At 50.9% G+C, this 278,819-nt stretch overlaps 12 protein-coding genes, 4 long non-coding RNA genes and 1 other non-coding gene across 27 annotated transcripts; 7 read left to right on the top strand and 10 right to left on the bottom strand.

Moving 5' to 3' along the window:
• Window positions 1-3,352: 3,352 nt before the first annotated feature.
• LOC122493995 lies at window positions 3,353-11,132 on the bottom strand. The gene is made up of 3 exons (XR_006300081.1): window positions 10,795-11,132; window positions 4,375-4,549; window positions 3,353-3,949 (listed from the first exon to the last, which is right to left on the bottom strand). It is a non-coding gene; the product is annotated as an uncharacterized LOC122493995 (long non-coding RNA).
• Window positions 11,133-21,997: 10,865 nt separating this feature from the next.
• Window positions 21,998-47,096, bottom strand: LOC122493996. Its single transcript, XR_006300082.1, has 3 exons — window positions 46,576-47,096; window positions 23,810-24,445; window positions 21,998-22,744 (listed from the first exon to the last, which is right to left on the bottom strand). It is a non-coding gene; the product is annotated as an uncharacterized LOC122493996 (long non-coding RNA).
• A 1,725-nt stretch (window positions 47,097-48,821) lies between these two features.
• Window positions 48,822-63,246, top strand: LOC122493998. The gene is made up of 3 exons (XR_006300083.1): window positions 48,822-48,832; window positions 51,373-51,378; window positions 63,156-63,246. It is a non-coding gene; the product is annotated as an uncharacterized LOC122493998 (long non-coding RNA).
• ERICH4 (glutamate rich 4) lies at window positions 59,178-61,260 on the bottom strand. Its single transcript, XM_043598824.1, has 2 exons — window positions 61,023-61,260; window positions 59,178-59,917 (listed from the first exon to the last, which is right to left on the bottom strand). The coding sequence occupies exons 1-2, from the start codon at window positions 61,194-61,196 to the stop codon at window positions 59,690-59,692; spliced, it is 402 nt and encodes a 133-aa protein (XP_043454759.1). The 5' UTR covers window positions 61,197-61,260; the 3' UTR covers window positions 59,178-59,689.
• Window positions 63,247-64,727: 1,481 nt separating the features above from the next.
• DMAC2 (distal membrane arm assembly component 2) lies at window positions 64,728-70,584 on the top strand. Of its 2 annotated transcripts, XM_043598828.1 has the most exons (6): window positions 64,728-64,830; window positions 66,210-66,406; window positions 68,041-68,121; window positions 68,662-68,798; window positions 68,894-69,056; window positions 69,478-70,584. In XM_043598828.1, the coding sequence occupies exons 1-6, from the start codon at window positions 64,813-64,815 to the stop codon at window positions 69,653-69,655; spliced, it is 774 nt and encodes a 257-aa protein (XP_043454763.1). In that variant the 5' UTR covers window positions 64,728-64,812; the 3' UTR covers window positions 69,656-70,584. The 2 variants fall into 2 exon arrangements, with proteins under 2 accessions (XP_043454763.1, XP_043454762.1); XM_043598827.1 differs by lacking the exon at window positions 64,728-64,830 and having other exon boundaries at window positions 65,767-66,406.
• Window positions 70,585-73,366: 2,782 nt separating this feature from the next.
• On the top strand, window positions 73,367-75,284 carry B3GNT8 (UDP-GlcNAc:betaGal beta-1,3-N-acetylglucosaminyltransferase 8). Its single transcript, XM_043598826.1, has 2 exons — window positions 73,367-73,468; window positions 73,833-75,284. Exon 2 carries the CDS (start codon window positions 73,865-73,867, stop codon window positions 75,056-75,058), a length of 1,194 nt encoding a protein of 397 aa, XP_043454761.1. The 5' UTR covers window positions 73,367-73,468; window positions 73,833-73,864; the 3' UTR covers window positions 75,059-75,284.
• Window positions 75,285-75,647: 363 nt separating this feature from the next.
• BCKDHA (branched chain keto acid dehydrogenase E1 subunit alpha) lies at window positions 75,648-94,120 on the bottom strand. Its single transcript, XM_043598825.1, has 9 exons — window positions 93,980-94,120; window positions 86,394-86,576; window positions 86,201-86,287; window positions 82,356-82,464; window positions 79,414-79,575; window positions 77,613-77,819; window positions 77,277-77,418; window positions 76,900-77,071; window positions 75,648-76,190 (listed from the first exon to the last, which is right to left on the bottom strand). The coding sequence occupies exons 1-9, from the start codon at window positions 94,085-94,087 to the stop codon at window positions 76,020-76,022; spliced, it is 1,341 nt and encodes a 446-aa protein (XP_043454760.1). The 5' UTR covers window positions 94,088-94,120; the 3' UTR covers window positions 75,648-76,019.
• On the top strand, window positions 83,268-85,658 carry LOC122494004. Its single transcript, XR_006300084.1, has 3 exons — window positions 83,268-83,380; window positions 84,047-84,155; window positions 85,412-85,658. It is a non-coding gene; the product is annotated as an uncharacterized LOC122494004 (long non-coding RNA).
• A 79-nt stretch (window positions 94,121-94,199) lies between the features above and the next one.
• On the top strand, window positions 94,200-103,888 carry EXOSC5 (exosome component 5). Its single transcript, XM_043598830.1, has 6 exons — window positions 94,200-94,732; window positions 98,563-98,676; window positions 99,093-99,214; window positions 100,672-100,812; window positions 101,905-101,994; window positions 102,620-103,888. The coding sequence occupies exons 1-6, from the start codon at window positions 94,585-94,587 to the stop codon at window positions 102,710-102,712; spliced, it is 708 nt and encodes a 235-aa protein (XP_043454765.1). The 5' UTR covers window positions 94,200-94,584; the 3' UTR covers window positions 102,713-103,888.
• Window positions 103,889-104,594: 706 nt separating this feature from the next.
• TMEM91 (transmembrane protein 91) lies at window positions 104,595-109,671 on the bottom strand. The gene is made up of 4 exons (XM_043598831.1): window positions 109,463-109,671; window positions 108,262-108,500; window positions 105,422-105,571; window positions 104,595-104,910 (listed from the first exon to the last, which is right to left on the bottom strand). The coding sequence occupies exons 1-4, from the start codon at window positions 109,473-109,475 to the stop codon at window positions 104,752-104,754; spliced, it is 561 nt and encodes a 186-aa protein (XP_043454766.1). The 5' UTR covers window positions 109,476-109,671; the 3' UTR covers window positions 104,595-104,751.
• A 5,445-nt stretch (window positions 109,672-115,116) lies between these two features.
• Window positions 115,117-121,544, top strand: B9D2 (B9 domain containing 2). 2 transcript variants are annotated; one of them, XM_043598835.1, is made up of 4 exons: window positions 115,117-115,337; window positions 115,740-115,831; window positions 118,540-118,665; window positions 120,938-121,544. In XM_043598835.1, exons 2-4 carry the CDS (start codon window positions 115,744-115,746, stop codon window positions 121,249-121,251), a joined length of 528 nt encoding a protein of 175 aa, XP_043454770.1. In that variant the 5' UTR covers window positions 115,117-115,337; window positions 115,740-115,743; the 3' UTR covers window positions 121,252-121,544. The 2 variants fall into 2 exon arrangements, with proteins under 2 accessions (XP_043454770.1, XP_043454769.1); XM_043598834.1 differs by having other exon boundaries at window positions 115,123-115,273.
• A 1,527-nt stretch (window positions 121,545-123,071) lies between these two features.
• On the top strand, window positions 123,072-136,633 carry TGFB1 (transforming growth factor beta 1). Of its 2 annotated transcripts, none has more exons than XM_043598832.1 (7): window positions 123,072-123,426; window positions 126,439-126,599; window positions 127,802-127,919; window positions 129,488-129,565; window positions 129,711-129,861; window positions 135,708-135,861; window positions 136,346-136,633. In XM_043598832.1, exons 1-7 carry the CDS (start codon window positions 123,072-123,074, stop codon window positions 136,502-136,504), a joined length of 1,176 nt encoding a protein of 391 aa, XP_043454767.1. In that variant the 3' UTR covers window positions 136,505-136,633. The 2 variants fall into 2 exon arrangements, with proteins under 2 accessions (XP_043454767.1, XP_043454768.1); XM_043598833.1 differs by having other exon boundaries at window positions 129,714-129,861.
• Window positions 136,634-141,554: 4,921 nt separating this feature from the next.
• Window positions 141,555-151,954, bottom strand: CCDC97 (coiled-coil domain containing 97). The gene is made up of 5 exons (XM_043598846.1): window positions 151,668-151,954; window positions 148,047-148,502; window positions 146,194-146,469; window positions 145,627-145,756; window positions 141,555-143,789 (listed from the first exon to the last, which is right to left on the bottom strand). Exons 1-5 carry the CDS (start codon window positions 151,711-151,713, stop codon window positions 143,669-143,671), a joined length of 1,029 nt encoding a protein of 342 aa, XP_043454781.1. The 5' UTR covers window positions 151,714-151,954; the 3' UTR covers window positions 141,555-143,668.
• A 1,916-nt stretch (window positions 151,955-153,870) lies between these two features.
• Window positions 153,871-191,548, bottom strand: HNRNPUL1 (heterogeneous nuclear ribonucleoprotein U like 1). Of its 7 annotated transcripts, none has more exons than XM_043598839.1 (15): window positions 188,947-191,548; window positions 185,306-185,428; window positions 182,550-182,703; window positions 180,712-180,785; window positions 179,081-179,220; window positions 177,097-177,196; window positions 175,077-175,189; window positions 169,742-170,008; window positions 168,379-168,501; window positions 168,152-168,280; window positions 159,401-159,569; window positions 158,508-158,792; window positions 157,130-157,419; window positions 155,647-155,838; window positions 153,871-155,105 (listed from the first exon to the last, which is right to left on the bottom strand). In XM_043598839.1, the coding sequence occupies exons 1-15, from the start codon at window positions 189,239-189,241 to the stop codon at window positions 154,989-154,991; spliced, it is 2,571 nt and encodes an 856-aa protein (XP_043454774.1). In that variant the 5' UTR covers window positions 189,242-191,548; the 3' UTR covers window positions 153,871-154,988. The 7 variants fall into 7 exon arrangements, with proteins under 7 accessions (XP_043454774.1, XP_043454775.1, XP_043454777.1 ...); XM_043598840.1 differs by having other exon boundaries at window positions 182,550-182,706; window positions 190,900-191,019; XM_043598842.1 differs by having other exon boundaries at window positions 190,900-191,012.
• On the bottom strand, window positions 160,273-160,375 carry LOC122495327. The gene has a single exon (XR_006300400.1). It is a non-coding gene; the product is annotated as a U6 spliceosomal RNA (small nuclear RNA).
• Window positions 191,549-191,671: 123 nt separating the features above from the next.
• On the bottom strand, window positions 191,672-219,713 carry AXL (AXL receptor tyrosine kinase). 2 transcript variants are annotated; one of them, XM_043598836.1, is made up of 20 exons: window positions 219,135-219,707; window positions 217,734-217,956; window positions 217,291-217,391; window positions 216,528-216,704; window positions 211,528-211,608; window positions 211,272-211,387; window positions 207,761-207,971; window positions 207,311-207,450; window positions 206,492-206,642; window positions 206,264-206,290; window positions 204,773-204,905; window positions 204,399-204,490; window positions 201,093-201,188; window positions 200,873-200,950; window positions 199,347-199,439; window positions 198,814-198,935; window positions 198,063-198,172; window positions 194,984-195,143; window positions 194,332-194,468; window positions 191,672-193,550 (listed from the first exon to the last, which is right to left on the bottom strand). In XM_043598836.1, the coding sequence occupies exons 1-20, from the start codon at window positions 219,196-219,198 to the stop codon at window positions 193,199-193,201; spliced, it is 2,664 nt and encodes an 887-aa protein (XP_043454771.1). In that variant the 5' UTR covers window positions 219,199-219,707; the 3' UTR covers window positions 191,672-193,198. The 2 variants fall into 2 exon arrangements, with proteins under 2 accessions (XP_043454771.1, XP_043454772.1); XM_043598837.1 differs by lacking the exon at window positions 206,264-206,290 and having other exon boundaries at window positions 219,135-219,713.
• A 7,359-nt stretch (window positions 219,714-227,072) lies between these two features.
• Window positions 227,073-238,660, bottom strand: LOC122494011 (cytochrome P450 2S1). The gene is given in 10 exon segments (XM_043598847.1): window positions 227,073-228,220; window positions 228,222-228,394; window positions 228,489-228,630; window positions 230,474-230,661; window positions 231,894-232,035; window positions 234,192-234,371; window positions 234,507-234,667; window positions 235,101-235,250; window positions 236,980-237,145; window positions 238,270-238,660. Coding segments are annotated over 10 exon segments (1,857 nt in total). The 5' UTR covers window positions 238,441-238,660; the 3' UTR covers window positions 227,073-227,836.
• Between the last annotated feature and the right edge of the window lie 40,159 nt (window positions 238,661-278,819).

Here is a 278,819-nt window from a genome sequence, read left to right on the forward strand (position 1 = left end):
TGGAAACAACCCAAATGCCATCAATGAATTAAGACAAACACAGTAGAATATCATTTAGGCTTCTGACCATCCTGGGCAGCCTCTGTTCCCTGCCTGGCTGACTTTCCTGTAGTCACTGGCCTTTCCCCATGGATGGCACAAGGCAGGGAGTGGGGAGCTGCACAGGGACACTTGACAATAGAGTCCTTAGAGGCCTCGGGAAGGAGCTGACAAGACAGAACAGGCACATGGTAGGGACCCCATAAGTGTCTGTTGGAACGGGGATAGAAGTGAAGCTCCTTTTCCACCTTCTTAGCTAAAACCAACTTCATGTGTTAATTTCCTCTGTGTTGTCTTCGTGTCCCAATGTTGCCCCCTGGAGGCTATGCTGGGGGCTGCACCAGAGATGCTAACCAGGCTCCAAAGGATGTGTGGGCCCTGAGCCCTGGGCAGAGGTGGGCTCTGACCTCCAGGCTGAGGGGCTGGTCAGCCCAGGTCCTGGTCCCTGTGGGTCCCAGGCTTCCTGAGTCCATCCCAGTGCAGGGTAAACTCAGGGAGAGGACAGTTGTTGTCCAGAAGATTCCTGATCCAATGTCAGGAGAACCATCCATCCAAGGGGATATGTTGCCTCTGATGGTGGTCTCTGTTCCCAGAGTTCCAAAGGAAGGGCCAGTGAAGAGTCTCTTGGGGCTTTGGGGAGAATACACCTCAGAATTCCCTGTTTCCCCCATCACAGCACTGGGGCCTGTTGCGTTCAAGTCACCTATGTCCCTGTCTTTGCTCTAGGCTCCCCATAGGACCCAGGAGCTAGAGCAGCTCCACCTGGAGACTCATCCAGGGAGTCTCGAGGGTTCCTCTGCTAGGGAAGGGGAGGCCTCTGTGGGAGCCTCAGCCCCTCTGAGATGGAAGTAAATTCAGATCCTAGGTTCTCCTGTCCCATCCTGCACGGCAAGTTCCTCTCACTTCTCAGGACTCCTTGGGGTGGTAAGATGTCTTCACCAGGCCATAGCCATGTATCCCCACAGATCAGAGACCCAAGGGGGGAGAAGTCACCTCCTGACTTCCTTGAGTTCCGAGAGGGGCTCTGACTTCCCCTGGTGGTAACTCCACCTGAGGTCAGGTCTCTGAGAGAAGATGAGGACACAGGCTGCCCAGGATCTCCAGGGATAGGTGAAGTGGCTCACAAGGTAGAGATGGAGTGAGGGATGTCTGTTTTCTGTGAGTGAATGGTGTCAGATGCTCACTGTTAGGAGGTCTCTGTCGTCACTCCTGAATCTATGAGGAGTGAAGGCTTGTCCCTGGGACAGCCTCGGGTACTTGTTGGCCTCCTCCCATGAAGATACCAGTGCCCCTGTGTCTACAGGGGACAGGTTCTGACCTCCAGGTGTCATGTGGGGGTGACATGCTTTATGGTGTGGTTTCTCTTATCCATTTCACACATGTCTATTGACGCATGTCATCTGGCACAGATGGGGATGCCTGGATATCTGGCCTGGCTGCCATCTCATCCTCTAAGACACTATTGATGAAGTAGTGTCTATTCAGAGTCGCCACTGGGCATAAGGATAGGACTGCCCTATTTCTCACAAGGGACTTAGTCATGGATGGATTGCGCCCTGCAGGCTCTGCATGCTGCTCTCCCGGCTGGTACCTTGACAAACCTTGTCTTCTGTCTTCCCATTGCCCCAGCACAGCCTCCAAAGCACAGGGATCTGGGCCCTCTCAGAGGCCCCCAGCCAATCAAACCCTGCACCTCATATGTAACCTTCTTTGTGTTAGAGAGAAGGGCCCCGTTATAGCATCAAGCAGCCTCATGGGAAAGCACTTCCGAGCCAAAGTGACCCCCATGTGCTGGGACTGGTGTGTCCCATCTGGCCACATCTTGGTGGGTCGTCATGGGATCAGGGCAGAACCAGTGTGAGCTGTGCTCTGGAGCTCCAAGGAACTGCCAGTGAGAGCTGAGTGCTGGGTTCTCGTCTTCTGGGAGGGATTCAATTTCCAGCACTTCGCGATATCCTTGGACCCAGCCAGAGACCAGGAGCTCAGGGCTCTGGTGGTGGTTGGGATTTAGCCACAAGGAGGTGCCCGGCTCTGCCCCCATATGTGCCAACCAGCGGCCCCCATATGTGCAGGGATAGTCCGGCCCATCTCCGCCTGCAGAGTGTGGAGGTGGACAGGTGAATGCTGAGGACAGCAAAAGGAACTCACCCCTTAATGATGGAGCATCAGAGACTCTTGTGGTTCAGAGAGGGGCACAGGGTTAGAGGGCAGGGTGTCAGCCCACAGGTGCTGAGAATGAAACCCCAACACCAGCCAGTCCCCAACTAAGTCCATTTTGGGGGGTGTAAATTCATCCTTAAGGAGTGATGCCAAGCTGTATGATTCTGAGAGAAGCTCCTATGATATAATTTTCTTCTTAATATTTCTTCCAAATCCATAGTATGACTTTGCATTCATGGCTAAGATGCCTCTCTCAGGATGCTGAGAACATCAGAGAACGTGTCTAATGACATCACATACCAATTTGCGGTCATGTATGTTTTTGCATCCCAATGTCTACAGAATTTCCCTCAGCCAACCTGGCAATATAACCCAGTGGTGTCCTGATTTGTGGTTACACCCTTGGCAAAAACCAGTCTTCCAGCTGCTGAGCCACGGGCAGCCATAAGTTCTTCCCCTCTAAATGTGCCTCCTTCTGAACCTGAATGTGCCCTTTGTCCAAGCTGAGCCCTCCTGTCTCCTGTCCAGGGCCCTGTTTGCTCTTCCAGCAGCAGGAACCATCCACTAGAGGGCACTGACGCGCCTGCCTGAACTCCTGCTGACCATTTCCATCTCCTGACCAATGCAAGTGTTTACATTGCCACAACGCCCAACCCTCAAATACTCTTTAGATTTGTTCACAGTGTGGCTCAGTCAGTTAAGCATCCGACTCTTGGTTTCGGCTCGGGTCATGATCTCACGGTTCGTGGGTTCAAGCCCCAGTTTGGGCTTTGTGCTGACAGTGTGGAGCCTGCTTGGGATTCTCTCTCTGTCTCTGCCCCTTCCCCTCTCTAAATAAATAAATAAATAAATAAATAAATAAATAAATAAATTTTAAAAGCCCACTAAGATTAACAAATTGTGTTGTTTTAAGCCACTAAGTTTGTGGTAATTTGTTACAGCTACAGTAGGAACTTAATCCCCTAGGAAGACTGGTTAGAATCGGTCACATCCATGTAGGAAATGACGATGTGGACTCACGGTCAGTGTGGACAAGAAGGTGGTAGAGAAATAGGAGGAACATTGGGGCAGGTTGGGGGGCCTATGGAGGCTTTGCTAACAGGTTCCACAAAGCATAGGGAGGAGCAGAAGAATTCAATAGTGACTCTCATGATTCTTGCTTCAGCAGCCAGGTGTAGGGAAAGACCTTTAATAGAAGAAGGAGATGTGTGCAGGCTGAGCCTGTGTGAAGACCAGAAGTGAACGTTTGAATTACATGTGCAGTTAAGGTGGCCAAGAGGGGCCGGGGAGCACTGGTTCAGCTGGATCCCAGCTTCTGTGACAGGCCAGAGGGGAGTGGGAGGAGAGGATCAGTCCGTCCAGCAGGACACAATCCGCACGGTGTTCTCCTGGGCTGGGAGGTCTCCAGACTAGGTGGGGATGGAGTTGAGTGGGCAGTGGGACAGCTGACAGAGCACATGGACCGGAGCGAGGTCCCACCTGCAACAGCCCCTTCCTGAGCCACAGCCTGGGACGCTGTTTCCTGGCCACCCTGCTGGTGGCCAGCACGGTGCTATCCATTGAAGCTAAGGAGTCAGAGTCACCGGTCAGGTGACTATTAACCACTTGCATCCTTCCCTTGTCTTTGTTTCCTGTGTTCAACTGATATTTCTTGCATGTCTCTACTTTATGGGTCTGAGTAGAATAAAATAATCCAAACTACATTTTCTCCTGATTATCTTTTGTTTCCAATTCCTCATGCTTGAATATACTAAAAAACAAACAAAAACACAAATAAAAATCCACCATCAGCAGGGTACTGGCAGAAGCAAACACACCATTACTCAAAAGCCTAATCCTCCCTTCTCCCCTCAGACACCAGGTGTCCTCACACGACCACGAATAAGAACATAGATGTTGACATATGTCCGGGGTGATCTGTGAGAGCCTGGGAGTGTGCACCTGCCAGCACGCAGGTTCTGTCTCATGGCATCCATGGTAGCTCATCCTCAGAGACCCGTGACCAACCATGTTCTAGGAACCTTCAGGGTCCCCATGGGGGTCCTGTGCTGACAGAAAGGGAAAGGGAACAGGCCAATGCTGGGGCATAAGGAACATCCTCGGGTATCTCTGGTGACCAGCAAACCAGAAAACTCATTGGGTCCAGATCCAACACATGGACCTACAGGTACCCACCTGAGTCTCTGAGTCCAAGTGTAAGACGTTCTATCAGATAATATGGAATTCACTCTGGGTTTCTGGGGACCGCACTGGCTTGGGTCACAAGGAAGTATCATCTGGAGAAAAGAGTCACGTTGGCAGTGAACTGTCAGCTGCCTTCTTTCTGACGATGACACTCAGCTTGTCTCACCTGAAACAAAGTTTTTTTTTTTTTTAATTTTTTTTTAATGTTTATTTATTTTTGAGACAGAGAGAGACAGAGCATGAACGGGGGAGAGGCAGAGAGAGAGGGAGACACAGAATCGGAAGCAGGCTCCAGGCTCTGAGCCATCAGCCCAGAGCCGACGCGGGGCTCGAACTCACAGACCGCGAGATCGTGACCCGAGCTGAAGTCGGACGCCCAACAGACTGAGCTGCCCAGGCGCCCCCAAAGTTTAAAGGTTTGGATTTTCCTGTCAACTAATTCATTTCAACACTGAAAGAATGTATGAATTGTCCTATTTCTCCAACACTGAAGATTATGAGGAACATCCACTGTACTTCTTCAGCCAGAACTCTTATTTTTTATGTAAATTATCATTATTTTTACACTTTTCTTACAGCCCTTGCTCTCCTTGAAGGTATCCCCACTGACGAGTTTCATGAGTCCAGCCATCAGAACTCCAGGACACACCTCACAGGCCACATGCTAGAAAGTGCTGGAAAGGCATCCATCTCCAGCACCGCATATCCCCAAACACACTTGAAAAGTGCATCCACAATGCAAGGTCCTCACTGCTCCTTATCAAGATTTTGGCTTGTTCAACACACAGAGGGCAATGGCACCATTTTATGATGTTGGGAACTGGGGTAGGTAGTGTTTCAGGGAAAACATGAGGGAAAGAGAAACACTCAGGAGCTTCATTTTGGACGTAAAATACTGAAATACCCATCAGACAGCTAAGCTCTCCTGGACGCTTGCTCTAAGGGGTCCTTCCTTGCCCTGCCCATAAAGGTGGGCTCATTTCTCTCAGTCTCCCCCATTTGTTATTTCTCTAGTCTTTTGTTTCATTCTGAACATCATCTCGTCACTTGTCTTACTATTTTCCAAAGTCTTGAAACTTTACAAGCCCCTCATCAATTCCCTTGTAACCCCACAGCCCCTGTTATGTACTTTCATGTAGTCCTCGTCAACCGTATTGTAATCACGTGTTTCCGTGTGTTAATGAAAACCTATTCTGATACTCATTAACTCATGTTGAGGCACACTTTATTGAGGCCGATTGCTACAATGGCTTTGCAGTAGGAGGGACAGATTGGATCAACTCCAAATCAACAAGACTAGTGGTGACTTATAGCCAAGGAGCAGGGTGGGGCAGTCAGTGGGTGGAAATTTACCAAGAAGGTAGAGTAATTCTTGCCAAGAAGACCTAACAGGGTTCTTACTGAAGATAGCGGGAGTGATCACGTACTACCTACCAGATGCTGCTGGGGTGAGGAATTTGGTCAGAAAAGGAGGGTGCTCAGATATCACAGGGGGAGGATCATGGCTCAACGGCCTTCACAGGTTTCTTGCTCAAACTGGACCTGAAGCCCAAGTCAGACCTCCTTAAGCAAATGGCTGAGACAGCCTGACTAAAGTCTGGTCCAGGAGAGAATCTTTGCTGCGAGTTTCCCTCCACCTTGTACAGTTCCCACGAAACCATGGTGTTCGGATAGAAAGACAGAAACAGACACAGAGAGAAAGGGATCGATTGATGCGTTGATAAAAATCTTTAAGGACTTCTCAGGAAGATACAAGAGAGGTTGTAAAATTTATCAGAGACTACCACAAAAACTATGCCAATGTATTTTCACATATGGATTAAATGAACAATTATCAAAATAAATGTCAATCACCAAAACTTACCTCAAAACAAAAGTCTTAATATGAATAGAGCAATAACCATTAAAAAATTAAAACGTGAGCCGCTGATTTCCCTCGGTCAAAAAAACAGTACCAGGCCCTGATGGTCTTTATGGGTGAGAGTTAACAAATCTTCAAGTTAAAGATAACCTTCAACAGACTCCTCCAAGAATAAAAAGTTTTACAAGAAGAATACTTCCTAGCCCAGTACATGAGGCTACTTGAATAGCTTCATACCAAAACCAGATAAGAAAACCATGGGCCAATTGCACCTACAAATACGCAGACAACGGGTGCCTGTGTGTCTCTGTCACTTTAGGCTCCAGCTCTTGCTTTCGGCTCAGGTCATGATCTCACAGTCCATGCGTTGGAGCCTTGCATCGGGTACTCTCTAGTCTTTTCTGTGCTGATAGCACAGAGCCTGCTTGGGATTCTTTCTCGCCCTTTCTCTCTGTCCCTCTGCTGCTTGCTCTCTATCTATCTCAAAAATCAAATAAACTTTATAAAAGGTACACATAAAAAAATCAAATAAATGTTAGTAAACCAAATGCAGAGTTAACAATAACAGGAAACAAAGACAAAAATTATCATGATCAAGTAGGATTTATGTTTTTTAGTTTCTTTCTTTATTTTGAAAGAGAGAGAGAGGGACTGACCGAGAGAGAGGAGGAAGGAGGGAGCTAGAGAGATTCTGAAGCAGGCTCCACACTGTCAGCAGAGAGCCCAATGCGGGACTTGAACTCATCAACCATGAGATCATGACCTGAGACAAAGTAGGATGCTTAACTGACTTAGGCACTCAGGCACCCCTTTTTCTTGTTTTCATATTGACTACTGGATATACCCAAAATAATTGCTTATATCATCTGTGCAGGGAATGAAAGCAACAATTATTTTTTAAAAAAACTCCAGGGGCACCTGGGTGGCTCAGTCAGCTGAGCGTCTGACTTCGGCTGAGGTCATGATCTCACGGTTCGTGAGTTTGAGCCCCGTGTCGGGCTCTGTGCTGTCAGCTCAGAGCCTGGAGCCTGCTTCGAGTTCTGTGTCTCCCTCTTTTCTCTCTGCCCCTCCCTGCCCTTGCCCACACTCTGCTTCCTCTCTCTCTCAAAAATAAATAAACATTTAAAAAGTTTTTTTAAACTCCAAACCCCCCACAGAACTCCCTATGAGTCTTTACCCAGCTCAAGGAAGAAGAGAAGCAGCACCTCACACACCATGGATGCTGTCACCAGTCCCCCTGCCAGCCCAACCCACCCCCCGCCATATTCTGCAAAATATTCCCCTACGCTTACACGTCTTCTTTTTCAACAACATGCTGTAACCTGAAAAGCCATACATTTCATATTGAGCGTTGTTGACCTTCACAAAAATGAAATTACACTGAATTTCATGCCACTTGCTTTGTTCAGGAAAAATTCCCAGGATTCACTCCCACAGGTGTGCCTGGATGGCGATGGTCTCTGCATCTCCCATCGTAAGAACTTATCACATTTTCTTTCACTGATTGGTAACTGGTGAACATTTGGGATGTTTTGCTTTTGCTCATATGTTATACAAACACTGCCACTATGAATGTTCCTCCCCGTTCACGTCTGCTACGACACCACACAACTTCTATGGGTGACATCTACAAGCTTTTCTATTGGTTTGTTTTTCTTTATTGCAAGGATCTTTATATATTGTGGATGGCATGCTTTGCCAACTATGTGTGCTGCACATCTCTTTCGTATAGTATCCTTTCTAAAGAGACATTAAGTGTAATATAGAACTCATATTTTTACCATTACATTGATGTTCCTCTACCTAATTTAGAATAATTTCCCAAGGCTGTGTGTGTGTGTGTGTGTGTGATCAATTTTTCAGACTCATTTATAAAAACTGCCTTCTTTCCCCCACTTTATCTGTCAGGCCACCTCCCTTATGAAGTGTCGATGTGTGAGTAGGATGGTGGCCGATGCCACATTCAGGTCCCCAGTGGAGCCACAGCACCAGTTTTCTATCTTGTGGCTCGGAGATCCATCTTGATATCTATCTAGTAGGGCCGTTGCCACCTTGTTACACTTCTTCGGGGCCCTTTGTTAAGCTCTTTAATTTTAGAATTCCCTTGTCCAGTGGAAGGAAAACAATGACAGTTTTATTGGGAAGTTCGTAATTGTCCAGATAATTTGGGGAGAACAGCTCTTCCACCAAGCGGAGTCTTCCCGATCCTGACACTCCCTGGTATCTCTTTCCTTTCTGTTGGTGATTTGTCCTCTGTTAGTTATTGCCACTTAACAGCAAACTTTCATGTTCAGTCAAGTTTTAGGTGGTAAATAAATAAAGGCCTTGCTTACAAAGCTCTTTGTTTATTCTCCGCTTGCTGCTATAAATATTATTTAAATGACACTTGCTCTTATAAAGCAATGTCATTCAGCCTCACATATGAATCTCCTATCAGGCATTCTGGGGAAACTACTGTACTGATTCTAAGAACTTCTCAGATGTGAATTATGACATCGTTTCTGCCTTTTCCTTCTCAGACCTTTTCTTTTATGTGTCTGGCTCGGCGCGCTCAAGGACCCCATACGCACCCTTAGAAGTCAGTGTTGGCAGCCCACCTGAGCCTGGCCGCCTGACCTTAAAATTACGTTTGCTCTACCATTTTGTACACACGCTTTATCAGTTTCAGAAAGTTTCATTTTATTTCTGTTGACGGGTTTCTGTCATCAAATGTAGCTGAATCTTACATAGAGTTTTTTTTTAACGTATCTTTCAAAAAGTCACATAATTTCCCTTCTTTCAGCCATTAAAGCTGTGAACTACACCGATCTTCTCCTGTTAACCTAACTGCATTCCTGGACTAAACCTCACATTCACGCACGCGATCTTTTCCCTTCACTGCTGGACTGTGGTTCCTATTTCTGTAGGAGGTTTGTGTATGCTGCTCCTGGCCTGTAATTTTTCCTGTCCGTATTTTTTCTGGTTTGAGGGTCAAGGTTATTCTAGTCTCACGGCAAGAGCTGGGAATGTGTTCGCTCTTTCTCTCAAGAGTATGCGTAAGGTTAGAATAAGGTCACGAATGTGTAAAATCTCCCCGTTGAAATGATGGAAATTTCAAAATGGTGACTCAAGTGGTGCCTGAGGGGCTCAGTCAGTTGAGCGTCTGACTCTTGGTCTCAGCTCAGGTCATGATCTGGCACTTTGTGACTCGTAGCCCAGCACCGGCTCTGACGCTGACGCTGACGGTGAGGAGCCTGCTTGGGATTCGGCCTCTCCTTTTCTCGGCCCCTGCCCTGCTTGGGCATGCGCTCTCTTTCTCTCGCAAAACGAATAAATAAACATAAGAAAATGGTCACTCAAGTTCGTATTAGATTGGTTATTAGGACTCCTATCGTGCTTTTCTTCTGGTTATTTTTTATTCTTTGCTCCTTTTTTCTGCTTTTAAGCATCTTAACATTTAAAATTTGCCCACAAGCTCCCCTGGGTTGCATCCTGTGTGTTCTCTGTAAAGTATTTTTCTGTCAGTTATACATATTGTGACACTGCCATTGTAGTTTCTCATGAGGCAGGAGTTTTACAAACACATGGTTTCCATTCAGGGAGTTGTTTTCAGCTTATACTTTTCATTCTGTTCTCTGACTACCGACCACAGGGTTTATAGAGCCTTCCATGTCTGTGCATTGATGAAAATGTGCAGTCTTGGCCCAGTATGTGGCAAATATTCATACAGTTGCCATTTGTGCTTGAAAAAAAATTTTTTACCACATTTTGTATATACATACACCAAGCTTCTTACATTGCTCCAGTATTCTCTATCCTTCCTGCTGGATGAGCTTCCCATCGAGCTTGCCCTCTCATTTCTGAGAGGCATATGCTCATGTCTTCTACCAAAAGAGTGGATTCCAGGTGGCTTTTTAAAGACAGGCAAGAGGGGCGCCTGGGTAGCCGAGTCGGTTGAGCGTCCGACTTGGGCTCAGGTCATGATCTCACAGCTTGTCAGCCTGAGCCCCGCGTCGGGCACTGTGCTGACAACTCAGAGCCGGGAGCCTGCTTTGGATTCTGTGTCTCCCTCTCTCTCTGCCCCTAAACAACTCCCATTCTGTCTCCGTCTCTCTCAAAAAGAAATAAACATTAAAAAAAAAATTAAAGACAGGGAAGAAAGAAAGAAAAAAAGAAAGAAAAAGAAAGACAAGAATTGACCTCATACATGTCTCCCAAAAGGCCTGCAAAAATTGTATTGGGAATGAAACCCATCGAGAGTTACCAAATTACTTTTTCCTACAACAGCATGTGAATACAGGTCTGCTTTCTTCCTCCGCTGAGACCCTGCCCAGCAGATGAAATGAAGGAGCTTCCTAGAACAACAGTGAGGTGCATAAAAAAAGACTTCAGAGGCTTTTCAAAGCCTGCTGCAAAAAATACTTAGCTTATGACCCATTTCTGTAAAATAAGAACATGAAACTATGTTACGGACTATTGATGAATACAAACATATATAAAAAGGATGGGTGAAATCGCTGTAAGAAGTCTCCTACATAGGATGAGACCCTCACCCACCAGCAAGTCGTTACCTCTGGCAAAGGAGGACAGCAAGGGAGAAGGCGCTGGTGTCCGATATGATGCAGCTTGTTGCCTTTTGTTTGGCAAAGGAGACCGGAGGCCAAATTCTAAAACGTTCACATCTGTTAAATCCTGGAGGAAACCGAACGGCTCACTGCACTATTTCGTCTACGTTTACTAGCTGGCATTCCACTGGAGACTTCAGCTTTCTTTGTCACCGTTTCTTTGTTGAAATCTAGAAAGCCTTGTTGATTTAAACACCTGACAATCTGGGGCGCCTGGGCGGCTCTGTAGGTGAGTGTCCGACTTGAGCTGAGGTCAGGATCTCACTGTTCGTGTTTCAGCTCCACATTGCACTCTCTGCTATCAGCCCAGAGCCCACCCCACATCCTCTGCCGGCCCTCCCTGGCTCACTCTCTCTCGCTCTCTCTCTGTCTCTCTCTCTCTCTCCAAAGTAAATAAACATTGAAAAAAATATCTCGCAACAGAACCCAACAATCTGGGTTTCTGTTTTAGAGATCGACGGAAGGCTAAATCTAATGTTTACATTAGGCTGAAATGTTTTCATCCGTGTCGATATGGCCCTCCCGGTTGAAGATCAGAAAAACAGCCACGCATCCACCACGTTCGGTGATCAACACTTACCTACAACCCTGATCGACAGTTACCTACGCCTTCTCCTTGCTTTGAAACTAAAAAAAGTGTTCTCCTCTGGTTGATTGCCCTCACAACCTTGAAGTGTCTAGATGGGACTCTCTATGTTGAACGAGTTCTAGACAGCTCCAGAGCAGAGAGACGGGGCTTCCTCCTCTCCAGACCTCAGAACACGAAAGCACAAGCAACACTCCAAACCCCATCCATGATCAATCTGCATCACTGTGATGGAATCCATTGCTGTTCGGCTCCACCTTGGGTGAGCAGTGTCATGAACCTTGAACACGACAGAACCTTGCCTTCTAGGGGGGGTTACAGGGACCACAAAGGACATGTTTTTCAAACCTCCCACTAAGAGCAGACCGGCCAACCGGTTGAATTTTGTCCTCTTCACACAAAAAACCCCAAATCCTGCCTTTCCATCAGTGTAACCACGGTCACCAAAACCCCCTTGTAAAAAAATCCTTTGAATTTTGTCCTCTTCACACAAAAAACCCCAAATCCTGCCTTTCCATCAGTGTAACCAAAACCCCCTTGTAAAAAAATCCTTTGAATTTTGTCCTCTTCACACAAAAAACCCCAAATCCTGCCTTTCCATCAGTGTAACCACGGTCACCAAAACCCCCTTGTAAAAAAATCCCCTTGTTTTTTTGTTTTTTGCCTCTGCCAAATGGCTGAGCTCATTGGCTCCTCCCTGTGTGTAGGGGCGGGGCGTCAGAGAGTGACTGGTTCCAGAAAGTATAAAAGGCTGGCTCTCTAAGCTCTCTTCGGTCTTTTGGCCCGAAGCGAACTAGTGCAAACCTCCTATGCCCTCTACCAACTCAAACATGTTCACTATCAAACCTTGGGTCGTGGAATTCACACTGGAAATGCTATCTAACATTATCATGCATAAGATAACAATGTCTATACCAAACTTGTACATGACGTGTGTTGAGAACCAACAAAAATTCACGGACTGGTTAAAAAAGATGTGCTACTTTCTATTGAAGAAGACCGTTGTTTACACCCTGAGCAATCTTGCTTCCATTGTACACAATCTGATGGTCAAAAAGTTCTTTACAAATACACGACATTATTTTCGAGATGACAAGATGTTTCCTAAACCCACAGAAGTGGTTGTGCTTTAGCTGCTGTTATACGTGTGCATTCCAGGCTCTCTGGGGAAATACTTGTCATCTGGAAGAGAGCAAACTACTTTACTAGCTTATCTACATTGAGTGGACCATATATGTATTCTCAGCTCTCTCCGTGAGTCACTACTTGTGTTTCAAATGAGAAATTCTAAAAGGAATTACAAAACTACGATTATAAAATTATACCAGACTCACAACTAAGACCGCTCACAACTGTTCACTGAAACATTGAAATTGAATCACTAACGTTAAGAATCTTTAACAAGGAGCTCAGAGACCGCTGTAAAGATGGTCCTGTATATGTCCCCACCTGGATGCAACGTGACATTGTAGCCTGTGCCAACCACAAATGGGACATTCTGCGGCACTTCTCGGAAGAAAGCTAGCTTGCTTCCTTCTGCTGAAGGAGGCATAATTCTTTCCAAAACACTTAAACAAGCTTCGGGTTTTCCCTTGATCAACTCTTTTCTCCTCCCAGCTCTGAGCTGTTTCTGGTCCTGGAGAATCTGTGTCTCCTAGCTGCCAATCTCTCAAACTTCAGATGAACTTTTCTTTTGCTTTGCAGCCTCGGTTCTTTCTGATTTGGCACACTGGACAAATAAACTGCTTATCAACACATGGGGTGTCTGAAGCCTTCGTGCGCCGCCTCTAGCCTGACTTCTTTCTCTTGTGTGGCTCAGGGTCTGTGGCCAGGACCCAAAAAGGAGGTAGGAGAAATCTCAGTGATACCAAGGAGAGCTCGTGGTTGTGGGGGTAGGGTGGAAAAGGGAGGGTGTGAAGCCTGGGTGAGAATTGCTGAATGGAGATGGGGTGGTGGTGGTGGTGGAGAAACTCTGAAGGTTCCCACACAGCCCCCGTCGGGTCAGGAGAGACCCTGTGGAGGAGGAAAGGCAAGGAACAACCCTTTCTGGGGTAACCCAGGGGTCCTGGGGCTGACCTGGGGATGTGGAGCCTGCACTGCACTGGGGCTTCAGGCTCCTCGTTGCAAGGAGAGCTTGGAAATAGCAGCGTCCAGCTCGCCCCTCTCGATCCCAGGTCCCTCAACAAATAAGCAGACAGGGGACTGGGCCGTCCTAGGCATCTATCTGCTCCCTTGGAGACCCCACCCAGTCGTCTTCACACATGCTCTGCACCCTGTCAGGCAGCTGTGAGAGCTGCTGCCCCTGCTCCTGATGGTCAAAAGAGCCTTCCCCCACCCCCGCCCCCAAAAACGGAGTGGGAGTTTCCTCCAAATTAACAGACTTACCGTACAATGTTGCAGTCTCCCTTCTGATTTTATACCCATAAGAATTGAAAGCAAGTTTGGAAGAGACACTTGCACATCCCCGTTCATTGCTGTGCAATTCCCAGGACTCAGGAGGTAGAAGCCGCCCCAGGTGCACAGACAGAGGCGTGGGTGAAGAAAGGGGCTTGTGTCCACACTGCAGTGTTGTCCAGTCTTCGACAAGAAGGTCATTCTGGACTCGCTGCTAAGTGATCTAAGCACGTCACAGCAAGAAAACTAGCCTAAGATTCCACTTATGTGAGGTATGTAAACTAGTCAAATGTGTCAAATCAGAGAGAACTGTGCTTCCGGTCAGGGTGGGGAGGAGGGAACACGGAGCTGTGGATGTAGATTTTCAGTCACAAAATGAACTCGTGCTAGAGACGTGCTGTGCAACACTGAAAATCTATATACCGCCACTGACCTATCCACCGGTTAAGGATTGATGGTAGTAAAGTCAATGTTGTGTGTTTTTTAGTATCAGTTGGAATCGATTTCTTTCTTATTTTTACACTTGGTCATAAGAACATGTATTTCTGTCATGAAGAAATTACGTTTTCAAAACAGCTAGAAATTTCAGAAGACGAAGGTGAAAAAGGAACGAAGTAACTCCCAGTGTCCTTCCATTTCAAAAATCATCTGACATCTGAGCCAGAGGACTCTGTGTCTATCAGTGACTTCCTCTTCGTGTGTCTCAGAACGAGTTCAACATGCTTTACACGATCCGTTACATGTAAGACCGTTTCCAATAGCTTCTACCGTAAATCAAGAAATCCATTTATTCAAGTTTACTTACGGAGTATTAATCCCACAGAAAATTTTAACAACCTCTGTTTCAAAAACAAAATCCTTGATGCTACGTGGCATTCTGATACATAATGATGTGGTTTCAAAGACTGAAAAACATTAGAAGCGTATATTTGAAATTCAAGCACGTAGACATTAAAAATCATAATACACAGAATTCTCTGTATCCAATATTCCAGAAAAATAAATCATAATATAAACAGTATATAATCTCCTCTGGATTCCTCTTCCCCTTGAGTGACATAATATAACATAAGAATTTGTTTCAAAATACTTGTATGTACTTAATATCCCGTCAAAAACATGGCATTTAAAAAACCTGAAAAATGAGACCAGGAGAACTATGGGCAGAATGCACAAGAACAAAACCTCATGAGTTTCTAATTTCTAATGACTTCTATTCCTAATGATTTCTAAAAGCTGTCTTCCTAATTTCCAAGGCAGATTTACACAACAGAGAAAAATAAGCACTCGGCTATACAAGCTTTACAGCCTTTTTTTCACAGAGTGTGGCTCTTCTGCCAAAATTCAGCCATCAATATACAACCTCATTTCCTTTCTAAAGTGAGTGAGAACATATTCTACCTTAAATGGGACATCGAATCAAATTTCCAAGAATGAAAATAGCACTCGAGAGTCTTAATTTCACGATTCAAATATCAACAAAAGCAACAATTCCCCAACTCATGAAAGAAGGATGAAGTAACTACATAGGAAAAAGTGCACATTTAAGTCTTCTTAAATATTACATAACAAAAACAGGTGTATTTATAACTTCAGTCTTCAGATGGCATACTTCACGAAATCATTATTCATTGAAAATAGACAAATGTTTACAAAGAACATTTAACTTAAATTTCATGGTTGCTTATTAAATGGTTGACCTGTACAGGAACATAAGAGTCCTGTCAAGATAGGTAATAAACTATAAATATAAACTATACCACAATGTTAAAAACTTCATAGTGCTCTATGGGAAAATCAATAAAGATAACATAATCTTTCTGGGGAAAAGTATTTAGTTTTACAAATAAATTCAAAATGTACATTTTACATATGAATTGCAGAATACATGTAAACCTTGTATTGCCACATAATCTTTGACTTTGTGGAAAACCATAAAAATGATGTACGTTTTCAATATATGGACCTGAAAACTACACGGTTCACTTTTTTTTTTTTTTTTTCTCGTTTTTACTTTTTCCTTTTCTGGCAACCTTGGAGGCACTTTTCCGTTTTGGTTTCCAAAGGGGATTTTCCACAAATCCCAAAGCTGCACCTCTGTCCAGTTTGCCGGCCATTTTCTTGTCTCTTATTTCCCTGACTCTGTTCACGGATACCGTGATTCTTTCCAATTCCTGCTTTACTGGATGTTCGTAGGATAAAAACTCCCTGAGTTGCCAAATCAACCCCAAACGCTGAATTGCATGTGTAAGCAGAAGCGAAATCCACTTTTGCTTGTTGAAGGGGGCCCAACCTCTGCAACAACTGGTTTCTAGAAACAGACATCATGGGGGCGCCTGGGTGGCACAGTCGGTTAAGCGTCCGACTTCAGCCAGGTCACGATCTCGCGGTCCGGGAGTTCGAGCCCCGCGTCAGGCTCTGGGCTGATGGCTCAGAGCCTGGAGCCTGTTTCCGATTCTGTGTCTCCCTCTCTCTCTGCCCCTCCCCCGTTCATGCTCTGTCTCTCTCTGTCCCAAAAATAAATAAACGTTGAAAAAAAAAATTAAAGAAACAGACATCATGGTCTTCGGCATCTCATCCACACACCAGTGGAATTCTCAAATGTGGAGAAATACTCATGAATTTCCACTGGCTAGTCTTCCTCGATTTCTCCCCTGCCATTGTGACCACCTTGTTGGCCTTCTACTCCTGTCTCCGGGAGATGAAGTGTGATAGATTTCTTTAAGGGAGAAACTGGGGTGAAGAAGCCTGGGGCCCTTGAGAACTTCCTGCCTTCAAAGAAAAAGCTCGGGGTGTGACAAGTACACAGGGTCGGTGGTGAGCTCTGTTTCCTGTTCCCCGTCAGCCTGTTTCCGCCCCAGATGGTTGCTCGAGGGGTCTCTGAGCCCCTCAAGAGTCCACAGTGGGGAGGATGCTCAAAGCTCCAATGACTCTCCAGAGATGAGGGGCGAAGGTGGGAGGGGAAGGGCCGGGCAGGGAAGGAAAGAGGGGTAGAGGAGGCAGCAGTGTGGAAGGGGGGGCAGATCAACACATTCAAGAGAGCTGAAGAGCCTAAGATGTGCCTTCAACATAAAAAAGGAAGGAGGGGAGAAGATGGCGACGGCCTGGAGCACGAGACTCTTGATCTGCAGTCATGAGGGCAAGCCCGACATAGAACTTACTTTAAAAAAATTAGCATGAGACTTTAAAAAATTATCCATAAAACAAGGAAAACTGATGAGGAGGCAGACACTTTAGAGGAGCAAGTTGGGGAGCTCCTAAGTCCGGTTGTCTCTGTGTCTGTTGAAGTTTGCCTTATGTTGAAGGAAACCTTTGCCTTTGGGGTGGCTGGGTGGCCCAATCAGTTGAGCATCTGACTGCAGATCTGGTCGTGATCTCACGGTCTGGTGCGTGGGTTTGAGCCCCTCCTCGGGCACGCTGCTGTCAGCGCAGTGCAGAGCCTGCTTCGCATCTTCTGTCCCCCACTCTCTGCCTCTCCCCTACTCCCACTCTCTCTCTCACTCAAAAATAAATAAACATTAAAAAAATAAAGACTACCTATACCTCGGTATTAAGAAGATAAGCGAAAGAAGAATAGGAAGAAAGAGAGAAAGGGAAGGAGAGAGAAAAATAAAACCTCTGGCTTTTCTGAAGATATTCAGCCGCACTGGCGCCCTAAAGGTGAAGCATGAAGCCGGCAGCAGCACAGCAGAGAGGAGGAGAGTCTCTTGTCTCTCGTCCAGAGATGGTTAGAACGAAGAGATCATGTTTCAAAATCCTAAAAATGTCTCTTGATGCCTTTCTCCCACTCATAAGCTCCAGCATAGGGCATAGTGGAAATCCCCTCAGAGCACGTGGGAGCTTGAAAGTCGCAGGAAATGGTTCCAGAGCAACTGTTTCTTGGGAAATCACCCATCCTTACCCCAGAGAGCCAGATGGGGCTCTTTAGACTGCCATCATTCTGGAGTCAAGGGTACCTTTGGGAATCACATGAAGAGACTGGATTTCTTCCCACAGTTTTTGGCGCTCATGCAGCCCTGAGCCGAGGGACCCACGATGGGCTCGGCAGCCCTGGGCTTCTTGAACTGACCTTCCCTTTATCGAGGAGTCTTTGCCTCTGGGGTCCACGGCGCCCCGGCATTCCTGCAGCTGGTGGCCTGAGACACCTTCCTGTTGGGGGCTGCCCTCCCAGGGACACGTGGGCAGCGATGCAGGGACGGGATGAATCTGAAGTCCCAGAGGAAGGAGCCTGACTCAGGACAGATCATGGAGGGGACAGGGTGTGAGGGGAACAACCACCCAGTGGGAACATCTCTCCCGAGGCTCCCCTGGGAATGGGCAGCCTGCATTGTTCTGGCTCTTTGGCCTCATCGTTCCAAAGGAGACATTTAACCATCAGAGCAGAGAGATCATTTTGATGTGGATGACCTACCACCCCAGGGACATCTGAACTTGTCACGCAGCCCCACTGCAGTTCGCACAAGGCAATTGTTATTCTAGCCCTGATATTCACACCATGAGCACAACCAGTTCTGACTCCCTCCCGTCGGATGTTCTTTCCTGTAGTGGTGACCACTACAGGTCACCTTTGATAAGCCCTTTGTGCTGTGTGTTCTGTCTCAGAGTGTTCCCAGGAAAGCCCTGGCTTCTCTGTCAGGCACTACGCAGGGGAGATCTCTCTGGAACAGCACCAGCTCCCCTGGACGGAACCCCAATCACCTCTGCCCAACATGCTCGGAGGCTACTTAGTGATTTTTCACTTCCCTTTGAAAAAATGGGGAACTCAGTAGCTTTCTTCCCCATCACCAGGACACACAAACCCTTTCCCTTCCCTGTCTGGGTAATATTTTCCTAATGCCTATCTCTAGTGTAGATGTTTCTCTATCTCTTTACTGCTATTCCTATTTGACCAGAATAATTATGATCAGCCAGGCCCCCACCTTGGACTGTGGAGTCAAGAATGCGTATCTGAAGTACATTAGGGCTGGAGAACATTCTTGCAGTGACCTGGGCTGAGAGGGTGAAGGGGTGGAGACGCTTAGAGACCTATGAGGGAGGACACAGAGTACCAAACACTAAACTCCTCCTCCCATCTTTCCAGATTACTCTGTGGTGCTGCCGCCCTCTGGTGCCTACAGTACGTAGTGCGGCCCTCGGTTGCCTCATTCCTGTCTGTCCCAAAGGAGCCCATCAATCTGTGGTCAGTCTTTGGGGCAGAACAGCTACAAAACTGGCAGAACCCAATGTAAAGTGAAAATGCACGGCTCCTTGGTCAAAGTAATTGAGAATTTCAAGATGTCAGAAGCACACAATGATGCCTAGCACAAGGTAAAATTTTTTTTCTATTAATCTCTGCACCCAACGTGGGGCTCAAACTCATAATCCCAAATTCAATAGTCACATGTTCTTCGAAGCGACACACCCCGGCGCCCAGCGCAGGGCGCTTGCAAATCACTGCAGGATTGCCCAGATTGCAGCCGGTGAGGCCGGCCAGCCCTGCCTTACTGGACCAATGCCCGTATTCATCCTCCATGTGACTATCACAGCAACTCAAGCCATATAAAATTTACAGAAATGGGGAGCCCGGAGAGTATCTGTCTTTTCATCTCTAATGAGACGATTTTCTCTCTTTTAAAAATTTCACCCGCCATTTTGCTCTGGCCTAGTCAATGACCCGACTGGACGTGATCCTATCTTTGAAAATAAAAAATGAATGAAACACACTGATTATATAAAAAGCCTCTAGCCACCCAAACCCTGCACCTCGTGTACTTCTTCGTGTCCGACAGACTAGACCAGTTATAGGACAGCTTCATGGGAAAGCACCTCCAAGCTGCGGTGACCTCCCACGTGCGCAGACTGGCATGTCCCATCCGACCACACCTTGCGGTGGTCATAGGGTTCGGGGAGAAACGGTGCGGACTGTGCCCGGTCAGGGCTCTGTGGTAGGAATTCAGAAATAACGCAGAGCTTCCTGATCCATGTCAATGCTCCTGCACAGAGGACAGGAGCTGAGGGTTCTGGTGGTGGTCCGGATTGAGCCACAAGGGGGCGCACAGATCTCGCTCAGACCCCACACCTGCCAATCAGGAGTCTGCTCACATGTAGGTATAGCCCACCCCACCTGTCCCCCCCACAGAGTCCAGAGGTTGACAGGTGAAAAGGCTCCCTCCTTTTTTTTTTTTTATTTTTTTAATCTTTTTAAATTTACATCCAACTTAGTTACCATAAGTGCTATAATGATTTCAGGCATAGATGCCAGTGATTCATCCTCTATGTTCATCCTCTATGAACACCCAGTGCTCATCCCAACAAGTGTCGTCCCTGATGCCCCTTACCCGTTTAGCCCATCTCCCTCCCTCCAACACCCCACCAGTAACCCTCAGTCTGTTCTCTGTATTTAAGAGTCTCTTATGTTTTGCCCCCTCCTCGTTTTTATATTATTCTTGTTTCCCTTCCCTTATGTTCATCTGTCCTGTATCTTAAATTCCTCATATGAGTGAAGTCGCATGATATTTTTCTTTCTCTGACTGGCTAATTTCGCTTAGCATAATACTCTCTAGTTCCAACGATGTAGTTGCACATGGCAAGATTTCATTCTTTTTCATTGCCGAGTAATACTCCATTGAATATATATACCACCACTTCTTTATCCAGTCATCCGTCGGTGGACATTTGGGCTCTTTCTATACTTTGGCTATTGTTGATCGTGCTGTTATAAACATTGGGGTGCATGTACGCCTTCGAATCAGCACACCTGTATCCAAAAGGCCCCCTCCTTTAATGACGGAGCATCAGACTCCTGTGGTTCCGAGAGGGGTCCGGAGTTGGAGGACAGGATGCTGTCAGCTCGCAGGTGGTGGGAACCAGACCCCAAGACTGGCCAGCCCCCAACTAAGTTAACTAGGTCCATTTTAGGGGCATCATAGTTAAGGAATGATGCCAAGGTATATGATTCTGAAGATAAAGAGGAATTCCTATCATATCATCTTCTTCTTAACAAGATACTTCTTCCAAATGAAGGTATGACTTTGATTCATGGCTAACATGCCTCTCAGGATGCTGAGAACATCAGAGAACGTGTCTAATGACATCACATGTCGATTTGCGGTCATGTATGTTTTTGCATCCCAATGTCTACAGAATTTCCCTCAGCCAACCTGGCAATATAACCCAGTGGTGTCCTGATTTGTGGTTACACCCTTGGCAAAAACCAGTCTTCCAGCTGCTGAGCCACGGGCAGCCATAAGTTCATCCCCTCTAAATATGCCTCCTTCTGAACCTGAATGTGCCCTTTGTCCAAGCTGAGCCCTCCTGTCTCCTGTCCAGGGCCCTGTTTGCTCTTCCAGCAGCAGGAACCATCCACCAGAGGGCACTCATGCGCCTGCCTGAACTCCTGCTGACCATTTCCATCTCCTGACCAATGCAGGTGTTTTCACTGCCACAACACCCAACCCTCAAATACACTTTAGATTTGCTCACGGTGAAGTTCCTAGACGGCAATCAGGGACCCTGGAGAAGAACCTTACGGTGGCAGATGTGACACAGTGGACTTGTAACCAGAAGCAACCCCAGGCCCACGGCGTTGGAGAGGGGGTGGTGCCAGGGACAGTGGCTGGACACTCAGGGCCCAGATGCTATTATGGGGGTATGGCTGTGCTTGCCGGGTGGAGAAGGCCTCAGAGAGAGGAGATGGTGGAAACTGAGTGTGGTAGGCAATAGTGTGACCCCCAAAGATATTCACACCCTGCTCCTAAGCCTGTGCACATGGGACTGGGCATAGCAACAGGGAATTAAAGCTGTTAATAGGCTAGACCTTAAATAGGGAGATTATATTGGGGGAGATATTTGTGTCAGGCTTCTAATCTGACTGTAACATAAGACTCTAAGGTTAACAAATTGTTTTTCTTTAAGCATTTTCCTTTTTAATATTTTAATTTTTATTTTTGACAGAAAGAGAGAGAGAGAGAGAGAGAGAGAGAGAATGAGCAGGGGAAGGGCAGAGAGGGAGGGAGACACAGAATCTAAAGCAGGCTCCAGACTCTGAGCTGTCAGCACAGAGCCAATGCGGGGTCGAACCCATGAATCGCGAGATCATGCCCTGAGCCAAAGTTGGACGCTCGACCGACTGAGACACCCAGGCACCCCAGGATTAACAAGTTGTCTTGTTTTCAAGCCATTAAGTGTGTGGTAATTTGTTACAGCAACCATAGGAAACTAATCCCCTCGGAAGCCTGGTTAGACCCAGCCAGGTCCACACAGGAAAGGACAGTGTGGACACGTGGTTGTAGGGCACAAGCAGGTGATAGAGAAATATGAGAAGTATTGGGGCAGGTGGGGGACCTATGGAGGCTTTGGTGACGGTTTCCACATGGGGCAGGGAGGAGCTGAAAGATTCAATAGTGACTCTCAGGATCCTTGCTTCAGCAGCCAGTGGAGGGCAAGACCTGTATCAGGAGGAGTTGTGTGCAGGCTGAGCCTGTGTGAAGACCGGAAGTGAACGATTGAATTATGCATGCAGCTCAGACGGACGAGAGGGCCTGCGGGCACTGGTTCCGCTGGGTCCCAGCTTCTGTGAGAGGCCAGCACGACGCGATCCTCACGGCTTTGGCCTCGGCTGGGAGGTCTTCAGACTCGGTTAGGATGGATTTGGGTGGGCGGTGGGACAGCACACAGAGCACACGGAGTGGAGCGGGGTCCCACCTGGAGCAGCCCCTTCCTGAGCCACAGCCTGGGACGCTGTTTCCTGGCTGCCCTGCTGGTGCCCTGCCAGTGCTGTCCTGTACGTTGCAGCTAAGGAGTCGGAGAGTCACCGATCGGGTCACTATTAACCGTTTGCATCCTTCCGTCTTCTCTGTTTTCTGTGTTCGCTTGGGATCACTTGCACGTCTGTGCTTTACAGGCCCAAGTAGAATAACATAATAATCCAAACTACATCTTCTTTTATTTATTTATTTATTTATTTATTTATTTATTTATTTTATTTTATTTTTATTTTTATTTTTATTTTTATTTTTTTCTGAAATTTATTGACAAATTGGTTTCCATACAACACCCAGTGCTCATCCCAAAAGGTGCCCTCCTCAATACCCATCACCCACCCTCTCCTCCCTCCCACCCCCCATCAACCCTCAGTTTGTTCTCAGTTTTTAACAGTCTCTTATGCTTTGGCTCTCTCCCATTCTAACCTCTTTTTTTTTTTTTTTCCTTCCCCTCCCCCATGGGTTCCTGTTAAGTTTCTCAGGATCCACATAAGAGTGAGACCATATGGTATCTGTCTTTCTCTGTATGGCTTATTTCACTTAGCATCACACTCTCCAGTTCCATCCACGTTGCTACAAAAGGCCATATTTCATTTTTTCTCATTGCCATGTAATATTCCATTGTGTATATAAACCACAATTTCTTTATCCATTCATCAGTTGATGGACATTTAGGCTCTTTCCATAATTTGGCTATTGTTGAGAGTGCTGCTATGAACATTGGGGTACAAGTGGCCCTATGCATCAGTGCTCCTGTATCCCTTGGATAAATTCCTAGCAGTGCTATTGCTGGGTCATAGGGTAGGTCTATTTTTAATTTTCTGAGGAACCTCCACACTGCTTTCCAGAGCGGCTGCACCAATTTGCATTCCCACCAACAGTGCAAGAGGGTTCCCGTTTCTCCACATCCTCTCCAGCATCTATAGTCTCCTGATTTGTTCATTTTGGCCACTCTGACTGGCGTGAGGTGATACCTGAGTGTGGTTTTGATTTGTATTTCCCTGATAAGGAGCGACGCTGAACATCTTTGCATGTGCCTGTTGGCCATCCGGATGTCTTCTTTAGAGAAGTGTCTATTCATGTTTTCTGCCCATTTCTTCACTGGGTTATTTGTTTTTCGGGTGTGGAGTTTGGTGAGCTCTTTATAGATTTTGGATACTAGCCCTTTGTCCGATATGTCATTTGCGAATATCTTTTCCCATTCCGTTGGTTGCCTTTTAGTTTTGTTGGTTGTTCAAACTACATCTTCTCCTGAGCATCTTTTGTTTCGATTCCTCATGCAGCTTGAATATACTAGAGAAAAAGAAAAAACACAACTCAAAATCCACCACCACCAGGTTACTGGCAGGAGCAAATACCCCATTATTGGAAAGCCTCATCCTCCCTTCTCCCCTCAGACACCAGGGGACCATGTACAAGAACGCAAACCACTGACATATGTCCCAGGTGATCTGGGAGAGTCCGGGAGTATGCACCTGCCAGCACACAGCTTCTGTCTCACAGCATCCATGGATGTTCATCCTCAGAGCCCTGTGACCAACCATGCCTTAGGAGCCCTCGGTGTCACAGTGCAGGTCGTGCACTGACAGAAAGGGTAGGGGAACGGGGCAATGCTGGGTCTAGGAACACCCTCAGGTATCTCTAGTGACCAGCAAACTCATTGGGGTCAGATTTCCAACACGTGGACCTGCAGGTACCCCCCTGAGTCTCTGAGTCCAAGTGTAAGACGTTCTGTCACATAATATGGAATTCAGTCTGGGGTTCTGGGGACCTCACTGCCTTGGGTCACACGGAAGCATCATCTGGAGAAAAGAGTCACATTGGAAGTGGACTGTCAGCTGCCTTCTTTCTGACGATGACGCTCAGCTGGTCTCATCTGAAACAAAGTTTAAAGATTTGGATTTTCCTGTCAACTAATTCATTTCAACACTGTACTTCTTCAGCTGGAACTCTCATTTTTTATGTAAATGATCATTACTTTTACACTTTCTTACAGCCCTTGCTCTCCTTGAAAGTATCCCCACTGACGGGTTTCCTAAGTCCAGCCATCAGAACTCCCAGGACACACCCTCAGGCCACATGCTAGAAAGTGCTGGAAAGGCATCCATCTCCAGCACTGCGTAGCCCCAAACACACTTGAAAAGTGTGTCCAGATTAGAAGCCTGCACTGCACCTTTTCAAGCTTTTGCCTTGTTCAACACACAGGGGATAGTGGCACGATTTTATGGTCTGAGAAACTGAGGTAGTATTTTTGGCAAAACCATGAAGGAAAGGAAAAAACTCAAGGCTTCACTGTGGACGTGAAATACTGAAATGCCTATCAGACAGCTAAACTCTTCTGGACACTTGTTCTAGGAGGTCCTTCCATGCCCTGCCCATAAAAGTGGGCTAATTTCTCTGTTTTCCACACCTGTTATTTCTCCAGTCTTTTAATTCATCCTAAACACTATCTCTTCAATTGTCTTAATATTTTCAAATTCCTGAAACTTCACAAGCCCCAATTGATTCCATCGTAACCCCACAGCCCGTTATGTACTTTTGTCTTGCCTCATCAACCATATTGTAATTACTCCTTTCCACGTGCTATTGAAAAACTATTCTGACACTCATTACAGACAATAAGGCACACTTTATTGAGGCTGACTGCAACAGTGGGTTTGCAGTAAGGGAGACAGATTGGACTCAACTCCAAGTCAACAAGAAGAGTGGTGATTTATAAGCAAGAGCACGGTGGGGCAGTCAGTGGATGGAAAATTACCAAGAATTAGAGTAATTCCTGCTAAGCTGACCTAACAGGGTTCTTACTGAAGACAGGCTGGGAGTGATCGCATACTACCTAGCAGATGCTAGAGACAGAGAGAAAGGGCTCGATTGATATACTGACAAAAGCTTGAAAGACTTATCAGGGATATACAAGAAAAGTTTATCAGAGACTACCACAAAAGCTAAGCCAGTGTATTTTCACATATAGATGAAATGAACAATTATCTAGATAAATGTAAATCACCAAACCTCACCTCAGAACAAAGGCATAATATGAATAGAGCAATAACTAAAAAATTAAAATGTGAATCACTAATTTCCCTCCATCAAAAAAACAGTACCAGGCCCTGATGTCTTTATGGGTGAGATTTAACAAATCTTCAAGTTAAAGATAATCCTCAACAAACTCCTCCACAAAATAAAAAGTTTTAAGAGAAGAATACTTCCAAGGCACCTAGGTGGGCTAGTCGGTTAAGTGTCTGACTTCAGCTCAGGTCATGATCTTGCTGTTAGTGAGTTTAAGCCCCGTGTTGGGCTCTGTGCTGACAGCTCAGAACCTGGAGCCTGCTTTGGATTATGTGTCTCCCTGTCTCTCTGCCCTCCCCCGATTGTGCTCTCTCTCTCTCAAAACTTAATAAATAAGCTTAAAAAGAAAGGGAAAACCATCTCCAGATATCTGTGTTTCTTGTTCATGTTTATGTTCTTTCTCCTTTGAGTTTGTTCCTTTTCTTATTCCTATAGGTGGATAATTAGCTCTACAATGACCATCTTTTTCTTCTTTTCTATGTTAAGCATCTTAACATTTAAAATGTGCCCACAAGCCCACCTGGCTTGCATCCTGTGGGTTCTATGTAAAGTTTTTACTGTCACTCAGGCATATTTTGAAATTGCCATTATTGTGTCTTCTTCAACCATGATTCTTTCATCACACACACGGTTTCTATGCAGATGGTGGTGTTCGGCTTGTCCTTTTATTCAGTTTTCTGCTTTCATAGCACAGTGTTTACAGAGTCTTCCATGTCTGGGTATTGACTGAAATTTGCTGTGTGGCCTAGTATGTGGCAGATATTTATAAAGTTGACATTTGTGCTTGAAAATGAGTATGACCACATTTTACATATATGCCAAGCTTCTTGCATTGCTCAGATATTCTCTATCCTTCCTGATTAGCTTGCTCTCTAATCTATGAGAGACAGAAGTTCAAATCTTCTACCAAGAAAGTGGATCCCAAGTGGCTTTTTAAAGCCACGCATTTACCTAATACATATCTGCCCAAAAAGCCTGCAAAAATTCTATTGTGGAATGAAACCCATCAAGAGTTACAGAATTACTGTTTCTACAGCAGCATGTGCTTTTCCTCACAGTCTCTGGTCAGTGAACTTGTTCTCCTACAGACAAAGTGAAGAGTGTAGAGTCCCCAGGGACTTATATAGTGGAGTGGGGTGAGGCTCTGGCCAATTAAAATTCTTCATTTTCAGGGCAGACATGTGAATTAGTAGAACCACTCAAGGAGTCCTCTGGCACTATCCATTCTCATTAAAGATGCTCTTGCCCCAGAGACAGCAGCCAGCCTCCACTTTGGGGTATTAGTATATGCCCCAGGGAAAGTCTTCAACCTGTGCATAAGAAAACATGTTCCAGGGTATGGAAGTCTTGCTCTGCTAGCAAACAGTGATTTCAACTTACTGCCTTTCAGTAGGGGAATGATCTGTGCCTTATTCCTCAGGTGGGATCCTACCCAGCAGTTAAAATGAAGGAGATTAGGAGCACCTCATTGGCTCAGTCGGTTGAGTGTCCAACTTCAGCTCAGGTCATGATCTCGCAGCTTGTGAGTTTGAGCCCCACATTGGGCTCTCTACTAACAGCTCAGAGCCTGGAGACTGCTTCAGATTCTGTGTCTCCTTTTCTCTCTGCCCCTCCCCGACTCTCTCTCTCTCTCTCAAAAATAAACATTAAAAAATAAATAAATAAATAAAATGAAGGAGATTACATAGAACAACAATGCTATATGTAAAAAAGACTCAGGATTTTTTTAATCCTGGGACAAAAAATACTTAGTTTATGACTCATTTACATAATTTTTTTAAAAAGCTATATTACATGTTATTGGTGAATACAATCGTGTAAAAAGGATCAATCAAACAGCTATTAAAAGTCTCAGGCATAGGATAAAGCCCTCTCCCTACAGCAAGTCATTACCTCTGGGGAAAGAGGGCAGCAAGGGAGGAGGAGCTGGTGTCTGATTTTATGTAACATTTTGCCTCTTTTCTCAAAAAGGGAGATCTGAAGCCAATATCTAAATGTTCACATCGGTTAAATCTTGGAGGTGACCAAACAGCTCACTGTAACATTTCTTCTACTTTACTAGCTGGCATTTCACTTGTAGAGTTCAGCTTTTTCCTCACTATTTCTTTGTAGAAATCTATAAAACCTTGTTGACTGAAAAACCAAACTGTTTTGCTGCCTCGTAGATCTAAGGAAGGAGAAATCTGATGTTTTCATTAGTCTTAAAAGTTTTGAACTGTGTCAATTTGGCCCCGCTGGTTTAAGATCAGAATAATGGGTGTTCATTCACCATGTTTAACTGATCAACGATTATTTACACCTACCCATTGATTTAAAAATAAAGAAGTGTTCTAGTCTGCTACAGATGTCTTCATAATGTTTAAGTGTCTAGATCTGACTCTCTATGTTTAATGAGCTCTAGATAGCCTAAGAGCAAAAACACCAGGGTTCCTTCTTTCCAGAAAACAGAACAGAAAGTACAAGCAATACTCCAAACCCAGTCAATAATCAATCGATGAATCCTCTCTCTCTCTGGCTCTCTCTCTCTCTTACTGCAGGATTGTGGGTGATCGTCTCCCATGCTTGCATGCTTGGTTGCAGGTCATGGATTTTGGCAGAAACCAGTGATTTTTGAGAATGTTGGAAGGTACTAGTGTATTTTTTGTCACCTCAAAGCACCTATGGACAGTCTTTGCTTTTCCATACAAGAGTAAGCTTAGGAAGGCTTTGCTTCATTCTAGGTCAGGCTGCCTGCAGATATTGACACTTTCCTCTGCTGCCTTATTGCCAGTTATGTTAAATACAGTTTATTCACTGCATTCATTAACACAGTGTTCATTAACACTGTACCATAGTCAACATCTGTGCGAGCATATACAATGGCCCTCATGAAGAAAAAGGTTGAAAACAAAGACAGTAAGAAGAAGGTGATGATTATGGTGGAAGTTAAGAAGGAAATCATTGAGAAGTATGAGTGAGGTACGCAAGTGGCCAAAATTGCAGGATTTTATAAGAAGTCTACATCAACCATTTGCACAATATTAAAGACAAAAGAATAAATAAGGGAACTAGATGCAGTAAAAGGACTGTGACCGAGAACTTTATCTTCGAGAAAGCAAAGACCTTGTACACCACCCTCATAAGTAAACTGCCAGTTACATCAACAGAAAATGAAGAAGTCGTCAAGGCAAGCAGGGGATGGTTTGGTAAGTTTAAGAGGGGAAGTGGCATCCATAGTGTTGTGAGGCATGGAGAGGCTGCGAGTTTCGAATCTGAGGCAGCTGAAGTGTTTGCTACCAAGTTCCAGAAGCTCATGGTTTCCAAGTGTTACCTATCGAAGAGAGTTTTTAACTGTGATGAGACAGCGCTTTTTTGGAAAAAGATGCCAAAGAGGACCTACATTACAGAAGAAGAGAATGCAATGCCTGGTCACAAGCCCATGAAAGAGCATCTCACCCTTTTGTTTTGTGCTAATGGAAGCAAGGATTTCAAAGTCAAGCCCCTGCTCCTGCATCATTCTGAGAATCCATGAGCCTTCAAGAAATGTCAAGGTTTTACTATATACATATATTATATTTTAAATATATTTTATATATACAAGAAATTTCAAGGTTTTATATATATATTCAAGAAATTTCAAGGTTTTACTATATATATTAAATATATATTTTAAATATATATTCAAATATAGTATATTAAATATACTATATATATATATATATATATATATAATTAGGTATTTTTATTCTATTCTTTTTCCATCTTTTCTCTTCCTTCTTCTTTATTTTCCTCTGTTTCTCTGGAATTAGCCTTATCTTTTTTTCATTCTCAGTTTGGTTTTATTTTCTCCTCTTCCCTTTCTCTCTTTTTATGGGATCAGGCTCCCCTCCCTTTTTTCCAGGGTTACTTAAACAAACAAATCAAAGCACACCCAGTTAAAAGTCCAAACACTCCACCAATAAAGGCAAGGAGAAGCTCTGCAGAGAACTGACCAATGGGAAAGAGCAGCTAAAACACAACAGAGTGTACACAGAATACACCAGAAACACTGCCTGGAAGACCAGGCCCTGCACAGTGTATGACCCCTTTTTAATATGGTAGTACTCTCAGGTGTAGGACACATAACAAGCTTTTAAAACATGCAAAAGAAAAAATAAAACATGCAAAAGAAAGAAACTAAGCCAGAGTGACAAGATGGAAGAATTCTCCCCAAAAGAAAGGTCAAGAAGTAATCACAGCCAGAGAGTTGCTCAAAACAGATATAAACAATATACTGAACAAGAATTTAGAGTAACAGTCTGAAGACTGTCAGATGGGCCTGAAAAACACATAGAAGACACCAGAAAAACCCTTGCTGCAGAGATCAAAGACCTAAGAACTAGTCAGGATGAATTCTAACATGTTATAGCTGAGATGCAAAATAACTAGATACAGTGACAGCAGGGATTAAAGAAGCAGAGGAGAAATAGAAGATAGAATTGTGTAAAATAATGAAGCTGAAAAAAAGAGGGAAAATAAATTACTAGATCATGAGAGGAGAATTACAGAGGTAAGTGATTCCATGAAATGGAACAATATCCATATGACAAGAGTCCCAAAGAAAAAGAGTAAGAAGAAGGAGCAGAAGGTTTATTTGAACAAATTGTAGCTGAGAACCTCCCTAATCTGAGGAAGGAAACAGGCATCTAAGTACAAGAGGCACAGAGAACTCCCTTGAAAATCAGTAAAAACTGGTTAACACCATGACATGTCATAGTGAAACTGGCAAAATACAAAGATGAAGAGAGAATTCTGAAAGCAGCTAGGTACAAAAGGTCATTAACCTACAAGGGTACACACATAAGGTTAGTAGCAGACCTGTCCACTGAAACTTGACAGGTCAGAAGGGAGTGGCAGGAAATATTCAGTGTGCTGACTAGGAAAAATATGCAGCCAAGAATTCTTTATCCAGCAAGGCTGTCATTCAGAATAGAAGAAGAGATAGAAGCTAGAAGAGAATAGAAGGAGAGATAAAGGCTTTCCCAGACAAACAAAAACTAAAGGAGTTCATGATCACCAAACCATCCCTGCAAGAGATCCTAAGGGAACTCTATGAGTGGAAAGCAGCAAAGACTACAAAGAGAACATTGCCACAAACATGAATTCTACAGATAACACAATGGCACTAAGTTCATATCTTTCAATAACCACTCTGAATGTAAATGGACTAAATGCCCCAAATAAAAGTCATAAAGTATCAGAATTAACTTATAAAAACAACAAGGGGTACCTGGGTGGCTCAGCAGGTTAAGTGTATGACTTTGGCTTGGGTTGTGATCTTATGGTTCATGAGTTCGAGCCCTGTGTTGAGTTCTGTGCTGACAGCTCGGAGCCTGATATTCTCTCTCTCTCTCTCTCTCTCTCTCTCTCTCTCTGCCTCTCCCCCCCTCACATTTTCTCTCAAAAATAAACATTAAAAGAAATTTTTTAAAAAATGCAAAATCTATCTATATGCTGCCTATAAGAGACTTATTTTAGACCTGAGGACACCTGCAGATTGAAACTGAGGGAATGGAGAACCACCTATCATGCTAATGTGCATCAAAAGAAAGCCAGAGTAGCCATACCTATATCAGACAAACTAGATTTTAAAACAAAGACTGTAACAAGAGATAAAGAAGAGCATTATATCATAATTAAGATGAGCTAACAATTGTAAGTATTTAGTAGCCCAAATATATCAACCAATTAAACAAAAACCTAAGCAAATTTATTGATAATAATATTTTAATTGTAGGAGACTTTAATACTCTACTTACAGAAATGGACAGATTATCTAAGCAGAAAATCAACAAGGAAACAATGGCTCTGAAGACACATTGGACCAGATGGACTTAACAGGTATATTCAGAACATTTCATCCTAAAGCAGCAGAATACACATTCTTCTCAAGTGCACATGGAACATGTTCCAGAATAGATCACTTACTGGGTCACAAAATAGCCCTCAACAGTACAAAAAGATTGTGATCATACCATGCAGACTTTCAGACCACAATGCTATGAAACTTGAAATTAACCACAAGAAAAAATTTGGAAAGCCCCTAAATACATCGAGGTTAAAGAACATCCTACTAAAGAATAAAAGGGTTAACCAGGAAATTAAAGAAGAAACTAAAAAATACATGGAAGCAAATGAAAATGAAAACATGACAGTCCAAACACTTACAGATGCAACAAAGGCAGTCCTAAGAGGAAAATACATTGCAATTGAAGAAGCAAGAAGGTCCCAAATACACAACCCAACCTTACACCTAAAGGAGCTAGAAAAGGAGCAGTAAATAAAGCCCAAAGCCAGCAGGAGAAGGGAAATAATAAAGATTAGAGCAGAAATAAACAATATAGAATCCAAAACATCAAAACAAAGCATTAGAACAGATCAATGATACTAATAACTTGTTTTTTGAAAGAATAAATAAATTTGATAAACGCCTAGCCAGACTTCTCAAAAAGAAAAGACAGAGGACCCAAATAGACAAAATCATTAATGGAAGAGGAGAGATCACAACCAACACCAGAGGTATACAAACAATTATTAGAGAATACTATGAAAAATTACAAAATTGGACAATCTGGAAGAAATGGACAAATTTATAGACACTCACACACTGCCAAAACTAAAACAGGAAGAAACAGAAAATCTGAACAGGCCCATAACCAGCAAAGAAATTGAATTGGTAATCAAAAATCTCCCAACAAATAAGAGTCTGGGCCAGATGGCTTCCCACGGGAATTCTACCAGACATTTAAGGAGAATTAATACCTATTCTTCCCAAACTATTCCAAAAAATAGAAATGGAAAGAAATCTTCCAAACTCATTCTATGAAGCCAGCATTACCTTGATTCCAAAACCTGACAAGGACCCCACTAAAAAGGAGAATTACTGGCCCATATCCTGGATGAACCTGGATGCAAAAATTCTCAACAAGATAACAGCAAATTGAATTCAGCAGTACATTAAAAGAATTATTCACCATGATCAAGTGGATTCATTCCTAGGCTGCCAGGCTGGTTTAATATTCACAAATCAATCAATGTGATACACCACATTAATAGAAGAAAGGATAAGAGCCAAATGATCTTTTCAATAGATGCAGAAAAAGCATTTGACAAAATACAGCATCCTTTCTTGATGAAAACTCTCAAGAGGGGCACTTGGGTGGTTCAGTCAGTTGAGCATCTGACTTCAGCTAGGGCATGATCTCACAGTTCATGAGTTTCAGCCCCATATCAGGCTCTACGCTGACAGCTCAGAGCCTGGGGTCTGCTTCGGATTCTGTGTCTCCTTCTTTCTCTCTGCACCTCCCACACTCATACTCTGTCTCTCTTTCTCTCTCGAAAATAAATAAACATTAAAAAATTAAAAACTTTCAAGAAAGTCGTCATAGAAGGAACATACCTTAACATCATAAACGCCATACATGAAAGGCCCACAGCTAATATCATCCTCAACGGGGAGAAACTGAGAGCTTTCCCCCTGAGATCAGGAACACGACAGGGATGTCCATTCTCACCACGGTGGTTCAACATAGTCCTAGAAGTCCTAGCTTCCACAATCAGACAACAAAGAGAAATAAGAAATAAAAGGCATCCAAATTGGCAAGGGAGAAGTCAAACTTTCACTCTTCACAGACGACATGATGCTCTACATGGAAAACCCTAAAGACTCTACCAAAAAGCTGCTAGAGCTGACTCATGAATTCAGCAAAGTTCCAGGATATAAAATCAATGTACAGAAATCAGTTGCATTTCTATACACCAATAACGAAGCAGCAGAAAGGGACATCAAGGAATCAATCCTATTTACAATTGCACCAAAAAGCATAAAATACCTAGGAATAAGCCTAACCAAAAAGGTAAAAGATCTGTATGCTGAAAACTATAGAAAGCTTCTGAAAACAATTGAAGAAGACACAAAAAGATTAAAAAAACATTCCATGCTCATGGGTTGGAAGAAGAAATATTGTTAAAATGTCAGTATCACCCAAAGCAATCTACACATTCAAAGCAATGCCTGTAAAAATAACACCAGCATTCTTAACAGAGCTAGAACAAACAATCTTACAATTTGTTTGGAAATGCAAAAGATCCTGAATAGCCAAAGTAATGTTGAAAAAGAGAAGCAATGCTGGAGACATCACAATTCCAGACTCCAAGCTGTATTACAAAGCTATAATCATCAAAGACAGTATGGTCTTGGCACAAAAACAGACACATAGATCAATGCAATAGAATAGAGAACCCAGAAATGGATCCACAAACATATGGCCAATTAATCTTCCACAAAGCAGGAAAGGGGATCCAACGGAAAAAAAGACAGTCTCTTTAGCAAATGGTACTGAGAGAACTGGACAGCAACCTGCAGAAAAATGAACCTGGACCACTTTCTTACATCATACACAAAAATAAATTCAAAATGGATGAAAGACCTAAACAGGAGACAGGAAACCATCAAAATCCTGCAAGAGAAAACAGGCAGCAACCACTTTGACCTCCGCCACAGCAACTTCTTACTCGACACATCTCTGAAAGCAAGGGAAAGAAAAGCAAAAATGAACTATTGGGACCTCATCAAGACAAAAAACTTCTGCACTGCAAAGGTAAGAATCAACAAATGTAAAAGGCAACTGACATAATGGGAGAAGATATTTGCAAATGACACATAAGATAAAAGGTTAGTATCCAAAATCTATAAAGAACTCACCAAACTCAACACCTAAAAAACAAATAATCCAGTGAAGAAATGGGAAGAAGACATGAATAGACACTTTTCCAAAGAAGACCTCCAGATGGCCAACCAACACATGAAAAGATGCTCAACATCACTCATCATCACCATATTGAGATACCACCTGTCAGAAAGGCTAAAGTTAACAACTCAGGCAACAACAGATGCTGGTGAGGATGCGGAGAAGGGGGAACCCTTTTGTACTGTTGGTGGGAATGCAAACTGCTGCAGCCACTCTGGAAAACCGTATGGAGGTTCCTCAAAAAATGAAAAATGGAACTATCCTACAACCCAGCAGTTGCACTACTAGGAATTAATCCAAAGGATACAAAAATGCTGATCTGAAGGGGCACATGCTCCCCAATGTTCATAGCAACCTCCATCAACAAAAGCCAAGTTATGGGAAGGGCCCAAATGTCCATCAACTGATGAACGGATAAAGAAAATGTCACAAATATGTACACAATGGAATACTACTTGGTGATGAAAAAGAATGAAATCTTGCCATTTGCAACAAGGTGGATGGAACTAGAGGGTATTATGCTAAGTGAAATAAGTCAGTCAGAGAAAGGTATCATATGATTTCACTCCTGTGAAATTTGAGAAGCTCAACAGATAAACATACAGGAAGGAAAGAAAAATAAGATAAAAACAGGGAGGCAAACCATAAGAGACTCTTAAATACAGAGAACAAACTGAGGGTTTCTGGAAGGGGGGTTGGTGTGGGGATGGGTTAAATTGGTGATGGGCATTAAGAAGGGCACTTTTTGGGATGAGCACAAATGTATATAAGAGATAAATCACTGAGTTCTACTCCTGAAGCCAAGACTACACTATTAACTAACTTAAATTAAAAAGAAAAAAAAGCACAGGGACAGGACCCAGGGGCAAAACAGAGAGTTGCACTTGGAGTGTGACGAGTGACTGATTACATACCTTCAGGTTGGGAGGGGGTTAGGGATAGTATAAGTCTCTAAGGAATTTTTCAAGCCAGGTTTCCAGGACCTTGAGGGGCTAGCTGCTGTTAGGAAAAGGTCATTTACTGCTGTCTAGCAAACCCTTAGTCATGAGACCCTTCGGATGTATATCAGGGGGCCATATGCTTGGAGGATGATTGCTAACATATATTTTGGGGAGGAAAGATAAAGCAAGTTTCCAAAGGAATTTCTATGTGTTTAGAGTAGATTCACAGGATCCTGGGGGGTCGGGATAATGTCAAGCTGAGGTTTCCTTTTGCCCTGAGCAAAGTGTTGACGGCAAGGTAGCTGAGTTCCTCCAGGAAAGTCACTCTGTCTGTCCCAGGGACTTGTTAGAGGGCTGTGAGCTGTAAGGAAATCTAATTTTATCTACATTTCTTTTTGCCTTTATTCTCCACATCATTAAAGCCAACACCACGAGCACTGATTTCTCCCTCAAAGACCTATGTTGCTTTTCACTTTACTTTCACATTACTACTTTCACTGTTTTGGATTCAACAAGCTTTTCATCTTGAAAATATTCAGCAATGCAGTGAAGAGGCCTGTTGACTCTGTGCATGAGACATGGTACTGTTGGGAGTTTCACAAAGAGCATAGATCAGATTTGAGGAAATATTTTAGTCAGAATAAGCATTTCCTTGGATTCATATAGTACAGATCTTACTGTGCAGTCATTCTGCATAAATTTTCTAATAGACCTGAAAAGGACAAAAAAAGTAACCTCTGTTGCAATACCTTATTTTCCTGTAGGACAAAAAAGAATCTGAAAGACAGATGACTGTGCCTAAGCCACACACGGTTTTGGCAGATAACGAGTAGACCCCTGAATCCTGCCTGTCAGTCAGGCAGTGTCATTTCTGCAACTTCACGAAAGCTCAGTGAAAAGAAAGTAGCACATAAGTGGATATACCATGCTACCTGTATATACTATGAAGATGACAGAAGAAAGCTCTTCAAAATTTTTATAATGTTTATTATTTATTTTGGGGAGAGAGAGACAGAGACAGAGAATGGGCATGGAAGGGTTGGAGAGAGAGGGAGACACAGAATCCAAAGCATGCAGCGCTCGAACTCACGAGCGCAAGATCATGACTTGAGCCGAAATTGGCTGCTTAACCAACTGAGCCACCCAGGCGCCCCAGAAGAAAGCTCTTTAAAATGCTCTTAGAATATCCCTGTTGTCATCATCATCAGAATCACAATCATCGACAAAGGTGAAACTATTAGTGTCAGCAAGATCATCATCAAAAGACAAAGTTTTCAGTAGTTGCCATGCCCAAATAATGTATAGTAGAATTTTCAAGTCATGTTTCTGTTTCACTTGGGGTTTTGCCCCATTGTAAGTATCTGCCCCCACTTCCGTGTATTTTTTTTTTTTTTACTGTGTATTCCTGGTAGTGTATACTGGCAAATATGATTTGTAGAGGCGCTTTTAGGAAAACAGGTTTGCGCGATGGACGGCAGAAAGGGCCCACAGTGAGCCCCTGGCTAAATACAAACAGGCCTATTGGGTGACCCACCTCAAAACAATCATAAGCCCTAACTGACCAATGGGCTAGGCACATTTACCTAGAGCCAGGCACAGTTACCAAGAAAGGGAAAATTCCGTATGTCCCATACCTCCTCACCTTCCTGCTTTAAATATGGCCCCCACCCAGTGCCTCCTTGCAAACAGCCTCTCCTCCACTATCCTGCCCACCAATCCCTTGCAGTATATTCAATAAACTTCTATCTCTTTTCTTTCACCTTGAATGAATTCTGTTACCACCCGGGTTATTGGTTTCCACCCAATCATCTCCCCACATTTGGAGGCCCCCATCCAATCAGACAGACACTCCATTTAATTTAAACATCACATGATTAAATTTATTTTTTGCAAAAAAAAAAAAAAAAAAAAAAAAAGGAACATGGACCATGTTCAAATGCCCAGCATTTTGGTTTTTTGTTTGTTTGTTTTTTATTTATTTTTGGGACAGAGAGAGACAGAGCATGAACGGGGGAGGGGCAGAGAGAGAGGGAGACACAGAATCAGAAACAGGCTCCAGGCTCCGAGCCATCAGTCCAGAGCCTGACTCGGGGCTCGAACCCACGGACCGCGAGATCGTGACCTGGCTGAAGTCAGACGCTTAACCGACTGCGCCACCCAGGCGCCCCTCAAATGCCCAGCATTTTGAAGCATACCACATGGACAGACATACCACACATACTTATAAGCAAAGAAGTCCTTTTAGTAATTCTCAGTTTGGCAAAAATGAACACATTCATTAACAGATTAACAGGCACAAAAGTGCTTGTAGCCTGAAAACTGTTTGTGGTAACTAATATTTAGTGTGCTCACTTACTTAGGATTCATCTAGGTATTTACAGACTGGTCAGTATTTCACTTAACTTGGCATAGTACAAGTCTGTAAACTACCAAGAGATACAGATCATTTTCACATTGACATATGACAAGATACCATTGCTATTGAAATAACGTTTTGTCAGAATTCATTCACTTTCCTTCACCTAAGGACATTTTTACAAATATTCACTTATTTTTCTCTATAGCCTGTACAAGAGAGACTCTCAGGAATTGTAGGGACTCATCTAGTACCACCAGGCAAAGGAGGGCACATATTACACATAGGACACATACACTCTGCTAATGTAATTAAACAAGCCAACAGCAGACTGAGGTGGCTCTAACACCTTGGTGGCCTACACAGCCAAACCAAAACCTGAGCTAGAGTCAGAGCACCCCCACCCCAGAAGAGAAAACTGGGAAGCCAAGCACAGACCGCCAACTTGGTTTGCCCAAAGAAGACCAAAGCTCCAGCCATAGCCAATCAAACTATGTTATTGCTTTGCTTCCAGCTCTTCTTTAGAAAAACCTTTGGCCTGGCTCCTGTTCTCGGAGTACCTCTGGCCATCTGTGCTCTGGCTCTGCCCAATTCCAATCTCTATATGCTCAGGTAAACTCTTGAAAATATGAATGTGCCTCAGTTGACCTTTTCTCGGTCCTTATGCACTCATCAGAGAGACAGATGCAACAAGAGTGCTTAGAGCATCTGTTCAACAAAGACAACTTCCTAGTGGAAAGTCCTGGCTCTCACTCTTTCCTCACCTTGACCTCCTGACCAGGAGCAGGTGCCAGGGGACTGGGCAAGTTGAGGTCACCTGCTCAAGAAGAGGCCTGAAGCACTCCTATCAATCTTTGTGGAGGGGACTCAGAAGATGTCCTGTGCCCTCACGTGTCAGCCAATGGAGGCTCTGGATGAAACTGCAGGAAGAGACTGAGGACAGACCAAGCAGCCAGCCATCTGAGTGTCTCCATAACCTGTCCCAGGGACATAATATCCAGCCCACTTCGTGGAGCTGCACAGCCTCAGGTGGGGTCCTTGAGTCCCTTGAATGACCATGATGGGGGCAGCACAACGAAGCCCCAGAGACTGTCACAGCAGAGGAGTCCTAGTGGGAAGGGGAAGGTCTCGGAGGTGTAGACAGAGGGCTAGAGGAGGTGAAGGTGTTGAAGGGGGACACATCTAAGGATCCAAGGGATGGGAACCTGGGTGGCTCAGTCCGTTAAGCGTCCAACTCTTGGTTTTGCCTCAGGTCATGATCTCACAGTGAGTTTGAGCCCAACTGGCTCTGCATTGACAGCGCAGAGCCTGCTTGAGATTCTGTCTCCCACTCTCTCTGCCACTACCCCCTTGCTCGCTCTCTCTCTCTCTTTCTCTCTCTCAAAATAAAACAGAAAAATAATTTAAATTTTTTAAATAAAAAAAAAGGGATCCAAGGGAACTGAAGGGAAAGTCAAAGGGCAAAACAGGAGGAAGGAGGAACAGAAAGGTGGCAGAGGAGGGGGTTTCAAGGGAGCCTGCTTGCAATTCCCAAGGTGCCCCATGTAGCCATTAAAATTGCCAGGGGTATCTCAGAAAACCTGGCCATTTCTGAAGCTACTGACTGAAGCGAGGGCAGTACAGCGAAGCATGTGGTCAGCAGGGCAGGATGAAGGAAGATGACAGTGGTCCCTGGGATGAACACACTGTCAGGAAATCTTGAAAGGGGCCAGAAAATTGCACCATTGCATTAATTTCCTCCCATACACATTCCCTAGGCTAGCGGAGAGGGAGCTCCATTGGAACATTGGAGAACTGCAAGGTTCCTGAAAACATAAACAGAGCTACTCCTTTACAGAAGATCTGGAACACCAAGAATCAAATTTAGGCCTCTCGGTAACTCTGCTGGTATGCAGATTGCAAGGTAGCGTCTGACACGTGCCTTCTGTTGTGAGAAATGGTTCTCTTATACCGCACAACGGTACTGGCTGCTGAGACACATGTTACAATCTCATTGGCTAGGAGCCCCTCTTTCGTGTAAGAGTGTGACGTCAGAGAATGACTCATTCCAGTAATTATAAAAGGCTGGATCTCTATGCGAGACAAAATTTTGGGAACGAAACAGAGAAGAGCACACTCCTTCTGTCCTATAGCAATTCAGTCACGTTTAGTATCAACTTCGCGTCATGGAATTAACTGCGAACATTGTAGCCACCTTTGTCCTGAACAACATAAGAATGTATATCCTGGAGTTGCCCGTGCCATTTCTGGAGAACCAGTGCAACGACACAGGTTGGTCAAACATGCTGTGCCATTTTCTGTTGAAGACTATCCTTACTTATGCCCTGCGCAATCTTGCTTCCCGTGTCTGCAAGCTGAATGTTGGAAGGTTCTTGCTAAATATGCCATATTGCTTTCGACGCAAGATGTTTTCTAAACCCACAGCTGTGGTTGTGGTTTAGCTACTGTTACAGCTATGCAATCTGAGCTCTCTGGGGAAATACTTGTTATCTAGAGAAGAAGATATTAACTTCCTAGCTTATCTACATCCAGTGGAGCTTGTATGTGTGCTCAGCTCTCTCCGTGAGTTGTCATCTGGCCCCTTATACCGGAGTCACAAAGAACACTGGCTCACAACACAACTGTGAACTGAAACAAGGAAATGGAATCACAATGTTAAGGAGATCCAACATGGAGCCGGGAGATCACCGCTGAAGTTGGGCCTATGCCTGCCCACATCTGGATGTCACATGACCAGCCTGTGCCAATCAAAAAGGGCTACATCTGGCCGCCATTCTCAGAAGAGAGCTTGCTTTGCGGAATTCCACCCAGCTAGTACCAGGATAGTAGTTGCTACAAATCTTAATCTACAAATATTAAATTTAATTTACAAAAATAAATTTAATCTACAAATATTAAAACTCATTGTTTATGCTGTGTCATTCGGATCTCTTTCAGAAGAACTTCTACAGGCTGGGGGGGGGGGGCGGTTACCTTTATCAACTCTTTCTCCACCTGCCTCAGAGAAAATTTCCGTTCCTCTAAAATCTGTGTCCAAATACTTGAAGTGAATATTTGTTTTGCTTTTTGCACCCTCAGTTTCTTTTGTTCGACACGACTGACCAAATAAACTTATTATCAACAAGAGGAGTATCTGGAAACTTACTACCTGGTTCTAAGCTGACCTCTTTCTCCTGTGTGGCGCAGGGTCTGTGGCCACAACCCAAGGAGGAGGTAGGGAAAAATCTCAGTGATTGTGATGACAAAGACAGCTCTGTGGGATGGGGTGGGATGGAAAGGGAGAGGGGATCTGCAGCTTGGGTGAGATTTGCTGAGGGAAGGATGGGGGTGGAGGACGGTTCCCAAGGCTGAAACTCTGGGGCTAAGGATCCCAAGGGGGCTTTGGGATGTCTCATCTCCCCAGGAGAAGTTCAAGGTGAGAGAAGTACAAACCAGGAGTTGGCTGAAGGCGCCTTAGCCAGTTGCAGGGCATGTACCCAAAACTGGCCAGAGGAGAGCCAGCTGCATTGAAGTCTGAGCTGGAGGAAAGAGCGGGGCCCCCAAAACTCATGTTGCAGGGGACTCAAGTTGAAGTGGGGAGGTGGTGGTGAAACTCAGAAGGCTCCCAGACCTCCCCCCTCGGGCCAGTTGAGACCTCATGGAGGGGGAAAGGGTATGAGGGGAACAACCCTCCCTGGGGAACCCAGGAAGTCCTGGGGCTGACCTGGGGATGTGGAGCCTGCACTCCTCTGGTGCTTCAGGCTTCTTGTTCCAAGCAGAGTTTGGAAATAGCAGCCTCCAACTCAGCCCTCATGATCCCAGGTCCCTCACCAACAACCAGACAGGGGACTGGGCTGTCCCGAGGAGCCGCTCTGCTCCCTTGGAGACCCCCACCCAGTGGTCTTCAAATATGCTCTGCAACCTGTCTGGCAGCTGTGAAAGCTGCTCCTCCCCACTCCTGATGGTCAAAGCCTTTGTGCAGTGATTTCATGCACACTTTGGGAATCCCAAGACTGGTTTCACTTCCAAGCTGCCCTTGGTGACAAACACAGAAATTCTGTGGGCTCTTTGGTTGAGAGTTTTAAAAGCAAATGCTAGTAGAAAGCCCCTTGTATGAACGAAAGAATAAAACTGGCTGCTCAATGCTCTGAACCCTAGAGTGTTGCCCCCTCCCCTTTCAATTGGACCCCCAGTCATCCAGGGCACTGCAGATTCTTCCCCCTTTTCTCCATTGCATCCAGGCTCTGACCACTGTCAAGTCACCTGGCCTCAGTCCCCTTCCTGACCCTCTCCTGTCCTCCCTGTGACCTGCAAACTAGTCACCCCATGCCTTTCAGTTACACAAAATTCTCCTGGAGGACCTTGATAATGAGTTGATGAGGTGAAGGTTCCTCAGGGAAGGAAGCGGACATTTTGCTTTTCTAGAACAATCCTGAGCAATGCTGAAACTGGTTTGAACACCAGATAAAGGCATCTCATCCTGGTCTGATCTGGACCTTGGGAAACCCTGGCCCTCCCTATCCAAAGCAGGATCCCTCGACCCTGTGCCCTCCCCACCCCCATCCCCAGAGCCAGGCAACCAGACCAGAAACCCCCTTCCTCCCTGCAATCACCTCTGGTCTCTGTGTGATCCCTGCACCCTGCAATCCCTCCTGCCTTTCTGGACTCCGCTCCCCCACTGGACTCTAACCTCCCCCACACCTCCACCTCCTGCCCGTTCCTCCTTCATCTAGGCCCCCTCTGACAAGCCTTGAGCTCCTAAGCCCCTGAGTCTCTGTCTGCAGTTCTCTTGGCTTATACAGCTTAATGACTCCCCACTTGACCAGGAGCTCCCCCAACTTGAGTGTTTTGTCTTCAATGTCATCTCCATTGAACATCCAACCTGTTTATAAATTTTTTAACAGTCCTGGAAACTACAATCCCCAAATGGACTTCACTCTACCCAAATGGAGGCATCTGTACTTATGTGTACCCTCCTGAGACTCTTTGGAAGAATGTGTTTTCCTCTCTTTTGTAGCTTTGGGAGGCTTTCCTCATTCTGGGTCCTGTTTCCCCATCTCACCCACCTTCTCTCCCCTGCTTTATCCTCACATTTACTCTTTTCCTCCCTAGGCCAATCTCCCTTCTCTCTCTCTCTCACTCTCACACTCTCCCTCTCAACACTTGAGAGTACATAGAGCGACCACCCGGACAGTCCAGAATAATCTTTCCATCTCACGATCTCTAACTCCATCACACGGGCAGTGTCTTTGCCAGGGAATATGACATTCACAGGATCCAGGGATAAAATTCATGATGTTTTGGGGGCCAATTATTTGCTCTAACACAGTATTAAAAGAATTCCAGAAATTCTCTCTTTATATTAAAAAGAAAAAAAAAGAAAGCTTTAAAAAGGTCACCTTGTGGCAGCCCCGGGTACGTGATTATGGTACAATGCCGTCACCCCACTTGTACCTCCTCATGCTCCCAGCCCTGTGCAAGGATCCCATTGCTTCCCGTGATCAGAAACCCCTTTGCTCCTTCTGATTCGTTCTTTGGCTGTTTGCAGGTTATTCAATCTTTTCCTTTTACACCCTCTTATTAAAAGCAGGCCGGGGGCGCCTGGGTGGCGCAGTCGGTTAAGCGTCCAACTTCGGCTCAGGTCACGATCTCGCGGTCCGTGAGTTCGAGCCCCGCGTCGGGCTCTGTGCTGACAGCTCAGAGCCTGGAGCCTGCTTCCGATTCTGTGTCTCCCTCTCTCTCTGCCCCTCCCCCGTTCATGCTCTGTCTCTCTCTGTCCCAAAAATAAATAAACGTTAAAAAAAATTAAAAAAAAAAAAAAGCAGACTGAACATCCAACAAAACTTGTGTCTTTGTAACAAAAAAAAATACTGAATTCCACCTGGACATCAAATACTTGACACCAAAGGCTCTTGTAAAAAGCTCTTATCCATGAACCCAGGTAATCTCAGCCTGAGAGAACCAGGACAAATAAAACTCCCTGACCCTGAACCTTTTGCCACACTCTCTATGTGCATTCGGGCTCTGTCCTACACTTTCATCCGTCCTATGCTGCAATGCATGCCTTTTTACACGGGGACAAACTGTGCTCATAAAGTTCATACTTTGCTCCCAAAGTTGTTTTTTCTGGTCCCTGATTTTTCCTACCAGAGGCTCATTCATGTGGAAGGATTATTATCTTTCCTACAGAAACTTCTATTTCACAGGGATAATTTGAGCGTTGGATAACCAAGGACTGTCAAAACCAGAATAGGATATCAGACGTTGTGAAGAGGGTTCTCCCCAAACTTTGTATACATATACATCCCTTTGCTACAACACGGCAAATGGGATGTGTTCATTAAGAGAAGCAATATATTCATAACGGTGTGATTATGCTTTGTTTCAGCCCATTTGGAAATCATTTAGGTATTTAATGAATATCTGTAATTAGCTTAACTTAGCAGAAGGGTACTATTTTAAGTTACCTGAAGATCTTGGAAACTGTCTTCAGGCAAACATAGTACAAGACATAATGAGTGAGGAAATAAAGTCTTCTCAGAGTAATTGCTTTTTCTTTAATTCATAGGCATTCAGTCTCCACCCTTCTTCCAGGCTACTGACGGTCCAGCCACTGCCTCCATGGGGTCCTGGTGCCGTCCAATCCCTCCACACTCTCCAGACTCTGAACCCCCACCAGCTGGCATGTCCTGTGGTCTGTCCCATATCCCTAGTATCCCATCCTAGCCCACATGCTGCTGTGTCCTGGGAGCTCTTTGTGTGCATCTAACTCCCTTGAGAGATACAAACATCTCTCCATCCAGCTTCTGGAGGTTTGTGTCCATCCTTATGACTGTCTACTCCAAAATGAGCTCCCTGAATCAAGTGTTTTGTGCCCAGTGTCAGGGTGCTTCTCTGAGTCTTTAAGAATCTTCACATTTCCACCAACCCCCCTCCCCACCTCTCACAGTGACCCCTAAGGCTGCAAGAATGGCTCTCCCACCTCATCCTTCAGGTTCTAGCTGCTCTCCCCACAGCAGGTGGGTCAGCCTCCACCTAGACTCCTCACGCCCCTGGACACTCCTGCCCTGACAAGTCTATGCCATCTTAATCATGAATCATGTTTCACACACAGATTCCCTACCCTGCTTTACATGATTTTATCCCCAAATGCTCAAGGGTCAAGAGGAAGACAAAGGAAGGGGTTAAGACTTAACGCCCTAGTGAGTAGGAAGTTGAGAGTTCAGAAGGAAAGCAGAAGTTTGCCAGTTAGTGATAAAGGGGTGTTGATGGGGGACAGTCAAAGGATTCAGGAAAGCTGAAGGGAAAATCTTAGGTATAAAAAAAGGATGAATAAGGATTAGTTGCATGATGAGAAGGGAGTAATCTTAGATGAGCCAGGTTGGGGTTCCCTTGTTGCTGGAAATACCCATCTAAATCCCTCAGTTTCCTTAGCAGATGTTTACCATTTCTAGAGATATTGAACTGAATTAGTGACATACCAGTGACGCACAGTTGATGACAGAAGAAAAGAGATGACAACTACAGAATAAGAGATACCCATGGATTAATAGATAGTTAAACCAGAGAAAAGAAAAACTTGGAAGGAGTGGAGAAAAAGTTTGGCTTATTCAACGTCCTCACACAATCTCCAGACCTGAAGCCTTGGAAACCCTGTCCTCTCATCAGCTCAGACAGTCCCTGAGTGGGGTGGGAGAGGTAAGTGAGCCCTTCAGAGGGTTGAGTTTGGGGAGATTGAAGGAGTGGGGACTAGAGCAACTGCTTCTTTGAAAATCCATCCTGATCAGGAACAGAACCATATATTGGAAGACTTCATATTGGTAAAATGTCCATACCCCCCAAAGTGATCTACAGAGTCAATGCTATCCACATTAAAATCTCAATGGAATTTTTGGCAGGAAGTAGAAAAAAATCATCCTTCAATTCATATGGTATCTCAACGGACCCCAAAGAGCCAGAACAATCTAGAAAAAGAGAAGCAGGAGGCTTCACATCCCAATTTCAAAACATATTTCTGAACTACAGGAAACAAAACCTCCATAGAAACACACATGTAGACCAAAGGAACAGAACAGAGAGCCCCCAAATAAACCCTCCCACAGATGGCCAAACGATCTTTGACAGGGGCCAATCCCACCCAATGAAGAAAGGACAGTCCTTTCAAAGAAACTTCTTCTGAAGACTGGATAGCCACACACAAAAGAAGAAAACAGGACCCTTCCTTTCTACCATACACAAATATTCACTGGAAATAGATAACTGATCTCAACAGAAGACCTAACACTATGACGTTGAGACAGAAAAACAGGAGAAACGTTCGATGACATTAGATTTGGCAATGAGGTCTTGGACATGACACCAAAAGCACAGGCAACAAAAGCCAAATAGACAAGTGGGGCCATTTCAAGCTTACTAACTATTGGCCCCAGAAGAAACACTCAACTGAGTGAAAAGGGAAACTACACAATCGGGAAAGTATTTGCGAATTGTGTATCAGTTAGGGAATTAACTGATACATCTAAAGTATGTAAAGAAATTCTAAAATTCAACAACAACAAGAAAACAAACTACCCAATTAACAAATGGGCAAAAATCTTGAATACACTTCTCCAAAGATATACAGTGGCCATCAAGCTGATGAGAAAATGCTCAACACCACTAATATTACAGAAAGCAAATGAAACAGCAAGGAGATATCATGTCACAGCCATTAGGATGGTCACAATCAACAACAATAACCAAAGCATCCAAAAACCGAAAAGCATAAAACAACTTATGCTGGCAAGGATATGGAGATATTGGAACACTGGAACATGGTTGGACAAAATGTAAAATGGCACATTTGCTGTAACACACAGTGAAGAGATCCCCCCAAATCAAGAAATAGACTTACCATGTGATCGCACAAACTCAGTTCAGATTTTATATCCATAAGAATTGGAGGCAGTTTATGAGCATCTCCGTACATTGCTGTGTAATTCTCAGGAGTCAAGAGGTAGAAGCAGCCAACGTGTCCACAGACAGAGGAGTGGATGAAGAACATGGGGCATCTGTGTACAGTGGGGTGTTATCCAGGTTTAGACAAGGAGATGATTCTGACTTGCTGCTAAGTGAACTAAGCACATCACAGAAACTCAAATACCCTAAGATTCCACTTACGTGAGGTATGTAAAGTAGTCAAATTTATAGAAACGAAAGAGGAACTCAGAGCAAGTCAGGGCGGAAAGGAGAGAACACAGAACTGTGCGTGTAGATTTTCAGTCACGAAATGAACTCATGCTGGAGATGTGTTGTGCAACACTGAGAATCTATATACCGCCATTGACCTATCCACTGGTTAATGGTTAATGGTAGTAAATTTAATATTATGTGTTTTTTTCTATAATAGTTAACAATGTCTTTAAAGGACAAATTGGGGTGAAGAACCCAGGGGCCCTTGAGACCTTCCTGACTTCAAAGAAAAAGCTCGGGGTGTGACAAGTACACAGGGTTGGTGGTGAGCTTTGTTTCCTGTTCCCCATCAGCCTGTTTCCGCCCCAGATGGTTGCTCGAGGGGTCTCTGAGCCCTCAAGAGTCCACAGTGGGGAGGATGCTCAAAGCTCCAATGATTATCCAGAGTTGAGGGGCCAAGGTGGGAGGGCAAGGGCCGGGCAGGGAAAGAAAGAGCGGTAGAGGACATAGCAATATGGAAGGGGGGACAGATCAAAAGATTCAAGAGAGCTGAGGAGTCTAAGATGTGCCTCCAAAATAAAAAAGGAAAGAGAGAAGAACAAAATGGTGACAGCCTTGCTCAGTACAGGGAACATGAGACTCTTCGTCTCAGGGTCATGAGTTCAAGCCCCATGTAGAGCCACTTAAAAAATTAACATAAAAAAATTTAATTACCAAATAAAAAAGGAAAAATGAGGGCTGGGGTTGAGGAGGCAGACACCAGAGTTGAGCAGGTTGGGAACCTTCTAACTCAGGTTCTCTCTGTGTCTGTTGAAGTTCCTCCTTATATTTAAGAAATCCTTTGCCTTTTCTGAAGATATTCAGCTGAATTAGCGCCCTCAAGGTGAAGCATGTGGCCTGCAGCAGCACAAGAGAGAGGAGTCTCCCACGGTATTAAGAGATGGTTAAGGCTAAGAGAACATTTTCTTTTAAATATGAAGTTTATTGTCAAATTGGTTTCCATACAACACCCAGTGTTCATCCCAACAGGTGCCCTCCTCAATGCCCATCACCCAGCCTCCCCTCCCTCCCACCCCACCCCCCCATCAACCCTCAGTTTGTTCTCAGTTTTTAAGAGTCTCTTATGCTTTGGCTCTCTCCCTCTCTAACCTCTTTTTTTTTTTCTTCCCCTCCCCTAAGAGAACATTTTTCAAAGCGAACAGAAAATGCCTCTTGATGACTTTCCTTCCACTCACAAGCCCCAGGATAGGGCATCGAGGGCCCCCCACCCCTCAGAGCAGGTGAGAACTTCAAATCACAAGAAATGGTTCCAGAGCAACTGATCTTGGAAAATCACCCATCCTTACCCCAGAGAGCCAGATGGTGCTCTTGGGACTGCCATCATTCTAGATTCAAGCTACCTTAGGGAATCACATTAAGACACTGGATTTCTTCTCCGTTTTTGACCCTCACGCAGCCCTGGGCTGTGGGACCCACACTGGGCTCAGTAGCCCTGGGCTTGTTAAACTGACCTTCCCTTTATCTAGGAGTCTTTGCAGCTTGGGTCCACAAAGCCCCAGCATCCCTGCCTGCTGGTGGGCTGAGACACCTGCCAGTTACACATGGGCAGGGATGCAGGGATGTGATGAATCTGAAGTCCCAGAGGAAGGACCCTGGCTCAGGAGAGACCATGGAGGGGACAGGGTGTGAGGAGAACAACCACCTAGTGGGAACATCTCTCCTGAGGCTCACCTGGGGATGGGCAGCCTGCATTGTTCTGGCTCTTTTGCCTCATCATCAAAAGGAAGCATTTAAACATCAGCCTCTCATGGGGCACCTGGGTGGCTCAGTCAGTTAAGCGTCTGACTTCGGCTCAGGTCATGATCTTGGGGTTTGTGAGTTTGAGCCCCACGTCAGACTCTGTGCTGTCAGCTCGGAGCCTGGAGCCTGCTTCAGATTCTGTGTCTCCTTCTCTCTCTGCCCTTCCCCACTTGTGCTCTGTCTCTCTCTGTCTCTCAAAAATAAATAAATGTAAAAAAAAAGATGGAAGGGCCAGATCCTGATGGTGTTTTCAGTCTCTTGGAGCAACTGCTCCAATATTGTCTGCTCTTTGACGTGTGGCTATAACAGGAGGGTGCTACATCATCTTGAGTGTGAAAAGTCTTTACAGCTTCTCTAATTTGAGCACGATTGACTTCTTACACAGTTTCTCAATCTGAGTGGTTTCACCTCAAACCAACTTGTGGTGGAAAAAGTATGTCCTAAAAGGGCAATGGGTTAATGTTTGAAATTAATTAGTTAATGGTAAAGCAGCTAAGAATATAAAGTAGAGACAGGGCCATCTCTCCAATAAGTGGTGTTAGGAAAACTGGACGGCCACATCCAGAAGAATGAAACTAGACCACTAGCTACACCATAGACAAACATTCACTCAAATGAGATTACAATCTTGAATGTAAGATCTCAAACCACAAAACCAGTAGAAAAAAAACACAGGCAAGGGCACCTGGGTGGCTCAGTCGGTTGAGTGTCCAGCTCTTGTTTTCATCTGAGTCATGATCCCACAGTTTTGTAGGTTCCCTCCCTGGGTGGAACTCTGTGCTGGCAGCATGGAGCCTGCTGAGGATTCTCTCTCTCCCCACTCTCTGCCCCTTCCCCACTTGCACTATCTCTGTCTCTCTCAAATAAATAAATAAACTTAAAAAAAAGAAGAAGAAAAAAACAACGGCAGTAAGCTCCTTGACGTCAGACTTGGTGATAAGTTTTTGGACTTCACACCAAAAGCATCAACAGTTAGAGGATAAATAAACAAGTGTGGGGGGTGCAGAGTGGCTCAGTTGGGTAAGCATCCAACTCTTGATTTTGGCTCAGGTCATGGGATCGAGCCCCTCATCAGGCTCTGCACTGATGGTGCAGAGCCTGCTTGGGATTCTCTCCTCCCTCTCTCTCTGGTCCTCCCTCATTCTCTCTCTCTCTCTTTCAAAATAAAAATATATAAACATTAAAAAAAGAAAAAATAAGCAAGTTCAACGGCAACAAACTAAAAACTTCTGCACAGCACAGGCACCTGGGTGGCTCAGTCAGCAAAGTGTCCAACTCTTGATCACAGCTCAGGTCAGGTCTTGATCTCTGGGTCATGAGTTCGAGCCTCTGTTGGGCTCTGGATGTGGAACCTACTTCAACAGCATTAAAATAAATAAATAAAAAGCTTCTGCAAAAAAAAAAAGAAACAATCAACAAAATTAAAAGGCGACCTACCAAATGGGAGAAAATATTTGCAAATCATATGTCTCATAAGCAATTAACCCCCCAAATGATCTTATTCATATGGGCAGAGCAGCTGAATAGGCATTTTCTCAAAGGAGACATACAGCTAGCCAACAGGTACATTAAAAGGTGCTCAACATCATTAGTCATCAGGAAACCGAACCAAAACCCCAATAAAGTCACCCCACAGTTAGAGTGGCCAGTATCTAAAGACAAGAGAGAGCAAGCGATATGGAGAATGTGGAGGAAAAGAAGGCCTTGTGCAGTGTTGGTCAGAATGTGCACTGGTGCAGCCACTGTAGAAAACAATATGGAGAGTCCTCCAAAAATTAGAAATAGAACTACCTTCCAATGTAACAATTCCACTTCTGGGTGTATCTCCAAAAGAAATGAAATCACTATTTCAAAACAATATCTGAGCCCCCATGTTGATTGCAGCCTTATTCACAACAGCCAAGACAGGGAAACAACCCAAAAGCCCATCAAGTGTTAAATGCATAAACAAAAGGTGGGACCTTATACAATGGAATATTATTCAGCCATAAATAAGAAGGAACTCTTGCCATCTGCCACAACATGGAAGGACCTTAAGGGCACTGTGCTGAGTGGCAGCAGTCAGTCACAGAAAGACAGATACTGTACTATCTCGCTTATGTGTGGAATCTTAAAGAGAACAGTTTATAGCTACCTTGCCTGAGAGGCAGGGGTGGTGGGGAGGAGGAAAGGTGATAACAAGATAAAATCCTCTGGATAAGTAGGTCCTGCAGACATAATGTACAGCATGGTGACTATAGTTAACAATACCATCTTACACATTTGAAAGTTACTAAGAGAAAAGTTTGTAACTATGTGAGGTGGTGCAGGTTTGCTCCACTTCTTGAAGAGATCATTTCACAATATATACATATATCACATCAGGATGTTGTGCACCTGGACTAAGACGATATTGACTGTCAAGTATACTCAATAAATCTGGAAGAAAAGATATAAAAAAGCAGTATTTCTGTCTTCTAGGTCATCTAACAGAAAACAAAGTAGGGTGACGGAGAAGGAGTGAGAGTATCACAAGGGGATCTTTCTTGTTCTATAAGATGCTCAGTGAAATCTACCATGGTGAGGTGACATCTGAGTGAGACCTGAAGAGAGGGAGGAAGCAGTAATGTAAATCTCTGCACGAAGATTATTCCAAGAAGCACCTATGCCCCGGGGCAGGAGCTGGCTTGAATGTGGAGGAAGGGTCAGGAAACCACTGTGGCTGGAACACACGGGTGAGTACGATGTCTTGGGAAGGAAAGGCAGGAACAAGGTGGATGGGGCAGGGCCACTCAAAGAGTCATCTGCAAGGAGCTCAGGAGCTTGGGCCACACAGTAGATGGGCCACATCACTAAGTGCCCTATTTCTTTTAGCTGACATTTTCTTCATTGCAAGACTTTCTCAACCAAAGTGTTGAGCTGATTGACTTTCTGGTGGAAACTCTTGTCTTCTAGCAGGCCATCCTCACTCTAGATATCATCAATGTAGGGCCTGTGGGCTGTGGGAGGACTTGGGGTTTTGGTGTGATTGAGATGTGAACAGCAGGAGGGCTTAGAACAGAAGAAGAATGACCTGGGGTTTGGAAGGAAATCATCCCTGAGAAACAGAGATCCTAAGTGGGGAGATTGGTGTACAGGACAGTGTACCCAAGGAGACAACGGGAAGACCAGTCAGGAGACTGTCACAATACCCTTACTTAGGAATGATGGTGGTTTGGATTCTATTTATATTTTGTGGACAGATCTCAGGTTTGGTGATGGAATGGAGGCATCGAGGATAATGCCAAGTTTCCTGAACTGAGCACCTGAGGGATGCTCTTGACCTTGACTGAGAAGAGGAAGACCCGGGGAGGGTCAGGCTGGGAGGAGGGAGGAATGAAGGTCTTGGGTCTCCATTGTGGAGATGCCCCAGTGAGGCCTAGGAGAGATGCCCAGATTGACTTATCTCATTCTCCTCCAATCCCCTTGGAAAGCCCATCAAAGCCTGACAAGCTACAGACATCAATTCCCGGACTGACTGACAGCAGAGCCATACGTGTGTGGTGTGGAAAAGCAGAGTGGGTTGTGAGATGTACATTGTGCCTCCAGGCACTCAGGCCAGTGGAGCCAGTGGTTCCCAGTCTTGTTGCTACTGAGAGGCTGTAGAGGTGCTGTGGCTTGAGGCCAATAAAGAGTCTTGATTTTCCAATTTTTCTCTCCAGGAAGTAGCAACAGCTTCCCTAGCAATCTCTATCTCTAATCCCAACATGGAGATCTTTCTGGAAGCTACAACTTGAGCCTGCCTCCAAATATATAAGTAAAATATTAAATAAGTAATACTTCTCTAAAAAAGGATGGCAGGCATTGACAGACTGGTGATGATACTGGGTCATGAATCAAACAAGGATTATGAGTTGGTTTTTTTAATTTATTTTATTTTATTTTATTTTATTTTATTTATTTTTTTAATTATTTTATTTAAAAAATTTTTTTAACGTTTATTTATTTTTGAGACAGAGAGAGACAGAGCATGAATGGGAAAGGGGCAGAGAGAGAGGGAGACACAGAATCGGAAGCAGGCTCCAGGCTCTGAGCCATCAGCCCAGAGCCCGATTCGGGGCTCAAACTCACGGACCGCGAGATCGTGCCCTGGGCTGAAGTTGGACGCTTAACCGACTGAGCCACCCAGGCGCCCCTTATTTTATTTTTTTAATGTTTATTTATTTTTGAGACAGAACGAGACAGAGCATGAATGGGGGAGGGTCAGAGAGAGAGGGAGACACAGAATCCGAAGCAGGCTCCAGGCTCTGAGCTGTCAGCACAGAGCCCGACGCGGGGCTCAAACTCACGGACCGTGAGATCATGACCTAAGCTGAAGTCGGACGCTCAACCGACTGAGCCACCCAGGCGCCCCATGAGTTTTTAATTCCATCCCCCTAACTCAAAAAACAGTGAGAGATAGAGAAAAAGGTCAGTCCCCATCATATGTCATATGGACAAAGACCTAAGAAGTTTGGGCTTCTTGGACGAATCTTAATCAGGTGTGTAAGGCTTGGCCAGAACAGAGATATCATTATGATGTGGATGGCCTACAACCCCAGGGACATCTGAATTTGTTACACAATCCCACTGCAGCTCGAACAAGGCAATTTTTATTCTAGTCCTGATATTCACACTGTGAGCACAACAGTGCTGGCTCCCTGCCATCAGATGTTCTTTCTTGTATTGTTGACCATGCTAGACATTGCCCTGATAAGCCCTGTGTTGCTGTGTGTTCTGTCTCAAGGTGACCCCAGAAAAGACCTGACTTCTCTGTCAGGGGCCATGCTGGGTAGATCTCCCTGGAACAGCACTAGCTCCCCTGGATGGAACCCCAGTCATCTCTGCTCAACATACTCTGAGGCTACTTAGTGATTTTTCACTTCCGTCTTAGAAAATGGGAACTCAAGTACTTTCTTCCCCATCACCATGACACGCACACTTTTCCCTTCCCCGTCTCTGCAGTACTATCCTAAGACCAATGTTTAGCATAGACCTTATTATATCTATTTAATGCTATTCGTATTTGAGTCAGACAGTTGTAATCACCCTGCTTCCCACCTTGGATTGTGAAATTGTAAATTCTGGTGTGCTTGGGTGGATTGGTCGGTTGAGCATCCGATTCTTGACTTCAGCTCTGGTCATGATCCTAAGAATGTGGGATCGAGCCCCAAGTCTGAGAGAGTCTCTCTCTCCCTTTGCCCCTCTCTCCCACTTACACTCTCTCTAAAGTAAAATTTAAAAACAATTTTTTTTTAATGTGTATCTCTAAAGTACCTTCAGGCTGGAAAACATTCCGCTGAGAGCTACAGAGACTGGGGCGGGGGTGGGGGGGGGGGGGAGACATTTAGAGACATACAAGTACACAGAGTAGAAAAAAGCAAAATGTTGGTGCGCCTTCCCATCTCCCCAGGTTACCTTGGGGTGCTGCCGCCCTCTAGTGGCTACAGTACATATTGCAGCCCCTGGTGCCTCAACCTGTCTTTTTACAAGAGCCCATCAATCCATGGTCACTCCTTGGGCAACCAGCTACATAAATGGCAGGACGCAACGTAAAGTGAAAATGCAGGACTCCTTGTTCAAAACTCATTAGTAATCTCAGGATGCCAAAAGCATAGTTTTAGAGACAGTTCAGGCCCTTCTAAGTGTGTGATTGCACAGATTGCTAACCTGTGAAGCCAGCCCTGCCTCACAGGGCAAATGGCTGTGCTCATCCTCCATATGAATTCCACATCAACTCTAGCTATAAAAAAAGCCTACAGAAATGGTGATACCTGACTGTCTTATTCCCCCATGGGAGAATTTTCTTTCTTTTGAAAATGTCACCTGGAATTTTGCTCTGGCCCAGTCAATGACGTTGAAAAAAAAATTTTTTTTTTTTAAATTTTTTTTTCAATGTTTATTTATTTTTGGGACAGAGAGAGACAGAGCATGAACGGGGGAGGGGCAGAGAGAGAGGGAGACACAGAATCGGAAACAGGCTCCAGGCTCTGAGCCATCAGCCCAGAGCCCGACGCGGGGCTCGAACTCACGGACCGCGAGATCGTGACCTGGCTGAAGTCGGACGCTTAACCGACTGCGCCACCCAGGCGCCCCGAAAAAAAATTTTTTTAAAGAACTTACCAAACTCAACACCTGAAAAACAAATAATCCAGTGAAGAAATGGGCAGAAGACATGAATAGACACTTTTCCAAAGAAGACATCCAGATGGCCAACAGACACATGAAAAGATGATCAACATCACTCATCATCAGAGAAGTACAAATCAAAGCCACACCAAGATACCACCTCACACTGGTCAGAGTGGCTAAAATAACAAATCAGGAAACAACAGATGCTGGCGAGGATGTGGAGAAATGGGAAACCTCTTGCACTGTTGGTGGGAATGCAAACTGGTGCAGCTGTTTTGGAAAACAGTGTGGAGGTTCCTCAAAAAATTAAAAATAGATCTACCCTATGACCCAGCAATAGCAATACTATGAATTTACCCAAGGGACACAGGAGTGCTGATGCATAGGGGCACGTGCACCCCAATGTTTATAGCAGCACTTTCTTTTTTTTTTTTTAATTTTTTTTCAACGTTTATTTATTTTTGGGACAAAGAGAGACAGAGCATGAACAGGGGAGGGGCAGAGAGAGAGGGAGACACAGTATCGGAAACAGGCTCCAGGCTCTGAGCCATCAGCCCAGAGCCCGACGCGGGGCTCGAACTCACGGACCGCGAGATCATGACCTGGCTGAAGTCGGACGCTTAACCGACTGCGCCACCCAGGCGCCCCAGCAGCACTTTCAACAATAGCCAAATTATGGGAAGAGCCTACATGTCCATCAACTGATGAATGGATAAAGATGTGGTTTATATATACAATGGAATACTACTTGGCAATGAGAAAGAATGAAATCGTGCCATTTGCAGCAATGTGGATGAAACTGGAAGGTATTATGCTGAGTGAAATAAGTCAGAGAAGGACAGATCTCATATGTTTTCATTCATATGTGGATCTTGAGACACTTAAGACCATGGGGGAAGGGAAAGGGAAAAAATAGATACAGAGAGGGAGGCAGGCAAACCACAAGAGACTCTTAAATACAGAGAACAAACTGAGGGTGGATGGGGAGGTAGGGGAGAAGGGAAAATGGGTGATGGGCATTGAGGAGGGCACTTGTTGGGATGAGCACTGGGTGTTGTATGTAAGCCAATTTGACAATAAATTATATTCACTAAAAAAAAAAAAAAGGCTGTAAAAACCATCCCCTAGCCGATCCCCACTGGAGGTGACAATAGGAGCTCCTCACTCTGAACCTGGGTCCTGTTCGTCCAGCAGATACCAGGGCCCAGGGGTGAGGGAAGCCCTTTTGCACAGAAGGTGCCTGTGTCTGAATCCAGGAGGGATGATAGAGTTAGTGACTGTCCTTGTGCACAATGGGCTCAAGCCAAGAACAGGATGGGGAATGCAGCGGCGGGGGCCTGGTGGGGGTGGGTGCTGGGGATGTGATAGCCGTAGGCATTAGGTGTCTCCTCAGGGCCCCACAGGATCTGAGGGATTAGGGAGCTAGTGCTGGGAAGACATATCTCCCCGTTTCTATTGGGGGGGTGGTCTTCTTGCCTTGGAGGGGGACACTGCATTAGTTTGGCAGCTTGTGGCTGCCATAACAAATTACCACATACTTGGTAGCTTCAAACAAGAGGAAGTTTGTTCTGCAACAGTTCTGGGGGCCAGGAATCCAAAATCAAAGTATCAGCAGGACCACATTCCCCCAGAGAGTCTAGGAGAGATTCCGTTTCTTTCCTCTTCCAGCTTTTGGTGGTCTGAGTCATCTGACTCGCACAGCCTGGACAGAGCTTTCGAGAGACCCCAGACTGTCCTCAGCCTCTCTCTAGAGTATCTCATGGGGGAGAGGAACTCTGCTCCTTTGTATGCTCTTGGGGTGTCTTTCTCCTTCCCCGGGTGCTGGGGTCTGACTTTCAGTGCTCTCCCCCCACCCCCACAGCAGATTTCCCCGCAGCCGCAGACCTGGCCAAGGTTGGCAAAGAAGGATCAGTTTGGGGATGGAGCCTGAACCCCTTAATCTCCCTGTACCTCCCCCCCTCCCAGTCTTGCAGGACTCCCCTGGACAAAAAGCAGGTTTTTCTAAGGAGGAAATCCCCACGGACAGGGACTCAGCACGTCTTCCGCCAACATATCACTTCTCTGGGAACATCCTCACTCCCAACTAGAAAGTGGTTTGATGAAGAATTACAAAAACGTGAGCATGTGTTTGTCTTCGCCAGGAGTAATGATCTTATGAGCATCCAAATGTCTCCCCTGAAGAGATGTCTCTACTTAGGCGGGAGCCCTCCCCCTGCTGACGTAGGCATCCTTTCTGCAAACGTAGACCTCAGGAATAGGGACATGTGCAAGGGGGACTTCTCTCCTCGGCCGCCATCCACAGATATCTGCCTCCTGCAGGTGGAGCTCTGAAACACCTAGAAACCCTCGCTGCCCATGTGCTCACACCCACATTCCATTTAACGAACATCTGAAATGGTGACATGTAGTAAAAAAACGGGAAATTTGATCGTGATTTTCAATTTTCTAGCCGTCATATTTAAAAATGTAAATAGGTGGGACGCCTGCGTGGCTCAGTGGGTTGAGTGTCCGACTTCAGCTCAGGTCATGATCTCGCGGTTTGTGAGTTTGAGCCCCACGTCAGGCTCTGTGCTGACAGCTCAGACCCTGGAGCCTTCCTCGGATTCTGTGTCTCCTTCTCTCTCTGCCCCTCCCCCCCCCTCAAAAATAAATAAACATTTAAAAAATATGTAAAAATGTGAAGTGCCTGGGTGGTTCAGTCGGTTGAGCGTCTGACTCGATTTCAGCTCAGGTCATGATCTCTCGGCTTGTGAGTTCGAGTCCTGCATTGGGCTCTGTGCTGACCGTGCACAGCCGGCTTGGGATTCTCATTCTCTCCCTCTCTCTCTCTCTCTGCCCCTCTCCCACTCACACTGTCTCTCTCTCAAAATAAATAAACTTGAAAAAATAAAAATGTAAAAAGGAGCACCTGGCTGGCTCATCAGTGGAGCATGTGACTCATGATCTCAGGGTTGGAGCTTCAAGCCCCACATTGGGTGTAGAGGCTACTGAAAAATAAAATCTTTAAAAAAAAATAGGGGCACCTGGGTGGCTCAGTCGATTGAGCATCCAACCAGGTCATGATCTTGCAGTCTGTGAGTTCGAGCCCCACATTGGGCTCTGTGCTGACAGCTCAGAGCCTGGAGCCCGCTTAGGATTCTGTGTCTCCCTCTCTCCGACCCTCCCCCCACCCTCTCTCAAAAATAAATAAAAACTAAAACAATATTTTTAAAAAATAATAAAAAAGGGGGTACCTGGGTGGCTCAGTCGGTTAAGTGTCCAAACCTTGATTTCCACCCAGGTCATGATTTCACAGGCATGAGATGGAACCTGCAGCCAGTCTCCATGGTGGCTGCGGAGCCTGCATAAGATTCTTTCCCTCCTTCTGCCCCTCCCCTCCCCTCACACATGCTCTAAATACATAAATAAATAAATAAATAAATAAATGTAAAACAGACAAGCACACGAAAAGATGCTCAAAATCATTAATCATTAGGGAAACACAAATCAAAACCATAATGAGATACCACCTCCCATCCATTAGGATGAAAAGAAAAAGAAAAGCGTTGGGAGGATGGAAAGAAGTTGGAACCCTCGCACATGGCTGGTGGGGATGTCAAATGGTGCCGCTGCTGTGCAAAACAGTCTGCGGGTTCCTCAGAAAACTCGAACACGGAATTACCACAGGATCCAGCAATTCCATTTCTGGGTATATCCCCAAAAGAATCGACAGCAGGGACTTGAACAGATATTTGCACATCCTTGTTCACAGCAATGTTATTCACAGTTGCCAAAGGGTGGAAACAATCCAAGAGCCCATTGACAGAAATATGGATAAACAAAATGTGGCGTGTTTCTACAATGGAATATTATTCAGCCACAAAAAGGAAGGAGATTCTGACAGCGGCATCTGGGTGAAGCGTCCGACTTCGGCTCAAGGTCATGATCTCACGGTTCATGAGTTCTAACCCCACATCGGGCTCTGTGCTAACAGCTCAGAACCTGGAGCCTGCTTTGGATTCTGTGTCTCCCTTTCTCTCTGCCCCTCCCCTGCTCGTGCTCTCTCTTCTCTCTCCCTCAAAAATAAGTAATCATTAAAAAAAAATTGGGGGGTGCCTGGGTGGCTCAGTCAGTTGAGCGTCCACCTTCGGCTCAGGTCATGATCCCGAGGTCTGTGAGTTCAAGCCCCACGTCAGGCTCTGTGCTGACAGCTCAGAGCCTGGAGCCTGCTTCGGATTCTGTGTCTCCCTCTCTCTCTCTGCCCCTCCCCGGCTCGTGCTCTGTCTCTCTCTCTCTCTGTCAAAAATAAATAAACATTAAAAAAATTTTTTTAAATAAAAAATAATTTGGCTAAAATGGAAACTCATTATATACATTTTACCACATTAAAAAAATTTTCAAATACACAGGAGAAACTAATTTTAGTAATATGTTTATTTATCCCATTATGCAGAAAATAGCATCTCAACAAAATTTTTAGATTGTTGAAATGTCTTAACTATTCTTTTGATCATAGGAAGCCTTCGAAATTCGATCTGTAGTTCCGTGTCCCGTGCACCTCACTTCAGACCAGCCATGTTTCACGTGCTCAACAGCCACTTGTGGTGGGAGGGGCACCATACTGGGCAGCCTTGCCCACCTGCCAGCATCTCCATCCTGTTTGCAAAGACCCACGTCTCCCCTGCAACCCACCTGCAAATACACCTACAGTTTCTCTGCAAACCTCCCACCTCGCCTGCAAACACACCCCGGGGGTCCCAGGCCAGCCCCTCAATCTCCGTGCAGACATCTTCAGAGAATGTATTTGCTTAAGGAACATGTGTTGATTCCAAATCTGTGTCGGCAGGTTGAGTTGACCTGCAAATCCCCCCTCCTTTGCATAAATTTGCATCTCGTTCGTGTGTCAATCAGAAGCACCTGGCAGGGCCTCAGATCGTCATCTCAAAGTCCGGGAGTTGGTGGCCTGGGGCTGAGAAGGAGACCCCCAAGTGTCCCTCCTCCTGCTTCCCCTCGGGCTCTTCCTCGTCCTCCTCTTCCTCCACGAGGCTCTCCTCCTCTTCCAGGAAGGTGACCAGGTCCTCCCGCAGAGCCCCCATCTCCAGCCCCAGGCTGCACAGCTGGCCCAGCAGCTGGACGTCCACTTGGCGGAGGCGCCCCTGCCAGTGGGAAGGGGAAGTCATGGGCACCCCGCCCCGGAGGGCAGGGGGGTCAGCGTGCCCCCCCCCCCCCAACCTGCTGGAGTCCTGGAGAAGATTCTTTGCTTGACCAAAGTTCAGCCAAGCTCCTAAACCCTCTCTGGGCCTATCTGTGCGTTTCCTCGTAAATCCAGTTTTACCAAGAATCTCCCGACTGATCACTCCCGCTATCTGATCTGGTTCCTGGCGCCCCATCCCTTGCCCAGCTCACGTCTCATCTCCCTGGCCTGTCTCCAGCAAGAATCCAGTAGTCGATAGGTGGAGCCAGATGCCCCGCTTCCCCCTGATGCTTTCACTTAGATTTTCCATCCACTGACCCCCACTGGCTCCTTCGCTAGAAATTCCCACTTGCCCCTACTGTGTTCAGAGCTGAGCCCTTCTCTCTCCCCCACTGAAGTGGTCCCTACACCTATCACTTTACTGTCTTTAATACAAGTCACAAGTAAGCTTTTCTTTAACAATCCAGGCCTGCAGCACCTGGGCGGGGTCCTCCCTGTGTCCCGGATCCTGACTGCCAGCCTGCTTCTCCCAGGGTCTCTGGATCTCTGCCTCTGTCTCCCCCGTCTTTGTCTCTATTTCATTATCCTTCACTGTCTCTCTGTGTGTCTCTGAATCTTTGTGCCTCCCTTATTGTGTGTCTTTCTTTTGTTACCTGAATTTGTTCTCTGTCCCCCCTTGTCTGTCTCTATGTCTTTCCATATCCCTTTCTGTCTCTATTTCTCTGCCCCTGCCTTTGCCTGTCTCCATCTCTCTGTCTCAGATTTAATTTGAGTCTCTGTCTCTGTTGCTCTCAATCTCTGCTTTCTATCTCTGTCTCTCTTTTTCTGAGTCTCTCTGTCTCTACTCCTGACTCTCACTCTTTGGGTCTTTCTTTGTCTCTGTCTCTCTCTCTCTCTGCTTGTTTCTCTATTCTTGTCTCTTAATTCCTTTTTTTTTTCTTGTCTATTAATTTCTGCCCTTCAATCTCTGGCCCCTTTGCAATTTTATTCATTCCCATTCACCCAGGAGTTCTCAGTCCCCACCCCCACCTGCCCCCATCTCTTGCCCTTCCAAACCCCTCACTCACCAGCTCCTCCAAGATCCACAGCAGACTCTCCCTGGCACCTGCAGTGTCTACTCCTGGGAACGAGAGGGTCTGGCCAGCTCTCCTCACTGGCAGGGGGGCCCTCAGGGCATGGGGAAGTGGGCCCAGTCCTGGGGGCACCAGTCCCGCCTGCCTCAGTTGCCTCCACAGTTCCATAGTCTCTGAGTAGTGGCAGCCAGGAGCAGAAAGTGACAAGGTCCAGATTGACCCAGTCCCCTGAGGAGCTGGTAGGGGAAGTGGGGGGGGGGGGGGAGGGAGCAAAGAGCGCGGGAAGGGGGAGCAGGTGCCTGGGACAGAATTCCAAAGTCCACTCTCTGGTAAGAATTGGCAGCCTCACGGGGGTTTTCTTCCTTCTAAAGTCTAACCTCAGCTCTGCTCACAAGGGCCCAGCCACACCCCCTCTGGCGGACACCAAAACCCCCACCCTTCTTGAGCCCTTCTCAGGCCTAACCCCTCGTGGGTGCTGTGGTCTGTGGATGCCTGGCCTCATCTGCCCCATCCCCTCCTGTGTCCCTCCCACTGCTCCTCCTCAGCCTCCACACTTCCTCTGCATTCTCTGGCTTGGACCTTGTCTTCCCTACTTGGGCCACCCCAGGGCCTTCCAGTTAGTGTGCCTGAGGAGCCAGGGGTGGCTTCCAGGCCACGATGCCTCAGCTGCGGTGCCACAGGGTCCAGGCTGCTGGCCCACAGCTGAGCAGTGGGCGCTGCTGACCCCTGACTTGCCCACAGAGTCCATCGCTATCAGCGTAGGCCCTGCCATGGAAAAGACTGGGGTGTGGGCCTCCCTCTGCTAGAGTCCCTCTCTCAGGCCTAGGGTTTGAATTCCACCTGCACACCCATGGCTCCCAGGTCTCAGACCCCAGTCTGACCTCCATACTGAGCTCCAGACGCCTACTCAGCATCTCCACCTAGACGTCTCAGGCGTCTCAAGGTGAATATGGTCAACACAGCTCTGAACTGGGACCTACCCGGTTGTGTTAGTTTCCTGCTGTCGCTGTAACAAAGTACCACTTTGTGGCTTAAACCAACGCACAGTTAGTGTACTTCTGCCGACCAGAAGTCTAAAATGGGTCCACAAGGCTGGGCTCCTTCTGGAGGCTCTAGGGGAGAATCCATTTCCAAGGCTTTCCCAGCTTCCAGAAGCCACCACATTCCTTGGCTTCTTTGAATCACTCTTGCATCCACCGTCACATCTCCTGCTGACTGACCCCCTGCCTTCTAGCTAACAGGACCCTTGTCATTGCATTGGGCCCATCTTGATCATCCAGAATAATCGCCCTGTCTCAAGATTCTTAACTTAATCATGCCTTCCTTTTACCATATAAAATAACAGATTCACAAGTTTCAGGGATCAGGCATGAATTTTGGAGGTTGTGCGTGTGGAGTGGGGGGCTCTCTTCAGCCCGCCGCACTTGCCCTTTCAAATCTATCACTTTCCCAGTCTCCCTGTCTCCATAATTGGCCTTCCCATCCTTTTAGTTTCCTGAGCTATTGTCTCAACCTTCAAAACAGACTCATAATCTGAGCACTTCTCACCATTTTCCATTGCCCCATCCCTGCTCCTGTCTCCATTCACCTCTTGCTTGGACTACTGCAGTAGCCTCTTGGCTGGCCCCCACTTCCACCCTTACTGCCTAAGGTCTGTTCTCTACCCGGCAGAAATGATCTTTTAAAAAAACGTAAATCAGGGGCACCTGTGTGGCTCAATCAGCGAAGCAGCTGACTTTGGCTCAGGTCATGATCTCGCGGTGCGGGAGTTCGAGCCCCGCATTGGGATCTCTGCTGACAGCCTAGAGCCTGCTTGGGACTCTGTCTCTCCCTCCCTCTTTCTGCCCCTCTCCTGGGCTCTCACTCTCTCTCTCAAAATAAATAAACAATTTTTTAAAATGTAAACCAGGAATTTCTTGGGCCTTATGTTGAGCCATGGTGCTGCTGGAGAGCAAGCACTTCCTGATGAAGCTGACCAGATTCTTCTAGAAGTGCTGTTTGTCATGCAGCGTGCTGGTCACCCTAAAGAAGTATGATGGTCAGACTAAACCCATTCCAAGGAAAGTTCTGCGGAGGGCTGTGAGCCCTCAGACAGCAAGTGTCTGTTAAGAGCTACTGATGGCAAAGGTTAGCACTGTGGTGAGCTCCCGAAGAAGTGAACAAGTTTCAGATGGCTTACTCAAACCTACCGAGAGCTATCATGGATGGGCGGAAGGAGGACAAAAAAAACAAGAGTAAGAAGAATGAAGCAGCACAGTGAAGGGCACCAGAGTTCCAACTAACCACCAAATTACTACACTTCCGTTTACTACACTTCCACTTCCATTACTACACTTGTCGTTTTTTACATTTGGCCACAAAGCCAGGTTCCTGGTTCCCCTATAACAACTTTTCATGTGAGATTAGTGTCATTTTGGACTGCAGCACGTAGAGGGTAGTTGTAAGAAGCCAAGTTTATTTTATCTTATTTTTAATTTTTTTAATGTTTATTTTTAATTTTTTTTTAATATTTATTTTTGAGAGAGACAGAGTGCGATTGGGGCTGGGGAAGGGGCAGAGAGAGAGAGACACACACACAGAATCCGAAGCAGGCTCCAGGCCCAGAGATGTCAGCACAGTCTGAAGCGGGGCTCACACCCACGAACTGTGAGATCATGACCTGAGCATAAGTCTGACGCTCAAACGAGTGAGCCACCCAGGCACCCTGTGAAGCCAAGTTTAGTTTAGAATTGACTAGTTGGTCTGTGTTGCATGGTTGCATATCCCGGAATCATAATGTCTCTGTAGCTATGGGTGCAAAAAAAATGGATCATTAAAAAAAAAAAAAAAAGTAAATCATATCATGACATGCCCCTGAGAATGGAATAGGGCACAGTCCACTTCCTGCCCACCTCTCTGACCTAGTCTCCTACTTCTCTCTGATAGCTGGTTCCCACCCCTGGGCCTTTGCACTGGCTGTTACAGCTGCTTGGAACACCTTTCCCCTAGATCTTTGAATGGCTGTTTCCTTCTTATCCTTCATCTCCACTTAAAGACCACGTCTTCAGAGAGGACTTTTTACTCACGTCCTGACTCCCTAGTCACTGCCTATTATATTGCCTGTTGTTATTTGCCTCTTATCAAATGAGTTACCTAAAATTATCTTGCTTATTCTTTTGTTTCTTGTCAATCCTTTCTCAGCCATGGAATGTTGACTCCCTGAGATAAGGGCTTGGTCTTTCACCATAGTAACCCCAGTACCCAAAACAGTGTGGGCCACGTGCTAGATACGCAGTAAACACCTAAATAATTCTATCCACAAGACTTCAATACTCAATCTTCACACTGAGAGATGGAGTTGAACTCCAAACTGAAATTGTAGACACATCACAGTACTTGTCTTGAGACCTCATCTCTCTTATCCTGAAGTCTAACCGCACCACCCACTCGACCTTTTCCTCCCCTGATCCTGGTGTAAAGAATGACTCAGTTTCCTAGTCAGTGTGAAAACCGGAGGAAGAGAGCAGCTCACGGGGACTGTGAGTACAGTCGGAGGAAGGGTACTCTACCAGTCTACCAGGAAGGACTAACCGCTATCTCCTAGGAAAAGCCTGCAGAGTCTGATTGTAAGGACCATGGAAATGGCAGTGGGAGGAATCCCTAAACCGGAGTAAAAAGTGCGTGTGCCTTTAAGAGGAGAGTCGGAAAAATAGAGGGGGCGTCACCCTAGGAAAAGTAGTCTCAGGCTCAATCAAGCGGGTGGCCTAAGAAAAACCGGCCCCTTCCGGTTACGTAGCCTAGCAAGATGGCGGCGCCCAAGGCGGTAAGTGACCGGATCTCCATGAGCCCCCAGATTGAAGCCTGCTCTGCTGTCTCAGCCTTCAGGGTTTCTGTCAACACCCAGGAAGCAAGGAGCAAGAGGCAGCAGAAGGCCTCTCCCACTAAGGCTCGCGATGGGATCGCAGACACGCAGCCTCTGGGGGTCGGGAAGGATCGGTGTGAGTCGCAGATAGCCGAGGCGCTTTAGGGAGGAAGCGGGGCGGAGACTTGGCTGGGGGAGCCAATGGGGAAGCAGGGAGTGTGTTCCGAAAATGGCGCATCCAGCCAATCAGAGGGAGGGATGGATTGCGGGCTCTATTGAGTCGGGCTGGCGAGTGCCTGGGAGTGGGACCTGCAAAGGAAGGGGGTTAGGGAGGGATTGGAGAAGCCAGGGTTTGAGGGCCTACAGTAAGAGACAAAAGGATATAGTTGAGGAGAGCTCATGGGACAGTTCGGAATTTTTATGGAAAAGCAAAGGGATGATGGGAATTGAGGACAGGAAACAAAGGGTCAAATTTAGCAGTTCTGAGGGAGGGACCTAGGGGAAATTAAGGGAAGAACTTGCGATATTCCTGGAGGGAATTTAGGAAGACCTGAGTAAAATCAAGGAATGGATTTAGGGCAAAATAAAGTGAGAGGTTGGAAACCTGGGAATTTTGAGGAAAAATAAGGATTTGGGCAAATTGTTGAGAAAATTTGGTTGAAACGGAAGGAGAAATTGGAGCAGGCTAAGAGAAGACTGGAGGAAGATTGAAGAGGAGGTAGATTAAGGGTGGTTTGGAGAAACCAAGAAAAATTAAGATTATATTTTGGCGGGGGGGGGCGCCTGACTGGCTCAGTCAGTAGAGCGTGGGACTTTTGATCTTGGGGGTTGTTTGATCCCTGCATTGGGCGTAGAGATTGCTTACAAATAAAATCTTTAAAAAATATATATTTTTTTATCTTGGGGGTTGTGAGTTCGATCCCTGCATTGGGCGTAGAGATTACTTACGAATAAAATCTTTAAAATATATATATTTTGGGGAGATAGAAGTGGGTTATTTAGGAAGACTCCAAGGAAAATGGGGTATAATTAAGGGGATATTTTGTGGGAAATTAAGAGCTCAGATAATACACAAACATAAGGGTTTGGGGAAAGATCGGGGGAGAATTGGGATGACCAAGAATGGCCAAATCAAAGAATTTAGGATTGAATTTGGGGGAAACATGGGGAAATCTGGAGGGGGGGGGTCCCAAAAGCAGAATTTGGAAGTTCTGAAAGGAGAAATTTGTGAGCCAGGAAGCAGTGTTGGGGTGACAATTCATGGACCAAGAACAGGGGTATCTGGCTCTGACTCTCACAGGACACTCCAGGCTCAGCGTCTCCTTTCCCATCCTCCCCAGTCCCTGCACCTGGTGGCCCCAGTATGGAATGGGGGTACCAGGGGCATCGGTGGCCTGAGCAGGGTGGTGGCCCCCGAGGGCAATCAGAAGAAGGGGAGGTCGCTGCTCCAGTTCCTGGCTGACCGCTTCTATGACGTGGAGGCTCTCAGGGACCATCTGCTCCGAAAGCGGGTGTCGAAGGTGCACCAGAAAAATCGGTGAGAACCCTGCTGCTGGGCCTTACCGGGGAGAACTCAGATCCTGCCCTTGTGACTCCCGGACAGCCGTGTGGCTTCCATACCAGCACTGCCCAGTTGTATCTTCATCTCCAGCCACACCCTTCCCAAGGGTTCGAGCTCATATGGGTGACCTGCTGCCCACCATCTCTTGGAGGCACCTCAAGACATGGATGGCACCTCAGACTTAACATGGGGAACAGCAAGCCCTTGACTTGCCCCTAAGAAAGTCTGTTCACCCCCAAGCCTTCCCCATCCCAGGAAACAGCAGCACTGTTCCCAGTGTTTCAGGCCACATTCCAAGGAGTCCTCCCTGATCCTTCTTCTCTTGTTTTCCACCTCTAGCCCACCAATAAAATACTAGATCATCGCAAATTTGACCCGTTGTTACTGGTCCTATTTTAGTCTGGTCTCAGCCCCTTCATTTTATGGTTAGGGTTAGTGCATTAATCTCCTAAACTGATCCCCCTTTGCCTCTTCCAGTCTATGGTCTATAAATCATCCAAAGGACTCTTAAGAAACTAAAATAGAGGGACGCCTGGGTGGCTCAGTCCGTTAAGCATCAGACTCTTGGTTTCAGCTCAGATCATGATCTCACAGTTCTGTAAGTTTGAGCCCTACATCGGGCTCTGCAAAGACAGTGTGGAGCCTGCTTGGGATTCTCTCTCTCTCTCTCTCTCTCTCGCTCTCTCTCTCGCTCTCGCTCTCTCTCCTTCTCAAAATAAACTAAAAAAAAAAAAAAAGGAAAACACTCTTTTGCTTAAAAACCTCAAATGGTTTCCCCTTGCAACTAGAATGAAAGCCAGACTCCAAGGCCTAAAATCTGAGCCTTGAGACCCCTACCCCTACTCCCCTTATGCCCACCAGCATGGTGTCCACGTGGCTATTTTTTTCTGCCATCCTAATTTGAGCCTCTGAGCCTTTCCACTAGCTGTTGTCCTAGCCTGGCAGGCTTTTGCCTTGACCTTCGACTTTCTTCCCACCACTCAAATCTCTGCTCAGGCGTCACCTCCTGCATGAAGTATTTCTTTTTTTTTTTTTTTTTTTAATTTTTTTTTCAACGTTTATTTATTTTTTGAGACAGAGAGAGACAGAGCATGAACGGGGGAGGGGCAGAGAGAGAGGGAGACACAGAATCCGAAACAGGCTCCAGGCCCTGAGCCATCAGCCCAGAGCCCGACGCGGGGCTCGAACTCACGGACCGTGAGATCGTGACCTGGCTGAAGTCGGACGCTTAACCGACTGCGCCACCCAGGCGCCCCAAGAAGTATTTCTTAATAAAGTAGCGTTCTGCTTCTCCACCCCTGACCCAAGGCACTCCTAGTCAGTCCCTCTGTGTTGTTTTCATGTGGAACAGAGTCTCTCTGCAATTCGCCCTTAATTTCCTGGTTATCTGTTTCCTTCTGTATATTAGCTTCACAAGGGCAGGGGCCACTATCTGTTGGTGCCCAGCACTGAATAGATACCAGTAAATCCTTGCAGCCTGTGTCATCAGTCTGTCTGTCTGCATGTCCCAGACCTGCTGCTGCAGACTCTGGGCAGCACCGGGGCATGGTGGGGGAGGGGTGCGGGGGGACCTCCTGGGGCCGCACCCTCAGCTACTGTTCTCTCCACAGACCCTTCAACCGCATCAACCAGCGATACGGTCCCTACGTCGCGGGTGCCTATTTCATCCTGAAGCAGGGAGGCGCGGTCAGGTATGATGGCACAAGTGTCCAAAGTGGGCTGGGGGGAGGCCGTGGAGCACGGACCCTGAGGCTCTCCTGACTCCCCATGAGCTCTGGGCTCCAGCCCCTACTGGCTCTAGGGCTTGGGGCTCGTTCCTGAACTTGTTCCGCTCTGTCACCTGTAAAACGGGACAGCAGTTGTACCCAACCTATGAGGTTTGCTGCAAAGATTCAAAGCCATTTTGCTACCAAAGCACTTGGAACAGGCCTGGCACAGCACACGTGCTCAGTAAATATCCATGTTTCTTTTCTTTCCTTGGCCCCTTCCTTTCTCCTTCTTCCCTTCCTCCTCCTGGTTTTTCTCCCCTTTTTTTCTTCTTCTTTGAAACAGGTCATTTATGCATCTACCCCTCATTTTGTTCCCATGAAAACTTTCAGGGCCTGAAAGTTTCAGGTGCCTGCGAGTGCACCAGATCCCGTGGGACCATGTCGCCCGGGGCTGGGGAGCATCCTCTGGAGGCCTGGGGAGGGGGGGGGGGTGTCCTGCTGACACCCCTCTCCCCCTTCCAGGTTTCAGGGCAGGGAGTGGATCCGGCCAAATCAGCGTGGCCACTTCTCTCTGGACTTCTTGAAGTTGCAGGCGGTGCCCGTAGAGGCCGTCGATGCCAGCGGCTGTGCCATCAACTACCAAGGCCTGGACAGCCTCTGTGAGTGCGGTGGAGACGGGCAGGGCCGTGCGTTTTCCCTTTGGCGGTGGGTTCCAGAAAGGCCCTCAGTGCCGTCCCTCCTGCCCCCCTTGCAGTGGCCCTGAAGGAGCTCCAGTTCCTGTGGCTGCAGCGCTGCCCCCACGTGGATGACTGGTGTCTCAGCCGCCTCCACCCGCTGGCCAGCTCGCTGCAGGAGCTCTCGCTGGCCGGCTGTCCCCGAGTCTCTGAACGGGGCCTCGCCTGCCTCCACCACCTCTGGTGAGACCGCGGCTCAAGCCAGGGTGGGGGCTCCCACCCGACAGGTGCGGGAAAGCGGGGAGGGGGCCCGTCAGGCAGTCCCCGTGTCCCTGCCGCCACGACTAATCCGGAGCACGTGTGGGGTCGGCACAGATGAGCAGTCGCGGTGAATCTGTGGCAGAGGGAGAGGATGCCTGGTTTTTCTTCCTTTTGGTTTCAACGAAGACCCCGTGACATTTGCACTGTTGTAAACAGTAGGAGCTAGAGTGTGCGTCCGGGATTAACGTGGTGGGTGTCGTGTACTTGAGCCGCTCTAACGTTTTCTGGACCCTGGAGGACTTTACTGTTAAGGAGCTGGGGGCTGAAGTGGGGGCTGGCACACCCCCTCCCCCACACAGAGGCCATCCTGACGCGGGCCTCCCCCCTTGGTGCCTCCTCTCAGGAACCTCCGCAGACTGGACATCTCGGACCTCCCTGCCGTGTCCAGTCCGGGCCTCACTCGGATCCTGGTGGAAGAGATGCTTCCTAGTTGCGAGGTCCTGGGGGCCGACTGGGCCCAGGGCCTCAAGCTGGGGCCAGAGGAGCAGCCTCGGGACACAGCCGGCCCCACCCCTGCCTAGCCCTCGGCCAGCCACCATCAGGCTGGATCTCAGCGGGACCCGGCAGAGTGTCCCACAGTTCCCCATACTTCTGGCTTCCGTCGGGTTCACTCGGTGTGGGGGTTGGGCTCTGGCTGGCTGCATCCTGGGGGGAAAGGTCACAGCTTTCCCTGTGTCTCCTGTCAGGAGGCTCTGTCCACAGGCTTCTCTCCTGGGTTCCAACCAACAGTCACCTCCTCCTGCCTCTTCAGGCCTGGGGGAGGGTTACCAGCCCCAGGAGCTGTGCTCCCCCCACGGTTTCCCCACACCTGCCCACTAGCACGTAAGAGACTCTGCTCTTGTGTCCAGAGACTCTCCAAGTATCTTTATTTGAGTGTGCTACTGCTTCCTGCCCAGACCTGGCTGACACGGGGGCGCTGCTGGCACGCTAGGGGATGGGTCTTCGGGTTGTGACACCGCTCAGCTCACCGCAGGCTACGGCATCCCTGGCCTGCACTCAAGAGATGCCGGGAGCGCCCCAGGTCCCACAGTGTTGCCGCTTACCCACGTATTGGCTCCAAATTCAGCGTTCTCGTTTGCTCCGTGAAAACTGACCTGGGCCTTTGCTAAGTGGCACGAAGAGGTTTGTCAGTAGAGGGCGCCCTAGAGGTTCCAGGAGGAGAGGCTTTTGCTTCCTGGTTCCTGACGATGGCGGTGTGCTCACTCTTTGGTCTGGCTCCCTGCCCTGAGTGCTCAGTGGTCAGCAGCTTCCCCTACCCACCCCCCCACCCCACCCCCCCGCCGGCAGCTTCAGAGCTGTGCCTGCACTGAGGCACCTCCCTGCAAATGACTCTCCATGGCACCCCGCCTGGGGGACCTCCAGTAAATGCCGAGGCACCTTACCAGCGAGTCCGTTATTTCAATTTGCCATTCAAGTCAATAATTCTTTACATTAAACTTCACCTGCTCAATTTACTATGTGGTGTTTCTCTCCTGACTGGATCCGCGCTCATACAGCACTGGCATCTGGAGTGTTCCAGGAGACAGACTCACAAAAGCTGGGATTTGGGGTTGGTCCTGTCCTGCCTTTGGAGCTCAGGGCTGAGCTCTTGGGTGGTGGGAAGCGGGATGGAGAATTCCACGGGGGCGGTGGCACCACAGTCAAGCTCTCGCCTGGGGCTGTGATGAGGTGCCAGCTGAAGCACGTGTCCCGGGAGCCCCCGGGGCTGCTGCACCTGACCCATGTGACGGTAGTGACAATTCTAAACATAGGTGCTGGACACATTCTTTGGCATGCCCTTCAGTGCTCACAGACAATGACAGGCTCAAGTCTGTTTGCTTAGCTCAGGCCAGGGACTGAGAACTGCGGAGCTTCTGTGACTGCCCCCACTCAAAGTTCTCCCAGCAGGTGGCCAGAACTGAAAACACAATCTAGAAGTCTGTGGGTTGTCGAGTTATGACGGTTGGATTCCCAGCCTTGACAAGTTTCTTATGTGCAAGTGTGGGCGCTGACTGGTACGCAAGGGACCCAAAATCTGGAATGGGGTCGTCTGGTTGGAATCAGAGGAGACAGATGATCTCACGCTCCCAAGTCACTAGAGCTTCCCTTCCCAATGTCCGAGGAGCCCAGCAGCCTTCCCGTGCTTAACAACCCTATGCTCACCTCACCCAAGCAGAGGCCTTGAAAGCAGGCATCTACGCCCCCGCAGACTCCTCACAAGCACCCCTGCTATCACCGGACCCACAAATACCAAGGGTCAAATCTCTGCCCTCCAGAGTACAGACATCCGCCGGGACCCAGGGCGTGCAGCTTTCTACACTAGAAGAGTTGCAAGATTTGCAAACATATAGTCAGAAACCGCGGGACACCGGGGTCTAACGGTGTTAGACCAGTGACGGTGGATATCACACAGATGGGCCAAATTCACGGGTCCGTGGGCACTTACTGGAAGTGATGAGTTAGCTAGTACAGCTGGGTGGTTCTAAGGGCTCTCTCCGGTCGGCTGACTGGAACTTGGACTCCAGTGTGGCCTGCAGTTAGGAGAGAAGCCAGAGAGGCCCTGACGTAATCTGGAGGGGGGTACCCAGCGCTGAGGGAGGTTAGTGTTGGACCGGGCTGCTCATGGTTGACCTGCAACCTCCCCCCAGCGCTGTGTTCCACAGGAAGGCAGCTCTTCACTCTCCACGATGGACTTTCGATGGACTTTCCCTGTTCCAGTTCCATAACAACCAGCGCTGTGCTCTGAGATTTCCAATCACCCCCCAGGAGGAGCAGCGTCAGCCCTGGTGGCAGGACCTCTCACCCCTGGGAGAAGCTAGATTCTTCTCCCAGCCCCGCGTGGGGGTGGGGGTGGGGGAGGCCTGCTGGGGAGACCCTTCCAGGGCGCTCAGGGCCCTGCCCCTGGCTGTCTTCTCCCACTCTGGCTTTCATTGCATCAACACTCGGCACTTCCTCTGTGCGCTTGGCCTCCAGCGGCTCCCGCGGGCTCCATTACTCAGACTTAGGGGGAGGCGATCAGCTCCGGACAGATCCGCTGCTGCTGACAGGGTGCCGAGGAGGAGACATCAGAGGGTCCTCCCAATCCAGGGTGGAGTGAAGGGGGTCAGGCCGGGCTCAGAGGGGCCCTCGGTGCCACCCAAGGTTCCAGGAGGTCTGGGCTAAAGAGACCTCGTCTGCCCGCCTCCCCAGACAGCTGCAGCAGCCCCAACAGCAGAGGCCCCCCGGAGGGCAGGGACGTAAACACAGGCAGACACCCTCTCCTGTCCCGGGGGGCCGGATGTGAGTGTTCCTGGAGTCACGGTGCAGCTGTGGGTGGGGCTGGAGTGGGGAATGGGGGAGGGATGGATCCCGCCCCCGTGAGGCAGACCCGAGGCACCAAAGGGGTGGAGGAGGTACCGGGGCAGCTGAGCACCAGGGCCCTGGGTGCCCTCACCCCACCCTCCACTGGCCTCTAGCTTGGCTCCCCCTTCACCCACCCCTTCCCTTTCCATCAGGTCCCCTCCTGCTCCTCCCTAGCTCCCTTCTCCACCTCTCCCTGGGCTCTGGCTGTCCGCAGGCGCCCTCTTCTTGGTCCCACCCCAGGGTCCTCCATCTGCCTCTGCTCTCTCCCTTCCCGCCAGGGGCACCTGGCTACCCTGTACCTCACTCCCGGTCTCCACGTCCCTCCCCTGCCTCTCCCCTTGCAGTCCTCTGCTCTTTGCCTCCCCCTCCATCTCTCCTTTCTCTTCCCCCGCCTGCCCCTGAGGTCTCCCCCATCCCTCCTCCTCCACCAACCCGGCCCATTCCCCATCCCCACCCCGACTCCTCCGGTGGCCACAACACACCCCATCTCTGGCACGGACGGCCCATCCCCTCAGCACGGCCCGCCGCCTCTGCGGCCGGGCGCCAGCCGCCCGCCTCCCCTCCCAGCTCTGCCACTTTGGGACTCTTGCCTGTCCCTGGGCCATCTCGGCACTACCCAGCTCAAGTTCAGGCCCGGCCCTCAGCCTCACCCCCTACCCCCAGACTCTCCCAGGCCCCTGGCTCTCCCTGCCTGGCCTCGCCAGGTCCCCCATCTGTGTCTTTGGCCACCCTGAACCTTTCCGCTGTCTCACCAGAAAACCAGCCCCAACACGCCAGAGCCCCAACCCTCAGGTCGGCCTCCTGCCCTCCCTTCCCCTCCCCTCCTCTCCTCCCTCGGCCCCGCCCCGGCCCCTCCCGGCCCCTGGGGCCCTGAGGCCTCCCTCCCCGCCTCTCTGGACTGGCTGGGCTGGGCTCAGACGGCTGCACCGCAGGTTGGCGAGAGCTGAAGGGAGGGAGCGAGGGAGGGCCTGAGCTGAGGCCCGGACCGGCGCAGGCGGGAGCTGGACCCAGAGGTAAAAGGTCGCTGGCTCCCCTTCCCTGGGGTGGGGAATGTTAGGGTGAGGGAGGCTGGCTTTCCAGGAGGTGGAAGGGCTGACCCCGTGATTCTGGCGCCTGATGAGTGGACCAAGGGGGGCTGGAAAGGCCAAGTCCCCAATCCCCCAGTGCGGTGGGGGGGGGGGGGGGGTGCTGCCTGCAGAACAGGTCAGTGGAAGGGGCTGGGCTCAGGGGAAAGAGCAGGGTGTCAGAACGAATGGGAACTGGATTCCAAGGTCAGAAATAGCGAAGAGGTGGGCGGGTTCAGGGTCTGGGGCTGAGGGGAGCGGGCACAGGAGCTGGCAGGGACTGACCCCCGACGCAACCGTGGCTCCTCTGCAGCTCCCGCGGCCGCCCCTTCCCTGGGCTGGGTCATGCGCTGCCCCAAGTGCCTTCTCTGCCTGTCAGCGCTGCTCACGCTCCTGGGCCTCAAGGTGTACATCGAGTGGACATCTGAGTCTTGGCTAAGCAAGGCCTACCGGGGACCCCAGGGCACCCCACTGGGCCCCACACCAGCCACCCCCGAGCCCACCCTGCCGGCTAACCTCTCTGCCCGTCTGGGCCAGACCAGCCCGCTGCTCTCTGCATACTGGAACCAGCAGCAGTGGCGGCTGGGGTCCCTGCCCAGTGGGGACAGCGCTGAGGCAGGGGGCTGCCGGGCTTGGGGGGCTGCCGCTGCTGCAGAGATCCCAGACTTCGCCTCCTACCCCAAGGACCTCCGCCGCTTCTTGCTGTCGGCGGCCTGCCGGAATTTCCCCCAGTGGCTGCCTAGAAGTGGTGGCGGCCAAGTGGCCGACTGCTCAGGTACGGACGTCCCCTACCTTCTGTTGGCCATCAAGTCGGAACCAGGGCGCTTTGCAGAGCGACAGGCCGTGAGGGAGACGTGGGGCAGTCCGGTTCCTGGGGTCCGGCTGCTCTTCCTGCTCGGGTCACCAGAGGGTGAGAGGGGGCCTGACCTAAGTTCCCTGGTGGCCTGGGAGAGTCGCCGCTACAGTGACCTGCTACTCTGGGACTTCCTCGACGTCCCCTTCAATCGGACGCTCAAAGACTTGCTGCTGCTGGCCTGGCTGGACCGACACTGCCCGGGCGTGAGCTTCGTCCTGCAGGCTCAGGATGACGCCTTCGTGCACACACGGGCCCTTCTGGACCACCTGCGGGCCCTGCCCCCTAGATGGGCCCGAAGCCTCTACCTGGGTGAGGTCTTTACCCAGGCCAGACCCCTGCGGAAGCCCAGAGGACCCTTCTACGTGCCTAGATCCTTCTTTAAAGGTGAATACCCGGCCTATGCCAGTGGCGGCGGCTATGTCATTGCTGGGCGCCTGGCACCCTGGCTGCTGCGGGCAGCGGCCCGTGTGGCCCCCTTCCCCTTCGACGATGTCTACACTGGCCTGTGCTTCCGGGCCCTGGGCCTGGCACCAAGGGACCACAAAGGCTTCCTCACAGCCTGGCCAGCAGACCGCACTGCTGACGCCTGTGCTCTCCGGGACCTGCTGCTGGTGCGGCCCCTCAGCCCCCAGGGTAGCATTCGGCTCTGGAAACAGCTGCAGGAGCCTCAGCTCCAGTGCTGAGCCTGGCGGAGCTGAGGAGAGGAGGGCAGCACAGACCTGGCTGCACCTCGGTGCCTGTCTCTCACTCAGCCTCTCCTTCTGGGCCTCAGCGTGAAGGAGGAATTCTAGAACCGTGACTGCCTGAGCCCCTCCTAGGTCCTCCCGGGCCAGGGGACGGGGCAGCCGGAGGGAACAGACTGTTTGTGTCTACTTTTTGTGTTTGAAAAACACGCACTCCCCACTCTGAGGCCTGGAGTGGTCTTTGCGCCTGTGGGGCCCCAGAGTAGTTGACAGAGCAGAGCCCAGCTGCACCCCGGCATTCACACTGGACCCCTCCCCACCCTTACCGGGCAGGGCCAGCTCTGCCAGCCTCATGGTCACTTTGCTGAACAGCAGTCTTGTCCCATCTAGGGGAGAACAAGAGACCATCTCTGGAGGACCCCACCCCCACCCTGTCTGCGGATACGGACCCTCCGCTTGCTAAAGTTTCCGGGGGAAGTAGATATCTCAACAGCCTAGCCTTCTTTATCTAGAGTGGAGAAACAAGGTCCCAAACTAGTCATGCTGGGCTCTCCTCCCACCTCCCAAACTCCAGGAAACAGACCAGCAGTGGCACAGAGCCAAACACAGAGAGTTTATTGGCCACCTGCTGACCACCTCTCACTTTGAGGGAGTGACTTCCACAGGCTGACCCGTCACGCCCACCCCAGAGGGGCTTCTAGTCCTGGAGGCGTCCTGGCCCAGCCCCTGGGAGAAGGCACTGTAACAGGCGAGGAGGGGGCTGACGGAACCCCCCCCACCCCCACCCAGGGTAACAGCCTGGAGGAGTGGAGATGGTTGGCTGGAGTCCTGGCCCCAGTATTTCAGAGGGGGCTGGCTGGGGAAGCAGGGTGGCATCCTGCAGCTCCCTGGGCACCCCCCAGAATGGGGCTGCCCTTCGGGGGAGTTGAGGTGGGTGGGGGTGGGCTGGGGCAAGCGGGCCTCACTTCTCGAAGTGGTCCAGGGGGTAGTGCTCGCCGTAGGCCTGGAGGTGCCGGGCCAGGGACTCCTGCTGCTTGCGAAGCTGGGCCGGCATCTCCTGGTACACGTCAGAGAAGAGCAGGTTGGGGTTGGGCTTCGGCTTCCGCTCCGCCTGCTCAAAGGCCTCCATCACCTGTGGAGGGACGTGGGACAGTAGACAGGCAGCCGGCTCCCCACCCCCGACCTGTGGGACCCCATTGAGGGGTCAACCCCCCCGAGCTGCTGCCTTCCCATCTGGACGATAGTGCTAAGAACCAGCAGCCAGATCAACATCCCCCAACCCCGGCCTCCCCTCGCCGGCAAGACCAGGCGCTGCACGAAGTACAGGAATCGGTTCAGCCTCTTGGCACAAGCAGAACCAGGCAGTAGGCAGCTCAGAGGGGAGGGAACCGAGGCATGGAGAAGAGGGGGTACGCCACGACAATGTCCTCAGGGCCCGGGCCAGGGTCTGCCCTTACCACTGGGCACACAGCCCTGGCTCCAGACACCCAGGCCGAGGAGGGCGGCACTTGGACCCGAGTGGGACGCTCACAGTGCACATGGATTAAGTCACCTAATCTTAATCACCCTCTGACAGCGACACCCCAGTGTCGCTCTTCAGATAGGAGGCCGTGGAGGGCAGGCATCATACCAAGGACACAGCAGAAACGCATGTGCCCAGGCAGCCTGACGCCACAGGCCATGCTTAGAGACATCCCTGGAGCTGTCCCCAAGTCTCCCAGTTCAATGTCCCCCAAACCCAGCCTCTCCATCCCTCCAGAGTTCTTCACCCAGGCACCACCCCAGAACATCCCCCTGCCCCCCACACCGGGGCCTGGGTTCCAACAGAGGGGGGTCCCCACCTTCTTGCGGGACTGCTTTCTCCAGGCCTTCTCCTGCTCGTCGTCCCACCAGCCTCGGCCCTGCAGGTAGTGCCGCAGCCGGGAGATGGGGTGGTCCTGCTTGTCCCAGTAATTGACCTCGTCCACCGAGCGGTAGGCTGAGCTGTCGTCACTGGTGCTGTGGTGCCCGATCCTGCCAGCGGGAGGGAGCCCAGGGTCAGGTTGAAGCCCCCTGGTGTGGGTTCAGGAGGGAGGGGGGCGGGCTAGGGGAGAAGGGCCGGCACTGGAACAGAGGCAAGGACGGGGAGCCAGTGTGGGTGATGGGGTCATGCTCCGGGGACAGTGACCAGTGCAGGGCAGATGCTGTCAAGGCAGCGAGGAGGACAGGAGGCAGGCACCTGTAGGTCATGGCCTCAATGAGGAAGGGCTGGTTCTCAGCCACGGCCCGCCGCCGGGCCTCCTTGGTGGCGTTGTACACGGCAAACACATCGTTGCCGTCCACGCGGATGGACATGATGCCGTAGCCCGGGCCTCGAGCAGCTGTAGGGACAGAGGCAGGTCAGGCCCCAGGGCTCAGATGAACAGAGTGGGGAGGGGGGAGGAAGGAGAGGGGAGCAAGCAAAACAGCATCCCTGCGACCACCCCTGTGCCAGACTCCACAGGGAAAGGACTGGGCGGGGCGGGGTGGGGGGGGAGCATGAGAGCAGGTGAGGGCGCAGCTCACAGGCCCATACCGATGCCGTCCCCGCGGTACTGCTCAGAGGTGGGCGTGGAGATGGCATAGCCGTTGTTCCGGCAGAAGAAGATGACCGGGCACTCGAGGGTGGCGGCGAAGTTGAAGCCGGCGTGGGCATCCCCCTCGCTGGCCGCCCCCTCCCCGAAGTAACAGATGACCACTCTGTTGGCGTTGGCACGCTTGGCCGCATAGGCCGCCCCCACCGCTGCAGGGGGAGAGGGGGCTGAGCAGGGGCAGAGCCACAAACTCCCCCCACCAGGCTCTGGCCTCTCAGCCGATGGCCACCCTGTCCTTCCATTTGGGCGGCCTCCTCTCTGACTCCTAGATGTGCCATTACCCACACCACTGCCACCTTCAAAACACAGCTAGAATCTGACCCCTTCCCACCTGTTCAGGGCAGAATGCCCACCCAGTCACCTCCTGCAGCCTCCCAGCAGCCTCCTCACTGGCGCTCCCACCCCACCGCTGGCTCCCACCTGCTCCCCTGGGGCAGCCAGAGGTCAGTTAAAATGTGAACCAGGCTGACATTCCACCGCAGCGACTCTCGCCCTGCCCCCTGCAGCTCCCCTTCCACTCCAGGCAAAAGTCAAAGGCCCAGATTCCCCTGGATCTGCACCCTCCCCGCAGCTCCCCAGCCCCTCCAGACCTCTCTTACACCTGCCCCGCAAGCAAGCAGGCCGTCCAGCAGGCACTTGCCTCAAGATCCCACATGGCTCCCTTCCCCCTACCCCCACCGCAGTCTGTGCTGAAATGTCACCTCTGATGCAACCCAGGCCTTCCTCCCTCACACCTACTCCCTCTGGCTTTAGTTGTCCCTGCGGGACTCCTCACCTTCATGCTTACTGCTTGTCTCCTTTCCTCTACCCTGGTGTCAGCCCCAGCGGGACTGAGGTTTCTGTCTCTGGCTCACTGTGCCTAGAATGGTGCCCACGTAGCAGAGACTTCCTACGTGTGGCCGCTGGGCGGCTTAACAGTACTCGAATGGAAGGTAAGGGCCAGGGCCCAGCCTTACGGAAACCCTGCCCACCTGGAGGGAACGTGCCAGCTCCTCTCACAGAGCCACTCTGCCCACTTCCCACTCGCGCTCCTCACACGGAGCACCAGGAGCCAACACATCTGGACGGGTCTGCCAACCAGCCCACTGCTAAGCCCCACCGACACACCAACGCATGTATCTTGGCCACCTCGGAGCAGAGAGCCGCGGCCCAGCCTGGCCCTCGGCCAGACTGTAGGGTCCAGAGGGCAGGGAGCGAGGCTGGGTCCCACGGCCTCTGTGCTGTGTGGGTGCAGGCCTGGCCCCTGAGGGGTCTGCTTCTCAGCTGTCACCTTTGACAAAAGCAACTCGGACCACTCGAGGCACCATGGGCTTCCAGAGTAAGCTTCAGGAGAGTCAGGCTCGGAGGACTGAGGCAGAGCAGGGCTGGGGTCAAGAACCCAGCTCTGGCGCCACAGATCCACACTCGGAGTCCCTGCTCTTCTCGCTGCCTGCCAGACGATGCTTTGGCAGGAAGCTGGTGCCCACTCAGTCACACAGTGTTGTTTGTTGCTGAGCGGACAAACGGGACAGGCACACGTTTGGGGAATCAAGAGGGTGGTGGCCGTGCCAGCTCGAACCTGCCAAACCGGAGCCCTCCTCTGAAGACAACCAGATGAAGGGTATCTGGAAAGTCTGCAGCCCGGACCAGCGCTCCGACCCCAGCACCAACCGGAAGGCCGCACACAAGGGCTGCAGAAGGGCTGGGGCTCGCACAGGGGTCCGACGCTGGTCTGTGCGTACCAGGCCCGGGCCAAGTCCTCACCCTGCGGGATCTGCGTGGCCAGTGGAGAGGAGATGGTGACGAAGTGGCGCTCCTTGCAGCCATAGTGCACGGGCATCTGGCGCCCCTTGCCCAGGTCGCTCGCGTTGCCATAGCACTGGGCCATGAACAGCTCCAGGGGGTAGTCCCGGTACATTAGCACACCTGGCGAGGAGGAGGCCGTGTGAGCCTGCAGGCGGGGTGGGGGGCAGACCGGCCCTTCCTGCCCGGGCTCCTGCTCCCTATAAAGACAGTCAGGGAGGGGCGCCTGGGTGGCGCAGTCGGTTAAGCGTCCGACTTCAGCCAGGTCACGATCTCGCGGTCCGTGAGTTCGAGCCCCGCGTCAGGCTCTGGGCTGATGGCTCAGAGCCTGGAGCCAGTTTCCGATTCTGTGTCTCCCTCTCTCTCTGCCCCTCCCCCGTTCATGCTCTGTCTCTCTCTGTCCCAAAAATAAATAAACGTTGAAAAAAAAAATTAAAAAAAAAAAAAAGACAGTCAGGGAAATGGATTCAAGCAGGGGAGGCAGAGTTGAATGCTCATGGGGACCAGGCAGGTGAGCGGACAAAAAAGCACAGGCCCGTCCCAAAAGGGAGACCACTGTTCTGACCATCTGACTACTGCTCAGGGAAGCGAGATGGCCCAGTTCTTCAAAAGAAGGCAAAATCTGGCTTACTTTTTTTTTTTTTTTTTTAAGGAGAAACTACCTGATTTTTATGTTTCAACTAATAAAATTACTTGATAAATTGTCATACGAACCAAATAATACTATTTGTCACACTAGGTCACAACTTCTGAACTAAAGAGCCAATACTCAAACATGTTTATGGCTGTAAAATCCTTTCTTCCAACAAAACCTCACCACCAAACGGAACTGCTCTGGGTGAAGGGGGCCTTGACTGCTAACTCAGAGGACAGGAGCGGGTGGAGATGGCCCTGGGATGAGCAACGACCCACTCTGGCGCCTGAAAAGGGGAATGATTGTCACACCCACACCTGAGGGGCAGCCCTGGGGATCAAGGACCTCCCTGGAAGCACCCAGAACCTGAGCATTACAGAGTAGAGGTGGCACATGCATTTCCGAATCTTTTTCTTTACTGCAGAACCCTTTCTTCGTCTGACAACTTACTGGGGATCACATACCACGGGAGTCACATTTTGTGCAGCGTTAAGCACCCCTTCCCCAAATAACCGCCACGTGAATATAATATTTGGTGCCAAGTGCCTTTATTCGGAGCACTTTTCAGACATTAACTTGATCGATCCTCACGACAACCCTCCGAGGGAAGTGGGATTATTCTCCCCATTTACAGATGAGGACACTGAGGTAGGCAGAGCTCCCATAACCGGCGGGCTGGAGCGCTAGTATGGCACATGGCTCACACTTCAGCACGGAGCCTGGGGAAGGGCGCCGGGGGGCTTGTCTGTTTATCTGCTAACGGGGAGCCACCGTCGAGACACGGTGACTGTGGCCCGGACAACCAGCTCTGCAAGTACGCCCCCCAAAATGAGAGTTGGGGTGAGGGTATTTGGGAAGACTTCAGCCTTCACCTTTCACGTAACTGGATGTGGGATTCTGTCACACAACACAAATTCACACCCAGTGTGGCCACGCTGTACCTAAAACAGATCAAAGAGGAGGCGCTCCGCTGAAGCAGAAAAAGGGGGCTGTGTGTGGCGGGGGGCTTCCCCACAGCGTGGTCCAGGGTCCACAGTCCACCCCGGGAGCACCCGCGGTCTGGGGCAGGAGCCGGCGGGAAGTGCAAATCCAGATTCCTGGGCCCAGGTGGTTCTGCACCAGGAAACCCCAGGTCCAGTGGCAGTTACTGCGCTAGACGGACACGTGCCGCCTCTAAGATCCTTTTTATGAGCCCCGTGCCACGGTCCGCACACCACACGCACCCTTGGTTTATACCAGACAGCCCTGCGTGGGCAGCACCACGGCGGGCAGCGCCGGGGCGGAGGAGCGAGGGCTGACTCCGGGAGACCCCTGCTCCCCTCCTCAGGAGGCGTGTGGCCTGGGCACGGGGACTCAGCCTCTTCGGCTTCCTACGCCCTGGCACAGACAGGAAACACGGCTGCCGGGGGACTCCTTCCTGCAGTGGGGTCGGGGCAGGTGAAATGAGGTCGAGCCTCCACTGCTTCCCACACGTGGAACAGCACCTTGGCCTTTAAGACCCCAGTGAGTGTCAGCTATTGTTGTGAGCATCCTCAGACTGAGAGAGGCGGGACCGGGTGCAGGTCTGTGTGGCTCCCTCCCCACTGAGCACGCACCCCCTGCCGCTGTCCAGGCTGTCCAGGCGGGACCTTCCTCAGGGGCCTCACCCCGTGAGGGTGCTTCACAACCTCATCTCTCGGCTCCTTCCGTCCTGTCACTCACTCGCTCAGAAGTGAGCGAGAAGTGAGTGAGAAGCTCCTGGCTGGCACTTCCAGGCCCTCCCATCTGCTCTGCTCCCTGAAGGACACAGAGCCTGGAGAGGCCAAGAGAGTCCCGTGCTGTGGACAGGGGTCCCTGTGCATGTCCACCTGTAGCCAGGCCGCCCTCACTGCACACTGCTTGTATCCCTCAGGGCAGGGGTGGCAGTACCGTCATTAACTCCGCGTTGGAGACCAGAAAATGGAGGCTCCCAGAAGAGAAGCAACTTGCCCCAAATCTGCTAGCTGGTAACCAGCAGAGCACGGAGCGGTCGGGAGCACGGGCTCTTCACTACAACACTGCCTGGACTCCAGACAGCCCCACAAACTCCTGCCCCTGGCTTGGCTCATTCCTGCTCAAAAAGCTCTTCCTCCAGCTCCTTAGACCTCCCTGGCATCACGCTGCTCCTGGAAGAGCACACAGGGTAGCTAACGTGGGCCTCGCCTTCCCACCGGGAGGGACTGGGCCTGACTCGCCTCCATGGGGACCACAGACCCAGGGCCCCAGCATCTGCTCCGCAGGGCAGCCATACCTGCCTCCCGGTACTGGCCAAACACCAGGTCCGTGCTGTCCAGCGCTGCCGCACTCCCCACATGTGTCCCCTCCTCGCCATAGTTGGTCATGTAGAAGGAGATCCGGCCCTGGGGGTGCAGGAGGGCCCGGAGGCCCGGGCTCAGTTATGCTGGGCAATGACAGGGAACCATCCAGATAACTGACCAACTTCTGGAGACTTCATTAATCACCTCACACTTCCTGGGCCAGGACAGGTCGGAGTTCCTGTCTTCCTGGAGGGACTGCCAGACTGCTTGAAGCCAGAGCAACAGGGCCATGCGATAGGAGGCCAAGCCGGTTGTCTGGCTCACCACAGAGGGGCCTCAGGGTCAAATGCCTGAGCCGAGCAAAGGTGAGGTTTCCAGGCAGAGGGAACAGTAAAGGCCACGAGGCCAGAATGGCTGGGGCAGAAAGTGGGAGGGGTGGGGACAGACCAACAGGGAGAGGCAGTGCCCAGGACCATAGTGAATGATCCGCATCCTGGACTTTACCCTGAGAACTGTACCCACGGTTCTTCTCAAGGGAGCAACATTTTAGAAAGGTCTCTCTGGCTGCCATGTGGAAAACGGGTGGTGGAGACAGGACGGAGTGCAGCCAGCCAGGCCAGAGGGGGCGGTGGCCCGGGAGGGGCAGGGGGCAGGCAGAGGAGCTGCTGGGCGAGCCTTAAGAAGCAGAGTCAGAGTGCCAGGGAGCGACAGACCCTACAGGCTGGCCACACCGATGCCCTGGCCGGCTCCTTTCTCCTGGGCCCCCCAACCCTAGAGCCTGGAAAAGCCAGGTTCCCAATCTCCCCTACAGAGGTGACCACGGGACACAGATCTAGCCAGAGACTTAAGGAGAAGTCTGCTTTTGCGTTCTCGACAAAAGGGCCCACGGGAGCTAGAGCCAGGCCTTCTTCCCGCCCTGCACACGGCCATGAGGCCAGACCTGTGGCAGCCGTCTTGCGAAAATGAGGCAATAAGTGCGGAATGAAAGCCAACTCGCCCACGATGGGGGAGCAGAAAGGTAGGAAGTCTGGCTTCCTGACACGGTGCTGAGCAGCAGAATGGATTTCTAGGGTAAATGAGACAGGAGAAAGTGATGGCGGGGTGGAGAGAAAGGAGCAGGGATGAGATGCAGGTCTCTGGTTTGGGCAAATGGTGGGTGGCGGCAACCTCCACTGAGAAATGGCCTGAGGGAGGAAGATGCCGAGGTCATGTCTGGACAGGCTGAATTTGGTGTGGGACATCCCAGGCAAGAAGCCAAGTAGATCTGGGGCTACGAGGTAGAGTCTGGCTGGCGATCTGGGGCACCCCTGGCACACAGACAGAACTGAGCTCCCCAGGACCACGTGTAAAGTGAAAGCGCTCACGCCGGGACGCGAGGGACGGCCACCGCCCAGTCCTCATGCGTTCTGCAGGCCTGGCTTCCTGTCATGGCGGGAGAATAGATGAATAGTGCTAGTGCTTTCTTCTAAGTGGGGAGCCAATTAAAAGTTAATGGGCCTCCCAGAGCCAAGTGGGCAGATGCTGGGTGCTGAAGGCCTGGGAGGGCTGTCAAGGGTGGTGTGGGGAGGAGCCTGCGCACCCTCCCATCCAGGAAAACAGGGCCTGGCGAGTGGCAGAGGTCGCTGGTTGCCTACCCAGTATCCTATCCCTCTTCCTGTTTGTTAACAGAGATCTCATTCCACAGGCAGCAACCGCCCAGATGAAGAGACCACAGTGCGGCCTCCTTGCAGCTGAGAGCAACCTATGCAGTGTCAGATGCTACTGGGTGGGGCTGCCTGCAAAGTTCTAGAAAGGTGGGTATGGGAAGACAGCTGAGATACGCCACGTCTGACCTGTCACTTTCCTTCCACTTCCTGCCTAGAACGAGGTGGGATGGAGGGAGCTCCAGTGGCTACTTGGATCCTGAAGGGCCCTAGAAGCCAAAGCTGGGTATCCAGTGACATCATGGTGCCACCAGACCAGCCCCAGACCACCTGTTTTTAGACTTCTTTTATGCAAGATGGAAAACCTAGCAATCTGTTTAAACTACTGCATTTGTTTTTGTTGGGACTGGGGTGGGAGGGGCCTGGGGAGGTCTGGTACTTACAGCTCAACGGGAAACCTAGCTAGCACAAGCTGAGCCTTGACGGGTGAGTTGATCTTACTGAGGCCTTCTCTGTGGCAGTCAACGGCCAAGGGGCTTTATGCGCTGGGCCTCACAGAAGTGAGGATTGATAGCCCCAACCTCGCCATCCCCCCTTTTTAATATACTGAAGAAACTAAGGCAAAGACAAGAAAAATCTCCTGCCCAAAGTCACACCTCTGATTGGACCCACATCCACTGGATTCCAAAGCTCCGTTTATGTAGCCCACACAGGCATGAAGGGACCCAGGCACGTTGAGGCAGGGGAGGGATGGCCTGGCCCGGCGGTAAGGCTGTGGAGAGGGGAGCAGAGAGGGAGCGAGGCCACAGTGGAACAGGAAGGGCCAGACCTGACCCTGTGGGCTGGGGGAGCCCAGGGAAGTTTCTGGGCAGGTTTCAGGGCAAAGGTACTTACTACTCTGCCTTGGAGAACCCATACCCAGTGCCCTGTGAGTGGGAGAGTGGGAGAGTCTGCTCGGTCCTGTCCTACAGAACAGTGGGCCTTATGCTTTAGTCCACAGGGGGATGGCCTGGGGGCTTAACATAAATGCAGGCTCTCAAGCCCATCTACCCCTGACCCAGCACAAAGGCCCACCACCCACCATTCTTCTCCCCCTTTCCAACAGGAACCCCAGAGCCCTGGGAAGGACGGATTTCACTGCTCTCTTCACTTGGTTCCTGGGGATGAGAGCATGGTCCTCCTGGCTGGGGACTGGTCGAAGGCAGGGTCTGTGACCAAAGCCCGGACAGTGAGCATTGGCCCTGGACTTTTGCTGGAACATTAGGGAGCAGACACTCTCTTTCCACTGCTCAGCAGAGAGGATAATCATTGTGAGGCTGACAGGGTTATGATAAACAGGGTTATGATATACGATAAAGCTAATATTTACTGAGTGCTGGCTGAACGTCAGTTTCACTCTTTTTAAGGCCATCACATGTGCCACTGTCAATCCTTAAGCCAATGGCATGAAGTAAGTACAGACGAGAAAACTGAAGACCTGACAGATTAAGCAACTTTCCCAGGGCCGCAGAGCCACAGAGTGACAGATGAAGACGTTGGTTGCACAGTCCTGCTCCAGAGCCCACCCCCTGATCCCTTCTCTGCCACTTCTCCTCAAGCCTAAACCTTCAGAAACGACTGCTGCCTAATAATGAAGGAAGCCAGGGTGAAAGAGAGTAGAAAAGACACTGGGAGAAAAGAAATGGGTCTGAGAACATCGAGGCCCCTGGATCCAGCTGTGCCTGAAACCAGACCTTCTGAACTTGGAAATTATTTGAGTCAATAAATTGCCTCTTTGTTAACACTGCTTTGATTGGGTCTCTGCCCACTGACACAAACACTGCTGAGGCTCACGGCATATCTGACACAGGCAAACCAGGAAGCACAGAGGGTCACCCTGTTTTTCAGGGCTGTGAGCTCCCAAGGGGAAGGCCCATCAGGTACTCTCTGCCTGTACTCTCTTGGCACAGCCAGGCCACCAGCCAGGTGCACAGGAGATATTTTTAGTGATCTGGCCCATCCTTCTGCCCGTGGGCAGTACCCTTCCCACACTCTCCCTCCAGAACACCAAGAGAGAACTCCAACAACTTTAAGGACTCCAAGACAAAGGATCTCCATTCTACCCTCTCCTCCTTGGGAGTTATCTTCTGGCCCGAACACAGGCAGGGCGACCTCAGGTAATTCCAAGCCTCCCTCCCCAGCCTGTCTCCACGCACCTGCCGCTGGGACTCGTAGAGGATGCGGTCCATGGTGTTGAGCAGAGTCATGCTCTTGTAGAACTTGAGCACCGTCTCCTGGGGCAGCTGCAGGTGGAGGCACAGACAGATGTAGGCCAGGTGGGACCAGAGAGGAGATGGACAAGGGGCCTGGGTGTGGGAGGCACAGGGTGGGAAGGAGGGGGCCTCTCACGTGGGGATCCTCGCTGGGGTTGATGATCTGGCCCTGCCGGTCCATGACGCGATAGACGGGGATCCCAGAGATGACATTGGGCTGGATGAATTCTAGCTTGTCTACAAACTCCGCCGAGGCCCCGGGGAACTGGGGCTTGTCATCCAGGGATGGAAAGTGCTGCTGCTCCTGCCTCTGGGGGTGCTGGGGAGAGAGGAGGGTGAGGGTGAGGGTGAGGGTGAGGGTGGGGAGACCCATGTCAGGAGCAGCAGAAGTTCCCCTGGCTCAACCTCATAGAGGCAGGCAGTATGGGCAGGCCCCAGAGGACCCTGGGGCCTGATGCACAGGGTACAGATCCCAGCTCTGCCACTTTCTCGATGTATGACCTTGGGCAAGTTACTAGAACTTCTTTATGTCTCAGTTCCTCATCTGTAAAACTGGGGCGAAAATAACATCTAACCCACAGGGTAGTTGTAAACACTAAATGCCCCAATAAAGTAGCAGGCAGATCAAGAACTAGCAGCTGTTACATCAGAGGCCCAGACGCTTCACCCTGGCATTCAAGGCCTCCCCAGTCTGGCCAGATATACCCTCTCTCAATCTCCCACCGCCATCGCAGGCATCACAGGCACACCCTCCCCCAGCACCCTTGAATCAGCCAGACAGGCTCTTCGCTGACCCTGTACAAGCAGGCAGCCACCCAGAATTGAGTAAGTCTGTGAGCTCTGAAGTGTCAGCCTGCCTGGGTTCAAACCCTTTGCTGGGTGACCACAGGAAAGCGACTTCCCTTTTGCACCTCTCTCCCTTCCCATCTGTAAAAGGGAGGCGACCTCACAGACATGTCGTGAGGCTCAGGTGAGATCATGCACATGAAACAGTACTTGCATACTTGTAAGTCGTACAGCAAACACTCAGACAAGTACGGATTATCACTTCGACCACCACATGACTACACTTGGCTCTTTACTAGAATGTCTCCCCACCCCCGCCGCCCGCCAACTTCCATGCTTCAGTGGCCTCTCCATTCCAGTCCTAACCCCCACCCTCCAGGCCCAGACCGACTCATTCAACAAATATTTGAGCACCTGCTTTGTTCCAAGCCCTGTGCTAGGTTTGGGGGACCTTAGAGAAGTCAGACATCTGTCACTGCTGCCCAGCAGGGAAGACAGCTGCTGAACAAGTACAGCTGAGGCTGAGTCGTATTTGCCCAGGAGAAGCCTTGAGTGTGGCAGAATGGAAAGGAGCCAGGCTTCTCTGAGGAAGCAGCATGAAAGCAGGAGAGCTGGAGGACAGCTAGGAGTCAGGGCAAGAGCACCAGAGGCCGGGGGCACAGAACACGCAAAAGGCAGGACGTGAGGGATGGCCTGTCACTTGCGTGTCGCTTGCGGAACCTAGAAGGAGTTCAGAGTGGCTGGTGGGGGGTGTACCACCTCCTCAGCGGGCTGGGAAAGCCCTGGAAAAGGCCATGAGAAGCCTCAGGCACTGCAGGGTGACAGCCCACCCCACTTCTCAGCTCTGGAGCTGGGCAGCCGTGAACTGGTCTCTCGTCTTGGTGCTGCTCCCCTTTATCAAGCACCTGCGGGCTGCCAGCTGAGCTCTGTGCCCACAATCTCAATGAGCCCTCAGCGCATGTCTGAGGCAGAGACTCTCTGCCGTGGCCCTTGAGGACTGAGGAAGCGGAGATACTGAAGGAGGTAAAATCACCTGCACCAGAGCTAAAAGTGGGTAAGTCAAGACCGGGCTTCCATCCCAGGCGGGGCAGGCATTCAGACCCCCAAGCCACACTCCTAACCCAACAGCCACAGCTGACCCGGTTTCCACCATCTACAGCTCACTTCCCGTGACCGCTAGCGATTGTGGCTTCACCTCCAAGAGGAGCCAGACAAGAATGACCCAGTTTGCCATGCGCTGGATCTCACACGTGTGCACCCAAGTGTGTCCCCCACTCCTCCTCCTCTAATTGCGGAGAAGCATCCAAGGATCCAGCGGGGGAGCGTGAGCACCAGTGCATTTATCTGCATTTATGGTTGTGAGGAAATAGAGGAAATTACACTCTCAACGGCAGGGCAGGTCCAGGCCTGCCAACAGCATGGCAGACTTCCCCTCTGCTCGCAGGGGAAGCAGCTGAGCGCTTGCAGCCCGGGCTGAGCACCCACGGCCGGACCTCTCCATCCACCCAGAGGATCAACTGTCTGCCTCCCACACAAATCACAAACTCCCGGAGGGCGGGGAGCGTGTCTGGGTTGGTTTACACAGCAGGCACTCAACAGGCCATTATTGAAGGGACAGATGAATGAGCGGTTAAGTTCACGGGCTTTGGAGGCTGACCGACCTGGGTGCCGGTATCTTAGCTTGCCCAGTGGCTCTACGCAAAACACACTGTCCCTGCGAGGTTCCTCATCTGTAAGAAGGCTGCATGGGGCTGTTGTGAAAAGTTCCTGAGATGAGACACACAAAGGGCTCAGCACAGGCCTGGGACACATTATGAGCTTGGTAGAAAGGGAAAAAACCCAAATCTGACAGGTAGGAAACGGGGAACACAAAGTGGCCGGCACTTTGGGAAGAGCTGGAGCGAAGGATGGGCAGCACCGCGAACAGGACCATAGCAGCAGACAGACCACGGAAGAGCAGGGCTTTCGGTGAGGGGCCCACAGGGGGCAGAGGACAGGGTTACAGGCTGAGAACAGACTGGGCTGTTAGGACAGGACTCTGCCTGCCTCCAGAGGCTGGAGAGCCGCCATCAGGGCACCCCGGCGCACCCCCGCTCTGGACTGGGGCCTTGCGGGCTTGGGGGAGGGGGACCTTCCTTCCTGGGCCCAAGAAGATGCTGGAGTACCTACCCCAGGGTTACCGAGCTGACTGGGTGAGAGGCCAGCCACAAGGAAATGCAATCCATGGGAGGGGTGGTAAAACGCCAGAGGAAGGATGTGACTCCACCTACTTTTTCCTCAGATTTTGGCGGGGGCCAGTAACTGACAATGGCAGAGGCTACCAAACCTTGCTGCCACATCCCCTCCCACCACACTGGAAACAGGCCAGCTCTGGGTGGTCCGGTCTGCCCTGCAGGTACTGGGGTGCCCCCATGGAGCCACTCCCTCTGGCACCAAGGCTAAGGTTAAGACTCCCAGCGGAGTAGTCTGCTGCCTCCTGGCTGTGTACCTAAAGCTCCCTGAGCCTGTTTCCTCTTCCATCCTTGGGATGAGTTACTATCTCAAGGATCACCAGGAGGATTAAACGAGTCAATGTGTGCGGAGTGTTCAGCCCAGTGCCCGGCACATAACGAACACTCAGCAATTACGAGCAGCTAACAAGCATATCTGATGATCGCTATTGTCCAGCAGGTAGCTACCAAATAGTCCACGCGGGGCCCTGTACAGGCTGGAGATGAGAGAGTGAGATGGGTGACAACACTGAACACACAGGTGACAACTGGGGCAGGACAGACTGGTGGTCAGCCACACGGCAGGGTAGCATGAGGGCCTCTCTCCCTTTCCGGCGGCGTCACCTTGGCTCCCTGAACCTGCGTCCCCTTGTGGAAATGACAAGAATTACTACCACAGGTCTGGGGTGACGTGGGTACAGAGCACCCGCTATGGCTCTAGGGGGGAACTTTTGCTACCAGCATCAGAGGGCACATGAGGAAAAGCTTTCTGGAGAAGGGGAGTCACGCCAACCTGCTGGACCAGCAGGGGTGAGCCAGGCAGAGGCTAGGGGGAGGAAGGCGTCAGTCCCCGGGAACTACCAAGGCTGAGGCAAGAGGGGAGAGCCTGGCAGTGTGGGACCCTGGGGACCAGTAAGGCTGCAGCACGTTAATAACAGTAACTCGTTAGTAACAACAGCTAAGTCGGGGCCACGCAAAACACTTCCTGGTGCCTATATGCTCTCCGCACCACCCGGTGAGGCAGGCGCTATTGTCTCACCTCAGTACAACAGGGGTGGCCCTGAGGCTCAGGGGGGTTCAGTGACTCGTCTAAGGGCAGGGAGATCGTGAGGGGTGATGTCAGCATGCGAAGCCAGCCAGCCTGACTACAGCTGCCTGAGGAGGCTGGAGAGAAAGGTGGGGTCCAGCCGTGGAAGGTTTTGTGGATGGTGCCGGTTAACCGCGTCCTCTGTATCGAGGGTAGCCAGGGCCCCCCCAAACCCAGGGGCTTTAGCAGCACTGTGCCCCCCGAGGCACTGCAAGTGGAAGGCCCTGAGGGAGGCCATCCTTTCCTGACCATACCAGATTTACTGTCCCTGGAGAAAAATTACAGCCCCCATTTCCTGAGACCTTACTGAGTGCTTGGGAAATGTGGCCACTGCTTCCTAGGAGCCACTTCCTTTCACCTTCCCATCTCTCTGAGGGAAGTGCTGCCGCTGCCCCATTTTACAGATGGACACTGGTGTTGGGGCCAGGAAAGCTTCTCCGAGGAAGTGGCCTGTCAGCCGACATCGAAGGACCATCGTCCTACAAAGGCCTTCAGGTGGAAGGAGCTCATCCACAGGAGGGAAAAAGGGCCAGTGGGGCTGAGGCACAGGGAGGGAAGGGCACGGGGGGCTGAGGCTGGCGCCTCCACACCAGCATCTCACCAGACCCAAGGGCCCCAGGCAGAAGCTGGGGACACGTGCCAAGACCAGATGGAGCAGGATACTGCAAGACTTAAACCGAAGCCCAATCGCTTCTCCTGGCAGCCTGGTACTGTGAGGAGAAACGGGGCTTTAGAGTCCTGAACTCCAAGTTCAGACCTCACCCCGTGAGCCTCAGTTTCCCCACTCAAGTCAGGAGAAAACTACTAATACCTTGGCATGTGACTGTATTACGTATAATAACGGTGTGAGTTTGGTAGTGTAAACCAGGAAGGGCTTCCTGATGTGAAAAAAGAATCCGGGGCGGGGGGGGGGGGGGGAGCTCAAGACACCAGCCAAGGAGGAGATGGACCCGTACGGTTAGAAGACCAGTAATGACCATCTCCATTCATGCCTCAACACACACTGGGCACCGCCACTTGGGAGATATTGCACAGGGCACTAGAGCACTGGAGTCCCCAACAGGCTGCCCCCGGACAGCGGGGTCAGAGAAACAACATCCCTGACAATTCACACAGACTGAGCTCGAGGTGCCCCCTGACTTCCAAGAGTAGAGACTCCAGTCACCCCACCCCACTTGCTACGCTCAGAGAAGTGAAATGACTTGGACAGGGTCCCACTTGCTTCTTGGGGTGGTGGCTGAGAAACCAACTCAGGACTCCCTGACAATTAAGTTGCCTCTCTCCTCTTTCCCCTGAGCACGAAAACACCGGCTATCAACTGCAGGGGGAAGGGAGGGAGAATCAGGCAGACACCTCCCGAGCAACGGGGCGTTCAGTCAAGAACATGGTGAAAGGAGAGGCAAGAAGGCAGAGATGGAAGTCAGGTAGCCCCAGCCTGCCCCACGACCCATCCATCCACTACAACACAGCCTTTCAACCTTCCCCCAAACCACTATCCCTGGGATCTGCCTTGATCCGCAAAGACGGCACCGCCCAAGATGGCAGCCACCAGCCACGTGTGGCTATTGAGACTGATGAAAATTAAATGAAAACTTCAGTTCCTGAGCCATACTAACCACATTCTGAGTGCTCAGTAGCCATGTGTAGCCAGCAGCTACTGTACTGGACAGCACAGATCTAGAACTCGGTCATCATCGCAAAATGTTCTAGCAGACAGCTCCGGGTCTACAATTTTCCTTAACTAAATGCTCCTACTCCTTCCCTCCACTCAAAAAAGGCTCCTTTTTATTCTTAGGAAGAAAAAAAAAAGCAAGTGGGAGAAATAAAAGTGGGGGAGAACAAACAGGAACTCTAAAAGCGTCCGACTCTTGGTTTCCGCTCAGGTCACGATATCACGGTTTATGGGTTCGAGCCCCGCATCAGGCTCCACACTGACGGTATGGGAGCCTGTCTGGGGTTCTCTCTCTCCTTCTCTGCCCCTCCCCTGCTCCCACTCTCTCTCTCAAAATGAAAATAAACTTAAAAAAAAAAAGTAGGTACTCTGAAAGAGCTGCTCCAAAAAAATCCCCCATCCTATTATACTCCCACAAAATAAAGAAGGGGAGTCAAGAGAGAAAGGTAGCAGGGAGACTGAACCTGGAAGGAAGATTTAATCAGCCATAAATGACCTTTCCCTACTTTCTGCCCCAGTCCTCCCCACTGCCAGCCAATGGACTATTTGGACTGAGATCAGCCCTGCAGATCTGATTGCACAGGAAAAAAAAAAAAAAAAGCCACAAAGAATAGCCCAAAGGCAGGAGGCTGCCCCACCCCCAGCCTGTTCCAGCAGCCCTTTCAGAATTACCTGCTTCAAGACACTCCATTTCCAGTCTCTGTCCCCTCCCCTCACCCCTGGCCCATCCTCTTCACCCTCCTCCTACCTGAAGGGTCTTCCCACAGATTTTATCTTCCTTTCCTAAAGGATTAGGGATCAGGGGGTCAGACCCAACCCCACAAGATCTTGATAGATTTCCCTCCAAGGGCCCTCACCAACCCAGGTCCTGCCAAGGTCACCTTTCTTCTCCTGGTCGCCAAGGTCAGTTTCTGTCCCTTCCCTCCACCCTCACTTTCCACAGTGACCAACACTGCTATTGCCCTTATCAAATACCAGGTCCAGGTCTTAGCACTTGACACATTTGATTTTTACTACAACCCTATGAGGTGGTCACTGTTCGCATTTTAGAAAGGGGGAAATGCACCCCCTTGGAGAGATCCAGAGGAGCAGTCCTTTGCCCAAGACCACACAGCTGGAAAGCTGTGACTAGGAATATGAACTCACTTTCTGAAACATTACTCTATCTGTGAAATTTTAGTTCATGGCTCTTCCGCAGCCCAATGCCTCTCTCCCTCTAAACGGGCTTTCCAGCTAGATCTCTGCTGTGTGAACTTACTGTCAGCAGCATCAACCCAAAGGGATTCTAACCCTTTTGAAAAGAATTGAGGCATTTCTCAACAGCGACTCAGTTGGGCAAGGGGGTGTCCTGTCTGGACCTCTCTCCTTCCTCTTCTCCCTTAGTTAATCCGGCAAAATTTTATTGATCGCCTGGTCTCCTGTGTTGAGTGACAAAAACGGACAAGGTTCCTGTTCTGGCATTAGATCAAGGACACAGGATCAAAAGACTTTGTTACGCAATTCATTCTAAAATCAGAACAGTAGTAAAGGAACAGGGAAATGAAGAGTACTATAAAAGCCCGCGCTGGGGGACCTGATCTCTTTCCTCCTTTTGGAAGGGGGAGGGGGGATCCTTACCGAGAAGAAAGTGTCTTCCTCGGGCAGTTTCACTCTCTAATGCCTGCGAAGAAACGTCTCGCCTTCCTCCCGTGCCCCTCCAAGCGGCCTCCGGTGGGGATGGGTGGCAACTAATGAGGAACCCACTCCCTCTCTCCAAGTTGTCTCCCTTCCTCGGGGCCCACAATGGAGCTGCCTCGCCTTTCCTCTCCTGAGGAAGTTGTTCCTGAGTGTCCTCTCCGAGTAGTTCCAGACCTTTTCCATTCTGTGACAGCCCTTCCTTCGCTCCCTGCACAGAACTGACACCCTAAAATCGGCGTTGACATCCCTACTCTCACTTGGGGAAAGCTCCCAGTGCCCCGGGAACTCACATATCTAGCCAGCCCCCGAGCACCAAGCCGCCGCAGGAGCAGGACGCCAGCCTGGCCCAAGCCTCGACCTGAGCCCCGGAGCTTCGCCGCAGCAGCCGCCACCGCCATCTTCGCTAACAACTCCTCAGTGATCCGCCCCCCTCCCCTCCTAGACTGAGGCTGCCCCTTTATGAACCTGATTCAAATGTTAGCCCCATCCTCCCAAGAAGCCACAACCTACTAGTTCTTCGGCCTCCTGGACACGGGTATGAGTGGACAAAACAATCTAGCTTGCCAAAAGTACTCTTATAGCCTCATCTTAGTTTTTTCTGTAACAGGCAAAGAAGAGGGCAACCTGACCAGAGCCTCAGGCCTTTAGGGCCCGGGGGCCTCGGGTAGGACGAGCCCAGGCCAAGGCCCGCCCGCTCTTCTCTAATCGCCAATGGATTTCCAGGATTTGCGAGGCGGGAGTGGGAGGGGCCAGATTGTTAGTAAACGCGGAGACACGTGCGGGTGCGACTCCCGGCGCCCGGGATAGGCGCGTGCGCACTGGATACGCAGCCTGTACGCAAGCGCGCGCTTTTGCGCGGAAGTGAGCGTTCCAGTTGCACGTGGAATCTGGGGTGATGGAGGGGGTGATGCAGACTGACGCCAAGATGCGTACTGAGTCTGGAGCAGAGTCCAGTCCTCGAGGTCCAGGCTGCAGTCTCCGGCACTTTGCCTGTGAGCAGAACCTGTTGTCCCGGCCGGACGGCTCTGCCTCTTTCCTGCAAGGTAAGAACTTAACCTAGGTAAATACTGCCCCGGCCACGTTCGCTACGTTGTATTTGTTTTAGGAAGTTACAGGGTACCGTGCAAAGGAGTGCCACTTCTCCTGGACACCAGCTGGTGAATGTCCCTCCTGGACTGGTGCATTTCTTCTTACCCGGGTGGATACTACCGGATATGCCAGAATAATCTCTCTTTCCCGACTAGAAGGGAAATGACATCGCCACTCTGGTAAATACTCAGATGAGAGAGGAGCAGACTTCCTCGTAAGACCAAATATCCCAGAATAGAGAAAAGCTCCTCACCAAAGTAAATATCTCCCTTGACTAGATTCGTCTCCCACCTCCACCCCACACATCCTGGGTCCCTACATCCTAGACTGAGGCAAACCTGCCCATATGTGTGAATACCTCTAAACTGGCACATGACCACTACCGGCTTAATTACTCTCTGGACCGTGGCATGTCTTTTACCTGAGTACTTTTCAGACTGAGAGTGATGTCCCCTTTCCTCCCCACCACTGGGATAAATATTTCTTTGACTGGGACACGCATCTCTCTATAGGAGTAAATATCGCTTAAGTTTGGGGCAGGTCTTACCTATTAGGTAAATGTCCCCTTCCCCTATCCAAATGCATCTCAAACTGGACTCCGCTCCCTTACCCAGGTAAATATTCCTCTGGAGATAGGCCTAAGGATCATCCCTGTAAATGCTTCAGTCTCCTCACTAGAAGCATTACTTTCTACCCAGGTACAAACCTGTTTTAATTCATTCCTTCATTGGACACATATGTATTTGTGCTAAGTACTGTTCTAGGCACTGGGAATATGTCGATAAAAAGTATTTTAAATCCCTGACCTAACAGTTTACTTTCTAGTCAGGGAGACAGACACAAGGTTAGCTAAGGAAAATACTACGGAGAAAAATACAGAGAAAGGGAATAGGGTGTGCCAGCCAGGGGTGCAATCTTAAATAGGATGGTTAGGAAAGGCCTTGATGAGATGGTAACATCTGAATAAAGACCTAAAGGTAAGGGAGCACACCCTGAAGATATCAGGAGGAAAAGCATACCAAGTGTGGGGAACAGCAGGGGCAAAGACCCTGAGGCAAGGACTTGCCTGGTGTGTTTGAAGAGTAGTTAGGAGACAATGTGGCTGGAGCAGTGAGGAGGCTGGAGAGAGGTAAGGGGGACTGCCTGTCATTTGAGGCTTAGTGAATGACCTGGGGGCCATTGCTCCCAAGTTTTGCTCAGAGGAGTGACATGATCTGAATGTATTTTAACAGAATCTCTCTGGCTGCAGTGTTGACTTTTGAGGTACAGGGGAGTGGGGGCGATGGTGGTGGCTCAGACCAGAGCGGGAGTGGAAGTGATGAGATTCTGTAAAGCTGACAAAATTTGCAGATGGTTCGGTGTTGGGGTATGAGAGAGAGAGGGATAACACTAAGGTTTTTTCCCAAAATCAGCTGTGCTGGGAGAAGACTAGTTCAGTTCGGGACATTAAGTTTGCAGTGCCCGGTAGACATCACAGGGACAATAGGGACTGGGCAGAAGGACATACAAGTCTGGAATTCAGAAGAGAGATGCAATCTGGACATACAATTAGGAACCCTCTGGCTATAGATGGTATTTCAAGCTACTGATGGGATGAAATCAAGAAAATAAATGTAGGTGGAAGAGAGAGGTTACAGGATTAAAACCTGTGTCTTCTAACTTGTGGGGAGCCAGGAAAAGACACTGAGAAAAGGGGCACCTGGGTGGCTCAGTCAGTTAAGCATCCAGCTTCGGCTCAGGTCATGATCTCATGGTCTGTGAGTTCGAACCCCACGCCGGGCTCTGTGTTGGGCTGTGTGCTGACAGCTCACAGCCTGGAGCCTGTCGGATTCTGTCTCTCTCTCTCTGCCCCTCCTCCACTCACACTCTTTCAAAAATGAATAAACGTTAAAAATTTTTAAAAAGACACTGAGAAGAGCAGCCAGGAAGGGAGGAGGAAAACCAAGAGAGGGCACTCACCTGGGGCCCAGAGAAGTGTTTGAGATGTAAGGGCCCACCAGCTGCATCCGTCCTCCCAGACCTGTGGGGGGACAATCTGGACTTCTGTCACTGTCAAGAGCTGTTCGGATGGAGTGGAGGGGTCAAGGAGGAGAAGAAAAAGAGAGCACAAGAAGAGACAGGTCTTTGGGAGCTTTGCTTGGAAGGGGATCAGATAAATGCCGGAGGAGTTGAAAACAGGTGTAGATCCAGAGAATTGCTGGAGCCATGTCCGTGACAAGGAGGGACTCCTAGGTTCGTGGAGGCCCCAGGCAGCAAGAATGAAGACCACAGTGTGGATCTCGTTCTATGTAGATAAGTTTCCCTTTGAGGACAGATTCTCCCGGAGCCTGAGGCCCAGAATCCACCGTGCACCTGCTAAGGCTGGCCCCTGTCCGTTTGCAGCAGCTGCGGAGATGCTTGTTTGCAGGCTGTTTGAAGCTATGCTCCAGCGCTGTTTCTTCCCCCTGCAGACCGCGGGCCCAGCTGCACCCTGGAATGACCCGCAGGGCTCTGAGGCTCCTGGTGCCTGCACTCCACCCCAGCTGTTGAATAGGATCTCTGGGGGAGAGGCCCCAGGCGGCAGTATCCTTTCTAGGTCGCCGGTGATTCCAGTGTGCAGCCAGGCTTGAGAACCACTGCTGTGTTCATTAGTGGTCCTTTTTAACTGGGATAGAGTAGGGGCACCTGGCTGGCTCAGTCAGTGGAGCATGTGACCCTTGCTCTCAGGGTCTTGAGTTTGAGCCTTACGGTGGGGGGTAGGGGGTGTGTGGAGATTCCTTAAAACAAAATATTAAGGGGGGCGCCTGGATGGCTCAGTCGTTTAAGCATCCGACTGTTGATTTTGGCCTAGGTAATGATCTCACGGTTCCTGAGATGGAGCCCTGTCTCCAGGCTCTGCAGTCACAGCACAGAACCTGCTTGGGATTCTCTCTCTCTCTCTCTCTCTCTCTGTCTGCCCTCAAAATTAATAAACAAACATTTTTAAGAAATAAAATCTTACAATTATAAATAAAATTAACTGGAATAGAGTGGAAAACATCAGAGTGTAGCAAAGCAGTGACAGTAAGAGTTGTTTTGTGAGGCCTTTGTTCCAGTTACACATGTTTGCGTGAGATTGGGGTCACACTGTAAAATATATTTTTTATCAGGAGTTATGGTGAGAAGAGTTTGGAAGCCACTGGTGTAGTCTAGTCTCTTCATTTTGCAGATGGTAAAACTGAGACCCAGAGAAGTGAGCAGAGTCAGCCAAGGTTGCAGGACTAGATGCCAGGCTTTTGTTTCCTGGGTCTTAACCTCCCTGGCCCCTGTTCTTACCCCCTCGGGATCACTCCCAGGTATATCTGTCCCTCTCTCAGGGGTCTTGACTTCTGCAGAGTTTGGGACGCGAGCCTGAGGGAAGAGAGCCAGGTTGGGGGAAGCTCTGGAAGGAGTTGAGAAGACCAGCTGCAGTAAGAAGGAGGAAGGTCAGCTCTCGGGAGGAACCTCCTATTAAAGTTAACAACAGCGAACGTCTGTTGCGCTGCGCGCTCCATGTGCACCAGGTAGTGTCGGGAGTGTTCTACGTGGATTATGTCATTTAATCCTCAGAACTCAGGGAGGGAGGTGCCGTTAACCTGTCGGTTCACAGGTGAGGAAGCACAGGCAGAGGAGTGAGTGAAGCAAACGCTGGAAGAATCAGTGCCAGCACTTGGTGGGCTGGACTGGGGGGTGGCGTGGGGGACCCTGGCCAGCCGGCTCAGCGCGGCGCACTGGGACCCCAGAGGAAGGCGGGATGTGGGCGAGGCCACCCGTGCTGTCTCCCCAGGGGATACATCGGTCCTGGCGGGCGTATATGGACCAGCCGAGGTGAAGGTCAGCAAAGAGATCTTCAACAAGGCCACCCTGGAGGTGATTCTGAGGCCGAAGATTGGGCTGCCTGGTAACTGGACCCAGGGGGATCTCCACCTTCTTCCTCACCACTGTCCCCAGGGTCCCCTCTGCCTACACTTTAGTCTGTCTTTCCTGGCTCCATCTCCCCTTCTTTCTACTAACCTGTTTTCCCCCCATTTACTCCCCCCCCCCCCCGGGTCTGGGTTCCATGGGAGGGAACTCCGGGATTTTCCTCCCCCAAGAGGCTCTGTTGCTGGATGCCAGAGGGGGCAGAGATGAAGTGGGTATGGGTCAGGCCCTGCCTCCTTCCCACTGGGGATCCTCTGTCATCCCTGCAGGGTCCTGCACCAACTCTAGCGGAGCCGGCAGGCCCTTCCCAGAGGGCTTGGGTGGGGCATGTGGAGGAAGGTGAGCCAGATGGAAGGGAAGAGCCTGACCACCCCACCCCACCCCTGATTTCCCTAGGCGTCGCTGAGAAGAGTCGGGAGCGGCTGATCAGGAACACTTGTGAAGCAGTGGTATTGGGAGCGCTGCACCCCCGTACCTCCATTACTGTGGTGCTGCAGGTCGTCAGTGATGCTGGCTCTGTATCCTTCCCCCCAGGCTGCCTCCTCCAGGAAGTCCTTCAGAATCTCTCCCATTGCCTCCCTTGCTGATGCCCACGAGCAAGCCCTGTGTTGACCAGAAGGCCTCCCAATGCTTAACAGGCACCCACTTGAAGAAAAATAGCAAACACAGCTTGAGTGCTTACCATGTGTCAGGCACGGTTCTGAGTGCCTTACACATATTAACTCGCTAACTATTCTCAGCACAGGAAATAGGTGCCACTTTAATCCCCATGTTCCAAATGGGGAAACTAAGGCATGGCAAGGTTAGCTTTTATCTAGTATTTTGCAGAGCCAGGATTTGAGCCCAAGTCATCTGCTCCTAGAGCCCAGGGGCCCTGGTAGATGGCTATTATTTTTTTATGTTTATTTTTGAGAAACAGTGCTAGCAGGAGAGGGGCAGAGAGAGAGGGAGACACAGAATCTGAAGCAGGCTCCAGGCTCTGAGCTGTCAGCACAGAGCCCAACACGGGGCTCAAACTCAAGAACTGTGAGATCGTGACCTGAGCTGAAGTCAGTCGCCTAACTGACGGAGCCACCCAGGCGCGCCAGCAGATGGGTATTCTTATGTTCCCATGTTTCATGTGACGAAACAGGCCCAGAGAGGGGAAGTCACTTGCCCAGGGTCACACAGCTGGAAGGCAGCAGAGGCAGGACTCAAGCTGAGGCCTGACTACCTACAAAGCCTGTGCCATTGACCTCCACCCTGACCTTGAGCAGTGCTAGGGGAGTCCTGAGCAGGCAGAGCAGTTGGGTCAGCAGCTCAGCCTAGAAGGATCCCTGGGGTTGGGGCTGAGGACCAGAGATGGGCAACTGGGTGGGGGGGAGGAGGGGGGCAGGCCCTGTCTCACAGAGGGAAAACCGAAGCCCAGAGGGGAAATAATGGAGGGGCAGATCTGGGCTAACTGATCCTAAAGCTGGACCCTTCCCCACTGTGTGGGGCTGGAGACAGAGACTAGAGGAAACTTGAGGCAGGGCTGGTCGTCTGGCTCCAGGCCCGGGCATGCCTCCCTTCTCCCTCTGTCACCTTGCCAGTCTGTCACCTGGTGGTGGCTGCCTCCAGATCCCAGGCTCTGGGCCTGACCCTGCCACTCCCCATGTGACTGTGGAAGGTTTCTCCCCTCCTTGTCCTCAGTTTCCCTGAAGGCGCTTGACACGTGCTTCGGTACAACTCTGTTGAGTATCATTCCGACCCCTGATTGAGGCTGAGAGAGTAAGTCACTTGTTCAAGGTCACATAGCTGAGAAGTGGCAAAGACCGGTCTGGAGCCCAGGGCTACCTGATCCCAAAACCACTTAGAACCACTGTGCCATACTGCCTTCCTGTGATGAGCCTGTGCAGTTGGCCACAAGCCCTGGCAGGGTAGGTGGAACGCAGGCACACTCTGCTGGCCGTCCCTACAGTGGAAATGCTTCTTAACCTCTGCCCGTGGCACTCAGCTCCTGGCCTGTTGCCTGAACGCTGCCTGCATGGCATTGGTGGATGCAGGTGTGCCCATGCGGGCCCTCTTCTGTGGGGTCACCTGTGCTCTGGACTCTGAGGGGACCCTCGTGCTGGACCCCACGGCCAAGCAGGAAAAGGTAGGTGTGAAGGCCAGGGTGGTGAAAGGCTGTGAGCAGATACTCCTCTAGGCCTCGCTTCCCCCACACGCTTGGCTCCTAGCACGTCAGTCCCAGTTGGCAAGCTCTGGTCTGTGCATCGGGGCAAGTGCTAGAATGCCAGCCGGGACCCGTATCTACCTTCAGTGCCAAACTCCAAACATAGGTCCGGCCAGAGCCAGGGTCTCAGACACCCTAAGGATTTCCTTGATTTTGCTTCTCAGTCCCTGCTGTCCTATGCGTGTTGGTTTCATTCTCTGGCCAGCATCTTGCCTGAGGCTGTGACCAGCCCCTAAAGGCCTGTGCTTTTCTTCACTGGCTCAGATTCACAGTGCCCAGGGCTCTGGATATTCCGAATTACTTGCCCAGTACTATGATGGTCGCATTGTGTCAGGAAAGCAGAAGCCACTTGGGGTTGTATCAGGGAATGCACTGCGGGAAGCTGGTTAGGACGGTGTTGGAAGAGCCAAGGGAGCAAACAGGAAGGAGGGCGATACCCAGGGACTAAAAGCCTGTAAGGAGACACTGTCACAGTTGGTTTTGGGTGCACACAAGGCATCCTGGCTTTGCCCTGGCAGCCGATGTCCCCAGAGCCTCCACAGCTACTGTGGGCACTGCCATAGCCACCGCATCCACTTCTATCGGAGCGAGGACAGGATGTGGCTCTCCCTCCTTCGGCCTCCCCGGAGACTACCAGGGACACCTGACGGGCAGGGGAGTCTGGGAAATAGTGTGTCGGCTTCCAGCCCTCGTGGCACAGAGCTGGAGAGGGAGGCAGGGGGCCAGGAGGTACTGGGTAATGACTGGGGGGCATGTGGCTGCCCCTACAGACAGGAGTACTGTGCTTGGAGGCCCCTGTTGGAACCATGTAGGTAGAATCGGGGTGTGGGAAGCGATTCTACAGAAGGAAAGGCCAAGAGCCCTGCCCAGGGAAGCGGGGACGGTGCCTAGACAAGACACCTACACTTGATACACTTGGGGAGTGGTGGCTGTGGGAAGGGCAGGTGCCCTATTTGGCACCAACTGAGACTGTGCCTGGGGGGAGAGTCCAGGTGTCCTACCCCTCGTCTCTAGGAGGCCCGGGCCATCCTGACCTTTGCCCTCGACAGTGTGGAACGGAAGCTGCTGATGTCCACCACCAAGGGGCTCTACTCGGATGCTGAGGTACCAGGGTGGAGATGGGGTGAAGGCCAGATCCTTCCTTGCATCCCCTTTGTTACGTAGAAGGAATTGTCAAACCTTGTAGGCCCAGAACCCCTTGTGGGAATTTTGAAGGAAGCTCCAGTAATGAGTGGAAAAGAGAAAAGAGCCCTGGTTGAGATGGGGAGGTGAGGCATTGAAAGCCCTTCACCTTCCTGCTCAGACCGTGTACACCCAGAGTTCCAGGGCTCTGGTCTCTGAGAGCACAGCCAACCTGGACCTCCCATGAACCGAGGAACATGTGGTCAAGATAGATTCCACAGCTTTCTACACGATTTGGTGTCACAGGGCCTGTGGCTCAGAAATTCTCGAGCTCCAGGCTGAGGCCTCTTCCAGCAATCAGGATGCCTGATCCCATGGTCCACAGTCCTGGAGCTGCACTAATCTGCCCCCTGAAGCCCACACCTTCTCTTTTCCTCTCTTCCCCTCTGAGAGAGCCTGTGAAGTGGGGAAGAGAGGCCCTTGAAATCCTTCCCTCACCACCTGCCTCACCGCGGGGGAGGCAAGAGGTCTGGGATCTCTGGGAACCAGATGGGGTCAGGGCCGGGAGCAGGATGGTCCCAGCACCAACAGGTCTCTCCACCTCCAGCTCCAGCAGTGCCTGGCCGCGGCCCAGGCTGCCTCGCAACACGTCTTCCGCTTCTACCGGGAATCGCTACAGAGACGTTACTCCAAGAGCTGAGGCAAGCCAGGGCAGGGCGCCCCTCCCGCCGCCACCCACTACCTCCATGGAAAATAAACCAGCGGCCTGGCCTCACCTCTCCATCCCTGTGTGCCGGATGAGCTTGCGGGCCTAGAGGCACAGACCCACCCTCCCCTCCCCCGGAAGGCATTTCCAAACTCAAAACCCATCCCATCCCACCAGCCTGACAGATACCTGTCGGGTACCCGCTCTGTGCAGAGCCTGCTAGGTACTGGAGACTCCGCAGTGAATGACCCTCAGGTTCAAGGAGCACTGGGGTGATAGGCAAAGTAAATCAGTGTCTGTCAGATGGTGGTAAATGCTGTGAAAAAAGCAGGGAAGAGGGGTTGGGAGAGGCCAAATTTAATACATCAGTCAGGGACGTCTTGATGGAGTATGGGAGACTTCCGAGGGAAGCCCAGGAGGAGGCCTGTGGAAGAGGGAGGATCAGGTTCAGGGTGGCGCTGGTGTGCTGGAGCAGGGCAAGTAGGGACCGGGGAGGGAGGAGATGGGTCAGGGAGGGAACATGCACAGTGGGAGGGCCTCGTGGGTCTTGGCATCCTTGCCTTACAAGAAGAAACCAGCTCAGAAGCCAGTTAGCTGCCAGATGTCACCAGCTAGCTAATGATGGAGCAGGGGGCTTATACTCAGAGTCCAGCCCCAGAGCCCTTCACCATTCAGACAAGCCCAGGAGACCCCAGCACGCTCCAGGCCGCAGTTCCCCATCTGTAAGCAGAAGCGGCTGAGGCCCGTCGGTCAGGTGTATGGGAATACGGGGAAGGAGGTTTTAGCAGCCATTTGACTGCTGTGTCCCCCACCCCCATATTTAGTGGGTGGGAGCCAAGAACATGAGTGCATCCCACAAGGAGTAACTCTCCCACAGCTGGGCCACATGGTCGCCAGATTCTATGGGGTGCTGACATTTGGGGGTTTACAGTGAAAATTATATGTCTGGCGGGCCCTCAGCCACATGTTTCACATGCTTGAACTAGCTCACCCAGTTCCCACAATTGCCCCTTGGAGCCGGTGTCATTTTCGTCCCCAGTAACCAAGAAGGGGAAGCATCAAAGTCTTGATTGAGCTTGAAATTCTGCCCTGTGAGACTCCGGAGAACGCCAAATGGGAACGTGTTCCAGGAAGATCCAGAATGGCATTAAACAGGAGTGAGAAAACTAAGCTGTAAATTGCCTGTCATGCTATTACTTGGTGATCTATCAGGCCCTGCTAGGGAGCACCTTGTGCCCCCAGCAGCGCCTGTTCAGTGGGGGCCAGGGGGCCAGTGCCTCAAGGCTGTAGCTCTCTGGGTCTCTGGCTGTGTGATTCCCATGGGGCTGCCTCTCACCCAGGGCCACCCTGTGAGGGATCCCCAGGGAGGAGGACCTCTGGGGTACCTGAGTTCCTGGGACCACGCTTCTCCAGAAGCCTGCACAGAATGAAGCCAACAGAAAAGGAGGGCCAGGAGGCTGAGAGACCAGAGCCTTCACTTCATTTGGGCCCCTGAGTCCAGCTGCTTCAGCTTCCTTGCCTTTTGATGCTTAAAGCAGTCTGAGCTGAGTTTCAGCCGCTTGCTGTGCAAAGAGCGGAGGGATACCGCCCTTTTCGTGGATGGCCCATTCATAGCTCCCAGGTGCGGAGAAAGCCCCATTTTGCAGACGGGAAGATGTGAGGCTCAGAGCGGTCACATGGGTCAAGGTTACACAGCTGAGGAGTAAGCACTTGGAGCCCCACTCTCTAATGTTCTGCGGACCACCGCGCTGTGAAGAGAACACTCTGCCCCTCGGGTTTCCCCTTCTCCAGCTCCGAGTTGTCGCGGAGCACCCTGGGGACAGCCTGCCCCTTCCTGGTCTCCGCACCCTGGCACACATACACACACAGACACAGGTTTGGCTGCGAGAGTGTCTGGAGTTTAATCTCGTTGCGGCGGCCAGGAAGGAGGCGGTGGCCGCTGCTGCCGCCGCCTCATCCACCCGGATTCTCCACGTTGCCCGCCGACGCGCCCGGTGCCGGCCCCTGATTCACAGTGAGGGCCGCGCGGGCAACTAGGGCGGCTCTCGGGAGGCCAGGTAGGCGGCCAGGGTCACCAGGGCGGCCGCATATGTGCACACGCCCAGCCCGACGGCGAGGACCCCCAGCAGGAAGGCGCGGCGGGAGGCAGCCCCTGCCCCCTGGACGTCCCCCTTGGCCCAAGCCTTGTTGGTCTGTGGAGGCGTTGGGCAGCGGTGACTCAGGCATCCCCTCATCCCACCCTGCTTCCCGCAGCCCCAGACCCTTCCCCGAGCCCCTCCCACGCCGGTACACCCACGCACTCATTCATAGATTCCAAAACCAGGGAGCCGCTACTGTGGTCGGGCACAGGGGAGACTGGCTGGGTAATAAAAATATACATCTATTACTCTATGCCACTGCTCTAACTCGTTGGGACCTCATGGTGAACCAGAGGGAAGAATTATTCCCATTTTACAGATGAGGCACAGGGAGGTTAAGTGGCTTGTCCAAAAGTCTTAAGAGTGCCTCAGACCTAGGATTTGAGCTCAGGTTCTGAACCACCACTCTGGGCTTTCACTCTGAAACACTCATTTAACCCTTCAATGTTCCTATGTAGATCCTTCTCTCCACCTTGGTTTCCCCCCACATATATTACCTCTGCTTTGTTTTGAATGCACTTTTCTCTTACATCCAGCCCCCTCCCAGCCACACCCACAGACTGACCTTCTGGGCCAGGCAGAAGGCAGCGATGCCCACAGGCCAGAAACAGCAGAGCATGGAGAAGACGGCCAAGCCAAGGTGGTCGTGGGGTAGGAGCGGGGAGAGAAGGCTGCCCCCATCCCAGTCCGAGTCGCTGTCACTGGATGATGCATCCTATGGGTAGGAGAGGGCCTGGGTGGGCATCTCCACCTACCTTCCCTGCCCCACTGCTCTGCTCCCCACAGCCCCCAAAGACCAATACCAGGGCCTCCCCAGAAACAGCGAGAGAGGAAAATGTTCCAGGAGATAAGCTCTGAACTTTTCTACATCCTGGATCCCTTTGAGGGGAAGCTGTGTACCCTGTTTCCAAAGAGCCCCATTCACACCCAAAGTTTTATGTTCCATTTCAAAGACTTCACGGGGCCACTCACAGCCCCTGAAGTGGAGATAGATTGGGGGTTGGGGGGGTGGGGGCGCCTGGATGGCTCAGTCAGTTGAGCGAGCATCTGACTCTTGATTTCAGCTCAGGTCATTATCTCGAGGTTCATGAGTTGGAACCCCACATCGGGCTCTGCGCTGATGGTGCCGAGCCTGCTCTGGATTCTCTCTCTCCCCCACTCTGCCCCTCCCATGTGCGCACTCTCACTCTCTCTCTCTCTCAAAATAAATGAATAAACTTTAAAAAGAGAGAGAGACAGCTCTAGTGACCTAAATTACTAGGACAAACCTGCCTGCTGAAAACTAGAAATTCTATATTTTAAAAAATATTTTTGTTTTTTTGTTTCTAAATCTTGCATCAAATAGCTCACACGATTTTAAGTAATTCCTATAAGGCCAAAACCGAAATTAAAATCAGTTAGCAGAGAGGTCAAATGAACTGAGGCCTCTTTTGCGCTGTGGGCATTTGCCAATCCCAGAAAAATAGCCTTTCAATCAAACTGTGAACTCGATTAAAAGTGATCTCTAACTGGTAATGACCCCAGGTGGCTGACAGAAGCAAACCAAATCTTCTCAATGGTATGTACCTTCAGCCTAGGCCACAAAATAATAGTCCTAAAAATAATGTTTCAGGGGCACCTGGCTGGCTCAGTCAGTAGAGCACGCGACCCTTAATCTCAGGGGCATGAGTTCAAGCCCCACGTTGGGCATGGAGCCTCGTTAAAATTTAAAAGACAAATAAAAATAAAGATAATTTTTCAAACATGATGACCAGCATACATTCCAAACATAACCAGGCACATATGAAACCATAAATGAGAAGTAGCAGAAACAATAAGGCCTTCAAGGGATGCCTGGTGGCTCAGTTGGTTAAGCCACCGACTTCGGCTCAGGTTGTGATCTTGCAGTTTGTGGGTTCGAGCCCCGTGTTGGGCTCTGTGCTGACAGCTCAGAGCCTGGAGCCTGCTTCAGATTCTGGGTCTCCCTCTCTCCATCCGTCCCCCACTCGTGCTTGGTCTCTCTCAAAAATAAATAAACTTTAAAAATAACAATACTAATAATAATAATAAGGCCCTCAAACTTTTCAAAGAATGGAATTATCAGACACATACAATGTCAGAGTGATGCTAACTGCCACAATGTGGTTGGCCGTGTTTCCAAAAATGGCCACAGCCATCTCTCTCATCCCACATGCCCTTCTTATAGTGTGACTGATACTCTTCCCACCAAGGGGTGAGGTCTGTGTCCCCTTTCCTTGAGTCTGGGCAGGCTGTGACTCACTCATAATTGGTAGAATGTGGTGAAAGTGATGCCACATGACTTCTGAGCATAGGTCAGAAAAGGTGAGGCAGACTCTGCCTTACCAGAGCCCTCAGGCTGAGGCTGAAAGCCCATAAGGACGCGGACTATGCTGAAGCTGCCATGTTGTGAGGAGGCCCAAACCAGCCTGCAAGGGGAGAGTCATTTATAAGCCCCAAGGTTAAGAGAGAGATGCCCACCCAGCTCCCGGCTGCTTCAGCCATGGACTGTTTCAGCCCTAGCCGCCGGCTGACCGCAACTTCATGAAAGACCCTGAGGCAGAACCACCCAACCAAGTCCTTCCCAAATTGACCCATGGAAACCATGAGCCATAATGAGTGTTGCTGTTTTAAGCAACTAAGTTTTGAGGTGATTTCTTTTTTTTTTTTTTTAACGTTTATTTATTTTTGAGAGAGAGAGACAGAGCATGAGCAGGGGGCAGGGGCAGAGAGAGAGAGAATCTGAAGCAGGCTCCAGGCTCTGAGCCATTAGCACAGAGCCCGACGCAGGACTCAAACCCATGAACTTTGAGACCATGACCTGAGCCAAAGTCGGATGCTCACCCAAATGATCCGCCCAGACGCCCCTGAGGTGATTTCTTATACAGGAATAGTAACTGGAAAACCATGTGTAACAAATAAAAGACAAGCAGGGCGCCTGGCTGGCTCAGGCAGAAGAGCATGTGACTCTTGATCTCGGGGCGGTGAGTCTGAGCCCCACATTGGGTGAAGAGATTACTTAAAAATAAAATCTTGAAAAAAATATAAAAGACAAGCTTCACAATAGATACAAGGAATAAGAAATTATACAAATTAACACATTAATTTGAAAAGAAGAGACCGGGGCCGGCACAGAAAGAGAGAGAAAATCAGAGAATAGGGGAGTCAGAAATCAGAGGGAAGACAGAGAACCAAAGACAAGGGAAGAAAGATGAGTGACAAATCTGGAGAGAAAAAGGTGAAGAAACCAGAACAGCAAAAACCATAACTAGGAATGTAGGAAGTCCACACGCAGTGGGAAGTGAGACCCCCCCAGGCTGAAAGTAGGTACCCCAGCCAGCCAGGTGTTGGCCACAGCTGAGTTCGCCTCCCTCTCCCCCAGCTCCCACTAAGACCTGCTGCTCCTACCTCAAGGTCAGGGGGCCCTGGTTCCCCAAGGCCAGCGCTCACAGTGGGAAGAGGTGGTGGGAGGAGCTGCCAACCCCTCAGGGACTCTGCAAAGGCTGTCTCTCCAAAGGGAGGCCCCAGCTGGGGCTCACCAGGCTTCTGGATGGGGGGCCCACAGCCCACACCTGCCAGCAGAGGCTGTTGGAGCTCTCGAAGACTGGGGCTGTCCATGACTGGGGAGAGGCTCTGGGAAGGGTTTTCTGGAGGTAAAGGAAAGAGAAAAAAAAAAAAAAAAAACAGTTATAACAAAGTCTCACCATCTTTCTCCTGACTCCTGACTCTGGAGAGATTCCTGGCAGAGACGATAGTTAGCTCATTAACCATCAGACCCATTTTACAGATAGTAACACTGAGGCCCCAAGACTAAAAGACGCTGGGCCAAGTTGTGAAGACAACTCAGGGGTCTGGACATTCAGTTCTGGGATTCTGTCTCAGGCAAAAGCCACATACCTGTTGCACACTTATTCCAAACCGTGTCTTACACACTTACTTGCCCCATGAACTACACATCCCCTGCACCTGCAAGTCTGCACACTGAATACCCCAAACCCTTGCCACACATATTCATCCACTCCAGCCCAACCCCCACCTCCACCTGCTGGCATTCATCTCCCCGATGGCTCCTTGTATACTTGCCCTGAACAACATCAGCTCCCATTAAACACTCCTCTGGAGCCCCCAACCTGCTTACACACTCATCCCAAATGATTCCTCGCACACTCCTAGTCGCCCTAGCATCAGATCCCCCATTTGCACACGTACGCATAGGCTTCCCACGCATGCATCCCAGACACTCTCCATTGTTCCCATCACTCACTTCCCTTGCACACCTGCCCCAAACACCCGGTCCAAGCACCCCTCCCCTACTCCAACCACATCCACGGCCCTACACAATTGCCTGCACACTCATCAGCTCCCCCACACCTCCTGTTTTACCAGAATCCACCTTTGCACAACTCCCCCATAACAGCCCCAACCCACCACCCTCATACACATTCAACCTCAAGGAATAATGCCACCCCACCATCCCCCCTGAGGGCCCAAGCCTCCCGCCCTCACCAAACCTGGCTGGAGCCGATTTCCTCACCAACGATTGCCTCCCCATCCCCAACACTAGGACCCAGGGGAGGAGCAGTGCCGCCCACCTGTGCCCCTCACTCACCGCCCACGGCCATATGTTGGGACCTCCTGGGCCCCTGCACCGACACCCGCCCGGACCCTGCGGCCCGCAAGTGACTGAACTCAGCGAGCCCCGCGCTCCCTGGGATCTGGGCCTGGGGGAGCGGGTTCTGCGCGTTCCTCTGGGCTCCCCCTCGGAGCCCCTGGCCCGCAGCGCGCGGGGGCGGGGATGGGGGCGGGGCGGCGGGCGGGCTCCCGGCTCCGCCCTCCGCCGCGGCCCGGGAGGGGGCCTTGAAGGCCGACGTCAGCGCCCAGCACGGAAACCCTGCCACCCGGGGTGTGTGGGAGCAAGCGGGGGGCTCCAAGGACGGTGGGCCCCGACCCCCCCTCGCCCAGGCCCAAGCGCTGCGGGGTGGAGGAGGGGGCGCCCCCGATTCTCCAGGGCCTTTCTGGCTCGGCCCGCCTCCACCCGCCCCGCCACTCTCCTTACCCAATAATAATAACAGCAACAGCGGCTAACTGTGTGCACTGCTCTCAGTGCTGTGCATGGACGCATAGACATTTATTCCTCGCAAGGACTGAAGAGACACTATCATTTACTGTCCTGTTGTACGCAGGAGGAAACAGGCGCAGAGAGGTTGGGTTCTTGACTGCGAGCCTGACGCTAGTTCACTGAGTGCGGTCTAAGCCCGGACCCCTGGCCGGTGGGTTAGGGGATTTACAATCACGGTGGCTTTGACTCCTCTCGGCAGCTCTATTTCTATCTAAAGTTTTACAGATAAAGAGACTGAGGGTCAGAGGTGTGCGCTCACTTGGGCCAGGTAAACAGCTGGAGCCAGGACCGGCAGATTTGTACCCCAGGGCTGTTTTCCTTGCTGGCCCAAGGGAAGGGGAGGAAATAGGGCAAAAGGGTACGGTGGGAGCTTCCACGCAAAGGAGGCCGAGGTGGGAGAGGGCCAGGAATGGGGTGATGTGCTGGTTATCAGGTGGCGCAAGTGGTGGTTACGAGACCGTGTTTAGACCCACACAGACCCGAGTTACTTTCCAGGCTCTTCAGGGCACCTGCTCTGTGTCCTCGGTACAATGGCATCACCTCTCGGAACCCTCATGTTTTCATCTGTGAAATGGGCTAAGCACTCCTTGCCTTTTAGACGTGATAACATCCGTAAAGCACTTAGATCAGGCGCGATACCCAGCGTCCACCATTTACCCAAAGCCTGGCAATATAGGCACTCTGAGTGTGTTTGATGATGTTTAGGAGTATTATCATCAACTTCCGGCTCCCATCAGTCTCGGTAAGGGACACTCCTCACCCCGGAGGACTCTCTCCCTCATGGAGTCCACCCAGCTTGCACTGGCTTCCTCTGCCCAGAAGCCCTCCTTATCACTAGGCCCAGTCAAACTTGATGCGGGGCTGGCCAGAGTTCCCTCGCTCCAGGGCTCCAGGGCTCCGTGCCAAGAGTCCAGACGCTGGAGTTGGCACGGGCCCCACTCCCAGGGAGAGCAGATGGTGTCTGCAAGTGCAACTTGGCGCAGGCAGAGTTTCTGGCAGACGACAGGCAGGGGAGGGAAGAGAGGGACCTGCAGCAGGACTGTGTTATCTGGGAGAGATAACCTGCTACTATCTCCTTAACCCGGCTCTGGTTGTTTTTTTTCATGCAGCTAATCACTATGAAACATATGATATCTTTCTATCCTTTGTAGTTTGACTCCTCCCACATCGGTATCCACTCCAGGAGCCGGGATTCGATCCCTTTTGTTCACCGCTGTGCCTCAGGGCCTAGAACAGTGCCTGGCACAAAGTAGCCCTTCAGTACCTATTTGTGGGACGGGGGCATGAATACTCACAAGCCTGTTGACTTTTTTTTTTTTTTTTAAGTTTATGGAGAGTGGGGGAGGGGCAGAGAGAGAGGGAAAGAGAGAGAGAATCCCAAGCAGGCTCTGTGTCTGACGGCGACTGACTCTTGATTTCTGCTCGGGTCACCATCTTGGGTCTCCTGGGTTCCGCAGGACAGTGTGGAGCCCGCTCCGGATTCTCTCTCTCTCTCCCTCTCTTTGTGCCCCTCCCCCACTCTATCTCTTACAATAAAATAAATCAGATAAAATAAAATAAAATAATAAAATAAAACTGAAAAAAAAATAGAATTACCAAAGGAGCCAGCATTTCTACTCCTGTGTACGTACCCCCGAAGAACTGAAAGCAGGGTCTTGAAGAAGTATTTGTAACGCTTCATAGCAGTGTTATTCGCCACATCTGGAAGATGAAATCACACCAGTGTCCATCAGTAGAGGACTGGGTGAAGAAAATGTGGTATATTTTCTCACAGTCCGTGAGTTCGAGCCCCGCCTCAGGCTCTGTGCTGACAGCCTGGAGCCTGCTTCAGATTCTGGGTCTCCCTCTCTCTCTGCCCCTCCCCCGCTCGTGCTCTGTCTCTCTGCATCTCTCAAAAATGAATAAAGGTTAAAGAAATTAATCTAAAAACAAAAAGGATACGTGAAATATTCCATTTCAAAAGTAACAACGCGAAGACCCATCAATAATAGCGAACATTCACAGTGCTTCCTATTTTCCAGCACTGTCCTAAATTCATTAGACATTTGTACTAATTACCTATTGCTGCATAACAAATCATTCCCCAACACCTGGTGGCTTCAAACAAACATGTATCAGCTAACATCGTCTCTGCTGGTCAGGAATCTGGCAATGGCTTGGCTGGGTGGTGATGACTCCAGGTGTCTCATGAAGTCCCAGTCAGCATGCTGGCCAGAGCTATAGTCATCTGAAGATCTAACCGGGGTTGGAAGATCTTCCAACACGGATCACGCACGTGGTGTTGGCTGCTGGCAAGAGGCTTTAGTTCTTCTCCACATGGGTCTCTCCAATGGCTGCTTCTCTGCCATCACAACATGGTGGTGGCCGACCTCCCCATCGGAGCCATCCAAAGAAAAAGAGCAAGGAGGAAGACTCAACGCCTTTTATGACCGAGTCTCGGAAGTCACACAGCAACACTTCTGCCATATTCTATTGGCTACAAGGAAGTTTTGAGTGAAGCTCAGACTCAAGGGGAGAGGAACTGGTTTCCACGTAATTGAAAGAAGGTATATCGGGGCACCTGGTGGCTCAGTCGATTAAGTGCCCAACTCTTGATTTTGGCCTAGGTCATGATCCCAGGGTCTTGGGATCAAGCCCCGTGTGGGACTCCATGCTGGGCATGGAGCCTGCTTAGGATTCTCTCTCCCTCTCTCTCTGACCCTCCCTGCCCCCATGCTTGCTCATTCTCTCTCTCTCAAAAAATTAGTTATTAAAAAATAAATTTAAAAAATAAAAGAAAATAAAAAAAGAAAGAAGGCACATCCCAGAATCTGTGGCTAGGGGTGCCTGACTGGCTCATCCTGAAGAGCATGTGAGTCTTGATCTCAGGGTCGTGAGGTCGAGCCCCACAGTCAGGCATAGAACTTACTAAAAAAAAAAATATAAATAAATAAATAAATAAATAAATAAATAAATAAATAAATAAAATTAATTGTGGGCATATTTTATTTTTTAAGTTTTTAAACTTATTTATTTTGAGAGTGAGTGAGCACATACAAGTAAGAGAGAGAATACCAAACAGGCTCCACGCTTAGCACAGAGCTGGGCTTGGGGCTGGATCCCCCAACTGTGAGATCATGACCTGAGCCGAAATCAAGACTCGGTCACTTAACTGACTGAGCCACCCGAGGGCTCCAGTGTGAGCATATGTTAAAACAACCTCATATATTAACTCATCAAGTCCTGACAACAGTCCAACAAGATGGGGCCTATCATTCATCCTCACATTACAGAAAAGAAAAGCAAGATACAGAGAGGCTAGAAGTCACACAGAAGGTGAAGAGCTGAGACTTACATCTAGGTAGTTGACCTGGGAACCATTTTCTTGATCACTAATATCAACCAGTAGGGAGAAAACCAGTAAAAAAAAAAAGAAAAAAAAAAATTAAGAAGGAGCACTGACAGGATTCGACTGGCTGGATGTGGGAAGTTTTGTGTTTTTTGTTTGTTTGTTTTTGTTTTTTTGGTTTTTTTTTTTTTTTTTAGTTTTTAATGCTTCTTTATTTTTAAGACAGAGCATGAGCGAGGAAGGGGCAGAGAGAGAAGGAGACACAGAATCCGAAGCAGGCTCCAGGCTCTGAGCTGTCAGCACGGACCCCGAGGCGACGCAGGGCTGGAACCCACACTCGGGGAGATGGTGACCTGAGCTGAAGTCAGGTGCGCTGTTAGTGATGGAGTCTTGGATGATACCCAGGCACAACCTCCATATGCCCTTGGATACTGAAAGACGTGTATCCAAGAAAGGAAGGACAGCGGAGAGGTTAATAACATCAAGTTTAGGGACAGAGTAAGAACTACAATCAATGTGATTTAAGGCAAATGATTTTGCCCCAATTTTTTCATCTTAAACAAAGCTGATATTAACTGCCCTGTGGGATGTCTCAGGATTAAACAAAATCATGCAATCAAAACGATCAGTTTACAGGGTCTGACATAGAAAATACACTCAGTAAATGGTAGCTTTCAAATATACCTATTAGTGGGGCGCCTGGGTGGTGCAGTCGGTTAAGCGTCCGACTTCAGCCAGGTCACGATCTCGCGGTCCGTGAGCTCGAGCCCCGCGTCAGGCTCTGGGCTGATGGCTCGGAGCCTGTTTCCGATTCTGTGTCTCCCTCTCTCTCTCTGCCTCTCCCCCGTTCATGCTCTGTCTCTCTCTGTCCCAAAAATAAATAAACGTTGAAAAAAAATATATACCTATTAGTGAAATGTAATCCTATTGAATTATTTTCTGTATATTAATACTATTCTATTCGAATGTTGCCCCCTCCCTATAATTTTGACTTCGGGATGCTCACTTGTGTAGCCTCATTTTGGGAAAAGTCGAAAAATGAAGTTCCTTTGGACTCCTGGTCTGGCCTAGAGGAAGAGGGACTAGGGTTCAAGTGGAGTTGGAGGGTGAAGGCACACTGCTCACGAAATCAGAGTATGTCGGTGCGTCGGACTCGGTCCTTCCTCTTATACCCATTACACAGATGAGATAACAGACCTGGAGACCTGCAGGGGCACATGACCAGTTGCTGGCAGAGTCCAGCCTTCAAGAACCAGATTTTCTGCAGAAAAAAGAGGCCTCAGTTCCTCATTTCTCATCCCCTTTCCCCCCCGCGCCCCCTTCTTACTCAGAATCAGCACGAACAGTATTTCTGAGAAGGAAGTTGGATTTATCAGTCCGTGAGGAGCCACAGGAAACCCCCCAAAAAGGAAGGAAAACCCCTCTCCCCAACTTGAGTGTCTCTGAAGGTGGAAGAATGTTTTTCATAAAGACAGGGGGATGCAGGCAGTGACCTTGAGGGAGATTCCCCTTTGGTCCTGGCTCAAGTCTGATTTGTGGTCCTGGCTGGGAGAGAGCGTTCGAGGAGGCAGGCAGCGTGGATGGAATCGCGTATTTTGTGAGGAAGGTACCTGGCAGAAACAGTTGGCGCGCAAATTTCCTCAGCCACACTCAAGATGGCAGCGGCCCGACCACGCCCCAAATGGCGGAACCTTTGAGTGTGCGGAGAGACGCTTTTCCCAAAATGGAGAGGGGGAGAGAAAACGTCCATCACATATTAGCCCCGCCCCGAAGACTGCTAGGGCCAATTAGCGACCCGCAGGGCGGGTGCAAGACTAGGGGAGGAGGCTGCTGTTGCCCCAGCAACAACCAGGGAGCCCGAAGGCGGGCGCAGCTTCGGAGGGATCAGCGCCTCAGGTCTCTCGCTGCCGGGAAGGTCCTGGGAGAGGCGCGAGCCAAGCCTAGGAAGTCAGCATCCGCGGAGAGAGGGACAGGTCAGGCCCATGAACTGCAATCCCCGCTGTCTCTTGGCCCGACCTAACCGTTAGGTGCTCTGAGGTAGGAATAACGCATGCCCGGGCTTAGAGGCGGGGCTAAGGCGGCCCTGCACTTAAAAGGCCTGCGCCTCTTGGCGCTTGCGGGATCCGACGTGAGGAGGCGGGGCTTTTGTGCCTGTGGGCGGGGCCATGGGCCTTTGGGGCGGGGCTTTCCGCTGCGCTGAGTTTAAGGAAGAGGTTATTTTAGAAGCGGGTAGAGAGATGCCAGCTTCTCCCTCAGCTCTCACCTCACCCCCCGTCATTTTTCCCGGGCTCTCCTGGAGGGGCGGTCAGGCCCAGTAGTTTGACGAAACTAGCTTGGAATCCTACTGCCCCTTATTTGGTAGGCCTCAGCTTCCCCATCTGTCGAGTGGACATAATAGAACACTTACTTCACAGGGCTGTGATTACATTTTTCCCTCAGGGCCATGGCTGAGGTGCACGTGATCGGGCAGATCATGGGGGCCACCGGGTTCTCGGAAAGTAGCCTCTTCTGCAAGTGGGGCATCCACACAGGTATTCTGGGGCCTGGTTCATTTCCCCACCCAGACCTCCAAGCCCAGAGTTTCTACTCCCCTTCCTTGACTCCCTCGCCTAGTCCCCGATCCTCCTCTTCCATTGGCTCTCAGGACTCCTAGCCATGACCATCCTCTGACAATGTGAATCTCACACTCCTTCCTTGTTCTTCCCATCTCACATCTGTGGGAGCTCTGGCTCCCCTTCTCTGAACACAAAGCCCCTGAGGATATGGGACTATAGGCTAGATTCCCCCCCCACCCCACCCACACAGACACACTCCCAATCCTCAAAACCCTAGGCAGCCTATCCCCACTGGACTTCATTCACTGGCTTGGGGGGTGTGGGGGGCCTGGGTCCCTCTCCCATCTCCATTCGTTGCTTAACAGTCTCCATGTATTAAATTCTTACTGTAAAATGGGTTTCCATCCCAGATTTATAGAGAAGAGGCCACCCTACTGTATTCATAACTCTCTGTGAGAATGTAGGAACCCCTTTCTATCAGTCATTCAGGTTCATCCACACAGGTGCAGGGGAGACTTTGGAAGCCCCAGTTTTCCCCATCAGAGACAGCATAGCATCAAGGGTCGGGCCATAGGCTGCCGGATCTGGGCTCAAATGCTAACTAAGTCCCTCACCTATTGAGTGGTGGCCTTTGGACTTGACCTCTCTAGGCCTCAGTCTCCCTGTCTAAAAAGGAAGCTAATAGCAGCTAAGAGGCAGCAGAGTGTTAAGAGTGGACTGCCTGAGTTCAAAACCGCATATTAATTACGTGACCTTGGGCACTTGTCTTTGCCCTGATTTCCCTGTCTGTGCAATGGGAATAATAGCAATACTTAACTTCATGGGGTTGTTGTAAGGACTAAATGAATATCAACCAGCACTGAGAAGAGGGCCTGACCCAGTAAGCGTTTGCCTCACTTGTGTAGAAACTGGTTGGGGTTCTGTTAGTAAAGCCTTGGGTGTGTTGCCCAGCACAGATAAATGCTCATGAAATAGCATGGCTATTGCCGCCTTCATCTCTGGAGGCCCTGGGTCCTTTGCGATTTCCCTAGTGGGTAGAGTGGTGGCTGAGATCCCCCAGGGAAATTGGGGTCCTCCAGCTGAGCAGATGAGAGGCAGACCCTGGAGTCAGACTTGGTTTCCAGTCTGGACCCCACCACTCACCTGCTCTGTGACCCTGGCCAGGTGCTGACCGCCCCCCCGCCCCGTCCCCCACTTGGAGCCTCATTTTCCTCATTTGTAAAGTGGTAGAGTGGGAATATTTGTCTTTCATAGGGGTGTTGGGAAATCTCGTAAGTGAAGAACCTGACTGAAGGCCTGGTACTTTCCTCATCTGGCCCAGAAGGAAGAGATCACCAACATGATTTTTATTATTTCAGGGGGCTCTTGGTGGTGGTGGTGGGGGGGGATAGTTAATCCAGCAGAGAGCTCAGGGGCAGCCAGATAAAGGGCTTGGGCCCTGCAGTCAGAGCACAGTTTGAGTCCAGCACCACTGTGGGACATTGGTAAACTGCGTTCCTGCTGTGCCCAGCATGGACGACCGTGCTTGGCCCACAGCAGGTGTTCAATAAGTGTTCGGGGGACTAAATGGCCAAGTGACTTTCCTTCTCCTTTCTTTACCTATAAAATGGGGATTATATCAGCACCCACCTCCTGGGAGCCCTTACTTGTCCAACAAACATGTATTGAGCACCTTCTGTGTACAAAGATCCTGAGTTTGAAGTCCTGGGGACCCAGCAGTATAGAAGAGACAGACATGCTCTCCTAGAGCTCCCAGTAGAGGAGACAGGAAATAAAATGAGCAGACTGGTTACTGACAGTGATAGGTACCAGAAGAAATGAGAGGAGATGATGAGACAGGGACTCGTGTTTGGATAGGAGGGTGAGGGAGCACCCCTCTGGGAAAGTGGCACTGGAGCCTATCCCTGAAGGTTGAGGAAAAGCCACGTAAGGGCACATCCAGGAGCAGAGCTTTCTGGGCAGAGTCAACAGCCAGTGCAAAGGCCCCGGGGGTGGGGGGAAGAGAACAGAAATGGGGGCAGTGAGGCTAGAGGGTGGTGACAGGAGAGTGGTCGGAGAGGAGTTCAGGAAGGGAGCATAGGCCAGGCCATGGAGGGCCTTGTGGGCTACAGAGGAGAGTCTAAACTAGGGGGTGGGGAGGGGATTTAGAGCCCTAGAGGGCAGATTAAGTGAATTGATTTTAGCACAGCATCTGGCACGCAGGAAGCAGTGCATTTTTGCTATTCTTTTCACCCTCGGGAGGATTGCTATTATTATGCACCTTTCACCCTGTGCTGGTGCTCTTGAAGGGACATCCTTGGCCCCATCTTTGTCCTTGGACTAGGCCTCTAAACATGGGGTGAAGAGTCAGAAAATGATATCCAACACTTACCCAGCACTCACTCTGCCCCCCTGACACTGTGCTGAGGGCTTTCTGTGTATTAGCTCGTTTAATCTTTTCAGAAAACTATGAGGGATGTGTCAGGAGGACACCCGTCTTACAGAAGGGGAGACCGAGGCAGAGGAAGGTAACTCGCCCAAGGTTGCACAGGCAGGGAGAAGTAGTACCAGGATTTGAACCCAGACATTTGGCTCTAGAGTCCACACTTTGTAACCCCTGACCCCCCCAAAGCCAGGGAGAAACAGGTTCCTCCAGCCACAATGGCCTCCCCTTCCTGATATCTGCTTCCTACCCCTCCCTGCAGGGGCAGCGTGGAAGCTCCTGTCGGGCGTACGGGAGGGCCAAACACAGGTGGACACCCCCCAAGTAGGGGACATGGCCTACTGGTCCCACCCCATCGACCTGCACTTCGCCACCAAAGGCCTCCAAGGTGGGTTCCCGGCCTGGGCCCCAGGCTGCCCTCTGGGGCCCTTTCCTGGCCAGGCCTGGTCCCAGAGAGGCTCTCTGCAGGCTGGCTCTAGGGTGTGCAAGACTAGGCCGGCCAGGGCTGCAGGGGGTGAGGGGAAGGTGGGGACCAGGGGGAGAGGGGAGGTGGCTTTCGTAGAGACAAACAGGAGGCTTCAATCAGGAGGAAGCTGGGAGGGGGTGATGAGGGAGAGAGGGCTGGTAGCTGTTTCTGCAGTCCTGGCTCCCCAGCTGCTCACAGGGGAAGCGAGTATGCGGGGGAGGAAGGGTATCAGAAAGCCTTTTCTCGTGGAAAATTTAGATCACTGGAGAGGAGTGGATTCTAGGAAACAGCCTAAGTCAACATGACATGTGTTTCAACAATACAAATAATATTTACTGAGCGTCTGCCCTGCGCCCAGCCTGTGTTGGGCGATGCCAGGGAAATGTTGGTGATTGAGACAGCCCCCCAGCCCTGTCCTCATCGGATTCACCATCTCTTGCGGGGGGAGACAGAGCTGTCCCAGATAGTGGCATCCCAGAGTGGGCAGGACTGGAATGGGGGATCCTAGAGGGTAGGGGAGCCCAGAGGAGAAGCCTGACTGCGAGGGAATTCAGGGAGAGCTTCCTGGAGGAGGGGGTGTTTGAGCTTTGCTGTGAAGGGCTAGTAGGATCTTGTACGGCAGAGGGATGGAAGAAGGTTCTAGGCAGAGAGCTGCGTATGAAAGGCCCAAAGGGGAAAGTGAGCCAGGGGCCTTTGGAGGATCGAGGGTAAACAGGAGAAGGGCCAGGGGTGAGGTGGCAGGGGACAGGGGACAGGCCGTGGAGCTGAGGCCATCTCCAGAAGGTGCTCGGGAGCCATAGCCCGTGACAGACATGTCAGATTTCAATTTTAAAAGATTCTTCTGGCTGCCTGTGGCTGATGGGCCAGAGTATGAGGCAGGCGACTGTCCTTCAGTTCTGCAGACCCCACATCCTCCAGTACGGTCACTGTCTTTGCCTCCTCTTTCCTCAACCCCCACTCTGCCCACCCAGAAATCCCTTTGGCTCTACCTTTGGAATGTATCCTAAATCCCCCCCCCACTTCTCTCTCTGGTCTCTTGGTCTGTCCCTCCTCACCTTTCACCTGGATATTACAGCAGCCTCTTCCCTGTGCTCCATAGTCTGTTCCCCTGTGAACACCCAAGTTGGGTCATATTCTTCTGTCTCTACACAGAACCCTCCCCCCATGGTCCCCATCTTACTCGGTAAAAGCCAAAGATTTATCCTGGATCATAATCAATTTGAGACAATCTGGTCTGTCACCTCCTGTCCCTCTCTCCCTCTCTCAGTCCAGCCTCACTGGCGCCACCAGCCAGCTCCCACCTCAGGGCCTTTGCACACACTGTTCCCTCTCCTGGGGGCGTACTTCCCCAGATGTCCATCCACATGGCTGGCTCCGTTCCCTCAAGCATTCGCTCAACCGTCACCTTCTCGGAAAAGCTTCTCTTGATCACCCACTTTCTAAAACCCCATCCCCACCCCCACCATACCCAGCTTTATTTTTCTCCAGAGCAGTTATCACCATCTGACATACCCTGTAATTTGCTTATTTACTACATTCGTTGTCTAGGATGTCAGGAATTTTTGTCTGCTCTGTTCACCACTGTGTCCCCAGCTTCTAGAATAGGGCCTAGCGCAGGCGGCGGTGGGGGAGGGGGGGACGCAGAAAGGAGGGTGAAATGCGGCCAGGTCTCCAAGGGCTTTTGCCTACTGGGCTGAGGAGCTGAACTGTGTTCTAAGGACATTGAGAAACCTATGGATGTGGGGGAAAGATGCTTCTAGCTGCCAGGTCGGAAGGTGCATTGGAGGCGCAGGAAGGAACGCCCTGGGCCCAGAGAGCACAGAGTGGGCTGTGGGGAGGGAAGGAGGTGTCCCGGACAAGGCCCAAGGCGCTCACCTGGGGACTGGACTGCCCTGAAATGGGGGCACAGAAGAGGAGGCCACAGGAAGGGATGTCCGCAGAGGCCAGATCCAGAGGGCCTGGGGTGTTGAGGTTGGAATTGATAGTGAGGGCACTGGGGAGCCAGGGAGGGGTTTTCAGCAGGGGAGGGAAGTAGATTCGGAAAGATTCCTTTGGCTGCCTTGTGAATGGGAGAGAAAGCTGGGGCAGAAACCCAGCGGGGAGGGGACTGGACCAGTGGGGATCAAGGAGATGGGGATCCAGGAGGGGGAGACGGAGCTCCACCATCGCTCCTTTCCTCCCTCCCGTCCTGCAGGCTGGCCCCGACTCCATCTCCAGGTGTGGTCGCAGGACAGCTTCGGCCGCTGCCAGCTCGCAGGCTACGGCTTTTGCCACGTGCCCAGCAGTCCGGGCACCCACCAGCTGGACTGCCCCACATGGCGGCCCCTGGGCAGCTGGCGGGAGCAGCTGGCACGGGCCTTTGTGGGTGGCGGCCCTCAGCTGCTGCACGGGGACGCCATCTACAGTGGGGCCGACCGCTATCGCCTGCACACGGCCGCCGGTGGCACTGTGCACCTTGAGCTGGGCCTGCTGCTGCGCCACTTCGACCGCTATGGTGTGGAATGCTGACCCTGCCCCAGCTGCCACTCGCAGGCCCTTATCCACACCCGGCTACCTATGGAGGGGCAGGATGGCCCGGTGGTCAGAAGCGTGGGTGGGTCCGGAGACTGTCAGATCTGACCCCAGCCAAGGCAGGCCGTGGCTTCTGTCCTGGCCAGCACCTCAAGCCCAGTGGCTGCCCCTCTCAGGTCCAGTTTCCCCATCTGTAAAATGGGGGCAGTTAAGTGTGTGAGGTCGCAGGGTGTTGGGTGAGAAGAGACTGTGCACTGAAGTGCTCAATAAAGGAGCAGTTCTTACAGGTGTGGGTGCCTTCCTGGCTTCATCTGTCAGAGGTCTTGTGCCCTCCTGTCCTCCCACTGACACCCTCCTTCAGGTCCCCACCTTCTGACAGACCCACTTCCCCCATCTTGTGCCTCAACCTTTGCCTCCTCCCCACTCTGGGAGCCCCTCTCTTTGGGGCTCCTTGCTCCCCTGTGCGCCTCTCCCCACTGGGTCCCCGTCTCCTGGCTGACCCTCTTCCCCTCTGCTCCAGCCTCCCACCCTCTCTCCTCTGGGGTCCCCGCTCTCTGATCCCCTGTGCCATGTGTCCCCAGCCTCCGATTGAGCCCTCCCCGCCAGATCTTCATTCTCTCCACGACCCCGCACAGCCCTCAAAGCCACACGCAACCCGTCTGCCCGTTTAGGTTGCGCTCAGCCGCCAGGAGGCAGCACCCTGTTCGCGGGGCGGAGCCGGGGTGTCCGCCCCCTCCCCCCGGGGCCTGAGGGACCCCCCTCGGAGCCCGCCCACGCGAGATGAGGACGGTGGCCCGGCCCCCCCATGTCCTCCCCCTGGGGGCCGCCCCCGCCCCGCGCGCTTCCTGGGTGGGGCCGGGGCGGCTTCAAAACCCCCCGCCGCCCCAGCCGGTCCCCGCCACTGCCGCCGCCGCCGCCCTTCGCGCCCCGGGCGTCCCACCCCCTCCTCCCGCCGCGGATCCGCCAGACAGCGAGGCCCCCGGCCGGGGGCAGGGGGGACGCCCCCTCCGGGGCACCCCCCGGCTCGGAGCCACCCGCGGGGCCGGCCTCGGCCGGGAGCGGAGGAAGGAGCCGCCGAGGAGCAGTCTGAGGCCCCAGAGTCTGAGACGAGCCGCCGCCGCCGCCCCCGCCGCCGCCGCCGCCGCCACTGCGGGGAGGAGGGGGAGGAGGAGCGGGAGGAGGGACGAGCTGGTTGGGAGAAGAGGAAAAAAAGTTTTGAGACTTTTTCCGCTGCCGCTGGGAGCCGGAGACGCGGGGACCGATTGGCGCGGCATTGCCCCGCCAGGAGGCAGGACTTGGGGACCCCAGACCGCCCCACCACCGCCTCGGACGCTTGCTCCCTCCCTGCCCCCTCCACGGCGTCCCCCAGGCGCCCCCATTCCGGAACAGCCCTCAGGAGCCGCCAACCCGGACTCCCGCGAAGACTTGACCCCAGACCTCGGGCGCACCCCCCTGCACGCTGCTCCCCCACCTCCAGCCTCTCTCCTGAGCCCCCGCGCATCCAAGGACCCTTCTCCACCGGGATCCGGGAGACGGGATCTCTCCCACACCTCCTTAACTTTCCTACTCAAGACCACCCACCTCTGGTACCAGATCTCGCCCCTCTAGGTTTTTTCCTTGGGATACCGAGAAACCACCCATCAGAGCTTCCCCTCCACCTCCACTCGGTTCTCCCTGAGGGCTTCAACTCCCCTCACCTCACCCCGACCCTCCTATCTTTCTTCGGGAGACCCCGAGCCCCTCTAGGGGCGGGGCCTCCCTTTTCCCACCGCAGCGGGGCTCGCGCTCTCGGCAGTGCCGGGGGCGACGCCTCCCCCATGCCGCCCTCCGGGCTGCGGCTGCTGCCGCTGCTGCTGCCGCTGCTGTGGCTACTAGTGCTGACGCCTGGCCGGCCGGCCGCCGGACTGTCCACCTGCAAGACCATCGACATGGAACTGGTGAAGCGGAAGCGCATCGAGGCCATCCGCGGCCAGATCCTGTCCAAGCTGCGGCTCGCCAGCCCCCCGAGCCAGGGGGAGGTGCCGCCCGGCCCGCTGCCCGAGGCTGTGCTGGCCCTTTACAACAGTACCCGCGACCGGGTGGCGGGGGAGAGCGCCGAGCCGGAGCCCGAGCCTGAGGCGGACTACTACGCCAAGGAGGTCACCCGCGTGCTAATGGTGGAAAACACCAACAGTGAGCTCAGAGGGGCCGGGGACCCTGGAGGGGAGCCCCCAGGGGGCGCCGGAGTGCAGGGGTCACGGGGGAGGAAATTACTGGCAGAGGAAACTGCCTAGAGGAAGAGGACCCCCGGGGTTGCCGGGAACGCGGGAGGGGGGTCTCAAAGAGGAGAGGACTGAGTTTCCTACCCCTCAGGTATCTGGCCTTGAAGGGCAGGAGATAGGGAGCGAAGTGGGCTTCTAGAGGGCGACGGGAACCTGCGGGATCGTGGGGGGGGGGGCAGTCCCCTAGAGGGAGAGAAGCAACTGGGGGGTGAAGGGGTAGAAAGACTTCTTTCTTCACAGTGCACTAGAGTGTGAGGGGTCGTGGGGTGAGGGCTGCATAGAGAGAGGGAGCCCGCTTTGGGAGAAGCGAAGACCCCAGCATCTGAGAGAGGGGAGGCAGTGGGGAAAGCTGACCCAGAGCTCAGGGGCACGAGGCGAGAAAATTCAAGAAGGACAGAAAAACTAGGTGAAGCGAACTCCGGAGGTATCGGGAAAGTGGACAGTGGATCCACTTGCAGCGAGCGCGAAAAACACGCGGGATTGGGGGAGGGCCCACAGAGAGGAGGATGATAAATGCGGGGAAGAGGGGACCCGAGGTCTTGGGGTGGGGGGAGGTATGAGCAGGAGAGCAGCGGAGACCCCCAGGGGGGCGTCGGGGATGCGCGCGAGGTGCCCCGAGTATTTGGCATATGGACGTGAGAGGAGGAAGCCCAGCGCGGGAAGCGAGCCCCCAAGAAACCCAGAATAGTGGGTGGTGGGAAGGGGTTTAGAGAGAGGGGAGACAGGCGTGAGAACGGGGGACGGGGAGGGAGTGGAGGGGAGACATAAACAGCGCCGTTCTGGGAGCAGCGAGCCCCCCACGCCGCGGGAGGGGAGGAAGCGGGCTGAGTGAGGAGTCGAGCCCTAGAGGGAGAGGTGGGTGGGTGAGACTCTGCAAGATCGGGGTGAGAAAACCGAGCTGGTCGGGGTGAGGGAGCCCCACGTGGGTGCCACGCGCGGAGGGAGGAGCCTGCCCTCCCGGAAAGGGTGGGGGGGGAGGACCCCGCAGAGCTGAACTAGGAGAGTCTGGACCCCAGAGTCCCAGTTCCTCTCCGGGAGGCTGGGGAAACCCCAGCGTCCGGCCGCCTAGCCCGCCCTCCCTTCCTTTTCCTTGCCCGGGGGGCGGGGATCGCGCGCGGAGCCTGGGGCGAGACGGGGCAGGTCGGGTCCCCGCCCTCGCGGCTGCGGCGCCTCCCGCCCTCTTCACCCCATTCTGGGGCGGGGCTGCTGCTGGGCCCGGCCCCTCGGCGCCCACGCGGGGACCCAGGGGTTCCGCGTGGCCCGGAGGTTTGGGGCAGCCCCCCTGTTTTCATTTTCTGTCTTGGGCGGTGCACCTGTGGTCCTTGGGCCACGCATGCGTGCCCGGCCAGGTGACGCCCCTCCCCACCCACATTTCAGGCTCACCTTTTCTGTGGTCGTTTCACCTTCGTTGTAGAGATTTCTCTACCGCTGGTACCTTCAGTCCTCTTCTCCCCTCCCAGTCTGGCTCCATCTTGCCCCCAAACCCCTGTATCTCTCTTCCCGTGTGTCTCCCATATCCCATGCATGGGTCTGAACAGTCTCTTCCCTCTTTCTCCCTCTTTTTCCATCTCGCCCTATTCCTCGAGTCTCCCTGTCTCTGTGGTCTCTCCATCCCTCCCTCTGACCCGGTCCTGCCCTTCCTTTCTTCCTCTGTATCTGTCTCCACCCGTCCTCCCACCCTCCACCCCTGCACTACACTTCCTTTGGGGTTTGCTGAGTAACCCCTGGGTCAAGATAGGGCTTCTTTGTGGGGGCCCCGGGCTGGCCTGCCTAGCGTGGGGAGGAGTAGGGGCAGGGGGCCCATGGAAGGAGTTGCCTCTCCTTTCTCATCAGATCCTGTCTCCTCCATTTCTGCACCCCTATGGCAGAGGCCTTAAAGGATGTATCCCAGTTGATCTACAAGGTCATGGCCTGCCTGCTCATCCCAAACTTTTCCTAGACTAGAACGCACTCTTCCCATTTTTCTTCCTCCCCCCACCAAAGCCATTCCTACCTAGAATGAACTTTGCCTTGTCTAACCAGCTGAGGGAGAGAAGGCAGGAAGCAATTAGTAATAGTAAGAGTAATTCGTAGTAGTAATAATGTCACAGTAGCAGGGAGACTGCATGGCCTTGGGGTTAAGAGTAGTCTTTGGGACCAGACCGCCGGAGTTTGAATCCCAGCCCTGTAGCTCCTTACCTATGCCACCGTGGGGCAAATGACCTGTTTCCCCATCTATAAAATGGGTACAATAATTGTCTTTTCCTCATGAGGTTGTTGTGAGGTTTAAATGTCTTAGCCCTTGTAAAGTGTGGTGCATAGCCCCTGGCAAATAGTGAGCACTCTTTAACATACGCGTGAGCACAGCCCGGGTGTGCAAGACTGCTGCCTGCTTTACCGCACCAGCTCACTCGTCGCACACTATATAATCTCGCAACCGGTCCTCCCTTTACAGTTGAGAATCTGACACACAGTGCTTCAGTTAGGAGAGCCTGGTGGGCAGTTAGGGAGTTTGGTGGGGTTGTCATTTCCCAAAGAATAGCCCCGAAAGCGAGGCTGTGGGAAGGAATGTGACTTGCCCAAAGTCACAGAGCTGGAAGGCTGCTCCCTCCATCCTACTCCTGCCGTTCAATTTGCATTTGAGGCTTCAAGTGCTGGGGGCGCCTGAGCGAGCACAGCAGCCCCTCTTAGGGCTGTGTACTGAGTGGACGCTTTACAGATGACAGGAGACAAGCGTGGCTCAGACCCCATTTTACAGAGGGCGAAACAAATCCAGAGTGGGAGAGCCACTCTCCCAAGGTCACACCGCTAAAAAATGTCAGAATCGGGTTCCAACCCAGGGTCGTCAGCGCCGGGAGCCCACGCTCTTAGACTTGGGCTGTGCTAGCTCCCTCCGCCCTTGCCAAACCCCCTGACCTCCCTCCTCTCTGCTCCTCCCGCCTAGAAATCTATGAGAAAGTCCAGCGTACCCCGCACAGCATATATATGCTCTTTAACACGTCGGAGCTCCGAGAAGCAGTGCCTGAGCCCGTCTTGCTCTCCCGGGCAGAGTTGCGCCTGCTGAGGCTCAAGTTAAAAGCGGAGCAGCACGTGGAGCTGTACCAGGTGGGGGTCCGGGCCCCAGAGGCGGGCTGCACTGGGGCCAAGGTGGGCAGCTGGACGGCTGGTGGCTGCAAGGTCCACACAGACAGACTCGGCAGGATGGGGGCGTGCGGGCCATGGAATCATGGGGGCCTTTAGAACTTTCAGGCTCCTAGCACCCTAGGATACTAAACACTCAGGAGGCCAGAATCTTGAAAGGTTGCAGGCTCTCCAGCCGTTCTGTCCAGTATAGTTGTCCAGGACCACTAGCCACACGTGGCCATTTAAGTTGACTAAAAGAAAAAAAGTTCAACCCCTCAGTCTCACTGGCCTTATTTTGAGTGCTCCGTAGTGGTTAGTGGCTGCTATTTTGGATGCCGCAGATAAAGGACACTTCCAGCATCCTAGAAAGTTCCTTTGGATAGTTCTGTTCTAGAAGAGTTAGAGTCTCCAGGAAGACTGGGGCCTCTGGGAGGGCTGGAGTCTAGAAGATTATGCGACCTGGAATCCACGTCATGTGGGACATTGGGTTTAATGGTAGGTGGTAGACTGTTACAACAAAGGAAGTGTGTCTGTGGTCAATTCCTTGGGAGTCTAGAGAATTCAGCTTCATGCTGCCAGTGTCTGGAGTATTCTGCCCAGCCCCAGAGGATCGTGGCACACGGGCATCAGACCTCTGCAGCATCTGGGTTTGGGGCGTGCCAGACTCCTGGGTGTCTAAACATCAGTCTCTCAGAATGTCTCAGGTTCATTGAATGGGTTATTCTTGGGGTATGGAATGACTTCTAACATAAGCCCCTAGAAAGTTACAGGCTCTGAGAATTCAGGGTGTCAGATGTGCAGAATTGTATGCTCAGGGGACCCCAGGATGTCCCAGGAGGATCTCAGCATGGTGGACTGTCTCAGCTGAAAGGGGCCTGGCATTTCACCAGTGAGGGAACTCAGGCCGCGGAGGGGTCCCCACAGGGACTCAGAGCAGAGGCTGAGCCGTCCAGGTGCCTTGATCCCCGGCCTGGGGCTCTCTCTCCTCTCCTCCCAAGGCCTCTCCAGCGGTGGGGTGGGGGTTGTTCCTGCAGGGCCCCACAGCGTGGATGTCTGGGAGGGGACTGTCTGAGGGACTCTCTGGCAGCCTGTTTGGTGGAGCAGGAGTGGGGGTGCAGTCAGTGTATTTGGGGGTGGGGAGCCGCATCTAACCCACTGTCTCCCCCCAATTCATCTCCCCCCAGAAATACAGCAATAATTCCTGGCGCTACCTCAGCAACCGGCTGCTGGCGCCCAGTGACACGCCGGAATGGCTGTCCTTTGATGTCACTGGAGTGGTGCGGCAGTGGCTGAGCCATGGAGGTAAGGACCACTTGTTTGCCCCGCCCCTATTTTGTAATGGGATAGAGCCCTTTGTTTGTCCTGCCTAGCAGCTGGGACCCCATGTCCCAGCCAAGACGTGGCCTTCCTCCTAGACCTCAGACCTGAGTGATAATGCCTAATCCATTTCCTGAGCACCTGCTGGGTGGTGGGTGATGCTGGGGACACAGCAGTGACCCAAACAGCCCCACCCTTGCCCTCATGGAGCCCATAGTCCATTCTTGGGGTGGGGGAAGTGGGGAAAGACCTGAAAACTGGATGGTAATGACCCAGATTGGGTAGGGCTGGAATAGGGACCCCAGAGGAGATGGCTGACCCAGCTTGGGGTCAGGGAGGGCTTCCTGGAAGAGGGGACATCAGGGCTGATATTTGAGGGTTGAGTGGAACCCGTCGGGGAAAGAAGGAGAGGCAAGAGTGTTCAAGGCGCACCCTGAGTCCAGGGAGAGCCTGACACAGCCGATCTGTCTGTAAGAGGACTGTGTTTGACCTGAGTCCACCACACCCACATCCCCCTTCCTGATCTCCCTTTTGTTCATGCCTCCCCTCAAAAAATGCCAGTGGGTCCCTGCTCTGAGCCCCGCCCTGTGTGCGGTGATGCTGGGGACACAGTGGTAACTAAGACAACTTCTAGATGCTGCCTTCATGGGGCAACTCTGGACATCTACAAAGTCTTGCCAAAGACCTAGGTGGCAGTGATGACCCGAAGGAGCAGTGGCGGGGTGGGGAGGCCCCGAGTGCTGCTGGGACCCATCCTAGAGGGTCTGGGAGGGCTTCCTGGGGGAAGGTGATAGTATAGAGACTTAAGGGATAAGTGGTGGATCGGCCAGGTGTTGAAAGGCAGGGGCCCGGGGCCGCAGGACAAAGGCCTGTCTCGGTCACTGCAGAGTCTAGAGCACCCAGCACAGGGCCCAGCACCTAGTAGGAGCTTAGAAAATCATTCACTCATTTGTTCAAGAAGCCTTTCTCCCACAGCTGCTCTGTGGGTGTGCACCCCATCCCTACCTTTTCCCACTTGGGGCACATCATCTGCCCTCTGTGGGTCTTGGCTTCCGTGCCTATTAAATTGGGACCTCTGGCGAGGATCAGAAGAGATAATGCTCACAGAGCATTTAGGACAGGGCCTGGCACCCGGGGGCGTGCACTCAGTAGATGTTTATTTTTAAGACTGTGGGCTAGGCCCAGCGGGGAGCAAGAAAACAGGAATCCCTGCCCCCATGTATCCTGCTTTCCACTGAGAACAATGAGGGAAACAAATAGCCAAATGCGAATGTCAGGAGGGTGAGTGCTATGGAGAAAATAAAGTGATGTCACTGTGGGGGTGGGGCATGTGTCCAGGAGGGCCTCCTGGAGGAGGTGACATTTGAGCTGAGACCTGAAGGAGGAGAAGGAGGAAGCAAGGCCAAGAGCAGGAGGATGCAGGGAGAGGGCAGGCAGGGGAAGAGACAGGGGGACCCCCAACACCCCCTCCACCCTGGGTTTGCTCCACCCACGGTGGGGGTGTGAACAGCACCTGGCATCTCACACTGGCTTCCCACTCCCCACTCCCACAGGGGAAGTAGAGGGCTTTCGCCTCAGTGCCCACTGTTCCTGTGACAGCAAAGATAACACACTGCAAGTGGACATCAACGGTGAGGCCCATCTCCCTGGCCCAGCCCCACATGTGTGTGCACATGTGTGTGCACTTGTGTCTTCTTCCCCCTGCCCCTGCCCCCATTCATCCATCTGAGAGTGTGTGTCTATGTCTCCCCCACACCCTACAACTCCAAACCAAAGCAGGGTTCAGTTCCAGCCGCCGAGGTGACCTGGCCACCATTCATGGCATGAACCGGCCTTTTCTGCTCCTCATGGCCACCCCGCTGGAGAGGGCCCAGCACCTGCACAGCTCGCGGCACCGCCGAGCCCTGGACACCAACTACTGCTTCAGGTGAACCTTTCAGCCCTTGACTGTGGCATTCTCGTCTGGTGGTGTGATGGCTGGGCGCAACCAGGGAAGGCTCAAGTTGGGCACCTGGCTGGTGCTACGCATGGCTGGCACCTCCTTCAGCCTGGAGGGCTCAGAGGATGGGCTCTGAGTTCTAGGATGCTGGGATGTGGAGTCCTAAGATGTTGAGATCATCTTGCTTTCTTGCTGGTGTGTTGGTGTGTAGACTGAGGGACCCGAGCAAGTTCAATGTTGGCAGGCTGGGGTTCTAGAACGTTGGGATCCTAGGACATAGAATTCAGTGTTAATGACTGGAATCTGAGAATGTTGGACTCAAGGAGTGTTGGGATCTTAGAATTAGGGAATTGTGGATTGGAAGATTGCCCATGTTGGATTCCCATACCATTGACAGATTGGAGTCTCCACTGTTGGCAGACTGGAGACCTTGAATATTGGGCTCAGAATGGTGGAAGGCTGTGTTAAAATACTAGCATTCACGGGACACCTGGGTGGCTCAGTCGCTTAAGTGGCCTACTCTTGATCTCAACTCAGGTCTTGATCTCAGGGTCATGAGTTCAAGTTCCGCATTGGACTCCATGCTGGGCATGAAGCCTACTTAAACACAAAAAACAAAACAAAACAAAACAAACTGGGGTAGGGGCGCCTGGGTGGCGCAGTTGGTTAAGCGTCTGACTTCAGCCAGGTCATGATCTCGCGGTCTGTGAGTTCGAGCCCCGCGTCGGGCTCTGGGCTGATGGCTCAGAGCCTGGAGCCTGTTTCCGATTCTGTGTCTCCCTCTCTCTCTGCCCCTCCCTCGTTCATGCTTTGTCTCCTTCTGTCCCAAAAATAAATAAACGTTGAAAAAAAATTAAAAAAAAAAAAAACAAACTGGGGTACCTGGGTGGCTCAGTCAGTTGAATGTCTGACTCTTGATTTCAGCTCAGGTCATGATCCTGGGGTTGTGGGATCAAGTCCCGCACACTGGGCTGCATCCTTAGCATGGAGCATGCTTGGGATCCTCTCTCTCTCTCCCTGTGCCCTTTTCTCCCCACTCTCCCCCTCTCTCTCTTCCTCAAATAAAGTGTATATATATGTGTGTGTATATATATATATATATATATATATATATGCTATAATATATATATGTATATATATATATAATATTAAAAAAAACAACAGCTGGCATCTACAAATGTTGGGGTTGGAGAAATCCAGATTATTGGTATCCTAGAGTGTTGGGGCTCAGTGTTGGGATGTTAGACTCTTGGAAAGCTGGATCTTCAGAGGTGGCAGCTTGGACCTCTTGAGTGATGGGCTCAGGATTGTGGAATGCTGTAATTCGATACTGAGATATCACAAATGACAAGATACCGGAGAGTTGGAATACAGGAATCCTAGCAAGTTGGAAATGCCATTGTTAGAATGTTGAGATGCTGGAGTATCGCAATCTAAGAAAGTTGAAAAGTTGGATTCCTTAGCATGTTGAAATACAGAGTTAGATGTTGCAGAATTAGAACGATAATCTGACCTTTGTCCCTCCCCAGCTTACTGTTTGGATGAGGTACCTCTGGGCTTTGTTACATGCTGTTCGCCTTCTGGAAAGTCAGCTCTATTTCCAAGCTTAGCACCAGCCCCAGCCTTAGCCCAGCAACCCCACGAATGAATGAACGTTATTAATAACAATATAGAGGGAGGCAGCCAGCCATGGGAGCCTCCGCAGGGAGGGACACAGTGTCACCTCAGAAGTTGTGCCAAAAAGTGAACCTGCAGCTGAACAAAATGGTAAATCCAACTACCAATTTTCTAGAAACACAGGGACAGAGGAACATGTTAAAGAACACCATGGGCTTGCAGTCAGCAACAATTAGATTGTGGGAAATCTGACCCACTTTCTTCAACAAATACAATGCAAAGTAGGGAGGTAGAGAGATGATTATGTAGATTTCTAAAAGAATCTTAAAATATATATCAAGTAATTGCAATGTGTAGACCTTATTTGGGTCTTTATTCACGCAGACTAGTAAAAACAAAAAGACATTTGTGAGACAGTTGGGGAAATGTGAACCCTGATTGGATATTTTATGATATCCAGGAATAATTGAGAATTTTTCTTATATGGTCTTGTGGTTATGTTTTACAATAGTCCTGATTTTCTTGGCGATACATGTGGAAATATTTGTGGATGAAATGACATGGTGGATGGCATGTGCTTTGAAATCGCCCATTGCGGGAGAGGAAGTGGGTAGGGGCAGAGATGCAGTGAACTTGGCCATGACATGGGATTGTGGAAGTTAGCCTCCCTGAACTCTTACCCAACATCCAATGTGAGGCCTTCAGCCTGTTCTGTTCTGGGGCCCCAAGTGGGTTTCTTTTACCCATCAGGCCCTGACTGGATGGCAGAGAGGCTCTGCAAGAGCTTTGCAAGAGGGACACCTGGGTGGCTCAGTCAGTAGAGTGTGGGACTCTTGATCTCAGGGTTGTGAGTTCAAGTCCCATGTTAGGTGGAGAGCTAATTAAAAAAAAAAAAAAGAAGAAGAAAGCTTTGCAAGAGGCCTTGCACTAAATAAATGGGTTAGAAAGTGCCTCAAAGTCACCTGGAGGCTTGTTAAATATGGCTTGCTGTCCTCCAGCCCCAGCCCCACCCCCAGTTTCTGACTCAGTAGGTTTTTGGTGAGCCTGGAGAATTTACATTCCCCACAAGTTCTCAGATGGTGCTTCTGCTGCTCTGGGGACCCCACAGGGAGGATGTCCCAGGTGGGTAATCAGGGTCACAGACTATTCAAATCTTAGGACCTCAAAACCCCCAGCCAGAGTTGAACCGGAAGTGAAAGATTATTCTGGACAGGGGGTTCTTTCCCTTCTGTGAATTTAGGACCCCCTTGAGAAGCTGAAAGCCAGGACATTTCCCCAGAAATATGCCTGTAAATGCGCACATATGTGCCTGTGGTTTCAGGAGCTCAGGACTCTCCCAGGTCCTGGACTTCCTGATGCCTCCTTGACCCTGAACAACACCTTATTTGATCCAACATCCCTCATGTCTTTGGACAGATGGGGAAACTGAGGCCCAACCAGACTGGGGAGGAACCAGGCTGAGCTCACAGGGATCTCAGATTCCTGGCTCCCTTCTCTGTGGCTTTTGGAGAGGCCTTGTCTTGCCCCGGGAAATGCTGTTTCATCGCCTCTTCCTGCTGTGCTTGAGCTGACATGGCTGCGCTGGACAGATGAGGCCCCAGCCTCCCGGGGGGCACAGAGCTGGCCGTGAACCTGTCCCCAAGCTCCACACTTACATGCTGTGTATGGGCAGGCAGTGCTTTCCTCTCTGGGGCTCAGTTCCTTCATCCTTCAAATGGGAATAATAATAATAAAGCCTGCCTCATAGGGTTTTGAGATCAGTTAATTCTCTGTTGATTACTTCTTGAATAGATAAATGCATGCACATGGGCCAAACCTAGAAGGAATAGTCAGAGACCCTCCAGCTCTGATCCCCACGCCTCTCTGAAGAAGAGACAGTCACTTTTATTATATTTGTGTCTCCTTCCAGACACAGTGTCTGTTTGAAACACGTATACACATCCGTATTTTTTTATTTTGCCCCAATTGCAGAGTTCGTTTTTCTTTGGGGGGGGGGGATGTGGAGAGGGCACTGCATATTCCTTCCTCCCTCCCTCCCTTCTTCCCTCCCTCCTTCTCTTCTTCCCTCCCTCTCTCTCTTCCTCCCTCCCTTACTCCCTTCTTTCCTTCTTCTCTTTCTTATTCTAAAAGTAACACATACCCACTGTCAAGAATTTAGAAAATACAGAAAGATATCACCCATCACACTACCACGTATAAAAAAAATCAACATTTGAATATATTTCCTTTTAGTCCTTTTATGCAAAACAGAATTTGGATCATACTGTACTTGTAGCTTTGAAGAATATCTCTTTCACATGATATGAACCTGGAATATAAAGTGTTCATGCTTCCCACGAATCAAGCTTTTTAGCTAAGGTCCCTGCCCAGCTCAGCCATGGCCCCAGAGGCCAGCACATAAAATGCCCTGGTACTTTCCAGACAAGCAGGAGCCTGGGCCTGGACTGGGGAGGAACTGGCTTTTGCTTCTGAGCATGGGACAGGGATTATGAGTCTAGAGCAGTAAAATATTATACATCACTATTCTCCAATATGCTTTTTAAAAACCTAACATAGAGGGGCATCTGGGTGGCTCAGTCGGTTAAGTGTCTGACTCTTGATTTCAGCTCAGGTCATGACCTCGCAGTTCAAGCCCTGCTTTGGGCTCTGTGCTGACGGTATGGAGCCTGCTTGGGACTCTCTCTCTCTCTCTCTCTCTCTCTCTCTCTCCCTCCCTCCCTCCCTCTCTCCCTTCTCTCTCTCCCTCTCTCCCTTGTCTCTCTGTCTCTCTTCCATTTGTGCTCTCTCTCACAGTAAATAATATATAATATATGTGAGGCTTGAACTCACAACCTAGAGATCAAGGAGATCAAGAGTCACATGTCCTACTAAGCCAACCAGGCGCTCCAGGTAGCAATAAGTTTTAGAAGGAAAATAAATCAGGGGCACCTGGGCAGCTCAGTCGGTTAAGCATCTGACTCTTGATTTCAGCTCAGGTCATGATCTCCTGGTTTGTAGGATTGAGACCTTGTCAGGCTCTACGCTGACAGCACAGAGCCTGCTTGGGATTCTTTCTCTCCCTCTCTCTTTGCCCCTTCCTCCCCCCAATAAATAAATAAATGTTAAAAAAAAAAAGGAAAATAAATCAGAAGAAGAGGGAAGAAAAAATAGATATTGGGTACTATTTTTCCTATTCTGGTTAAAATTTTCTTCTATTATGGAAAATTCGAAGTGTAGACAAAAGCAACCAAGATATGATGTAATGAAGTCCCATGGATTCTCATCCAGCTTCAACAGGCATTAAGATTTGCCCCACGTCAAATACAGACACTGTCATATTTTCTTGCAGAACTGAAATGCCACTATCACACTGAATGGAATTTATCATCATTTGGATGGGTACTTTGGGTAGGATGGTCCAGAAAGGATGCTCTGAGGAGAGGATATTGATTTTTTTAACTGATATTTATTGAGTACCTGCTGCACATCAGGCAGTGTTCTAGGAGTTAAGGCTCCCTGCGTAAAGGACATCTGAGCATACATTTCAATGAACTGAAGGAAAGAAAAGAACTAGAGTGGATATCTGTGGGAATAGCAAGCCAGGAGGAGGGATGAGTGAGTGCAAAGGTCCTGGGGCAGGGCTGTATTTGAAGAACAGGGAGGATGCTGTGTTCTAGTGTCTGGAGTCAGGGAGAGTGGGGAGGGAGTTGAGATCAGCTGACCAGGCGGCGCCTTGTGGTTCCTGTTGAGGGCTTGGGCATTTGCCCCAAGAGACACAGAGCCATGTTTGAGCCATGTTCGGAGCAGAGATTCGACATGACAGTCTCTAGCATGTGGCCCCAGAAGGCAGGAATTCCTGTCTGTTTCATTTGTACTGAGCCCCCAGTAGATCCCAGCTAAGCAGTTGGTCCTGGTTCAACAAGTATTTGTTGCACACATAGAACTTAGGGCTTGGGGACGGTCATTTGACTTTCTTACAGACTTGTCAGGAGCCTTCTGTGAAATGATGTTTACAATCCCGTTAGCAAGGGGCTTGACCAAAGAGAGCGCTTTATCAGTGTTAGTGATTATCATTGCTGTTACCGTTATTGCTATTATCACTGAGATGGACGCTGTGCTGGGGGCAACCAGGGTGCCCCCACCCCCCACCCCGGGGGTGCGGCTGCCCTCGCAGCAGCAGCAGCAGCAGCCGCGCCCCCCTGACCCGGCCCCCTCCACCCCCACCCCCCACCCCGCAGCTCCACGGAGAAGAACTGCTGCGTGCGGCAGCTCTATATTGACTTCCGCAAGGATCTGGGCTGGAAGTGGATCCACGAGCCCAAGGGCTACCACGCCAACTTCTGCCTAGGGCCCTGTCCCTACATCTGGAGCCTGGACACGCAGTACAGCAAGGTGCGTCTGGCCACGGGCCGGCCGGGGTTGGGCTGGGGGGAGCAGGGGCCGAGGGAGTGGAGGGAGACAAACAGGTAAAATCGGAGAGGACTTAGCCAGATGAGAAGTAGAGAGAGCCCGGGGATCAGAGAGGATGGTACAGAGATGGGAGGAGACAGGCTCTGAGCCGGTAGAGAGACCTGACGCAGAGGGAGACGCAGAGGGATCTGCGGTCCATGGCGAGACCCATGGAGACTGAGTGACCAACCGGGTGCGGGGAGGCCGGGAGACGGAAGGAGAGGGAACGCGAGAGACAGGATGAACAGTGAACGGCCTGGAGTCCACACACTGCCACGGAGACAGAGACTGTGAAGACAAGGCAAGAGGGGAAAAGGGAGAGAGGTAGAGACTGGGAACGGACTGAGATGAGACAGAGGGAGAGGGGAAGAGGCGGAAGGGGTGGGAGCGCCCTGCCCACGACCCCCGACCCTCACCCCGCCCGCAGGTCCTGGCCCTGTACAACCAGCACAACCCGGGCGCGTCGGCGGCTCCCTGCTGCGTACCGCAGGCGCTGGAGCCCCTGCCCATCGTGTACTACGTGGGCCGCAAGCCCAAGGTGGAGCAGCTGTCCAACATGATCGTGCGCTCCTGCAAGTGCAGCTGAGGCCCCGCCCCGCCCCGCAGGCCCCGCCCACCCGGCAGGCCCGGCCCCGCCCCCGCCCGCTGCGCCGGGCTGTATTTAAGGACACCGCTCCCCAGAGCCCTCTGGGGTCGATTAAAGGTGGAGAGACAACTGGGGTCTCTGTGTGTGTGTGGTTGGGTCCCAGAGTGGGGTCTCCCTCCCGACGTTCACGACGTTCCTGGATTCCCGTTCCATCTGTCCCCTCTGGTCTCCATTCATTTCCTCTCACAAACGCCTACTGAGCACTTATGTTCCAAGGACTCCCCGTGAACACTAGTTAGATTTATTTATGGAGCATCTTGTGAGCTGTTCTAAGTGCCTTCTATTGATTAATTCATTTAATCACCATAACAAAGCTCTGAGATACAGGGACTCTGATAACACTCTATTTTTTTTTTCCTGCTTATTTATTTTGAGAGAGAGAGGGAGAGCGCGCGCATGGGGAAGGGGGAGAGAGACTCCCAAGCAGGCTCCGAGATGTCAGTGCAGAGCCCCACTTGGGACTCTGAGCTCGGAACTATGAGATCCTGACCTGAGCTGAAACTTAAGAGTTGGAAGCTTAACCAGGGTGCCCCTGATAACACTCACTTTAAAGATGAGGAAACCAAAGCCCAGAGAGGCTAAGGGACTAGTTCCTGCCCACCAGGAACCTACTTCCTGGGGAGGAGACAAATATGGGAAGTCACACTAAGACAGGAAAGTAGCACCGAGTGAGAGATGATTTGGGGAGGGAGGAAGGGCTTCTCGGAGGAGGTAGCATTTGGGACGTGAAGGAAGTCAAGAGCTCAGTCTGGGGGAGCCCCGGGGGAGAGTGTTCTTGGTAGGAAGACCTAGGCACAGCCTGGTCTTGAGGATGAATTTAGAGTGAGCCAGCGACACTGGGAGGAAAGGCCAATGTGGTTGGAAGGGAGGGATAAGGGGAAGGGTGTTGGGAGCTGAGTCAGGTCATTAACACTCACAGGCCAGAGAGTAATGATATTCCCCGTGCCAGGTATGGTGTATGAGCTCCCTGCGTTCTCCCCACAGCCCAGCAGAGCAGGGGTTGGCACACTGCTGCCTGCAGGCCAGTTCTGACCCACTTGCCTGTGTCTGTAAATAAAGTTTTATTGGAGCATCACCTAAGGCTGTTTCAGTGCTCAGTGAAACCGTATGCAAAGTCACAGTTACTCTCTAGCCCTTCAAAGAAAAAGTTTGCCAGCTCCTGCTCTAGAGACCCTTTGCTCCCCACTTTACAGACAGGAATGCCAGGGCAGGGGCACAGAGAGGTTCAGTTACTCGTTAAGGTCACACAGCTAGCATGTGGCACAGCTGGGATTCGAATCCAAACAGCTGGAGTCGAGGATCCAGGCACATAACCTCTGCACTGGTACTGCTTTCCAGGCCACATCAGGCCTCCAGGGGCCTGGGGGAAATTGCACTCAGGGCTCCCGACGGAGGAAGAGTGTGATTTGACTTAGGTGCTCGGAGGGTCTCTCTGGCTGATGGTTGAGTAGACTGAATGCGGGCAAGGGGGGCTACAGGGAGACCATTCGTGCAAGTGAGAAATGACAGTGCCCTGGGTCAGGGCGGCCCTCCATCTGCTGTGGTCTTGCCTGTGAATTCTCTCCTGCTTCCTCTTCTCAGCCTCTCAGTGGCCCCTCTTCCTCCCAGGTTTCAGTTCCCTCCCCCCACCCCCCACTCTGTCCTGACCTTCCCAGGGCCACCGTACCTGCTCCTTGGCCCAGTGATTGCCTAGGTGGGGTTCACTCTGTAAGGACATACTGCCATTTTCACCAGCCTCGTGTGTGGAGACACTTGCAAGGACACAGTGACGCAGACTGTGGTCACCGCAGCCCCACGAAAACGCGGCACAGCTACACACACACGTTCGCGCTCACCACAGAGGTTCAAATCTGGACCGGGTCCCTCGGTCTCGCAAACACATTCCCCTTCCGCAGCCACCGTGGAGACACAAAAACTCCTGACACCTGGCGGCAGCGACAGCCCCTGCACGCGGCCCCATTCCAGATGCAGAACCCAGCCTTGGAGCTTCACTGGGACACAGCAAAAAGCAGTCACGCAAATACATTCTGAAGGGTCACAGGTCATGACCGCCAGCCACACACCAGATACAGACTCAGAGATGGTGCCCCGCACAGACACACACCTCACAGCATTAGAGCCCCCTCAGGAAATGAAACGGAGGCTCCTGCTGGGACCCACCAACAGTTAACACAAACATCCTCCCCGGGGTCACTCGCAAACAGGCACAGTGCATGCGCACACAACCTGACACATCACAGTCCCACCCAGACACACACGCCACACATGGAGACACACGTCACGATCACCCGGAGGAGGCCGGTCCTGCCCACTCCGTCTGACATCTCCCAGGCCCCCACACGCTCAGGCTCGGGGAGTCCCACCAGGCCCCGCAGACAGCAGCTGGCCCCGTCAGACCCAGACACGCTGTCACACCCCGGGGCCCAGACGGAGCAAGTCTCACACACCCAGACACACCCCCCAGGGTCGCGGCCCTCGCAAGCCCAGCCCGTGCCCGCCGAGGGCAAGTCCTGGCCTCACACCGGGGCCGCACACTCCCGCGGTCGCCCGAGCCCTCGCCACGCCCTCGTGACACACCCCGCCCACCTGCCCGCCGGGCTGAGCTGGCGCGGAGGCCGCCCAGGAAGGGAAACTTGCGGGCTCAGCACCTTCCTGGACTGCCTGCGGGCGGCCCCTGTCCCGCAGGAGAGGGGGGCAGAGCCCGTGGGGGACAAGGTAGTCCCCGCCCCCCGCCAAGCGCAGGGGCAGCACCGGGCGTTCGGGGCGCCCCTTCCCCCTCCCCCACTCCTGCGGGCAGCCCGGGAGGGGAGGGAAGTCGTGGGGGGAGCCTGGGTTCCGGCTGGAGCCCCAGCTTCCCGTCCGGCCCCCACCGGGCAGGAAGCAGGGCCGGGGAGGCCAGCTCAGGCCTTCCTGCCCCCTCCCCCAGACAGGCCTGGGGGCTGGGTCAGCCGGAGGGAGCGGGGAGGGGAAAGGAGGGGGAAGACGAAAGAGAAAGCCCCTTCTCCCGGAGCGATGGTGTCTTTGGGGTGTTTCTAATGTAAATTTGAACGTGTTCACAACCCCTTTGTGTGGTTGTGTGTGTGTGTGTGTGCGCGCGAGCGCACGCAAGCTTTGTGCTGTGAATTTTGTCCAGCCTGGGGGTTTCTGACGCCCCAGCGGTTGCCCTCCCGCTGTGTTGGGTGTGCACAGGTACTACCAAAGCCTGTGTCCCAGCACGCGCCCCTTCGGTTTGTCTACCTGTCCTGCATTTCCAGTGTGTCCCAGTTTGGGGTTCCTGTTTACAAGCCAGTGCCCCCTCTGGGTTCTGTGGGAGGACACTGTGTCTCAGCAAGTCTGTGTGCAGGAGAGGGTCGTGTCCCCAGGGCCTGCTGTGGGTCTGAATTCTTTCTCCACATCTTTGCCGTTGTTCACTGGGTGTAGATTTGTGCATTCTTCAGTAAGTTTGACTTAAAATATGGATGTTCTCCGTGTCTGTCTGTGTGTCTGGGAGAGACGTGTGTTTCCTGGAGGGGTTGTGCTTTGTGTTTGCTCTTGGAGCTGTGTTTCTGGTGCATGTGTTGTGTGTCCGTGGGTGAGTTGTTTCTGGGTTATGCTTGTGATTGGTGTGTGCGTGGCTGGCATCAGAGAGCATGCTGTGGGGTGTGTCCCCAGTATGCTTGCTGTCGTACTCCCCGTGTGTTTGTGCGAATGTGTGTCCATGCAGAGACTGGTGTCCTCAGCTCTGAGAACAGGTGGTGTTTGCATTTTGTCTCCCGCCCGTGGGCTGGTGACTTTGGTGTGTGAGCTGTCGTGTGGGTCTCTATTTTGCATGAGGTTCGAGGCTTTGTGAGTCTTCAGTGGGCTGGCAGTGTCTCCTGCAGGTCTGCATTTTGTGCTGGTGTTTCCAGGGCAGGGGCGGGCACGGTGTGTCCCCAGGGAAGCCAACGGCATCCCGAGCGACACGCCCAGTGGCCTCTGCACTGAGTGGAGACTGCGTCTGCGGTGTGTCCCCTTGCCGGCTGGTGCCACGCTGGCTCGGGCTGGCTGTGGCGGGCGGGCAGGGCAGGGGCTGTGGTGGGCACTGGACCCACGCCCGGACCTCGGTATAAATATCCCGGCTGCCGTCGGCTGTGTTTACTCGGCCCCAGCCCGGGGGCGGGGGTGGTGGCAGCCCGGCAGGTCCTGGGGGCGGGGGTGACCAGGCCACAGCGCAGACATTTCCTTCAGGCCAGACAGGCCACAGCCTTGCCTCCCCCTTTCTGGATGAGGGTGCAGCGGTGACCCTTCATCCTGGGCTCTCAGGGGCCACCAGTGACCCTCTGACCTGGACATCCCCACTGGGCTTCCCAGGGTCTGGGAGACAGAGAAGAGGGGCCAGCCGACAGGGGGTGAGGGGTCAGGCCAGGGACCACAGGGAGAGGGGGAAATGGGGCGGAGACTCCGGACGAATGGTCACACAGGCTAAGGGACCAGTGTGTAGGGATGAGCAGGAGGGAGGTGAGAGGGGTGGCAGTGGCCCTGGGCAGGGCTGTCGGGGGAAGAGTGTAGAGCTGACAAGCGAGGTGGGAGGTGATAGGAGATTTGGGCGGGCTGCCAGAGGCACAGAGGCAGAAGAGAAGGCAGAGGAGAGGAGAGAGAGAGGGAGAGGGGTGGCGGTGGGAGGGACAGGATGCGAGGGCAGGACACACAGAAGGGTCAGATGGGGGTGCGGGTGGCAGCCAGCACAGCCCGGCCAGGAGGACAGACAGGAGACGGGGTGGGGGCCGGATGCCCACGGAGGGGCTCTCCCCCAGCGGGTCCTCCCTCCCTGACTCAGCCTCTCCGCCTGCCTCGACCGAGGGCTGGGGGGCGGAGGGACAGTCACCTCTGGCTCCTCAGGGTCCAGTGGCAGCTGCGGGGGCCGTGCCGGGGGTGTGTCTCCCACAGTCCCTCCTGACTGGCCCCACCTCTGTCTCAGCTGCAGACGCTCCCGCCTCCACCATCTGACTAACCCTAATTCTGACTCAACTGCTGTGGTCTCTCATCACTTTTTATTATGTAACAAATCTATGTATGGCAAAGTATATCACAAACAGCATTAAGGATCAAATGACAGACTGATGAAAACTGTACACCTCACTCGGGGCTGCTCCCTGGCTTAGAGAAGTCCTCTGTGGGCGCACACGCGCGCGCGCGTGCACGCACACACACACACACACACACACACACACACACGTGTACCCGAGGGACAAACGTCTTCCATCCTCTGGCTTTCAGGCTCTCCAAGGGCGAGTCTGGCCGGCCGATCGGGGGTCTTCTCTGGGAGCCAGGGCATTGCTACTGGCAGGACGTGAGGAGTAGGACCGCCGTGATGGTTCTGGTCCAGGTGCTGATTTACACCCCATCGAGATGATTCCAAGCCCGTGTGCAGCATGGTGCCGAGCACGTGGGGAGGGCCCCAAAGCGTTAGCTGCTGGTATCACCCTTGACAGCTGTCTCTTCGTGACCTTTCTGAGCAAGTCCGTGCGTCTGTCTGCTCCCAGTGGCCCCTGACAGCTAACACACAGGCTAGAATGGTCTCTAGGACCTGTGAAGTTCTAGACCTCGCTTTTCGTCAGTGGCCGTGAGGCCTCAAGCAAGTAACATTCCCCTTCTGGCCCCCTCCCCTCACTTAAGAAACGGAGCAGAGTCCCTAGTTCACGGGGTTGTTTGGAGAATTCCATGGGGCATCAGGCCCATCCGGCCTGGAATAGGACAGAACTGCTCAGTGACCGGAAGTTTCCTTGTTTAATGGTCTCTCTGTGAATGTCCCTCGGCCTCTAGGCCAGCTCTCACTTTCTGTGTCTGGCTCTAGTTCTGGCTGACCCAGAGGGCAGAGCTGAGGCCCAGGGGTCAAGGGCTGTGGTCCCGGGAGGCCTTGGGGGTCTCCCCCTTTCTCCGGGCCATATGCCTGAGGTGGTTTCGAGTGTCTTCAGGTCTGGCTATGGCAGGGTGTCACCATGCTGGCTCACAGGAGTGAAGGGTCCCCAGGCCCTATCTCTCTGACCTGTGTGGCCTGTACCCCCTGCCAACAGCTGACCCCTTCTCTGTGTGTGTGTCTGTGTCTACTGAGGGAGCATGAACCGGGTATGGGGGCATGGGAAGGCAGGACGCCTGGGTTCCCACAGGCCAAGTGGCTGAGTCACCAAGAGGCCATCTGGCTCCCATTAGCCCAGGGCGGCGGGGGGCTCTGTGGGGCGGGCCCTGTGGCCAGCTGGGGGCAGGGATGCTGGGGCAGGCTGTGTGTGTGGGATGACTCAGGACCCATGATAACAGCCTGTGCGTATTTGGGGAGTGTAAACAGGAGAGGGAGAAGGAGGTGGAGGAAGTGAAGGAAGGGAAAATTGTGGCCAGGCAGAGAGGGGCTGGCCGGTGGGGCTGAAGGAGAGAGCCCCCCTCCCCACGCCCCTCCCTCCACACCCAAGCTCTCAGGCCCATGGCCCCAGTGCTGCCCCACACCCCCCTCCCAAGCCTGGGTCCTGAAGGAGAGGTGGGAGCTGGTAGCCTCCCTGGTGAGGCTCCTTCCTCAGCAGCCAGGCTGGGGTTTGGGGGGAGATGACACTGAAACCAGAGAGAGGCTGAGAGGCAGAGGGCCGAGGCAGGCGGCATGGAGGCTGATAGATGGGGGTGTGTGGGCAGGAAGCACCAGAGGCCCAGGGTGAAGTTGAAGGAGGCAAGAGCCCACCAGTACAGAGATGGACAAGCAGGCGGGGCCCGGGGGCTCACGACCCCGCGCTGCGCTCCGGCACTGACCTGGCCGGCTCCAGCTACAAAGAGCCCCGCTGGCCTCCATCAGGGGGAGGATGTTCAGCCTGAGCCCGGTCGTGGGAACAGAGGCCAAGGCACCCAGAGGGGAGAGAGAGAAGGCCAGAGAGGAAAAAGACAGTGACGTGTAGAAAGAGGAAAGGGATGGAGAAAAAGCGAGTGAGAGAGACAGCGAGACAGACCCGGATCAGGGAAGGAGAGTGGGGGAAGGCAGGGAGCCCTGCACACAGAGGGGGCAGGGGCTGGGCCGGGCCGGCACCAGAGCCAGCGAGGCCGGGGGTGTGGGGCGGCTGCCCTGCTGTCCCCTAGAGGAAGTCACGGGCAGGGTGGGCGGCGCGGCCGTCAGTCCCCATCCAGCTCTGGGCTGGGTGCCTCCTCGGGCTCCTCTGCGTCAAAGTACCTCTCCTCCTCATCCCGCGCCACGATGTCTAGGTTGTCAAAGTCGGGGTTGTCATCCACAGTGCTGCGGGGGGAGGGGCTGTCAGGGCCCAGCTCTGCCCCCTCCCACCCCAGCCTCCCTGCTTCTCACCCTCTGGAGGAGCCCGGGGGTGGGGGGGCCCTCCAAGGTCCCAGGCCATATGCGGCTATAAATCGGAGCTAACCCGGGGCGGGGCGGGGGGGGGGGGGGCGGCACATGGAGTCTCTCAGGGCTTCAAATGAAGGCATCGTCTTCCAAGCAGATTTTACATAAAAACTTCTGGTTTCTCTCAAAATGCTGGAAGATGTGGTGACAGGCCGACTCACATTCCCTGGAGTGGTTCTCAACTAGGAAGCTTCTGCCCCCCAGGTGACATTTGGGGATAAGTGCAGACGTTTTGGTTGTCACACCTAGGGGGGCTCTCACTGGTGCCCAGGGACTGGACACCAGGGATGCTACTCGACACCCTGCTGCTCACAGGACAATGAGCACAAAGCATCATCTGGCCCGAGAAAGGTCAACAGTGCTGAGAAATGTCTGCCTGGGCGCATGTGATCCTAAATTGTGAAGAGGACCCCTGGCTGTGCTCCGAGCTCTCCCGTGACCCCCACCATACTCCCTTGGGTGCAGGAAGCCCTGTCTGATCCGGCCCGCCACCTCTGAGGAGACCCGCCTGCTCCTCGCCCCTCGCGATCTGCTCTAGCCACCCCTGTCCCCTTGCTGTTCCTCCGATCCGCCTCAGGGTCCTTGCACCTGCTATCTCCCCTGCCAGGAACACTCTGACCCCAGGTATTTATGTCGCTTACCCCTCACATCCTGCAAGTCTCTGCCGAAATGTCATCTGCTCAGAGAGCCTATGCTGGCCCCCTCATCACTACCTCCCACGCCTCTGCCCCTCGACCCTGCTTTAATTTTCTTCATGGCCCTGGCAGCACCAGATGCTAAATACTTCTTTTGCTTCCTCACTAAACTGGGTCCCCTTTCAGGGCACGGAACCCTTTTGTCAGCTTTGCTTGCTGCTTTATCCCCACAGTCTGGACACAGCAGGTGCTTAGCCCCACAGTGGTGGGGACCCACTGGCCCTGCTGCCCAGCAGCTGCCCTCCAGGGTGGAACAGGCGCCGGTCCCCGCTCGTCTCTATTCCTCAGGCCAGGCCCCATTTCCTCATGGGCACCCGGCTTTCTGAGGGCTCCCCGCGGCCTAGGCACTCTGCACCCCACTCTGTGTCGGAACTCAGGCCGAGAGGCTCCACCACAGCTGGAAGCTCATCAGCCAGGCTCGCCTCTGGAGGTGGGGGGGTTCCCTAGATCAGGCCATCGTGCGCCCCACAGCTGGTGAGGGTCGGTTTGCCGGGGCTGGGTCTGAAGCCGGGCATCGGCTGTCACACCCACAAGGCAAGACTGCTTCAGCTGTCAGAGCCTTTTATCTTTGACTCTGACCCTTCACTCTTCTGTGTCCTTTTCCCTGATGGCAAAATCCTTTCCAAAGCAGTGGCTGTGTGTCTCGCCCAGGGTTACAGTGTGGACATCAACAAGCAGCACCGCAGCAGCGGCCACTGCAGGTCTCTCCCTGCCAGGGGTGATTTCCTGTAGCACCAGGGGGTCTGGGGGCCTGAAGCGGCGGTGCCCGGAGGACACCTGGGGGGCTCGGGGCGGTGTCATCCTTCTAGATCACCACTGCTCACCCGAATGGAAATATTTCAACGTCTTATCAAATTTGAGCTGTCAGCCTTGTTTGGTCCCTTCTTTAGGTGAGGGGACTGAGGCCCAGAGGTGGACGAAGCTCGTCCAAGGTCACCCACTGATCCCTGGTTGATCTGAAACCCTTATGCCTGGGCCGAGGGCTGTGGAGTGCCAGGCTTGGGGAGGGGGGCACGAATCACCTGTAGTCAAAGTCCCCGTCCTTGCCGTCCAGGAAGTGCTGGTGCATCCGGCTGGTGAACTCTTCCCGCAGGATCAGCCTCTCTTCCGAGTCAGGGACCCAGGCCTCTGAGTCTTTGCCGGGGCTCTGGTCTGTGGGGGCAGACACCCTCAGTGAAGGGATGGGACGGGTGCCCTTGGGTGCATGCTGAACACACACCCACAAAGAGCTGCTTCCTCTGTGCTGGTGGCACCGGGAACGCGGCGGTGACCAAGACAGCCCTGGTCCTACCCTCCTGGGGCACACACTGAACACAGGAGGACAATATAGCACTCTGGAGACTGTAGAGCTGGGTCAGGACCTGCTACCTGAAGGGTGGGGAAGGGAAGGCATTCTTGGCAGAGGGAACAGCATGAGTAATGGCCTGGAGGTGAGTGATGACTCCTTGGTGCCTTTGAGGAGCAGGGGGGCAGGGGGGCGATGCTGGAGAGGCTGGGAGAGCCTAGGCACTCAGGGCAAGCAGGGGAGGGAGTCTGACCTTGCAGGTCGGGGGGCCCCAGCCTCGGGCCTCCCTGGTACTGGCCCTCACCTTCCTCATCGCTGTCCTCTTCCTCCTCTTCCTCCTCCAGGCAGGCCTCCTCCTCCTCCTGCTGTCGGAGCAGCCGTTGCTGCAGCTCCCGCTCCTGGCAGGACTGGAGCAGCAGGTCAGAGAGCGGGCAGGCGGTGCCGGGGGCGCCGGGCTCAGGAGGCCGGTGGGCTGGGGCGCGGGCGCTGAGCTCCTCCTGGGTTAGGTACTGCCCAATGTACTGCTCGTACAGCAGCGGGGCCCGGAACCGCATCTGCTCGTCACTGAAGTACTCGCCACCTGCACGGAGACGGGGGGTCTGCGCGTGAGGCTGGGGCCTGGGTGCGGGGTGAGCATGTCTGAGCACGTGTGTCCACAATCGGGCTTGTAGGAAGCCGTGGACGCGTGAGTGCAAGCATGTGCATGCACGTTCTGACACGCAGGAAAATCTGCCGAGGCCCGAGGTCACGTGGCCACAAGTACTCACGCATGCGTCTGAGCATGCGCATAAGCAGGCCGGTATGTGCATGTGTCCTTGCATGTGCAAGCATGTGTGTGCAATCAGGCCATGTACATCCTGGGCCCCAAGGCACCGGTGGTCCGGGGCCTGTGCACCACTATGCCTGGGCAGAGTGCACACACACCTGCCCGTGGGTGTGTGTGCAGGGTCACACGGGTGTACGTGCCCTCCTGCAGGTGCCAGGAGTGTGGCTGGGAGTGGGTGTGCGGGGCTCCACAGGCAGGGGTCCCGCACACAGAAGCCAGGATGTAGGTTATGTGTACCTGTCTGTGCGCACAGCAGAGGTGGGCGTCCCGGTGGTCTTCCAGACCCCGGCTCTCACCTGTTCCCAGAGTGCTCCTCTCTGCAGCCACCCCTCAGGTATGCTTGGCTTCCCCACCACCCCAAACCCGGGACCTTCACATCTCTCCTGGCTGCCTGTTCCTGCAGGGGTGGCTCTGTCCCTCAGAAAACAGTTAAACCTGCTGGGTCCTTCCAACCCACCAGTCCCAGCCCTGCCTTCAGAGCCCAGGGCGAGAATGTGCCCAGAACCCTGGCCTCTGCAGCACTGGGGTCTGTGGCTATCCCTCTCTCTTACCCCATCTCCCTGTTTCTGGGATCTCCCACCATACTGTTTCTCTCCCTCTCCCTGGCTCTGTCAGCCTCTCTCCCTGGGTCTGTTTCTGCTTCTCTGCCTCTATCCACCAGTCTCTCTTGGGCTCCGTGCCTGTCACCTCACCATTCATCCGTTCCGCCTCCCCCGATCTCTAGCTTCACTCCCTGCCTGTCACTGCGCCCCACCCTCTCCATCTCCCTCGCTCTACAGCCTATGACCTCGTCTTCTCCCTAACCAGAATCTTCACTCACTCTCCGCTTCATTTAGTTTCATCTTTCAACTTTAGTTCTGGTGTCTTTGGTCACAAAGATGCTTATAATTATGCCGTGGTCAAAACGGTTTCAGTGTTTTTCTTCGTGCCATCCACATGTGTGCCTTGTCTAAGCGGGCCTTTGTATCCCCAGGGTCACAGACACACTCCCCTAGGTTTCCTCAGCACCTCTGTGTATGGTGTGAGGTAGGGATTGCATTTTCCTGAGGGATGACCAGTTACCACAGTGCAAGGTACTGTGTCCTCGGCCCACTGATCTGAAACGGCACTTGTGTCTTTACTAAATTCTGACCCTTCTCACTGCCTATCCCATTCACTTCCCGTTTGTACTGATCTTCCTCATTGCTTCATGTTTCTATTTCAACCTCCCTGTGTCCCTGTCTCAAAACTTGTCTCCCAGGACCTCTGTCTGTTGTCTCTACTCTTGCATCCTTGTTTCTTGCTTCCTCTGCTTCAGTCTCCCCTCCTGCCCAGCCCACTTGGCCCCACACCTTGGATGAGCTCACGCAGGGCAGCGTAGCGCCGGTTACGCAGGCGGGTGCGCAGGGTGCGGGGTCGGGCGCTGCCCTGCCGGGCCACCTCGGCACAGTAGAAGTCTGCCCGATGGTCACCGCGCAAGTGGCCAAAGCAGGCCAGGTGCTCCTCACGGAGGCTCGTGCGGAAGCGCTCCAGGAACACCAGCGGCTTCTCATGGTACAGCTGGCCCAGGATGGCCACCTTCTCCTGCTCGGTCAGGTCAGGCTCGCCCTGCTGCTGGCTGCACACGGGCAGGCGGCTGGCGGCCACGGCACGCAGCATGGCACTCACCGCCGCATCCTCAACCCCAGGGGGGCCACCATTCGGGGCCTCCGGTGCTCCCTCTGCTGCTTTCACCTTGTCCTGGGGTCTGGGTGGGACAGGCGTCCAGCTCAGCTCCCCCCAGTGCCCAGTACTGGGCTCCGTGCAGCCTGTGGGGAGAGGGGAGATTTGTCAGTCCTGGGATGGGAAGGGAGGGGGCGGGGGAGGGGGGGTGGGTGGAAAGGCCTAGATGCTCAGCCACTCATTTCACATTTACTGAGCACCTACTATATTCTGGGCACTGTTCAAGGTCCTAGAGATGCCACAGTAAGCACAAAGTTGACATTTTAGTGGGGGACACAGACAGTGAGAAATATAATTACTGAAAACATGTGACATGTTAGCAAACGTACAGTCTGTTGGGTGGTTCCAAGGACTATGCAGAAAAATAAAGAGGAAAGGCAGAAGGACTGGGGTTAGTGGGGGGCAGTCTACAATTTCAAATGGGGCAGAGAAGAACTTGCCAAAGAAGTGACATTTCAGTAGAGTCCTGAGGTGGTGAGGGACTGAGCTATGACAGTTTTGGAGGAAGAGAGTTCCAGGGAGTGGGAACAGCCAGTGCAAAGGCCCTGAGGCACAAGTGAGCTTGGTGTGTTTACTTGGTCCTTTACCACATTTATTGACTCACTCAATTCTTTGCCTTTTCACTTATTCACAAAATCACTAACACATGCACTAACTTGTTCACTCACTCCCCATCTCCTACTCATTCACACGTTGATCCAAAGACAATATGGGCGCTGGTAACAGGAAAGCTGAACTGTAGGCAAATCTTGTCGAGAGCTGTTTCTCAAAAGTTGTGGGACTGGAGCAAGGCTGAGCAAGCAGGAAATAAGAGAAGACAGAAAATAGAGGCAACGCCTTTGGGCAGCTTGGCTGGTACAGGGAAGTGGGGGTGAGGGTTTACAGGTACAATGGGCTTCAGGGAGGGTTTTAATCATTGAGACCAGAGAAGACTGAGCCGGACCAGTCTTGCAGGGGATGTGCAGGAGGGGATGGGGCAGGGGTTGGAAAGATGCTCTGGGGGCTGAGTAGGCAAGCCTCGGGGCTGAAGAGCTGAGAGGTGGGGACTCATCTAGTTCAGGTCCAGGGTTCTGGTGTGGGGCTTGGTCAAACTGTCCCTGAGACAGAGTCACGGAGGAGGAACAGGTCTTGGGATATGGAACGTATCATGGGCACAGAGGACATCCAAGGGGAGACATCTAAGAGACTGCTAGAGGCTTCTCACAAGAAAAGTGCAGGGCTGGGGCCAGAGTTGTGAAGCCCATGGAGCCAAGACAAAACTAAAGCCAGAGGAAATAAGAGGTCATGGGGAGGGCATGGGAGTGTGTGAGGGCAAGAGAAGAGGGGGCTAGAAAGAGGCCTGACTCGGGAAGAGGACGTGCCCGTGAAGGAGACCAACACAGGCTACAAAAGGGGCCCCCGAAAGACAGCTGCGCCTTAATTCCTGGAGGCTGTGTTACTGCATTTGGCCAAAAAAATGGGTCTCCACAGATGTGATGAAGTTAAGGCTCTTGGGACTGGGAGATTATCTTTGATTGGGGCCTAAATGCCACAATGAGTGTCTGTAAGACAGAGTCCAAGAGGGAGCCTGGACATTTGCAGAGAAGGGCCACGTGAAGACGGACAGAGGCAGACGCCTGAGTGATGTAGCCAGAAGCCAAAGAACACCAGGAGCCATTAGAAGCTGGAAGAACCCCCGAGGGAGCCCTCCACGGTCCTGCTAACACCTTGATTTTTGCCTAGTGGTACCAATTTCAGGCCTCTGGCCTTCAAAACTGAGAGAATACATTTCTGTTGTTTTTAGCCCCCGAGCTTGTGGTCATTTGCTGCAGAGGCCATAGAAAACTGACAGAGGCTGAGCAGGAGGAGCCTGAGAGAAGGGAAGGAAATGGGAAAGACCGGTGTCACCGAAACCGAGGGACAAGGTTCAAGAGCGATGGAGGATTCAATGGCATTGAATTCTCCGAGCAGTCCAGTAGGAAAAGCCCTAAATGGGGTGACTCCGTTGAAGTACTCGGGGGAGGTCATTGGCGGCCTTGATCAGAGCAGTTTCTGAAGGTGAAAGCCAGATGGCAAGTGGGTGGGAGGTAAGGAAATGGGAGACAGGTGTGGAGGACTCTCTGGAGAAGATACATGGTATCTGGAAGGTACATGGGATCAAAGGATAGACTTTAGGTTAAGACATTTTTTATTACGGAAAATTTCCAACATGCACAGATGTAGAAAAGACAACCAAAGTCCCCCTTACCCCGCCATGGCCCACCCCCTACCCCACATGGCCATCATCTAGCTTCAACAGTTACCAATTCTTGGCCAGTGATGCTTCAGCCAACTTCCCAACCGCTCCTCGCCCCATCTGGGATGACTCGGAAATAGCGGGATGAAAATTTAAGATGAGCAAAATGAAAGCATTTTTATTTTTTTAAATGTTTATTTATTTGTTCTGAGAGAGAGAGATTGAAAGAGCGTGAAAGTGGGAGGAGGCAGAGACAAGAGGGAGAGAGAGAGAATCCTAAGCAGGCTCCGCACAGTCAGCTCAGAGTCCAACGTAGGGGTGGGGGGATGGGGAGGGGGCTGCATCTCACAAAGCCTGAGATCACAATCTGAGCAGAAATCAAGAGTTGGAGGCTTAACCCACTAAGCAACCCAGGTGCCCCCAAACTAAAGCATTTTAGATACGGAGGGGAAGGCATCAGGAGAATAAAGAGATTGAAAATGCAAAGGAAAGGGGGCGGGGGGGGGAGGGGGAGGCAGCACAGAAATGGATTAATGACTTGAGGCGGCAGATGGAACTGCGGACTTTGGGGGAAGGGGAATGAGAATGAAATGGGGAAGCTGTTTAAGTCTCGAATAAGCAAGAATTTGCATGGGACAGGAGGAGGGTGAGCCTGGGGACAAGGAAAGGGTCAGTGTGACTTAGGGAAGGAGGTCATTTGAAAGGCAGGGTTGATTGGGACACTGGGACTTAGCCGGGACAGGGGACAGGTTTATGTTGACCTAAGAGTTAGCCTGGTAAGGAACCGGGCTAGCTTGGCACATGGAAACGGCTGGATTGGAACTTGAAAGAGGTTAATTTCAGGGGAGGGGATGGGGAAAAGCACTGCAGCTCGCAACAAGAGACGGATTAATCTGGACTAAGTGGCCACGCGGACTGGTAAACCCGAGAGCAGGTGTCCCCCTATAAAGAGTCCTCCTGCGAGCTCACGGGGAATCATTTCCCAGTGACACCATAGCCCCACCCTCCCGCCTCCTCCGAGTGGCCAGGACCTCACCTTCATCGGGTTCCCTCGCCGCCGCCGTGGTCGCCACGGTCTCCATCCTGATTCTCTATTACTTGTTAACCGCCGCGGCAGGACCCGCACGCCAATTCTGGTCCCAAGTCCTCAGCGGCCACTTCCGGCCGAGCACACTCCTGGGTCCCGGTGCTCCGCCGAGTCCGAAACAATAGTTCCGGGCTGAAGGCGAACCTTCCTTTGCGCATGCGCGCCTCCCCCAGGTCCCGCCTCCTCGCAGCCAGGAAGGTTAAGGGCGCTGGAGTCAGGGGAGTCTCGTCCACTCTTCCTCCCCCACCCCTATGTGACCTGCTGCAGAATTGCACTGTCTGGAGGGATCTGAACTACTGTTCACTGCTCGAACTTCAAAGTCTGGCATGCTTACTTTTTGGATGGATAGTTGAATGGCCACCTTCCAGAGCCTCTTGAGGGTTTATGGTCTGGCTTTGACTCCAATCCATCCCCTTTTTGTCCTTCACCACCTCAAAGAATAACTAAGCTTGTCTCTTGCTTCTGGCATCACAGCCAGTCCCTGGCTAGCAGGATATGGGCGGTGAGATCAGACAGAGCTTCCCACTGTGTTCCCAGGACCTTGGGAATTTGCAGATGTGGAGGGGGGACAACCTTGGTCCTGATCTGCTTGAGGTGTTGGGTAGGGACTCCTATTCAAGTGTGAGTTACCAACAAAGTAGGCAGACACCACGCAAGTGACTACCCTGAGTGGCCAGGGATCTTATGGGGTTGCCTACCCCAGCCTGGAGGGTCAGGGAAGGCATCCTTCCAGGAAGAGACACCCAAGCTGAGACCTGAACGATGAGCAGGACTTAAAACCACCGATCTAACGTTCAGAGGAACAGCAAAAGATGAAGCCAGAGAGGTCACCAGGAGCCAGGCACACGGGTGGGGGTGGGGGGCTCATAAGCTGCACTAAGTAGCTTGAGCTCCTTTATCCTTCAGGTAGCAGGCAGGAGGGCATCAGGGTAAAGGACTAGAGTAAGGGGAATCTGTGAGGAGGCTGGTGCAATGATCCAGACACTGGACAGGAGCAAGGGAATAACTTCCCATTGGCATCGCCAGGGTGAGGGATCTGGAGGCCCATTTGCTACACAGCAGATGGGTGGAGACTACACTTAAGAGATTACCCAGAGAGGTCAGCAGAGGGTGCTGTTGCCCTACATGTGGACCTGCAAGGAAGGGGATTTCCCAGATGGGGGCCAAGGCCCTTCCTTCTGCTCTCCGGGATAGGCCGAGTGGGGGCAGGGGTACTGTAGGGTCCCTTTTAGCCCAACTAGCCACCAGTCTTGGCTCCATCTCACATTCTAATGCCCCAGCCCCAATCTCAAAGCTGGTCAGCCTTCCTCCTGCCTTTTTGCAGCCTGTGTCCCATTCACAAGGCTCTGAGGTACTATAAGGGAAGGGGCTGAACTGGCCACTCCTGCGCCCCAGGACTGTCCCTCACAAGGGGCCAGGAATACCACATGTCCAGAGGGGATAAAGGAATGACTCCAGTTGTTGGGAAAGGAGGATACTAGGCCACAGAAATGCAATCAGTCTTTTACCCTGGCTATTTTTAAAACTGTTCTCTTGTCCAGCTCCCCTCACCAAATTCTCCACCTCCGGCTTTCACAGCTGACCACTTGGTGCCGTCACCATTTAGAAAGTCTGTGTTACTTCTGGACTGGCAGACCCGTGAGAGTAGGGCTCAGGACTGCCTTGACCATGCTATATCCCCAGCACTGTCCAGAGTGAGGCACAGAGCGGGCACCGTGGAATTCCCACCGGCCTGGATCCAGAAGCATAGGCAGGAACCGTCCTAAGTCTAGCACCCAAGGCCGGGGCTGACGTGTCTGGGGAGTCACACCCAGTGATGACTCCCAACAGTCCACCCCTGGTCTCCATCCCATCAGCCCTACCTCATCCTCTGCCTAGGGACCTGCCATGCCTTCTACTCACAAATTCATGGAGAGATTTGGGACTGTCTGGTGTGAGAGGATCAGAAAAGAGCGGGGATCAGAGAACTACTTTAAAACTGAGAGCCCCAGTTTTAAGGGGGCATTCCCAGCACCAAAAATGGGGCCCAGCACATGAATCCCTCAATACGTGTTTAATAGATGAGCAAATAATGTCCCCCTGAAAAGGCCCCACCCCAATTAAAGGCCAACTGCAGTAACACTTCAGGGTTTCAACCCTGCTTCCTTCCTGCTAGGAGGTGCCATGTCATTTATTGAAAGAAAACAAAACAAAGCAAACACATTTCTTAATAAGTGCAGTTTGTTAAAATCCTGTTAAAACATATGGGTCAAGGGGAAGTAAAAATAATCAGAGGATCATTGTAGGAAAAACCTTTAGGTCTGGCACCTGGGAGACCTCTGGAGAGGAGGCAGTGGGAGAAATTTCATGTTCTGAAGGGAAGGAGCCCCCCAACCTCCCCTTCTTCCCTCTCACCCGCTTAATCCCACCAGAAACTACCAAGACGCCTGGAATAAAAGGTTTCAAGTTCAATAGTCACACTCTCTCCAAATACAAAAAGCAGTTACAATTCAACTCAACACAGAAGCTTGTGTGCAAAGTTACGGGAAACTGAGACATCGTATAAAAAGTTAGGTTAAAGATGATTCTATAGTTTTGTTTTGTGTGTTCTGTTTTGAGGGTGTGGCTCTTCCTCAGTCACCTGAACTCAGCAAAGAAATGGTTATCCTGATGAAGTATCGACAGCCACAGTAAAAACAGAGAAATTCTAAAAATTAAAAAAAAAAAAAAAAAAAGCATAATTACCAAAAAAAAAAAAAAAATCTGTCACTGCTTCCTCCCTCCGCATTTTACTTTTTAAACTTGTGGGTTTTTTTTTTTTTTAAGTTTTTGATTTTTTTTTTTTTTTAAATCCTGAAAAGTAGACAGTAAAACAGCTCCTGGAAGAATTTACAACCAACTGCATGAGGGTGTGGGAAGCTGAGGGGGCTGGAGCAGGACTGGGACAGATGGGCAGAAGGGGCCCTCCCTCAGCCACTGCAGCCTCACTGTTTGACCAAGGGGGGGGGGGGTCTTCAGTCAAAAAGGAGGAGGGGAGGAGGAAGAAGAGGAGAAGGGGAGGAAGAAGGGGACAAACAGAAAATAAAAGGTCACTGTTGCCTGTTTGAATCCAGAGAAAAATGCCCGGCCCTGTGTTGGGGAAGAAGCCCCTCAGAGGGGAGGCAGTGGGCTGAAAGGAGGCAGCCCTGGGATGACCCGTCCCCCAGCACCACAGGACCCAGTGGGGGTAGACGAGGGGGCCGAGGTGGGCGCTGGTGGAGGAAGCCGGCAGGGGCCTCCAGAGCACACCGGCTACTGTGTGCTTGTGCCTCCCTGTGTGTTCCCGGAGTAGCTCCCGTAGTCGTAGTTCCCGTAGTATGGTGGCCACTGGCCCTGGTTCTGGTAGTACTGGTTCCACTGCTGGGCATACTGGAGAGAGAGACCAAGAGCACCAGGTTGTCCTTACCCAGACCCACATTTGGCTCCTGCCTTGACCCTACTCCCACCCAGGGCAGAGATGGGTCCCCTGAGAGAGAAATCAAGGCACCTTGGGAGGACAAGTGGTTGACCTGATGCCACGTGGATGGACAGTCAGGGACTAAAGCCCAGACCTCCTGGCTTGCCAACCTAATGTCCTTTCAGGTACAGCCAGATAGCCATATTCAAAACACTTACTAATAGCTATGATGGCCTAGCACCAACCCAGGGGTGTGGACACTGGCCATGGTGCTGAAGCAGGATTTGAAGGCCCCTGCTTTGTAGTTTGCTTGCTGCACTGGGAGGGGAGGTTCAGATCAGGTATTCAGCAGCTGGTAACTAAGTGTCCACCAAATGGAATGGCTACATCAGACAAATACTGGCCTGAGGCCAGCCCATCTTTTTAGGAATAAATACAGACTCCAGTCCAGGCCCCTGGAAGTCTCTTTAGCACACCCTCCCCCCACCCCCATAGCCTGAGTCTGGCACCTACCTGCTGATACTGGTTATAGCTGGGCTGAGGATAGGTCTGTGCGGTGGGGGGCGGCGGTGGGGTGTAGGGAGCCGGGTTGTAGCCGCCATAGCTCCCATAGTTGTAGGCAGGCGGTGGTGGAGGTGGAGGTGGAGGGGCTGTGTAGCCCTGGCTGTACCCTCCCTGGTTGTACGGTGGCTGGCTGTAACTCGGCTGGAAAACGGGGGGAAAAATCAGGGTTCTGTAAAATAACTCAGCTGGGATGGAGGAAGGGCCTTTGTAAGCAGTGGGCCCACAAAGGAACTTCCTTGGTGGAGGTTGTCTGAGGGCTGAGGAAACGGGTCAGCTCTGGGACAAGGCAGGACAGGGTGGGATGTAAGGCTGTGTTCTGCAGTCTCCTGGCTCTAAGACCCTGGGGGAGCAAGGCGCACAGCATCTCTTGAAATTCCACTGCTTTTTCCCCTTCAGACTTCTTTGTATATTCAGTAAGCTTGAGCACTCAGTAAGTGGTGGCAGTTGCTCTGGGAAGGTTGGCTGAGAGCAACTGTAGTAGCGATTTCCCAGGTGCTTCCCAAGTCCAGGCTCTATCGTTAACCCATCTAATCCCCCCATCAAATCTGAGAGGCGGGTTCCATTAGTGGCATTTTACAGAGAAGGAAGCTGACACTCAAGGAGGTGAAACAACCGGGCCCAAGTCACACAGTAAGAAGTGGCGGAGCTGGGCGTTAAGCTCTGGTCTGTCTAGTTCCAGAGCTTTCCCCACAAAGCTATAATGCCACCCATCCCTCACAACAAACCTCAGAAGTGAGTTCTATAAACAACTCTAGCCTTTTATGAAGAATATGAGGTCCGGAGAGGTGAAACATTTATGTAAGGTTACAGAACTAAGACGTGGGGTGGGGGCTTGAACTCGTGCCTGCCCAAATCCCATTCTAGGAAATATTCTGGTTAAAGCAGGACTAGGAGCCATTCACCAATGTCTCTTGGCAGCTGTTCCCAGGCCTGGCATGTGGAAGGCGCTCAGGAAATGGCTGCGGACGGCTCTGGGTGACAGGCCTGTGCATACCAGAGTCCGAGCACCAGCTTGTGGAGAGTTGGAACTGAGCTAGGAGCTGCTCCAGAGTGAAACTCTCAGGGCACAGGGCGAGACCTTCCAACCTTAGAGCCTGTCTCAGTACGTTAGAGATAAGGGGGTCAGTCCCTTCCAGCCTCGGCAAAGGGCAGCTCCGATCAAGTGCTTTCTTGGGGATTCAGTAGAGGCCAGCGACACAGCCCAGAAAAATTTACTTGCTGGAGCATTCAACACTTATAGCACACCACCCTGACAGGTGGGGTGAGGGGGAAAAACAAGAAGTTCCCAATTTATCTGGGTCTGGAAGGAGTATCTAGGGTCCATCCAGTCAAAAGCACTGCCAGGAAGAAGGGCAGGGCTGGAGGGAAGAGTGGAGACCCGCGGCTGGAGCACGGGACCACAATCGCTGCCCCGTACATGTTATGTTCTCACCTGTGGAGGGCTGTAGCTGCTGACAGTGGGGGTGCTGGTATTGGCGCTCGAGCCAGGGATGTTGCTATTCTTGTTGTAGCTGCTGGCCCCTGGTGGGTTCCGAGCGGGGCTGTAGCTGGGTGGTGGCGGCGGCTGTTGCGGTGGAGGCTGTGGTGGCGGGGGCTGCTGTGGTGGTGGCTGTTGCTGGGGAGCCCGGTTGTAGCTGCCTCGGTTGTTGGAATTGTTGTTATCCCGGCTGTTGTTACCCCAGCGGTTCTGGTTGTAGCCACCACCTCCGCTGCGGTTGAAACCTGCATTGGAGAAGCCAGGTGGGAGGTGTCGTCATTCTGAACTTGGGACCCTCAGGAGCTGGGCTCCACTCTGGGTTTCCCCAGACCCCTGGGCACGTCCCCCATACAGCCCTGGTAACTCAGTCTTCACTGTCTGCTGACAGGTTTGTGCTGCCCACTGGACTGTGAGCTCGTGACCAGGGCTGTTTTGGTTTCTACTGTGTCCCCAGCATCTTGATAGCTATTGAACAAATCAGAGAAGGTCAGGAAGAGGGATGCTAAATATTGAGGGCAGTCCTCTTCAGGCTGGGTCAAATGGGCCATCTCTCCTGAGCCCTTGACCAGCTGCTGCTGGGCCCAGAACCCTTCCCCTGTCAACTTCCACAGGTCTCTGGACCTCAGCCTAGACATTGCTATCTTGGGAGGCCTTTCCTGAGCCTGGCTCCCTCACAGGCTGGATCTGGTGTCACCCAAGCTCACAGTAACCCTGGGCTCTGCCATTCAGTCCAGAATCCTTCTGTACTGTCAGCACAGGGTGATGTGTCTGTCCAGGTCATGGCTGTGCCCCCAGAACCATCTAGCACAACACTGAAACAGTTGGGTATGCTAGTTAAATCACGATCATACACTTTACCTCAGAGACAGCAGAACTTAAGATAGAAAACTTGGGCACTGGACCACCTGCTCCCAGCTCTGGATTTAGCTGGGAGAAACTTGGGCAAATTAACCTAAGCCCATTTTTCTATTTGTTTGAATACTAAACCCCGAAAACAGTCCTAACGTTTGCCTTGTGCCTGAGCTGGGAGGCAGGACCGGCAGTAAACTCGGCCTGGCCCCTCTTCTTAAGGAGCTCACGGTCAGATGGAAGGTTGGACTCGTAAAAATGACAGAGGGTGACCTACAAACGGGCATGGGCTTCAGAAGCAATCCCCAGGAGAAGCAGGACAGTGGGAATTTCCCTGAGGCCCCAGAGTTTGATCACCTTGGTTCTCCACCAGAATTCAGCCCACAGCTGGTGCTACGGAAAATTCATCTGCTGACTGAATAAGCAATCACCAACCCTGACCCGGCAGCCAAGAGCGGAGAGAGCTCTGCTTGAGATGTCTCACCTCCTCGGTAGTTGCCTCCTCCACCACTGCCTCCTCCTCGGTTCTGGAAGCCTCCTCGGTTGCCCCCTGGTGGGCCTCTGTTGTCATAGCGCTGGAAACCACCACCGCCCCCACGGCCCCGAAATCCACCACCACCTCGGTTGTCAAAGCGCTTTTCAGGGGGTGGCCCGGCCTTGCGACCTTCTTCGTTGTATTGCCTCACCAGTTTGTCTGCTTCTTCCCGCTGCAGCTCAATGAACAGCACCTCATCCAGGAAGTCCCCAACGTCTGGTAACGTGAAGTTGGCTAGGAGGAAGGCAGGGCCCCGGAGGGAACAGGGAGAGGGAGGTCAGTACCTCCCAAGGTCTAGTCCCCTACACCCCCAGGACACTGGCCGGCCAGAAGGGAGATGGCAGAGGCATGAATAGTGAGTGACAGAAGTGAGAAAGGGTCCTAACCTCTCTGACAATGATCAGGAGTTAATAAAGACTCTCCTGTCCCTTTTCTGAAGAGGTGGCTACAAGCCCCACCAAATATAAACACTCCCTCCAGCCTCCCCAGGGAGTGGGCCAGAGACGTGGAATCACCATCCTTGTTTCTACACAGGAGCAGAATGAAGCTTGCTCAGTCACCCCACCAGTGGGTGCCAGAGGCAGGAGATGTGCAGGTCTCAGCGTTTCCCACCACGTGTCCTCTCCCTCATCCTGCCCCAGCCCCATCTAGTCTAAACCATGCTGTGAGAGATGCCAGCAGCTCTTCCATTCACAGGTGCACTAGACCGGGAAGGGCAAAATGGGAGCAAGGAAAGAATGGATGGACAAGATCAAAAGAGGAATAAGCAAGGAGCTGGGGAGGAAAGGACGATGGAAGGCGCTTTTCTCCTAAGGACCCTGCTGTGCTGGCTTATCTCCTACCTTTCATTTCTAGGACCGCGTGATCTGGGACATCCTTCCCCTCCTCATCAGTTCGCTTTATAGTCCGGTCTTTTAGGTCCTCATCAGTGGGACAAATTACAATAGCTTTGCGCTGGAAGCCTTCAAATGGTCTCATTTTTCGTCTCTGGGCTGACCCATAAACATTTGTCTAGGGGTAGGAAACAGAAGAGGCAAGAGATGGTACGTTACGAGTTGGGTTTTTCCCTACCAGGTATTCTGTGGGCCAGGAATTGAGAAAAGGACACTAGCTCTAAGCAAACAAAACAAAACAAACTCAGGAAACTGTGCTCTTTTTTTGTTAAGATTCTTGAGCCCATTCTGAGAAATTGGCTTTGGGAAAGTGGCTGCTGACAGTCACAGGACAAGGGGTACCTACACTTGGGCTTTTAACTCCTATTTGTTCTTGGTATGCCATTTTACGCCCTACCCCTCCCCACCCCCAATTCTAAAAGTAACACCTGCTCACGATAAAACTGTCAGAGTACAAGGATAAAGTTTAGGGTAAGAATAATCCCTTCATCCGCTTACTGCCAGTCCTACTTCCCAGAGATGGCCTGTACTGAATTTATGTATTTCCAGGAAGATCTGTGTGATTTTTTTTCTTTCTTAAAGCACCGACTTTGAGACCTGGTGGAAAAATCTTATAGGTACACAACGAAAAGTGTTCATGTTTAAAATGCAGGGTGCACGGGTAGCTCAGTCGGTTAAGTGTCGCGCTCTTGATTTTGGGTTAGGTCATGACCTCACAGTTCATGGGATGGAGCCTGCCTGGGATTCTCTCTCCCTCTCTCTTTACCCCTTCCCTGAGCTTGCTCTCTCCCCTCCTTTTCTCTCTCTCTCATAAAAAATAATAAAATATGCAACGCTTCACAAACGTGTCATCCTTGAGCAGGGGCCATGCTCACCTTCTCTGTGTCGTTCCAATTTTAGTGTGTGTGCTGCCAAAGTGAGCACTGATCTGTGTGATTTTTAACACAAGTGGAATCATGCTACATACTCTCCTGAAGGCTTTTTTCACTTAATGTTTCTTTAACCTTTTTTCTGTGTCAGTGTTCACTTTTAATGGCTCCATAATATTTACACAGTGGTTGCCATAATCAACCACCCCCTTTTGACTGCCGTGTGGACTGTTTTCATTCCCTCAGTCCCTCTCTAAAACATCAGTCTCATCCACAGGCTTTTACCCAGAGCCTGACGAGGCAGCAGCCCATGCTTTTCACAAGTGGTTTTGCTGCTAACATTTTGTTCTCTTCGTCTGGGCGGTGTGCAGTGTGCACTGGGCACAAAGTGGGTCTCTAGAAAACACTTGATTGAGAGCAGCAGTGACCATTAGCTTCCATTTACTGAAAACCAACTACATGCCAGGCCCTTTGGGACTGGGGCCCAGACCTGGGAGATTCAACCTGCACACCCAAACCTTCTGGATGCTACTCCAAAAAAAAAAAAAAAAAAAAAAAGCAGGCCCACCCCCACTAAGGAACCCCCAAACCCCATTCTCTAGAAGTGGGGCCCAGGCACCTATACGGGTATCCACCCTATCCAAACTCAGACACTCAACAGCTCTGGAGTAACGAGGAATAACTGCATTTAAACAACTTCTAATGGCTTTGAAAGGGACTCAAGGGAGAAGCTACAGAGGTGAAGAGTCTGTAAGGGGCATGCACCAGTAGACACAAAAATATGGCATTTTGAAGACACAGCCTGGCAAGGTGGAAAAACCCTAGTGCGGCCAGTAACTAGCTCTGGCCAGCCCTTATACAGTTGCCTCATCTGTAAAACAGAGATGAGAAGCTGCCCTCCTAGAGCTGGTGAAGACTGAGCGGAAAAGGACCACAAAGCAACCGTCCAAAGACGAGGAACTCCTAGAGTGGTGTTATGAGGCAGCCTCCAGGGTGGGAGCATCTTGACAGAGGCAAGCAGTGTGTGGGGTGGACCTGGTCAGGTCACACCTGCATGGCCCTGGGTGAAAAACTCTGGCTTACTTGTCTGTAAAATCAACGTACTGCGTATTTCATGAGTCTGAGTCTCAAGCCCTGAAAGGGGAAAAGAGTATGAATGTCATACAGTCGTTATTAAGACAATAGAAGTTCATGTGAGTAAAAACCCTTGATTAGCCCAGGGCCTGGCTCACAGCCAACACTGAACAAATGGGAAGCACGGCTGTTATGGCTATTATTGTGGAGGGGGTGTGTGCCATGGATATTCTCGCTGTTAAAATGTGAATGCAAAGCAACCCAGGCCAGGGGAGGATCAAGCTACAGTGACATCCCATCAGAAGGGCAGGGACAGTGAGATGGGACAGGGAGAAAACAGGCTTTGGGGAAGAAGCTTGGGGTTGAAATCCCAGCTGTGCCTTCTACTATTTGTGAGGCTGTAGACAAGTCACCTAATTAGCCTGCCTCTCAAATTTCTTCATCTGAAAGACAGGGATCATATCACCCTCCTCTTGGCTCTGTTGAGGAGTTGCAGATGTGAAAACGTCTGGCATGTGGCAGGGAGGGGGCAGGAAAAGTTCCAAGTCAACACACACAGGGTGGGTCTGAAAATAGAGCCAACAGGACTGACACTGTCCTTGGAGAGGCTTCCTAATGGAAAGGACCAAGGAAAGTTAAATTAAAAAAAAAAAAAAAGAAAAAGAAAAATTCACAAGAGATCCTCTCCCAAGACACAAGGAACAGGAAGCTGGGCTGTGGGTCAGCCAGAGCCCAGGGACCCCAGAGCACATTTGCTGAAAGATCTGGGCTGTGGGTGTAGCTGTTCTCACCAACCAGACCCCCAGCCCTAACACACACTAGGCAGGGATGTTCCTCCCTGTTCCCCAGGGAAAATGTTCCACCCTTCAAGGAGGGGCAGGAGGACACCCAGGCTGGGACCTGGGACCAGCCCAAGGAGAGGCCTTGGGCCACAAATGGTTAAGAGGCACATCAGGTTAGAGGAAAGATCCCTCTCTCCACTGCTCTTCCTGGACTCATTCCTAAAGGCAAAGCAGAAAGTGGCATCTGATCATAGCAAGATAGAATTTGGCCTCCTCTAGCTAAATAATGAGGTTTTTCTCCTGGCACAAAGGCCAGAGTGAATAGGTGCCAGTGTGACTGTGGCCCTAGATCATTCTACGGACAACCCATTCCATGTTCTTGCTCTTAAGAAGCGATCCTATTTTGACTGCCTCAAACCCCAAGGACATGGATAAACACCACCTGGAGGTTTCCCAAGGGGCAGATGGGGGGCAGAGGCTCGTCCCTGCACCTTCTGGGGATAGGAGGGGTGGGGGCGGAGCAGAACCAACTCATAAATAGCTGGCCCCTGTCGGGGGAAGTGGCTAGACTTGGAGGGATGGCTCCTCAGACACTCTGGAACGGAGGTGCTGAGAACACACTTGGCGAGTGTTTTCAAGACTGCCTGTCCCTCCCCCTTAGTCCTGGGTTTGGGGAAGGGAAGTGCCTGAACCAGGCCAGTAGAAATGCAAATGCCTGGCTTCCAGGAGGAAAGGGAGTTAGCTGCTGGTGGCTGTTGCTACAGCAAACACAGTGAGGTCAGGGCCCCTGAGCCGGCCCAGCACTGCTACGGTCACTAGGGGCTGCTGGTGGCTGTTGCTAGGAGACCAGCACAACAGCTAGGTCAGCTTTTCCAGCTGTGTGGGATCCCTCTGTCCAGCTCCTGCTTCTCCCAGTCCCACCCTGCTTGAAGATGCTGACTCTACGAAGGTCTGGGGCTATGTTTCTTGCCTCCCTGTCCCCAGCTATCCCCAATCCCAGCCATGTGGGCCGAAGGACAGGAACTGGGTTCCTCAAAGAAGCTATGTGGATAGCTCTAGTGTATGACAGCCTGAGGGAGTGAGGGAGAAACACAGTGGGCTCCCAGCCTGAGTTCTGTGAGAGTCCCACTGTCCCCTGTCCAGAGCTCGGCGGGGTCAGGCTGGCAGTGACAGAAACATGGCTAGACTCGTGGAGCAAATTTAAAGCTGGTGACAAGAGTTCACTCTGGGCTCAGGGAGATGAATCCAGTGGAAGGAACCACATATGTAGGAAGAGAATTGGCTGGAGTGTCAACAATGACACAGGCTGAGGCTCTGGGGATGGGAAGGTGAAGAGAAACCCCTCCCTCTCCAACACCTGCCAACAACAGGCGGTTAACTTTGGGCCTCTAATCTCAGCCCCAGGTTTCTGTTTCAGAAGGCATGGCGCTTGTCAACAGGGACACAAAGTGGGACTAGAACCACATGTTCTGACGACTGAGGTAGGGCTGGCAATGTGGTCACCTCCAGCGCGATTTCTGATTACTGCCTGGCCTGGCTCTGAGCTGTTAGAGCCCTGAGGGAACTCCTAGCCTGCAGTCCTCAACTCTGGGGTGGTTTAGGGCCCTTACACACGGCCCTGCAGAGGCCTTCTCAAAAGCCTCCAGGAGAGCTCCTGTGGTGGGTCAGGGGCAGGCCAGGCAGCATCTCATTCCAAACGCTTTCCACCGGTAAGAGAGGCCCCCAGAGACCACGTGAAGCAATGTGGCTTCCAACTTCTCTTTCTCCCTTGCTCTTCAGCCTTTTACCAGTCAAGCAAAGCTAGCCATGTCCCTCTCCCCACCACCCTCAGGGCAAAGTCTCAACTCCTTTTATCATCATCCATGTCCTGGCTAGGCACCCCACCTCCAGAAAGCTTTCCTAATTTTCCACCAAGGCTCCCACCATTCTTGGCTGTGACTTTCTGGGAAGTCAGCAGTGACCTGTTCTACCAGTAAACTGACCAAATAACTTCAAATAGGTTCTTTTCCCTGATGAGGCCTAAGCTTCCCCTTTGGTCCATCTACTTTTTTTCCCTCCCCAGATGTCCCACATGATCTCAAGAGGACTCAAGTAATCATGGAATGTAGGTCCAGGCCCCAACACACCTGAGAGCTTGTGCTCAATGAGATACATCCTGGGGTAGGGGCTGGGATCCTGGCCGAAGGCAGAATCCTGGCTCACACAATTTCTTTCTCCTTCCCTCTCAAGGACTAGCATTTCTGAGGCCAACCTAAGTAACAGGAGAGCCACATGGAGGGAGGTCTGAACACTAAGGAAAAATCAGAGAGAAAAGGGAAAAAGAGCCTTGAGCTGAGATCCTGGATTGTAGGGACATGGCCTGCATTACTGTCTCTGCTTTGGGAGGTCTATCTAGCTCAGGAGACAGCTGTTCATCAACTTATCCTCATTGTCAAAGCTGGTGGAGTGGGAAGTGCCAGCATCTGGCCAGGGGTCTGCTGTGAATCTTGTATCATACCCCCAGGATTTTCTGGAACCCACTTTTGGGGCTTAAGCCAGAAAGACAGATAAAACCACTGACTTTAGACCTCTTCCCAGGCCTGAGTAACCTATAGCTTCAGACCCCAAGTCAATCCTACTATCTGTGGTTAATCCAAGAACACTCTTCTCCCTCCTTCAGAGTTTAGGTTATTTTGTCTCCCTGCTGGCCTAGATCACTTGGCCTGACCTGCAGGTCCCCCCTACCAGGAAGCCAGAAGCCCTGAAGAGCACAGGTGCACCCAGTACTGCCCTGGATCCTGTCCCTGAACAAGCCAGCACAAGCTGAGAAGGCTAAGCCGTTCTATGCCTGGCTGAGGTGCTAGGGCTTGACTTCCAGAGAGAGCCCATTTTGAAATGCTGAACACGGATGTTAAGACCATCTACCGCTATGACTATAATCCTTCTCCACCGGGCTACATATTTGAAATAGGTTTCACAGTTAATTTAACCAGCAAACTGAGAAAAAGATAGGCAGGGAATACTTGCTGGGGTGTCCAAACAAGGAATCCTCAAGGTGTTAAAACACCACTGCTCTCACACCTTTGAGGACCCAGTCCCACTGGGGCCTAGTCAGACTACAATTTCAAAATGCCCTGACAAAAAGAATGGGGCAAAATGAGGCTTGTTTAAAAAACAAACTCTGGGGCACCTGGGTGGCTCAGTTGGTTGAGCAGCCGACTTCGGCTCAGGTCATGATCTCGCGGTCAGTGATTTCGAGCCCCGGGTCGGGCTCTGTGCTGACAGCTCAGAGCCTGGAGCCTGTTTCAGATTCTGTGTCTCCCTCTCTCTGACCCTCCCCCGTTCATGCTGTCTCTCTCTGTCTCAAAAATAAATAAACATTAAAAAAAAATTAAAAAAAAAAAAAAACAACTCTTAGGGTGCCTGGGTGGCTGTCTGTTTGAGCATCTGACTCTTGATTTCTGTTCAGGTCACAATCTCACGGTCTGTGGGATCAAGCCCCTTGTTGGACTCTGCGCCAACAGCACGGATTGGGATTTTCTCTCTCCCACTCTCTCTGCTCCTCCCCTGCTCACGCTCCCTCCCTCTCTCTCAAAATAAATGAATAAACATGAAAAAAAAAGAAAAAAAAAAAGCAAGCAAGAAAGAAAAGGAAGTCTTTTAAAGGGGGAGAAAGCTGGCTATATGCATCAGTAATGGGGCTGAGCTGGGGGAATAACGCTGGGTGGCTCCTGGACTACCTTGTGCTTTTTGTTTTTTTCGTTAACCCAATTAGTACTTTACAAATGTGAGTCTTCAGGGCTCAATCCTATGGTCTCGGTGTTTGTCACTGGATGAAAGTACACCTTTTCAGCTCCACCTTCCAGAATAGCAACACTCAGAGCGAATCTCACATCTCCACTATCACAGAGTAGTGCCAGAGGTGTGGCACGGCTTTGACCAACTTTTAGTTTTTGTAGCATGGCTGTTTCATCAGCAAGCCAAATTTCCACTCTTGACACCTAACTGCTTGGCAAGATCCTTTAAATAAATTTGTCTATCATAAAGATCACTGATCTTAAAGACTGATCATAAAGATCAGTCAATAGCTTTTTTTTTTTGTCTTTAAGAACTAATTTCTTACCATGAGCTCTCTCTTTTTCTATGTTGGCTAGGAGGCCTCATTTCTTCCACTGTAAACATCAGCTTACTGGTTTATTATGAAAAGGATATAACTCGGGAGCAGCCCGATGGAAAAGATGCAGAGGGCAAGGTACAGGGAAGGGGCACGGAGCCACTCTCCCCAAATCTCCATGTGTCCCCTGACCTGGGAGCTCCCGCTCAATTGTTTTGTAGAAGATGTCACTCCTATGCAAAGCCAACCTGGTTCCCTGGAGATTCCAACCACCTGACAAGCCAGCGCCACCACCAGCTCCACCGTCATCAGGACCCTTTGAACTCACAGTAACCAAAGTACCCAGGGCTACATGAATGGCAAGGCTGCCAGTGTGGGGGTACTACTTGGGTTACGTATTTGCACTCAGAGATTTTAAAGAAAGGGCAAATGCAAGGTGGAAGGGAACAGAGGCTTGTTCGTAGATCCCCACGTATAGGATTTGCTACTTGAAAAAGTCTTCAGGGGGGCGCCTGGGTGGCTCAGTAGGTTGAGCGTCCGACTTCAGCTCAGGTCACGATCTCACAGCTCATGGGTTCAAGCCCTGCATCGGGCTCTGTGCTGACCACTCGGAGCCTAGAGCCTGCTTCGGATTCTGTGTCTTCCTCTCTCTCTGCCCCTAACCCACTCACATTCTCTGTCTCTCAAAAATAAATAAACATTAAAAAAAAAAAAAAATTAAAGAACAACCACAACAACACTTATTTAAAAAAAAGAAAGAGGGGCGCCTGGGTGGCGCAGTCGGTTAAGCGTCCGACTTCAGCCAGGTCACGATCTTGCGGTTCAGGAGTTCGAGCCCCGCGTCAGGCTCTGGGCTGATGGCTCGGAGCCTGGAGCCTGTTTCCGATTCTGTGTCTCCCTCTCTCTCTGCCCCTCCCCCGTTCATGCTCTGTCTCTCTCTGTCCCAAAAATAAATAAACGTTGAAAAAAAATTAAAAAAAAAAAAGAAAGAAAAGAAAAAGCCTTCAGGGCAGTGTCAAGAATGATGTCTCATAGGTGGTAAACGTGAGGAACTCATTACTCTGAGACAGGGACCCTTAACCATGTTTGGGTCACTCATACTTTTGAGAATGCTAACAGCCATGGAGGATCTTCCTATCCTAACTCAAAACTGTCCAGTTGTTGTTTTAAAATACATATCTGAGCCTGCATACAAAATTATGATTTAATTTCAAAGGTTCCTAGACCTTCTGATGCTAAGAACCTTCCTCTTAATTGAAATGGCAGGTAGGAAATATGTGATTTAAAAAAAAAGAAAATACATGACTTAAATATGTATCCCATAGTCATAAAAACATGCTAAGAGAAGCCGGGACATACCTATTCTGTAGGGTAATTAACAACAATCTCCAGCGATCACATGCCAGACCATGTGTCAGATGGGTACCATTATATGATCTCTATTTTATAGACCACAACACTGAGATTTGGAGGATGAGGTCAGCCACCCACAGGCACGCAGCTACGAAGAGGCAGAGCTTGGATTCAAGCCCATGTTTGTCCATTTCAGAAATCTACCTCCCTTCCATTTCGCTAAATAGCTGCAGAAGCTGTACTGGTGAGCTGCTGAGAGCTTGAGCTACATCTGGACCATGGCCCCAGGCCCCACCCACAGACCGGGCTCAGAGAACTATGCTGAGTCTGGCACTGTGTCATCATGTATGGCTGACTCCCTGACCAGCACTACAGTCCAAGAGCATTATGCAGGAAAAAAAAAAAAAAAAAAAAAAAAGAAAAAAGAAAAAAAAAAAAAAAAAAAGAAAAAAAAGGACCAGAAGAGAATTTCCAGGTACCCAACAGGCCCCTTCCTTTTTCTGGGGCCTGACGCTCAACCAGTGAGTACCTGATCTAGAATATAGTTGCGTTTCTTGCGGGCGGCGATCTGAATGAGGCGGTTGAGGCACTGGGTGGCCTGCTGGATCAGGACGTCCCAGCGGCCGGCATAGTTCCGCTGCCGGCGTAGGCCCATTACCTGTGGACAGAGGGTGGTGAAGGGGTGGGTGGTCCTGGCTGCAGGGCAGCACTTGGGGGGTGGGAGATGAATATGGAGAGACCGGGAACCATCCTTACCCGCATTTTATCCATGATGGCATTGGTACCCAGGATGTTGTACTTCTTGGAGGGGTTGGAGGCTGCATGTTTGATGGCCCACGTGGTCTTACCAGCAGCGGGCAGGCCCACCATCATCAGAATCTACAAGAATGGGACAAAGCAGGGCACTGAAGCAGTAGCAGTGGGTGGCATGGCAGCCTGGCACCACCCTCACTCACTGGTGACCTCGAGGGTGAGTCTAAACCTCATGGCTGCCTCTGGAAAATAGAAGCAATGAGAGCATCTACCTCACAGCGTTGCTGGTGGGATTCAAAGACATGAGGTGTGTCAGGCTCTTAACAGAGGGCCTGGCATGGGGTGAGCACAAAATCAAGTGCTGTTATCATGATTATTTACATTTTTGTTAGACAGGATGAAGTGGCCTCTGACAGGAAAAAGCCCAGGGAGGGCGATGCACTGGGCGGTACACGTAGTGGGCACAAGAAGTGGGTACAACCTTCCTGGAGTCTGAGACGGGAACAGACTAACACGCATGACGACAAGCATGGTACTTATTTAGTAGTACATTCAGAATTTGGCAAACACTAGATACAACCTAAACGCCCAACAAGAGGGGGAATGATGAGTTTTTAAGACCATTATAAGTGAGTTTAAAAAGAGGGGTTCGTGTAGTAGGATAAAGCTCACAAAATAATGTTGAATGAAAGGGAGGATACCAAAATGCTTATGCTTTAAGTTCTCAATTATAAGTGTGTGTGTATAAACCAGGCACCTAGCATAGCAAAAAGGATAGCATAAACTTGAAAACTTTAACAGTAAACTTATTTGCAAACGGTGGAATTATGGGGAACTAACCTTTATGTTTAGTTTTTTAGAATAAACATCAAATCACTTATATATCTAGTAAAACATTATCTTGAGAGCAAAGCTCACCAGTACAGCTTTCGCAGCCTCATCACCCCCAAGATCAGTTGTCATTTTTGTTCCTAGCCTTGGCAGCGTTAGGGGATGGAACCGCACAACCTCCTTCAAGAATGCACTCACCAGAAGTGCCTTCACATCCCTGTCTGCTGGGAGGAAAGCCTCCTTTTCCAAGATCCTGACCTCACTGATGGAGCAGTGTGGATGGAGCCATGACAACTTTTTTGGGGAACCTTTCCAAGATTTCGGTCTCTCACGCCAGCCCCTCCCTCTTCCAGGCCACACCCACCCCCTCACCACTGTCTCCCAGCCTTGGGAAGCCTGGAGGAAGAGGCCCCAGGTGTCTCCCTCAGTGAGGCTGTGCGGCTTTCACCACCCCACTGCAGGGTCTCCCTTCTGCCTTGGCAGCAATGTGACTCTGGAGAAGCGGCCTCCAATTCAGTCTTCCGGGCCCACTCACCTCACACTCTGCCTTGCTCTTTGGTCCCACAGTGCCCCGGATCCGCTCGCTCAGGGGAAGGTGCTGGATAAAGGTGAAGCCTGGGAGGACGGAACAGTAGGGCTCTGCTCTCTGCCCGAAGTTGAACTCCACCGCACAATTCTTCACCAGGACGTGAGGGTAGAGGGCCTGACCTCCCAAGGCTTCCTTCTGGATTCGGAAGGCAATGCCCATCCACTTCCCATTCTTGGTGAAGGAAAGTTCCACATCATTTCCACATTCAAAGTCCTAGGAGACAAAGCCAAAGGAAGATAACTGCCAATGTTCAGCTTAAGGCATTGGGAGCCAAAGCTGAGCGGGAGCAGATGTAGGGAGAGGAAACTCAGCTTCCTTCCCACATCTAAGTGCATCCCTCCCCCAACACAGATACACGAGGCGTCACCAAAAAACAGCTGCGAAGGTGTGGCCAAAGCCTTCCTTGCCCCAAACCCCAAGGCTGTGACATGTGTCATCGTAGGAAGTTCCGTCTTGTGCCTAGCCTCAGACAAAAATGAAGGAAAAGGGGAGTCTGTCCTCAAGCTCAGCAAGGGCAGTCTGTGGAGAGAACAGATGGAAAGAAAGCCCCACAGCAGGGCCTTCTGAGTCAAGCCCAGCTCTACAAACGTGTGCATTTGTTTGTTCGCCACACACCACACATCCTCCAGCTCCTGCTCTTCCCGGTGCGGGTGCCCGTGGTGCTCTGGGCCTGACAGAGCTCAGGGCCTAGCAGGGAATCAGACCGTTTGGTGAGGGCACCTATTCAAGAGCAGGATTCTCTGAGGAGAGGACTTGTAAGCCAAGTCCTGGACAAGAAGTGGAAACGAGCCAAGTCTGCGGTGGGAGGAGTGAGTCCTAAAGAGAGGTGGTGTTTGTATATGAATCAGGTGGTGAGGGTACAAAGGGTCAGCCCGGCTGTAGCAGGACAGATGAGGGAGAAGTAACTTCAGGTACAGCTGGAGGGCCAGGCGAAGACCGTATTTGTTCATTCAACAACTATTTACAGAGTTCCTGCCAAGTGGCTGGAGTGCAGTGGTTAAGGCCGTTTAGGAAGGCAGACTGCTTCAGCTCTGCTATTCACTCACTGTGTGACCTTGAGGTTTTATCTGCAGTTTCCTTATCAAACAAGGGAGCCATCCTAAGATTCTATGTTGCAAAGGGCTGTTCTGAGGACTAAGGAGGTTGCTGGGAGCGATCAGTCCAAGACGCCAGGCACTTCGCTGGGCTGCAGTGGTGGGGAGGAGACACGGTCCCTGCCCTTAGCATAGTGAGGGGCTCTCTGTCACCTCAGGAATTTGGACTTCATGTTGATGGCAGAGCAGAACCCCTGACTTGTTTCCAACAAGGGAGTGGCATGGTCAAAGCTGTTTCAGAAAGATCACTTTGGGTGCACGGTAAAGGTTTACATTTAAGGGAGACTCAAAACTTGGGATCACGGGGCACCTGGGTGGCTCAGTCGGTTGAGCGTCTGACTTCGGCTCAGGTCATGATCTCACAGCTTGTGAGTTCAGGCCCCGCATTGGGCTCTGTGCTAACAGCTTAGACCCAGGAGCCTGCTTTGAATTCTGTGTCTCCCTCTCTCTCTGCCCCTAACCCACTCGCATTCTGTCTCTGTCTCTCTCAAAAGTTAAAAAAAACAAGGACAAACAAAAAAAACCTTGGGATCAGATGGCAGACTAAACCAAAGTAAGTACAAGGTCGGATTCCTGATATAAAAGCACAAGACATGGTATTCTTTCCCTCTTGAATGGGGAGACCGCCTTGGGACTCGTCCTTTGAGAAGCAGCGAGACTCCTTTCCCTAAGTGGCTTCCTCAACACCATTCTAAGTGACCACAGGACACAGCTCTATACAATCCTTATCTGCTCATTTTTAAGTGCCCACAGAGGTCAAGACCACGCAGGGCAGACACACAAACATCTGCCAAACTGAATCCTGCAGCAGGATCCCTGCTGTGTCTTCCCACCGGAGCCAGAGTGGCCCAGGTCATCTTTACTCTAATATGGAGATGAACATCCTGGGGGTCAGCCTTCCTTCCGGCCACCAGCTTCACTAGGGGAACTCACCATATTGTACAGAAACCAGCACCCTCAAATGATGAATCCACCACCAATGGGGCCATCTGTCCAAGAGGCAAGTGTGGTCGTGTCACTCCTGCTAGAACACCCTGGTGCCCGTCCAGGGTCTCAAACCTCAAGGTCATCACACCTGGTGTTATTCAGAGCCCACCAGTTCTGCAGCCTCATCTCTCACATCTCGTGTCGTCCCCAGGGCTCCAAGTACAACGTTCCTTACGGTTCTACCGTTCTCTCTGCCTGGCAGCCATTCTGTCCTGTTTTGTGAAGGCTGAGAACTTGAGATCTAATGCTAATGTGCTCCCCCGGGTTCCCTCAGGTCACTGCATTTTCATATCTGCTCCAACCCCTCACCCTTTAAAAAAGTTATGGCACCATCTGAAAAAAGAAAAACTGCACACAGAATCTTTAATATCGAAGTTGAGGGGTACCTGGTTGAATGACTTAGTTGCAGTCAAGAGTCAAGGCCTATAGTTCCAAACTGCCACATGCTCACAGAACCTCACACTTGGATGGGACAGAGTCTGGCAGATGCTGCCACACACCGATGACATGTTAAAATTCTACAACCTCTTTGGAGTGCAGTCTCGGTGGCAGCCATCAAAATTTAAAAATACACCCCTGACCCAGAAATTACACTTTCAGGAATAAACACTGCAGGTAGATTCCTACCAGAATGCAAAGATTTATGTGCAAATCACCCACCCCAGCACTGCCAGCTGTGCTCCAAGGGGAAGTGGGAGAGACTACAGAACGGAGAAGATCCATGTACAGAAATACAAAAAGATGCCCAAGATGCTCTGGTACACGGGAAAAGGACAGGCTGTCACCGCACCATGGACTCTCCTGGCGAATAGCTTTCTGGTCCATCAACAGGACACTGGCTAAATAAGCGCAGGGTAAATTGATGCCTGCATCAGAAGACTAGGCCGCCACCAAATAAAACAGGGAGAAACTAACCAAATGTCTGCTGGTTGAGAATGGTAGATCCACACAATGAAAAAACACCCTGCTGAAACCCCTTTCACCACATGTGAAAAAACAAAGTCTTCTAGGTAGTGATACGACAAAAGTTCTAAGATAAATAAGCAAAAACCAATGCAGGATGACATGTATGATATACCACCTTTTGTGTAAAAGAAGAAATACGACAATCATCTTTCTTGTATTAGGCACCAGCGGGTTCCTGTACAGGGAGGGTAAACGTGAACGAACAACGGGCAGAGAGGGCAGGTCTGAAGACAACTTTACACACAAATCTTTTGATATATATCTCTTAATATCTTTGGGAACCACAGGAATTCATTAACTATTCAAAAATGTTTTCAGAGGCACCCGGGTGGCTCAGTTGGTTAAGCATCTGACTCTTGGTTTTGGCTCAGGTCATGATCTCACAGTTCATGGGTTCGAGCCCCATCTCAGGCTCTGTGCTGCTGGTGTGGGGCCAGCTTGGGATTCTCTCTCTCCCTCTCTGTCTGCCCCTCCCCCACTCACTCTCTCTCCCTCTCTCAAAATAAATAATAAAAAACTTTTTTAAAAGTTTTTAATTGAGCCAGATCTATATTCTCTGTGTGGAGAGGAAAAGAGAGCCAAGATTTACTGTTAAATGGGGGGAAAAAAGCAAGGTTTACAGTAGTTTGTAGCATTTAAACATGGTTAATTTTTGTTTAAGAAAACATGTTTTTTTTTTTTATTAAAAAGAGAATGAAGTCACAAAAGATAGAAGACTGGGAAACCGTTTCAAACTTAAAAGGCCTAACAAGAGAATACAATCCATGATCCTGGACTGGATCCTGGACCAGGAACAAAATTGCTGTAAAGGATATTGTTGGGACAACAGACGAAATTTAAGTGTGGACTGTGGAGTAGATAATGGCATTACATCAGCATTAAACTTGACAACCGTACTGTGGTGGATACAGCAGCTTTATTCTTAGGAAATGCACGCTGAAGAGTTAAGGACTAAAGACATAATGCTGGCACCCCACTTTCAAAGGGGTCAGATGCATATCATACACACATACATGTATATTTGAAAACTGGTCAAAGTAAATCGGCAAATGTTAGAATCTGGGCAAGGCTGAGCTTTCTTAGGGCTTTTCTTTAAGTCAGAAATTTCTCTTAAAGTGACACTGAAGGAACAAAGAAAGAAAGAGTACATGTGTACACACGAGAGGGAGGAAGGGAGAACAGACTAAGAGGAAGTGCCCGGGGGGCCACCCCAGCTGGTGCCTCACCTGACACACTTTACCACATCTAGAACTCCTACTGAAACACTGTTGAGTGGTATTTACTGCGCACTTACTATGCTCCAAGCATCATTAGGAGTGCTGCTAACAGGTTGGCTTAATGAGCCCACACAGAGTTCTGAGGTAGGTGTGAAGTTCCTTATGGAGAGCACGCTGCCATGCAGGGAGGCCGCTGCCCGGGGCTGTGAGCAGGCGAGCAGGAGCCGGGTCTAGGGAGTCTGGCCTGAGCCGGCAGCACCATCGAGTGTCAGTCACTGTTGTCAGTGGACAGCAGTGTTGGAGAGCAGTGCAGCCAGCCTATCTCTTGTTTTATTTTGCATGCACCCTTGCCCTTCTAGAAGACTGCACTGTAGGAAGCCGGTTCAACCAGCATGAGGTGAAAGGAGAGGTTCTGGGATGAGATGATGCCACAGTGGGGCAAGAGCCAATAGCAAAGGCTATTGAGCAGCAGAGCAAGACAAGAAATCCCTGGGTTTGTTTAGAAAACGTCCCTCTGAGGGGCTCCTGGGTGGCTCAGTCGGTGCATTCAACTTTGGCTCAGGTCACGGTCCATGAGTTTGAGCTCGTGATAGGCTCTGTGCTAACAGCTCAGAGCCTGGAGCCTGTTTCTGATTCTGTGTCTCCCTCTCTCTCTCTCTCTCCCTCTCCCCCACTCACACTGTCTCTCAAAAATAAATAAACATTAAAAAAATTTTTAGAAAATGTCCCTCTGGTATCTGGGATTGGAGGAAGGCTGTGCACACCTGATGTCCCCAAACCTCTCCAGGGTGCCATCTGACAGCTTCGTGCGAAAGACCAGAGGGGGTGGAATGGCAGAATTTTGCACAAAATGACAGTCAACGTTCCAGTCTGGTAAAGAAAGACAAAGAGCCATAGCAAAAGAGGCTGGACATGAGGCGGACAATCACCAGAGGTATTCTGGGAACGAAGTCTGCAAGTCCAGCTGACAGGACCAACGTTTGGTTCTGCCAACCCCCACGGGCTGCCAGCACTCACCGCAAAGCAGCCAATCACATCATTCTCTGCAAACTTGTCTCCATAGTTCTCGAACCGGCTGTTGGTGGACTTCTTCCCAGTGCCTCCGTAGCCATAGGAGAACGGCTCTTCACCTGACGGAAGAAACGGGCAAAGGCAGATTAAACCCGCCATGGTCACTACGTCTGCCACATACTTCTAAAGGAAAAAAAACTCCGTTTCATTACTAGTTTCACTAAACAGTTGCTTTTAAGGGGAAAAGTGAGGAAGGTTCTGCTGAAAGGAAGGCCCTCATCATGCAGAACTCTGAGGGCCTGGAGGGTTGAGGGGTGGAATCTGGGAGTGGGAGCTGAACTGAACTGCACAAAGAGAAGGAGAATTTGAAAAGAGGGAGGAGGGAGAGAGGGAGAAGGCAGGCTGTACACAGAGAAGAGACCTTTCAAGTGGCACTCACGTTCAGTCAAGTATTACTAATGGCATCAATTTTTGGTGTCAGGGCGTCTGGGGCAGAAATCAGGAACGGGGCTGGGTTTTGCTTCTGGAGACTGTGAGGTCTAACCATTAGGAAAGGTGCTAGATCTCCTCAGGCCACAGAACCAGGGGCTGAAGCAGTGTGAGATTCCAAGGGCCCTGCCTGACACCTGGGTTGTATAGACCCTTGGCCAGGAAACCAAGGAACATTCTACCAGAAAAGAAGGTGCCAACAGACGTGAATTCTGGGCCCAGCTCTTCTGTACACCAGCTGTTGGCCTTGGACAACTGACCATTCTGGGCTCTGGATCTTTACCTGTACCACCTCCCCACCACTGACATACAGAAACAGAGACAAAGATAAAATAGGAGCCTGAAATAAAGAGTGTGAACATCTATCAAAATGAAACTGTCCACTCCTTTTGACCTAGCATTTCTACTATAAGGATCAGGCTTACGTGAACAATCAGATCATACACGTGGACAACTCAAGAGTTTACCAGCAAAAAATTGCAATCAACTTAACAGATCTACACATCACTTAAGGAAAATGATGCAGTGGTCAGAAAGCTGTACTTATTTAAGGGGCGGTTGGGGTCAGTCGGTCAAGCGTCCAACTCTTGATTTTGGCTCAGGTCATGATCTCATGGTTCATGAGTTTGAGCTCCGTGTCAGGGTCTGTGCCAACAGCGGGGAGCCTACTTGGGATTCTCTCACCCTCTCTCTCTGCACCTGTCCTGCTCGTTCATGCATGCATTTCGTGCATTCTCTCTCAAAATAAATAAACATTGTTAAAAAAAAAAAAAAAGTTATACCTATCTATAAAAACATGCCCAGCATACACTAAGTAGGAAAAAGAAATCAGGCCACGAAACGGTATGCATAGTGTGACCCAGTTTGAGATATACAAAGAACAAAAGAATTATCCAGAAGACTGTAGATAAAAATGTTAATGTTGGCTGTTATCTCACAAGTTTAGGAGGATTTTCATTTTCCCCAACTTGTGTGGCCTGCATTGTTACAAAGAGGACACATTATTTTCATAATCAGAAGGTTTATATGACCAAAGCAGAAAATCTCAGCATTGGTCATGGAAATCACTCACTTGGGGCCACAATGTCACTGAGGCCTGGAGGCCTGTGAAAATTCAAAACCTCTCAATGAGCAGCCCCTGCCTCTCTGCCAACCAGCCCCAATGCTCTCTGCTTCCCTTTTTACTCTGGGTCTGGCTCTGGACAGAAAACCCCAAACAGAACTTAACAGGGTTTGAGGAACTTATTTTCAGCATGGTTTGAAGACAGAAGACAACTGATCTTTTAAGAAAAGGATCAGCTCTCTAAAGAGAACTTTGGACCATCTCCTAAAAGATGAAGACTAAATTTTTCATAGGAAAGCTAATAGGATTATGGTCCTTCCAGCTGAATCCTGTACGCCTAAAGACTGTGTGCTCCAGCCTAGGCTAGTCGTGTTCTGAGTCCCACGCTGGGAAGAGAAGCTTAGGAAGTTTGAGAATCCAGGAATAGAGACACATTGCTGTACTCTCTGGACTGCTAGGCTGACGTCCCCTTACCCAGCTGGGTGCTGCAGGAGTCCAGGGACCAGCCAATACGAACAACGTGTGGGTCGGGCTCTGTGGAAGGAAGGTGCTTCACGGAGATTTCCTCATTGATCTGGGGACAAAGAATAAGAAGGCTCAGAACTGGTGCCTAGAGGCTTGCAGGTTATAAGACAACACAAGAGGGAAGAAGCACACAGGCATTAAAAATCAGCAATGGCTTTTGTTGCTGGGGAAAAGGTGTTTAAGTGCTCCGAAAGGCCTGTTGCGCTGAAAGGCTCAGGAAATTACAGGGCCACAGAGATAGGTATTTCAAAAGTGCAGTTAATTTTAAATTTTAACACACTACAGAGAAAACAGGGACTGTCATATTTAGTGTAGAAGGATAAACTGGCACAGTGTCTTTGCAGGGCAATTTAGCAAACTCTATCAAAACTGCAAATGCAGGGGCGCCTGGGTGGCTCAGTCGGTTGAATATCCAACTCTGGATTCCGGCTCAAGTCATGATCTCACATTTCGTGGGATCGAGCTCCACATTAGGTTCTGTGCTGTCAGAGCAGGGCTGCTTGGGATTCTCTGTCTCCCTTTCCCTGATCCTCCCCACGCTCTCTCTCTCAAAAATAAACTTAAAAAAAAAAACAAGGGGAGTGGGTGGGTGGGGATGCTGCAAATGCATCTACTCTATAACGCAGCAATTCAACTTCCAGTTGACCCTACAGATGCAATCAGAGGTGTATGTGTGAACACACGACACACACAGAAAAATATTCAGTGACACCGTTTATGTTAAAAACAACTCCAAAAACCCACCAACAAGACACTGGCCATGTTACGGCACATCCATGTCACAGAACAGATGAAGCGGTCAGAAAGAGTGAAGTAGGGTTGACGTACTGCTATGGAATATGTTGTCCAAAACACAGTATTAAGTAAGAAGCAGAAAGAATAAAAGGTGCCTTCTGATGTAACCTTAGAGGTTAGACTGCCTAACAACCGTATCTATGTTAGTCGGTGGTTTCTGTGAAGTTAACCTATTTTCTTGACTTTCGGATGCACATTTTTCCATCTTGCTGTTCCAAAATCCAGACAGATCTTACAACTGATGTGGGAAGCAAGCACTCTGTCAGTTTAATCGGCAGCGTTTTTCTATGAGCAGCACATGAAACAGTACGCAACTCACAATCAACAGACTTAGTCAATCAGAAACAAGAACACTGGCAGCTTGCCCTGTTAAAAAACGGGGATAACTGCCTATTTCAGGACGGTACGGTGAGAATTAATGGAGATACCCGTGCAAGGCACTTGGCATGTATCTAGCTTGTGCAAACGGTTCTGTAGATACTAACGGTCAGTTAAGTTTGGCTACCCAAAGGACACGCAAGAAATCACTAACATGTAAGTTACCTCTGGAGGGTAGGACGGGCACCAGGGGGATCGGAGCCTAACTTCTGCTTTTTTTACCCTACACTCTCCTGTGCCATCTGAATTTCCGTTGACCATGACTGTGTGCTTTTTTCATAAACAGAACCTGACCTGGACTATGGAGAGATGATGGTAGAGGATGGCCTGGTAGGTCCTGGTAGAGGATCAGTCCTGGTGGCAGGACCGAGCTTTGCCCAGCTCTCCTTCTACCCTCTCTAACTGGCAGGGTCCATGTCCACACTTTCTAGCTCATTTTTCTTCCAAACTACTCCTTTTCCCAGTTCGACAAACATGTCATACCTAGTGAGGTTGGCTATATAATACGTGGGTCAAATCTCACTAAGGAAAAATTAGCTCAACAAAGCAATGTACAATTGGCTTGCTTTTCCGATGCGGTGTTTAGCGATGACAGTTCTCCTGAGTCCATCATGCTTTTTTTTGCTTGGACACACAGTCCAATTAAATCTCAATTAAATCTCTTTTGCCATCGTGGCTCTGACCGAAGTGGCTGATGACAGGCTAATTCCAAAGGATGGACCTGGTTTCTGTCCCTGACCCTTCTGTTGCTCCCACTCACCTTCATCTCAAAGCACACACGGCCCCTTCTGACTCCATAGCTGGCACGGGCTCCTGACCACAGGTAGGCAAAGCCTTCAATCGTGAGAGGGTAGCCACTACTCCGGTCTCGGGCCACCTTGAAGTGGAGGTCACAGTTATCTGTAGAGGAAAAAGCCAGGAGTTGGCTGGTGTTTTAAAGGTTCCCAAAAGAGGCACAGGCAAAGATAAGTTCCCTGAGAGTGTTAACCAGGAGTACACAAGCCGACGCATCATGAGGGTAGGTGCACGAGAAGCCAGCCGCACTGCCTAACCATTCTCCTGTTTGGGAGCAAGGCTCCAGACTATGCAAACGGGCCTCTGCACAGGATCAGCGCAGCCATTATGCATAGGAATTGGGTTCTTCACCTCGCTGGGTTCCAAGGATGGCCGTCAGGGGAACCCCCCCAAAATGTACACAAACGCACTTTACAGGGATGTACATTTGCTAGGGAGAGGATCCATATCCTCATCATGTTCAAGGGATTTAGCATTTTTAAAAAGGTGAATCCCACAGCCGCTCACTTTAACCATTTCCGTGTGCTAGCTCAGTTTGGGAGTCAGACTCCTGCTGCCAACAGCTGCACAAACATCTGACCCGGCTCCTCACTTGCCACCCAGGCACCGCTGTGCAGGTTCAACACAGGCTCCCACCTCCTCTGCGGGCCTTGGACTCTCCTGCTGTAGCTCTGACTCTTCCCACTCTTCAAGGAGCTGGTCAGGCCTCTAAGAAAGTCTTTCCTGACCACCCCATCCAGCAGGCTGGCTCTTTTCCCTCAAGGCTGAGAGTCATAGCCTGTACATTCCCCATCTGATCAGTTGCTGCTTCACTGATCACTGCCACCCAATATTAAAAAAAAAAAAAAGTTTAGCTTTACTCTAGGTACACGGGCTTTGAGATCCTGTGATAGACCGGACTGTGTACAAGATATCTTTCTCTCTTCCAAAGTATGTAGGCGCTGCTCTAGAAGCACAAGCTGAGTAGAGAAATACGTGACTTGCTGTGAAGTTTCTGCTCTGCTGAAAAGTACAGTGTTCTCAGACCTGATCGACTTCTTCCTAATTCCTAAAGTCAGATTTGCAGGTTCTACCACTGAGATCCAGTCTGAGGAGGGGCAGGACCTCTATCACCGTCACCCCTCGGGTTCAGATGCAGTTTAGGGGAAGCCACTTATCCAGCGGAAAGAAACTAGAGGACGGACAGCGAGGCGGGCCAGGTTAAGCCTCAGAGGACAAGGTGGCATTGGTTTCACCAGGAACGTGAGCAGCTGATGGAAACTGGGGAACTGGTTGTCAAAGAGTTAAGTTTCCCCAGGTGCACTCAGGTTCCCTTCCTGGTTAGACAAGCCCCTGGGCGTTCAGGGTTTTCCAGATTGCCCCTGCACCCATTCTGGTGAGTGTCACTGAAAATCCTCTGACGTATTAGGGCAGCATTATGCCTCCCTGAAGAGAAGATCAGAGAAACAGAATGATCCTGCCCAGGATCCCAGCTAGAGCTGGGAGGAGGTCTTCGGTCTCTGAACCAGCAACCTCACTCGAGAGCCCGGTTTCTCATATCCGACTTTCCCAATACTGACTGGAGAGTAGAATCAGATGGGCACCCCAAGGACTCACATGTGTCGATGGCAACAAGGGTGTCATCAAAGTCATCTTCATCCTCTTCAGCAGGAGGCTGAGGAGAGCGGCCCCTGTGTCAGAAAAAGGGGTTAAGTCACATGAGAACAGCTGGATGAGCACGGAGGAAGGGAAATGAAGGTTCTGTTGGAATTGACAAGTGGCCTCCAGACTGCTTCCTGGATTTTGATTTCTTCTCACGGAGGTTAGCAAAACAACTGTGCAACCTTACATCCTTGCAATGACAGCAAGGACTGTTAACTCCTAGGGTGAGGATGGAGACTAGAGAGAGCACATTCTGCTCCAGAGGGCCAGCCTGTTCAAAGACAACTACTCTCTCACACCCCGAGATTCTGACCCATGCCATGTGCATGTTGGGAGCTGCCTCCATGATGGACTCTTAGCGATGGGTGGCACAGTAGCCCAGAAGGGGCTGGGCCGGGGAGGGGGAATGTGCAAAGGCTCAGATAAAACCCAGTAATCACAATCTGCCCACATCTTCCTAAGACTCCACATCTGCAAGTATTTGAAATGACCCATTTTTTCAGTCTCTTTCCGTCAAGCGTCCTAAATTATGAATAAGACTCATCTCCTACCAAATCACTAAAAAGGGACTAATGTTAAAATACTGCTGGCTTCCAACTTACAGGAATAAAGGAAAGGCACAGAAGGATGGGGTCTAATGCCCAGGGTCCTGTCTGGAACAGTCTGGACCTTGTCGACCATGTGCCCAGATCAGGTACCCCTGGCCCATCTGGGAGGCTTCCCTCTGGTGGAATGCCCTTCTGGCTCTGCCAGTCTAGGGCTAAGGCAGAGCCCTGTACAAAGAAGGACCTCATCACACAGTAAGTTCATCTGAGAAAGCTTTCCCTGCCAGCCTCGAATCAGAGCAAGTATTTTTCCTCTGTTCCCCACAGGCAAGTACCTTAGGGCTCTGCTCAGTAGGAGGCATTGGGAGAAACTTGTAGGAGGTAGTTTCACATCCTAGCTTTGATTGAAGCCAAGAGACACAGACCCTGTCTTAGAGGGTCACAAGGCAGTGAGGGGATAGAATCCACCAGGTGGGAAATAAAATGTGTCAGATGACCAGTCCAGACAAGTAGAGAAGTAATGGTCATTCCTAGTTTGTGTGACCAGAAAAGTCTTCATGCAAAAACTGAAGGGAGGGTGGGAGTGGGGGTGGGGGAACTGGGGCTGGGGCAAAGGGATAGGAAGGGCTTGTCAGGAAAGGAAAATAACCAGGGCAGAGAGGACACTCCCTCCTCTGACCTCCTGACACACACCGTGACTACTGGTGTCACTAGGTTGTGGCTTACTCATGGGTCTGTCTCAGGCCCTATATTGGGATCAAAAGAAGGCAAAACCCACTGTCCAAACAAATCATCTCTGTGTCCCCAGTGTCCAGCCCAAGAGTAGGTACCTTGTGAAAGCAGCGGGAGTGTGACAATAGATAAATGAGTAGATAGATGGAAGGATGTGTTTGGGAAAAGGGTCAGGAAAAAAATCTTTTCATCAAGGGATACTGAGCAGCCATTAAGAATAGGACACTGTGCAGGATGATGGGGCAGTGAGGCAAAGGACTGAAAAGGCAAGCTGGCATCTCACATGTGAAAGGCCAAGTATTTGGACTTTACCCTGTAGGTAATGAGAAGGGAGGAGCTGAGGAAGGAGCAAAAATTTAGTAAAGCTGAATCTGGCAGTGAGTGCAGGGAGAACTGAGCAAACGTGTGAGGGCAGGTTGCTCTGCCCCCTTGGTTAATACAAAGGTACCAGTGGGCACCAGGCTACAGACACAGAGACCTACTGGAAGAAGGGGGACTATCACCTCACACACCCACCTCCTATCCTCTCGGTGCTCAAAGTACCCCCGTCCCCGGTTTTCTTCATAAGGCCTCTTGCGACTCTGGAATTGTTGTCTATCTGGTTTGAGTTGAGATGCTTCGGGTGGGAGGAAGCTGGTGGGTGCTTCTTGCTTCATCTCTGTCTTCATTTCTACTGTCAGGACAAAGCCAGGTGGTCAAGACACTTGGAAACTCCTTAGCTATCACTTTTCTGGTTCCTTTAGCTCAGGAGATGTTGGCGGGATCCTGACTACACTCACGATGGGCTGGGCACAGGCAGCTTGCTCGGTTCAACGGAAACCTACCAGGGAGCCAAGAAGGCTGCACTGGAGAACAGGACCAGGGCAGAGGGAAGTCGGGGATGGTCAGCGAGGCACATCTGCACTGGCAGTTGATGGGGTGACAGATGTCAGCCAGATAACTCTCAGGCTTCATGTGGGAGAGAGGACTTCAGCACTGAATAAAGACCAGCTCTCTTAATAAGGTCCACCCAAAAGTGAATAGCTGCCTTAGGCTACTTTGCCAAAGGCCTCAGGAAAGTTGGCAGCTACCTTGGTCCGCAATGAGTGGGAGAGCCCTAGAGAGTTTCTAACATGGAGGCACCTGGGTGGCTCAGTCGGCTGAGCGTTTGACTTTTAATTTCTGCTCAGGTCATGATCCCAGCATCGTGGGATCAAGCCCTGCATCGGGGTATACGCTGGGCATGGGGCCTGCTTAGGATTCTTTCTTTTCTTCTGCCCCTCTCCCTGGGTCATACTCTTTCTCTCTCTAGAAAAAATAAAGAAAATTTCTAAGATCCCTTTAAACTTTGAGATCCCACGATCCGACCTTCTCTAATTATTCCTCCCAGAGAATCTCTCTACCTCATTTCTTACAAAGCGTCGTCTGTCTGGAAAAGGAGGTGGGAAGGTCAATTCAACAGGACACTGTGGGCCCACAGCTAACTCCACTGGCTTCAGTCACTCTACCATGAAGCCCAGAATCATTCCAGAAGCGAGGGTCTGAACTTAAGCCGGCCTATAGGTGTGATGGCCTTATTAAGTCATACCACAAATAGAAATCCTGACTTTCTATTTGTGGTGTGACTTAATAATCCAAGCACCTAACAGAGAGCAAACTGTGGAACCAGCATCTATGCTGACACCGTGGATCACTCACATCTCCTCATTTCAGCACTCAAGCCAAGACCACTTCGGATCCTTAGCCGTGGCGTAGAAAGAAGGCTCCTGGGCACCCACGGCAGGGACTGCGCTCCCCCATCTGGAGAGCCTCCATGCTTCCCAGCAGAGCCGAGCTCGCAGGAGGCCCCGATAAATGTCTGTTGTGGGGGTCCCTAGATGGCTCAGGTCATGATCTTGCAGTTCATGAGTTCAAGCCCCTCATCGGGCTCTACACTGACAGTGTGGAGCCTGCTAGGGATTCTCTGTCTCTCCCTCTTCTCTGCCCCTCCCCCTCTTGCAATCTTGATCTCTCTCTCAAAAATACATAAACAAACATTAAAAAAAAAAAAGTCTGTTGGTAACAGCACAGAAATGACTCTCCTTGGGCCAAATGATCCCACAGGTTTGACAGAGCCTGACACAAATCTGCAGTTTAACCTACATTGAAAGTAAAATCCTCAGCCACCCACAAGAAATGTCTGGGGATTTCACTTTGTGGATGAACCAGAATGGAATTAGATAGAATCAACTTCACTAAGTACAGACACTAGGGCTGTAACACAGTGACAGGAACACAAGACTGGGAGGCAGTTCTGGCTCCATCATTACTCAACAGTGGGACCCTGCTTTCTAAATGGTAGGACACAACTGGTTGGGAATGCTGCTTATTAACCAACAGCAGTGGCCCAAGCACCAGTTTCCTGGGTGCTAACCCCAGCTCTGCCATCAGATAAGCCATCTCCTCAGTCTGTAAAATGGGAGCAGAGAGCTGGGTTGCATCTGTGTTTCCCAAACTGACACTGGAAGAAACTTTGTTCGGCAAAGACATATTTATTCACATATTTGGGAAACCCTGGGTTTAAACAGTGTGACACAGGTTTTTTTTCAGTCCAGGACTTCTCAGAGCCTTTAATGCTCCCAGAGGTGGTATAGCACGTGCTGCATTTCCAGGTATGTTTTAGGCAAGGAACCCTTCCCTGGGAAGTCCCTAATGACATCTTCTGGAACAATATTCTTCAGAATGCAGAAACTACTAAATACTAAACTAGCTTTAGAAACTCCTTGCTAGATGGGGCACCTGGGTGGCTCAGTCGGTTAAGCATCCAACTTTGGCTCAGGTCATGATCTCATGGTTGGTGAGTTTGACCCTTACATCTGCTCTCTGCTGTCAGCACAGAGCCCGCTTTGGATCCTCTGTCTCCCTCTTTCTCTGCCCCTCCCCCGCTCACGTTCTCTCACTCTCTCCCCCTCAGAAATGAATAAACATTAAAAAATAAAAATAAAAAGTCCTTGCTGGATTCTACATTCTAAGACCTTAAGTAAGACTCAAGTACTGTCCTCTGAGTCTAAACTCTCCAGGGTGTTGATACTAACATCTGAAAACAGATACCATGAAGACTCCCCTCTTTCAACACCCGGGAGCAGGATTAAGTTCTCTCCTTCAAAAGAACCTTTCCAGAGTGACAGAGTCCAAATGGACCATCCAAGAGGAAGATGCAAAATCTCTCTGGGAAGACGGCTCTAGGCAGAGGGTAAAGGCCACATACAGATTCTAGTTCCTTCGAAAGAGATGTACAACGTGTACTTTCCCACCTGGGCGATAGGCCTGCTGCTGCTCCATTTCCAGAGGTCTCCTCTCGTAGCCAGACTCGTTCTCTTGCTTGATGACCTGGCTTTCATAGAATTGGTTTTGCCTGGTAATATTGTCCATGACATCTTAAAACAAGAAATGGCTAGTTAGAAAGGTGCTTCTTGGGCCCAGAGGTGGGTTTTTGGTGCTACACAATGTCATTCTCAGTGGGGACAGTCTGCCAAAGGCTAAAAGGTGTGACAACCCCTTCAGATGGAACCTATCTGGGCAGTCAGCAGCCTCAACTGCCTAAGGACGTGCCCTCTTGTCCCTCAAATGATTGGCGATACATCTGTGACTGGGTTGTACAGAATCCCAACAAACAAAACCAACTGAGGCAGAACCGCTCTGGTTAAAGTGAGAAGATGGGAGGGTCAGAGAAAGTACCCAGCTTGACCTCACTCCCTAAGTCCCCACTCAAAGGCTGTGACAACTCTATTGGCAGCTGGGACTCCATGCAGCACAGTTTAAAAACCACCAGTCTAGCTGTCTTATGACGTGGTATGATGTGTAGGGAGCTGGCTTCAGGGCACGACCTTAAAAACTACTCAGGGCGCAAATCAGCCTGCTGCCCAGCCCAACTCACTGCACAGCCAACCCTCTTCAAGAATCTCTTCCACCCCACCATAGCTGCAAAGATAAAGACTAACCATCCCAATTGACAGGGAAATGGGGGGTGGCGGAGGAACAGTTAGGAAAACAGGAGTTATGATAATAGTGGCCTTTAGACTCATTAGGGAGAAGTCATGAAATATATGGAGCTAGGTGGGAAGGGTTTCGAGAAGGTGTCTCATGGAATCAGACTAAGAACAGAAGCTTATTCTTATTATAAGAATATCATTAACGATTTGTGGAATGCACACTACATACCAGACCCTGGGTATAGCTTAGAATAAGCTTGCCTCACTGAAGCCTTCAGTTTTATGAATAGGACATACATTAAACAAATACTTAAACACAAAAAGCAAATTCTAATTGCATTCAGGTTTACCAAGAAGTACCAGGAGTTAAGACAGGAACCCAGAAAGTAACAGAGAAGCCATTCCTGGGGTTGTTACAACATGTCAAAGTTCAGAGGTGAGACTAGAACCAGAGTAGCAAACCCAAGAAGAACCTTGCAGCCAAACCCAGAGAGAAGTCTGGAACCCTAGGACGAGCAGCAAGCAGGTTCTCTACCCCAGTGGCAAGCTCTGCTAGGTGCCTCTAGGGCCCTATTGGTAGCTGTGCCAGGACTGGCAGAACCACAGGGAAGGAGAGACTATTCTGCCACTTGCTAACTGATTGGATCCTTTCTCAGAGGACAAATACATCTGGGCACAAACCAGGTGCAGCCCAAAGGGAGGAAAGTAACAGATCACGTGATCTGCCACAGCTCTGTTTACCAGAGCCTGAAGGAAGGGTTGCAGTGGGGCATGAAAGGGGCTCAGAGGATTTTGTTGTAGGGGTTACAGGAAAAAGGAAGAAATAGATTATCTCCTTAATTGGAACACAGGGAGTGCCTTTCAAACTATTCGGTTTCTTCTGGGCTCCAAGCACAGTACTCTTCTTCCTACAAATACTCACATCTCTCTTTTCAAATATCTCCCCTGTGCCCACAAAGGCAGCCTCACCCCGGATGATTCTGGGGTCCTTCTCCACCCTTAAAACATCCACCTCCTATTGACATGCAAGCCCAGTGCTAAGCCTCCTACACATGTGACCTCATTCATAACAATCCTGGGGGGCATATTATTATCCCTGTTGTGCACGCAAGAAAACCAGGGCTCACAGAGGCGAACTGACTTGCCCAAGTCATAGACACACCTTTGGAACAAAGTCTGTCCAGAGTCTAGCAGTCCCTCTTCTGAGACACCTCTGGCCACTGGCCCTTCCTCCTAGGCATTCCTGCAGCATCTCTCCTGCCCTAGACATGCACTCCTCCTTCCCTCACAGGTCTCTGCAAAGGAAGTATTCTTCCCGGCATGTGGGTCCCGGACAATCACTAGGCTGCTCTCACTGCTAATTTATACTCAGGTCGCCCCCCTCCAGGACATCACATCTCTCACCAATAAGTCAGTAAGTACCCAATGCCAACCCAGTTTCTTGTCTCTTCCCTCACCCTCTTGCTCTCCTCACTTGGCTAACCTCATGGCACCCACTTTTCAGAGAAATACCACAAATGCTGTATGCCAGAGTCCTTTCTACTTACTCCTTAACTTCTCCAATCACCACTCCCCTGTCCTGCTAGAAAACCACGTTTTTCTAACTCCACATTTCCTACCTTCCATACTAGGGTCTTCTCTCTTCAGACAATCACAGACCTACCCTGCCCCTCTTGTTCTGAGCCATACCTTCTGGCTCATGCAGTGGTTCCTTACTACACCCTGAGATCCCCCCATTCCCTGGGCACACAAATAACTGTTTCTGAGGACCAAGGAGCCCTCTCGTGGAGACACTCAGTCTCAGAAACACTACCCCCACTCCATCCTGAGACCTCTAGCCAAGTCAACAGGTTTTCTTTCTCTTTCCATTCTATACCCTCCCCTCTCCCACATATGCTAGACCACACGTACACTCCTGTCCTGGACAGAAGGATCCTCTATCCCCCAGATACTCCACTGACTTCAAACTCCACCAACTTGCTATCAGCCGCACCCCACCCCTAGCTACTTTTCTGTTCTTCAAACAATCCATACTGTTAATCCAAGACGACTCAGCAATAGGCGCTGAATTACCTGTTCCCAGAATCCACCCAGCTCAAGATCGCTAGGTTCCTTGTCCAGCGAGGCATCCTTCCCTCCCTTGCCTGCCCCCAGAGATGGGGGTTTCCTTCTACCTCCTCTGGAAGCCAATCAGAAGATCCCCAGGTATCCTAGTACCAAATGCCCAAGTTGGCCCTGAGTCAAGGTTGGCCTTCCAGCCCTGGATCTCAGAGTCCCCCAGGCCATCCTTAGACAGATGGGGGTCCCCCACAGTCCAATCACATGGTAGTCTCCCACATCCCCTAAATGCTCACTAGCCAAATACCAGAACACCCAGTCCATCAGATTTCCCCCTGGCCAGACACCAGCACCTCCACCTCACTAACCCATCCCAGTACCAAATATGAGAACTCCCCATACCCCACCCAGCACCAAACTCCAAGATCCTCTATTCTTAAAACTCTTCCAGCCCTAAAAACACGGCTCCTGACGTCCAGCCCACACGCTGGGCTAGCACAGCCCCAAAGCCCCCTCCCCCCCGGCTCCAAACCCTAATATCGTCATTTCCAAGACCCTCCTCGGCCCCCGGTTAGAAAACCTCTTGTTCTTCCGACTCTCTTCGGCTCCAGAAACCACGGCTTCCGGTCTCCGAGCCCCAGACTCCGGAATCCTCTACACCCCCGGGACCTTCCCCATCTCCGAAACCAAGAGCCCCCACTCCAGTAGCTCTCCTGCACCGAATGCCAGGGTCCACCCTCCAGTCGTCCCGAGGCCCTGGGCCCTAGATCCTTTTCAGCGGCAGGTGGCAGGATCCCCCAATCCTCAGACCATCTCCCCGACCTCAGGCGCCGGACTCCCGCGTCCCACAGCCCTTCCTCGGCCCGGACTCCGGGCTCCCCGACCCCCGCCCCGCGCACTCTCACAATGTCCGTCCGGCCCCGAGTAGCCGCCAGGCTCCGCGTGCGGCTGCAGCCCGGACGGCGGTGGCTGCGCGGTCCCCTCCAGCTCGGAGCCCCCCTCGGTCTCGACCTCCTCGTTGTTGTGCCCGGGTCGCCCCGGTTCGTCGTCGGCCTCGAGCTCCCGCTCGTCGTCGGGCTCCTCGGCCTCCAGCGCCGCCTGCAGCCGCTCAGCAAGCTCGGCCTTGAGGCCGCGAGTGTCCAGGCCGCGGCGCTGCAGCTCCTCGCGAAGTTCGTTCACCTTCAGACGGCGCACATCCATGGCCCGGGCCCCCGGGGCGGCCCCCGAGCCCGGCCCGGCCTCCCAGGGCTCTGTCCCCCTTAAACCTTTCCTGTCAGGAGGCGAAGGGGGAAAAGGGGGGGGGGCCCGCTCCAATGGCGGCGGCGGCTCAAAATGGCCGCCGCCGCCACCTCCCCCTCCTCCGTGGCCCCATGCGATGCAACACGGGTGCCAATTGGCCACCGCGTGGAGGCAACGGGCGCGGGCCGGGAGACTCAGCCAATCAAAGCGCGGCTTTCAAAAGAACGGCAATAAAGGGCTCCGTCGCACCCGGGGAGGAAGCGTTGGCCTACGTCGCTGCCGCCGCCGGAGCGGAGGGCGGGAAAAGGCGGGAGGCGGAGCACGCGGTGATTGGGTGGCCCCCGCGCGCCCGCTCCCGTAGGGTCAAATGAAGAAAAGGGAGTAAGGACTTGGCCCAATCAGCGATGGGATCTCAGAATGAACCTCCCTGCCCACCCCCCCACCCCCCGCCACTCACACATACACACTCTCGGCCTTTCCTGCGCGGTCCTTTCATCAAACTGGTGTCTCCTGTAACACATACCCTGATTGGTCTAGATCTCCCGCCCCTAGAGGAGTACAAGCGGATAAAAGCACTAGAACCAATCAAATGGAGGGTCGGCAGACCAACTCCCCCCTCTTCCTCCTTTTACGTTTGCCTTTAAGAAACCGGAAAGGATGAATTCACGAAGGACCTGCCCCTTGCCGTTAGGGCGGTTTCAAAACAATCTGTCCACCAATTGCAATTATCGTTTTAACTCACTAAAGCTAGTACAGTTGGATAGCTTTAGGAAAAGCCAACCAGATTGGCTGTTCTTTGGCGGACGGCCTCACAAATGTAGCTGAAGAGGGAGGCCGAGGAGATAGAGATTAAGTAGATAAATTATCCTTAATCTGGAAGAAACTCAATTGACTACGAAAAGCAATCTTTTGACTTCAGAGAGTACCGGAGTTTTGAAAATAGAGGCTAGACCAACAACGGGAAAAAAGTTGTAAAGGAAATCGCACCCTCTTCCCTTTTGATAGTTCATCTCAAGGGGCGCCTCTTTCCACGATCATAGATTCGCTGCAGTCTTTCTCTATGGTTGGTATCTTACGTGGAATGGGCGCTCTGCACGCGACCATAGAGACTTCCCCACCTCCGAAAGTTCTCGGGTCTGTACCCCAAATCTTCTGAGCTGCTGTTCAGTAGTTCTGTTTGGCGTCTGTACTGACAAGCTCGAACACATAGGTCCGTAGTTCAGCCTCACGCTACAAATGCAAACGCCACAGTTTCACAATGTCTACTGCTGCACCACCTGTCGCCTCTAACTCAAAAGACACAAAACTTCCGTGAAATACACAATCGTGCTACACAATGCAAACGCCCGCTGCCCACCGAGCCATACCGCAAGCCCACAAAAACCACACACCACCACCACCTCTACTTAGACAAAAGCACACACAACACAGATAAACAAATGAGTCAGATCAGATACATCCGTAAAGGGGATAATACACCAAACTGCAGTGTAGATGTGGCCACTAAGGTCCACACAGGCAGGAGGCATCAAATGATAAAGACACGGGACAGTTACACTACAAGCTGACAAGGCAACCTCGACACACAGCACCCACTCAGAAACGGGGCAGACACTCACGTGGGCCCGGAGGTTCCAGTCCAGACACCCCGCCCCTCGCCCACGTCCGACTTCCTCTCTCCTCCCAGCTTCCCACAATGATTTGTTCTGAAAAAGTTTGTGGCCCGGATTGAACTGTCCTCGGGTTCTCAGGAGCTGCCACCGGGGGGCGTCCGGGCGCTGCCAAGGGTTTCTTCATCTGCTGCCCGATAGACCCGGGAACGTGGGCATGCAAAGCACAGGGTGCTTGTCTTGGCAGCAATCCCTTTGTGCGCCCTCGCTGATCGGAGGTGTTCTGTGCCTGTGTTTCTATGTGAACCTGAACGTTTGAGTCTGTGAGTACCTGTTGTACTCTCTAGGTATTTGTGCCACTTTATTTATTCTGTAATCTGTTAGTCTAGTTTCTTCCTATTCCTGGTGAGTATCTGCCTTGCATATGTTTGCAAATATGTTTGTTATCTGTGTAATTTTGTATGTCTGTTACTCTGTGCGTCTGAATTTCAGTGTCTCTATTTGTGGCAAGGTATGCCTGAGTATGTCCTAATGGGCCTGTTACTTTGGGGTGAGGAGAAGAGTCTCTTTGTGACAGGAGTATCCACGCGCCTCTTCCTCACTAGGAAGGAGAGTCGGCATTTCTTTCTATGTCTTTTTGCCTATGCATATGCTCATTTCTACCCTCTTGATAAAGGGAGAACTTCTAGACCACCAAGCTCTTCTTTTTACTGATGGGGAAACTGAGTGGCCAGGGAGAGGGGCCACATGACAGCTGAGTGGAAACAAGAGGAGACAGAAGTGTGGTTATAAAGTTTTATGTGATCTGAGCCCCTCTGGAGGCACCAGAGTCCACACCTCTGTACAGGAGGCTTGAGGGATTGGCTCGGGGGGCAGCATGGCCCAAAAGGAGGGAAATTGTCTCCTGGGGAAAGGAGGCATCCCTAATGCATTGCACAGGCTTGAGGGGAGGCATGCCCCCACATGAGGGGAGGAGGAAGCAGAGGTGGCTAAGAAAGGGAGAGTCGCACAGAAGAATACTGTAAGATTAGAATCTTGGAATCATACCTTGGAATTCTAGACCAGTACGCCTTTAGAATCTTTGAACTTTTGAATCTTACAACTACAACGTTTGAATCTTAGAACTACAGTGCCTAGGAACTTAAGATTTAGAACTGTGGATTCTTGGACCCTCAACTAAAACCCTAGAAAGGTGGAATGCAGCATTGAACCTAAAGGTATCCAACATTAGAAATGATTAAAACTTTGGTATCTAGCTAGTCACAACTAACTGTAGAGTTTTATACCTTAGTGCTGAGGGTCCAGAATCTTGGACCAATAGACTCTAGAGTACCTTGGAACATAGAACAGAACAACATTAGAATCTTTGAGTTTAATAATCTAGAATCTTGAAGCATATGGTCTAGAATCTTAGACACAGAGAATCTAGGTTCTTAGACTAAGTCTTAGAACATCACATCTTAGAACATTAGACCTTTGAACCTCCATCTTTAGACTCTTAGAACTTTTGAATTGCACATTTTAACCTTAGATATTTAGGATCCAGAATCTCATAAGAGTTTCAAGGATCATGAAGCCTTAAAACTTATAATTAACCATTATTAGAAGCTTTGAACTTGAGAAGATAAAATCTGGAAGCCTTATGATGTAGAGTCTGATAAGCCAGAAAATTTACAGCCTAGGAGGCTTAGAACATCAGATTTTAGAACATTAGGCCTTAGAACCTCCAGGTCTAGAATTGTAGAATCTAGAATCTTATACCCTAAGAATTCAGAACCCTAGAAAAATAAAATCTAGGATCACAGAACCTTGGATCCTAAAACTAGAATCTTAGAGCTTAGAACCCAAAATCTTGTGGGCTTTATGAAGAATCCTAGAACCAGAAAAATCTAGAGCCATGGGCTCTCAGAGCCTTAGAATATAGACCTTGCAACTTCCATGTCTAGAACCTTAGCACTTTAGAATTAGAGACTTTGGGATTTTGGGTCCTTAGAGCCAAAGACTAATAGCATCTTTGAAACCTAGAACCTTTGAATCTAGACTCTTTAAACCTTAGAATCTAGAATCGTGGAATGTCAGACCTGGAAGGATCCTTAGGGATTGCGGTACAACCCCTTCCTTTTACACATGGGGACTCTAAGGCATGGAAAAAGGAAAGGATCTGTCTGGGATGGAAGTGGAATAGGTAGGAAGAGAAGGCTGTAGTTTGGGGTGAGGCCTGGAATGGAGAAATAGTTGATAGGGTAGGCTCCCCCAGTGGCAGTGCCTAGCTTGGGTCCTGAGAGGGAGTCCCAGGTAGAGGGTTGTCTTAGGCTCCATCCTCCTGCCCTGGGGGAGCTGGGGAGCTCCTTTCCGTGGGCAGAGTAGGGCCGGGGGCGGTAGAAGGGCAGAGGACATAGCGTCCAGCAGGATGGACCTCAGCCGCGGTGAGGCAACTGCAAGAATCCTTAGGGTCAGGCTGGGTTAGGGGGTCAGCTCCTCCAGCAGCTCCAAGTGGTTCAGGATGCCCTCCACCCTCATCCATGTTGACATAGAGGATCTCGTCGGGCTCCTGGGCAGGGGGCAGGGCCTTCAGGGTGTTCTCCAGATCCTCCCGAAGTTCTGAGAAGCTCGGCCGGTCCCGGGGGTTTAGCTCCCAGCACCGGGACATCAGGGCATACCTAGGGCAGCAAAGTGAAGGGTGGGAGACTGAGCAGGCACTCAGAAGGAGGGCGTTCTGGGAGTTTGGGGTATTTCACGGGACTGGAAGGAACCATAGCAGTTTGGGGGCTACTGTCTCCCAAGAGTTTCTGAGGGGAGTCCTAGGACACTCAGTTGCTGAAAAGGGTCTTGGGGAACCTCTCTGAGTATCGTGTGGTGTTCAGTGAGGGTTTGCTAGAGCAGACTTTGCCCTCAAAGCGCTGGATGAATGCTCTGCTTTTCTCTCTGCGCTGTAAGTTTCATAAACTGTAAGCTTCATAAACACTGTCCTAAAGGATCCTGGGGATATCTCAGAGGAGCCCCATGAGTTTGGAGAAGCCCCATATGGCAAACTGGAGGGTTGGCAGCAGGTCCTGAGGGGTGTTGAAGAGCATGTGGGGGAAGTATGGGTGCTCAGGAGTCTGAGGTGAATTAGAATTTGGGGAGTGGGGGGTCTCAGAGGCAGGGCCCCCAGGTAAGCTGGTGCACTTATTCACTGCCCACAGATGCCCGGCCCAGGCGGCTGATCCAGCCTGCATTCCACACAGAAAGGCACCAGAGGAGAGGGCACCTTTTGCTAGTCTGCACCCTGTGAGCTAGCCCTAGTCTTGTGGGGCATTGGTGAGGAGGTGTGGGGGTTCCTCAACGGTCTGGGGGATTCTGTGCAGGTTTTAGAGGGTCGGGGCCATGTGGGGTGCTCAGGGCTTTTGGAGTGAACTCTGGGATTGGATTGGGGGTGGGGAGAGTCCTCAGGGTCCTCACAGTCCATCCAGACAGTCCACAGGCTGTTTCAGGCGGTTTCCCTGGCACAGGTAGTCGTAAATCTCGCTGTTCTCCACTCCTGGATATGGGGTTTGGCCTCGCGTGGCAATCTCCCACATCGTCACTCCAAAGGACCACTGTAGGGGGCAGAGGAGAGAGAGTTAGAGGGTCTCTCCTGCACAAAGACACCCCAATGCACAGGTACACCCACATTTATGTGCACATCTGTACACAGCTATTTCTGTGGGGGCATCACAGCTCTTCACCGAAACACTTTGGCACAGGGACACACTGGGTGGCAACTTTTGTGTGTGCATAGGCATGATGATCCATGCACACACGTACACACTTCACAGTCACATGGTCTTACGGGTCGCCCTGGGCACTGTGGCTGTGCATACATACATGTCCTCACCACTGCCTCTCCCGACCTAAACTGTCCACACGTCCCATGTATGAACATGCCATCATGCACACGTGGACCTGTGCATGTCGCCACCATGCCCACACCACCATTCACAGACACCCAGCACACCCCCAGACATGCCTAACACATGCGGTCAGGCCCCTGTACCGGGAAGCCCGGGCATCCCCGTGAGCCCAGCTGCAATGTGACATGAACTGGCCACTGCTCCCCACAACTGACACATACCACATCACTCTTGCTGGTGTAGACCCGGTCAGCTAGGCTCTCGATGGCGATCCACTTGACTGGCATCTTGGCGATGCGTCCCTGCCGGTAGTAGTCCCCATTGTAGATCTTCTTAGAGAGCCCAAAGTCCGCCACACACACAGACATGTTCTCGTTCAGCCTGCCCGGAATGGGGAGAGGAACAGAGTCACGGCATCGCCCCCTCCACCGGGAAGCCTGTCCCCACTCTCAGACGCCTTTTCAACCCCTGCTCTGGCTGGCCTCTTTGGGGGTGAGGGTCTGTCAACCCCAGACCGAAGGGAAACGTGTTGCTTCTTGTTCCCTCCATATGAAGTTTCACAAACACACCCATGTAACCAGCACCCAGATGAAGAAACAGAACACCGCGGGACATCATCTGTACACGGAATACCACAGAGCAAAGAAAAAGCTGGAACTAACCAATATGCATGGCGACGTGGGCTCATCTCAACAATAGCACACTGAGCGAAAGAAACCAGACACAAAGAAGTACACCTTCCGTGATTCCGTGACATTTAAGAACAGGTGACTGAAATACAGGATAGTATTTTCCCTGGGGGCAGTGACTACAAAGTGCTTGAGGGAGCCTGCCGGGGCCCAGAAATGTTCTTTACCTTGATCGAGTTGGTGGTCGTTTACATGAGTCTATAGACATAAACATGCGTTTGGCCACACACCTAGAATGTGTGTGTGTTAGCTTGTCAGCATACGTTGATTTTTTTAAGTATGAGAAAGGAAGGAACACATTACTAGTCCTGCCTGTAACCACCCCTCCCAGAGAAGCCACAGTCTTCGAGCATGGATTACTTTTGCCTGCTTTTGTGCTTTTCATAAAGAGAAGATTCTCTAATTTTTGCACCTGAGGTTCTAGGATCCTATTAAGAATTAATGATTTCTAGCCAGGGTGATGGATTGGGGCAGTGACCAATCAGAACAGACCCTGGAGGCCCCTCACATGGCAGGAGTTAACCTTCACCCTCTAGGTCCAGGGAAGGCCCAGAGGATCATGGCAGGGAGGCAGAGAGAGGTGATGCTCAGGTATCCAGGCTGGTGGCTGTGGAGTAGGTGGGAGGTTTCGGGTAGTGGCGAACTGCCAACTGGGTAAGGAAATAACATTTAAAAAAATTATTTATTTACTTTTTTTTTTAAATGTTATTTATTTTTCAGAGAGACAGACAGAGCGTGAGCAGGGGAGGGACAGAGAGAGAGGGAGACACAGAATCCGAAGCAGGCTCCCGGCTCTGAGCTGTCAGCACAGAACCCAACACGGGGTTTGAACTCACGGACGGCCAGATCATGACCTGAGCTTAAGTCGGATACTTAATGGACTGAGCCACCCAAGCGCCCCTTATTTACTTATTTTTAAGGTAGCCTCCATCCCCAATGTGAGGTGTGAAGTCATGACCCTGAGATCAAGAGTTGCGTGCTCTACTGACTGAGCCAGCCAGGCATCCCTGGAGATTTTATATTTAAGCGATCTGTACACCCAACTTGGGGCTTGAACTCACAACTCCAAGACCATGAGTCGCATGCTCTACCAAGTGACCTAACCAGGCACCCCTCAATATTGTAACTTAACAAAAAGGGGCAGATGCATAACAATGGGTTGTCTACTCTGATTTCCAGTGTCACTGTTCCATGGGGGACTTGACTAGGATCACGCCAAGTTGCAGATAGAAAGGAATTTCCAGGGGTGCCTGGGTGGCTCAGTTGGTTAAGCATCTGACTTCAGCTCAGGTCATGATCTCACAGTTTGTAGGTTCAAGCCCTGCACCAGGCTCTATGCTGACAGCTCGGAGCCTGGAGCCTGCTTCAGATTCTGTGTCTCCTTCTCTCTCTGGCCCTCCCTGCCCCCCACTCTCTCTCAAAAATAATCATTAAAAAAAAAAAAAGAAAGGAATTTCCATTTTGACTGAGCCTGTTGAAGCCTTTACATAAACTTTCCAGGTAACAGGAAATACAGGGAACAGAGGAACAAGGCAAATGCCACCACAAGGAAACAGACACATGCCTGTCACATCCTACGAGACAAGTGGACTGGTCTCTTCCACAATAATATGATGTAAAAATAGAAAAAGATTGGGGGGTCTATTCCAGATTTATAAGGACCAAAGGGGCATAACAGCTAAATGCAGTGGCGGGGGGGACCCTGAAGAGATTCTGATTTGGGGTAAAAAATTAAAACAGCCCTAAAAGACATTTCAGAGGACAACTGGAAGAATTTGAACATGGATTGGATGAGAGGTTATGTTACAGAATTACGGTTAATCTTAGGTGTGACAACAGAACTGTAATCACTTCCATGTAAGTCCTCATTCTTAGGCGATACCTACTGAAGATTTAGGGGTCTGGTGCCACTATCTTGGCAACTCACTTTGAAATGGTTGTGGAAAGACAGAAAGAGAATAGAAGAGAATTTCAACAAGGAGGGTATATGGGGGTCCACTGTACAGTTCTTTCAGCTTTTCTGTAGGGTTGGACTTTTTCAAAACAAAAAATTGGGAGAAATACAGAACTGTTCATATTCCTGAGAGTCGCGAACAATGAAACATCTTACACAAGATTCCGATTCTCCAGCTTCAATTTCTAGGAGTCCAATATTGTAATGTAACTAATATCCTAAGCCTGTGTTTATATACACACACACACCGCTCTCACCTTAGCTCAGTTCTGGCCTGTTTTCTGGCCTGTACCCAACCCACCATTATTCAGTGTGGCCCCTCCCCAAAGGCAGCCCGGGGAAGACACTCAGCACAGAGGGAGACAGAGATGGGGCTTCAATGTTACTACGGTCATCAGTCACCTCTGCACCTCTCATGCTACCCACTGAGCCAACCCTCTTGCCTCACCTGTCTCCACATCCAAATGCCCCTCCAGGATCTCAGTTCCAGGCCCACATCCTCCAGGAATGCTTCTCCAACTCCCTTGCTGACCTTTCTGTCCCAGTCCTGAGTTCTGGACCACCCGAGAGGTAAGTGTCTAGACCCCTCTTCCATCTTGGAAGGAGGGATGGAGCTCCTCGGCAGGTGGGGATGTCTTTGGAAGGCTCAACACTCACATGCAGTTTCTGGCAGCCAGGTCTCGGTGTATGAATCTCTTGGTACTCAGATACTCCATGCCACTGGCAATGTCTGCCATGAACTTCACCAGCATCTGAGTGGGCAGGAACTGGAGGCAGCCCAGGAGGGAGTAGAGGTCAGCAGAGTCCATGAGATCCATTCTTCCCCCCTCCTTCCTTCCCTTCCTGTGTGTGCCTCACTCGGCCCTGCAGTGGTTTCTAATGGCTCTGAAAATGAAATCCCACCTCTTTCCAACAAGGCCCTATATAATACCCTCCTGCCTTCCTCTCTGAGTGGATCTACTGTCCTTGCCCTGGACATAGGACACACGCTCCAGCCAGGGGCCTCCTTTCTGGTTTTCAGACAGGCTGCTGCTTGCTCCCACCTCTGAGCCTTTGCCTATACTGTTCCCTCTGCCAGGATTGCTTCCCCCAAGATCTCCCCACCTCCCACCAGCTGGCTCCTCCTTCAAGGCCACCTCCTTAGTAAGACCTTCTCTGTCCCCTCAAACTAACTGCCTAGCTTCTCTATAGTTCATCTGACTCTATTTCCTTCCTAGCACTTACATTATCTTGCTTATTTGTTAACTAATTTACTGCCCGGTGTCCCCACTGGCAGAGAGCTCCAGGACAGCAAGCTCTGGGTCACCATGGTTTGGGTCACCATGGTTTTCCCAGTCTCTGAGCAGCGCCGGGTACCTCTTAGGTGCTCAGTTAATACTTGTGAGCCAGACATGTAAATGTCCCTCACCACTGGCTGGTCCCCGAGCCGGGAGTAGAGGAGGAAACTGTGCAGGTCTCCATGTTTCATGAAAGGTAAGATGACCACAGGTGCTGGGAAGCCCTCTCGTTCAGAACCCTGGAAACAGACACCTGAGCCCCCCGCCCCCCACAGGCAGCCCTGTCACTCCAGTTGGACAGGAGGGGAAGCCGTCCCCTCCCTCAGCTCTGTCTCTCCCTTCCCCTCAAATCTCTCCCTTCCCCCCAAATTGTTGGGGGCGGGGGACAGCAGTGGCAAGGACTGAGCTTCAGAGAAGCCATTTCCAGCACTGTTCCCAGGGAAGTTTCCAGAGCCCTCCTGGGGACCTCAGCTATTTCTGGGAAAGGTCAGAGGTCACATTCCAAGCTGAGGGAAAGAAGGAGGGGGGAGCTTGCTGACTCTGAGGAATGGGAGGGAGACAGGGAGCCTGGAGGTTTGATCTTCTCAGTGCCAGAGGGAGGGGTCTTCCGTCTAGGGTGGCCTCCATGGAGCCTGCAGATCCCCTAAATCTGCCCCTCCCTCACCAATGAGCCTCATGACGTTGGGGTGATCGAATTCCTTCATGCAGACGGCTTCACTCAGGAAATCCTCCAGCTCCGATCTTGTGCAGATGGCAACTTGGAGGGGAAAGGAAGGTGATAAGGAGGAAGGGAGGGGAGAGAGGACTCTTTCTCTCCTCTTCTCCTCCATCATCATCATCATCATCATCAACCATGATTACTAAGTACCTGGTGCTGCACTCAGCACTTTACATATATTAACTCATTTAACCCTCTGAGGTGCCACTATTGTTTTCCCTGTTTTAACGATGGGGAAACCATGGCGCACAATGGTTAAGGAATCTGCACACACAGCTTGCAAGCGGAATAGGCAGAACTGAAGGCCAGGTGGTCTGGCTCTGAGGCCCACGTGCAAACACCATGCAAGGCTGCTTCCCTGGCGATCCATACGATTACTCTGGACGTTGGCTCACAGAGGCAAAGTGACTTGCCCAAAGTCACGTAGCTGGGATTCAAACCCAGGTGGGGAATATAACCTGGTACATAAGAAGTGCTCAATAATGAATGAATGAGTGAGAGACCATTGAGTCCATAACCCAAGCTTTTAGCCCCAGTGATTCAGAAAGGAACCTTCTTGCCTAACCACCAGGTGCAGCCTGACCCTCAACGCCTCTTTCCTGTATGGGAAGGACTTGGGCATGGACTCCCTGTGTTGTGTGACCCTGGACTGGCTCTCACCCTCTTTGACTATGTAAATAATATAGTCGCAGTCCACATCAATGACGCATCCTATATACCCAGCATTAAGTGCTTTGGCTCACCCTAGGTGGCAGGGAGATTTTTATCTTTTTTTTTCCCCCGGATGAAGGATGGCAGCTCAGAGAGGGAGAGTCACTTGCTTGAGATCACACAGCTGGTAAATGATGAAACCAGGTATGCCTCATTCCAGACCTTTTCCTGGTCTGTTATGTATCACAGGAGCTCGTCCCTGAAAACTACATTTCCCAGGCTCCCTTTCATACTGGCTTCCTGTTGGGAGTTTGCCCATGGGAAGCACTGATGGCAGACTGGCAGGTGCGTAGGAGGAAGGGGAGAAGTCAGGGTATTTCACCCTGTCTCTTACTGCTTCCAGTCTTGCTTTGATGGTGGCTGTGCCTCCTGTGTGTTTCAAGCTCCTACAAGGTAGCCGCTAACTCCTGTGATCCTAAATCCCACCAGGCGTCCCTGGCCATGGGCTCTGGTAACACCATTTCCTCCCTCTGCCCTTCAGGCCTTGGGGAGGAAGTAAGGTACTGCTGCTGCTAATTTCCAGGTTGCCTCACTGCTCCCAGTTATTCCTGCACCATTGTAGTAAACCTCCTCATATTACATTCCTTCTGTTGAAGTACCTGGCATGGATTCCATTTCCTTTCTGGAAACCCTGAGATTCTGTGGTGGGGCTAATTTGCTACTAACTTTTCTGTGCTTCTGCCTCCTTAGGGACATAGGAGAAGGGCCTAGGGCTAGGAGACGGGGGTCCCATACGTGTGCACATGCAGGCATAGACTCACTCTTCATTGTCTTCACAGCCACCTTGAGGATGGAGTCATCCTGGTTGAGCTGGCCCTCCATCACAGCTCCGAATTCTCCTATGGGGGACCAGAGGAAGACATTGACCTCAGGGGCACTTATGGAAACTGCATTTCCTGTGACTGGGTAGGGGTGGGCAAGTGAAGGACTTCATCTTCATGGTTCAAGGGAATACATGTGTGCGCTAGGTAGGGAACTCACCTTCTCCCAGGGTCTTCCCCAGGGCCACCTTATGACGGTCCACCATCACATCCCGAAGCTTCTCCTTCAGCTCTTCATTGATGCCCAGGCTGTTCACTGCATGGGGGGTGGGGGTGGACAGAACCATGGAGCAGGGCTGACATTCAGGCGACATTCAACATTCGGACATTTGACATTCGGATGTCAATAGGGATGTAGCCATTATTAAAATATTGAAATACTTCTGCATTCATTCAAAACCAGCTACTGCCCTGGAGCACCTGGGTGGCTCAGTTGGTTAAGCATATAACTCTTGATTTTGGCTCAGGTCATGATCTCACGGTTTGCAGGTTTGAGCCCCGAGTTGTGCTCTGTGCCGACAGCTCTGAGCCTGCTTAGGATTCTCCGTCTCCTGTCTCCCTCTCTCTCTGCCCTTCTCCTGCTCTCTCTTTCTCTCTCTCAAAAATAAATGAAGTTAAAACTTAAAAAAAAAATCAGCTACTTCCCTAAGCACACACCCTACCCTAGATCCTCCTCTAGATCCCTGAAACTTCTCCCAAACCAGCAGCTAAAGGGTTAGAACTCGGCACATGATCTTGCACCACTGGGCACCCTGACTGGTCAGTGTCCTACAATGCCAGTTGCTAAAAATATTTCTTAACTTTTTATTGAAGTAGAATCTGCACAAATCATAAGTTAGTAGCTCAATGGATTTCCACAAACCAAACACAACAGTATAATCAGCACCCAGGTTAAGAAAAGACCATGACCTGCCCTCTCAAGAGTGGCCACCTTCCTGACTTCTCTTACCATAGATAGGCTTCCTCTGTTTGGGGAGATTATTATAAACATGGAATCACATAATATGTTCTCTTTTGTGTCTGGCTTCTTTCAGTCAACACGGCATCTATGAGACAGCTGTAATGTGGTTGTGGGTAACTGCAATTTTTTTTCGTTGCTATATGGTAACAGTTCTCAAACTTACTGGCCTCAAGACCCCTTCACATTCTTAAAATTACTAAGGACTGCAAAAAGCTTTCGTCTAGGGGGATTATGTATACCACTTACTGTATGCAAAGTCAAATGGATAGATTTACATTTTTTAAATTTTTTAAAGTTTATTTATTTTGAGAAAGAGACAGTGGGAATAGGGAAGGGCAGAGAGAGAGGGAGAGAGAGAATCCCCAGCAGGCTCTGTGCTCTCAGCACAGAGCCCAATGTGGGGCTTGAACCCATGAACCGTGAGATCATGACCTGAGCTGAAACCAAGAGTCAGAGGTTTAACCAACTGAGCCACCCAGGCACCCCAAATGAATAGATTTTTAAAACAAGAATCAACAAGCACACATTCATCAACCAATAGAGTGATGACATCAACACACGTTGTAGAGCATCTGGAAAACTCCACGGAACACGTGTGAGAGAACAGCAGTGTAAAAGGGCAAATAACATCTTGGAATTACTATGAAAATAGTTTTGACCTCATGGACCCCATACAGAGGTCTCGGGGACCCCTCCAGGGACCTAGATCACACTTTGAGAACTACTCTGCATGTTACTTCATTACGGCACCATGACCTCCTTGCTTCCTATTCTTTCTCCTCTTAAATAAATGTCTTTCCCAGCCCCTTCTGGTATCTCCCTGGGGCCCCAGTAGCCTTCTCACTGTGTGCTGGAAGAGACATAATTCTGTCCCTTTTCTTTCTGGTCTCCTCAGCTGGAAAGATGAAGAGATTTGACGAGGTGGCCTCTGAGGTCCCTTCTTAGCTGGGACACTTCATAGCTCCACAGTCGAACAGAGAGTCTAGAGTTCTAAGAGCCTATGATTTTCAAAATCTTAGGGGTCTAGGGGCACCTGGGTGGCTCAGTCAGTTAAGCGTCCGACTTCAGCTCAGGGCATGACCTCACCATTTGTGAGTTGGAGCCCTGAATCAGGTTCTCTGCTATCAGCGTGGAGCCCTGCTTCGGATCCTCTGTGCCCTGTCTCTCTGCTCCTCCCTCACTTGTGCACATGAGCTCTCTCTCTCTCTCTCTCTCTCTCTCTCTCTCTCTCAAAAATAAATACTTAAAATTAAAAAAAAATCTTAAGGGTCTATAGTATTACAACATTAAAAATTTTTCATTTAATGTTTAGTTTTGAGAGAGAGTGCGAATGGGGTAAGGGCAGAGAGAGAGGGAGACAGAATCAAAAGCAGTCTCGAGGCTCTGAGCTATCAGCACAGAGCCCGATGTGGGGCTCAAACCCACACACCGTGAGATCATGAGCTGAGCCAAAGCTCAATGCTTAACTGACTGAGCCACCCAGGCGCACCAAGAATTAAGCCTTTGATTGTTTCGGCCGCTGATGGCTCAGAGCCTGGAGCCTGTTTCCGATCTTGTCTCCCTCTCTCTCTGCCCCTCCCCTGTTCATGCTCTGTCTCTCTCTGTCCCAAAAATAAATAAACGTTGAAAAAAAAAAAAAAAAGAATTAAGCCTTTGATTGTTTCAGCCAAGATCAACCCTACCTCTCTAACATTCTATAATTCCAAGAGGCAGTTAAGAGGATGGACTTCAGAGCAAATCTACCTGGGTTCAGAGCCCAGCTGTCCGCCTTCCAAGCTGTGTGGCCTTGAGGAAGTTACTTAACCACTCTATACCACAGCTTCCTCATCTGTTGACGTACCTACCTCATTGGGTTGTCATGAGGATTAAACTAAGTGATATGTACAGAGCACTTAGGACAGCGCCCATCACATAGGAAGTGCCAGGGTTGGCTGTCATCATTGGCTTCATCATCATCAATGATCCTCATCCTTATTGTTACCATCATCATTATCTTTATCATCATCATCATTACAATGTCCTAGGGTCCTGTGGCCCTGGGGTTTGGTCTTTCTACGATTTATTGTGTCTAAGACTCTATTATTCTTTTTTTTTTTATTTAAAAAAATTTTTTTAACGTTTATTTATTTTTGAGACAGAGAGAGACAGAGCATGAACGGGGGAGGGTCTGAGAGAGGGAGACACAGAATCTGAAACAGGCTCCAGGCTCCGAGCTGTCAGCACAGAGCCCGACGCGGGGCTTGAACTCACTGACCGCGAGATCATGACCTGAGCCGAAGTCGTCCGCTTAACCGACTGAGCCACCCAGGCGCCCCTAAGACTCTATTACTCTAAGGGTCTGTGTGGTTTCACAGTTCTGTTGTTCTTATGGTCTGTGGTTCTAACAACCCAGCATTCCAAGACTTTCAGAAACTTTTGGTGCATGCATCGACAGAAGCTTAGCAGGCCCCAGTCTCTACACTCATCATCCCCGCACCAGGGCAGGGAGGCACAGGGTTCACTTACAGGTGGCTTCAGTGGTCCGGCGGCTGTAGGACTTGCGAACACGGTACCTGACCACCAGTTCACCCCTCTCCACTGTTGGTTCAAACACCTCTCTGGGGGGAACAGGCAGGAGGTGAGGGCAGGGCAGAAATGAGTGGAACCCCCTCCTTCCAACAGCAGTGAAAGTGAACACCACCCTAACCCCAGGCCCTGCCCGCCCTCTCCTCCATCGTTTGCTGAGCTTGTCTTGGATTGCTACCTTCTGCCTCCCCCCTTGTTCCCATTCCGATTCTTGCTAATCTCTCATCCTGTACCAGCCTCCTCACGGTCTCCCCGACTCCAGCCTCTCTGTTCCAATCCACATTAGCCTTCCTACTCATGTAGTTCCAACTCACCCATAGCGGGTCTCCTTCTTCCGTCGATGGACGAGGAACAGGGCCAAGATGAAGACACAGCCAGCGGCCACAACTGCTCCCAGCAGTACATACCACCAGGGCCATGAGAAGGCAGGGGCTGGGGGCTCACTCACTGTCAGGGGGTATGGGACACAGGTCATGGCTGGGGCTCTGGATCCTGCTCCCTGGGACCCAAAGGGGTGATGTTGGAGGGAGGCAGATGAGGAAATATCTGATGAGACATGTGGCAGGTAGGTGTGTTCACTTATCCAGGGAGACCGGATTTGGGTGTGAAAAACAGGTGAGCAAGGGAGAGAATGCGTGCAGCATAGGATGGGTGTGGGGGGGGGCGTGTGTAAGGAGTGTGAGGTTCACGCATAGATGGCTAAGGAGTAGTCTTGAGGAGTGTGTCCTGATGATGGAGGGGTTTCCGTAAAGTAAGGGATGGAAGCGAAATGCATGTGCAAAGGAAAGGCATGTATATATAGAGCGTCAGGTGGGTGTTGGAGGAGTTTTGGGTAAGTGAGTGAGGAGTAGTCAAGGAGTTTTAGATACAATTAGTGAAGAGTGATTTGTAAGGATGTAACTTTGGTGCAAGAGGAGGGTGGGAAGGGCAGGTGAGGAACATGGGATGAAATGGTGTGCATAAAGGTGGGAGTAGACGTGTAAGGGATGGGAATGGGTGCATGGTAAATGTAGCAGGAGCTTGGTGTGGGTGTGTGCATAGAGTGGGAACAGGTAGGACTGGCAAGGGGCGAGGGAGTAACGTGTAAGGAGAGTTGGAAAGTGTGGACCCGAAGTTTTCCATCATTTGCAATGTGAGATATATGGTGAGCGTGTAAAAAGCGTGCAGAGTTTGTGAATGCGAAGTGTGGGTGTGATTGGGTTTGAGAGGCATGTGTGAGGCACAAAGGGTTGTAAAGCTATGATTGGGAAAGAAGACTGGGAGGAAAGGAGGCTGTGGAAAGGGTTTGCAAAGAAAGGCAGGAAGGCACGGGAGGAATATTTAAGGATAGTAGGTTGAGTTACAAGAGGTGAGCTGTCATTATGCTAGGAGGATACAATGGGTGTAGGAGGAGTTTTTGAGAATTGCTGAAGAAATACTTGAGAGGGATGGATTTGAGGGGGATAACTGATCTATCCATCCGTCTATCTATTCATCCACCCATCCATCCCTCCTTCCATCCATCCACCCACCCACCCACCATCTATCCATCCATCCACCATCTATTCATCTATCCATCCCTCCATCCATCCATCCATTCATCCATCTATCTATCCAGCCACCCATCTACATTCATTGAGTACCTACAATGTGTGAGGCCATTCCAGGCAACCCCATCAAGGACCACACAAACCCCAAAAGTAGAGGATTAGAACGAGAAGTTTGAGAAACACGGAAAGCATGTCAAAGAGTATGTGTGTGGTGATGGGAGTCCTCACTGGGAGCTGAGGGAAAGAAAGGAGGAGAGAGGGTGCGAAAACCCTTACCTAGCAGGTGGATTGGTTGTCCTTGCCCTGTGAGGAGAAAGGACAGAGGGAGGACATGCTCAGAGAAAGCAAGACTGATGTGACATGGGTGAGGCTCTCAGTAAGCTTCCGGGGTAGGAAAAGAGCCTAGATTGGGGCAACACTGAAAGGTACATGGAGCAAGTCAGGGGTATCTGGGAAAGACATGGTCCTTGTGAATCAGTTGGAGGGGGCTGAGCATGAAGTTACCTGGGCGCCAGGACTCCAGGGGCACAGGGTGGCTCCAGGGTCCATCCCCAGCAGCGGTGTAGGCTGCCACACACACGGTCAGGTTGGGCACAGTCCCATCCCCCTGCAGCTCCAGGGTCACCTCTCTCTTTAGCCCTATGTCCATTAGCACCTAGGACATCCAGATGTAGCATCAGGGTAGAGTCCCAGGCCTCCAACTCTTAAGACTGCACCCTTGGCCTCAAGTCCTCCTCTTTCTCAAAGCCTCCTCCTCACGCCCAGCCCCTCACCCTTTCTCCTCCTACCCCTCATCTCTCACCCCCATCGCCACCTCCATTCTCCATCCCCACACCCACTCATCAGCTCCACCAGGACTGGGCCTTTGCTTCATTCGCCGCCTGTGCTCAAGTGCTAGCACTGTGCGTGGCACGCAGTACTTCTGCTGAGGGGCTGAACCCTCATCTTTCCCCCCGTGCTCCCCTATTGCCTCGTAACTCCCCGCTTCCCACTCCATTTCTGCACCCCAGGGTGCTGCTTGTTCCAACACCACTCTTGTGCAAATTAGGAAAAGTCACCCCTTCTTCAAGGTGTTATACAATTATCTGCTATAAAATTGTCATAGTACATCTGTAAGTCTACCGAAACGCTTTTTACAATGATTCGTAAATAGCTATTCCCTGACCCTCCCCTGGACTCCTTTAACTTTCCCAGAAAGTGCTCTCCTAGGTGTAATGTATCCCATACTACCCAACCTGCACAACTGTCCATGTCCACCCTGTCATCTCCTCCCCCACTCCCTCCCCCCGGCCACTCCGCCCCAGCCCAGCCAACAGCACCCACCTCCGGAGTGTCCTGGCCTCGATAGGCCAGCCGGTACCCTAACAGGGTGCCCTGCAGGGGTGCCCTTGGCTCCCGCCAACGCACGAGGGCTTGGCTCCCATTCCGCATGGCACTAACGTTCTCAGGGGGGCCCAGGGGTACTGGAGGACAGGGAAGAGGGGAAGCTGGCACCCCACCTCTTCCTGCCCCCTTCCCCTGTTCCCAGGAAGCGGGGGCAGGGTGCAAAGGGCATGCACGTGGGCAACTCGTGCAGCCCTCCCGTGAGCAGAAGTGCAGGGAAGAGGTCTGGGAGAGATGCCAATGGGCCGTGCTGAGGAGTCAGGGGGTGGACAGGAAGGACTAAGGCCACATGGGGTGAATGGGTAACAGGAGCTGCTGGGGGTGGCATCGATGTGAGCAAGGTCCGGCAGGGCAGAGAGTGATGTCTGCCCCACACCAGCTCCTTCTTACCTCCCTCCGGTGTCTCCACAGGAAGCCAGTGGGTCCAGGGCGAGGGGCCCTGGCTACTGGTACAGGCCACCCGGATGTGGTAAGGAGTGTGAGGGTGGAGGCCACCCAGCCGAAGTTGGTGAGGGGGGACGGATGCTTGCAAGGTGATAGGTTCTTTGGGGGGGTCTGGCTCTCCCAGCCAGACACCCACCCCATCGTCTGACAGCACAGCCTGGGGAGAGGGAAGGAACATGAGGACAGGATGGCCACGCAATCAGACGAGGTGGTCACCCAAGTCGATGGTGGTGGTCCTGGTGTGATTACACGGCTTCGCAAGGATGTGCATGCGTGTGTGTGTGTGTGTGTGTGTGTGTGAGTGCCGTGCTGGTGTAACATGGGCACGTGCATTTGCAAAGCAAGGAGACCACCTGGTTGTACAATGTGGCTCTATCATCACTTGCAGAAGCCACTTCTGGCAAGACTTTCCCTCTCTGAGCCTCAGTTTCCTCATCTGGAAAATGGGGGGCTTAGAGGACCAAATACCTTACAAGGCTGCCTAAAGGATGAACATAGGACAAGCTGTACAGAACATGGCAGGTGGTCAGCATCAATAAAGTGACAATGACATTCAACCAGGGGCAAAAGTAATGTCCCACAATAGAAGTCAGAAGAGTGGGCATCTCTGGGGGTTGAAGGATCCTTGTAGGGGATCGGGGAAGAGTCTGCCTCTCGATTTGGAAGGATGGTGACGTGGCTGAATATTCGTGTTAAACAATCTAGGTTTACACCAAAGATTATGCACGTTATGTATGCTATATCTTAATAAAAAAGAAAAGCCCTTTATAAATCAGAACTCCTTTGACCCTGACCTCAGCCCTCAGTGTGGGTACTGTGTGTATACCCATTTACAGATGAGGACCCTGAGTATTGGAGAGATGGAACCACTTGTCCAAGGTCACCAGCTTGTCACTGACGAAGGTGGGAACTGAACCCCAACCTGTCTTGCAAACTTCTGCCCTACATACGGTGAGAATGTCCATTTAAGAACATCACTGATAGTCACGGTACTTCTGTTCAGAGAGGCAGTATAGCCTTAGTGCTAGGCGTAGACCCTGGATCTGGGCTTCAAATCCAGCCTCTACCGTTCCCTAGCTCTGTGCCTTAGTTTCCTCATCTGTAAAATGGGAAAACAACAATGGCTTCCTAATTTGCAGGACTGACTGAATTGATGCTTGTAAGAGCTTAGAAGAGGGCCTGTCCACATCGGGTGTTTATTGTTATTATTATTTTGTGCATGTGTGAGAGGCTGCCTGGCTACCAATGTCAAACTCTGCACACTCTGCACAAAGGCACAGGCTGGGACACTCACCTGGTCCCCAGGAATAGCACGATCAGCATGGCAGACGCCACAGCTGGGGATTGCATCTGCAGAGCCCTGTCACACAGAACCACAAACCCTCTACAGCCACACAATCACAGCCCCACACCGCAAGGATGCTGCCTCCCGCCCCCTGCAACCGGGGAGCCAGCAGGAGACCTAACCGCTCCTCTACACCATGTGTCAGAAGGTGTTTACTGCTTTCCGATGTGAACTCAAGATTCTTCGGGTCCAAGTCCTGGCTTGGATATCACTTGCTGTATGACCTAGCATGAGTGTCTTTACTTTTCTGAGTCTCTATTCCTATCTCTGGAAAATGGGCATCCAAGAGTCCCTACCTGGAACACTGTGAGGTTTAATGACACAGTGCACGTCAGGGGGTCCGCACATCATATCAACATCTAACATTTCTTGAGGGCCAACACTGTATCAGGCACCCTGGCCAGCGCAATCCTGGATGAACTCATTGGCTTTTTACCACCACCCTCTGAGGTCAATTTCTTTTTTCATTCCCATTTTACAGATGAGGACAATGAGGCCCAGAGTGGTTCGGCAGCTTGCCCAAGGTCACACAGACCCCTGTGGGGAGAGGAGACCACCACGAGGCCTGGCCAGATGGTGGGGAGTGGGATGGGGGGAAGCTGTCCCATGCCTGCTCTCTGACCTGCAGTGACAGATGGGAAGGGGAACCTTCGCTGGGACAAAGGGGACAACAGGGACATGGGTCCAGACAATCAGCCTCCCCGTGCCCACTCACACTTCTCTTTTCCCTGTGACCCTCCCATTCGAACCCTCTAGCCCCACGCCAGGCGCAGCAGGAAGTGAGCCCTGGAGAGGGAAGAGGGACACACTTCCGCTTTCCTTTGACATTGGACGCATGTGGGTTGGGGGTACAGCAGACGCCTGACCTGGCATTTGAGGTCTCCCAAATGGGCCCTGGCCTCGGGGATTAAATCAGTTTTCTCCCTTTTAGCCAATGGGAAGGGCAGATCACTTCCCCTCTCTGGGTCTCAGTTCCTTACCTTGAAAACAGAAAGATTAATAGATTACGTTTCTAGGGTTAAAATGACAAGCAAATGAAATTATGTCCAGGGCACGTAATTACAAGAAAGACAACTCTTATTTAATCACGCGCTGGCTCTGAACGGTCTCTTAGGAGGTGAGGAGGACTGTCTGGGTTTGAGGAGATGAGGGTTCGAATCCCACCTCTGCCACTTCCTGGCTGTGATCTCGGGCAGGTTGTGTAACTGCTCTGAGCCTTAGTTTGTTCATCTGGAAAACGGGTGAATCCATAGACCCTACTCCATAAACACGCAAGGGGGTGTGCGCAAAGCCTTAACACAAGGCCCAGCACAGAGCTGACACTCCATAAAAGCTGGTCATTGTTAAGTACTGTCACCTGCCGTGGCAGGCACTGTCCCACCCTTATTCCAACTTCCAAATCTCAGAGAACTTCAGGCCAGAACTGGGCTCGTATTCAGAGATCTGCATTGGTTTGTTTTTCTTACTGTAGAACAGGAACAACTTTGATGCAGAAGGGCTGGGTCTAGAGCATTTCAGGTTCCAGCAAACGTTCCCTAATCTAGGTCTGGCCCTGCGCTGGGCAATCGTGAGGACTCAGTGGTGACCAAGACAGCTGGGACCGGCCCCCTCCCAGAGCTCACTGTCCGGTGGGGAGACACACTCACCCCCAAAACAGTGACACCCCAGAGTGATCAGGGCTGGGATGGGAGACGTACAGGGCTGCGGGCACCTGGAGGTGACAGAGATGGCTCTGGGTCACCTGTCTCAGGGTTCCCTCTCTGGCCAGAGTCAATATTACTAATACTAAAAAAAGTTAAAGCAGCCGATAGTCTATCGTGCATATCCTATGTTCCAGACACTATGGTAAGTTTGCTACTTGCATTCACTCACTGAATTCTTACAACAAGCCTATCTGCCCATTTTACAGATGAGAGAACCGAGGTCCAGTGAGATTAAGTCACCGGGCCATGCTCCTGCAGCCGGCCTCTGGTAGAGTCAGGATTTGAACCCAGGACGTCTGGCTTAACTCAAGGCTCTACTGCTGGTCAACACACGAATGGCTGGGAAGGGCTGGTTTCCCAGGAAGAGGATGGGGGCTTATGAGCGGTGGAATGAGGGCCAAGGTCTCACCTGCAGGGTACAGTGCGTGAGGGGGTAGATGCCGCTCAGGCCTGGGGTCCAAGCCACCTCCAGCTCTGTGGGCTGACGGGAAGCCAGGTGGAGGTTGTGGGGCCTCTGGGGCAGCACTGTGGAGAGATGAGGGGAGGATTTGACCCTGGGGGGCCTTGGCCCAAAGCTCCCCGCCCTCCCCTCTACCCCAGCTCTGACCTTGGGCCCAGACCTCACACCGTCTGACACCCAGCTCCCCAGCTCCCTTTCCTGTCACCTGTGATGGTGGCTGTGCGGGATGTGGTGACCCCCTTGGCATTGTGGGCTTCACAGGAGAAAGAAGACGTCTTGTTCAAGCCTGGGGAGTCACAGAAGGAAGGGCCCAGTGTCAGAGAGGCCAAGAAGGGGTTCCCGGGCCATGCTGGGCCACCTCCTACCGCCTGACAGGGTCAGTCTAGCCCACATGGGCACCTGCTGCATGGGAAAGAGGGGGGAAGGGCGATGAGTTGGGAACGCAGGCCTCCATCCTCAGATGCAAAGACAAGGACAGGCTGGTGGCCTCAGTCCTGATGCCCCACCACACAGACATACATACATGCAGACACACACAGGGGCACACACACACAGAGACTTACATACCCATACATACACACAGAAACACATACTCATACATGCATATATAGACACGCAGACACACACACTTATGCACAGAAACACACACACACACACACAGCCACATACTGGGACAAATGCGGACACGATCACGCTGAGCCACCCAGGCACACGTAGAGGCTTCTATACCGAATGGACACACACTTAAGAAACAGGCCTTCACCGGTGTGTATAAAGGTAATGTTTGTTCACTTATAAGCTCTAAGCTCAGCTCCCACCAAGCCCCCTCCCCCTCCCACCCTCAGTGGCCTCCCGGTGTTTCTGGAACACAGGCCATCAGACATCAGACACGTTCCCACCTCCTCAGGAACTTTGCATTTCTCTGTTCCCTCCGCTTGGATCAGTCTTCCCACAGATGTGCACGTGGCTCCCTCCTGCCCTCCTTCACATTTGTTACTAGACCCCACCTTCTCAGCCACCCTGCCCCTGGCTGTCTTGTTTAGAGCGGGGAGCTCACGTCCATTATCTAGCCACTCCACTGCTTTACTTTTTCTCTGGTTCTTCTCATCACAACATACTTTACCTATTACCTTGTCTTGCTTAGTGTCTACTCCACTACGTCAACTCCAGGAGGGCAGGGGTTTCTGTTTTGCCCCCAGCTGTATGCCCCAGGGCATACGATGGCCTTGCACACAACAGGTGCTCTGTAAATGCTTGTTGAACGAATGGATGAATTTATGTGGATGCCTTTATATACATACTAATGAACGTTGTGGGGCATGTCTGTAGAAATGCCAGCGTAATTCTATGGGTAAGTGAGTTAATACGTGTCTTGGATAACTTTCTGGGTGTCTGGGGGTGGACTGCCTCCCCTCCCCAGTGTGGTGCGGGTGGGAACACAGGCGGACATGCACACACATGCACACATGCACCAAGACCAAGTACAGAGACAAACAAGAGGCGCAGACACACAAACACAAAAAGACACAGATTCACACACGAGGAAATATAGACACACACACACAGTGTCTGGGTGACAGGATGTAAGAGGACCAGGTCTTGAGTCTGTCAGGGTGACCGCAGGTCTGTGTGTGCCTGGGGATGTCGTATACCTTGTGTGTGTATCTCCTGCTTGTTCTGCGTGCGTGAGCCCGCGTTCTCACCACCACCATCTACCCGCAGACACAAAGTTTCCTTTTCTCAGTCGGCACAGGGAGTGGAATGAGGGAAAGTCGGCAGCAGCCGGGGCCCGGAAGGGGGTTGGGCAGGGAAGCTCCTCAGCGCCGCTGCCCAGGCGGCAGCTCCCAGCCAAGGTCAGGTGCCCGGCCGCAGCCCCCGCCGGCGGGGGAAGGGCAGGACAGCCCCGGGCCAACTGCCGGAGGGGGCGGGGAGCCTGGGTCCGGTCCAGCCACCTGGCACGTGGGGGCCCGCCAGGGTCACCGCGCGGGGGCTGGCGCTGCCCGCCGTTGGAGCCCTGGGGCAAGAAAGAGTTCTGGAGCCTGGTCCTGTTCCGACCGCAGCATTCCTGCCCCCGCGTGAGTCACGGGGCGCCCCCCCCTCCCGCTCTGGAACTTCCGGCGGCCCGGCGGCCCGGTGGGGGGCGCGCGGCCCAAGTTCCCCCTTCCTTGGCGTCAACGCGCACCTTGAGGACCAGGAGAGCAGGGATGGAGGGGCCTGGGACCCCCTCTCCTCCAGCGGGCTGAACTTCCTCGACTGGAGCAGGCCCACTCCAGATGTGCTTTCCAGATGCACTGTGCACTGTCCCTCGCCCTCTCCGCTCCCGCTCCTCCTCCCCCCCACGCCCGCGCTTTTTCCGAGGGAATCAGAGGCATAGAAGGAGAGGGGGCACGCCCTGAGTCAGATCAAGGGACAACTCACACAAACGGACAAAATTCCTTACAGCACCCCCCCCCCCAACCACGCAGACACAATGAATCATACTTAACACACGGGGGCCGTTACTGGCACAAAAACAGAAAACCCGGCTCTCGCTAAGCTACACAGAGGGCTGATGCTGTCGCAAACACGCCGTGACACAAATATACACTCAGTGACTTGTGTCTATATACACAGGGACTGACATTGATGCACTTTATAAAGAGACACACATACATCCACAGACATAAACGTACAACCTACAAACACCTAGCAACACAAGGCAACATCCAGCCAGGCTGAAACTGAATTGAAATACACACACCAAGCAACAAACATACATTGACGTTGAAGTGGGCCCACCAATACACACCAGGACGTGAGTGAGGTGAATGTTGACTTGCTTGCAAACAAACAGCCAATCCTTCAAACACAGCTGGACACTCAGGTTGCTTCAGACGCATTTCAGACACAGACTATACAAAAACACACGCTTGCGTAGACACACAGGACTGACACAGACACACAAGCTGCCCTGTGCACATAGATGGCTCAGACCTACATATACGCTGTTTATCTACCAAGAGAAAAGTGAGGCTGGGGTTGATTTGCAGGGAGACAGGACAGAAGTAGAAGGGTGTTGTTACTGCCTGCTGGGAATCTTTCTCTTCCTCTCACACATGTATGCGCGTGCACGCACACACAGATGTCCATGTGACAGTCCCATGCCAACACACTCACCCTGTGACATATACATAGAAACCACAAAGACATCCTGTGGACACGGACAGCCACAGTCCGTGGAAACACTGAAGAAACACCAGGTTGTCCACTGATACATCCTGAGTCCACAAGGAAACAGATGCCCACACACACACACACACACACACATGTACACGTGCATTGGCAGCCCCTGAGAAACTTACAAAGACATACTCTAAAGACCCAAACATACAGTGGGGGAGACACCCAAGCTGACAGAAGCATACCTAGTGACAAACACACACACACACTGAAACACCCATAGACACTGGCCCTCCCTGGGGCACTTGGGCGGCTCAGTTGGTTAAGCGTCCGACTTCGGCTCAGGTCTTGATCTCACGGTTCGGTTCGTGAGTGCCTGCTTCAGATCCTCTGTCCCCCTTTCCCTCTGCCCCTCCTCCCCCCTCTCAAAAATAAATAAATAAAGCATTAAGAAAAAAAGAAGCTGGAGCGCATGGGTGGCTCAGTCTTTTGAGCGTCCAACTTCGGCTCAGGTCATGATCTCACAGCTGGTGAGTTCGAGCCCCGTGTCGGGCCCCGTGCTGACAGCTCAGAGCCTGGAGCCTGCTTCGGATCCTGTGTCTCCCTCTCTCTGCCCCTAACCCACTCGCATTCAGTCCCTGTCTCCCTCAAAAATAAATAAACATTAAAAAAATTTTAAAAAAGGAAAGAAGCTGGACCTCCCTAAAGCACATCCTCATACGAAGAGGTTGATGCTGACAGATGCACTGAGGCACAGATCCAGAGGGACATGGATACATACACACCCGGACCTCACACACACACTGAGACACACACACAGACACCCTCCCCATAGAGCTCTACCATACACCGACACACACACACACGGATCCTCTCGCGCCTGCGGGGCGGTGGGGGGCACCCATATCTCCTTCCTGGGATGGAGTGGGGGACCTATACCCCCTCCTTCCCCATCTCCGGGGTCCTGCCAGGCTGACTCAGGCCCCAGAGCCATGGGCCTGAGTCACCCTTCTAGGGGCTGGCATGCTCACCACCTCTTCCTTGTACACTCAGGGCCCCCGGAATGTTGAGAATGTGGACACCTCCCTCTACCTCTGGAGACCCTTCAGAGTCTCCTCCCCACCCCACCCATCCCAGAGGATCCAGGCAGCAGGTGGGGGGGGGGGGGTACCAGAAGCTGATGCCCTCCAGGGTCCAGCTGCCTCCCTCTGACTGATCCTCAGCCCTCTGTGTTCCTCTATCTCTCCTTCCTTAGTGAGGGCGAAACCTCTGTGTCCAGGGGCCCTAGCTCTGCCTCTGACTGCTCTGTGATCCCAAGCTAGGTCCTGCCCCGTCTATGTGGTGCAGAAGAGGATGGTCACCCTGAGGCTAAGAGAGTTTCTACTGTCACTCAGACCTCCCTGTCCAGTCTCTCCATCTTGGGTTACCTCTGTGGTCTGTCCCTGCCCGTGTCTCTTGTTCTCTCTCTCTCTTTGTAACTGTCTTTCTCCCTCTTCCACTTTCTCCTCCTCTCTCGGCTTTTGGCTCTGTCCCCCCAGTGAAACTCTTCAGCTACTGAGGTGGGCAGGGTGGGGGAGGTGGAGAAGAGGAGGGCACGGTCGATTCCAGTGCCCTGCTTGGGGTCAAGCGCTGACAAAGGGGCATCAGCCCCCCCCCCCTCCCCACACACACACATTTGGGCCGTGGAACAGCTCAGAGGAAACCCAGGACAAAGAATTCTATTCAGACAGGCTGGGGTGACGAGACAGAAGGACAGGGAGACAGACACACACACATAGAGAAACAGAAAGAGAGAAACAGAGAGAGCTGGAAGGCAGAGAGACAGAAAGGGACAGAGAGAGCACACAGAGAGAAATGTGGGGATATGTAGGGACAGAGACGCAGAGGCAGAGAGACTCAGAGGAGAGAAGCAGGGACAGAAAGAGCCAGACAGTGAAGGATAGAGGGACAGGCAGACACACGTGAAGAGGCATGAAGGGCTCCCTTGCTCCCCACCTCCATCCTGCCTGGCCCTCCGTGCTGAGCTGGCCGCATCCCCAGACTTACCTCGGATGCGCAGTGTATGCTGGGGGCCACGGCCCATGACTGGAGTCAGGGGGACAGCATCCTGGAGCCAGAGTAGGTCCACGGGCTCTGGGGGTCCCTGGGCCCAGCAGCTCAAGTTGAAGGGGGTATTGGCGGCCATGGCCCTGTCCTCCGGCTCCTCCAGGAAGTAAGGCAGGCCTAGGGAGTGGTAGTGGATGCTGAGGTCCCTCTGAGCCCCCAAGGTGTCTGACTCACCGCTAGGATAGGGCAGGCTTCAGATGCTTTGACCCCTGTGTCTGATCCCTCAGGACACCCATACTTCCTTCCGATGCCTGGCTCCTCAGGTCTCTACCCCCAGAACACGTGATCCCAGTATCTGACGCCCCCACCAGTGTGCGAACTCCAGGACACCTGAGTCCCTTACGTCTCTTTTCCAAAATGTCTCGCTCCCAGTCCTATTTTACCAACGAGGAAAGCGAGGCCCCCAGGGGTGGAGGAGAGGGTTCAGTGGCACCTCTGGTCCCTTAGCTGATCCCCAGAGTATCCTACCCCGACCATGTCTGATCCCAGGACATGCCACAACCCCCAAGATGTCTTCTACCCCAAGACATATAATCTCACCCAGACCTGCCCCCAATAATTTAGAGACTTCCCAGCTTCCCGACCCCTAACAATCTCTGACATTCCTAGGCTGCGAGTCCCCCGGGGGACACCCTGAATTCCCCAGCACCCTCTAATCACTCAGGCTTCCTGCCCTCCCATGACCTCTGAGCCCAGGGCTCACCCTCCAGCCCAACATAGCCAGGCTGGGACAGGAAGGTCTTTCCTCCCAGGTTCACGGCACACTGGTACCACCCCGCGTCCGAGAGCTGCAGGGATGAGATTCTAACAGGGCAAGAGGAGAGACAGAAAGGCTCAGGGTCAGAGCTGCATACTGAGAGAATTTAAAGAAGGGGTCTGGACTGGAAACTCTTCGGGATTAAGAAGTGGGTACTATTATTAACTCATTTTACAGAAGAGGAAAGTGAAACCCAGGGTTACATCACATGCTCGAAGCCACATAGCCAGCGAGTGGCCACACTGGGGTTCCAGCTCAGGGGGGGCTCCTGCCCATAACCTTTCACCCGCCATGCGATGGAGGTCCGGGGGGGTGGGGGGGAACAGGGGTCAGGAGGCATGCAGTTGGTCAGGGTGGGGATGGGGGGGTGGGAGGGGGAGGCTGAGCACCTGAGTTGGCTGACCACTTTCCATTCATCCTCCCCGTCTTCGCCCAGGGGCACCTGCATCTGGGTACTGTCGGCCAGCTCTAACACCTGTCCATCCCGAAGCCAGGTCACCTCGGGGGGCTCCCCCTGAACCTTGAGCTCACACCGAAGGGTCCCCACAAGTCCCCGGGCACCGGTGATGTTCCTTGGACTCTCCACGAAAGGGTCTGCCTCAGCCTGTGTGCCTGCAAGGAGATGGGCAAAAGTTAGCTCAGGAACCCCTACTTTTCTCCCAGCCTGCCAGGCCCTTAGGCCCACATAGTTGTAAAGTGACCTCAGCAGGGGGGTGGGGTGGAGGGTGGAGGCTTTGGGGGAGGATGGGAGCCTTCCCAGGAGACTGGGGTCCGGCCTCCATCCTTCCTACAGGGGCCCCCATCCTACGTCTGTTGGGAAGCAGGCCGGGGATCTGGCAGCCTCCCACGCCCTGGACTGCCCGACGGGGCCAGCCCCGGCCCCCGCTGCCCTCCCTTAGGGTCTCTAGAGACCTGACGGATTGGGCTGGTGGATGGCGGGGAAGAAAAAGAGGTGGGGAGGGAGAGACGAGAGAGAGAGAGAGAGAGAGAGAGAGAGAGAGAGAGAAACAGGGAAGGAGAGACAGAGACGCAGAGAAGCCAGACAAAGTCAGGCATGAGGAGTCGGAGACAGCAGGGAACGGAGACTGGAGGAGAGACACAGAAAATAAGCAATGAGGAAAGAGACACCCCTGACAGGGGAAAAAAAGTTGGGGGGAGAGACACAGAGGGAAACAGACAGAGAGATGACATCATAGAGACACTTAGAAAATAGGGAGAGATGAAGACAGAGACCAGGACAGAGAAATGAAGCCCCCCGGAGATGGTGGAGCTGAAGCTAGAGCCAGAGACCCCTGGCCCAGAGACGGAGTGGACAGTGATGGGGTAAGGACAAGTGGGGGGTGACAGTGGCGAGGGTTTTCCTGAGAGCTCCGGAGCCCTCCTCATCCCACTGCTTGACTTAGTACTCCTTTCTGGAAGATTCCTTCCGGGGCAGCCCCCAGCTGAGGTCCACTCCCCAGGGCCCCCAAGTTAAGTCCAGCTCCACTCCTGCCCCCAGTTTCTCTGTCTGTCCGTCTCCCTCTGTGTCCATGTCTTTCCGTCTCTGACCCTCCCAGTTTCTGTTTCTTACCCTGTTCCTCTCTGAGCCCCTTTCTCCCCACCCTCCCCCCACCCCGGCCTTTCTCCGTTAGTGTCTGTGTCTCCCTGTCTCCCTGTCTGTTGTCCTGAAGACACTTCTCCAGCCGGCCCAGACTCCCCCAACACCTGCCATAGCCGGCCCCCCCCAACTCTGCTCCCTCCTGCCCCAGCCCAGCCACGCTGGCCTTCCCCCGCAGGCCCCTAGAACTCACCCTTGGGGGCCACGCACCCCCAGCAGCACAGCGCCCAGCACCAGGCCAGCAGGACCCTGCCCATCCTCGGGGCACCACTCGAACGATGCCAAACTTTCCTCAGAAGTTGCCGGGCACGCCGTGGGGGTGGGGGCAGGGCCGGGCTGTCCCCAGCCCTCCCCCCAGCTCCGGGTTCCCCGGATTTGGCACTGCCTGCCTGCCACGGAGGGCCCCTTGCCGGCTCTGCTCAGCGGCCGCCTCCCCTGCTCCCCTGCCTCCTACTCTCCCTCCCAGACTTCGGGCAACCCTTTCCCCGCCCCTGGCTCCCCCTCTGCCTCCGCCCACAGGACGGAGCCCAGGGGGCCACCTGGGCTTGGAGGGGTTAACCCGGGGAGGAGAGGACCAGCCCTGTCTTAAAGGGGCCCCGGAGCGGAGCGAGGCTGAGGAGGGGGAAGGGGCCCCGATGGATGGACCCCTAATCCTGGGCCAGCGAGGCAGAGAGGCTAAGCTCGCTATCCTGGCTCTGGGCGATGTCCCTCTGGACTCTCTCAGTGTCTGGTAAACAATTCCTCCAGAACTCCACTCCCCTCTCAGCCTATGCGACTCCCCCCTGCCCTGCCTCCACCCCCACCCCCAGCCCAGCCCCAGCCCCAGCCAGACACTCCCCCTCACTCTCGCAGCACCGCTGATGAGGACACACACACTCAGATGTCATCCACACACAGAGGCTGGGACAGCAGGGGACAAGCAGGGGCACGTTGCTGGCCCACGGACCCACTCAGACAAGCCGGGTCAGGAACTCCGTTCCTGCAGAAACTCAGAAACCAGGAACGGGAAGACGCGGCTCAGCGGGCATCCCCTGGATAGACTCGGGCAGACATGGATCCTTGTAACAAAAAAAAGACCCATGTGGGCGCAGAAACAGGACGCCAGTGTATGGGCACTCACAGGGGTGCCCGAAGATGTGGGTTGGAGTCTCAGCTCTACCTTTAACTGTGTGACCTTGCCATTGACTCCCCCCACCCCCACAGCCTCTGTTTGTCCATCTATAAGATGGGACTAAGAATAGGAGGGCCTGGGTGGCTCAGTGGGTTGAATGTCCGACTTCAGCTCAGGTCATGGTCTCACACTCCATGAGTTCGAGCCCCGCGTCGGGCTCTGTGCTGACAGCTCAGAGCCTGGAGCCTGCCTCGGATTCTGTCTCCTTCTCTCTCTGTTCTTCTCCCCCACCTCACTCCGTGTGTCTCTCTCTCAAAAACAAATAAAGATTTTAAAAAATTCTTAAAGAATAGAACCCATTTAGTAAGCTAGAAGGAGGATATGTGAGGTCAGTGCGTGTACGGTTCTTCTTCGCACGTGGTAACACAGCTGACAAGGTGCCCTTGAGTTTTTGCGTCTCATCTGTTGGTCTCTCGCCTTGCTGTCTCCCTCTGGTGGGACTGTGCATCCTGGCGCCTGTGTGTTGATTCAATTGCTTGTCCGTTTCTGTGCCCCTCTGTGTTGTGTCCATGGGGGGGGGGGTTCTCTACAAGCCTGGGTGTCTATGCAGGAGGGGGCTGGGCATTCATCTCTGTGTGTACCAGTAGGCTCCTCCCCACCCCATCGTCTAGCCCCATCCTTCCCCACAGGGCTATGCCCTGGTTTCCTCCTTGGCCTTCTTGCCTCCCCGTGGCCAGAGGGTTGTTTCTGCAACTCAGCTCTCACCCTGTCCCTCTCCTGCTTAACTGTGACCCACCACTGTGCTGGGGCTGAGCTCTCAGCCCCTCAGCCTGGCACTTAGGGCTCGTCACCAGAGGCTTCCCTGAGCTGTCTCCTGTGTGTCCCATCTCAGTGACAGAGTCAGCATCCATCCCGCCACCAAGGCCAGACCCTCAGGGTCCTCTTGGACAACCCCCCCTGCCCCCTCCCCGCAGTAAGTGACTAAGTCCCCATGCAGGATGGAGGAGCTTCATAAACCTCTCTCCCACCTGGTGCTGCTGTCCTCCCCTTGACCTCACCATGGTCCAGCCTGGCCTCCTCAGTGGTCTCCCAGCCGCCACCACTGTCCCTCCTTCTAACCTGTAGACAGCGACACAAGACAAATGTTTCTCAATCCCGAATCAGATATTTCTCCTTCTTTGCCCCAGACCTTCCAAGATGAAATCTCAAACTGCTGACTGCATGTTCCTTCCTGTCTACCTAGCCTCCCATTCCTGTCCCCAGGCTTCTCTCCCTGCTCTGCGGCCTTGTCCTTATCTCCTGCACACCCACCAGTCCCATGTCGGTCATCCCCCCTCAATTATGACTCTGCCGGCTCTTCCTGGTCTAATCTAGGTCTCCTGTTGTCCACTGTCAACACTTCTGTCCTTTTTTTTTGGCAATACAGCATGGGCCATCATGATACATTCATTGGCACATATATATTATGTGTCTGATGTCTGTCTCCTCCTGCTGCTCTGTGGGCTTTGAAAGGACAGGCACTGGGTATATCTTGGTCACCACTGCATCCCAACCACCCTATAAAAGGCCTGCCATAAAGGGGCCAATTAATTATTGTGGGTTTTTTTGGGGGGGGGGCACAAATTTTGTACAAAGGTTTGCCCACTTGTTTAAATACACTGGGAGAGGGATGCCTGGGTGGCTCAGTCGGTTAAGCATCTGACTCTTGATTTCAGCTCAGGTCATGATCTCATGGTTCACGAGTTTGAGCCCCGAATCAGCCTCTGTGCTGACAGTGCAGACCCTGCTTGGGATTCTCTCTCTTAATATAAATAAACTTTAAAAACAAAGGTTTAAATACACTGGGCGAGGGGCGCCTGGGAGGCTCAGTCGGTTAAGTGTCTGACTTTGGCTCAGGTCATCATCTCCTAGTTCTTGGGTTTGAGCCCTGAATCAAGCTCTGTGCTGACAGTTCGGAGCCTGAAGCCTGCTTCACATTCTGTGTCTCCCTCTCTCTCTGCCTCTCCCCCATTCACACCTCTGTCTGTCTCTGTCTCTCAAAAATAAATAAACATAAAAATAAATAAACTTGCTGGGGGACCCTGCACACCTAGAGTTCTGTGCATCTGGCTGTGTGCATGGCCAACTGGAATCTGTGTTTGCTCACTCAAGAACTATTTGCTGAGCACCTACTACGTGCTTGCAATTTACTTCCAAATGCATTTAAAAAATGAAATGGACGGGTGGACAGAAATGTTCCGTGTGCCGGAGGCTGGGGATTCCACAGCGAGGGAGACAAACGTCTCCCCTCATGGAGTTCATATTCCAAGGCGAAGAGAGACAACAACCAGGTAAAGGTTTATCAGGGTGCATTATGGGCAACGGAAAACACAAAGCAGGGGAGGGAATACCAAGGGGTGATAGTGCCATTAAAAAAATTTTTTTTCGGGGCACCTGGGTGGCTCAGTCACTTGAGCATCCAACTAAAAAAAAAAAAAAAAAGCATTGAAAAAAATTTTTTTTTAATTTTTTTAATGTTTATTCATCTTTTTTGAAAGAGAGAGACAGAATATAAGCAGGGGTGGGGCGGAGAGAGAGGGGGACACAGAATCCGAAGCAGGATCCAGGCTCTGAGCTGTCAGCATGGCGCCCAACGTGGGGCTTGAACCTGAAGTCGGATGCTCAACCTCCTGAGCCACCCAGGTGCCCCAAGAGTGCCATTTTAAACAGGGTGGTCAGGGGGCGCCTGGGTGGCTCAGTCAGTTGAGCTTTCAACTCAGGTCATGATCTCACGGTTCGTGGGTTTGAGCCACACATTGGGCTCTGTGCTGACAGTGTGGAGACTGCTTGGGATTCTGTCTCTTTCCCCCTCTTTCTGTCCCTCCCCCACTTGCATGCGCACATTCTCTCTCTCTCTCTCCCTCAAAATAAATAAACTTAAAAAAAAAAAACACCACAGGGTGGTCAGGGGAGGCCCCTCTGAGGATGTGATTGAGATCTGAAGTTAATTAGCAAGTGAGTCATGAAGAAAGGGCATTGGAGGCAGAGCAGACAGCCAGTACAAAGGTCTGGAGGCAAGCATGTGAAGAACTTCAAGGAGGAGACCCGCGTGTCTGGGATGGATGATAAGGTCAAGGAGGACCTTGGCCTAGGGAGGAGGACATACGACATTACTTTCAAGGGCCCAACATAGTGATTCAATATTTGTGTCTATTTAGAAATGATCACCTCAGTAAGTCTAATCAACATCTGTCACCACAGATACAAATTTTTCTTAATCTTGTGATGAGAACTTTTTTTTTTTTTTTGAGATTTATATTTTGAAGTAATTTTGGCATGAGCACAGGGCTCGAACTTACAACCCCAAGATCAAGAGTCGCGTGCTCTGTTGATTGAGCCAGCCGGGCACCTCCTATTATTATTACTTTTTTCTTTTCACATTTTATGTTTATTTATTTTTGAGAGAGAGAGAGACACACAGATAGCGAGGGAGGGGGGCGCAGAGAGAGAGGGAGACACAGAATCCGAGACAGGCTCCGGGCTCTGAGCTGTCAGCACAGAGCCTGACATGGGGCTCGAACTCGTGAACTGCGAGATCATGACCTGAGCCTAAGTTGGAGGCTTAACCGACTGAGCCACCCAGGCGCCCCTCTTTTCACATTTTCTGTATCCATTCGTCTGCTGAGGGGCAGTAGGGTTGTTTCTGTTTTGGCTACTGTAAATAATGCTTCCATGAGCACGGGAGTGCAGATAACTCTTGGAGACACTGGTTTTGTTTCCTTTGGATATATACCCAGAAGTAGGATTGCAGGGTCATATGGTATTTCTATTTTTAATTTTTTGAGAAACTTTCATACTGTTTATCATTATAGCGATCCCAATGTGTATTCCCACCAACAGCACAGAAGAGTTCTCCACTGGGGGGCTGAGGGGTGGGCTTTGAGCAGAGAGGGACCTGGTTTGATCTTTTTGGTTCTTTTATTATTTTTTTTTAACGTTAATTTATTTTGAGAGAGAGAGAGAGAGAGAGAGAACCAGCGGGGAAGGGGCAGAGGAGGGAGACAGAAGATCCAAGGTGGGCTCTGTGCTGACAGCAGCCAGCCTGATGCGGGGCTCGAACTCCCAAACTGTGAGATCATGACCTGAACCAAAGTCAGAAGGTCAACCGACTGAGCCACCCAGGTGCCCCTGGCTTGATCTCTGTGCCCCTTGGGATTCTCCTCACTCTCTGCCCTTCCCCCACTCATGTTTGCTCTCTGTCTCAAAAATAAATAAACTTACAAAAAAAAAAAAAAAAAGGATCCCTCTAAGACCAATAAGTGAAAGGTTGATAGGAAACTTCTTAAGAGAGAGATCAGGACCTGGCCGTGGTACATGGGGCCATGGATTACTGCGACATGATGTACCAGGAAGGGCCCCAGAACCTCCAGTGGGGAGATCTTGCCAGAATGAGCCCAAATCTGGCTGAATTCCCATCTTACAGGAAATTCCTGGAGTAGAAAGACATCTCAAGTGCCCCCACAAAGATGCTTTCAGTCAAATCCAGGATGTGAAAACTTGCACACGGCAAGTGACCTAAGTTTCTTTAAAAAACAAGCAGATGTACACATGTTGAGGGGTGGCTATAGATCTCAAAGACCAGAGACATTCAAATGGGATCCTTGTTTGAACAAACTGAACTATAAAGGACCCTTAGGAGGCCATCAGGGAAAGGTGAATATGGAGACCGCAGAATTGGTAAATGTGAGAAGGGGTGAAATGGGTGTTTGTTGGGACTTTTTTTTTTTTAATTTCTTTTTATTTATGTTGAGAGAGAGAGAGAGGGAGAGAGAGAATCCCAAGCAGGCTCCATGCTGTCCGCGCAGAGCCCAGTTTGGATCCCTTGAACCGTGGGACTAGGACCTGAGCCTAAATCAAAAGTGGGATCCTTAACTGACGGAGCCACTCAGGCGCCCCTGTTGGGACTTTAAAAAAGTAAAATTGAGGGGTGCCTGGGCAGCTCCGTCGGTTGAGTGTCCGACTTTGGCTCAGGTCATGATCTCACAGTCTGTGAGTTCAAGCCCCGCGTCGGGCTCTGTGCTGACCGCTCAGAGCCTGGAGCCTGTTTCAGATTCTGTGTCTCCCTCTCTCTCTGACCCTCCCCCGTTCATGCTCTGTCTCTCTTTGTCTCAAAAATAAATAAACGTTAAAAAAAATTAAAAAAAAAAAGTAAAATTGAAAGGGGGGAATTATTGCTTAGTAGTAAAGGGTCCTTTGGGGGGGGATAATAAAGATTTTTGAATATAGTGGTGATGGTTACACAACACTGTGAATATATTTAATGCCACTGACTTAAACACTTACGAATGGTTAAAATGATAAATGTTATATGTATTTTACCATAAACACACACAAAACTGAAGACCACACTAATTCTACATTTTCATTTTGGGTCCAATAATTTTTTTTTTTTTTTTTTACAGTTTATTTATTTATTTATTTATTTTAATTTTTTTTTCAACGTTTATTTATTTTTGGGGACAGAGAGAGACAGAGCATGAACGGGGGAGGGGCAGAGAGAGAGGGAGACACAGAATCGGAAACAGGCTCCAGGCTCTGAGCCATCAGCCCAGAGCCCGACGCGGGGCTTGAACTCACGGACGACGAGATCGTGACCTGAGCTGAAGTCGGACGCTTAACCGACTGCACCACCCAGGCGCCCCTTAAATAATTTTTTTTAACGTTTATTTATTTTTTGGGGACAGAGGGAGACAGAGCATGAACGGGGGAGGGGCAGAGAGAGAGGGAGACACAGAATCGGAAACAGGCTCCAGGCTCTGAGCCATCAGCCCAGAGCCTGACGTGGGGCTCGAACTCCCGGACCGCGAGATCGTGACCTGGCTGAAGTCGGACGCCCAACCGACTGCGCCACCCAGGCGCCCCAGTTTATTTATTTTTGAGAGAGACGGAGAGAGCGTGAGTAGGGGAGGGGCAGAGAGAGAATCCCAAGGAGGCTCCACGCCGCCAGCACAGAGTCCGACGTGGGGCTCAAACTCACAGAACCCTGAGATCATGACCTGAGCCGAAACCAAGAGTCGGATGCCTAACTGACTGAGCCATCCAGGTGCTCCTTCTTCTTCCTTTTTTTTTTTTTTAAATAAATGTTTAAATTTGACAGAGAGAGTGCGCACATGTGTTTTCTATTTCTCTCAAAATAAATAAAATTTAGGTTTGGCTTAAAAAAAGAAATAAAAATAAAATCTTAGTCGTAACTGAGTGATAGCAGAAATAAAACCAGGACACCTGGGTGGCTCAGTCGGTTAAGCGTCTGACTCTTGATTTCGGCTCAGGTCATGATCTAATGGTCCCTGAGTTCAAGCCTCACATCCGGCTCTGCGCTGACAGTGGGGGGCCTGCTTGGGATTCTCTCCCTCCCCCTCTCTGCCCCTACCCTACTCATGTGTGCTCTCTCTCCCTCAAACAATAAATAAATAAACTAAAAAAAGAAAGAAAAGAAAACTAGCAGAAAGTTGATGGTTATCAATGAGGCCAGGTGATGGGCAAATAAAAAAAAAAAAACTAGCAGAAAGTTGATGGTTATCGATGAGGCCAGGTGACGGGCACAGGGGTTCATTACACCATTCTCTCTATTTTTGTGTTTGAAAACTTCCCTTCCTTGTGACGGGAAGGCAGGAGGAAAAGAGCCTGTGGAAGAGGCAAAGCTGGGTCAGGAATGCTGTTCCGGCAGGCAGCTTTCAGACTCGGAAAGTTCCCAGGGCCGGGATCTGGAACTTCACCTGTAGGCTCTCCCTGGCTGGGCCCCCCACCCCACCCCAGGCTTGCAGTTCAGCCTGTTACTTTCTCCCTGCCCGCACCCCCCTCCCCACATCAGCTTCACCGGAAGTGAGGCCCAGGACAGGCCCCCCCCCTCCCCCCTCCACATCTGGTGTACTGATGTCAACAGCCAGGGTGGGCGGGGGCCATGTTTTTTAGCTCCCCGCCCAGCCTCGAGGGAGGGGCGGACCCCCCATTCCCACCCCTTACTCACAATGACAGACACTGTCACAGGCACACCAGGCCCTGACAGGGGCCAGACATCAACTTTTATTGCAAAATGGGGACCTTCAAGTCACAAGGACGTCAGAACTGGCCTCTTCCCTGACACCGGGAGTTGGAATCTGGCCCCAACTGGGTCATCTAGCCCCTTTCACCGGGTCTAACTGGGGCGTGGGGAGGGGAGGTGGGTCAGTGTGTATGTGTGGAGGGACAGGCAGGGGAGGCTTTTAACATGGTTACATAAACAAGAGGGGGGGGGGGCTCTGATCAGAGGGTCCAGTGTGTCCAAGTTCCCTTGGTTCCCAGGCCTGTGCGCACAACTGCACACTCGGGGATATATTTATATTTGGGAGAATCTGAGCATCAAGGGGCTTGGAAAGGGGTATCCTTGAGGGCTGAAGGTCTGGAGGAGGCCAGGGCTGTGCTCCCGGGAATGGCGTGTCTCAGTGAGAAGATACTTGGAAATGGCATGGTGTCATGTGTGGGCTGGCTGTGTGGTTCAGTGGTCGGGGGCATGCGGACAGCGATGGCCATGTGCCTGGATTGCAGTGTGGCTGCGAGAGAGAGGGTATGCTGGGGCTGAAGACAGGGCCGGTCTCTCTGTGTGGGGACATGACCCGGGAAGGGGCACGTTCCCCTCTGCAGCAGGCTCCCAGAACTGGCAGCATTGGTAAGTTGGATGGGCGAAGAGGGCATGTGGGCCCTGAACATAGAGGCTGTTTCTGTGGCTTGTTAAGGTAGGAGCCAAACTCCCACATGCGGGTTGCACATCAAGGGGAGTTGTGTTGTGTATGAGATGGTGTGTTATCTGGGCACATGGTCGTGACTCCAGACGCACTAAATCTGTGACTACAGAAAGCCTGTGTGGCAGAGTTGCCTCGTGGACCTTTCCGTGGCCGTGTGAAGTTGGGGGGGTGGGTTGTGTGTCTTGGCAGCTGCGTGGGCTGAGTGAGCATGGCTCTGTGGACATGTAGGCTGAGTATCTGTGCAACGGACCCTAGAAAACAGCTCCAGGTGCGTGGACGTGGCTGCCTGTCGTGTGGACTTGCTGTTCTGGAGACACAAGCGTGTTCATGCCCACCCCCATGAGAAGGCCACCATCTCCCATGGCTCCCTCCGTCATCGGGGCCACAGGATGGGTGGAGGTCAGTGGGGCCGGACTTGTAGCTGGAAGGCTGGGGGGATGTTGAAAAGGCCGCTGACGGCTGGCTGGAGGCTCAGGGTCCCTGGCGGGCACGGGCTCTCCAGGGAGAAGGCCTGCAGGATGGCGGTAAAGAGGAGGAACAGTTCTGCCCGAGCCAGGCCCTCTCCGAGGCAGACGCGCTTCCCTGCAGGGAACAGGGAGACAGAGCTGGGCCGGCCCTCCTCACCCACAGGTGTGGGGAGGACGGGCAGGTGAGCAGGGACGGGCCCAGCAAGTACCTAAGGAGAAGGGCAAGAATGCCTCCTGCTTCTGGAACCGTCCGTCTGCATCTAGGAATCGGTCTGGATTGAATTCCTCTGGCTTTTCGAAGACCTCAGGATCATGCAGGACAGAGCCCAGGAGGGGGAAGACCTCGGTGCCCTGAGGGGGAATAATAACAAAGTTACAAATATCCCTCCCCACCCAGGCGTCAGGGCAGAGCACAAGAGTCCGGAGTGTCAGGGACTCCAGTTCACAAAACACAATGGCATCAACGTGTTTCAAGGGCTTGTTATGGGCCAGGTACTTTGTTAAGCATTAAAAAAAATTTTTTTTAATGTTTATTTTTGAGAGAGAGAGAGAGAGACACACACACACACACACACACACAGTGCAAGCGTGGGAAGGACAGAGAGAGAGGGAGACACAGGATCCGAAGCAGGCTCCAGGCTCCGAGCTGTCAGCACAGAGCCCCACACAGGGCTCGAATCCACCGACCGTGAGATCATGACCTGAGCCGAAGTTGGACACGTAACCGACTGAGCCACCCAGGCACCCCAATTAAGCATTTTTGATATATTCTCTCTTATGTAACATGTATGTGTATCTCACTCGCTCTCACATCCACAAACATACATTGAACCCGCTAAAACTTTTTCACAAGTCTGGGAAGTAGTTTCGACATGACTCCCATTTTCAAGATGGGAAAACAGAGGCCCAAAGAACTTAAGCAACTTGCCCAAGGTACCATTCGGTGACAGCAGAGTTTGTTATTTTTTAATTTTGTCTTTCAACTTTGAGGGTATGTTGTGATTCATCTGTGGCTGTCCTAAGCCACCTGGCCAGAGTCCAGCTCTTTCCCACAGTGCTCTTCCACGGGCAAAACCAAGGCTGGGTAGGTGAGGGCTGTCCCTGACGACTCCCCTCCGCCCAGCTCCCGCTCCTCCCCTGCCCCCTCCCAGTGGCGGTCGAGATCAGTTACAGTGTTCCCAAGGCTGTACAGTGGAGGGGGGCTCCAAAAAACAGACAGGCTCATGCTATGACTATTAAAATAAGAGAAGCAGGTAACTGTGGTTAAAGCACAGGTCCTGAGTGTAAATCCTGCCTTTACCATTGTAGGCTGGGTGATCCCAGCAAGTCTTCTCATCTTTAAAGGCCACCGTTTCCTCATCTGTAAAACGGGCGTAATAGGGTAGGGTTGCTCTGAAGGCTGAAGATTAAGTAAGGTAATATATTTGTGAAGCATTTAGAACGATACCTGGTGAGAGCAAGTCCTCAATCACTGATGCCTGTTTACATAATCACTATCAAGAGTTGCGACCGTCACTGCACTAGCAATGGTTGCTGCGGCCGAACGGGGAACTCCTGGGGAACCCCCGACACCCTGCACCAAGAGCGGAGTTGGTGTTTTGCAAGCATTGTCTTGCAGGTTCCTTAAGATCTCAAATTAATACTATTTTGTTCCCGATGTAGAAGAGGGGTGGAGAGTGGTTCAGAGGGTGAAGTGATTTGCCCAAGGTCCCAGAGAAAAAACAGACCGTAACTACTATGGGTTTGATTCTAAGAGGAGGCAGCAGCTTGCGGGACGACGGCATCTGGGGTTCCCGGGCGGACATCGCCCCCTGGTGGTGCTGGCTCCGAGTTGCTCTCTAATGGAGGGCAGGAGTTGGGCGGGGCGTGGGGAAGAAGGGAGGGAGGGGTTTGATGGTGGGGGTTTACAGCAGTTCCTAAATTGCTTCCCTGTCACCTCTGGCTTGTGATTGTCCCAGCCACCCTGGAAGGAGGTAGAATTAGGATATCCGTTGGACAGATAGGGAGCTGAGGCCCAGAGACAGAAGCAAAGGCAAGAGAAATGCACCCAGAAAGAAACAGGGAGACAGGGAAGGAGAGAGGGACACCAAGAAAGGGATGTCAGAGAGAGACCAATAATCAGAAAAAGTCAGAGACACAGACAGCAACAGACTCAGGTCTGAGGCCGAGACGACCACTGGGTGCAGGCGCCCACCTGGGGAAGGGTGTACCCTCGGAAGCAGGTGGTCCTCGTGAGGGCGTGGGGCATTCCCATGGGCACCAGAGCCAGCAGCCGTTGTGCCTCATGCAAAACTGCGTCCGTGTAGGGGAGGCGGGCTCGGTCCCCCAGGCCTGGCGCCCGGCCAGCCCCCAGCTCCCGGGTCAGCTCCTCCCGGACACGCTCTGCACCGAGGAAGAGGAAGGCTGGAGTCAGAGGTGGGGTGGGGCCCCGCGATCCTACCCTTGGAAGCCCCATCTTCTCAAAGTGGCCGTGGTTGGGGTGAGGCTGCTGGGCAGGGAGGAGGTTCCCAGATCGCACTGAGCCAGAGTCCCCATGACCTATGTGCTGATCACAGGGTCTCTCCTCTCAATTCCCACAGCAATGCTGCGAGGTGGGATACCATTATCCATCCGCATTTCCCAGATGAGAAAACTGAGGCCCAGATTGCTAAAGTCACAGCGGACTCCATTCCGCTGAGGCCACCTTCCAGGTCAGCCCACCCCACTGGCTTGAGGGCATTTGATGCAGCTGCCTGACTCCAAAATGCTGGGCTTTCCCAGAGCTCACACCCCCCAGCTCTGCCTCTCAGCCAGTCATCTTTTGCTTCTTGCTTGTGCCCTAATGACCTTAGTTTTGTTTTAAGTAATTTCTACACCCAACATGGGGCTCAAACTCACTACCCTGAGATCAAGACCTGACTTGAGACCAAGAGTTGGTTGTTTAATCGACTGAGCCACCCAGGCGCCCCTCCCTTCCCCTTTTTAAGTGAACTCTATGCCCAACATGCTACTTGAACTCAGGACCCTGAGATCAAGGATCCTGTTAAGTCCTGACCTGGATGTCTTGTGGCCTCGTGGATGCCTCCCCCCATGTGGCCCCAGGTCCCTTACACTTGTCCTAAACTGGCCTCAGCATCTCCCCTGAAACAGCTCCTCGTTCCTTCTGTCCCCATCTCAGGGTGCCTCCATGGCCCTCTGGTCCCGAAATCCCCTGGGCCTCCCGCGTCATTCTCTACCTGCTCACCCAGCCCCTCTTCTCCCCCCATAGCTTGGCCCAGGCCTATCCTCTCCTGCCCAGGTCCCTATCGCATCCTCTTCCCTGGGCTCCCGGCATCTTCTTTCACCCAGAAAGATTTTTTGTAAAAGGCTAATTGAACCCTGCCCTCCTCTGCTCAGCATCCTTCTGTGGTTCCCCATTGCTCAGGATCAGGCATACAAGGCCCCCTGCCTCATTTCTCATTTCACTACGCTTCACACATCAACCTGCAGCCCCCACCGCCCCCAAGTTCTCGCTCGTCAGACACCCCCAATGCCGGGTTCATTCTCGCCACCAGGCTCCAGCTCGTTCTCCTGAACATTCTTCCTCTTGAGCCCTCACTTCCGTTCCCAGGGCTGGCTGGTCCAAAGGCTCCTACCTTGGACCTGAGGGTATTTCAGCAGAAGCAAGAGGGCGTAGCGGACCGTGGTGCTGACCGTGACCGTCCCAGCAAACAGCAGATAAATGACTGTCATCAACAAATTCTTGTCAGTCCATTCTGTGTTTGGGTCTTGCTCTTCCTGGAAGAAACCAGGCAGAAGGGCTCAGAGAACTCAGGCTGTGGGGAGCAGAGGCCCAGCACAGCCATGCCTGAGGCTGCAACACGGCAAGTTGAAGCTTTGTCGGGGCGGGTGGGGGTTGTATAAATGTTTGGGCAAGTTGGGAAGTGGACTCTTGATATTAATTTTCTTTGGTTGGAATGTTTTTGAAAATGAAAGAGCATGGCCACTATAAAAAACAAACAAACAGAAAATGGCACGTGGTGAGGATGTGGAGAAACCGGAACCCTGTCACCCTCAGTGGGGATGTCAGATGGCGCAGCTATGGGCAATGGCATGAGGTTCCTTAAGCAATTAAAATAGAAGGGGCGCTTGGGTGGCTCAGTCGGTTGAGTGCCCAGCTTTGGCTCAGGTCACGATCTCACAGTTGGTGAGGTTCGAGCCCCGCGTCAGACTTGGTGCAGACAGCTACGAGCCTGGAGCCTGCTTCGGATTCTGTGTCTCCTTCTCTCTCTCCCCTTCCCCCTCTTGTGCTCCTCCCCCCAAATAAATAAACATTAAAAAAATTTCTTTTTAATGAAAATAGAATTATGGTATGATCTAGCATTTCCACTTCTGGGCAGGGAACCCAACAAATGGAAAGCAAGATCTTGAAGAGGTATTTGTTCATAGCAACGTTATTCATAACAGACCAAAGGAGGAAGCAGCTCAAGTGTCCACTGACAGATGAATGGATGAGCCCAGTGTGGTCTATCCATGCGGTGGAATAAGGACTCAGCCTTAAAAAGGCTTAAGAAGGAAGGAAATGCTGTTACAGGCTACAACATGGATGAACCTTGAGGATATCACGCTAAGTGAGATAAGCCAATCGCAAAAGGACAAACCACTTACATGAGGTCCCTAGATTATGCAAACTCATAGAGACAGAACGTAGAAAGGTGGTTGCTGGGGGCTGGGAGGGGGCTGGGGAGTCCTTAACCAAGTAGAGAGTTTCTGTTTGATAAGATGAAAAAAAAGTTCTGGAGATTTTCTGCACGACAATGTGGATATATTAACACTACTGGACTTGACACTTAAAAATGGTCAAGGTAGGGGGCACCTGGCTGGTGGTGGGAGGAGCATGTGATTCTTGATCCAGAGGTTGTAAATTCGAGCCCTACGTTAGATGTAGAGATTATTTAAAAATAAAATCTTTTTTTTAATGTTTACTTATTTATTTTGAGAGAGAGAGAGGGAGAGTGAGCGCGCGGGGCACAGGGAGAGAGAGAATCCCAAGCAGGCTCCACACTGTGAATGCAGAGCCTGACGTGGGGCTTGATTCCATGACCCTGAGATCATGACCTGAGCCGAAATCAAGAGTTGGATGCTTAACCAACTGAGCCATCCAGGCGCCTCTAAAAATAAAAATTTTAAGTTTTTTTTTTTATTCTGAGAGAGACAGAGAAAGAGAGAGAGAGAGAGAGTGCCAAAGAGTGCAGGGGAGCGGCAGAGAGAGAATCCCAAGCAGGCCCTATGCTGTCAATCCAGAGCCCGATGTGTGGGATCCCACAACTGGGAGATCATGACCTGAGCCGAAATCAAGAGTCAGAAGCTTAACCGACTGAGCCACCCAGGTGCCTCCTAGAAATAAAATCTTTACCAAAAAAATGGTTAAGGTGGTAAATTTTATGTTATGTGTGCTTTACCACCATTTCAAAAATTTTGTTCCATTTAGAAAATGAAAGTGGAAGGAAATGGGGTACGAGGTTAAGAAAAATGTTCTGTCTCTCCATGAACAGGGTGGCCGCATTTATTCCAAGGATGTGGCCCTGAATGTCTTCCATAATTCCAAAGTTTGGATAATTCAAAAGTAGCTATTTCCATAGGCTTAACCTTCATTGCAGTTTCCTTGTAATAATATATTGTTCTTATTGGATGAAGGAAGTGGACTTTATTCCTGTAATTTGATATCACAAGGTCTCATGATCAAATGATTTTACTTGACATATCTTGGGGTGGGGTACAGTGGGGTACTGTACAGGTGGGCCTGCACAGGGGGCTAAGGTCAGAGAGAGAGAGGGAGAAAGGGAGAGGGAGAGAGAGAGGGAGGCCTGACAGATTCCAGCTATGCCAGAGTGGGCCCCAGCCTGGCCGCCAGCCCCATTCAGGAGGCCCCCCCAACCCTGACCTTCCCCCACCTCTGCCATCTTCAACAGGAAGGCATCCACAACGTCGCACGCGGGCCCGGAGGTGTCCAGGCTCCCCTTGTGTCGCTGCACCTGCTGGACGGCAAAGGTGGCCAGGATGCTCAAGTGACCAAGGAGTTGTGTGTGGGGCCCCGGCAGGTGCTGCAGGAGCTGGGAGAACATCTCGTAGGCCTGCGAGGGGCGGGGGAGAAGGACAGCTATTTCCATGGGGCCTGGCCCTGCACCAGCATGGAGGGGTGCTCTGGGGGTTACCTGGGAAAGGTAGGCAGGAACCTTTGGGGAAGAAGAGGGGTCCCACCCGCGTACCTGGCCCCATGGGGAACTGATCCCCAGCACGGCGCCACCAGCTGCCCGGACCACGGTCTGGAACTCCTCATCCTCATAGGGGAAGCGGAGGCCGAAGGTAAGGGAGCAGATGATGTTGGAGGTGGCCTGGGCCAGCAGCAGGGAGGGGTCAAATGGCTGTCCTGAGGAGGAGGGGGCAGGGAGGAGGGCTGTGACGGACAGGGGGCTGGACTCGACCGGAAGGAGACAGGCATAGAGAGAGACAGACAGGGGGATGAAAGACAGAGGGAGAAACAGAAGGGGAAAGAGACAGACAGAGAGACAGGGAGAGACGGAAAAAGAGACAGGGAAAGAGAGACCGGGAAAGACTGAGTGAGAAAGATGGATAGGGAGAGAGACAGAGAAAGATAGACTTATAGGAGAGAGAAACAGAAAAATCGAGAAAGAAAAGAAGCACTAAGAGTGATGACCCCTGGGGAGACATGACGACAGAGACAGAAGGTGGAGGAGGCGCTCCAGGAGGCGAACAGAGCCCTCAGCCCAGCGCCAGAGGGAAGGTCCTCCCCACCCTCGGGCACACCACAGGGCACCCCAGGCTCACCCCACCCTGCTGACCTTCTGTCCCCTGGAATGCCTCCACCAGACACCGGGCCTCCGCCTGGATCAGCTCCTCGCCTTCTCGCTTCCCCATGCCCAGGTCCCGCAGCGCGAGTGTGGTGAACCTCTTCAGCTGCCTCCATCGCTCCCCATTGGAGAAGAAAACCCCTGCACAGAAGGCTGGACTCAAGGAGGGACTGGCCCCCTCCCCTCCAACCCCCAGGACTGCTCCCTTGCTCCCAGTGACGTGCCCAAGGGGGACTCCGAAGGTCCTGTCCCGAGTCCGTTATCAGCCTAGCCCAGGGGCCTGGCAGGGGACTCCGTAAGTACTCAGTAAATGCCTAACCTTGGGTCAGAGGGTGACATTCTCCTGAGAAGCCGGTCACACATGTTCTGTGATGAACCAGGATGAGTGAGGACTTCTTCCTTGCATTTATCTTTTTATTCCTCTTTTCCCGTCCCCCCTCCCCTGGAGTCCTTTTATCTCTCCTTCCTCTTCCTCCTTCCTTCCCAACATTTACAGAGTACCATGGGGTCCCCTGCCCCACGTCATTTGGAAGCTGGAAACTGAAGCGGGAGGGAGGAGCATGGAACTGACTTTTCCTCCTTCAGCTAAGGGTCTGCATTGGACAAAAACCTTGCCTTCTCTGAATTCAGCATCTCACCTGTGCAGTGCTGGCCCCTAGTGGCCTCCTGGGTGTCCCACACTGGCCTCCGCACCTCTCCTCCTCATTTCAGCCCACCATTCCCCGGCCCCGGCCCCTGTCCAGAGCCCTGGACACCTCTCCCAGCCACCCCCCCTCCCTTTCCCACGGCCTCAGCTCCAGCCCAGCAGAGTCCCCTCCCTGGGCTCCTACACAGCAACCCGAGGATCTTTCTAGCTCTGACCATACTCCATCCCTACTTCCATCTACAGCCCCCAGAAAAACCCAAAACCAAGCACTCTGGTGTGACTCAGGCCCGGCATGACCCACTTCTCCAGCTTTCTTACTCATCCTGCTGCAATCGAACTAGGCTTCTCTTGCTTCCTCAGTGGTGTCAGGATCCCCCCTCTAGGCTCTGCCCCCACTGCCCCCCCCCCCCCCCGTCTGGATCACTCACTCTCCATTCTCGCTGAACTAATTCCATTCCTCAGTTCCATTCCCTCCCTCCAGTCTCATGACAAGCCCACCTCTCCTACAGTAAGACAGGATGCCACATCCGTCTTGGACATCTCTGTGTCCCCAGTGCCCACTATAGGGCCAGGCATGATAGAGATTTGTCAATTTAAGGAATGAATGGATGCTTCTTCTCTCACCTCCATGCTTTCCTACGTGCTAGTCTCTGCTTGGAATGCCCTTCCCACTCATCCTAGGAGTCTGAGCTCAGACAACCCGTCTTTCAAGACTCCCTGGACATCTCCCACCAAACAGGCTGGGTCAGGTGCCTCTTCAGGTTCCAGAAGTCCCAGGGCTTCCTCTATCCTGGCCCTGGCTTCTCTGCCTTCCCCATCCTAGGCCTGACCTCTCTGGCCTGTCACTGCCTGGGTCTTTCTCCCCAGTGGCTAACAAGCTCTAGGTCACTGCTGTGTCCCGATAGTGCCCAACACCAGGCTCCTACTTCCAGGCTTAGTAGAGAATAATTTTTATAACATTAAGTGTTCCCACCCATTCCCAGTGCCTAGAAAGCTCTCCTGGTCTCTCCCAGCCCTGGGGGCTGGACCTGGAGCAGTGATGACATCGCTACAACCTGGCCCAGGGCTTATTCAAACCTCAGCAAGTGCTATTATCACCCCATGTTATGGGTGAGGAAACACAGGCTCAGGGACACTAAGTCACGCACAAAAAATCATACCAGTTAAGTGGTAGCAGGCTCTAAGGGAAGGAGCCAGGGGTCTTCAGCCCTGCTCATGACTCACCATGGCCTTCGAAAGTCCCGTCCAGCGTTGCCAGCATCCCCCGCCCACTGAACTCCTCAGCCTGACCTCCCAGGGCCTCCTGGACAGCTTCGTGCCCAACCAGGACCACCACGCGCCGCCAGGGACCCAGGTACACGGTGAACACTGGTCCATACTTCTTACTTAGCTGGGGGTAGGGAGGGAGAAGGGGCAGGTGCTGAGGGACAGGCTATGGCCTCTTTCAGTTTAGATGTCCCCATCACAGCCCCATCACTGGATGAAGTACCTAGGAGGAAGCCCCTCCCCTCCAGACGGAAATAGCCCCCTTGGGAGACTCAGTTCTCTTTCTGCATCGGGCTCTCAGGCCCCCTCCCCATAGAGTCCTCAACTCCTTATTTCCTAGAGACCCCGGTTCAGACCCGGGGACAACCCAGAACCACCCCTACCTCCCAACTCAGACATATGACAGCAAAAATGGGCAGCTGAGACTCTGACCTCTCCTGATTGCTCAGTTCTTCCCCCACCCCCAAACTAGCCACCCTTTTCCATCACTGCTAAACCCTCAGATTTTGGAGCAGACACTGCTGGGCACCTGCCAAATCTTTCCCCAAGACCCCCCTCCCCCTCCCCATGTTCTGGAGTCCCCCAGACTCCTTTTGAATGGGGAACCTCTGGCCTCTTCCTCTCTCCTGCAAAGGGTTGAAACTATCTCAGCCTTCTTTCTTGCCCTCTTTCCCTGCTGTTCTGGAGACTTCCAGGTCCCTCCTAGCTGAGTCCCATGCAAACAGCACTCCCACGCCCCTATTCTCTGCAGACAAATACCTGGAACTCTCTAGCCAAACCTCCCTTCCCGCCAGCGACCGCTCCCCTTTTCTTTTCTGCCCCTCCCCAGCTACGTCTCCCCCTGGGACAGGCTTCCCTTCATCAGCTTCTCTGCTGCTAGAGGGCTCTCTCCCAGTCTCTGGCTTTAATCCCCTGCTTCTAGCACCTTCTCAGGATTCTGTGGACCCCTCTGCCACTGGATCCTGCTCTCCTGCTCTCATCCTCTCTAGGATTCTGCTCCTCCTAGCCCTGGCCCCACACCCCAGGGTCCTCTCACCTCCGCGCCCTCTTCCACGCTTCTCAGCTCCGGAGCCCTGCTCCACCCCAGAACGCCCATAACCCCTTCGCCCTTGCACCCTTCGCCTGCCTCCTCTAGGATACCCAAGGGCCTGTCTGTTCTGGCACTCCGCTTTCCCTCTCTCCTGGGGCCCCCTCCCTCTCTTGGCCCCGGACCCCTGCCCCAACCAGGGCGTCCCCGCCGCCCCTCACCCGCAAGAGCCCCAAGTACAGCGCCCCGGGCCGGAGCTGCAGGAGGTTCCCCAGCAGCGGCAGCGGCATGGGCCCCGGGGGCAGGTGGCCCGGGGTCCGGGGCAGCGCCAGCGTCAGCACCAAGAGCAGCAGCAGCACCAGCAGCAGCGTCCCGGTGCTGGCCGCCTCCATCTCGGCGGGTTGGCTCCGTCTCCTGGTTCCCAGACACTCCACGCGGCTGGGCCAGCTAGGGGCGGGAGCCGGGCGGCTCCTCGCGGTCGAAATCCGGCGGCGAGGGGCGGGGCAGCCAGCCCCTCCCCCTACCTACAGTCAGGATTCTCTCCCCGCCGCCGGATTTCTTTCTTCGAGACCCCCTGCGGCCGCCGGGTGTAGGGACACGCTCTCGAACGGGTATCTACCAGGTCACCTAGGTTCGGGGGGGCGGAGACAGCGCCTGGGGCCCCAGGTAGGGCGTGGGCACACTGGAGGAGCCCGGGAGCCAGAGACTTTGGCTGTCTCCAGGAGGCCACACCCCGTGCCTGAAGGGGTGACCCGCGGCCGCCCTCCCCAGCTTCCACCTCCCTCCTCGAGGCTGTCGGGGTGTGCGTTCGCTTGTGCGTGCGCGCGTCTTTGAGCCGATTTCCTCCAACATCTTTCTTAACCTTTTCACGGTGAACCAGGAGGAGGACTTGACCTTTAACAATAAAACATCTGAGGTCCAGGGAGATAAATCGGCTGACCCCAGGCCACACAGCTAACAAGCAGCAGAGCTGGGGTTTGAATTCCCGGCCATTCAGAAGGATTGACTGACTCCATCATTCATTCACTTAGTATCGTATAATGGTTAGGAACATGCTATCTGAAGCCAGAGTGCTTGAGTTCACAGCCTAGCTTCTCTGTGCCTCTGTTAACTCTTGAAAAATGGGGATCGTTTTAAGGATTAATAGGTTCATGTGTAAACAACTTCAAAGAGGTCCAGGTGCGTGTATTACAAGTACCAAATAAAATATTCTTTCAACTAATTGCTATTGAGGTCTAACTATAAACAAGACTGTTCTAGACCCAGAGATGCAGCTATAAGTAAGAGAGAAGGGTCCTGCCCTCCCTGAGCTTATATTGACATGCAAGTGAAGTCTTAAATTCAGATAATCTCCAGTTGTTCAAGGGTTTGCCTCCGGAATGAGCTCCTTGAGGAAGACCGTTCCAAAGTCAAGTCCATGCTGTTTGGTTCAAAGCTGTATCCCCTGTGTCTAGAGCAGGGCCTGGAGCACGGGAGGTGCTCCATAAATATTTGTTGCATCAAAGATTGTATGTGGGAGATGAGATCAGCAGGGAGGTATGCAGGGTCCTAGAAAACTTATCTGCATAGTTTGTCCTGCAAAAGGAAGCAGGTGAAGGGTTTCCGGCATAAGCAGCACTAGTTTGCTTTGCATTTTCATTAAACATTTTATGAAAACTTTCAAACCTACAGTAGACACCTGCATATTCACCACCTAGATTCCACCAAAAACATTTTACGGATGAGGTTTTGGAGTGATGGGGGTCCAGAGCTGATGGCCAAGAAAGAATTTTTGAGACCTCTTTGGTGCAAAAAAGATGATTTTATGAAAGCACCGGGACAGGACCCGGGGGCAGAAAGAGCTGCATTGGGGTTGTGCAGAGTGGCTGGTTACATACTATGGGGCTGAGGAGAGAAAGTCAAGAGGAAGTTTCTTAAAGGGATTTCCATGTGCTAAAGAGGACTCACAGGTTCCTGGAGGCCTAGCTATTGTCAAACTAAGGTTGCTTTTCTGTCTAGCAAAACATTAAGACAGTAGGGAGTTCCTGGAGATTAGGCTATTGATAAGATTGCCTTTTTCTTATAATTAGGAAGATATTTATAAACCGTTGGATACTCTGGTTCTGTGATCTCTATCTATTCCACCATTTATTTTCTGCCTTTTCCTTTATTCTTTGGCTGTCAGGAGAGCTTGAGGAATATCACACATATCCCACTTTCGAGGGTGGGGGCAATGGCGGGGGGGGGGGAGAGGGAGGGAGGTATTGTTACTTTGTGCTTTCCCCTTTTACCCTCAGCTTGCCTTATGCTCCCTCATCATTACTATTCTTTCTTTGTTGCTTACCTATTCATCTTGCCCCACCAATCCATCTTATTATGATTTTTTTGGATGCATTTCAGACAGTTGCAGATACCAGTACACTTCATTCCTAAACACATCAGCATGCATCATTTGCTAGAGTTCAATATTTGTTTCCAGGGCATTTCCCCCCGCCCCAGATAAGTTTACATACTATGAAATGTACAAATCTCAAGTGTATTTAAGATGCATTTCATCTGCTTACATCTGTGTAACCCAAACTCCTATCAGGATGGCGAGTTACCATCTTCCCAGAAACCTCCCCCCTCCTCCTCCCCAATCAGTACCCCCCACCACCCACTGCACTGATCACTACTTTCTCCTAGATTAGTTTTCTCGTTGCATTTTATTTTATTTTAATTTTTTTAATGTTTATTTATTTTTGAGACAGAGAGAGACAGAGCACAAGCCAGGGGGGTCAGAGAGAGAGGGAGACACAGAATCCCAAGTAGGCTCCAGGCTCTGAGCTGCAGGGCTCAACACGGGGCTTGAACTCACTAGCTGATGTTGAGTCTCAACCTACAAGTGTCCCTCTTTTTGCATTTTAAAAGGATCTTTTGGGCTACCCTCCGGTGAATGAATTGTGGGCGTCTGGGGAGCAGATGAAGAAAAAGCAAAGAACCCAAGGCAAGTAAGGTCCAGGTAAGTGATGCCAATGGCTTGAAGCAGGGTGGGCGGCAGTGGGGAAAGAAGGAAATGGATATATTTGGGATGTATGAGGAGGTAGAGCCTGTAGGATTTGCTGACAAATTGGGTGTGACAGCAAAGGAAGGAATCAAGGTCAGCCTGTCAAATGCAAACACTTCTGGTCTTGGCTAAGGAGAGAGTTTATGCTAAAGACTATTACAGGAGAGAGAGGAGATTATATTGCATAAGACAGGAAACAAGACCAGAGTCTGATAACCCAGAAGGATGTGTTCTCTAGTGAAACAAATTTTTTTTCTCTACTCCTCGATTTGTTGTCCTCGGCAAGTAGAAAGATGGTGATGCCTGGTACAGGGGCAAGGAAGGGGATGAGGGAACCTGTAGGGACCAGAGGTGGGAAGCGGTTGGAGCAGGTTTTGCAGGAATTCTCATTTGGTGTCATTAAGTTTGGGATAGCTGGTAAGCTGTCCCAGGACTAAAGCCCCTGTGGACAGAAAGGTTAGAGGTTGGATTTGGGACCTCGTGGAACCCTCCAGAACAAGACAAAGGAGGAACATAGAACTGGCACCTCCTACATGGCAACAAAGTGTAGGCCAGCCTCCCCACCTCTCCCTTCCAGTTTCAGGGCACACCCCTTGGATGTCAGAGGCTAGAATCAAGACTAGAGGACACTGCAGGGAACATTCTGGCCATGTGTTTGTTTTTTTTAAATTTGTTTTTAATTTTAATTTTTTAAAATATTTATTTTTGACAGAGAGAGAGGGCATGAGCAGGGGTGGGGCCAGAGAGAGAGGGAGACACAGAATGTGAAGCAGGCTCCTGGCTCTGAGCTGTCAGCACAGAGCCCGATGCTGAGCTTGAACCCATGAACAGCGAGATCATGACCTGAGCTGAAGTTGGATGCTTAACCGACTGAGCCACCCAGGCACCCCTATTTATTTTGTATTGTATTGTATTGTATTGTATTGTATTGTATTGTATTGATTTTAATTTTTTAACGTTTTATTTATTTTTGAGAGACAGAGCGCTCAAGAGCTGGCAGGGGAGGGGCAGCAAGGGAAAATGAGAGAGAGAATCCCAAGCAGGCTCCAGACTACCAGCATAGAGCCCAACCCAAGCCTGACATGGGCCCGAACTCACAAAACCCCGTGATCATGACCTGCCAGGACATCGAGTTAGAGGCTTAACTGATTGAGCCAGCCAGGCGCCCAGAGGTATGCTCTTTTATAGAGGAAGGAGCTGGAGGTGGGGGGAGTTGGGAAAGCTGCTGTAAACAAAAAGTCCATTGGAGCAAACTGGGAGATGGAAGTATAGTGGCTTCTCATTGGCTGGTTTTGGCTGTCTCTCATTGGCTGGACTACTGCGGTGGGGAGGAGCGGAGCTTTCCTTTCTCCAGCAAGCATAGTATAATAGCACCCAATGTCAAAGTCCTTCTCTTCCTATTGGGTTTGCAATTAGCTTTGAGTGGGTTGGGCGTTGAGAGCTTGCCCTGTACAACCTCTTGACTCCATTTTAGTGAGTTTCCCTTTTATTAATTTTTACACAACATCCCGTAGGTAGGAAAACTTCCAAACCCCCAAGATTCTAAAGATTCCAAGACAAGACTTACTATTACCCTGGTAATAAAATTCAAGCCCCCTGTGGTGGCCTGTAAGACTCTTCGGCAGCTGTCTACTGGCTGCTGAGTTTGATATCATGTTGGCCCACTCTGTTCCCTGCTCATGATACGCCACTCACGCTGGCCTTCTTTTAGTTTCTTGAACACCTAAGCCAGCCTCAGGGCCTTTGCACTAGCTCTCAGCCTGAAATGCTTGGCCTGGTGATTGAGGTTGGCTCATTTTCTGTTCCTAGCTCAAGGCCAGTCCCCTCCAGAAGAGACTTTCCTAGACCACACAAGCTGAATTAGCGCTGTCTCCCAATCCCAGACCCTGCTTTAATTCATTAAATAAGACCTTTAATGTATGTTAAACAAGTTAATATTTTAAAAGTACTTACAGTAGTACCTGGTGTATAGTAAGCTTTGAATGTGTTGGTAAAATACATAAACATTTTCTTCATAACCTCTATCACTACCTGAAATCATGTTATGTGTGCAGTTACATTTTTATTCTGCCTTCTCCCTCCAGAATGTTCTCTCCATAAGGGCAGGGACTTCTGTTTGGTTCACAGATGTATCCCCAGTGTCTGACACACAGTAGGTCTTCAATACATATTTTATTGAATGAGCGATCTGGATACAATTTGTTAGCCTCTCAAAGTCATGTACAGAGCGATCAAGGTTTCCAAATTCTTGGGTCTAAATAACACAGATTCAGAGGGTCCCAATATAGGTTTCACAGTAACAGAGTACTCTCTAGTGGATCCCGGTCTCTCTTCACCCTGGGTGGCTGACAACTGACTCCTCTCCCCCACCAGCTACTTCTCATCAGACATCCTCTGCTCTGGGCTGAGAGAAGCTGGAGAGCAACCCTTTTTAAATTTAGCTCCATGAATTTTTTAAGATCACTCTGGAGGCTGCTATCCCCGGGGTTCCAGCAGGCTGAGTGGTGGGTGGGTTCTGGAAATTGCCAGGGTTAATTTTGCTTGGGATCCTCCAAAGCCTTATGGTTCTAGAACTTGACTTTGGTCAAGCCATGGCCAGTCTGCGGTCTGGCCCACGTGTCTTCCTCCTGACTTTCTCCTCCCAGCCCTTCCCTCCCTCAAAGCCACCCCCCCTCCAGCACCCAGAACTAGGCAAAAGGAGAAGTTAAAAATGAGTCTTGCTTCCTTCCTGGCACCCCTGCCCTGGTACTTCCCTAGATTCTAAGAGCATCCCTGACTGTGAGTAACTTCAGGGAATTGACTTTGTCACAGGAAGCAAAGTAGCAATCTTTCTTTCTTTCTTTCTTTCTTTCTTTCTTTCTCCCTCCATCCCTCTTTCCCTGTTTCTCTCTCTCTCTCTCTCTCTCTCTCTCTCTCTCTCTCGCTTTTTCTCTTTCTTTCTTCTCCGCACCCAACTCAGGGCTTGAATTCACAACCCAGTCATGCTTAACAACTGAGCCACTCAGTCTTACCCACCCCCCCCCCCCAGCAATATTCTTTAAAGATTTTTTTTTACATTTACTTATTTTTGATAGAGAGAGCACAAGTCGGGGAGGGGCAGAGAGAGAAGGAGACACAGAATTCAAAGCAGGCTCCGAGCTGTCAGCACAGAACCCGACGCAGGGCTTGAACTCACAAACCGTGAGATCATGACCTGAACCGAAGTCAGACTCTTAACCGACTGAGCCACCCAGGCGCACCCCCCCCCCCCGCCAGCAATATTCTTTAATGTGTTAAATAAGAAAAGTTCAAGTGAGTAAAATTTAAAGATCTAATTGGTATTATTAAACAATTCAGGAATCAGCCAGCATCCCATCTAGTAAATACAGGGGCCCTCTGAGGAGATGTACAAAATGGAAGGTTTTTAAAGAAGGGGGGACAAGAAAGTTATTAGCATTGTTACAGGGTTTGGGGCAAGGTGGCTTCCCCTTAAGAGAAAAACAAGGGTCTTATCATGAAGATTACCTCATCTTTTGGGGGGACTGGAGAGGATCCAAGTGGCAGACTCATGGCACTGACTCAAAAATTCCTGACTGACCAGATAAGTGTACATTTCTTGGGGAGGCTGAAACTGCAGTTAGATTAAGTATCAAGCCCTGGTTGGGAACTTGGTCTAAATCACACCATTTGGGGCGCCTGGGTGGCGCAGTCGGTTAAGCGTCCGACTTCAGCCAGGTCACGATCTCGCGGTCCATGAGTTCGAGCCCCGCGTCGGGCTCTGGGCTGATGATGGCTCAGAGCCTGGAGCCTGTTTCCGATTCTGTGTCTCCCTCTCTCTCTGCCCCTCCCCCGTTCATGCTCATGCTCTGTCTCTCTCTGTCCCAAAAATAAATAAACGTTGAAAAAAAAAATTTAAATCACACCATTTGGAGCCTATGGGTTTTTTTGTTTGTTTGTTTTGTCTTGTTTTGTTTTGTTTTGTCTTAAGTAAGCTCTATGCCCAACGTGGGGCTTGAACTCTCAACCCGAGATGAAGAGTTGCATGCTTTACTGACTGAGACACCCAGGCACCCCACCCTTTGTTTTTTATCTTTTACTGCGTATCTGTGCATCCACGCATAATATTTGGGAAAGTATTCCTTGGCTGGTTTAAAAACTGGCTTTTTTACTTTAATGTTTGAGATCTAGCCATACATGTGACTTTGGTTCATTCGCTTTCATTCCTGGGAGGTATTTCAATAGGCAATGGTTTTGATGCAAAGCCTCCATCCATTTTTCCTTTGGATCAGTCTCTAGGGTATTTCGGCTTTTCCTCTTAACAGACGGTGCTGCGTCTTTCATTTAGCTGAGAACTTCCTTTTTTTAAAGTAATCTCTACCCCTCAACGTGGGGCTTGCACTCACAACCTTGAGAGGCAGAGTCCCATGCTCTACCAACTGAGCCAGCCCTTCGCCCTGAGAACGTCCTCATTTCAAATGTCCAGTCATGGGGGTCTGGTTCCTTATGCCTGCAGCATTTGGGTTCACTCTGCCCCCTCCTGCCCTCCCCTCTCTGTATACCCCCATTCCCTTCTAGCTGCTCCCGGTTCCCAGGCTCCCCTTCCAGGCCACTCCCCACTTGAAGCTGGGGGTGGGGGTGGGGTCTTCAAACTGCACGTCTGTGATCATTTGCCTGATGCTGGTTCCATCTCCAAGCCCAGTGATGGATGAGGGTGGGAACAGGACCCATCTTCCTCACCCCTGGGCACCCTGGGAAGACACATTGAGTGAGATGAAAATGTCCCAGATTCGGCAGCCTTCTTTGGAATTCTCTTAGGGCAAGAACTGTTTTGGTGGCTGAAAATATGTGGCTCAGCCGGTTGGTGGAGGCGAGGGAGTGGAAGAAGGGTGGAGGGCAGCATCTTAAGAATTGGCTGGTTGCAGGGGTGCCTGGGTGGCTCAGTAGGTTAAGCATCCAAAGGACCCCTGGGTGACTCAGTCAGTTGAGTGCCTGACTTCAGCTCAGGTGAGATCTTGCAGTTCATGAGTTAGAGCCCTGCATTGGGCTCACTGCTGTGAGGGCAAAGCCTGCTTCTGATCCTGTTTCCCCCTCTTTCTGCCCCTCCCCCACTTAAAAAAGTGTTAATAATAATAAAGAATTGGTCGGTTGGAACAACAAGGGAGTGAGCTTAAGGTTTTGCATTCAAAAGGCACAGGAAGGGGCACCTGGCTGGCTCTGTCAGTAGAGCATGTGAGATCAAGGTCCTGACAGGTTCAAGCCCCAAGTAGGGTGCAAAGCTTACTTAAAAAAAAAAAAAAAAGAATAAAGGAACAGGAAATGTTTGAGGAGGTGGAGTGGTGTGGGAAGAGGGAGACCCAAGTTAGAGTTTTGGAAGCAACTTCTGGAAACAGGTGTTACCTGAATTCAACTCTGTCTGCACAGGACGCACGAGCTTTTGGGTAAGCCCGTGAGAGCAGGGTCTGGGTTTCCTGTTCACCTTTAGCTTTCCGTTCACCTCAAGCTTTAGAGGCTCAGTAAATAGTAAGTCCCGACCCCTCACCGCCGCCCCCCCCCCCCCCACCTCTGGCTGGGTTAAGGAATCTGCTTTGGGTTCTTCCAACAAAGGGCATGACTCCTACTAGCCTCACATTACTGCCTTGAGGGAGGTGCTAAAATATTCCCAACCTCAGAAGAAATGGGGGCTGAAGAAAGTTCGGTTACCTGTTCAAGGTTACATAGCTCTTAGGCGCTTCCTGTTCTGGGTTGTTTCTCCACTCCTGTCCTTCCCTCCCTGATCCTGCCCCATCCCAGTGGAGCACAGACCAGTTGCTCTGGGCAGACAGTTGTCGAAGAAATGAATGAGCGAGCCCATCCTTCCATATCCTGGTAGGAGCCCTGCCTGGCCGCACCCCCCACCTTCTCATCTTCTCCTTTCGCCCCCTGGCTTGCTCGGCTGCTCCACCAGGGGGGCGCCCTCCGCCCCACAGGTCACTGCTTTGGGTTGGAGGGGAGAGGGGTGAGGAGAACCCCGGAGGCACTGACCCTTCCCTGCCTTCCTCCCCCTCTTCACCTGCCCTCTGCGGCCAGGAGCTACCTGGGTTCAATTCCCGTGCTGGCCTTGAGCTGGGTGACCTTGGGCAGGGGCGACTTGACCACCCTCTGTTGCAGTGCTCAGTAGGAGCGGACAGTATATTAGTACTTCTCTCAGAGGGTGAAGGCAGTTCGCTGCTATCTGGCTCTGGGTGGGCACCTGCCAGGCGTGGTGCCCAAACCTCATGACAGCCCGAAGGCAGTGCCTTTATCGCCTCTAATTTTTCAGAGATACTGAAAATTATACACATGGTAGAGGATTACGGGCTCATTAAAAATTTCAAAGACTGGGGCACCTGGGTGGCTCAGCCGGTTAAGCGTCTGACTTCAACTCAGGTCACCATCTCGCAGTCCGTGAGTTCGAGCCCCGCGTCAGGCTCTGGGCTGATGGCTCAGAGCCTGGAGCCTGCTTCCGATTCCGTGTCTCCCTCTCTCTCTGCCCCTCCCCCGTTCATGCTCATGCTCTGTCTCTCTCTGTCTCAAAAATAAATAAATGTTAAAGAAAAATTAAAAAAAAATTTCAAAGACTACAGAAAAAGAATTCCTTTTCTCTGTTCAGCTCTTTCCTTCCTGGCTGGGCTAGGCCATCAACTTCGAGGAACTGTTCTCAGTTCAGCTGCAGGAACCAGCCTGGATTGGTTCCATTTTTTTTCTATCTTCCCGCAAAAGTGAGACCCACCCTTGGAAAGTTGACCAAAGGCGGCACCCAGGGTCAGGGGGGGGGTCACTGGCTCTTGGTGTTACTTTGGGGAAGTTACATTCCCCTTTATGCACACTTGTCTTTGAATCTGTAGCACATTCCATCTGTATTTAATTCCCTGTTTCTTTCTTTAAAAAATTTTTTTTTATGTTTATTTATTTTTGAGAGACAAAGAGAGAAAGCGGGGGAGGGGCAGAGAGAGAGGGAGACACAGAATCTGAAGCAGGCTCCAGGCTCAAGCTGTCAGCACAGAGCTTGATTCAGGGCTCAAACCCAAGAACTATGAGATGATGACCTGAGCCAAAGTCAGACACTCAACTGACTGAGCCACCCAGGTGCCCCTCTTTTTTTTTTTTTTAACGTTTATTTCATTTTTGAGAGAGAAAGAGAGACAGAGGATGAGTGGGGGAGGGCTAGAGAGAGAGGGAGACACAGAATCCGAAGCAGGCTCCAGACTCTGAGCTGTCAGCACAGAGCCCGGAGTGGGCTTGAACCCACAAACCCTGAGATCATGACCTGAACCAGAGTCAGGTGCTTAACAGACTGAGCCACGTAAGGCCTCCCTCCCTGTTTTTTTTTTTTTTTTTAATTTAATTTTTTATTTTGAGAGAGAGGGAGAGAGAATCTCAAGCAGGCTCCACACCACCAGTGCACAGCCCAATGCCTGGCTCGATCCCACAAACCGTGAAATCATGACCTGAGCTGAAACCAAGAGTTGGACACTCAACCGACTGAGCCACCCAGGCGCCCCATTAATTCCGTTTTATTTCACCTTGTGCTAGCTTCCAGAATAAGTGGAGAGGCTGGAGGAGAGGAGAAGGTGAGGATGCAGAAGGTCCCTCTGCCTGTGCCAGATGCTGGGCGCCCTGGAGAACCTGGGCCTCAGCTCCTTACATCCAGAGTTGGTGCCAGCCAGCTCTGTGTCCAGGCCTGGCTGGGGGATGCTGTGGTCACAGTGGAGATAAAGACAGCCCTGCCTTCATGAGGCTCACAGATCAGTGGAGAGACGGATCGATCACCATTTCTTGCCCAGCGGGATCAGGGCTGAGATCAGGGAGGCACAGAGGACTGTTTGAACCCGGAGTAAGTGCCTGCTAGTCTGGGAATGGTGGGTGTCAAGGAGGGCTTCCTGGAGGAGGCATATGTGAGTCTGAGGAATGAGTAGAGGAAGATCATGGGCAAAGGTGTTCCTCACAGAGGGAACAGCATGTTGGGGGGCTCGGGGTAGCACAGGGGACTGGAAGAGCTCAGCGTTGTTCATGATGATTCCAGCACAGAGTGTGGAATGACCACCAAAAAAGGCAAAATTCCATATATCCCCACTCTCCCTCACTCTACCCTATAACTGTAGCTCCTCACCACTGCTCCTGGCAGACAGTCTCTCCTTTGCTGCTCTGCCCGCTGCTCCTCTACAGCGCATTCAATAAACTTCAATCTCCTTTGTTCTGCCTTGGGTGAATTCTTTCACACCCCACACTTAGCAGAAAGAGGTGGCATTCGGAGCCTACGAATGGCTGGACTCACCAGGAGAGAGAGTGTGGCCCTGGGTCCTAGCCCCCAGGAATCCCAGCTCTTGGAGGTGGGACAGAATAGGGGAGGGAGGATCAAGGAATTGAGGAACTGAGGGTGAGGCCCCGGGTGGGGTGGGGTGGGGGGTAAGACCACCTGCCACCACCAGGCAGAGGGAGTACAGGACTCTGTACAGAGGGACTGTACAGGCAGAGGGACTCTCAATGGACTCCCCACCGGAATTTGTATTTTGTTTTATATATATATTAAAATTATTAAAATTATATAAATTTTAATTATATAAAATTATATAAAATTAAAATTATTGAAAAATATATTTTTTAATTTAAATTTTAGTTAGTTATTATACAGTGCAATATTGGTTCAGGAGTAGAATTCAGTGATTCGTTGTTTATATATAATACCCAGACCTCATCCCAAGAAGTGCCCTCCTATACCCACCACCCATGTAAGCCCATCCCCCGCCCACCTCCCTCCATCAACCCTCAGCAGAATTTATATTTTATAGGCGCACCTGGGTGGCTCAGTCGGTTAAGCATCCGACTTCGGCTCAGGTCATGATCTCACAGCTTTTGAGTTCGAGCCCCATGTTGGGCTCTGTGCTGACAGCTCAGAGCCTGGAGCCTGCCTCGGATTCTGTGTCCTCCTCTCTCTCTGCCCCTCTTCTGCTTGTGCTCTCTCTCTCTCTCTCTCTCAAAGATAAATAAACATTAAAAAAATTCGTTTAAGAATTTGTACTTTACAATACTTTTCAAAAATCATGTGCGGCTAATGTTATTTTGCATTTCAAATTGATCTTTTTGGGATTTTTGCACCAGCCTTGGAGATCACTGGAGATGCTTTTACTTTCACCTACTATTTTCTAGGAAGTTTTTTTTTTTTATCAATAATATAACTTTTTTTAAATTTATTTATTTGTTTTGAGAGAGAGAAGGAGAGAGAGAGAGTGCAAGCAGGGGAGGGGCAGAGAGAGGGAGAGAGAATCCCAAGCAGGTTGCACGCTGTCCGCACAGAGCCTGACCTGGGGTTTGATTCCATGAACCCATGAGATCATGACCTGAGCCAAGATCAAGAGTCAGTCATATATTTTTTTTTAATTTTTTAAATTTTTATTTATTTTTGAGAACTGGAGAGACAGGGCACAAGCTGGGGAGGGGCAGAGAGAGAGGGAGACACAGAATCCAAGGCAGGCTCCAGGCTCTGAACTGTCAGCACAGAGCCCGACGCGGGGCTCAAACCCACAAACCGTGAGATCATATCCTGAGCTGAAGTAGGACACTTAACCGACTGAGCTGCCCAGCTGCCCCTGTCACTTTTTTTTAAAGGTCAATTTATTTTTTATTTTATTTAAATGTTTATTTTTGAGAGAGAGAGAGTGACGGAGAGAGAGAGAGAACAAGCTGGGGAGGGGCAGAGAGAGGTGGGGACGGAGGGTCTGGAGTGGGCTCTGTGCTTGCAGCAGAGAGCCTGATGTGGGGCTCAAACTCCTGAACTGGGAAATCATGACCAAAGTCAGACGTTTAACTGACAGAGCCACCCAGCCACCCCAATACTGTAAATTTTATAACCAGAGTTGAATATTAAAAAAATTTTTTTCTAGTGTTAATTTATTCTTGAGAGAGAGAGAGAGAGAGAGAGAGAGAGAGAGAGAAAGAGAATCGGAAGCAGGCTCCAGGCTCTGAGCTGTCAGCACAGAGCCCGACGCGTGGCTCGAACTCACAAACTGTGAGATCATGACCTGAGCTGAAGTCGGATGTTTAACTGACTGAGCCACCCAGGTGCCCCAATATTGTGAGATTTTAAAGTTTATGTTTCTCGATTTATATTTACGCATTTCTGTTGGGTATATACCTAGAAGAATGATGAATGGGTTATTGGATATGCATTTCTTGTGCCTTAAGTAGTTACTACCAGATTTCAAAAGTGATGATATAATTATACAAATTAACATTCTGACCAGCAGCATATAGATTTTCTGTTCCCCCTCTAGGCCAGTGTTTGCTCCAGACCTTTTTGATTTTAGCAATTCTGTGAGTGTGTAATTGTGTTGCATTGTGGTTTTACGACCAATGTCTTCCTTAATGCCACTCACCCCTTTAGCCTTTCCCCTCACCCAACACCCTGCCAGCAACCCTCAGTTGGTTTTCTATATTTAAGAGTCTCTTATGGTTTGTCTCCCTCTGTTTTTATGTTATTTTTTGCTTCCCTTCCCTTATGTTCATCTGCTTTGTATCTTAGATTCCATGTATGAGTGAAATCATATGATATTTGTCTTTCCTTGGCTGACTTATTTTGATTAGCGTAATATACTCTAGTTCCATCCATGTTGTTGCAAATGGCGATATTTCATTCTTTTTGATGGCCAAGTAATATTCTATTGAATATATATACCACATCTTCTTTGTCTACTCATCAGTTGATGGATATTTAGGCTCTTTCCATACTTTGGCTATTGCCAATAGTGCTGCTATAAACACTGGGGTGCATGTGTCCCTCCGAATCAGCATTTTTGTATCTTTTGGATAAATATCTAGTAGTGCAATGTCTGGGTCATAGGGTAGTTCTATTTTTAATTTTTTGAGGAACCTCCATATTATTTTCCAGAGTGGCTGCACCAGGTTGCATTCCCACCAGCAGTGCAAAAGGGTTCCCCTTTCTCTGAATCCTCGCGAACATCCGTTGTTGCTTGAGTTGTTAATTTGAGTCATTCTGACAGATGTGAGGTGGTATCTCATTGTGGTTTTGATTTGTATTTCCCTGATGATGAGTGATGTTGAGAGTTTTTTCATGTGTCGGTTGGCCATCTGGATATCTTCTTTGGAGAAGTGTCTATTCATGTCTTTTGCCCATTTCTTCACTGGATTATTTGTTTTTGGGTGTTGAGTTTGATAAGTTCTTTATAGATTTTGGATACTAACCCTTTATCTGATATGCCATTTGCAAATATCTTCTCCAATTCTGTCGGTTGCCTTTTAGTTTTGCTGATTGTTTCCTTCACTGTGCAGAAGTTTTTTATCTTGATGAGGTCCCAATAGTTCATTTTTGCTTTTGTTTCCCTTGTCTCTGGAGACATGTCAAATAAGAAGTTGCTGCAGCCAAGTTCAGTGAAGTTGTTGCCTGTTTTCTTCTCCAGGATTTTGATGGCTTCCTGCCTCACATTTAGGTCTTTCAGCCATTTTGAGTTTATTTTTGTGTATGGTGGAAGAAAGTGGTCCACGCTCGATCTTCTGCATGTCACTGTCCAATTTTCCCAACACCATTTGCTAAAGAGACCTTTTTTCCATTGAATGTTTTTTCCTGCTTTGTCAAAGATTAGTTGGCCATATGCTTGTGGGTCTATCTCTGGGTTCTCTATTCTGTTCCACTGATCTAAGTGTCTGCTTTGTGCCAGTACCATACTGTCTTGATGATTACAGCTTTGTAATACAGCTTGAAGTCCGGAATTGTGATACCTCCAGCTTTGGTCTTCTTTTTCAGGACAGCTTTGGCTACTCGGGGTCTTTTCTGGCTCCATACAAATTTTAGGATTGTTTGTTCTAGCTCTGTGCAGAATGCTGGTGTTATTTTGATAAGGATTGTGCTCATATGTTATCTTCTAAAACTTTTGTTATTTTGCCTTTCATGTTTAGATCTACAATCTACTTAGAATTGATATTTGGTGTGATGGCAGGCAGGCATCGAATTTCCTTTTTCTGCATTACTCAGTTGTCTCAGTCCCTTTATTGAAAAGACCATCCGTTTCCCATTGCTCCGTAATGCCATCTCTGGCCTGATCCAGATGTGGGTCCCTCTTCTGAGCTGCCCAATTTCTTCCATCCACTGGTCTCTGTTCATGCTGTGCCAACTCCACACAAGCCTAATTACTACAGCTTCATGATAAATTTTAAAATCAAATAAATTGGGGCATCTGGGTGGCTCAGTCGGTTAGGCATCTGACTTCGGCTCAGGTCATGATCTCATAGTTCGTGAGTTCGAGCTCCGCGTTGGGCTCTGTGCTGACAGCTCAGAGCCTGGAACCCACTTCAGATTCTGTGTCTCCCCCTCTCTCTCTGCCCCTCCCATGCTCATGCTTTGTCTCTCTCTGTCTCTCAATAATAAAAAAAAAAGTTAAAAAATTTTTTTTTAAATCAAATAAAGTAGAGGCGCCTGGGTGGCTCAGTCGGTTGGGTGTCCGACTTTGGCTCAGGTCATGATCTCACTACTTGTGAGTTTGATCCTCTCCTGCTCATGCTCTGTCTCTTTCTCTCAAAAGTAAATAAATGTTAACAATTTTTAAAAATCAGGGGCGCCTGGGTGGCGCAGTCGGTTAAGCGTCCGACTTCAGCCAGGTCACGATCTCGCGGTCCCTGAGTTTGAGCCCCGCGTCAGGCTCTGGGCTGATGGCTCAGAGCCTGGAGCCTGTTTCCGATTCTGTGTCTCCCTCTCTCTGCCCCTCCCCCGTTCATGCTCTGTCTCTCTCTCTGTCCCAAAAATAAATAAATGTTGAAAAAAAAAAATAAATTTAAAAACCAAATAAAGTAAATCTTTCCATCTTGTTCCTGTTTAAGAGCGTCTTGACTTAAAAAAAAAAAAAGATTTAAAAAAATTTCAAGTAATCTCTACACCCAAAATGGGGCTTGAACTTCCAAGCTCAAGATCAAGAGTCACATGCTCCACCAACCGAGCCAGCCAAACACTCCTTGGCTTTTCCTGATGTTTTGCATTTCCATACATATTCAATTTTTATTTTCCAGTTTTATTGAGATATATTTGACATATAACGTTGTGTGAGTTTAAGGTGTACTGTCCCTATACATTTTCAGATGAGCTTATCAAATTCCACAACATAACCTTTTGGTTTAGAGTGAATCTACATGCCCATCGAGGAGAACTGACACATTTCAAATATTAAGTCTGCCAATCCAGAAACAGGGTTCCCCTCTCCATTTATTTGTCTTTTTATTTTATTTTAAAAATTTTAATGTTTATATATTTTTGAGAGAGAGACAGAACATAAGCGGGGGAGGGGCAGAGAGAGAGACACACACACACACACCGAATCTGAAGCAGGTTCCAGGCTCTGAGCTGTCAGCACAGAGTCCAGCGTGGGGCTCGACCCCACGGACCATGAGATCATGACATGAGCTGAAGTCAGATGCTCAACTGACTGAGCCACCCAGGCGCCCCAACCTTTATGCCATTTATGTATCTTTTTGCTTTACTGCACAGGCCAATCCTCTGGCGCAATGTCGAAACAAAGTGGTGAGAGTAGGCATCTTTGTCTTGCTGCCAATCTTGCGATGTTTCGCTATTATTTATGAAGTTTGCTGCAAGAAATTTTATCAGACTAAGGTATTTATTCTTAGTTTACTAGGAGTTTTTTTTTTTTTATAAAATCATGAATGGGTGTTGAATTTTTTGTCAAATACTTTTTAGATCCATTGAGATATAACTTTCCTTCTGTTAATTACATTGAATGATTTTCTTCCTTTTTAAAAAATTTTTAATGATTATTCATTTTTGAGAGGCAGAGAGAGACAGAGCACGAGCCGGGGAGGGGCAGAGAGAGGGAGACACAGAATCCAAAGCAGGTTCCAGGCTCTGAGCTGTCAGCACAGAGCCCGATGTAGGGCTCGAACTCACAGTGAGATCATGACCTGAACCAAAGTCAGACACTTAACCACAGGCACTCCTGTTATTATTATTTTATTAGGCATTTGTCTTCTTTCTTTCTTTCTTCTTTCTTTCTTCTTTCTTTCTTTCTTTCTTTCTTTCTTTCTTTCTTTCTTTCTCTCTTTCCTGAAAGAGAGAGTGAGGGAGGGGCAAAGGGAGAGGGAGAGAGAATCTTAAGCAGTCTTCATGCTCAGCATGGAGCCTGACACAGGGCTCCATCCCATGACCCTGAGATCATGACCTGAGCTGAAACCAAGAGTCAGACATTCAAATGACTGAGCCACCCAGCTGCCCCCACTTAATTTATTTTTCAAAAATTTTTGGCATAAGATTATTCTGGTATTCTTTCTTATGTTTGTTTTTGTTGGAATAAAATCATTTCTTTCTCTGTCTCTCTCTTTTTTTAAGCAGGAGAAAAACAAACAGAAGTTTATTAACATGGATATATCTCATATATACATAGGGGATACCCAGGGAAAAATGAGTATGCCCCCCCCCTTCTCAAGCAAACAAGGAGAAAACATGTTCACACAATTAAATAGATGGGAATCCAACAAATACCAGTATAGTGTGTCCCTTAATTCTTTGAACTCTTAAGCTGTATGCCAGAAATCAATCATGATCTATCTCCAAAACATAGTTTAATGATTTCTCAGCTGATAGCATGCCCACACCCTCCTCCAATTTTGTTGAATGCAAAGTGTTGGAAGCAAAAAATCTGAAAAGCAAAGCCTTGCAAAATTATTCATTATCTAGTCACTAGCGTTCCTCCCTTTCTTTATAGCATTTTATTTTACATTTATATATTTATTTATTGAGTGAGTGAGTGAGTGAGAGAGAGCAGGGGAAGGGGACAGAGGATCTGAAGCATGCTCTGACAGCAGAGAGTCCGACGCGGGCTCGAACTCAAAAACTGTGAGATCACAACCTGAGCCGAGATCAAGAGTCAGGTGCTTAATTGACTGAGCCACCCAGGTGCTCCGAAGTTCTTCCCTTTGTTAGCACCAATATCAGTGTTCTAGATCTCTTTCTTTGGTCACCAGAGGATTTTCTACCCTGAGAGCATGAATTGAGAAGTTGGGAAGGAGGTCAAGTGTTTTACTTTTTGTATTTTAAAAAAAGGTGGTGAAGGACGGAAATGGGAAATGGCTAAGTCCTACAGAACTAGCGACATTCTCAGGCAGATTTATTTAGGGAATTGTTCATTGGGAAGGTGAGGATCTGGGCATTCATTTTCTTTAATTTGGGGGCCTGGGTGGCTCATTCAGGTAAGTGTCTGACTCTTGTCTTGATCTTGGCTCAGGTCATGATCTCACGGTTCACAAGTTCAAGCCCCGCATCAGACTCTGTGCTGACAGTGCGGAGCCTGCTTGGAATTGTCTCTCTCTCTCTGCCCCTACCCGACTCATGCTCTCTCTCTCTCTCTCTCTCTCTCAAAATAAATAAATAATCTTTAAAACAAATTAAAAACATTTTTTTCCCCTTTAATTTGTCCCTGTGGCTGCCTATCCAGTGGAAAGCCTTCATGGACTCTTGCGGGCGTGCATGTATCTCAGATTAAGGACCGATCTCCGCAGTCTCAATCACGATCTCTGAGCAGTTAATGTTTTCTGTTGTGCTCCCTTTGATCTGTTGTGTCCTGTATTAACAAAGGAGTTGACCATACTTACTATCTCACAACCCAGATGGACGTGCGACCTGGCGGATGCTTGGCCCTCGGGGTCAATTACCAGCACAGACCTAATGATAAATAACTGTTTCAAACTCAACAGCAATGGCATATACAGAGGGGGTGTGGAGCCAGGTACTGTGCCTTGCATTCAAGAGGCGTTGTCTTATTTAATCCCCATTTCACAGATGAGAAAACTGGTAACTCAGGAGTGTTCGGTCGCTTTCCTGAGACCACCCAACCAATAACTGTCAGGCTTAAGGCTTGAGCTCTGGTCTGTCTGAATCCAAAGCCTGTGCCACACTGCCTGGGGACTCTAGGCTCTCAGAAGTGTGGAGTTTTAATCTTGGAAGCCCATTAGGGACTCTCTCATCCATCGCCTTTGTTCTGACCTGGGGCCAGAGTCAAGAAGTGGCTTGCACAATGTCATCAACTCAGGTATAACAAGTACAAGGAGTTGAGTGAGAGGCGAAGCTGGAGGCGTGGGTGGGTGGGAACCTCTCCCTGTTGACATTCTGATACCAAGGACTTTGGCACAGTTTCTTTCTTTCTTTCTTTTAAAAAAAATAAAAAAAAATTTTAATGTTTTATTTATTTTTGAGACAGAGAGACAGGGCATGAGCAGGGGAGGGACAGAGAGAGAGGGGGACACAGAATCCGAAGCAGGCTCCAGGCTCTGAGCTGTCAGCACATAGCCCGACGTGGGGCTTGAACTCACGGACCGTGAGATCATGACCTGAGCTGAAGTCGGATGCTTAACCGACTGAGCCACCCAGGTGCCCCTTTTAAAATTGTTTTTAGTGTTTATTTTTGAGAGAAAGGGAGAGCACGCAGGGAGGGGCAAAGAGAGAAGGAGACACATGATCTGAGGCAGACTCTGTGTTGACAGCAAAGAGCCTGATGCATGGCTCAAACTCAGCAACCTTTTGATTGTGACCTGAGCCCAAGTCCGATGCTTAACTGACTGAGCCACCCAGGTGCCCCGAGGCACGGTTTCTTTTGAAAATAAACACTTGATGGCAGTAACTGAATGAGTTCCCTAATCTTCTGAAAACTTTCTCCTGGAGGCAAGGGCATGAACCCCGAACCAGATGCTACAACAACTTGGCTTCTCTTCCAGGGACCAGATGAGCAGGGGTTGGACAATGTCCCCATCAGTGGACATTCCAAGAGTCCTGACCCCAGGTACAAACTAACTGCTGATTGAGGCCTCAGAATGAGTCTTAGCCCTAGATTTTCTTTGAACCCTCAATCCAGCCACGAGGGAAAGGCAGGGAACAGGGAGAGCCCGGGTAAAGGCCAGGAGGTGAGGCATATGTGGCCTGATACGTGGACTAGGCTGTGTAAGCCAGAGGGACTCCCCATCTCTTTGTTGCCACAAAAGCCCCAGAAGGGTATGGAAGCGGGGAGCTTGGGGCTGAGGATCATTTAGGTCTGGGGCCTCCCTTTCATCCCATTTCAGAAGGATCTATACTGGGGTGTATTAGTTTCTCATTGCTCCTGTAACAAATGAGCACAAACTTTGCTTATGACAGCACATTTATTTTCTTACGGTTCTGGAAGTCAGACATCTGAAATGAGTCTTCGAGGGCTGAAATCAAGGTGTCAATAGGTCGGCTTCCTTCTGGAGGCCCCAGGGAGAATCTGTTCCAGCTTCTTCCAGCATCTAGAGGCTGCCCTCATTCCTTGGCTCCTGGCTGCATCACTCTACTTGCAACTCTGACCTTTCCGGCCTCTCTCTCTCTGTAAAATGTTTATTATTTTTTTGAGAGAGAAAGAGAGAGAGCACGCAAATGGGAGAGGGGCAGAGAGAGGGAGACACAGAATCTGAAGCAGGCTCCGGGCTCCGAGCTGTCAGCACAGAGCCCAACATGGGGCTCAAACCCACTGACTGGGAGATCATGACCTGAGCCGAAGTCAGACGCTTAACAGACTGAGCCACTGAGGTGCCTCCTTCCCTCTCTCTTATAAGGACGCTTATGATTACATTGGGCCCCCAGGATGATCCAGAGTAATATTCCCATCTCAAGATCCTTAATTTAATCACACCTGCAAGGTCTTTTTTAAAAAAAATTATTTATTTATTTGAGCACGGAGGAGAGAGAGAATCCCAAGTAAGTTTCATGCTCAGCGCGGAGCCCGGGCTTGATCCCATGGCCCTGCAGTCACCACCTGGGTGGAAATCAAGAGCTGGTGGCTCAACTGACTGAGCCACCCAGGTGCCCCGGCAAGGTCTCCTTTACCATCTGAGGGAGCTCATTTGGGGACGAGAGCATGGGCATCTATGGGGAGGCGGGTATTTCCAGCCTTCCACCCCAGAACAAAGGAGATGCATGGACTTCAGTCTCCTGCAGAATTCCCTCAGGGACCAAATCCTGGGGTGCCTTCAGCAAAACTTTTTCCTCCCCACAGTCCCTCAGTTGAGTTTATCTTCATTTCTAGTTGAATCAATATTCAGTGTTTACATTATTATGATTGTGTAATAGAGTTCACAGTTGGGCCATCTAGCGACCCTACAGCTACATTTTCTTTATCCTACAGGCTTATTTTTCCTGGAGTTAGTAAGTGCCTTGTCTTTCATTTGCTTACATTTCCTTTTAAAAATTTTTTTTAATGTTTATGTATTATTGAGAGACAGAGAGAGACAGAGCATGAGTATGGGGGGCGCAGAGAGAGGTGGAGACACAGAATCCGAAGGAGGCTCCAGGCTCTGAGCTGTCAGCACAGAGCCTGATGCGGGGCTCAAACTCACAAACCACAAGACCATGACCTGAGCTGAATTTGGACGCCCAACCAACTGAGCCACCCAAGAGCCCCATACATTTCCTTTTCTAAAAGTTTATTTATTTATTTTGAGGGAGGGGAGCAGCAGAGAGAGAGGGAGAATCTCAAGCAGGCTCCGTGCTGTCAGTGCAGAGCCTGACATGGGGCTCCATCCCATGACCTGAACTGAAATCAAGAGTTGGACACAACCAATCGAGCCACCCAGGTGCCCCTCATTTGCTTACATTTCAAATCACTTGTTCATATTTCCTCCCTAGATGCTGACATAAACATAAAACTCTCACTGCGATCCAGCATATCAGGGAATTAGTATCACGATACTCAAATGAACCTCGTGGGTTACCTTTGAAGGACGCTAAGGAAACAACTCGTGATTTGAAAGCTGATGAATCAAGCATTTCTCTTGCTTTTTCTTTACAAACTGTACTTCAGGACCCTCTTTCTCTTAAGTTGAAGATCTTGGTTCTTAAAGGTATTAACATAATTATTTTTCTTTAAATTTTTTTATTTTTTTTTTTAATTTTTTTTTCAACGTTTACTTATTTTTGGGACAGAGAGAGACAGAGCATGAACGGGGGAGGGACAGAGAGAGAGGGAGACACAGAATCAGAAACAGGCTCCAGGCTCTGAGCCATCAGCCCAGAGCCTGACGCGGGGCTCGAACTCCCGGACCGCGAGATCGTGACCTGGCTGAAGTCGGACGCTTAACCGACTGCGCCACCCAGGCGCCCCTCTTTAAATTTTTTTAAATGCTTATTTGTTTTTGAGGGAGAGAGAGAGAGAGAAGGCGTGAGCTCAAGTGGGGGAGGGGCAGAGAGAGGGGGACAGAGGATCCAAATCGGGCTCCGTGCTGACAGCAATGAGCCTGGTGTGGGCCTCGAACTCATGAACTGTGAGACCATGACCTGAGCCGAAGTCAGGCACTCAACTGACTGAGCCACCCAGGCATCCCAAGTATTAACATAATTATTTACCTGCTTTATGTTCTCTCTATCATCTGTATCTATGCATGAATATCATATGTCTGTACCATACTTGTATCAGATATATTTAAATTGTCTACCTCTACATCATCTCCATCTACATAATTTATCCTTGTATCTCTACTATATGTCATCTTTATACTATATATGTCTGTATCATTTATCTATATCAATACCATCTATATATACCTATGGTAACATTATATATCCATATCCATAGTCTATATTTACATCTATCTAAAGGTTTCAGAATAACAACATCAATGTTGCTATGATATCATTAATGAAAGGCATTGAAGATGTTTTTGCATTTTTGTTTTGTCTTTAGAGAGGTACGGTTAGAGCTATGGGGTCCATATAGTACATTCACATATTTACACTTACACACAGCCTCCCAACAACACAGATATCCAGTTAGGGCCCAGACCTAGCTTTGACACACCCCCTCGGAGAGACTCGTGCACACCTTGTCTTTCATTTTCACAAACCTCCAGGTATGTCTCAGACTTTTCAACTGTCCTTCACATACTACCTTCCATGGATTCCCCCACGCGTTCACAGAGCCCAGACCCACTGAGACTCAGCACAGTGTGCACAGGGGCACTCTCTTTCTCCCACACACAGTCTCTTCCCGCAATAGTAGGTAGCATCTCAGGGCTCTCTAACCCTCTCCAGCCCAGCACCCTCGCGTTTACAGGCACCTCGGCCTGCACTTGCCCCAAGGATCAGGCCCTCCAGACCACCAGGTGGCGCTACGAGCCCAGGAATGTCTGCTCCAGGTGCGGGGCTGAGGCGGGAAGGTGGAGGGGCTGACGGGGTGGGTGAGGTGGGGACAGAATGGCTGGAGAGGCAAGACACAGAGGGAGATACAGTAATAATAACTAGATGATCCCCTTTATTTCTCACAAAATCCTGTGGTAACTACGCTTATGAGTTGGTACCATCCTACGTATAAGGAAACTGAGGCTCAGAGAGGCAATGGAGCCAGGGTTGAATCTAGATGATGTAGAAAAAAGGCTCTTTCTCTCTTGTTTTAAAAAGTTTATTTATTTTGGGAGAGAGAGATTGAGAGGGCGAGTGAGCGGGGGAGGAGCAGAGAGATCGGGAGAGAGGGAATCTGAAGCAGGCTCAGTGCTGTCAGCATGGAGCTGGACGCTGGACTAGATCCGATCAACCCGAGATCATGATCTGAGCCGATATGAGGAGTCAGATGCTTAACGGACTGAGCCACTCAGGCGCCCCCACCATTTTACTTCTTAAAAAAAATTTTTTTTTCATTTATTCATTTTTGAGAGACAAAGCACACAAGCAGGGGAGGGTCAGAGAGAGAGGGAGACACAGAATCCGAAACAGGCTCCAGGCTCTGAGCTGCCAGCACAGACCACCGACACGGCGCTCAAAATCATGAACCATGAGATCATGACCTGAGCTGAAGGCCGATGCTTAACCAACTGAGCCACCCAGACGCCCCAAGACACTTTTTTATTTTTCAAAAATTGGTACTCATCTAACGTAGCATTCTGAGGAATGGATCTGCCAGATGAGATCCTTTTTTTTTTTTTTTTGCTTCTAATTTATCCATCTGGAGGGAGTGCTTTTTTCTAATTAACACAAGGGCACCTGACTGAGCCTAAGTTCAGATTCAAGAACCAGGACTTGTCAAGATTCCTGGCGTTACAGGCAACCTCCATGGAACTCCCAAGAAATTGAAACATCTCCCCGAAGTTAAAACAGTACAACCTTGGAAGGGAAATCCTCCTCTAAACCCCCTTCAGGTTGGACCTGGAGGTCAAGATGGAGAATTAGGTGTCAGAGAAGAGGACTAGAGGCAGCCATGTTGGATGTCAAGGCGGTCACTGCACTGCCAAGATGTTGACCGTTAGAATGCCAACTTTCTGCTTCCAGTGGCAGAATTGTTGCGAAACGGCAGTCAGTCTCTTGTGAGCAGTCTTTCCACACCCGCTCAGTTGCATAACAACACGCCTTGGGCCTGGAACAATTCCTAATCAAGAGGTAAGGAGCGCTCCCAGCTTGTGCTGGGCTTACTGCCTTGTGAGGAAATATTTTTCCCTGTGTCAAACTTAATGAGTACTCCCTTGTTCTTTTTTTTCTTAAGATTATTTTTATTTATTTAGAGAGAGAGCTAGAGAGCTAAGCAGGGGAGGGACAGAGAGAGAGGGAGAGAGAGAATCTCAAACAGGCTGTGTGCTGTCAGTGCAGTGCCAGAGGCAGGACTCAAACCCACGAACTGGGAGATCATGACCTGAACCCAAATGAAGAGTCAGACGCTTAACTGACTGAGCCACCCAGGTGCCCCAGTACTCCCTTGTTCTACTTAAGTGCATGTGTCAATGGCCCTCAGACAAGTCCCTAGCTTTCTGGATTTCAGACCCCCAGGGGAGGGGTCCGGGTCTTTCCAGTGCAGCATAAAGTGGGGTGTGTGCATTTACATGGCCAGTGTTGGCCGTGGAGTAGATCTTCCGGTCATGGGGGCCTGGATCTTGTGCACTCGATCTCCTCCCTTGCTGTAAGTAAAGGCTGTATCACTTGAGCCTGGTGTGTGTGTTGTCTGTTTCAGTGACCTTGAATTATGCACCCGTTTCTCCCCTGGGTGGCATGAACTGCCTCTAACCTTCGCTGTACAGCCTGGTCACCTAGTGAACAGTGAAAGAAGAATCTTGGACCAGGGGCACCTGGGGGGCTCAGTTGGTTGAGCGTCTGACTCTTGGTTTCATCTCAGGTCATGATCTCATGGTCCCTGGGATCAAGCCAGGCGTTGGGGTCTGTGCTGGCAGCACAGAGCCTGCTTAGGACTCTCTCTCTCCCTCTCTCTCTGCCCCTCCCCTGCTCACTTATGCTCTCTCTCTCTCTCTCAAGATAAATAAACATAAAAGAAAAAAAATCTTGGATCAAGAGTGCATTTAACAATAAGGATATTTAATTCTCTTACAAAGCAAAGTCTGGAGGTAAGCAGTGCCAGAACTGATTTGGTAACTCACAAGGTAATAAAAAACTGTTCATTTGCTCACTCCATTGTCCTCTTTGCTGACTTCTAGTCCTTGCCCAGCTGTCTCCAAAGTCAAGCAGCGAGCAGCCTGCACCTTAAGAGGACTTTCTTCACATCCTACTCCCTTTTTATTAAAGGGGAAGAATCTTTTTTTTTGGAACAACATAGCAGGAATTTCCTCTCATGTCTTTTTGACCAAAACTTTGACACAGGAATACCCATAGCTGCAAGGAATGCTGGGAAAATGAGTATTTCCAAGCTTTTTTGTGGGACCCAAACTTTGCAGTCCAAAAAAAGAGAATGGGAATGTCTGTGGTGTAGACAGTCAACAGGCTGTACCGCAGGGGTACAGCCCATGGTTTCAGTGGGCTGAAAGGTTTTGGACATCTGACTGACACCTTGCCACAGTGTGCACCTCACACCCTGCTCAGAGTTCCTTTGTTAGACCCTGGCTCAGGGATTAGCCTTTCTATGGGGACGGAGGGTAAATGAAATTTTTGGTCGTGTATGGGAGTTGCTGTTGTGTGGAACAGGGACATTTTTTATTTTTATTTTTTCAACGTTTTTTATTTTTTTATTTTTTTATTTTTGGGACAGAGAGACAGAGCATGAACGGGGGAGGGGCAGAGAGAGAGGGAGACACAGAATCGGAAACAGGCTCCAGGCTCCGAGCCATCAGCCCAGAGCCTGACACGGGGCTCGAACTCATGGACTGCGAGATCGTGACCTGGCTGAAGTCGGACGCTTAACCGACTGCGCCACCCAGGCGCCCCAGAACAGGGACATTTTTTAAAAAGTTTATTTGTGAGAGGGAGTGGAGAGGCAAGGGAGAAAGCGAGTGAGAATCCCAAGCAGGCTCCACACTGTCAGCGCAGAGCCTGACTCAAGGCTTGAACCCGTGAACTGTGAGATCATGACCTGAACTGAAATCAAGAGTCAGACGCTTGACTGAGCCACTCAGGTGCCCCCAAGTGGGGCTGCTTTTGGGCTGCATGTAGGAGCAAGTGGGTGTGTCTTGATTCTGGTCTAAACGTGGACCACAGTGGACTAGGACTGAGAGGTCTACTGTTTGTTGTCATCTGAGTGCTCCTTCACTTCCTTCCTTACCTGGTAATCACCTGATGTGGGGAACTTCCTCCACAACACAGGTACTTGATCCTAGTGGGGCCGTAAGACCAGACACTGTCCTCCCCTCCCACCCTCCTCAAGGGGGAACAATGGCTCTGGCTGCTACTGTCATAGACTCATGGTCTATGTCATAGACTCATGGACCAAAGATGGGCATGTGACTGAGGCGGGGCCAATCAGGGTCTCTCCTGAGTTAATAGGGGGTTGGGGGCTGTAATGAACAACTTGCCCTCCAAAAAATGTGAGAGCGACCCAGAATGAAGCCATAGCACAAAGGGAGGGACAGAAGCACCTTTCCTCGCAAGGGTGGTGGTGGTCGTGAAAGAGTTGCTGAAGCTGGTTAACCTCCCGGAATACCCAAATTAACTAATATGGGAGCTAACCAATACTGCCCCTTTGCTTTCTTTTTTGCTTTTTTAACTGGTTTGAGGTCAGTTTCTGCTATTTGCAACTGAAAGAAAAATAGCACATATGTGTTTATTATCCGTCTCCTCCCTAAACATCTAAGCTCCTTGAGGGCAAGAACTTTGGTCCCTGGCTGAATTCCTAGGAATTACAACAGCGTCCGGCACATACCGGGAGCTCTGTAAATATTTGTTGACTTAAGAAACAATTCCTGACTATTCAGCCCCCACGACTGGAGCCGTGGTGTGCCCTAGGCACAGCGAGTTGGCCACCAAAACAGTTGTGCTGTGCCTTCTGGAGTTGTTGACGAGAAGCCACTGTCCAGGTAGCATTACGTCGATGAGACCCGTATGACCCTTTCTCACCCCCAAAATATGAGAGCAGAAGTGACACGTGTTACTTCTGGCTCAAGGCGACTATGCATCCGGAGTGAAATCCTCTGCAGGCTTTCTGTCCACCAGCAAGATTGAAGAGCCACAAAATGGAGGAAAAAACAAAAACAACAAATCCCCAAACCCATCTGTGTCCTGAAGTGACCACTAGGGGGAGACCCTCCAAACCCTCACCCAAATGAGATGTGAATGAGAAATAAACTTCTGTTGCCTTATGCCACTGAGATTTATGGGAATCTTTGTTACAACAGTTAACCTACTCTATTACACCATCCTGGGGGCTGCCTCTCCCCCATGTCCCTCAACCTGTGTCACCCTTTTAACCCAGTCTCCAAACCAGTGACTATTCTAAAGCACAAATTGATTGTGTCCTTTCCTGCTTAAAATCCTCTGTGGTTCTCCAAAGCCCTCCAAGAAAAAAGTCAAAATTGCTCAGTGGGATTTTCAAAGCTTTGCTGAGGGCCTAAGGGACCTCTCTGGGTCCATTTTCCAAAATTTCCCCTGATACCCGCTTTGGCCTAAGCACTCACCCTACTTACCTCCAACCAAACGTGGCACACAGGTTCATATCTCCTTGTCTTTGCTCTTCTCCCTGAGGTGCCTTTTGTAGGCCAAGCAGTGTTCAGGATCACTATGGGGGTAGCAGCGTGTGACCAGGGTCAAATTCACTAAGTGACTAGGACCCAGCTCAGTGCCCAGGCTGAATCGGGGCTTGGGCTTCAGATTGTCAATTTCTCATTTTCTCAAAGTATTTATTGCCCTGCTATCAGCTGATATTTTGAGATATCTGAGCCCTGACCCATTCAGGTACCAGACAGAATCCAAAGTCTGGGGTCACCGGAGTCCATATCAGATCTGAGCATCTCAGTGACCTGCCCACCCCGGACTTCCAGGACCCTTCCTTGTCCAGCTATCCCTGTGCCTCAGATCCTCCCTGCCCCCCTCCCCGGCCCTGCCCCATGCAGGCATATGATTTATTGAGAATGAGGCTAAGGAGAGGTTAAAATTTTTGAAGAACTTATGTGCCAGATCTAGAACACCTTTGTCCTCATTGAGTCTCTAAAACCACCCCATGAGTGGCGCTTGGGTGGCTCAATCGGTTGAGCGTCCATCTCTTGATCTCGGGTCAGGTGATGATCTCATGGTTCATGAGATCAAGCGTTGCATCGGGCACAGACAGCATAGAGCCTGCTTAGGATTCTCTCTCTCCCTCTCTCTCTGCCCCTGCCTTGCTCATTCCATTTCTCTCTCTCTCAAAATAAATCAATAAATAAACAACAACAAAAAAAACACCCCATGAAATGAGGTGGCACAGAGAGGTCAAGACATTTATCCAAGTTGTACAGCTAGTAAGTGGCAGGTTCAGGTATTGAGTTTAGACCAGTTTACCTCAGAAGTGGGAGAGGCATTGGAACAGAATTCCAAAAATTTCCTCAGGGGATTAAGGGTCCAGGCCTGCTTTGTGGTCCCCTGTTAAGGGCATTCTCAAGAAGGGTGTGAAAGAACAGCACACAGGAATGTCTATAAACACAGGGCTCTGATCCAAGACTTTTACATCCCTTTTTGTCACCGTGGCTCTTCCCTGGGCTGAAACTTACATGAGACCTTTTCTTCCCTGCCTTCGTTTCCTTCATTTTCGAGTGTCCAAGTAGGTGAGGAGGTCCTTTCTGCTGTTCTAACATGGAAGACAGACACAGCTTGGATTCAAGCCACACCTCTGCCACCTACTTGCTGGTGACCTTGAAACAGGAGCTTAGCATCTCTGAGCCTCGGTTTCTTCCCCTGTGAGGTGGGGGTTCAGTGACTCAAAGCCAGCAGTGCTGACCCACAGCAAGTTCTGTAATGACAGCATTCTTATCATTTTCATGACCATCGTTGTTGTTAAAAGAATTAATATTGGCATTAGTGTAAGGAATTTTATTGTGTAAGGGTCTTGGAGTTGGGCGGACCTGGGATCATATCCATTTCTGCCATGTTCTCACCCTGGCTGGGGACACCTGCATCTGTCCTGTTTCTTCCTCTTGAAAATGGGGATGTTGTCTCAGAAGATGACGAGAGAGCTCACTAAGTTCACAAATGTAAATTGCATGGACTAAGACTCTGCCAATGTCATCTGTTACTAATCTATGATTCTAAGATCTCACAGTCTCTAATTTTAAGGTTTAGACAATTCGTTGTAAGGTTCCAAGATTGAGTCTGCAGTGGGGACACCTCCCATTGCTCCCACACTTCCAGGAGCAACACATGCCCCCACCCTCTGACACGAGGGTGCTCCAGACCCAACCTTCTCGCCAGGAACAGTAACAAGACCAGAACAACTCCCAGTCCTTTGGGGATTTCCCAGCCATCCAGTGTCCTGGCCTGAACCCCAACTCCAGCCTCACCCTCGGCACGGCCCTCTCCTCCTGCCTTGGTGCAACTCACTGCCACATCCTGTGAATTTTACCTCCTAAATACCTTTCCTTTATTTCTCTTTTTAAACTTTATTTCTTTATTTTGAGAGAGAGAGACCACAAGCAGGGGAGAGACAGAGAGAGGGAGACAGCGCAGAGTCCGATGTGGGGCTGGAACTCATGAACTGTGAGATCATGACCTGAGCCGAAGTTGGACACTTAACTGACTGAGCCACCCAGGCGCCCCCTAAATACCTTTTCAATGTGTCCACTTGTCTGCACCTCCACTACTGCCATGGGTTGAATTGTGTTTCCAGGAAAGGCCTTGAAACCATGACCTCCAGTATCTGTAAATGTGATCTCATATGGATATGACATCTTTGTAGATAATTGAGTTAAGATGAGGTCATTAATTGGCTAAAATCCAATATGAGTGTGCCTTTATTTTTTATTTTTTAACGTTTATTTATTTTTCAGAGAGAGAGAAAAAGTGGGGGAGGGGCAGAGAGAGAGAGGGAGACACAGAATCCCAAGCAGGCTCCAGGCTTTGAGCTGTCAGTACAGAACCCTATGCAGGGCTCAAACTCATGAACTGTGAGCTCATGACCTGAGCTGAAGTCGGATGCTTAACCACCAAGGTGCCCATGAGTGTGTCTTTATAAAAAGAAGAAATTGAGGGGTGCTTGGATGGCTCGATCGGTTAGGCATCCGATGCTTGATCTCAGCTCAGGCTGTGATCTTCTGGTTTGTGAGTTTGATCTCTGCATGGGGCTCTGCACTGACAGCTCGGGGCCTGGAGCTTGTTTGGGATTTTGTTTCTCCTTCTCTCTGCCCCTACCCTGCTCGTGCTCTCTCTCTCTCTCAAAATAAACACATAAACTTTAAAAAACTAAAGGAAATTGGGAAGGACTCTACATGAAGAAGAAGGCAGAGATCAGGTGATGCTCCCACAAGCCAAGGAACACCAGAGATGGCCCACCAATCACAGAAGAGTCTGGAACAGATTCTCCCTCACAGACTTTGGGAGGAATAGCCCCGTGACACTGATTTCATGCTCTTAGGTAACACATTTGTGGTGTTCAGGCCACCAGGTGTGTGGTGCTTGGTTATGGCAGCCCCTGCTGTAATGGACTCACACAGCCTTCCAAAGGTAGCTTTCTGCCCTGCGTGCTGCCCACACTGCTTTCCCTCACAGCAGCCACAGCATTCTTGTCAAAATACAGGTCCGACCGTGCCCCCACTTGGGATAAAAGTCCAAGCCATAGCCCAGGCATTGTTGACTTGGCCTTTGTATCCAGTAAATGGGAGTCCAGTCAGAAGTTCCCTCCTTTAGAAGCTTCCACAAGCTTCTCTTGTGGGGATATTAGAAGAGGAAGGAAGGGGAAGGATGAGTACACATTGAACTGAAATGTCTACGTCTCAGAAATACTCATCCATCATCTTAATCTTCTCAACAACCCGTGGGTGTCATTATTCCTATTTCATAGATGAGAGGGAGGTGATTTTGCCACCTTCCCGACAATACTGAATTAGGATAAGTAACACAAATTTCTGTAACAGATTCCAAAAGCCTGTCGACTTAACTCAATGCAAGTTTACTTTCCACTTATGTAAATTAGGTGTATGTAGTTGGTGGGTGGACTTTCACGGGATCATTCAGAGACCCAGGCTCCATGCGTCTTGAGGCTCCATCCTCTCTCTCCTGGGTTCACAGAATCCATGCCGCTCAGCCAGCAATTGGGGTGGAGAGAGAATGAGCCGTGCACGTGGGAGGTTTTTGCAGAGCAAGTTTGCAACCTGCAGAGCACACTACTTCCGCTTGCATCCCATTGGCCAGAACGCATCACATGACGAGGCCTCCCCGCAAGGGAGACTGGGAAATGTCCTGGCGTGCGCGGGGGAAGAGGAGGGAAGGTGGGTGTTGGTGTTTGTTAGCAGCCTCTGCCTCAACCATGCAGAAGGCAAGCCTCGGAGGGACGCGTATGCGGTGTGTTGGCCAAGGTTGGCCCCAAGAAGCGGGAGAGGAGCCCGCGTCCTTCCCTTCGTTGCAAGGAGTGGACCTATAGCTGAAGCATTTTGGTGGACGACACAGAGGATATTGGCAGGCCCCAGGAATGCTGAGTGGAGTACGTGGTCTGACCTCAGACCTAGTTCTGAAAGAAACTCCTCAGGAGATTAAGGGCTTGTTGCCCAGAGTATTTATTTGACCTTACAGATGGTTTCAAATGAGGCTTGCACTCAAGAATGTCTACTGAGAAGATGCCCCGGCTTTGGCCCGTGTTTCTACACCTCTGTTGGGTGAACTTGATGTTAATTTTTGGGCTGAAGATCCCACTTCCTTCCAGAAATGACACATGATAGGTCCAAGCAGGGGTGCTATTACGAGTGTCTGACACCTGAACAATAAGAGTAGACACCTGATAGATGGCAGGAGCAGGGTGGGGAGACTGAGCAGGGTGTTAATCCTTTTGGTGCTGGATTCTGGGGAGGTCTGGAGGTGCTACCAGCTGGCAACCTCTGTGCCTCAGTTTCCTCAACTGTAATATGGAGTGAACAGTACTCACCTCTTGAAGCTGTGGGAGCAGTGAATGACCTAATGACTGTAAAATATTGACAACGTTGCCTGGCACAGAGTCAGTGATTAATAAAGGCCAGCTACTGTGGGGGTGCCTGGGTGGCTCAGGTGGTTAAGTGTCTGACTCCTGATTTTGGCTCAGGTCATGATCTTATGATTTGTGGGTTTGAGCCCTGCAGTGGGCTCTGTCCTGACAGTGTGGAGCCTGCTTGGGATTCTCTCTCTTCTCCCTCTGTCTCTGCCCCTCCCCCGCTCATGCTGTCTCTCTGTCTCTCAAAAAAATTAATAAAAATAAATAGATAAGTTAAAAAAATAAAGGCCAGGGGCGCCTGGGTGGCCCAGTCGGTTAAGCGTCCGACTTCAGCCAGGTCATGATCTCGCGGTCCGGGAGTTCGAGCCCCGTGTCGGGCTCTGGGCTGATGGCTCAGAGCCTGGAGCCTGTTTCCGATTCTGTGTCTCCCTCTCTCTCTGCCCCTCCCCCGTTCATGCTCTGTCTCTCTCTGTCCCAAAAATAAATAAACGTTGAAAAAAAAATTAAAAAAAAATAAAGGCCAGCTATTTTGGTTGTTTGAAAGACCCTACAATTCTAGCATTCGACCTACTTATGATGTTAATGATTTAGTTTTAAAGCCTCTAAATCTATTTTTCCCAGATAGCTGGGCCATAAAATCAAAGTGATTTTTTTTTTTTACTTTTTAAATGTCTATTATTTATTTTTGAGAGAGAGACAGAGCACGAGCGGGAGAGGGGCAGAGAGAGATGGAGACACAGCCTGAAGCAGGCTGAACCGACTGAGCCACCCAGGCACCCCCTTCCTGAGCTCCTTCTTGAACATATACCTTCTTTCTCCTGTAGGCCAGGATGCCACATACTCTTGTCCACCTGTGAGGGCAGGTACGTCCTAGGTAGTCATTTTGGAGAGTGTCTGAGAAATGAACCTGTTCCTCCATCCGAGGAGGAGCTAGACCACGGCACTTCTGGTATCTTCCCAGGTGAAGTTCTATGGCTTTCAAAGACCCCAGAATCAATCATGTATCAAATGTGCCACAAAGTCAGATGGGATACTGTGGATTAATGGCTACTGCTCTAGATCATCCTTGGGCCTGTGTCCTTCTGTCTGTAAATAGCCATCCATAAAATCAGGCAGTGGCTTCTTCAATGAACGGGTGTGACCCAGAGATCCAAGACGTTGCTCCTTCAGTAATAGTTCCAGATGTGGCCCAAGACCTATGCAGAACAATGTACACTGGAGCCAAGCGAAAAGCAGGAGACAATCGACATGCCCATCAGGATGGAAACGCGTGCATTCCTTATGGTACATCCACAGTAGAATGCCAGGTACCCAATTAAGAAGAATAGGGAGAGGGAAGGAAAAATAAGATAAAAACAGACTGGGAGGCAAACCACAAGAGACTCTTTTTTTTTTATGTTTATTTTTGAGAGACAGAGAGAAAGAGACAGAACATGAGTGAGGGAGAGGCAGAGAGAGAGGGAGACACAGAATCTGAAGCAGGCTCCAGGCTCTGAGCCATCAGCACAAAGCCTGACGCGGGGCTTGAACTCACAAACTGTGAGATTATGACCTGAGCCGAAGTGGAACACTTAACCAACTGAGCTACTTAGGTGCCCCTAAGAGACTCTTAAATACAGAAAACAAGCTGAGGGTTGTTGGAGGGGAGGTGGGTGGAGGGATGGGCTAAATGGGTGATGGACATTCGGAGGGCACTTGTTGAGATGAGCACTGGGTGGCATACGTAAGAGATGAATCACTGCATTCCGCTCCTGACGTCAAGACTAAAAAAAAAAAAAGAAGGATGAGGAGGAGGAAGGGGAGGAGGAGGAGGAGGAAAAGCAGCAGAAGCAGAAGGAGAAGGAGAAGAGGAAGAAGAATGGGCCAGAACTCTACATGCTGCAATGGTTCAATACCCAAGCTGTGAGGTTAAATGAATGTTTGTAAAAGACACATATTTTCGTACTTACATTTGCATTTGTTTAGACAAATTCTAGAAGGCTACACAAGAAACCGTCAGCTGTGCTCTTTGCTGGGTTCTAGGACTTAGAATCTGGGGAATAGGATAGGACCAAAGAAGAAGACTTTACTTTCATTTTATACTCTTATTCTGCTTGATTTATTTCATACTGTTTGCATTGTATAGAATTAAAAACTAGTTTAAATAAAAATATTAACCAGTGTTTACCTAGCTTCTAATTTTTGGGTAATGATAACAGAAGTGATCATTTAAAAAATATTTGTTATTTCGGAGCAGCTGGGTGGCTCAGTCAGTTAAGCGTCTGACTTTGGCTCAGGTCACGATTTCATGGTTTGTGGGTTCGAACCCTGAATTGGGCTCTGCCTTGGATTCTCCCTCTCCCCGTCTCTCTGCCACTGCCCCCCCGAATAAATACATTTCAAAAAATTAAAAAATATTTGTTATTTTGAGTTAAACATGCTATTTATTTTATGCAGAACTTGAAGGATTGTGCTTAATTTTTTTTTTTAATTAAAAAAAAATTTTTTTTTTCAATTTTTATTTATTTTTGGGACAGAGAGAGACAGAGCATGAACGGGGGAGGGGCAGAGAGAGAGGGAGACACAGAATCGGAAACAGGCTCCAGGCTCTGAGCCATCAGCCCAGAGCCCGATGCGGGGCTCGAACTCACGGACCGCGAGATCGTGACCTGGCTGAAGTCGGACGCTTAACCGACTGCGCCACCCAGGCGCCCCGGATTGTGCTTAATTTTTAAAGTTTTTTTATTTTTAGCAAATGAAAAAATTTAAAATGTGTGTGTGTGGGTGTGACCGAAATCTGAGCAGGGCCCTTCTTCTTCATGCCATACATTCAATAGGCCACTTGGCCAGAGGAGGTCCCTTTGTTTTCTTTTTAATGTTAAAAAAATTTTTTTAATGTTTATTTTTGAGAGAGAGAGACAGAGCTCTAGCAAGGGAGGGGCAGAGAGAGAGAGGGAGACACAGAATCTGAAGCAGGTTCCAGACTCCGAGCTGTCAGCAGAGCCCTGACGCGGGGTTGAACCCACAAACTGTGGGATCATGATCCCACCGGAAGTCAGACGCTTAAGGGACTGAGCCACCCAGGTGCCCTGGTTCCTTTCTTTCTTCTCACAGAGAGGCACCATAAAGCCTCGTGGATACCCTGGTATTATTTCCATCACTTTGGACCCCAGGACCAGATTTCAGCCCCTTGTGAGAACATTCCCCTATTCTAGATCATCTATAGTTCTTTGGACTGCTTTTGAGCATGTCATAGATTTTTTAACCCCTCCGAGAGGGCACTTTGCTGTCAGGCGAATAAGTAAACAACCAGCCGGCACGAGGGGCCTTCGGGAACTTTCAGGCTGCGGAGGACCACAGTGCGGGCACTCCACGGACCACCCACTCTCCTCCTGGCCCCTCTCACCAATGCTGGGACCCGGGGAGGAAAAAGGCCTCACTCATACCCCCAGAGGCCTGCCTGTGAGTGGTGCCGCCTACCCGCACACTCGGGGAGATTTTGCGGGTCCTTCATGTCTGATACAGGCACACCGCGCTGCATTACACACCACTCTATTGTGCTTTGTAGACTTCGCTTTTTTTTTTCTTTTTTACAAGTTGAAGGTGTGTGTCAACCTTGCATGGAGATACAAGTCTATCAGCGCCATTTTTTCAAAAGCATTTGGCTCACTTCATGTCTGGGTCACATTTTGGTAGGATTTCAGACCTTTTCATTATCATTATGTTTGGTGTGGGGATTTGTGGTCACTGATTACAACTTGGTGAAAGCTCAGGTGGTGATCAGCATTTCTTGGCAATAAAGTTTTTTTTTTTTTAATTTTTAAAATGTTTATCTTTATTTTTGAGACAGAGAGAGAGCAAGAGCGGGGGAGGGGCAGAGGGAGACACAGAATCGGAATCAGGCTCCAGGCTCTGAGCTGCCAGCACAGAGCCCGACGCGGGGCTTGAACTCATCACTTGGGAGATCATGACCTGAACTGAAGTCGGAGGCTCAACCGACTGACCCACCCAGGCGCCCCACAGCTCTACCTCTTGAAACAACATTTAGACTCATTACCACTCTGAAAATATGGTGCTATGGACCCACCACCAGATTTTGTTATTTAAGGTGTTTATTAGGAAGAACAGACTATATCACACTATTTGATTTATTTTTATTAAAAAAATTTTTTTGTTTCTTAATGTTTTTATTTATTTTTGGACAGAGAGAGACAGAGCATGAGCAGGGGAGGGGCAGAGAGAGAGGGAGACACAGAATCGGAAGCAGGCTCCAGGCTCCGAGCCATCAGCACAGAGCTCGATATGGGGCTCGGACTCACAGATTGTGAGATCATGACCTGAGCTGAAATCGGACGCTCAACTGACTGAGCCACCCAGGCGCCCCTGATTTATTTTTAAATTAAAATCTGATAACTTCCTTTTTTTCTGAAGTCAAAATCTGATAACTTTCAGCAAAATTAATTTTTATAGGAATTCTATTATGAAAAATTTTAAGTTTATTTATTTTGAGAGAGGGAGAAAGAGAGTGCAGAGCCTGATGTGGGGCTGCAACTCAAGAACTGTGAGATTATGACCTGAGCTGAGATCAAGAGTCAGGTGTTTAACCAACTGCACCACCCAGGCACCCCAAATTAAATTTTTTTTTAGAATCAAGTTACTTAACATACAGTGTAGTCTTGGTTTCAGGAGTACAACCCAGCGATTCATCTCTTACATATGACATCCAGTGTTCATCCCGAAAAGTACCCTCCTTTAGCCCAGCACCCATTTAAACCATCCCTCCACCCACCTCCCCTCCAAAAACCCTCAGTTTGTTCTCTACGTTGAAGAGTCTCTTATGGTTTGCCTCCCTCTGTTTTTATCTTATTTTTCCTCCCTTTCCCCTATGTTCATCTGTTGTGGTTCTCAAATTCCACACATGAGGGAAATCATATGATATCTGTCTTTCTCTGACTTATTTCACTTAGCATAATACACTCTAGTTCCATCCATGTTGTTGCAAATGGCAAGATTTCAGTCTTTTCCATTGCGGAGTAGCATTCCATAGTATGTGTATGTGTGTGTGTGTGTGTGTGTGTGTGTGTGTGTGTATATTTACACATATATATATACATATATACACACACATATATATGTATACATATATATATATACATGTATATATGTATATATATATATATACACACTACATCTTCTTTATCCATTCATGGACGTTGATGGACGTTTTGGCTGTTTCCATAGTTTGGCTATTGTTGACAGCATGGCTATAAATATTGGGGGTGGGCACATATACCCTAATGAATTAAAATTTTTTAAGTTTATTTTGAGAGAGAGAGAGAGAGAGAGAGCACACACGTGCACAAGCAGGGGAGGGGCAGAGAGGGAGAATCCCAAGCAGGTCCTGCACAGTCAGTGCAGAGCCTGACACAGGGCTCGAACCCATGACCCAAGCTGTGAGATCACGACCTGAGCCGAAGTTGGATGCTTAACCTACTGAGCCACGCAGGTACCCCATGAATTAAATTTTTTCAATTGTGGTAAAATGCACATAAGATTTACCATTTTAACTATTTTAAATTGTATAGTTCAGTGGCATTAAGTACATGCACGATATTGTACATCCCCACCCGGAGCTAGTTCCCGAACTTTTTCATCACCCCAAAAGGAAAACCCTGTGGCTTTAGGCAGTCTCCCCCTCCCCCCCGCTTTTAATTCTCCCCTGGTCTCTGGCAAAGACAGATCTGCTTTCTGTGTCTGTGGATTTGCCTCCTCTGGATATTTCATATCAAGAGAATCATAGGCAATACGTGCCCTTTTATGTCTGGCTTATCTCACGAATTTAATTATATGCAGTTGAAAAAAATTATCCTAAGAGGCCCATGGTATCATCGTGCACTGTAATGCATAAATGGGCCAAAGAGGATTTGTAGCAAACCTCTTGTCTCATGAGTTGGGTTTTAGCAGAGAAACATGTTCAGTGAACACATACTATGTGTCAGGGTCTATCTAAGTGCTTTACAAACATAACTGACTGAAATCTCACAGCATCCCTGGGGATGGGGAGAGAGCATTTTACAGATGAGGAAAGAGGCACAGAGAGCTTAAATAACCCTCTAGCTGTCCTATGGAAAGGGCTGGGGCTGGGATTTGAACCCAAGTCCTCTGGTTCTAGCAGCCAGTGGTTAACCACTGGGCCATGATGCACTGGCTCCCCCCTTAGCCTCTCAGCCTGGCTCTGAACTCTCACTGCCCCAGCTCCCCACTCATGCCCCCTGACCCTCACTAATCTCTCACTAGCTCCCCCTGCACCTTGCTAGTCCCTCAGCCCCTCACTAGTCCCTCAGCCCCTCATTAGCTCTCCCTGCCCCTCATTAGTCCCTCAGCCCCTGACTAGCTCTCCCTGCCCCTCACTAGGCCCTCAGTCCCTCTTTAGGTCCCTCTGCCCCTCACTAGTCCCTCAGCCCTTTATTAGCTCCCTCTACCCCTCACTAGCTCCCCCTGCCCCTCACTAGTCCCTCAGCCCCTCATTAGCTCCCCCTGCCCCTCATTAGTCCCTCAGCCCCTGACTAGCTCTCCCTGCCCCTCACTAGGCCCTCAGTCCCTCTTTAGGTCCCTCTGCCCCTCACTAGTCCCTCAGCCCTTTATTAGCTCCCTCTACCCCTCACTAGCTCCCCCTGCCCCTCATTAGTCCCTCAGCCCCTCACTAGCTCTCCCTGCCCCTCACTAGTTCCTCAGCTTTTTATTAGCTCCGTCTACCCTTCACTAGCTCCCCTTACCCCTCACTAGTCCCTCAGTCCCTCTTTGTCTCCCTCAGCCCCTCACTAGTCCCTCAGCCCTTCACTAACTCCCCCTGCACCTCACTAGTCCCTCAGCACCCCTGTCTTTCCTGTTCTGTCTCTCAGTGAGGCTTCAATCTCCATAGGTCTGTATGTCTGTCTGTCCTCAGTCTCTGGGCTCCCGCATTTCTCTGGCCATCTCCTCATCTCTCCACCTGCCTCTGTGCCATCTTTACCCTCACAGCCTCAGGTGTCATGGTTCCATCTTTGTACCTTCTGCCCTGATAGTGACACGTGCCACTCTCCAATGTGAGGGTCTCGCTACCTTCCATTCAACACGCGCAGCCACTGAGGACCACACCGGGTGCTGGAGGGGAAACCACCAGGACAACTGAGGGCACGATGCCTGAATATTGCCCTGTCACTCTGAATCATTCTGTATTGATTCCTGTCTTATTGTCGTCTGTCCCTCCCATTAGCATGTTAGCTCTGTAAGAGCCAGGTATTTATTTACCTGTCCTGTTCATTGCTGCCTCCCCCAAGCCTAGAATAGTGCCTCCACACAGCTGTCCAATAAGTGTTTGTTGAATGAATGAATGAGTGTTTACCACGTGTCTTGTTGTCTTAGGAGAGCGGGTTTCTCATTCTCTTACCATCTTGTCACATGACGAGTCTCCTTCAGGGTCTGTCTGATCTTCCACTCCCTTTAGCCTTGGCCTCTGGGTCTCTGGGTCTCTCCTGTGGCCACTGTGCATTCACCGAGCACTTAGTGTGTCCCAAGCCGTGCACATTGGGTCTCTTCTCCATCCTCGCGGTGACCCCATAGGGTAGGTACTCACACTTCCCAGAGGGAGAAACCTGACGCTTGTCTAGGTGTCTCTGACACAATAAATACATGACAAGGCTGAGGTTTGAGACTGAGTCTGCCTGACTCAAAATTAGTGCTTTATTTTCACGTATGAACACTTCCTAGAATGTCTTCCCTCAGAGTCCCTAGACTCTCAGATGTGCTGGGGAGCTGCTATTGACCCTCCTGCCCTCTTGCTGGGTTATTAACAGTGCAAATTAGCATTCTAAAGGCCCTGAGAAGTTCTGCAAGAAAGGAACCTGCTTGCCTTTTTCAATCCAATCTCTCCCTAGTTAATTTTTCCAAAGAATCCCTTTTCCCCAGAATTTACAGTTCTCTTCTGTCTCTTGTCCTCTCTGACTCTCTTTCTCTCTGCTTCTCACTGTCTGCTATCTCTCTCCATGTCTCTGTGTCTCTGTATCTCTCTCAGAAAGGCAGCAGAGGGAAGTGGTTGAATAGCAGGTTCTGCAACGAGACCAGATTTGACACCGGATTCTACTTCTAGACTGCTATGTGAGCTTGGGCAAGGTCTTAAGCTCTCTGGGTTTCACTCTCCCCGTCTACGGGGATGACAACAATACCTGCCTCAGAGGGTGAGGATTAAGTACCTTACTCTGTGCAAAGCACTTCACAGCTCCCTATCAGTGACTCCTGGGGCTGAAATGAGGCCCCAGGCTCAGTGCTAGATCACACAGGACAGCAGGAAACAAGACCTCGCTGGGGCCAGGGAAGTCCACAGTGGCACCTCTCCAAGGTCAGGAAAGTACAGGTTCCACCCCTGATTTCACAGTATCAGGATTATCAGTGCCCTCCTCCTGGGTTAGAGGTGTATGGGGAGAAACTGGGC

This window comes from Prionailurus bengalensis, chromosome E2 (genome assembly GCF_016509475.1).
Source record: "Prionailurus bengalensis isolate Pbe53 chromosome E2, Fcat_Pben_1.1_paternal_pri, whole genome shotgun sequence".
Classification (NCBI taxonomy): domain Eukaryota; kingdom Metazoa; phylum Chordata; class Mammalia; order Carnivora; family Felidae; genus Prionailurus; species Prionailurus bengalensis.

Excerpts from the sequence above, each read along its gene's own strand:
- AXL (XM_043598836.1), bottom strand. The coding sequence starts at position 219,198 with ATGGGCAGGGTCCTGCTGGCCTGGTGCTGGGCGCTGTGCTGCTGGGGG. Across the intron at positions 211,609-216,527 it reads GCATACACTGCGCATCCGAG|GCTTGAACAAGACGTCTTCT; the intron begins GTAAGTCTGGGG and ends GTGACTCCCCAG. Across the intron at positions 204,906-206,263 it reads ACAACCAATCCACCTGCTAG|TGAGTGAGCCCCCAGCCCCT; the intron begins GTAAGGGTTTTC and ends ACCCCCTGACAG.
- EXOSC5 (XM_043598830.1), top strand. The coding sequence starts at position 94,585 with ATGGAGGGGGTGATGCAGACTGACGCCAAGATGCGTACTGAGTCTGGA. Across the intron at positions 98,677-99,092 it reads GCCGAAGATTGGGCTGCCTG|GCGTCGCTGAGAAGAGTCGG; the intron begins GTAACTGGACCC and ends TGATTTCCCTAG. Across the intron at positions 100,813-101,904 it reads CCACGGCCAAGCAGGAAAAG|GAGGCCCGGGCCATCCTGAC; the intron begins GTAGGTGTGAAG and ends CCTCGTCTCTAG.
- TMEM91 (XM_043598831.1), bottom strand. Across the intron at positions 105,572-108,261 it reads CAGGGCCCCCTGACCTTGAG|GATGCATCATCCAGTGACAG; the intron begins GTAGGAGCAGCA and ends TCCTACCCATAG. Across the intron at positions 104,911-105,421 it reads CCTTCTGCCTGGCCCAGAAG|ACCAACAAGGCTTGGGCCAA; the intron begins GTCAGTCTGTGG and ends ACGCCTCCACAG.
- DMAC2 (XM_043598827.1), top strand. The coding sequence starts at position 65,982 with ATGACCAAGAATGGCCAAATCAAAGAATTTAGGATTGAATTTGGGGGA. Across the intron at positions 66,407-68,040 it reads AAGGTGCACCAGAAAAATCG|ACCCTTCAACCGCATCAACC; the intron begins GTGAGAACCCTG and ends TTCTCTCCACAG. Across the intron at positions 68,122-68,661 it reads AAGCAGGGAGGCGCGGTCAG|GTTTCAGGGCAGGGAGTGGA; the intron begins GTATGATGGCAC and ends TCCCCCTTCCAG.
- B9D2 (XM_043598835.1), top strand. The coding sequence starts at position 115,744 with ATGGCTGAGGTGCACGTGATCGGGCAGATCATGGGGGCCACCGGGTTC. Across the intron at positions 115,832-118,539 it reads CAAGTGGGGCATCCACACAG|GGGCAGCGTGGAAGCTCCTG; the intron begins GTATTCTGGGGC and ends CCCTCCCTGCAG. Across the intron at positions 118,666-120,937 it reads CGCCACCAAAGGCCTCCAAG|GCTGGCCCCGACTCCATCTC; the intron begins GTGGGTTCCCGG and ends CCCGTCCTGCAG.
- B3GNT8 (XM_043598826.1), top strand. The coding sequence starts at position 73,865 with ATGCGCTGCCCCAAGTGCCTTCTCTGCCTGTCAGCGCTGCTCACGCTC.
- TGFB1 (XM_043598832.1), top strand. The coding sequence starts at position 123,072 with ATGCCGCCCTCCGGGCTGCGGCTGCTGCCGCTGCTGCTGCCGCTGCTG. Across the intron at positions 123,427-126,438 it reads AATGGTGGAAAACACCAACA|AAATCTATGAGAAAGTCCAG; the intron begins GTGAGCTCAGAG and ends CCTCCCGCCTAG. Across the intron at positions 135,862-136,345 it reads TGGACACGCAGTACAGCAAG|GTCCTGGCCCTGTACAACCA; the intron begins GTGCGTCTGGCC and ends CCCCGCCCGCAG.
- ERICH4 (XM_043598824.1), bottom strand. The coding sequence starts at position 61,196 with ATGGAACTGTGGAGGCAACTGAGGCAGGCGGGACTGGTGCCCCCAGGA. Across the intron at positions 59,918-61,022 it reads TGTGGATCTTGGAGGAGCTG|GGGCGCCTCCGCCAAGTGGA; the intron begins GTGAGTGAGGGG and ends TCCCACTGGCAG.
- BCKDHA (XM_043598825.1), bottom strand. The coding sequence starts at position 94,087 with ATGGCGGTGGCGGCTGCTGCGGCGAAGCTCCGGGGCTCAGGTCGAGGC. Across the intron at positions 77,072-77,276 it reads ATTGAGGCCATGACCTACAG|GATCGGGCACCACAGCACCA; the intron begins GTGCCTGCCTCC and ends TCCCGCTGGCAG. Across the intron at positions 76,191-76,899 it reads GAAAGCAGTCCCGCAAGAAG|GTGATGGAGGCCTTTGAGCA; the intron begins GTGGGGACCCCC and ends GTCCCTCCACAG.
- HNRNPUL1 (XM_043598838.1), bottom strand. The coding sequence starts at position 189,241 with ATGGATGTGCGCCGTCTGAAGGTGAACGAACTTCGCGAGGAGCTGCAG. Across the intron at positions 180,786-182,549 it reads GAGCACCGAGAGGATAGGAG|GGGCCGCTCTCCTCAGCCTC; the intron begins GTGGGTGTGTGA and ends TTTCTGACACAG. Across the intron at positions 158,793-159,400 it reads CGCGGTCCTAGAAATGAAAG|CCAACTTCACGTTACCAGAC; the intron begins GTAGGAGATAAG and ends CCTTCCTCCTAG.
- CCDC97 (XM_043598846.1), bottom strand. The coding sequence starts at position 151,713 with ATGGAGACCGTGGCGACCACGGCGGCGGCGAGGGAACCCGATGAAG. Across the intron at positions 148,503-151,667 it reads GGCGAGGGAACCCGATGAAG|GCTGCACGGAGCCCAGTACT; the intron begins GTGAGGTCCTGG and ends CTCTCCCCACAG. Across the intron at positions 146,470-148,046 it reads CCTGCGTGAGCTCATCCAAG|GTGGCGAGTACTTCAGTGAC; the intron begins GTGTGGGGCCAA and ends GTCTCCGTGCAG.